Here is a 244,695-nt window from a genome sequence, read left to right on the forward strand (position 1 = left end):
TAATTTGATCTATCCTTGAGAAGCACAGAAAATTGGGAATGCAGGGTATATGAAGAGTCATATCATATTCATATCCTTTAACCAAATAATTATATTTAGAAAACTTTTTTTATCCAATAGGAAAAGAAGACTTATAGAAAAAATCCAAATGACCTTTAATAAGGGAGTATTGGTTAATTAAATAAATTCATATTCTAGAAAATATTATATATTCCCTTGAAATGCCAACTCTTAAAACTACATAGCAACATGAAAACTGGTTATGGTAGTTGGTAAGAGTATATTATTGGCAAACGGTGACTGTAATTATGCAGAAAATTGCCTAAATATTTGAAATAAATGCACTGAAGAACACACAGTGCAGTGGATAATTGACTTTTTCCCTTTATTTTTTCTTATGTAATATAATACTGCTTAATATAATACTACACAAAAAATACAAATTTTTAAAATATTCTCTGGCCACCTTACCTAATTCATCCTTTAGCCTTCTTGACACTAGTTCCATAGTCTGAGCATCCACATGTCTTTGTAATTATGCGTTTTATACTCCTTGTCTCTTAGGTACTAGAGGCATAATCTTGTAAATGCAGACACTTGTTCTGTCTCTAATAGCTTTATTTCATTACTATATTCATTAGACCTTTCTTCCACCATATTTATTAAATTCATCGGTTATTTTGGTATTTTAATGTGGCTATGGATGTTTGTGGTCCTGCATTATGGGAATGAAGTCTCTATTAAATTTCACAAGTTACATATTTTGGGAAATCACAAATTCACAGATGTCAATGAAATAAGAATGTTTGCCTCCTAACAAATATACAAATTTTTTTGTAAATATGTCTTAAGCAATTCATCCAAAACAATTTTTTAATTTTCTCATTTCTTTAATTAAGCCCTAGGTTTTCTTTTATGAGCCCCAAATATCTACTCTATGATATAGAGGATTAATATTTCATTTTCACTTATTTAAAATCTGTTAACTTGGGTGACTTGGAAATTGTATTTGACAGTTTCAATTAAACATTAATTTCAACTAATTATACTTTGAAGAATTTGCTAATATAAAATTAAAAATCTGAGCAGTGAAAGTGACAGAATTTTCTTTGTTCCCAGAGAAAAGTCAAATTGTGGAAGTGTTGATTGCTATTGCAAAATCTTATTTCCATGAGGAATATTTTCATTCCCATCCACCGGAAATAGTAATGACCTTTCCTCAGAGAAAAACTGAAGATTTGACAACTGCAATCAAATAGTCCAAATTACAATATTCATATGAGTTGACAGTGCTTTGGGTCAATCCTCTCTGGTGCTCAACTGCTTGGATGTAAAGGTGCAGAGCATTGAAATATTTTGTGTGTTGTACACATGTCAATACATCTATTTCTAGGCTTCAACTATGAAATGTTCCAAATAGTTTTCCATATGGAACTATGTTCCTAAAGTTTCTGTTGGAAAGCTGCACAAATTCCCTTTGCCAAATAAATCACAGGATCATGCTCACCATTTGTGCTTGAGATTATATTCTTCCCACAGAAAAGGGCAGCAAGGATTAAAATATGACCAAGCTCAATCTCATACAATATAACATAGCCCATTGTCTTGGCCACAAAGTATTTGTTTGCCTCTTTTCTTCATTCAAAATTTTTTACTCTTTCTCCAAGGGAAATTACTCAAGCAACCTTCCTCAAAGTCAGATCTTATTATGACAATATGTATATCAGATCTCTGCATGTCTTCTTTTTTTTTTTTTTTTTTTGAAGATTTTATTTATTTATTTGACAGGCAGAGTTCACAAGTAAGCAGAGAGGCAGGCAGAAAGAGAGGTGGAATCAGTCTCCCTGCTGAGCAGAGAGCCCAATATGGGGCTCGATCCCAGGACCCTGGGATCATGACCTGAGTCAAAGGCAGAGGCTTTAACCCACTGAGCCACCCAGGCGCCCCTCGAATGTCTTCTCTTGCTCCAGAAGTCTGTGTACTCAAAAGCAAGTGGTTTAAAACCCTCCCCCCACACAGAATATAACATAATGAAGCTAGGACAATAAACATTTCCATATAGAAAGAAAATATAGAAAATATTTATGAAATCTAACTCCATTATGCCTATGGAAATGCTCCTTTATTTGGCCAGGTTCTGCCCCCTGAAAATAGTTGCTCAGTCTGTAATTCACAATGGTCTTTGGTTTTTACTATCTAGGAGATCCATATATATTTTTTTTCCATGTTTGAATAGCAATAGATATTATGGACATTATTTCCTCCCAAGATGTTGACAGCTTGCTTAGCTAGCTTCCTGCCCATGGAAGTTCAGAAGAGTGAGGAATGATGGATTCACTCCAATCTTGACAAATCACTCTTTTATTCCAGGCTGGAGACTCATTTGCCAGTATAATTTTCACAAAAACTTAAAAATTTTTTTCCCAATTTTGTTCCAATAAATTCCACACATCATTTGTTTCATCTGTAATTCTTTTGGAGACATTCCATTACCTCTGAGCCACTCACACTTACCTTGAACTCAGGAGATGTTCTGCTAAAAGCACAATATCAATTTCCTTGTGCCATTTTGTTCAGTACGAAATATTTACAGGTAACAAAATTTTAACAACAGCCTTGATGACCTCACCATTAATTTGATCCTTGCCAGAAAGCTAAACTTTAACTGACATTTTTTTTTCAAATAAAGATGAATAAACAAGAATGAGATCTTGCCATTTGTGATGACATGGATGTACCTAAAGGTTATTATGCTAAGTGAAGTAAGTCAGACAGAGAAAGACAGATATCACAGGAGTTCCATCTATATTTGGAATCTTAAAATGTGAGACCTGGACTTATAACACTAAAAGAAAACATCGGCAGTAATCCCTTGGATGTTAGCCTTAGCAACTTATTTATGAAACTCTTCCCTCAAGCAAAGGAAACAAAAACAAAAATAAGTGATTGGAACTATACAAAAATGTTATTTATAAAAAATATAATGATAAAGGGTTAGTATCCAAAATATCTGAAGAATTCATACAACTTAAAAGCAAAATAAGTGATTAAACTACACAAAAATATTATTTATAAATAATATAGCTGATAAGGTGTTAATTTACAAAATATATGAAAAACTGATACAATTTAAAGCAGATAAATGATCGAATTGAAAAATGGGCAGAAGACCTAGAGAGACATTTTTCCAAAGATGACACAGATGACCAACAGACACATGAAAAGATGTTCAGCATCACTCATCATCAAAGAAATCTAAATCAAAATCACAATAAGATACCCCTTTCCACCAGCTAAAATGACTAAAACCAAAAAGGAGGAATAATGAGTTGGTGAGGGTGTGGAGAAAAGGGAAACTTCATGCGCTGTTGGTGTGAATACAAACTGTGCAGCCATTGTGGAAAACAGTATGGAGGTTCCTCAAAATACTAGAAATATCACATGATTCAGTAATTCCACTACTGGATTTTTACCAAAATAAAACAAAACCATTGATTTGGAAAGATATATGCACTCCTTTTATTGCAGCGTATTTATAAGAGCCAAGATAAGGAAGCAACTCAAGTGTTCATTAATAGATAAATGGACAAAGATGTATGTACATACACACACACACTCACACACAGGGGTGCCTGGGTGGCTCAGTGGGTTAAGCCGCTGCCTTCGGCTCAGGTCATGGTCTCAGGGTCCTGGGATCGAGTCCTGCATCGGGCTCTCTGCTCAGTGGGGAGCCTGCTTCTCTCTCTCTCTCTGCCTGCCTCTCTGTCTACTTGTGATCTCTGTCAAATAAGTAAGTAAATAAATAAAGAGAGAGAGACAGACAGACAGACAGACAAACCAAGAACCAAACCCTTAACTATGGAGAACAAACTGATGGTTACCAGCGGGGTGGTGAGTAGGGGGATGGGTGAAATAGGTGATGGGGAGTAAAGAGTACAACTTATCATGATGAGCACCAAGTAAGGTATGGAACTGCTGAATCACTATATTGTACACCTGAAATAATATAACACTGTAGGGTAACTATACTGGAATTAAAAAAAAAAATTAAGAAGGTAAGTGTAAACACATACACACAATGGACTGTTTCTCAGCCATAAAAAGAATGGGATTTTGTCATCTGTAAATGGATCTTGAGGGTATTAATGCTTAGCGAAATTCAGAGAAAAATATATAAATTTACTTACATGTGGAATCTAAGAAAAAAATGAACAAGCATAAAACAGAAACAGAATAAATACAGAAATCAAATTTGTCATAGCAAAAGGGATGGGGGTAAGGAATGACAAAATAGATGTACGGTATTTAGGAGAAGAAGAAGGGATCAATGATAAAATATCCACCAAAAAGCCATTGCTAGTAAGAGCAGGGGACAATGTATGAGCTTTGCTGGCCAATGATTCTATTTTCATGTGCTTTGTAAAGGAAGAAAATCTAGTTTGCCTGACTAGTATTGATTAAAAATAAAATCTCAAAATGTGGAATATATTCTGTTATGGAATTACCACTTGGATAAATAATTCAGGTTGTTTTTTAAAAAATTTCCAAGTGTGTGGCATTGTCAGGAAACAGCCTTAGTAACCAGGGAACTGACGCTTTTTACCTCCTAAGTTGTCCAACAGGAGCAGATGCAGTGACTGGAACCTCCATCTGAACCAGCTGCTGCCATGTGGAGACAAACTCACAATCCCGTTAACGCTGGAGACTGTTTCCTTCCCAAGGAAATCTCTTTGTGGTTTGATTGCAGCTGAGATCACCTCCTCGTTGCTGGTGTGCGGGACATCCCATCAAGGCCTCCACCTTCCAGAAATCTCTTAAATTCTCCATGAACCAATAGCAAGTTGACCTTACACAACAAAGGGGCCTACAAGTTTTTTAAACATCAGGGAGCACTGGGGAGAGTACATGTTGTAGGCTTAAAGCTTAAAGCTGAAAACATCCAGCTTTTGTGAGATTGTGTTTATATGTAAACGCACACAGAGGGCCAGCAGAACCAGAGTTACAGAGTACACACACACAAATACGCAATTCACATCACAAAGATAAGCATATTGTCTATGGAGTGTTTTCTTTCCTTACATTGTTTTAATTGATTCCCATTTTTTAAACAAGAAGATTTTTATCTCAATGAAGCCATGTGTTAATAGAGGAGAAAATGCTTTATAGAAGCTATAAAATGGTACTTTGACTCTCCCCAACAGGTGCTCGTATATAAAAAACCTTGTCTTCCTGTTGGCTGAGTCCCTGTCTCAGTTCTTCCACTGGAAGTCTGATTCTTTACTTCAGCTTTGTTTTGATCCACAGAGTTTGCATGTGTCAGTTCTGCTATTTTTGCCCCATATTCTCTGTTTCGTTTGTAGTGGGCATGTTGAAAGCCCAACAATTCTTTTTAAAAGAAAACAGACATTCCATTATTATTTATAATTTGCTCTGATAAGGTCAGAAGAATGGCAACTTCTTTTGATAGAGGAGAAAAACATTTTTGGAGGAATTCAGATGAGGCATCTCTTCATCTGGGAATCTTTATTTCTGCAATTAAGTAGGATTAGCATATTACCATAAATGGAAGATGTATTTTTGTGTGGCTGGAATGGTTAAAACACAACGTAACTCTATGTTCTTGAATGAATTATCCATTTTCTGTGTCATGCAAATTTGGTTTCTATGTATGCTTTCCTGAAGAGGAAATCACATATCCATAAATGAAGAATAAAGTATAATAAAAATAAATGCAAGAAGAACCATTCATCTGCCAAATCAGAGTATTAAAAACCTAGCTATCTGTTTTTTTTTAACATAAACAAGAGTTTTATTTTCGTATTTATTCTTTTTTGTTGTTGTTTTTTACTTATTTTAATGTTGATGTGGGTCACCTTCTTTTAATGTTGGTATGGGTCAACTTCTTTATTTTTTAATTTTTTTCAATTTTATTTTTTTCAGTGTTCCAAAATTCATTGTTTATGCACCACACCCAGTGCTCCATGCAATACGTGCCCTCCACAGTACCCACCACCAGGCTCACCCTAGCTATCTGCTTTTATTTTTCTAAAACAAGGTTTTATGCTGCTGCAGTTCTAGTGTGAACAACACCCTTCTGAAACCACATAGTTTTGGCTCAGGGACCTAGAGTAAAGGGTCTATGCTCTGAAGAAACAGAATAAACCTATCATGAAATGATTGGATCTCAAATCAATCTTGTTATAAATATCACACAAGATATGAATTAACAGATTACATGAATTGGCCTCAGATTGTTACTAATGGAACTTCTCATAAAAGGTACTGTGCCAAGTTACTAGTCATTGCAGAAAGCGTCTAGTTTTCATAATGTCATAGTCCTTTAAGAAAAATCCAAGGATATTTCTTCAAATTTTATAAAAATACTGCCATAAAACTTTATGAAAACCACGTAAAATGACACTAAAGGTGTACAGTTAAATAATTTTCCAAAAACTAGGTGACTGAAAATGAACTTCTTTCCCACATCATATACCAGCACTAAAACAACTACTACTACTATTACTACTACTACCACTTACTACTAAAGAGTCAAAGATTCAATAGTAAAAGATAAAGCCATAAAATATTAGAAAATGCTGGGAAAAATTGGGGCATTTTTTTATTACCAACTGGGAAAGTTTATCTAAGTATGATCTCAAATCATGAGATCACAGAATTATAAATGTAATCAAATTAGTATACAATTTGTGTATAGCAAATAAAGTATATTTTACACAGAAAATGTAATAAGGGACAAGTCTCTTATATGAAGAGTTATATCAGTTCTATGCAAATAGATATAAAATATGGAAGGACAGAGTTCACAAGAAAGAAAATATCTTTTAAATACTGAAAACTATTTAGCTTCACTCAAAATTAGGGAAAATAGTTTTCCAATTTATGTAACATTTAATATATACCCCCCACTTCTTTATGCATTTATCTACCAATGGACACTTTGGTTGTTTCCTTATCTTGGAAGATTGTAGGTAGTGATGCAAGACACCTAAGGGTGCATATCCTTCCAAATCAGTGTTTTTGTATTCTTTGGGTAAATGCCCAGTGGTGCAATTACTGGATGATAGGATAGTTCTTTTAATTGTTTGAAGAACTGTTTTCCATACTGTTTTCCACAGTGACTGCACCAGTTTGCATTCCCACCAACACAGTACCAGGGTTCTTCTCCACATCCTCACCAAAACCTGTTTCTTGTGTTTTTTTAATATGGTCATTCTCAGAGGTGAGAGAGGATATCTCACTGCGGTTTTATCTGCATTCCTCTTTTGATGAGTGATGCTGAACAATTTTTCATGTATTTCTTGGCCATCCGTATCTGTTTTATCAAATTACATCACAAATTACATTTAAAATGCAAACCAATTTCTTGTTTCTTCTCTCCAGAATATAATTTTCAAATGCCAAATTATATACCTTATTCTTTTATATACACACACACGCACACACACACACACACATATACACATATATATATCATTATATCTATCTATGAGATAAGGAACACAATTCTATTAGTAAGAATGCCAAAGGAACATTGTATGAAAGAGTTTCTTAATCTGTTAAGCAAAGAATTTGCCAAAGAAATAATGCAGAGCTTAAAGGAAATTTATATCTGTAAAAAGATGGCTTTTTTCAGGAATTATGTATCTAGTTACCACTAGTAGATACCTTTCTAATGTATCAAAAATTTTCATGGATAGTAAATGATTTGTCATTAGCTTTGTACAATTCACTTAGTTTGCTTTTTTTTTTTTTAATTCCAGTGTAATTTATGTATGGTGTTATAATAGTTTCAGGTTAAAGTATAGTGATTCAACAATTCTGTTATTACATGTTTTCTTTGGAGAATGTCTATTTTTCTGCCCATTTTTAATTAGATTTCTTGATATTGAGTTATAAGATTTCTTTATATATTTTGGATACTAATCCTTTATCAGATATCTTAATTGCAAATATCTTCTCCCATTCAGTAGTTTTAGTTTTGTTGATTGTCTCTTGTACAGAAACTTTTAATTTTAATGTGTTTCCAATAGTTTTAGTTTTGTTTTTGTTTCCCATGTCTCAGGAGACCTCTGTAGAAAGTTGTTACAACTAATGTCAGTGAGATTGTTGCCTATGCCTTTTTCTAGAATATTTATGGTTTCATGTCTCATATTTCAGTCCTTAATCCATTTTGAGTTTATTTTTGTGGATGGCGTAATAAAGTGGTCCAGTTTCATTATTGTACATGTAGCTGTTCAGTTTTTCCACCACCATTTGTTGAAGAAATTATCTTTTTTCCATTGCATATTTTTGCCTCCTTTGTCAAAGATTAATTGACCATATAATCATGGGTTTATATTTGGGCTCTCTAAACTGTTACATAGATATACACGTCAGTTTTTGTGTGAGTACCATGGTGTTTTGATTACTACAGTTTTTTTTATTATGTTCAATTAGCCAACATATGTTACATCAGAAGTTTTTGTTGCAGTGTTCAATGATTCATTAGTTGCATATAACACCCAGTGCTCATCACAACACGTGCCTTCCTTAATACCCATCACCTCATCACCTGGCTACCCCATAACCTCCATCCCCTCCATTCTGTAACCCTCAGTTTGTAGTACATCTTGAAATTGGGATTGTGATACCTCCAGCTTTTTTTTTTTTCCTTTCTTTTCTAGATTGTTTCAGGTATCCGGCATCTTTTGTGGTTCCACAGAAATTTTAGGATTATTTGTTCTAGTTCTGTGAAGAATACTGTTGGTATTTTGATAGGGTTTCATTAAATGAGTAGATTTCTTTGGGTAGTAAGGACATTTTGGCAATATTTTTTCTCCCAATCCATGAGTATGGGATATATTTTCATTAGTTTGTGTTATCTTCAATTTCTTCATCAGTATTTTATAGTTTTTATGGTACAGGTCTTTCACCTCCTTGCTTAAGTTTATTCCCAGGTATTCTTTTTGGTGTAAATGTAAATGGGATTGCTTTCATAATTTCTCTTTCTGCTCCTTTATTATTAGTGTATAGAAATGCAATGGATTTCTGCATATTTTGCATCCTGTGAACTTAGTGAATCATTTATCAGTTTTACTAGTTTTTGTTGGAATCCTTAGGGTTTTCTATATATAGTATCATGTCATCTGCAAATAGCAAGTTTTGCTCTTTAACCAATTTGGATGCTTTCTATTCCTTTTTCTTGTCTGATTGCAATGGCTAGAACGACGTCCAGTATGATATTGGATACAAGTGGTGAGAATGGACACCCTTGTCTTGTTTCTGGTCTTAGGGGGAAGCTCTAAATTTTTCACTATTGAGTATAATATTAGCTTTGGGTTTTTCATTTCATATATGACTTTTATTATGTTCCCACTAAACCTAATTTGTTGAGGGTTTTTATCATGAGTGGATATTGTACTTTGTCATATGCTTTTTTTTTTTGCAACTATTGAAATAAGTTTTTTAATCATTTTCTTTTGATGTTATGTATCACATAAGTTAGTTTGCAAATATTAAATCACCCTTGTATCCCAGGAATAAATCTCTCTTGAACATGGTGAATGATCTTTTAATGCATTTTTGGATTTGGTTTGCAAATATTTTGCTGAGGATTGTTGTATCTATGCTCATCAGAGATATTGGCCTGTAGTTTTCTTTTTTTATGGTGTCTTAATTTGCTTTTCGAATCAGGGTCATGGTGGCCTCATAGAATGAATTTGAAATCTTTCCTTCTTCCTCTATTCTTTGGAATAGTTTGGGAAAAATAGGTATTACCTCTTTTTTTAACTGGTAGAATTCACCTATGAAGCCATCTGGCCCTGGACTTTTGTTTTTTGGAAGGGTTTTTTGTTTGTTTGTTTGTTTTTGTTTTTGTTTTTTAATGTATTCAATTTCTTTGCTGGTAATAGGTCTGTTCAAATTTTTCTCTTTCTTCCTGATTCAGCTTTGGGAGGTCATATGTTTCTAGAAATTTATCCATTTCTTCTAAATTGCCTAATCTGTTGACATATAATTTTTCATAATATTCTCTTGCATTCATATTTTCATATTTCTGTGATGTTTTATTTTTCTCCTTTTGTTTCTTATTTTATCTGAGGGCATTTTTTGATGATTTTGGCTGAAAGTTTATCAATTTTCTTAAATTTTTTCTAGAACTACCTCCCGATTTCATTGATTTTTTTTTTAATTTGTGTTTATTTATGTCATACTGAGAACTTTACCTCTTTGCTCCAGTTCAGTAAATATCTTTATGACCAATACTTTAAATTCGCTATAAGGTATATTATTTATCTCCATTTCATTTGGCTCTTTTGCTGTGATTTTGTGTTATTCTTTCATTTGGGACATATTCCTTTGTATCCTCATTTTTTTCTAACTCGGTTTCTGCTTCTATGTGTTAGGATAGTCAGCTACATCTCCTGCTCTTTAAAGTAGTTGCCTTATGAAAAAGAGGTCTTGTAGTGTCCTGCAGTACAGTGTCCCTTGTTCACCCAAACCTGGTGTTTCATGGATGTCCCTTGTGTTTGGCATGCACCCCGCTATTGAGGGTAAGCTACGTTTGCCTTCAGTCTAGTCACTTGCAATGGCTCTCTTTGCCTGTTGTAGGCAAGGTTTGGTTCCTGTGTTGTTAAGGGGCAGACTAAGGCTACCTGTGTCTTGAGTTGGGTGAGGCCAGATGTTTGCCAGATCTATGATTGCATCAAACTGCAAGGTTCTCTTCTCATGTTGTCCCTTGAAAAGCTTTCTTGGATGGCCTGTAGTCAGACCAGATGTCCGCCCCCCACCCACTGCTAGGGCCATAGTTAAACTGGTATGTGTGGTTATCTTCCCCTCTCCCTAGCACAGTTACTTTGGCCCTTGTTGGGGTTGTCTGCATATTGTCATGCATGTGGTGCTGCTTTGGATTGGACTCTTGCTGAAGGCCTGTTGGAGTGGGCTGGTCTGCAGGAAAATGTGTGGGAGGGTACACAGGGTTAGCAAGGTTTACATGGGTCTACTGTGGGAGGGGACCTACACATGCTTTGGAAAACTTTTTCCCAGTACTGGTTGGAGGGGGCAGGTTGCAGGAGAAGGCAGAAGTGAGGCACACTGGTTTGCAAGCTAGGTAGAGAGTGTTTGCTCTATGACAGTTCTAACAGGTGTCATGTATCTAGGCTGGGGAGCAGGGCAGGAAGATGACACCCCTTCCCAGCTCTTTTATTCTCAGAGAAGTCTCCTTAAGATTGCTGAGCCTATAGCACACATTCTGGGATTAGTCAATAAGTCTTCCCATATACCCAGGTGTTTTTCAAACTGCTATTTCAAAGCTGTATCTCAGTGGTGTTATTAGTTATGTTTTTTCTTTAAGGGTGGGGACTCACTTTTAATTACCCTATGAATTTCAGAGCCAAGCTGCTGATTTTTAATGTTCCAGCTGTTAAGCCTCACCAATTATAAGAACTCAGAAGTTAACCCATCTGGTTTTCAAAGCCAAATCTTATGGGAAATCATTTCCTCATTACAGATTCCCCATGCCTGGGGTCCCTGATGTAGGTTCTGTTCCTCTCCTCTCCTCTGCTCCTACAGTGTCCCTCCCTTCTACAGATAGTCCCAGGAGTCCAAACCTGTCCCAGGAGTCCAAACCTGTCTCTCTAGTTAGAGTGTTCTTTCAGTCTTTCAGTCATTCTCTGAGTTATTGATCCTGATTGGGTATTATCTTGGTGTATCCATGTGATAAGAGGCATTTAGGGCCCTCCTACCCTGCCATCTTCCCTGGAAGCTTCACTTGTTTACTAAGTAAAACTAACAAAAACAACTTTGCAGTGGGCATATAGTAAGAAAAAAGACACAAGAAAGGATGAAGAATGGAAGAAGGGAAGGAAAAGGGAGGGAATGGTAGGGAGAAGGAGAAGAAAGAAGAAAAGAAGGCAAGGAGGGAGAAAAAAAGGAAAGCAGGGAACAACACTGCAACGTGCCAACATAAATGGCACCTCAACCATGGGTCGTCCTCACAGGCAGAGCCCTAGCATTCACATTCTACTACTTGAAACTTTGGTTAGGGTAGGTTAACCTAGTCTCAGGACCAGAGGCGGCTATGTCTTATTGGCTAAAATCTATTCTCAATCCATGATCTTCAATCCTGCAACATCAGCATCACCTAGGAAATCCATGCAAGACCAGCTGAATCAGAAACCTGTCAACTGGGGCCCAGCATCCTTGGGTTCAACAAGCCCTCTGTGTGTTTCTGATTCAGCTTAAAGTTTGGGGACAATTAGTATATGCCAGTTGTAGTAAGATTTACTCTTTCCAGGTACTTTTTTAGGAAAGTCGATATAACCTAATTGAGTAATACAATTTTCGGTGGTAGGAGATTATCTAGAATTTTTAGCATTTGAATGTGTAAATGGAGATATATGCTAGTAGGCACTATAACAACATAGGCCAGAGGGGAATCCTGCTTACAGTTGAGTTTGGCAGACCTGGTCTGACCTGAGGATGTTTTGTTACATGAGCAAATATACCAAATTTTATCTACAAACATATTTTAATTACATTTATTGCATAATTTTTGTACTTTTACTTTCTATTCTAATAAAGATGAAAACTGGATTTCACTTAAGGAGAGAAAGGTTATTTCATTAATACAAAGATGTTTTTAAAAATCAGTTTAGGATAAAAGGAATTAATAGCCAAATACCTACTATAATGCCAAATTCTTCACATACCTTTCCTTCTTAAAAAAGACTGTATTGGGGAGAAAGAACAGGTTGGGGGAGGGCCAGAGATGGAGAGAGAAGCAGATTCTACAGGGAACCTGACACAGGACTGGATCTCAGGACTCTAAGACAATGACCTGAGCTGAAGGCAGGCACTTAACTGACTGGGCCACCCAACCACCGCAATATACCTTCTCTTTTCCACCATTTTCACTATTCAGACTTAAAGAGGTTAAGCAAATTCCTTATAGCCAACCTCGTTGTAAATTACTCCTGCACTTTTCATCTAATCAAAACACGGTCTCATAACTGGCTTTAATCTTGTTATCAGGTCTTATCTTTCAAGACTTCACAAGTTCTTTCACATTTTAAGCCATTAATTCTCCACAATCCCCATTTGACTTTCTGGGGAGAGAAGGATTTCTTTAATTCTCAAAGCTCTGGCCTTTGCTACTTTATACCTATTTTTTGTTATTCTTGTAATGAGTCCTCCCCTAATCCAGTTCTTTCTTTGAATACACATTACTGTAAGGGATGAAGGCTCTTGAAATCACAAATCACAGCCCCATGCATATGTTTAGTGCCTTTACCTGGAATATCTATTTCCCTGTAAATTGCTTCTAAATATCCAACTGGAAGATATCCAAATATATGTTTATTTAAAGAGTTAATGGTTTACATTTGAAGATAGAATTAAGTGGATAATAAAGATTTTTATGGACTTTTCACCATTAAAATATATTAGGATAAGCATGCACTAAAATACATAAAACCATGATGTAGCATATTTAATTCTGGAAGAGAAAAATCTGAACGGAAATCAAACATATGTAAAGAATATACAGTACTACAAATTTTTGTAAGTGTGCAATCCTCTATAAATCTAAAGCTATAAAACTGAACAGTAAATATAATTCACAATCCTTTTATAAGTGGATATGAATAATGATACCGGGTCTTGATGTAGAGAATAAACATATATAATGTGTTTATATAAGATATTTTGATAGGATAATACTAGTTTCTCAAGTAAATTGACTGTTTCTAGTGATGTAAAGGATTTGATTTAAATTTTGTATGTTTTTTGAACTCATGCATTAGTTTATGCTCTTGTAAGTAAGAAAATTGCTTTCTACCTAGAATTAATCTTATATCTGGTACATCAAGTATTGAGGCTTACATGAGTTTGATTGTGGCAAGTTGACAGAACTAAAATACATTTCTTGTAACTTAAAATGACATAAGAGGCTGGTAAAAATTAATCACATGAGAGACTATGGACCCTGAAAAACAACCTGAGGGTTTTGAACGGGCGGGGGGTGGGAGGTTGGGGGAACCAGGTGATGGGTATTGGGGACAGCATGTATTGCATGGAGCACTGGGTGCGGTACAAAAACAATGAATATTGTTACGCTAAAAAGAAATTTTAAAAAATCATAAAAAAAATTAATCGCATACATTTAGAAGCATCTATTTGAAGGAAAACAAAATAACATGTAGCAGATTTAAAAGTATTACTATGTTATTTCTCTTTGTCCAATTTTTTAAGTGTACAGAAAATTGGGAATTTTTGCATTTGTAATAGTGAATATTCATAACAATAGTGTATTGACATGTATGAATCTGAAACTCAAAATAAAATATATAGTTCAACTATGTTTAATAGAGAGAAGCACTTGGGAAATTAGAAATAACTTGCTCATGGTCTGTTGATAGCCTTTCTAGCAGTATTACACACAGCTGGAGTCTATCAACAAGAACAGATTTTTCTCAAAGTTGACTCAGATAGATTGGATTGTTATCAGATCAAATCCATCTGCTTAAATACATTAAAGAACTCACAATCTCATCCAAATTGAGCATATTTTAAAAATATCTTTTACCACTTGCCTATTTCTTATGATAAATGTCAATATCCATATCTATATATATAATAATTCTTAGATCAAGAAATATAGATATCAAAGCAACATATATTTCAACAGAAATTCAGTGTTATTTATAAACATATTTATGAGGCTTGATGACAAATTACTGTAAGGGCATTGTGGTTCTAAGTAGCAACTTTAGAGGGTTCATTTAGTATCTTATATGTCGAATTTAAATAGAGTATTTTAGTGCTAGCTATAGAGTTGACACATTATCCATCAATCAACAAGCATTCACTGAGTATCTACTATGTGCCAATGACTTGGCTATGCATTCTCTATATAACAGTAAAAAAGCAGACCCAATCTTTAACCTTATAGAGTCTAGAAGCCAGTACAGGTAATGGATTCCAGACAGTCTGAGAAGCAAATTTTCCAACTGTGACAGGTACTAAGAAATAGTCAAATGAGTTGTTAGGATAGGGAACTGGGAATAAATCATGAGGAGATAGATGAGAAGCATGAAAGATCTGGTCCTAGGGAATGCTGTCCCATGCCCTTCAGAGCCCCCTTCAGGATGGGAGGATGTATTCCACCAGTAGCTGGAAATGTAAGATAACTCTTTCCCCTTGGGGTCAGAGGTCTTTCTCCCTAAGTCTACATCTCCCTCCTGGGGCAGCCTGGCCAATTTAGAATAGAAACAACTGCTTTTTTCACTTTGATTAGACACAATCCACAGGTTCATCCTGGCTTCAGAACTGTCTAGAGGTCAGAGGAAGTAATGTTATCTCTCGCTCTGGTCCCATCTCTCCCTCTGCCCTATACTGCCTGTTCCCTTTCTCCATAGACAGTATACCCCTTAATCAACTGTATACATGTTATCTGTCTCAGAATCTGGCTCCCACATAATACATACTTCAACATCCAGTGCCCTATGTCTGTGACTTGGAGAGATCTACTGTGGAGAATTAAAGATCATGGGAAAAAGGTCATGGATCTAAAAATTGAGGATAGAAACTTTAAGTGACAAAGTAATGTAGAAAGGGTGTGAAGATGCGGTAGCATATTCACTAATATTGTATGTATATATTAGTGAACCCAGGTAATTGAGGAATAGACGAGTTTGTTTGGAAAGGCATATCGGAACACAAATTATGAGTTTATTAAATATCATGCTTCATCACTTGAGGCTTACTCAATAAGCAAAATAATGTTTTTTGAGGAAGAACAAAAAGATTCACACCAGAGTTTTAGAGATAGACCTAATAAAGAGTAGAGGAGATAAGCAAGTTAAAAATACATTGCAGTGGTCAAGGTGAGAAATTATGAAACTCTGAACTGAAGTAGGGAAAATAGATAAATAGCAGTAGAAAAATATTACATATTTTTTGGAGGCAGGTTTCACAAATAGGTGGTTAGTTCAGGGCAAAGAGTAAGTCAAAATTAAATTTGTTTCCTGTAAGATTCAAAAGAGGTTTCTTAAATTAGCTTGGGTAAAAACAGTGGTCGAAGAGTCAAGTTTGAGAAATCAGAGAAGGTAAAGTTCAGTTTTGTCATGTTGTTTTGAGGTAATAATGGGTCGTCTTTGTGCATATTTATGTTGAGATAGAAATTCCTATCTCTAAGTCTGAAGAGAGTTTCTGGAACTGTCTATACAGAGACCAGGCTTGAATATGTGTGAATGTGATGAAGTAAAGCCCACATACTGAGAATCAAATGTTGAAGTACGACTTTGTGTTTATTCAATGCCATAAATAACAAAGCAATTGACTGAAAAATGTTTGTTGAGCATCCCCTAAGGTCTCTATCTAGTTACTTAGATCAGTATTCCCAATAATATTCAAGTTGGCGAAAATATGGAAAAGCATCCCTATTTTTAACTTCTAAGTCCTAATTTCCTCATCTATAAAAATGCAAATAGCAACTTCACAGAATTACAGCTTTAAATGATACCATATGTATAAGTCACTTCTGATACATTCATTAAACATAAAGAAGAAATAAACAGACTTGTTTAAAGAGATGGCTAGTTTTTATCGAATGCAATAAGGCTATGGTTCAGTAATCCAGAGCAGATAAAGCAAAAACCATCAAAGCCATTTTCATCTTTCTGCGTTGCCACCCTTACTCATCCTTAAACGCTTTATCCTTAAGCTTGTTGTATTATAATCACAGAATATGGGCTGCCTCCTGCTGGGCAGGAAGTAGGAGGGAAAGGATCAATGATAAAAATGTTTTCTCCTAGTGAGATTCTGCCTTTTTGTTGATAAGACAGCCTCCCAATGCTATGATATAGGGGGGAAAATGATAAAGAGAAAAACTGCACAAAATATTGAGCTGGATATGTAAGAAATATATTCAAAGCCAGACATATTATAAACAAACAGAAACAAAGAGGCTAAAAGAGATTATTAAAGCATGAACAGAATGGGAGAAACCAAAAATATGTAAAGGAATGCACTAATATTTATAATCTGCCGCAGTAAGATACCTTATTAAATAAAAGAATGTCTTCAGTAGCTGAATAATCCAGAATTCTAAACCCAGGTAAACTAATATGTGAGAAGCAGGGCAAAATCAATTGTAGCTTTAGGCAAAAGCAGGATTTTCTACTCTTGATGAAAGAACTCAGGATATTCTTCAGGAATTTACCTTCTTACAGATTTGAATTAATCAAGCCCTTTCCTATCTCAGAGTACTGAGACATGCTCTTGCTTTTGCCCTGAAAAAAGCTTTTACAGCTCTACCCTAATCTGACTCCTAATATCACTTGGGTCCTAGTTTAAATATGATTTGTTCTCAGATGCTTTCTTGATTACCCAAGTCTGAATAATGATTCACAGTTTTTGTTTTTGTTTTTGTTTTTGTTTTAAGATTTGTATTTATTGGGCCCCTGGGTGGCTCAGTGGGTTAAGTCTCTGCCTTCGGCTCAGGTCGTGATCCCAGGGTCCTGGGATCGAGCTCCACCTTGGGCTCTCTGCTGAGCAGAGAGCCTGCTTCCCCCTCTCTCTCTGCCTGCCTCTCTGCCTGCTTGTGATCTCTGTTTATTTATTTGACAGACAGAGATCACAAGCAGGCAGAGAGGCAGGCAGAGAGAGAGGAGGAAGCAGGCTCCCTGCTGAGTAGAGAGACCGAGGCGGGGCTCGATCCCAGGACCCTAAGATCATGACCTGAGCCGAAGGCAGAGGCTTTAACCCACTGAGCCACCCAGATGCCCCCACAGTATTATTTTTAATGATCTTTTGCATGACCTGTTTATTTCTCTTCATAGTCTTGATCCCATGTTAAAATGTATACCTGTTTCTACATCAAGAGAGGGACAGTAGACAAGGAGGTGGACACTGAGCAACCCAAAATGCCTGTTATTCATGCATGCTTTCTCCATACTTCCTCCCACACTCCCTCCTTCCCTTTTCTTTTCCTCATTCCATACATTCATTCATTCACAAGTATTTACTGACAACCAGCTCTGTACTTGACCCTACAGTAAGCACCAAGGATAGAGATGTAAAATCTACCCATAGACTTGTTTGCAGAGAAGAATAAAAGCAGAAAATTATATACTTATCATGGAAAGAACTATGTTGCGGTATACTCACAAAGATATACAAAGCAGCTAACAGCATGGGGGAAAGAAGGCATTATTTCCTAAAGAAAGGAACACTGAATCTGAAATTTGAGAGTTCATTAAAAATCACTGTATGCCTGTGTTCTCCTCAAGGATTTTGATGGATTCCTTTCGCACATTGAGGTCCTTCATCCATTTTGAGTCTATTTTTGTGTGTGGTGTAAGGAAATGGTCCAATTTCATTTTTCTGCATGTGGCTGTCCAATTTTCCCAGCACCATTGAAGAGGCTGTCTTTTTTCCATTGGACATTCTTTCCTGCTTTGTCGAAGATTAGTTGACTGTAGAGTTGAGGGTCTATTTCTGGGCTCTCTATTCTGTTCCATTGATCTATGTGTCTGTTTTTGTGCCAGTACCATGCTGTCTTGATGATGACAGCTTTGTAATAGAGCTTGAAGTCCGGAATTGTGATGCCACCAGGTATATATACACAATGGAATACTATGCAGCCATCAAAAGAAATGAAATCTTGCCATTTGCGACAACATGGATGGAACTAGAGCGTATCATGCTTAGCGAAATAAGTCAAGCAGAGAAAGACAACTATCATATGATCTCCCTGATATGAGGAAGTGGTGGTGCAACATGGGGGCTTAAGTGGGTAGGAGAAGAATCAATGAAACAAGATGGGATTGGGAGGGAGACAAACCATAAGTGACTCTTAATCTCACAAAACAAACTGAGGGTTGCTGGGGGGAGGGGGTTTGGGAGAAGGGGGTGGGATTATGGACATTGGGGAGGGTATGTGCTTTGGTGAGTGCTGTGACGTGTGTAAACCTGGTGATTCACAGACCTGTACCCCTGGGGATAAAAATATATGTTTATAAAAAATTAAAAATTAAAAAAAAATCACTGTATGAAGAGGAAATATTGAGAGGAAATCTCTTCAGGCAAAAAGACTTTTACTACTATATTAAATGTAATAAACACATACCTCAGAGGCATATTCTTCATAATAAATTATATATCCACATGTATATATATGTGTGCGTGTGTCTCTGTATGTGTACACATATATATAAAATCTGATGAAGTCAGAGAGGGAGATGAACCATAAGAGACCCTGAACTATAGGAAACAGACGGGGACTGCTGGAGGGTCGGAGGTATGGGACTGGTGTAACTGGATGATGGGCATTAAGGAGGGCGCTTGATGTAATTAGTACTGGGTGTTATATGCAACTAATGAATCACTAAACTCTACCTCTGAAACTAACTAACTAAATAAAAATATATCTCAAATACAGATTTGTTGTCTCATACATAGCTAGTAATCATTGTTATTACCAAGAATAAACTATTTTCACTGTGCTCTAATCATTGCTGCACATATTCAATGATTGGAAGAACTCAAAAAAATTCAAATTTAATACGTGCCAATTTTGTTTGGAGTAAATAGAACTTCACTCCATTTATTTCTATTTTACAATTCCCAGAGGGAATGTTTCTTAGGGAAGCAAAATATATTTTTTGTCTCCAATCTTAAACATGTCTTCCTGCTAAAGAGATTTAAAAACAAATAACACTTATTCTGCATTCTGACACTGCTAGATGCTGATAGTAAGTATGAACCAAAGTCATTGCTTCTACTCTCTCAGATGAAGTTTTAGGTGCAGGCAAATGAACAAGTAACAGAAGCAGAGTTTAGTGAGTGCAAGAAAATGCATAAGAGATGCACATTTGAAGGTGACATAAGACAAACATGAAGGATTTGGGAAGACTCAGATATTCATTCATCATGAAACTTACCCAAGAATCTCGCATCAAAACAGAAACCTTTTTTGATTCTATGCCCAGTGCAAGACATATATTCCATATCTCTATTCCCCTTGAAATTAAAACCTTCTAAAATAATTTTCAATATTTGTTTTATGCACTTCTCCATCAGTAATTTAACTCTCCCATTATTATTCACATGATTCCAGAAAAACTATACTGTTAAGGTCACCAATGGCTTCTAGGTAGACAAACACATTGCTTACCTCCCAGTCTTTAACTTGGACTCTCAACAATGTTATCTATTTTGTGAAGATTATAATTTATACACACACACACACACACACACACCCAATTCAATTGAATACTGAGCTCTGGACTTGTATACCCAACTATCTACTTGGTATCTATATTTAGATGTCTAATGAACATTTGAAATGTAAAAAGATTTATTTCTCTAATAATTCCAATAATATGGGAAATTTAATCAACACCCTTTTTACTACAAATACACAGAAATGTCATTACAACCTTAAGAAATAAGGAGTAGGACCAAGATACAAGCCCTAACACCTAGTGGTTGGGTTTTAATGCTCATGTTAGCACAGGAGATGTGATGTTAAGCTCAAGTGAAAAATCAAGCCTGTTTCAGCCTACAACAGAATATAAACAAATTACTCTCCTGGGAAAGAAAAATGTAAAAGAAAAAAAAAAGAAGGATATGAAAACTCAGATTTGGGCAGACGCTGACATGGTGGAGCTCAAGTAGTCACCAAGTCAGAAAAAGTGAAACCTTTGGAATACATAGAAGAAACAAACGAAATGATCCAAGGTCCTGAAGTGCATAGGCCTATAGAAAAATCAATCTGATGGGAAAATTAGCTCAAAACAAAAATTTCAAACCATTAAGTAATGAGTCAATGTGAGGGGGAATAAACAAACACAACAGGAAAATTAGCACCCCAACAACTTGAGTTATGGCAATCTGAAAATGTTATGAAATAATCACAATACCTTTGCAAGATAAAAGGACTATAAATGATAATAAAAGTAAACTGTAAGAATGGAAAGTGCAGATTTGAAAAAGAACCAAGTAGAACCTTTTAGAAATTTCAATAAAGTTCTAAAAATTAAAAAGTCAATGGATGGATTAAATAGAAGTTTAGATGCCACTGAAGAAGAAATTAACTATCCCAACAGATCAAAATAAAATTATAGAGAATATAGCAAAGAATAATGAAGTAACTGATAACTATAATGGAAGGGTTAAAATATATTAAGGTCCAGACTTGCATATCCAACTGTCTACTAGATACATAAACCATAATAATATATAACAAACTCCCACGGAGCAACCACAAAAGTGTAGCCATCACACCTATCCACATTCCTTGGCCACCACTTAGTTACATGGTCACCTATAAGTGATGGGTTCCCAGAAAGAGGAGGAAATGCATACTATGTGCACTTGCAAGTCTTTACCAAAAGAGTAGCAAATAAATATAATAACTATATGGAATACTTGGATAGCAAAATTGAAAGTTTGATCTACTATAAAATATGTGGGGAGGGTGGAGTTATGTCCATATATCCCTCAAAGGAGAACCAGTAAAAAGAAAACACATTCTTTCCTAAGTAAAATATATTTTAGTAAATAGAATATTTACAAAATTGCTGATAAACTTGCTCACAAAGAAGTCTTAGCAAATTCCAAAAAATATTCATCTTGACAAATTTCATCAAATTATAGATGATATTTTGGATTCATAAAGCAACTAAGGTAGAAATATATTTTTGTAAATAGTTTAAAAATTATTTGGAAATTATGTGAGTTAAAGAAAACTGTAATATAAACAACAACAAAAAAGTTCTATATATTCACTGTGCAGGATTCAGTTAACCCAGTGTCTAAAGGCCAGTTTGGATACATTTAGTAAATGACATGAAGACTGAGAACAAATTAATTAAATTAGAAATTGTGAGACTTAAGACAGTGAAACAGTAGATTTTTGAAAATTGGAAGCACAAAAACAAAGACTAACAAAAATAATGAAAATAAAGAAAAATTTCCTGTAAATATTACATATAAATTGAGTAAAACACAGGATTGGCTTGAAAAAAGATTAAGGAAAACATAATATCAGAAATGGATGCAGATAGTGTATATATATCTATATAATATAGATATATATACACATTTATGTAATGATTTGAGAAAACTATTATGCCAACACATATGAAGACATAACAAAATAAAATAAATGGACAACTTTCTAGAAAAACATACTCTACCATAAATTGAATTTAGGGAAAAATTGAAAATTAGAGTGAATGAATGACCATTAAAAAAACTGAACAATCAAGGCACAAAACATTTTGGGTAGGTATTACCAAATTTTAGAGGAACAGATAATCTTGTACCATATTTACTTCTGAGAATACCCAAAGATCTACAAAAATTATATTAAAATATTTATATGGATATAAAATATCTATGAAACTATATTTAAAATGTAATAACCAGTCTAGATGCACACTGTAGGGACATAAATTGGCAAAACACTTGGAAGAATTTTGTTGATATCAAGTCTGAAGAGGTATGTAAACAGCAGTTGCCTGGACCACGTGAAAAGAAATGGAAGAAGCAGAAATGGACTTGTGGAGTCCAGCCAGAAGGCTTCTGGGCAAATCTAAGAGATGATTCTGATCTTCTCCCTGAATTCATTGTCAATATATTTCTTACTTGGAATGGCATAAGGATAGTGGCCAATTACCATTAATTATCTGTATGAACGAAATAATGAATGAGCATAATGAAAATATTCAGGGCTCTATTCTATATGTTGAATGGATTCCAAATGGGAAGTCCATGCTCTTTGTCCAAGAATAATCCAGATTATTTAGATGTTAGCACACAGTAACTGCTGTAATTTCCTTTTAATAAAAAAAAAAATCAAGGGGAAAGCAAAACAATCAGGATATTCTAACATGCAAAAGTAAGGCTAGATCAGTTTTCAAATGTAGTTGGAAATATTACAAAGAAAAGCTATAGGGCCTAATTAGCAAATTATATTTGTTTTCTATTACACTATGTATGTGTTTATGTACGTGTACATCTTGAGTGTATCTCATATATGGCTCATGCACAGATGTATATTAGTTCTTAGGTGATAGGCTAAATAAAAATATCTCCTTAGACTCGTTTTCTTTTAATTGCATGCATTAATCATCAATTAAATTTATGCACAATAAAGTCCTATAACAGTAGGCAATACATCTATTATAATATATATCCTGACTGTGTGATATTTAAAGATTTCTAAAGAATTGCAAATATGACTATTAACCCTACAGCTAAACCATAACTATAAGTTACAAATATAATTTAGTGTTCATGCACCATTCTGTGTCTCTAAAGAACATACAAATATTACATTCAATCCTCAATGGTTAGCCACCACAATTGTAGATGGAATCATAAGTTCTTTTTCTATTTCACAGGTCTCCATGGGGAAAAGAAAGAGAGATCACTGACTCATTCTCAGTGGGGGAATGCATTACTCCTACATAGTTTTTCTCTTAAAGCCCGCACACTTAGCTAAGTAATGCTTTATAACTAAAGTTTGTAACCTTCTCTCTACCCACACTCAGCACTCTGTAATTGCACAAAACTACAAATATTCAGGGAAAGTACTTTTTTGTAGAAAATGCTTAATTTCATTTAATAAATCGGGCTTTTCAAAGTTTCCCTGGCAGCCCTTTTATATGAAAGTGGTTCCTCACACAGCAAAAGCCCCTGGTAGCTAAGGCTATTACTTTTGGTCATAATTCTAGAGAAATGAGTAACTTAAATAAATAGACCTGCTTATTGAGTTTTACAGACCCACTATGCAAACAATTCCTACCTTTATTTATGTAAAAAGAACAGAAGAGCCAGTAAAGGAGAGAACAAAGAAGTGACTAGAAAAGCAAATAGAAATAAAACTGTGAAGGAAGCAAGATGGCAGAGGAGTAAGAGACTGAAATATCATCAGGTCCCAGGAGTACAGCTAGATAGTTATCAAACCATTCTGAACACCTACAGATTCAAAAGGAGACAGAAGAATAGCAGCAATACTAGGAACAGAAAATCAACCACTTTCTGGAAGGTAGGACATTCAGAGAAGTAAATCCCAAGCAAAAGGAAGATAGGCTGTGTGGGGAGGGGCTGGCTCTGGGCAAGCAGAGGAGCAGTGGAGCACAAAATCTGAACTTTAGTAGTCTGCTCCACTGAGGTTTGTTGCTCCAGGGGCTAAGCAGGGGTGGAACCTTCGCAGGGACAGTGTGGTCTCAGTAGCCATGGGGTCACAAAAAGCCTGGGGATGTCTGAGTGTGGTAGAACTGCCAGGTATCAGGGCAGGGAAGCCAACTACAGAGATAGAGCGGAAGAGTGGGCTGGGCTCTCAGCTTGGGATAACCCTAAACCGTGATCCAAGGCACAATTGTGCCACTGCTCTTCAAGCAGTGACGCCATAAGTAGCAGATCCAGAGAGACCCAGCACATGGCAGGAATCTGCTGGGTTTGGAGACAAGGCTGTGTGCCAGAGATAGACAGAGATAGAAATGCTCAGTCACAGGCCAGATGAGCTCAGAGCGAGGCCAGAGACCAGGGAGGGGTGACTGTTTTTCTCTGAGGGCGCACTGAGGAGTGGGGCCTTGAGCTCTCAGATCCTCTGGGCTAGAGGCTGGGAGGCCACCATCTTCATTCCCGTCCTCCAAAGCTGTATGGAAAGCATTCAGGGTACTAAAGCTATTGAGAGTGAACCCAAGAAGATTACTTATCCTGACCTCTGGCAAGGGCAGTGAAATTCCACCTAGGGCGAAGACATTTAAGAATCACAGCAACAGACCCCTCCCCCAGAAGATCAGCAAGAACATTCAGCCAAGACCAAATTTACCAATCGATGAGAACTGCAGAACTCCAGAGCTAAGGGAGCAACACAGAATCATGGCTCTTTTTCCCCATGATATTTTAGTCTTTCAAAGTTGAATTTCTTAAATTTTATTTTTTTCTTATTCTATTTTAACTATTCCTCTTTTCTATTTTAATGTTTTTATCTGTTTTATCAACACCTTTTTAAAAAAACTTTTAAAATTTTCATTGTTATGTCATATTTTATCCCTTCATTGTATTTAACATTATTTTTTGTATACATATAGGTTTTTTTCTTTAAAATTTTGGGATGCAATTTCTTCTAATTGATCAAAATATACCCTAAATCCAGTACATGGCTTTGTTCTTGTCTCTAGCTTGATCACATACTCTCCCTTTTTTTTTCTTTTTCCAATGAATTTCTTATCAATTCCTTTTTTAGAATCTTTTAAAATTTTCATCTTTACAGTCATATTCCATCCCTTCATTATGTTTACCTTATTTTTGTGCATATATATAAGTTTGTCTTTCTTTAAAATTGTGGGAGATAGTTTCTTCTAAGAGACCAGAATATACCCAAAATCAAGTTGGTGGTTCTATTCTATTCACCAATCATATGTATGTATGTATATATGTATATTTTTTCCCACCCCCTCCCTTTCTTCTCCCTCCCCCCAGTTTTGGGTCTCTTCTGATTTGTTTACTGTATATTTTTGCGTGGTCTTTGCCATCCTTTTAGTATTTTGTTCTCTCATTCATCTATTCTTATCTGGATAAAACAACAAGGTGGAAAAACACCACAAAAAAAGAACAAGAGGCAGTAATGATAGCTAGAGACCTAATCAATATGGACATTGGTAATATCTCAGAACTGGAGTTCAGAATGATGATAATCAAGGTGCTAGCTGGGCTCGAAAAATGCATGGAAGATATTAGAGAACCCCTTCCTAGAGAAATAAAAGAACTAAAATTTAACTAAGTTGAAAACACAAAAAAGTATTAATGAGGTGCAATAAAAAAACGGAAGCTCTTACTGCTAGGAGAAATGAGACACAAGAGAGAATTAGTGATACAAAAGACCAAATGGTGGAGAATAAAGAAGCTGAGCAAAACAGAGACAACTACTAGAATTCAAGAGGAGAATTCAAGAGATAAGTAATACAATAAAATGAAACAATATTAGAATAATTGGGATCCCAGAAGAAGAAGAAAGAGGAGAGCAGAAGGTATACTGGATATATGGCAAAGGGAACAAGCAACAAATTCCAGGAGGTACAAAGAACCCCCTCAAAATCAATAAAAATAGGACCATGCCCTGTCATCTAATAGCAAAACTTAAAAGTCTTAGTGACAAAGAGAATATCCTGAAAGCAGCTTGGGACAAGAGGTCTGTAACATACTATGGTAGAAATATTAGATAGGCAGCAGATCTATGCACAGAGACCTGGCAGGCCAGAAAGGACTGGCATGATATATTCAAAGCACTAAATGAGAAAAATATACAGGCAAGCATACTATATCCAGCTAGGCTGTCACTGAAAATAGAAGGAGAGATAAAAAGCTCCCAGGACAAAAAAAAAATTAAGAGAATTTACAGGACATATTGAAAGGGATCCTCTAAGCAAAGAAAGAACCTAAAAGTAACAGACCAGAAAGGAACAGAGATAATATACAGTAACAGTCACCTTATAAGCAATATAATAGCACTAAATTCATATCTTTCAATAGTTACCCTGAATGTAAATGGGCTAAATGCCCCAATCAAAAGACCAAGGGTATCAGAATGGATTAAAAAAAAAAAAAGACCCATTGATATGCTATCTATAAGAAATTCATTTTAGACCCAAAGACACCTCCAGATTTAAAGTGAGGGGGTGGAAAACAATTTATCATGCTAATGCACATCAAAAGAAAGCTGGAGTAGCAATTCTTATATCAGATAAATTAGATTTTAAGCCAAGGACTATAATAAAAGATGAAGCAGGACACTACATCATACTCAAAGGGTATGTCCAACAAGAAGATCTAACAATTTTACAAATCTATGCCCCTAACACGGGAGCAGCCAACTATATAAACCAATTAATAACAAAATGAAAGAAATACATTGGTAATAATACAATAATAGTAGGGTACTTTAACACTCCCCTCACTGAAATGGACAGATCATCCAAGTAAAAGAGCAACAAGGAAATAAAGGCTTTAAATGACACACTGGACCCGATGGACATCACAGGTAGTTTTAGAACATTCCAACCCAAAGCAACAGAATACATAATCTTCTCTAGTGCACATGGAACATTCTCCAGAATAGATCCCATCCTGGGCCACAAATCAGGTCTCAACCAGTACCAAAAGATTGGGATCCTTTCCTGCATATTTTCAGACCACAGTGCTCTGAAGCTAGAACTCAATCACAAGAGGAAAGTTGGAAAGAACCCAAATACATGGAGGCTAAAGAGCATCCTACTAAATAATGAATGGGTCAACCAGGAAATTAAAGGAGAATTGAAAAAATTCATGGAAACAAATGAAAATGAAAACACAGCCATTCAAAATCTTTGGGACAAGCAAACATTCCCAAGAGGAAAGTATATAGTGACACAAGCCTTTTTTAGAAATTAGAAAGGTCTCAAATACACAACCTAACCCTACACCTAAATGACCTGAAGAACAAAAAAGAAAGTCTAAACCCAGCAGGAGAAGAGAAATAATAAAGATCAGAGTGGAAATCAATGAAATAGAAACCAAAAGAACAGTAGAACAAATCAACAAAGCTAGGAGCTGGCTTTTTGAAAGAATTAATAAGATTGATAAACCTCTGCCCAGGGGGTTATCAAATAGAAAGGAGAAAGGACCCAAATTAATAAATAATTAATAAATTAAGAAAATCATGAATGATAGAGTAAAAATCATAAAATCATGAATGATCACAACCATCACCAAAGAAATACAAATAATTATAAAAACGTATTATGAGCAACTATATACCAGCAAATTTGACAATCTGGAAGAAATGGATGCATTCCTAGAGACATATAAACTACCAAAACTGAACCAGGATAAAACAAAAAATCTGAACAGACCCATAACCAGTAAGGAGATTGAAGCGGTCATCAAAAATCTCCCAACAAACAAGAGTCCAGGGCCAGATGGCTTCCCAGGAGAAGTCTACCAAGTATTTAAAGAAGAATTAATCCCTACTCTCCTGAAGCTGTTCCAAAAATAGAAATGGAAGGAAAACTTCCAAACTCATTTCATGAGGCCAAGTTTTGATCTCAAAACCAGACAAAGACAAAAGACAAAACCATCAAAAAGGAGAATTATGGACCAATATCCTTGATGAACACAGATGCAAAAATTCTCATCAAAATACTAGGTAATAGGACCCAACAGTACTTTAAAAGGATTATTCACCATGACCAAGTGGGATTTATTCCTGAGATGTAAGGTTGGTTCAACATCTGCAAATCAATCAATATGATACAATACATTAATAAAAGAAAGAACAAGAACCATATGATACTCTCAATAGATGCTGAAAAAGCATTTGACAAAGTACTGCATCCTTTCTTGACCAAAACTCTTCAAAGTGTAAGGATAGAGGGTCCATACCTCAGTAACACCAAAGCCATCTATGAAAAACTCACAGCAAATATCATTTTCAATGGGGAAAAACAGAGCTTTTCCCTAAGGTCAGGAAAAAGGCAGGGATGTGCACTATCACCACTGCTATTCAACATAGTACTAGGAATCCTAGCCTCAGCAATCAGAAAATAAAAAGAAATTAAATGCATCTGAATTAGCAAAGAAGTCAAACTCTCACTCTTTGCAGATGATATGATACTTTATGTGGAAAACCCAAAAGGCTTCACTTCAAAACTCAAGAACTCATACAGAAATTCAGTAGTATCAGAATATAAAATCAATGCACCAAAATCAGTTGCATTTCTATACATCAACAGCAAGACAGAAGAAAGAGAAATTAAAGAGTCAATCCCATTTATAATTGAAGCCAAAACCCTAAGATACCTAGGAATAAACCAAACAAGAGGCAAAGAATCTGTACTCAGAAAACTATAAAGTACTCATGAAAGAAATTGAGGAAGACACAAAGAAATGGACAAATGCCCCATGCTCATGGATTGGAAGATCAAATATTGTGAAAATGTCTATGCTACCTAAAGCAACCTACATATTTAATGCAATCCCTATCAAAATACCACTGATTTTTTTCAAGGAAATGGAACAAAGAATCCTAAAATCTATATGGAACCAGAAAATACGCCCAAATAGTCAGAGAAATGTTGAAAAAGAAAGCCAAAGTTGATGGCATCCAAATTCGAGACTTCAAGCTCTATTACAAAGCTGTCATCATCAAGACAGCATGGTACTGACACAGAAACAGACACATAGATCAATGGAACAGAATAGAGAGTCCAGAAACAGACCCTCAACTCTATGGTCAACTAATTTCCGACAAAGCAGGAAAGAATGTCCAATGGCAAAAAGACAGTCTCTTCAACAAATGGTGTTGGGAAAATTGGACAGCCACATGCAGAAGAATGAAATTGGACCATTTCCTTACACCACACACAAAAATAGACTCAAAATGGATGAAAGACCTCAATGTGAGAAAGGAACCCATCAAAATCCTTGAGTTGCACAACCTCTTCAACCTTCAGCAACTTCTTCCTAGAAACTTCACCAAAAGCAAGGGAAGCAAGGGCAAAAATGGACTACTGGGACTTCATCAAGATCAAAAGCTCTTGCACAGCAAAGGAAACAGTCAACAAAACCAAAGAGAACCGACAGAATGGGAGAAGATCTTCGCAAATGACATATCAGCTAAAGGGCTAATAACCAAAATCTATAAAAAACTTATCAAACTCAACACCCAAAGTACAACTAATCCAATCAAGAAATGCACAGAAGACATGAACAGACATTTCTGCAAAGACATCCATATGGCCAACAGACACATGAAAAAGTGCTCCACATCACTGGGCATCAGGGAAATACAAATCAAAACTACAGCGAGATACCACCTCACACCAGTCAGAATGGCTAAAATTAACAAGTCAGGAAATGACAGATGTTGGCAAGGGTGCGGAGAAAGGGGACCCCTCCTACATTGTTGGTGGGAATAGAAGCTGGAGGTTCCTCAAAAAGCTGAAAATAGAGCTACCCTACGGCCCAGCAATTGCAATTACTGGGTATTTACCCTAAAGATAGAAATGTAGTGATCTAAATGGGCAGGTGTGCCCGAATGTTTATAGCAGCAATGTCCACAATATCCAAACTGGAAGGATCTAGATGTCCATCAACAGATGAATCAATAAAAAAGAAGTGGTACACACACACACAATGGAATACTATGCAGCCATCAAAAGAAACAAAATCTTGCCATTTGCAATGATGTGGATGGAACTATAGGGTATTATGCTGAGTGAAATAAGTCAATCAGGGAAAGAATTTATCTTATGATCTCTCTGATATGAGGAATTCTAGAGGCAGGGCGGGGGATTGTGGTGGGTAGGCAGGGAAAAAATGAACGAAGATGGGACTGAGGAGGGAGACAAACCATAAGAAACTCTTAATCTCAGGAAACAAACTGAGGATTGCTTGGTGGTGGGGAGGTAGGGATAGGGTGGCAGGATGATAGTTGTTGGGAGGGTATGTGCTGTGGTGAGTGCAGTGAAATGTGTAAGCCTGATGATTCATAGAACTGTACCCCAGGGGCAAATAATACATTATATGTTAATTATAAAAAAAAAAATTGTATTTATTGTTCCTAAAAATTAATAGGAAATAATCCAGAGGCTAAGACAAAGATATACAAAGAAAGGAAAATTCACAGAAAGGGAAACCCAATAAAGGAAAAAAATATTAATAAGAATATGAATACAGAAATGGTAAGAAACACATTCTCATACAGAGCTGAAGGAGAATATAAATTTTCATGACATTTTTGGGAGAGAAATTTCCTAAAATACAGCAACAGTTCTCAAATCTGTACTATATTTTAAAACAAGAAAATTATTCTAGGAAAATGCCAAAATATATATGAAAGTTTTCTGTTAAAAACATATTCACTCTGCATTATTTATAATAGCAACAACAATAATAAAAATTGGGAATAATCTATAAAACTGGGCCCTTATTGAGAAAATTATAATTATCCTTACAGTATAATATTATATGCCTTCACATTATGTAGAAAGAGTTTTGGTGACACAAAAATGAAGCATTAACATAATGAGGAATAAAAAAGTACAATGCACAATTTTATTTACTTAATGATTCCAATTATGAATGTATATACCACATAAACACATGGTAGCAAAATATTCAAAATGTATTATGAAGTGAGGCTTTTCCATAACTTTACCCAGTTTTGCCCAAGTCTTCAACGTGGAAAACAAAGAATTCTTAGACACCCCTCCTAAAACAGATAATGTGATGACCAGAAAAAAAAAAAAAAAAAAAAAAAGCAAAAGGCTGGGAGGGATGGAATCTGGTCCTGTGCCCATTAGGTCCTCCCCATTCTGGAAGGAGGGTGTATAAAAGGGGGATTTTACATTGACAGGGAAACATTGGAAACTCCTGTTCTCTGAGCCCTGAGGTACTTCCTCTCCTCTTTTCCTGAGAAACAAAGGCAGGTTACACACACCCACTGTAAGAGTGGGTTAGCATAAGTACAGCCATCTTAGCGTGGGCAGCTATTTCAGGCCCTAGGGCTGAACTTTCCCCTACTTTACTTTAGTTCCAGGGACCCCGACCCTGCTTTAGTTTCAAGAAAATACCCCACCCTGCAACACCCCCGCAGCAGCTGATCAGCTTAAACCACCAGGTTGGCTAGGTGGTTGCGCAATGGGGACCGGATGTTATGTTAAAAAAAGCTTCTCTTCCTAAACCACCAGGGGGACGCAAGCCAAAAGTATGTATGGTCTCTGAAGAGATGGAAAATTACTGTGAGTTGGGTGTTTTAAAAAATGCTATATAAACCCTTGGCTTTGAGTGCTTGAGGTCCTTGTAGAAACCCACTGCATCAGGCAGATCCTTGGACCCCAGCTAGCTGGAAATAAACCTCGCTGTGTGACTTGAATTATCGAGAGTGTCCTCTAATTGAGGGGTGGTTGGCTCCGTACCCTAACACCACCTGAAGCGAAATCAAGGGGACTCCAGGAGACAACCTTAATACATGTCCTTTGGAGATGGGGGGTGGGGGGTAGATTGGTTCCTCAATCACACTAGAAAAAGAAAAAGCAGCCTGTTGCTTCAGAACAGAAAGATGGTGGCCACTGGTAGATGTCTGTACTTTCAGGCAATTTGTTGGAAAAAGAATGAATGAATGTTTGGGACGAATCACAAGAGGACCTGGAGAGGTACTGTACTTGCATCATTTAAACAAAAAACAAATCACCCTACGGGATCAGCTGGGATGATGAAATCTGTGCTAGGGACTCGGAAAACACAGGGCTGATGGCAGAGTGACCAGTGGGTAAGCGGGAGAGGAGCGCCGTGACAGACTGAGTGACACCTGACCATCTAATGACGAGAGGCATGCATGGCCAAAGCAATGCACCCGTCCATAGAACCTTCCCTCCCTCTGTGCTCTCTCCCAGCCGTCTACTTTAGCCCTGGAAACCATGAGTCAGGGAGACAGAGAGGGAAAGAGAGAAGAGAAAAGAGAGAAGTAGGCATTGCCCATTCTCCTTGCAGGCTCCCCAGCCTGAGGCCAGACTGAAGAAATGCAAAAGCTTTGATCCAGCTGAGAGAATGAAACTTTGATAATAGATAGGATTGGATTCCTTAACCAGTAATACAATAGACCATTTGTTAGCATCCAGTAGTAATGCACAAAAGCTCGGCTAGTCCTAGATTTTAATTAAGAATGAAGGACAAATGGGTAAAGAAGATATGGTCCATATATACAATGGAGTATTATGCCTCCATCAGAAATGATAAATACCCACCTTTTGTATCAGCATGGATGGGACTGGAGGAAATTATGCTGAGTGAAATAAGTCAAGCAGAGAGAGACAATGATCATATGGTTTCACTTACTTGTGGGGCATAAGGAATAACATGGAGGACATTAGGAGAAAGAAAGGAAAAGTGAGTTGGGAGAAACTGGAGGGGGAGACAGACCATGAGAGACTGTGGACTCTGAGAAACAAACTGAGTGTTTGGGAAGGGGGGGTTGGGTGAGCCTGGTGGTGGATATTATGGAGGGCACGTATTGCATGGAGCACTGGGTGTGGTGCATAAACAATGAATTTTGGAACATTAAAAAGAAATGAAATAAATTAAAATGGAAAAAAAAGAAAAGAATGAAGGACAAAACTTGTCCTAGGCAGCAGTATGAAAAAATACTTTCCTTCCCATTTGCAACTTGTTTAAGTAACCAAACACTCCAAAATCTACAGGTTTTCTTTTCTTTAAAGTCTAGAATTCAGATGATTTTCATTTTACTTTGTATATTAGTCTTTACCTTTAAAGTATTTTAAGGCAACAAGAAATTCAACATACTTTTGTTTTTGTCTAAGGATGTCAGTTTTTCAAAGGGAATCAATCATTTCAAATGATCCAGAAATGTAGACAAATATCAACACTGAAAATGTGGGCTTCATAGGATATCTAGGATACTTTGTTAGCTAATGGTGAGTGAATACTTTCAGAGGAATAGAATAAGATAGAATATAGATTTCCAAGAATTAAATAGTGCCAATATTATGGAATAGTCATCACGATGTGTCAAGAGAGTCAAAAATGGCCAGCAGAGGAAGCGAGGTGAGTAATGCCTGACCAAGGAGAAAGCAGTGAGGAAGGGGCCTGATGCGAGTACCTAACGTCATCAAACATGTACAAGGTCTTGATATCATGGAGTGATCCATCAAAGGAAGCACCGAGCTTGCGGTGTTATCTTTTGACACATGTCCACATGGATGTCCTACCACTGTTTGCCACTCAACAGGTCCAAACCCACCTGATTGTAATCTTTCCTAAATGAGAAGTCCGTATTCCCCAAGAGAAAATGATACAGTGTTTCTCCCACAAAAAACGATGCTGACACACCTTAGCAGATATTGGTCCTTAACCGTGAAGTATCTCCAATGACACAGTCCTGCAGATTGACTACACTGTTGTCTTTCTCGAGTATTATGTTTGTTTAGTTTATGCCTGTTGTCTTGGAGTACTCACTAAAAGACCTCCTATGCATTCTTTTTTTTTTTTTAAAAGATGTTATTTATTTATTTATTTGAGGGAGGGGAGAATGCTACACATGAGGAGGAGGCAGAGGGAGAGAGAACCTTGAGCAGACTCTGAGCGGAGCAGAGCCTGACCTGGGGCTCCTTCTCATGACCCTGAGATCCCGACCTGAGCTGAAACCAAGCATAGGATGCTTAACCACCTGAACCACCCAGGGCACCCCTCCCCAACACATTCTTTAAGATGTTCTGGTTGAGATGATAAACAATGTATCCACTTTAATCTTGACCGACATCATGCCACCTACTCTCAGTTTATGTCTTTCCTTCAGTTTATCACCTGAGCAATTAATTTATACTTTTCTCATGGCCTTTCCTATGCTCCACTCTACTAGTTATTGGAACATCTCTGTCTGTGCTGCTTGGCCACTTGCTGACCTGCTCTCAGACATATTCCTCCCTCCTCCCTGCTCTGATTGGGATGCACCTTTCCCAGGGTCCCTGCCAGGGGCTCCCAGGCGGCAATGGGGGATCCCGATACTCCGGGGAGAATCCAGAGCTCTTCTTCCCTTCCTCTGTGTGGAGTTGCATCTGTCACGCAGTAGCTTACCCACTGTGGTTCTAACACCGATGTGATGGCCCTTCCCTCGGAGAAGGGAAGTTTCAACAGTAGGTTTAGTTCTTATCACACCGTCACTCGCTCCTCAGCAGCCTCTCCCGACGGTTGCCTGTAGTCTACTCGGGCTTCTCGGGCCTTCAACTACTCTGTAACCAATTCCCTGAATTTAATCTCCTCCCCGTGGAGACCTAGAGTATTTTCTGTTCACTTGACTGGGCCCTCACTGATATAACTGCAAATTTTGTGAGGGAAGTGGTTTCATTTTACTCATTTTATATCTTTTTCAGCATCTATAATGTATTACATGTATATGGTATTTCAAAAGGAGTATATCAAATTGAAGTATGAATTGCTGATGTAGAACATTTCTTACCATTACAGTGAGTCTAAGCATTCTTTAAATTGTCATATAATTAAATATATATCATTCTCTAGAATTTTACTTTTCCATGCAATGCCAAATGTGCCATAATTTTTCACAGAACATTTACCTTGGGAGCAAGGTGAGGTATACAGGTATATAAATCCAGTGGCCTCTCGGCCTTTGACTTTCTATTGAAATAAACTTTGATATAGCATCGTGAAGCTAACTCAGTTTTTCAATCTAAGAAAAGTGATGCATATTTCATCCACAAACCCAGATAATCTCAGGCCACAGGAATTAGCCACTGGCTCATAGCACTTATTAACATTTAATTCTCCAATAGCCTCCATATCCAGGAATCAATATCTATTATCTAATGGAATTATCAAAGTGTCCTATAGGTTAACACTAATTGGTACTCCAAGGTAGTCTCCTAGGGAATCTGGAAATATAAAAGTGTTCAATGTAAATTAAGAAAAATAAATCCTTCAACATGGACTACTTGGGTTTCGTCTCTCTTCTCAGTGTTGGGTGTTTCTAAAGGAGAGGTACTAGAGGCCAAAGTTAGGCAAAACCTTAAGATAAAATTGGCAAAACAAGTCTCTCAAAAATTAAACATATCCCCATACCTAATTTACAAGGGTTGCCTGTTGGGCAAAATAGGTCCCTTTGTGGATGCTCTCATCAGCTTTGCTCCCAGGCTAGTAAGGAATTCAATAACACAGTATTGTGTACATTAAGGAATAGAGTTTCTTGGGGGGGAAAGAACAGAGTTAGGAAAGCTTAGGTCAGTGATGGGAATCTGTGTGCTAGCTGTTCACACAAATAGTCCCCAAATGCCAGTTGTCCATAATCTGGGGGATTTAGGGTCTGTCAGAACAGGAGTGTGATAGAGCTGCCCAGAGCGGCTCAGAGAGAGTCCATTGTTTACTTTTGAAAATTTTGCAAGCTCCTGTGTTACAAAAGTAACAGTCCTAGCCTTAGGGAACTCATGTTCAGTAAGATGAAATGAGTTAATGTGCATTAAAATAGAACATGATGAGTGCTATAGTAGGTCTGGGGATGGTTGCTGCAAATAAACAGTAGAAAAAAAATTTTTTTTAAGATTTATTTATTTATTTGACAGAGATCATAAGTAGGCAGAGAGGCAGGCGGGGAGAGGGGTTGGGCAGAAGACCGCTCCCTGCTGAGCAAAGAGCCTGGTGCGGGGCTTGATCCCAGGACTTTAGATCATGATCTAAAGGCAGAGGCTTAACCCACTGAGCCATCCAGGTGCCCCCAGAGTAGAGAAAATCTTAATAACATTCCTACATAGGGAATATACTCTAACTCCTCTTATTCATATTAATTTTCCCTGTGTGAGTGGTAGCTATTATCTCTTCTATCTTCTTTCTTTTTGATGGCAAAAACAGGAATTTAAAGGACTTCAGTATCTATCACTAAGCAATTAATGCAATTTATACACATTCTTGTTGGCTTTGCAATATGAAAAGGCCTAAGACTCTGGAGGGAAAAAGTAAATTTAGAAATATGTTCTTGATTTTTTTTTTGGCAGCTATAAATATCTCCCCAGTCCTTAAATGAAAATAGGGCCACAGATACTGTTTTTTTATTATTTTTCATATTTCAATGCCAGAGCTATTAAGCAAATGTTATACATGCAAAGGTTATGCAGTAAATTTCTCAATAAAATGCTTTACATGCAAAATTGAATTGGGTTAAAGAGTCTTACCCCAAACATTACACAAAGCATTCTAAGCTCTAAATATTGCTTTTTCTGCACTATTTATATGGCATATCTTACATATACTTTCTCTTGAAATACTTTATCAATTTAGATAAGCTATCAGTAGACTCCATGTGTAATTTGTGTATGGAGGATCAAACATTTATCCCATAATTTTAATGGAATTCTGTCCATAATCTTTTAAATCAGTGGTATGAAATATGGTTATTTCAGTCTGTTTAAGCCCAAGTGTTACATAAACAGATACTGCTGAACACAGTCTAACAATTTCAAGAAAAAACATTTTCATCATGAAAACAGTATATTCCTGTCAAAGGCATAAGTGCACTTAGAAATGCAAAAGTAAAGTCATGATAATTGCAATTCTAGTGTATGAGAAAACAATTTCCTTCTCAGTTCCTGTATATGAAATTTGTTCTTTAACATGCTATAAAAATTCTTGGAATCTATCTTATGTTGGTTATGACTCTTGTATTATTCACCAAAATATTTTTTTCACTCCTTAAAACATACAGCTACAATTATTCCGCAATTAACAATTGTACAAGACCCATTTCACATCATCCAAAAATCAGATGAGACTCACATTTATTAAATTCAACCTGTAAGTACTAGATTAAGTTAATAACAAGCCTAAAAAGGAAAATTCAGTGAAAAGCTCTCCTCTGAGTTTATACACCAATAATAAATGTTAGCTCTTGGCAAACACCTTGTAAGGTGTATTTTACTTGCTACTTCATTAAAAAACATTATTTTTTTTCTGACTTTCACTTCAAATCACGAAAGGAGACGATTATTATATGGTTGCATATGTAGTTGAGGAGAAATATGCAGATTGTTGCAAATGTAGCGAGGATGGCTCCAATCAGTCTGATCACAGATTGGTAAAATATAAGTCAAAGCCATCTGCCCGAGTTCCTGTGTCCGACCACTCCCGTTTTCTCTGAATCGTGTGGGTCAGTTCATACAAGGTGAATCAGCTACCCCAGCAGTTGCATCAAGCCTTCTGATCCATTAAGACCCCAGTAAAGCTGCCAAGTGACAATTTTTTGTGTGTGTGTGCATAATACTGTCTGGTGTCTGCATTGATCAAATTAACTGGTCACTTGCCAAATGTCCACTTCACTTTGGCAGCCAGATAAGATTATGAGAATGATTTACTAAATGACTGAAAGAGTTCATATATTCCCCCAAATTACATAAATTATACTCAAAAAATAACTTAATCACCCCTCAGGAGTCCTCTCAAACTAATGAATACTTTCAAATGTAAGGGGGAAAGAGTATGCTACTAAAAATGGAAATTGAATAAGAGAGACACAAATAACCAGATGATAAAAGCACTTATTTTAAAATCTATATTTTACCTTTAGTATAAATGTTTCTGGTTTGTGCCAACATTTGTGGCTTGTAATGTTAACTAGAAAAAATATGAATACATTTTAAAATATTTTTAAAGAAAATTTTAAAGGTTTTATTTATTTATTTGAGAAAGAGAGGGAGAAATCATGAGCAGGGGCAGGGGCAAAAGGAGAAGTAGGCTTCCATCTGACCGGGGAACCCAACAAATCAGGGCTGAATCCCAAGACACTGGGATCATGACTTGAGCCGAAGGCAAATGCTTAACCAACTGACCTACTCAGGCACCCCACATTTTAAAATTTCTACCTACAGGTTAATTATGTACAATTTTGAAAGAAAATAGATATGTGATACACTTGAACATTAAGAAATAGGTTATTAAAATATTGCTATGATATTACACTAGGTTCTTAGTCACTTAAGTATTTCTCATTGGCTACTACTCTCCAGACATTTCTTATGGCAGAATAGTATAGTGTAGAAGGAGAGGGAACATATTCTAGCGAATAAAATACAATGAAGGTGCAGGTGCAGGTTGGGTGTTGAAATTGAGAAAGCAAATTAGCTTTGTAACAAATTTAGAAATTGTTTTCCAGTCTCATCCATATAAAATTAAAATATAATAACTTATTTTATTAAACATCAAGTTTTTGAAAAATGTACTAGAAAATAAAATTGGTATTGATATGTTGGAGAAGAGAATTAGATACATCCATTCTCTTGCAAGAGAGATGTACTCTGCAAATGAGTGTGTCAGGTTATAGATTGGAGGAAGAAAATATGACAACCAATGTGTTTGGATGTACACGTGTATGTATGTGTAATCCTTAATATTATCATATATGTATATATTCGCACCTACATTTATGTACATATATGTATTAAATACATATAATCCATAAATTCTAATACCTGATAAAATATCCACACATTGCACTTTTTTTTAATATTCTGTGAGGGATAATGTAGACATTTTTGAGAGTATTCCATTACAGCATTTAATGTCCTATATTTTAATCAGAGAAAATTCTGCATGGCTTTTTCTCAAGGACAGGGTATAATCTTATTATCAAAGACAATGTTGAGATCTCACACCCCATAACCTCCCACTCCCTGGTATTGTTTCTCATCCTCAAAAGAATCTTCTTCCTTTTCAAAAAGTTTTTCTCTGATCTTCCCACTTACTTCCTAAGTGGTTCAAGATCCTGCTCACTTTAAAGCTTCGGCTCAAATGTCACTTTCTTATCCCTCTAGCAGGCATCATGGCTTATGATATAATCTCAGAAATCTCTGTATTGGTTCTTTACTGTACTAATGAAATGCCAAACTTCATGAGGCCAAGGGCCTTGTGTATTTTTTACTGCCTCATTTCTGGTAACTACCATGAAAGCAGTTAGAATAGGCATTAAAAGATACCTGGATATCCTTAGTTCTCATGTCTCCTTCCAATTTGCTCCTTATTCTTTCTCTACCCAAATTTTGGAGGTTGCAATGCTCACTAAATCTCCCACTACCTTGCATTCTGTCTGGGCATTTGGCCAGTCCAGACCTAATGTTCTGCCAGTATGTCTCCAAGGCAGGGGCCTGCCACAGTGAACCCCATGGCTGCTCTGCAGGATGAAAAGGGGGTCTCCCTCTCCAAAGGTTCCTGAGTGAATATGGGAATTAGAGCTGACCTTCCCACCCCACCAACCACACTTTGTCTGTGGAGTGAGCAGAGATAATTTTTTGTTTTGGTAAGTCTTGGAGATGCTAATGTTATGATCACTATTATTATTACCAGCACCAAGGCCAGCATCACCATATGAATTGGTACATTTTGTGGGGGTCGTACTTTACTCTTCGGATGAACTCCCTTTTCCTCAGCTTCCTTTCTCCCCTCCCTCTCCTCTTTCTCCAGATGCTTTAAATTGGAACTAAATGACTGTCTCCTTTAGCCACTTTTCTTCTTTTACCAACCATAAATTGTAACTCCTAAAAGTGGTCTTAGTATTAAGCAAATTGCGTGTATTGTAGGGCCTCTGAAGGCACGGAGAAGTAAAAACATGGAAAGAAACTCAGTCATCTGGTGATAGCAAGGATGTGTCCACTCCAGTCTCTCCCAGATTCCAAGCTATTGCTCTCCTGGACTGTGTCCACAGTCTCCTTATCGGGACCCATCCTGCCCATCAACAATCTGTTCTCAGCAGCCAAGTGAGCCTCAGTCCTCTTAAAGCACCAATCTGATATACTCATCTGCACGAGAGGCCAGTATTCCCCCTTTCTGTAAGTAGAAGCCAGTGTCCTAATAGCCCCTCTCATCTCTCTGGTCTCATCAACCCCCACAATCTGCCTTCCTCCTGCTTCAACCACACAGCCTTCTGTGCTGTTCCTCCAATACATCAGGCCCACTCCAATCTCTGGGCCTGGGTCTAGCCATTCTCTCTGTCCCCAGATAACCACTGGCTTGCTATCTGATGCTTATTAATCTTTGTTCAAGCGTCGTCTTCTCAATGTGATAATCTGATCGCTCTGCTTAACGCTTCAAACTACGTCACCTATGACCTTCTGGATCGATTTCATTTCTTTTTATAAAGCAAAACAAAAGTATACAGTTTTCTCAGATAGTATACAGTTCTAGATCATGTTTGGTTTTCCTTTGCTGACAACTTGGTTACCATATAAACTGTTTAAGGGCTAAGATCGTTGTCTGTTTTGTTCAGGGACGTAACCTAAGTAGCCAGTACTTGGGAAATTCCAAGTCCTAAGTAAATATGTGTTGAATACATAAACGACCTTGTTTAAGATCATTATAGCATCCTGTGATGAACAGAGGAAACTGTAAGTAACTTAAGAAGAAAGGAATTTAATATAAGGGAATAGGTGTTTATAAAACATTTTAAGATTCTAGAGGAGGGAGTTCCATCCTGGATCTCCAGAATGGCACCAACTATTGCTCTACCTGGAAGGTGCAGAGATTTCAGGAGAGGTTGGAACAGAAAGTCAGGACCTAAAGAAATTGGCCACTGTTTCAACGGCCCTTTACATCCCCCAGTACAGCGCCTTCAATGAAACACCACCTCAGCCCACTGATGTTCTTGCCCAACATGCCTGTTTGCCCACCCCAGCAACCGGAAAGCAGGACGGTCTAAGGCTTCTGCATTCCTTTGGCCTCCCAAATCTAGAAAAGTGTAGAACCTCACTAACGTCCAGAACTCACGCTGTGTGGGATCTCAGAACGTGACATTTTGGCTTTTTGCCTCTACAATAAAGGAAAGCATTGGAAGAGTGCAATCTGTCGTATCTACCACAATCCATTCCACCCACTTGTTTTTCGCTTAATACAAGTATGTTTCCATGAAAGTGAACACATAAGTCTTTTCAACTGTCTTTGTGAAAATGGCATGGCAGTCCATCCTCCGTCTGAACCAGTTATTCTTCCCCTGCTGAGGGAAATCGCATTTTACCTGGTCTTCATTTTCTACATTGAACTGTATCCAGCATTCTCCCTAAAAAGAAATCTAGTAAATATTATTTTCTTCACCACCACCCCTGAATTTTAGGGATCCTTTAGTGCCCCATAAAGCTGGGCTAAAAGCAGTAGCTTGAGTGGATTTTTTTTTTTTTTAATTCTCTCCCCCTATCTTTGGCTTTAGGTTTACATTATTAAATGAACTAGCGAGCATTTCATTTTTTTTTTTTTCTGGAGTCCACATTTCTCTGAAAGTGTGAGACTAAAGAGAAAGAACACTCTTAAGAAAAAGAATACTTTTTAAGTCTATACATTATATATATATTATATGTGTGTGTGTGTGTGTAGCAATATATATATTGCTACAATTTATCTCTTCAGAAATATACCAGTTTGCATACCTATCTCACTGGAGGATCACCACTCCTGCAATGCATCTTGAACATATTCTAAGCTATTTTGAATTATTTAGAACACATAACTTATATAGGATGCAGTGCACAGAATGGTTATACTGTTGGATAAACTTCTCAGAAGGGAACATGCCTGAGCCCACCACCCAGCTCAAGATATATGATGTTGTCAAGGTGACAGAAGCCACCTGCATTTTTCTCTCTGTCCCATCAGTGGCTGGTGTGCCTCCTATCATTACATTCTCTAAATGAAATCACATCATCTATATTCTTTTATATCTGCTTCTTTCATTCAGCATTGTCTGCGAATGTGTCTGGTATTTCTACCGCAAGCATCTTTGCTACAAACATTTTCGCTGCAAACATTTTCTGCTCCCTAATTGGCCACAAGGCAAATTTGCCATTAAAGATTAAAAAATAACTGGTTGACTATTTGGTTTCATTTCTCCATTGACACAGTTCTTCTATTTTTTATATTATATAAATTTAGCCCTCATAGTGTTCTATACAGTGGCATAGAGTTTTAAACCCATACATCCCAAAGAACTTATGAATCTTGGAACACTGAAAAAAAATTAAAGAAAAAGAAAATTTTTGAGATTTTTAGTAAGTATGTTTATGATTGTTTCTTTATATACACAAAGGATTCATTCTTAGTCTTAAATTATAAACACTTTGAAAGGTGAAATCAATTTTAAACATAAATCAATATTTTTAACACATTAAAGACATAGGCCCATTTTTCTGTACCATTCTTTCATCTCTGTGTCTCTGACCTTCATTAACTTAATCTAGGATTAGCTCTAAGTCATATTACTTTTTATAAAATAGTTGAGAATTTAGCTTTTACTTTTGTTTCAATGTTTAGCATATTTTATCCCTTGTTGAAAACAGCATAATTAGTTTTACAGACATGTGGAGACTAGATATTAGTAAGTATATCATATTAAAATCAGTTGCAAAGAGAATTTACTAACCGCCAGAAAACCTTAGCACCTCCCTGACAGTTCATAAGGCTACCTGGTGCTCAGGGCTCATGGGAAAAGTAGTTTAATAACAAAAGTATTATTACCAACAAAGGCTTATTAAGCATTGAATCACATGGTTGTGGCTTTATAGCTTGACTTCAAGGCCTAGGTTGTTAACTCCTCATTATGTTGTTGAAAGTGAATAATTAAGAGATTTCTACAGATAGAGAATGGACTCAACAGCTCGTATTTGCATATGTCTGTGCCTGCAGGTTAACTGATGGCTTTCATTGATTCCATGTGAGCTGATCCAGACAAAATAAGGATGGACAGACTGCAAGACACTGCTTTCTCCAGATACACAAATGACAAGAACCCCTCTATCCCCATGTCGAATTTACATTATTTAAAAGAGTACAACTGGTCTGTATTTTCATCAAATTGATTGTGAGTTCCAAAGACCTGTTACTAATCATAATAGAGTCTAAAGAAAGCTGTATTACATCAATTCAATAATTTATATAAAATGAAATCCTAACTCCTTTTCAAATAGTCATCAAGTACATTAAGGGGTTACTATAAATAGTGTCCAATATACTCCCACATTCAGATAGGTTTGGCGGCCACTGTGATGATGAATACATTTTCTAAGCTATTCAACAAATATTTCAAATAAAAATAAGCTTTTAGAGCTGTATATGAAAACAAATTTAAGTATAAATTGATAAATTCTATCTACATAAAATAGTAGCAAATTGAATTTGGCAGTAAATTAAAATGAATAATAAAACATGAAGGAAGTGTTTATTCCGGACTGGAAGAAATATTATTACTATTAGAAGGTTATATATATAACTCACGTTATATAATACTAAATGGAAGGAAAAAAATCCCAAATCTTGTCAATATAAGCCCACATGTATTTGAATAAAATTTAAAAATATATTCTAAAAAACTGAAATTTGTAAGTTAGAATTAGATGATATTCACACTCATATAGTCTCTACATTTCATAACCATCGTATTTAAAGTTAAAATACCATGCATGTTTATAAAATCAGGGAAAAGCCCACGATGCTTGTTTCTAACCCTATTTTTAGTGTTGCTCTTTAAATTATGGCCAAGCCAATGTTATAAAATATTTTTATTAGTTACAAATATTAGAAACATGGGAATTAAGAAATCACCATTCTTTGCAGGAGTATACACAAGCAAACCCCAAGATCATAAATCAACTAATATGAAACACATTGGGGTCAATCTGGTTATATTCTACAAAATACATACAAACCATGACATTTCTTATAGTCCAGAATTGAAGTAAGAAGAACTATAATGAAAAGGAGAGTCAATTAATATTATCCAAAAACTATAAAATATCTAAGAATAAACTGAATAGGAAATTCCTAAGAAGAATATGAAGATATAGAATGTTTCTTGAAGGGAAAGAAAAACCAGACTGCTGTAAAGATTTATCAATGGTGTAAGAGCAGAGCTCTAATTCACATAATTTAATGACACCTATATTGATGGGATCATACTGGGCTTTCTTTAGGAACACAGAACAATAATCTGGAAGATTATCTACCTGTGTGGGTATAAGAAAAGAGCTAATCGAACTTGAACAAGAAATGTACTGATATCCTTACTCAATGAATTAAAATACAGGAAAGTTACAATATTTAAAACCAGGCAGTGTTAGGACAGAAATAACAGAGGAGTTTAAAGAAGGAAGAAACTCAGAAATACGTCTAAAGAGTCACGGGAATTATAAATTAGTTGTCCATTGCTAATGAAAACAAATCGATATTACTTTTGTAGAGACATCTTTGTAGGGCAAATTTATCAGTTAAAATGTGTCCAACTTTTGACCCAGTACTGCAAAATAAGTAATAATTGAGTACCTGCTCACATGGACATAGATATCCCCTACTGGTCTTCAGTTAAATGCATTATTCTGTACACACTATAATGTACCCATTAAGAATTATTTTGCAAAAGAAAATCTCATGATTTTATAAAATATCCCCAACGTTTGTGATATTTTCTCTATTTTCCAAAATTTCTACATGAATTCACATCATTCTGATTATCAAACTAAGACTATTAAGCATTGTTTTTTTAAAAAATTAATTACTATTCTTGGCATGCTTTAATTATTTTTTTTAATTGACAATTTTAAGATTTATGAAAATACATTAGATCTTTTAGGGAATTTTAAGTTTTGTCATTCAAATAGTTTGGTTGTCTTTGTATAGATTATGTACAAATAAATAGAAATCTAAGTATCAAATACTTGAAACCAAAACCAAACCTAAGAGAATATTTTATACTTTTTAAGCTTTGTATAATTTAAGCAATGAAGAGAAAAATGTCATTTAACGGAGAAAAGGGAATTTTCTATGGGAACTGTCTCTTCAGAGCAAAATTCTCTGAAAGGCATCTGGATTTCTATTGATTCCCATGAACATAAATCTTCAAATAGCACTGTCTGTATGAACAACAGTAAATATTCCAGAGGAGCGAGGGAAAAAATAATGATTATGGTGGAGTGGGAGGACTGTAAGGTCTTACGGGGCTGATCTATACAAATTTCATATGGGAAAGGTTTTTAAATGAGCCACCGTAGGAGATGGAATGTGCTTTTCCTCTGTACATAAAAGGTTAAGTTGTTTGTTCAGAGAATTAATAAATGAAAGAATTCACTTGCAGAATGGCCTAAGACATGAGAGTGCAAAGTCTCTAGGCAACTGCTTATGAAATCACATTACTAGGCAGCAAAAATGGTGCACAGCAGGCAGAGCGACCTCAGAAAGTATTCCCAAACTACACACTTCAACTTGGAAATAGACCTGGAGTTCATAGGCTTGACTCATCATTCGTTAGCGTATTCCCAATAAAGCCAACATCCGAAAGGATTTCCTCAAAGGACTCAGAATTGGTTTGATTATATGCATGGTAGCAACTGTTGGAGGTAACATTAGAAAAGTTAATTCACACAGAGTTCTCGAACATTATTATAGATTGACAAATATGGATCAGACTCCTTCCTCAGATATTTGGTGAGAGTTTATATTTTTTTAAAGATTTTATTTATTTCTTTGACAGAGAGAAAGAGAGATCACAAGTAGGCAGAGAGGCAGGCAGAGAGAGAGGGGGAAGCAGGCTCCCTGCTGAGCCAAGAGACCAATGCGGGGCTTGATCCCAGGATCCTGAGATCATGACCTGAGCCAAAGGCACAGGTTTCACCCCCCGAGCCACCCAGGTGCCTCTTTGGTGAGTTTAAATATACAATGGATTGCTCTATAATCTCATTGCTTTCTTAAGTCAAAAATAATGAGTTAAATATTTAATACTTGAACTTCTGCTTTCTCTTGACCTATGGAATGCTCATGAGAAAATAATGATTAGAAATTTTATCCATAAGGAGAAGAAAGAGGTATACAATATTCCAAGAATAATCAATTCTGAAGAACTAATTTCACATATTTTATAAGTGCAGATAGAGTTGGCAGTGGTGCCTAAGATAGAAGCCTTTGCTTCTTGTTTGACTTTTGGCCCTGCTTCTTTCCCTGATGACATGTTTAGAATTCTCAGCTAATTTGTGCATCGCTTGAGGGATATGGTGTCTTACTATCCTTTAAATTTCTCATAGCACTTAGCACAATGGTTCTCAATATTGCGTAGGATTGAAAGACATAATTTTCATAGACCATTATACTTTTCATCTATAAAAAATCCTATCTAAATATTTTAAATGGTTTTTGGTCAATTTTACCTTTAATAATTTCAGGGGAAAATAGCCACATAGCTAAAGATGTTGTGTTGGCTTTCTTATAAATCATAGAATTGTTTTTCCTATACTCCCAGATCATAATTCCATACCTCTTTTTACTAATAGACTCAGTAACATTTTTAGGATGTATTTGAATGTATAGCCTTATGGTTGTAAGGGGAAATCATGACATAGTGCAGTTAAAAAGCATTCAAGAAAGTGAAGTAGTGCATGTGTAAGAGTTCTGCCATATACAAACATAATCTTTTGTCAATAAAATAAATGAGAAAATGTCATAGGAAAAAAATGGCCTCAAACAGCTGGAGTATAACATAACACCCCCCCAAAAAGTATTCCGTATTCAGCCTTTGAATTTTATTTTAAACCTTATTCATACAATGCTAAATATACATCAAATCACCGGCAAGTTTGTAAAATCACCAAGGATTCATAGTTGGTTCCTTTATAATGAATATTTTTTAATATCATTTGTACAGAGAGCGTCTTGGCCCTTGTAAAGATTTGATGCTGCAGCAGTTAAAGATACAGGGGATCCAATGTTTGTGGATCTTGCAAAACAGTGAAAAGCACACTTGTGACTATTTTGTGTGAGAAAAAAGAATTAGTCAGCATTTAGGAACGCAGTTCTCAAACAATAAGCATTTTGTCATAATTTTGAAGGTTTTTTTTTTCTGAAAGAAAATGTTCTTCCTGAACATATGCTATATATGTAAAAAGGGATGCGTCCTAAATCTTGTGCATTTGTGGGAGCTGGCAACTTAAGTTCTTTCTAAATAATAGTAAGTACGTTTGTAAATGATGCCATATATTAAAAAGTATATTCAATTCTAAGAATCCTAGACAGACATCAGATATAATGCCTTTGGTTGCTAAGGTTTATGTGATTTTCCTCTTAGGTCTAAACCAGAGACACTTTGAATACACAGATATGTTAGCTTTGAGAATGGCATGGGTTACCCCCAGTCAGCAACATCCTACAGTATCATAATTATTGCAAAGAAAACAAAAGTGATTTACTGTCCTGTGATTGGGTAACCATTTATAGGTTTTCCTGGATCATATCTTTGTCTTCTAGTTTGCTTCATATCCAGAAATAGACATGGTCTCAATAAGGGATAGTTTTGTTTTCAATTATATGCCCATTTTTTTATTTTAATTTTTTAAAGATTTTATTTATTCATTTGACAGAGACACAGCGAGAGAGGGAACACAGCAGAGTGAGTGGGAAGTGGAAAAGGGAGAAGCAGGCTTTCTGCCAAGCAGGGAGCCTGATGCAGGGCTCGATCCTAGAACGCTGGGATCATGACCTGAGCAGAAGGCAGATGCTTAATGACTGAGCCACCCAGGCACTCCTATATGCCCATTTTATAGAAAATAGTAGGAGAGATCTGTCAATCAAAGAACTAAACAAAATGCAATACTTAAATTACTAAGACATTCCATATTTATGTGACCAGGCTATTTATGGATTAGGAACTCCTTGTACACAGCAACAATATGTAAGTCTGTGAGTAGACTCAATGAATTGAGTGTATTACCATTAGACTACCTAACTGTCCAAATTTCACTAAAAGAGCATTAGAAATTCAATGCCTGTATATGTTATACTTTCTAAAGGAAAGTATCACATGACTAAAAAACTCATAAATATCCTATATGAAATTGCAAATGTATGTTCATTTTCCTTTACTATTGTAGATCTTAGAAGTCACACATAAACTTTAAATATCTTTGCTCAAAGAGCTAAGAAAACTACAAAGTAGAAAAATATTGCTTTAAAAAAGGGCAAAATTCACCATGTCATTGCTTTTTAATTAAATTTGAATATAATCATTAAAGAATCTCTAAAATTTTCTTTAACATTCAGTTAAACTTATAGTAATATGTATGATATTAATATCTAACATGTATTCATGCATATTTCTGAAGCCAACTGTCAACATTCTGAAATTGGTTAATTTAAAAATATATACTGGGTGCCTGGCTGCCTCAGTCAGGTAAGCATCTGACTCTTGATTTCAGCTTGGGTCTTGATCTCAAGGTTATGGGTTTGGCCCCTGCATTGGGCACCACACTGGGTGTGGAGCCTACTTAAAAAATAAACAAACAAACAAACAAACAAACAACTTGTAAAAATAGATACTGCCCATCTGTCATGAAAACTTCCTGTTGCAATTTTAAGGGGACTGATAATTTTTTCCCCAATAGTTCAGACAGTTGAAATAGACAAACAGAAACACAGAAATCAACATGTTAAAGAAGGCTCTGAGAGGCTCTGGCTCAGTTTCAGGACAACAACAGCATTCCAAGTTAGCGTGGAAACACAGAAGCACAGTTGTCCCTTGCACTCAGATGTGTGTGGGCATGCCACTTCAGCAGCACCACTGAGAGCCCAGCAGATGGGTGTCCTGCAGGCAGATCAGAGGGGACTGGCAGGGAGGGACTGTGTATGCCTGCTTCCTGCTGCCAACAATACCCATCGGATACCCATCGGATACCCTCTCTCCTCTTATGCAGAGGAAGGCACTTAGATGGAAACAGGCAGCAAGGCTAACAAGTTAGTCTAGACCCCGAATTCCAATGTTGTCTTTGAAGGAAAGAATTCAGGATGCAATTCCAAAATCTAGCACTTGGGAGTTTTTAAAAATATCTACTTAAACCTAGGAATAAACCTAACCAAAGAGGCACAGAATCTATACTCAGAAAACTATAAAGTACTCATGAAAGAAATAGAGGAAGACACAAAGAAATGGAAAAATGTTCCATGCTCCTAGATTGGAAGAATAAATATTGTGAAAATGTCTATGCTACCTAAAGCAATCTACACATTTAATGCAATTCCTATCAAAGTACCATCCATCTTTTTCAAAGAAATGGAACAAATAATTCTAAAATTTATATGGAACCAGAAAAGACCTCGAATGGCCAAAGGGATATTGAAAAAGAAAGCCAACGTTGGTGGCATCACAATTCCGGACTTCAAGCTCTATTACAAAGGTGTCATCATCAAGACAGCATGGTACTGGCACAAAAACAGACACATAGATCAATGGAACAGAATAGAGAGCCCAGAAATAGACCCTCAACTCTACAGTCAACTAATCTTCGACAAAGCAGGAAAGAATGTCCAATGGAAAAAAGACAGCCTCTTCAATAAATGGTGCTGGGAAAATTGGACAGCCACGTGCAGAAAAATGAAATTGGACCATTTCCTTACACCACACACAAAAATAGACTCAAAATGGATGAAGGACCTCAATGTGCGAAAGGAATCCATCAAAATCCTTGAGGAGAACACAGGCAGCAACCTCTTCGACCTCAGCCGCAGCAACATCTTCCTAGGAACAACACCAAAGGCAAGGGAAGCAAGGGCAAAAATGAACTATTGGGATTTCATCAAGATCAAAAGCTTTTGCACAGCAAAGGAAACAGTTAACAAAATCAAAAGACAACTGACAGAATGGGAGATATCAGATAAAGGACTAGTGTCCAGAATCTATAAAGAACTTAGCAAACTCAACACCCAAAGAACAAATAATCCAATCAAGAAATGGGCAGAGGACATGAACAGACATTTCTGCAAAGAAGACATCCAGATGGCCAACAGACACATGAAAAAGTGCTCCATATCACTTGGCATCAGGGAAATACAAATCAAAACCACAATGAGATATCACCTCACACCAGTCAGAATGGCTAAAATTAACAAGTCAGGAAATGACAGATGCTGGCGAGGATGTGGAGAAAGGGGAACCCTCCTACACTGTTGGTGGGAATGCAAGCTGGTGAAGCCACTCTGAAAAACAGCATGGAGGTTCCTCAAAATGTTGAAAATAGAACTGCCCTATGACCCAGCAATTGTACTATTGGGTATTTACCCTAAAGATACAAATGTAGTGATCCAAAGGGGCACGTGCACCCGAATGTTTATAGCAGCAATGTCCACAATAGCCAAACTATGGAAAGAACCTAGATGCCCATCAACAGATGAATGGATCAAGAAGATGTGGTATATATACACAATGGAATACTTTTAAACATGACTTGTTACTATTCCTACGGACAGCATTCCTTTTCAAAGTCTTTGCTTCCACATACTTATTTCACATTGTTCTTGAATATTGTTGCATTGACTATAACCAAATATTTGCTTGTTTTTAATGTGTATATCTCACATACATATTGCTACACAATAAATCACCTTGAGTTCACTTATCCTTTGAATCAAATTATGAGACTCATGTTCATAGCAAAGCATTTTTCAACATAGCATCATAATCTAGGATGTAAACATTACCCTAGTTGCTACTATCAAAATTATTACAGATGCCACATGTGTTGTATGTAACTTATTGAAGCAGTTCTGGTTAGGCAATTTTATTTAAAATTTTTTTAAATTTATTTATTTGAGTAGGCAGAGAGGCAGGCAGAGAGAGAAGGGAAGCAGGCTCCACGCTGAGCAGAGAGCCCGATGTGAAGCTCGATCCTAGGACCCCAAGACCATGACCTGAGCCAAAGGCAGAAGCTTCACCCACTGAGCCACCCAGGCACCCCTAGACAATTTTATTTAAAAAAGAATGATAAAGCTTGTTGCATCCAGAAAATAATATCAATGTATTAATTCCTTATGTGCTAAAGGCTGATCTATATTATTAACAAATGTGAAACCATCCAATTCTCTAAAAATCCTGGTACTATTATATCACCAATTAACGGATGAAGACATGAAGGTGAAAATAAGCTACATGTTCCCAAGGGCAAACTGCAAGTATGTGTGGTAAAGAAAGAATTGGAAACCAGGAAGAAAAAATAAAAGTAAACAATACAATCATAAAGATGAAGTCCATACATAGATATTTTTAAAGAATCACACAAGAATAGTAATTCTCTAAGCATATCATTTCTCCAAGTTTGGCATGAAATAGTGTTAGTCATTTTTTCCAACAAGATAGGGACAAACATTTTTAAAAGAAGAATTATGTTAGATAAAAATATCATGAATATTTATGCTACTTCTAATTTATAGTAGAAGTTCTTGTTCCTTATATTTTGATTTATGTCATCTAAAAACAAAGTCCTAGCTATATTCTTCCCGTAGGCAATAAGGGTTATCCAAAGAATCTTGATAGATAAAGAAATAAGTGCTCTTTAAAGATTTACTACTAATATTGTATCTCTGTTTACTATTGAAATACAGTCTATGATTACCATAGCCATAAATATGCTAAATATTTCTCATTTGCTAATATATTTTATGAAATTCTCTCATTCTGACAGCTTAAAAGGGACTTAAATTTCTCATTCTCAAATTCAATAAGGAAAATAGCCATGGCTGATGGATTTACATGATGTAAGATTTGCTGAAAAGTAATGAAATTGTATTTCAAGGCTATATAATTTGCTCTTACCAGAATAAATATGCATATGTGAGTTACAAAACTGTTGGTCAATTAAATAATTTTATAAACACTGATAATGGGGGCTCTAATATTTTTCATGATCAGGTACTTCTTTCATTGACAGGTAAAAAAGGAAATGCCATTCATCAAAAAACTCTTACAGACACAAATTAATAATGCAACAAAAAACTATTATAGTTCACTAATAATAGTTTTTGTCAAACTCTAAGTTGGAGGAAAAAATAAGACCTTGAAATAGAACACTAAAAAAGTGAATTTTGTGACACATATTTTATCACTGTATATATTACGGTAATTACAATATTTATTGGTTCAACAAATATCATTCGGGCATTGTGTACTTAACATTATATCATTATAAACAAATACAGGAATAGACCTCATAGTGCTAACAGTTGTCAATAGGAAATCAGGGGGAAGGGGAGACAAGAAACCCAAAGCGCTACTCTTATGGGAGAGGAAGAAATACATGGTCTGTCCAGCACTCTATGAGGAGAACCAGCAAGGACACCTGAGCAGGATTCTTTCCCAATACCCAGTTCACGGTGCCTGCACAAGACTGGGGCTCAATCAGAACATCAGGTAATGGTTTACTGTCCCATTCCCTCAATGTCACACTAACAAAATACTGGTCAAGCACAGCTGGGACAGCTATAAGGCAAGGTCCCCTTGGGGGCAATGTAAAGGGATCAGCCAAAGTCAAAGGGAGATCAGATATTGAGATGAACCTGACATATTCACCAGCACCCAAACCACTCAAAATGGGGTTAGACGAACACTAGCTCATTCTCTAAAGGCCTAACAGGAGGAAACCTTGTTCATCTACAGATGTGAAAAATTATTTATGTATTTATTGTGATATATAATTTGTCCAGCTTTCAGCCAAGAATTAGGAGGTACACATAAAAGGGCAAGAAAACAGCCTGAGGAGATAAAGCAATTAACAGGAGGAGGCTGAGTGAGGATGTAGTTGTTGGAACTCCCAGAGATCTCCAGTAGACTCAACGTGCATTCACAGAATGAATCATGAGCTTGTAGGTTATTAGAAACTAACCAAACTGAAATAGAAAAATGGAAAGAAAAGTGGGAAAACAGAACAGAGTATACAAGAGCTGTGAGAAAGTATAAAACAGAGTGAAGCCACACCAGAGTATCAGTGGAGACCACACGGTAGCAGTAACAGCAAACCCCTCCACCTCTCAATGGAATGATTCCAGAAGAAGCCTAGTGGGGAGCGTGAATTCTGACAGTAATAAGGAGCTTCTCATCCATGTCTGATGACAGAGGCTAATCAGGGAAACTGGACTTTCGCCCAAACCTGGAAGTACCAGGTGTTTGTACCCCTTCATCTACTGGCGTGGTGTCAGATAAAGCTAGATAAAACAAAAGCTTTTAAATGAGATCCAGAGCCTCATGATAACCCAAATGTTCAGACTTCAATAGAAAGATCACATATCATACCCAGGACTAGGAAAACCTCAATCTGAATGAGAAAAGATAAACTGACATCAGTTCTGGGATGACATAGGTGTTAGAATGATCTGAAAGGATTTTAAAGACACCATCATAAAAATACTTCAACAAGCAATTACAAATGGACTAGAAACATAAAAGAATAGAAACTCTCAGAAGTACAAGTTCCAAATAAAGAAATAAAATATATAAAGAAGGATCCAATAGAAATTTTAGAAGTGAAAAGTACAATAACCAAAATTGAAAAAAAAATGAATGTGGTTGATTAACATAACAGAGGGAACAAAAGGGAATAATTTTACTTGAATACAGGAAATAGAAATTATCCAATGAACAAAAGAGAAAATGGAATGAGAAGAAATGGATGGAGTCTCTGGGACTTGCAGGGCTGGTACAAAAGTCTAACAGTAACATCACTGGAGGCCTGGAAAGAAGGGGACACACATGTCAGAATGGAAAAAGCACTAGTAGGAACAATGACAACAGTTATAAGCCTACAGATTCAAGAAGGTGAGCAAATACCACACAAGATAAATTCAAAGCAATTCATACAAAGACACATCTTAGTGAATCTTCTGAAAGTTCAAGACAAAGAGAAAATCTTAAAAGCAGCCAGAATAAATAAGCCCATACCTATAGGGGAAAGACAATTCAAATGGTAGATTTCTCATAAGAAACCATCAAAGCTGACAGACTATTGTCCAACATTTTTTAAGTGCTAAAAAAAAAAAAAAAAGAATCACCAACCAGATTATCAAGGAAAAATATCCTTTAGGAATGGAGAATTTATGAAGACATTCTCAGGCGAAAGGAAACTACGAGTCTGTCATCAGGAAACCTATGCTAAATCTTAGAACATCAAGAAAGAAGAAAGCAAAGAAGAAGAAAAAGTATGGGTAAATAGCATAGAAGTCCCTTTTTTGAGATTTTCTAAAATTGTTTATTACAGTAAAAATTTTAACACCATCTGAGACCCTCACAATCTACAGAGAAAATATTTATCATGGCTCTCTGAGGGATGTAAAGAGAGAACTCTATACCACTTGAACTGGATATATGGTGATACCAGGAGACAGATGAACAATGTGATTTTACCATACAGGACCAAATTGTTCTCTAAATGAAGTTGTTCTCATTTTTCTACATTGTCATCATGCTTGTACAATGAGACTTTAAATTTCTCCTGATCTAGTAAAGCTGCAAGAGTACTGAATAATTAAGAGGTGCATCTCAAATGACCACTAAGGCTAGGCATCTTTTCACATGTTGATTGCAGAGTTTACCCTCATGAAGATGCCTGTTTAATCATTACACTTTCCAAAACCCATATTTATTACCTGGGTGACAGGCATGATCTGGTTGCTTAGGATACTAACAGGTAAGTTTGGAATTTCTAAGAATTTGTATAAAGTTCATGTATTTCTGTAATTCAAATATTTCATGTAGTTCAATGTTTTGTTCAATAGTTCATGTAGTTCAAATATTTCATGTATTTCTGAACACCAGATTATTGACCTCCAAGCTGCAGTTCCCAGCAGCATCAAAACTTTCCAGATGAAACAAATGCTTATCTCAGGTTACATGCTTTTCTATTGGTTAATGTGCTATTTTTAGTTCTGTGGAAATTATACTACAACCTGTGATTAAGGATCCTGAAGAAAATGAATTAATGATCCTGGAGCCCTGAATTGTAGCTACCACTTAAGAACAGGCATGGCGAATATAGGCTTACCAATGAAGAGACAAATATTGTCAGAATGGTTATAAAAGCATGCCTTAAATACATGCTGTCTGTAAGAAATTTACTTTAAATAGGGTCAAGAAAAAAGGATGGAGAAAGAATGCCATGAAAAAACTGAGTGAAAGAAAACTAGGTTTAGCTATATTCATTCCATCCATACATGACTGCTATGGACTGAATGTTTCTGCCTCTCTTTTCATACCAAGTTTATATGTTGAGGCTCTAATGCCCAATGTCACAGTATTTGGAGATGAGACCCTCGGGAGGTGATTAGTGTTAGCCAGGGTCATGCCAGTGAAGCCCTTGTAGTGGAATTAGTAGCTTTATAATAAGAGAAAGAGATCTCTCTTGGGTCACCTAGGTGGCTCAGTGGGTAAAGCGTCTGCCTTTTGCTCAGGTCGTGATCTCAGGTTCCTGGGATCGAGTCCTGCAGTGGGCTTCTTGCTCAGCAGGGAGCCTGCTTCTCCTTTTGCCTGCTGCTCCCCCTGCTTGTGCTTTCTCTTTATCTTCCTCTAACAAATAAAATCTTAGAGAGAAGGAGAGAGAGAGGGAGAGAGAGATGGATCTTCCTTTCTTTCTCTTTTCTCCTCTTTTTTCTCTGCCTCACTTTCCCACCATCCCTCTATGCCTCTCCACACAACAACAGAGGAAAAGCTATGTGGGTCTATGGGATTTTGCTATGACCTCCTGAATGGATTAAGACAATCCTGTAACTACAAATCTTAAATACTAAATTCACGGCCAAGATTCAATGAACTGAGGAAAGGCAAACCATATAGAAGCACCAAATTGAAGTATTCCATTGAAAGAAACAAAGATTCAAAGAACAAAGCACAAAACTTTAGATATTATTAATAACCTCAGAGAGATACAAGAGAAATTTAAACTGAGCTGTTAGAAATTAGGAATTGGTCATGTTGGATCTTTATCAAAGGAACGAGACTGAGACAAAGTTACGCAAAGCCTTATTCTATGCCAAGCATTAGAAGTCAGACTGACCGACCAGGGCCGCCTCCGAAGAGAGCGACGCCCCTTGGTCTTACAGGCTCGTTTTTATAGGGCACAATCGCAGACATCTGCATATGTGGCTTTGGCTGATTGGATGTCTCCTACCTGTGTGTTTTAGTAACGGCTACCTGGAACCAATACTAGTAACTGTTGAGGCATTTATTAAACATTTATTAAAACAACAAAATGGCCTTGTTTTAGGTATGTGTTTTAGTAACAGTTACCTGGAACTGGCCTTGTTTTAGGTGTGTGTTTTAGTAACAGTTACCTGGAACCGAGAGCAGTAACTGCTAAGGCTTTTATTAAACAACAAAAGTAACTACTATGGCTAAGTAGGCTAAGGCAGGACCTAGGGGGTTAACATGTTTTAACATGGAATCGACCCAAACCGTCACTGAGATTAAAATGGTACAATTGTTCAGCAGGATAACAAAATGGTTAAAACCATTTTGAGCTAAGAGTAAATTTCTTAGCTCAAAAATAAAGTCAAGGAATTACCCTAGAGTGTACTGCAAATAACTATGGAAAGTATAAAGTAAAAAAAAAAAAAAGGAATTTAAGAAAGGAGAGTGCATATCAAGAACTTTAAGTATTTGCCTGAATGGATTTTTCTAAAGAAGAAACATTCATAGTCATATAATACACAAAACAATACAGATGGACATTTTCCAGAACTGCAGACATCATTGGTTCTGAAAGAACCCCTCCCCTACCAGCTACCAAACTTGATATCTCTGTCACAATATATTTGAAGAAAGTAGTCCTCAATGTCTGAAAATCATTAGTAATACCTAGAAGTTCTGGAAGCTATCATCCAGTTTTGAAGTAGGAAAGAAAAGACCTTTCTAGATATACATATTTTATGACTCAGGATGTTAGCCCATGTAGTTTATCCAGAAAAAGTAACAAGATTTATTAAAATAAGCACATGCATACATATCCAGTTGGCTTTTGAGTAGCCTGGGTTTGAACCGCTCAACCCTACTTACATGTGTGTGTGTTTTCAGTAAGGACTATAAATGTATTTTCTCTTCCTTAATGACATTTCCTTTTCTCTACCTTGCTTTTTTGTAAGAATAAAATGCAAATCCTAGAGGAGAGCATAGACAGTAACCTCTTAGACATGGGCCAGAGCAACTTCTTTCAAGACCTGTCTCCGAAGGCAAAGAAAGCAAAAGTGAAAATGAACTTTTAGGACTTCATCAAGATCAAATCTTCTGCACAGCAAAGGAAACAGTCAACAAAACAAATAGGCAACCCTAGAATGGGAGAAGATATTTGCAAATGATACTACAGATAAGGGGCTGATATCCAAGATCTATAAAGAGCTCCTCAAACTCAACACACACGAAACAGATAGTCATGTCAAAAAATGGGCATGAACAGACACTTCTCCAAAGACAGACAAATGGCTAGTAGACACGTAAAAAAATGTTCATCATCATTAGCTATCAGGGAGATTCAAATCAAAACCACATTGAGATGCCACCTTATTCCAGTTAGAATGGCCAAAATTAACAAGACAGTAAATAACATATGTTGGAGAGGATGTGGAGAAAGGGGAACCCTCTTACAGTGTTGGTAGGAATGCAAGTTTGTGCAGCCACTTTGGAAAACCGTGTGGAGATTCCTTAAGAAATTAAAAAATACTGAGGGTTGCTGAGAAGAGGGGTGTAGGGAGAGGGTGATTGGGTTATGGACATTGGGGAAGGTATGTGCTATGGTCAGTGCTGTGAAGTGTGTAAACCTGGCAATTCATAGACCTGTACCCCTGGGGTAATAATACATTATATGTTAATGAAAATAAAAAATTAAAAAAAAAGAAATTAAAAATAGAGCTTCCCTATGACTCTGTAATTGCACTACTGGGTATTTACCCCAAAGATCCAGGTATAGTGAAAAGAAGGGTCATATGTACCCGAATGTTCAGAGCAGCAATGGCCACAGTCGCCAAACTGTAGAAAGAACCAAGAAGCCCTTCATCAGATGAAGGGATAAATAAAATATGGTCCATATGTACAGTGGAATATTATAACTCCATCAGAAAGGATAAATACCCAACTTCTGTATCAATATGGATGGGATTGGAGATTATGCTGAGTGAAATAAGTCAAGCAGAGAGAGTCAATTATCATATGGTTTCACTTACTTGTGGAGCATAAGGAATAACAAGGAATATCATGGGAGATGGAGAGGAGAAGTGAGTTGGGGGAAAATGGAGGCGGAGATAACCTATGAGGGACTGTGGACTCTGAGAAACAAACAGGGTTTTCGAGGGGAGGAGAGTAGGGGGATGGGTGAGCCTGGTGGTGGGTATTGAGGAGGGCACAGATTGCATGGAGCACTGGGTGTGGTGCATAAACAATGAATCTTGGAACACTGAAAAAAAATTAAATTAAGAAAAATGTATACTGATCTTACAGAGTAAAAACAAAAATTTAATCATACTAGCAGATTAATAACAAATATAATACAAATTTTTAAAAAAGAATACAATATGTAATACAATTAACACAAAAAATATGTGTTCATTGACTCTTGTAAGGCTTCTTCTCATATTGGTGGACTATTGGTAGTTCTTGGGGAGTCAAAAGCTATACATAGATTTTTTATTAAGTGAGGGGGGTTGGTACTCCTAATTCCTATGTTATTTAAGTATTGACTGAATACATACATATCACAAAGTATTTAAGAGTACAAAACTGGGTACTCCTTGCAAGGAGCCCATGAAAACCTGTAGTAATATCTTAAGCTGTTAGATGTTACTGAAACATCTGCCAGTTGTTGATTACAAAAATAATCATATTCTCCAAGGAGAATCCCAGATTATCTGAATATGGGAAGTAGCCCAGAACAGATGAAGACAGGGGAGAGGTAGGTGGAAGTGAAAGTTATCTTGACAGGCAAGGAATACACATTAATTAACACAGGGTAAAATCTATACTTTTAATATTAATACTTAAAAGTAATCTTTGGTAGAATAGATATAGGATATATAATTTGCCCTTTTGTGGATGGTGTATTTTTCTTATCTTTTTATCCAGGTAATTTTTAGGAGCACCCTATATAGCCTATAGGATCTTTTCCCTTATTGACTTTAAAGTTGTCAACACTTTCTCCTAATCTCTGATTTGCCTTTTAAATGTATTCTTCATTCAACAGAAATCTTACATTTTTATTCAGAAAAATAGGCCATTTATTTTCTTTTGATTTTTGGTTTTAAGAAGTTGTTCCTTACTGTAAAATCATGAACATATTTTCCTCCTAGATTTTTATAAAACTGTGGTCCTACTATTCATAATAGGTCCTTGATAAATTTAAATTTTACCTTGATATATTGTGTGACTTATATTTTTCTCTACAACACCTACTACGAATCCTTTCTTCCCCTTTGTGGATTACCATCTTTATAATGTATCAAATTTCACATTCGCATGCTCTCTCTCTCTCTGTCTCTCTCTGATTTTACCTAACACTGGTCTTTTTCTCCAGTCATGGCCAGTATCACACTATATATCAAAGGACAAACAGCCAATCTCAAAGAAGAGAAACAATAAAGGTTAACACATACTTGGAAAAAAACCTCAAATTTACAAGTGATCAGAGATGAAAACTTACATACTAATTAGAGACTCCAAGGAAACAATGAGTTGCAAATTCTATTCAGATCTGAAAAGATGCAGAAAAAACTGAAAACAGTGATCAATACTGAAAATGAGAACAGACTGGAAGGTATTATCAACAGTAACTTTTCTTTAGTCTATATTATATTTCTTAACCCAAGACACGCGTTAATGTTTGACTTATTTGAATGTAATGAGATTAAGTTGGTCAGTGTCTCCTCCCATCCTCTCCACAATCCTTCTTCCTCTAAACCTCTCAATGTGTGAGGTCCACACTTATTTCCTCTATATTTATAACAACCTGCCTCCCTGGAGACTCTCCATAACCTCCTGACTTTGCTAGTGATAAATCACATTCTTCAGGACTTCCAAATATGGCCAATCTCACAGTAGACTGGGACAATGGGTTTACAGATCCTTTCCCAGCTAGACTGCAAGCTCCCTGAGGAGAAGACCAAGTCCCATCCATTGCCAATCCCCACAATGCCAAAGTAGAGAGCCTGATTATATTTATACTCAAAAATGTCACAAATATACCAAGACACAAATGAAAGAGTCAATCAATGAAACAATGCCTTAAAAGACAGGAAAAATAATTTAGATTGTTCCATGTAACATGAAACAGGGAAAAGACACAAAAAAGTCTTCTACTGGGGGAAAAACAAAACTGCTAAGGCCAGTATGGAGGAATCACTGGAGGAAAGCCTAGAGATGGTACCATACAGGGGTTTAAATTACTGATAGGAAAACAATAGAAATTCATTTAGGTGATAGATATCAGTTAAGACATATTCATAAGGAAAATAAACAGGATTTGAACTGTATTTCCCTATTACTTGAACTTAACTCAAGCTCCATGAATGCAATGAGTTCATTAGATTTACTACTATATATACAGTACCTAGCCTAGGACCAAAACACAAGAGGTCAATATAGACTATTGAACATTGACAAGAAGAATGGAGGATGTATTAATTATTGTAAATAAAAATTCAATCCGTTTCTGAAGATAGGCCATATGATATACAAATGATGATCCAGTAGTAACTAAAATGTTTTAAGTGTAAAGGAAAATATTATTGAAACTGAAAAGCAATGATTAGCCTGGAAACAGAATTAAAGAGTGGATGTCCTATTGAGGTGTTAGTGAGTCATCCAAGGGCGTTCAATTCCTGGATAATTGGAGGTAAAGGGTTGGAGCGAGCATGACAGAACTAGACCACATATACAGATTTGTAAGTTGCTCAAGTAGAATAAAGAACTCAACCCAAGGAGACTCCAGGGAGTAAATGTAGCAAAGTTTTATTTGCTTTTCAAACCTGCATCACAAAACTAATGCAACATGTTGCCTCAACATAATTAAAAGAAACTAAAACAAATAAGAGGATAGACTATATTCTAGAATATATTAGAAAAGAACACGATTCTTAGGATGACATTTCTAAATACCAATTTGGCTGCTCTTTGGAAAAGCAAGAATTAGTTCTCCAGGATACATTAGCAAAAACATCTAGTGAAAGAAATGATTATTTTATAAGACATATATTCAATATACAAAAATAATATCTGCAGTAAAATGTTCAGCGATTCTACATCTTATGAAATTTAAAAATAAATTTACAGAGTCCCACAGAGAATGAATATATAAAAGCAGGTAAAATTCTATTAAAATCCATAGAGTAGTATGTTAGCTGGTGTCAAATTATACCCTTTTGGAGAGTTCAAATTACCATAATATTCCTATAGAAATGTTATTTTTATATGCACATACACACAACACCACAGGCACAGAATATTCAATATGAAAAAAGCTACTATGTAATTTGTAGAATGCAAAAGTAGAAGATAAATTTCAAAGCCTCCTTATTCATTCCAAGTAACAATTTTGTTGGCAGAAAACCTGGTTATTTTATAGGCACATTCTAACTTTTTATAATAAATTATATCCTAAAATTCCTTATAAATTTAATCACATACTAGGAAAGTACTACTACATAAAATAATATTATTGTAAATTTATTTTAGGGAAATGCAGTTTGTCTTATTACCAAGGGGAAGTGTGAAAATTTTGTAATATCTAAGGTAGAAAATCCTCATGATCTCACATCTAATTTTTTGAAACTGTAAGATCAAATGATACAAATTTTTTGTCACCTTTGTTTCCATGTTAACGTGAATGATTTTCTATAGAAAACAATTCTGTATAAAAAATAATCCCTTCTTTTATTCTTCAAAATTTGAGAAAATGCCAATTTGCATTTATCATATATATCTACGTGTAGCAATTTAACACATCCTTTTAGTTAACATTAAAATGCATTTCTTTTAAGACATTAATAAAGTAGTGATACATTTGTTTTCTAATATTTCAAACCCAGATTGAAACTTACACATCTTCAAAGACACTGGGGTATTGGTGCTATTGGGGTTTAATTCAGTGAAATGAAATTTGCAAAAGCAAAATGGTTTGTCATCACGTTTTCCTGTATTAATGGAAAACATATCCTTGTGTTCCTTGTGAAAAGAGAGTGGGTAAGGGTTGAGAAAAATCCAAAGTCAGATAATTCTGTCAAGATCCACGGAGGTCACAATATTCATTATTACTAAAGGACACAGTAACTTCATATTTCACTCCAAAGAGGTTTCCGGAATTCAACGAAATTACCCCCAAGCCCTTAAATAATTGAATAATATTTCTATTTTTTACTATATTCAAATATAAAATGTTGGAGTGGGAGACCTAGCAACTGGGATCCATATATCCTCTATGGGAAATTCATACATAGAGCCTCTTATTTAAAATCATTTGGTAATGGACAATATGTAACACAAAGATACACACAGATTTCATTATTTTAGTGTATGGGAGGCTCATTATATTGAGTCCAAACTTTCAAAATAATTTTCATTGAGTTAAACATATTTCTCTCATTATTCTTCACATGTACACATCTTCTCAAGTAGTTATGAAAGCATTACACATCTAGAATTTACACCTCTGGAATACTATCATGGTATAGGAAATGCTGACTATACTTAACTCCGTGACATAATAACTAAAATTTACAAAATATTATCTTTCCAAAGAAAGTACCCTTCACTGGTTTTCTGTTTTCTGATTTAGAATGGAAATTAACCACTACTCTGCCACCTTATGCATTTTTATGAATGTATACAGATTTTATGTATTATGTTTTCCTAAATTGAGGTATATCTGTGTGGCTACCTTTCCATAGTACCCCAGTTAATTAAATTCATTTAAAAATAATGTTGATTTTTTTTATCAAGTGTTTTAATTCCAGTCTTGTTGGCATACAGTGTCATATTAGTTAAGAGTCTTGTCTTATGGGAACAAAAAACTGATCTCAGGTAGAGATTGTGAAAGGCATTCTATGGGGCAACAGATATATTTTCACAATATTTAAGAAAATATAAAAATTGGGGTCACGAATATTGAAATCCTCATAGATAAATTATAAAAGCCTTCTTTCATCATCAACATTTGGAAATGCCGAGCTTTAACAAATGGTTAAATGGTAAGGGCAGATGGTAACTGAAGCATAAAAAAAAATGAAGACATTTAAATTTGAATTCCTTAATTAGAAATGAATTCCAACAACATACATGTATACTTATGAAGATAGCCCAGAGTGTTATCTGCACCCAATGTCTCTTCACAGTGGCATGGTGAGTAGAATCCTAACTAGTTTTAGTAGAAAAGATTTAATTCAAATTATTATTTTCCCACTGTGTGAATGTTGTTGGTATAGATCACTCGATATGTCTAACGTCATGTTTTCCTTTTGTAAATCAGGCTGTTAATCATAGTGCTACAGGGCTGCTGCAGATTCATAAATATTAAATTACATAATATATACAAAATGCTTTACCACAAAATGTGAAAATTAATAGATGTCTGAAAATGTAATTTTAAGTTTTCCTTCTTCTATGTAAATATTATTTCTGTATTATTGAAATACAAATTAGACTTTTTTATAGTCCTCATGCCTACAAAAAGAAAATTTGTTTTTAATAATTTTTAAACTGAATAAATATGAGTGCATATTCCACTGAGAAGTAATTATATTTGATGTTTAGTGCTATAAATATCTGGTGCATTTTCATTAAGAGAGTTTTCAGACAAGTGAAAAAATTGAAATAAAGCTTTTAGGGAAGTTCTAGCTTTGTCTGAACAGGTAGTAAGATATTTTCAGAGATGAGCATTTCTTGTTCATGTTGTGCCATTCCTGTGAAGCAGTGTATTCTGTCAACACTGTCACTGATGTGGTTGTACTTAAGGGTTATGAGGTTTTCATTTTGAAAATGTACATGAGTAACACTGCAGATATCCAAGAATGCCAGTGATAATGCAATGTAATCATAAGTCAGACATTAAAAGTAGCAATTCAATGAAAATCATTTGAGCATTTTAATGCCACATACAAATTCAAATAACACTCCAGAAGTTATGAAATTATTCTGAAAGTCTAAAAATCATTCTAAAATAAAAATTATTCTAAAAAATACTCTGAAAGTTCTAAAAGCCTATTGCTATTTAAAGCTTTATGAACTCTCCTAGGACAATGGTGAGACACAGTCACACGAAAGGAAGAGTTCTTCGGGTCGTCTGCTATTTTTATACTTTATGAGTAAATAATTTTTTCTCCTGAGGCAACATTTTTATTTTCACTTAACATATTCTATAACAGCAAATAAATGAATACAAAATAATATTTTTAGACAAAAATAATGGATCGACTTGGCCTAAGTAGAACATGTGGAAGATCCAAGAATAAGCTTCCTAATTCATTCTTTCTTGGGACAGTAACATTGGTCATTTAAACAGAAATCAATTCCTGAATTTAAACATGATCCCCTTTAGCAAAGGCTATTACCTAGTAAATGTAATTCTCCTCTGCCCATATAAAATGATACCCAACTATAACATAGTCTCTCCCATGACATTTACTGGGGGTACTAAACTCACATGATTTTACATTTAAATTTGTTAATGTAATGTTAGAGTCATTCAAAAGATATGAAGGATACACAGCATATGATGAAATGATTACCGATGCAAGCAACAACAGATGTAAGAAGTAGAACATTACCAATTCTGTTATGGCTACCTGTATTTTTGCCCCGTATCCCGTCTGTCTGCCTCCTACCCAGTGTAAACAATCCTGACTTGCATATTTGTCATCCTTAAACTTTTCAAAAATGTATTCCATATATAAATTACACGTTACTAACAACATATTGTTTTGATTTTTATTTGTCTTTGATATTTACAAAAAGAGAATTATCCTGGATGTGGTACTTTGAGGCATGTTTTGTCACACAGTATTATACTTCTAAGATTCATCAATGTTGTCACATGCAGCTAAAATATACCATTGTGTGTCTGTATCATTATTTTTTCCACTATATTTTTTATAAGTATTTAGGTTGTTTTTATATTTTACCACTTCATAGAGTACTTCTATGCCTTTTTGTTTAAAGATTTTATTTATTTATTTGACAGACAGAGCTCACAAGTAGGCAGAGAGGCAGGCAGAGAGAGAGGAGGAAGCAGGCTCCCTGCTGAGCAGAGAGCCCGATGTGGGGCTCGATCCCAGGACCCGGAGATCATGACCTGAGCCGAAGGCAGAAGCTTTAACCCACTGAGCCACCCAGGCACCCCAGTACTTCTATGTTTTAAGTCTACACGAACAGGAGTTTTGGTATGGCTTGATGCCTAATGCCCTAGTTGTTAATCCATGAGCAATGCACACTGAAACACAATAATGCAAATTTCTTCCAACGTGGTTGTTCCACATTAGCTTCCCAACAAAAAATGTGTAACAGTTTTGTTGACACAAATCCCTGATAGCAATTGGAATTACCAAGTTTTATAATTTTTGCCAATGATACTGCATTTCACTGGCGTTGACCAAGGTTTCACAATTGTCCATTAATTATCTACTGAAATTTGGCTTGAGAAAACTTTATTTCTGCTTCTCTCTAGAACACAGGCCCTAAACTTTGGTTTGTCACCAAGTTTGACCAAGCACTAAAGCCCATCATCCTCCATGTAACAGCTCATTCTGAGAATTTTACTTCTCTCTTGGTTCATTTATTCCAGATACCTACTCACTAATATACTTCTGCTCCTTCTTGTCAATGTTTTACCTGGTAACTAATACAATGAAGTGTTTAGAAGGACATTAATGTATAAATCTTAAGCTCCACCAAAGAGTTGTAGAGAGGAAAAAACACATCAAAACCACCAAGAAATGACTGAGAAAAAGCATGTTTTAATCTATATAGTGATGGTTGACATTTCTTGACTATAAAGTCAAGCTGTTTAAGATGATTGATAATCGGTAGGTTGTTTATATGCTGATGCACTTAATAGTAAGATGAATTGGGTGAAATAAGTTGCTATTAAGTAGGAAGACATGGATTTCCTATTTTTCTTAACAAACTTAGTTAATTTCCACAGTTAGGGAGAAAAATGCACATTTAATGTCCTCTGTGTAAGAGAAGTTCGGGGCAAGCTTATTTTTCAGGGCAAGCTCATTGGTGAGGAGAGGAGGGCTTACAAAAGAACACTTTTTCTTAATACTCTTGCAATTTAAAATTAAAATTCGGATACTTTAAATTGCTGCAAATGACAGGATTAAATATTTTCTTTCCATCTCTATTAAATGATCTCTTCATTCTATAACTAAACTTCAGAATTAGAAGTAAAAATTGGTCCAAGACGCTTAAAGAGAATATTAAAATCTATTAGATAAAGTGGATCCAACATCTTTCTAAAATCTAAATTAAATTATAAAGTACTTTATTTTTTAGAACTTACAATTTAACATGTTCTAATTATTTATTAGATTGTCACGGTTTTGAAGAGTCAAAGTTAGTTGTGATTAATCCCACTTTAAAGAGGGACATAAATATTGACATCTTTAAATTTATATTATTTATAAAAATCATTTCATGACTCAGTGAAAGAGCAGAACTGAAAGCTAAGTTGTTTGCCTCCTAATCTAGTTGATCTATGGTAGAGTAGTATAATAATGAAGAATTTTTTAAAGTTTACATACATCTTTGGATACTGAAGGAAAAATTAAAAAGTAAGAATCAGGATCTTCCTCTGGTGAAGAACTAGAATTCCAGTAGATTTGTAAAGAAATTTTATGTCGATGTATGCAATGTTGTTCTACATTAGTAGAAAAATGTGTCCATATTGTACACTTGAAACTCATAAGACACTATATGTTGGCTATACTGGAATTTAAAAAAAAGAAAAAGGGATGTACCAACTAAAAAGAGAGAAAGAGAGAAAGAAACAAGTAATATTAGATTAATTTAATTATTTACTAATTGAATTAATTTAAAATAATTCAAAAGTGAATGTAATAGAAAATACCTATTTTATGGGAGATAAAAAGAGAAAACAAATATTTGTTTTAGAATTAGATTGTTTTATAGTCATCCCTATTTTAAAATATTTTACCCTTTGTCAGTGAAATATAGATTTTTGGGTGATGTATTCATTAAGTGGATAAATGAAAATCAGATATTTTACCAATCAAATTTCATTTCCAAAAATGGACTTTGAGGATCCTTAACTATGACCAAAATCCTTAGTCACCTGATTCCAAACACCCTATCTGAATTCTTGTTTTTGCTTCTTTTCTGATACTGTATTTTTTTCTTCTGGGAGTCCCTTCCCATCATTTTTGTTTATTAAATTCTATCTATCCCCTAGTCATAGCTAAAAGGGCCTCCTGAACAAATTCTTTCAGCTAATACTCTAGTTTCCTATTCCTTTCCAACTACATTTGAATTCTACAGAATCAGTCTGTCTGGTTAATAATTCCTTGAAAACATTATCGCTGTTCCACATTTACTTACATTTCCAGTACTACAAAGAGCATCTCTACGTGGCTGAAGAGGGTTTTTTTTTTTCATAATACATTTTATTATGTGAAAGTATAAATAACATGAATTAGCTTATGTCTTATGTCTATAATTTATCATTAACATGTTTAATTTTCACATAAAAACATGATTAAAAATGACTGTTCTTTTAAGCTTTTAACATGTCAGTTCTACAATAAATTTAGGATTTGTTGCTATATTTAAAAATACATAAGTTTCATGCAGAACATTCTTAAGAAATTGAAAAGACTGCAAATTGGGGAATATTTCTTCCTTCACTTCTCCCAACTTAGAAAAAAAGGTATTTATTAAAAAAGAGAAGACTCAATAAAAAAACACGAAGAAGAAATAATAACTGACACCACAGAAATACAAACAATTATAAGAATATTATGAAACATCATATGTTAACAAATTGGACAGCTTAGAAGAAATGGATAAATTCCTAGAAACACAACCCACCAAAACTTAAGAAAAAATAGAAAATTTAAACAGACTTATTATCAGCAAGGAAATCAAATCAATAATCAAAAAACTATCCCCCAAACCCAGGACGAGATAGCTTCAAAGGTGAATTCTACCAAACATTGAAAGAAGAATACCTATTCTTCTCAAACTTTTCCAAAAAAAAATAGAAGTAAAACTTCCAAATTTATTCTATGAGGCCAGCATTATCCTGATACCAAAATCAGATAAAAATGCTACAAAAAATAAAACTACAGACTAATATCTCTGATGAACGTAGATGCAAAAATCTTCAACAAAATATTAGTAAACCAAATTCAATGACACATTTTTAAAAAATCACTCACCATGATCAAGTATTTATTTCTAGGATGCAACTGTGGTTTAATATTTGCAAGTCAATATGATGTATCACATCAATAAGAGTATAAAAATGATATGATCATTTAAATAGATGCAGAAAAAGCATTTGACAAAATATAACATTCATTCAGATAAAAACCCTTGAAAAAGTAGATCTAGAAGGAACATACCACAACATAATAAAGATCTTACATGGAAAACCCATAGCTAACACCGTATCAGTGGGGAGAAACTGAGCACATTTTCTCTAAGATCAGGAAAAAGACAAAGATGTTCACTCTCAGCCCTTTTACTCAACATAGTACTGGAATTCCTAGCCATAGCAATCAGACAACAAAAAGAAATAATAGGCATCCTAATTGGTAAGGAAGCAATAAAACTTTCACTGTTGGCAGATGACATGATACTATATGTAGAAAACCCTAATGATGCCACCAAAAAACATGAATGAATTCAGTAAAGTTTCAGGATACAAAATCAATGTAAAGAAATCCACTGCTTTTTATACACTATTAATGAATTAGCAGAAAGGGAAATCAAGAAAACAATCCTATTACAATTGCACTAAACATAATAAAATACTTAGAAATAAACTAAATAAATAAACTATATTCTGAAAATTAGAAAACACTGATAAATGAAACTGATGATACAAACAAATGGAGAGACATTCCATGGTCATGGATTAGAAGAACAAATATTGCCAAAATGTCTATACTACCCATAGCATTCTACAGATTTAATGCAATTCTTATCAAAATACTAAAAAACATTTTTTACAGAACTAGAACAGATAATCCTCAAAATTTGCAAGGAACCACAAAAGACCCTGAATAGCCAAAACAGTTTTGAAAAAGAAAACCAAGCTGGAGGCATCACAATTCTAGACTTAAAGGTATACAACAAAGCTGCAGTAACCAAAGCAGTATAGCACTAGCACAAAAATAGCCATGTGTATCAACAGAACAGAATAGAAAGCCCAGAAAAGAAACCAACAATTTTATTTTTTCCATAGCAACTTCTTCAAGATATGTCTCCAAAGGCAAGAGAACAAAAGTGAAAATTAACTTTTGGGACTTCATCAAGATCAAAATCTTCTTCACAGGAAAGGAAACAGTCAACAAAACAAACAGGCAACCCACAGAATGGGAGAAGTTACTCACAAATGATACTACAAACAAAGGGCTGATATCCAAGATCTAATAAAGAACTCCTCAAATGCAATACACACAAAACAGATAATCATGTCAAAAAATGGGCAGAAGACATGAATAGACACTTCTCCAAAGAAGACAGATAAATGGCTAACAGACACATGAAAAAGTGTTTATCACCATTAGCCATCAGGGAGATTCAAATCAAAGCCACATTGAGATACCACCTTATAGTAGTTAGAATGGCTAAACTTAACAAGACAGAAAACAAGTGTTGGAGAAGATGTGGAGAAAGGGGAACACTCTTACACTGTTGGTGGGAACACAAGTTGGTGCAGCCACTTTGGAAAACAGTGTGGAGATTCCTTAAGAAATTAAAAATAGAGCTACCCTATGACCTTGCAACTGCACTCTTGGGTATTTACCCCAAAGATCCAGATGTAGTGAAAAGAAGGGACATCTGTACCCCAATGTTCATGGTAGCAATGGCCACAATTGCCAAACTGTGGAAAGAACCAAGATGCCCTTCAATGGACAAATGGGTAAAGATGATATGGTCCATATATACAATGGAGTATTATGCCTCCATCAGAAAGGATGAATACCCAACTTTTGTATCAACATGGACGGGACTGGAGGAGATTATACTGAGTGAGTTAAGTCAAGCAGAGAGAGTCAATTATCATATGGTTTCACTTACTTGTGGAGGATAAGGAATAACACGAAGGACATTGGGAGATGGAGAGGAGCACTGAGTTGGGGGAAATTGGAGGGAAAAAAACCATGAGAGACTATGGACTCGGAGAAACAAACTTAGGGTTTTGGGGTGTTGGGTGAGCCTGGTGGTGGGTATTATGGAGGGCACATATTGCATGGAGCACTGGGTATGGTATATAAACAATGAATCTTGGAACACTGAAAAGAAATAAAGTGAAAAAAAAGAGACCTACTTTTATATGGTCAATTAATCTTTGACATAAAGGACAAGAATATGCAATGTGAAAAAAATCTCTTCAGCAAATGATGTTAGGGAAACTGGATAGCTACATGCAAAAAAATGAAACTGGCCCACTTTCTTACACCATACCTAAAAATAAACTCAAAACGTTTTAAAAACCTATCTGTGAGACCTGAAACCATAAAAATCCTAGAATAGAGCACAGGTAGTAATTTCTCTAACATTGTAGTAAATTCTTTCTAGATATGTCTCCCAAGGCAAGGGAAACAAATGCAAAAATAAACTTTTGGAACCATATCAAGATAAAAAGTTTCTGTACAGTGAAGGCAACAATCAACTAAACTACAAAACAACCTACTGAATGGGAGAAGGTGTTTGCAAATATTTTCCAATGACATATCTGATAAAGGTTAGTATCCAAAATATATAAAGAAATCCTACAACTCAAGCGCCCCAAACAAATAATCCAATTAAAAAATGGGTAGAAGACAAAAATACATTTCTCTAAAAAAGACACAGAGATGGCGAACAGACACATAAAAAAAATGTTCAACATTACTCATCGTGAGGGAAATGCAAATCAAAACCACAATGAGCTATTGCCTCACACCTGTCAGAATGGCTAAAATCAAAACCTCAAGAAAAAACAAGTGTTGGCAATAATGTGGAAAACAAGAAAATCCCATCCACTGTTAGTGGGAATGTGGGCTGGGGCAGCCACTGTGGAAGACAGTACAGAGCTTCCTCAAAAATTTAAAAAATAGAACTACTCTATGATCCAGTGGTTGCACTACTGGGTATTTGCCCAAATACAAAAACACTAATTTGTAAAGATGCATACAGCATTATTTATAATAGCCAAATTATGGAAATAGTCCAAGTGGCCATCAATAGATGAATGGGCAAAGTGGAAGTAAACATATACACTGGAATACTATTCAGCTCTAAAACAGTATTAATTCTTACCTTTTGCAGTAACAGGGATGGATCTACAGAGATAATGCTAAGCAAAGCCAGCCAGTCAGAGAAAGGAAATACTGTAGGATTTGACTTATATGGTGAATTTTAGAAACAAAACAAATGAATTTCAAAAAGAGAGACAAACCAAAAAGCAGACTCTTATCTACAGAGAGCAAACAGAGGGTTACCAGAGCAGGGAGGTGGCGGGGGGAGGAATTGGGTGAAATAGGTGAGAGGAATTAAGTTAACATTTATAGTAACAAGCACTGAGTAACATATAGAATTGCTGAAGCACTATATTGTACACCTAAAACTAATATAACACTGTATGTTAACTACTGGAATTAAAATTGGAAAATTATTGAAAAATAAAGTACATATTATAAACTTATTAACATATGCATATTATATATTTTGTATTTTTAAATTATATATTAATATATAATGTTTTATATTATCATAGTAAGAATATTTATATTTCCTTTATCATGAATGTCCCCATAACCTAATAAGCCAACAGGACACAATCTTAGAATAAATAGTAAAAATACCATTTATAGAAAGATAACAGATATGCCAGAAAAGATAAAATTAAAGAGCAAAAGTTTACACAATGTTCTATTATTTCAAATATACTTTTTTAAAGTCTGACTTACTTAAGAGCATATATAATATATATGATAAATAGACAAATAAATATAATATCTAATAGATATTAATATAGATAAATATAATATCTAATAGCATATATATATAATTTCTTTCACCTATATTTTAAATTTTTATGTAAGTTATACCACTCAGTCTCCTGGGTATAATGTAGAAGTTTTGCAGCTTTTCAAATGCTATGAAAATACACAGAAGTCCAGTATAAAAACCTTGTAGACTAAAGCTTTTAGCACTCAATATTTTGCAATTTACTCTTGCTCACCTATTAACATTTCAGATGTGTACATTTTGAACTACTTGGGTTTGTAAAACTTTCTGTCTACTTCAGATAAAAATATTTTAGAATAAAAATACTGCTAAAGAGTATTCACCAAGTTCTAGTCAACTCAGCCCCCAAAACTAAGGGTTATAAGACTATCTCCTATCTCTTGAATAGAAATCAAATAGTTTAAGTAAGCCATATGTAGGTTGTATACTTCTTAGATATATTAATGTAATTATAAATTGATAGAAAAAATAAAAACATTTAAACAATGGGAAAAAAAACCAATATTCTGGTTAATGGCATTTCTTAGTTTTTGCAACCAGAAATCCTTCCTCTACTTAAACCAAGACTTGGAGTTGGTGTTTAATATAAACCATATGGCTATGCAAATGATGTATTATTTATTAACCAGGATTTCATATTGGATGCTCTCTCAGAAGTGCAATATCTATAAGTGGGTATAAACTTGACATTTTGTTTAACATTTAACATTTTGTTTTATTTTATTTTATTTTTAGAACAAGAACATGTTATAATGGGGAATACAGAGCAGACACAGAATAACACGAGGCAAGATTTCTCAGTGGATGGAGACTGTATTCTGGAAGGGGAGATTGGCTTCCGGTAGAAGGGTATGGTCACTGTGACAGGAGGTAAAGAAGAGAGAATGGATAGAATCACATGATAAACTTGTGGGGGGGGCATGATTAATACGTAAGGGATTCTGTTTCCCCTATGAAACCTAAAACAATATTTTATGCTTGTTGCTCAAATAAATTAAGCATGATCCCACCTTAAATGTTACTATTTGTTACTTCTTCCATGTGAAACCTCCCCCACCTGGGTTTCTGGAAGGACCACTTCCACTCCTCCTCAACCATCAGTGCTTCCCCAACCATCGTGTCCAAAAGGCCTAATAGTCATTTTCTATTTCTCATAATGCATTTTTCAATTTCATTGACTTGTCACCACCTAGCATAGTAAATACTCCTTTATTTATGGATCAAAATCTGTATGACAGAATGAATTCTGCCTGTTTTATTCTCAGTTATACCTAGCACCAAGAGCCATCAGTGCTCAATCAGTTGGCCAATAAGTGCTCAATAAATATGGATGAAAAGAAAGACATTGATTTTGCTGGTGGCAGTGGGAAGCTAGAGAAGGGACGAGAGGGTAGGCATGGTGGAACTTTCTATGTATTGAAGAGGTCTGAAGTGGAAAGCTGTACAGAATGCAAACATAACTGGACAAGCGAGGCAGAGTCAGTTTTCCAGGCAATTTAAGAACCCATCTGAGGCCACCTGGTGATGCAGCGATCATAGATTTATGGTAGTGCCATATTCCATGTTTTATTAATTTCTCCAGCTATACTTTAATTATTTGACCCAGCATGGAAAAGGCGATAAATTGAAGAAAATAACATAAAAATGTTAATACAAAAAAGAATATGTTAGATAGTAAGTAAGAGAAAAAAGCAATACCCTTGGGCAATAAGTCTTCAGTAAAGACAGCAGATTGGGTACAATTTAAGCGGTGCCTGGAAGTGCATTTTAGTTATTAGAGAAAAGAGACTGGTATCCTGGGCTTAAGAGGAATAAATAAAATAAAACTGGCATGAGACAATTACCTGCATAACCATAATATGCTCTTATTGTAATTTCTAATTTATTTTCATTATTGCTACCATGAAAAAAAATAAGCTAACTTCTTGCATATGGTCATGCAGCATTTCAAAAGACATAAATTTCTAATTAGTGCATACACACACACAACTCTAATTAATCAAAAAGTAAGTTAAAATGTATCAAGTTCTCCTTCTTGCAGAATGAGAAGTATTTATGGAACTGTAGGATGGAGCTGGGGAACGGTGCACCAAGGAAATTCACCCATCTTATCTATCTTATCTATTTAAGAAATTTATCTATTTAAGAACTAAGACATTAAACCAAAAATTCAATGAAATATTTCAGAAAAGGACAAAAGAATAAATGCACACAATGTATGCTAGAGAAGGAGAAAACAGAGTGATTATTTTAGGAAAGCCTGGATTTTAAAAATGCTTTTCCCAGGAGCCAATAGTGACCAAGGTCAATTGTTTTAATATCTATATATTAGATCAGAAAATGTAGTGGTTTCAGCAATAAAAGGCCATTACAATATCAACATGATAAAGGACAATTCTTAAAGGATCCTATCATAGGAACAATGTGGATGGATAGACTCTCCTGAGAATAAACAAGGACGAATTACTTTACTGCTGTCCTACAGGAGATTTTTCCACAACATTTATGAGGGATACCTTGAGGTTACATTGTAACAGCATGCTTCAGTAACCAACACTATTAAAAGCAGTTTCAATCTATTATCTACTGGAAATCAACAAACTATAAAATCCTGTGCCAACCAGTAAAAACAAAGTCAGGTCAAGTAAACTAATGTTTATATCAGCGTTTGTTAATTTTGGGATTAAAATTGTTGTTAAGAAACTATCTGTTTTACATCATAGATATGGGTAGATAAATGAAGATAGTTTTGAAAAATTTTATTTGCTTATGATAGGAAAATCATATATACTACATGACCTTGAAAATATTAATTTTGCAATTTGGTTATTTAAATTATCATTAGATTTATATTAACATAAACTAGAGCTTACAGTGCAAACTATCCACTGAGCAACCTTTTTTCAAAAAGAAATGTAAATTTTTTCCCATGGTAAATTAAAAAAAAGAAGTGATCATCACTTACTTGTCTATATATCTAAATCATATAAACAAAGGAACAAACAAATAAACTTACTTGAGTATCAGGGTTAATGGGGGTAGCTAGGCAAGTGAGTAAGTGGGCAGATGTGCGTGTGCGTGCGCATGCGTGTGTGTGTGTGTGAGAGAGAGAGAGGGAAAGGGAGAAAAGTGGGGAAAGGGAGAGAGGGGGGAGAGAAAAAGAAGTGAGGAGTAGAAGAAAAGGGACGAAAGGAGTAAGAGGAAAAGAGAAGAGAGGGGGGAAACGGCAGCGCCTACGGCATGTTTAAAACCACGGCTTTCTGTACCCCAGCAAATGTCCCTAGCTCTATCAGACATTTGGTGAAACTTGAATCACCAGCAATTCCTGGGAATGACTTTTCTATATCAGGATGGAGGAGGAAAGGAGAATTCTATTCTCTTTGAGGGCAGGATCATGGGGAAATGTCAGGACCATAGGATTTGGAGTCAGAATGGGAGTAAATCTCAATCTGGAACTTGCCAGGTCTGTGACAACCGGCAATTTACCTGATCTTACTAGTAACCACATTTCATATCTGTGAAATGTGATACTAATACTGATCTCCTAGTTATTAATATGATCATTATAGATCATTAGATCTATATATGAATTCAATGACTAGTAATCAGTAAAATCATAGATGAATGGCAACTTTCATTATTGTTTATGACTCAAAATGTTGATTTTCTTCAAATTTTTAAATAAATCTATGTCATGATGTTACAAAAGAAACATCTGTCAATATTATAATTATTTATGTGCAACTGCTGTAGAGGAAGCACGAAAACGTACTCTGACCATGTAGAAAAAACCTAGGGCCTAGAAAACTGCCATAATAGGTATTCAATTAAAAAATGTGAAGTGAAAAGACGAAGGAAAGAAGAACCATAAAATGAGAAAACAATTGACAAAATAGCAACAATTACCTATCGATAACTGCTTTAAATGTAATTGGGCTAAATGTTCCAATCAAAACTGGATAGGGTGACCAGATTAAAAAAATGGGTCCTCTATATGCTGCATACAAGAGACTCACATCAAACCTAATACTTATAATAAAGGCTGATATCAAAAGCTATTTCAGATACCAATATTAAATAAATCAAGATTAAATATACTTAAAACATTATGCCTCTTTGTACAATTCTTATTTCTTAATTTAAAAGTATTTCCAGGGATGCCTGGGTGGCTCAGTTAAGCATCTGCCTTCTGTTCAGGTGATGATCCCAGTGTCCTGGGATCTAGTTCCACACTGAGCTCCCTGCTTGGTGGGGAGCCTGCTTCTCCCTCTGCCTGCTGTTACCCTACTTGTACTCTGTGTCTGATAAAATCTTTTAAAAAATTTCCAGATCTCCTTACTTCATATAGTATTTCTTATATTTCTATTTTCCAGAAAGATCATAATTTCTAAAAAATGGAATACTAAAAAATGGTGTTAGAATTTTGATCTGGGAAAAATGGAAGCCGAACTATATTATGTTAGAAAGAATGTTGTTGATATGATGACTGAATAAATATATTTTGTAGTAGGCAAAGAAATGCATTGAAATTGGCAAGCCCACATGTTCAAGTGATTCATTATTTCTCATGGGTTTATGTACCTTAATGAAGTGAATCATCTAATACTGCCACTTAATCATAGAATATTAGGAGCCTGCATGTTGAGTGCATTGGGTTAATTTCATTAGAGTTTAATCTGTTGAAAGGAAACATAAAAAATAAGATGAGGAGACGTTTCACTTAATGCAAAAGGAAACTAAAATGAAAAAAAAATCGTTTGTGACCTCTAGTATCTATTCTAAACTTCTAAAATTTATTTTAATCTAGCAGTACCTTCCAGCATTTGATTTGTATCTTCTATAGTAAAAACAGTGTTTCTCTCCATTAAAAAAAACTTAAAAAGCCTTTATTTCACCCATCAACCAGCAACGGAGTAAAGATGGCAAATTCTTTGGATTATAGATAAAGCTTCACATTTAGATCTAGCAGGATCAACAAGGTATTACCATCAAGAACAGTGTTTAGCAGAATAGAAACATTGTTTCCCCTTAAATTTGTAATAAACTATATGTAAAAAGTCCACTTGAAAAAGTAAAAAAGTATAAATTGCATTTTAAAATCTCGAGAAAGATACCTATTATGTAACCTTTCCCTTTTTAAAAAAGAAATTAATGGAAATAAAACCCCTGAGAATAACCAAAGGCAATAACATTCGTTAGGCAGAAACATTTATTTCCTATCTCAGAACTATAATCACAGAAGTATCCATATTTACTAGGATGACTTACATTGGTTAATACCCATATATAATAAGCTGACTCAAGTCATTTAAAAACAATGTGAGATACAAATGCAAAAGTTTCACTAGTAGATTCTTCTTTTTCCAATTCCCACATATCACATTATCATGAGAAAGTTTTATTGAAAACTAAAATGAAATAGTTTTTAAACAGAAAGTATACTTATTTATTTCATATATTTCCTATAAAATAATTTAATCTATAACCAGTTACTTCTGGAGAAATTAAGGAAAATACAAAATCTTTAATTACTATTTTATTGAATTCAATAGCTTCTTTAAAAATTTTTAATTCCAGGGCACCTGGGTGGCTCAGTGGGTTAAGCCTCTGCCTTCAGCTTGGGTCACGACCTCAGGGTCCTGGGATCAAGCCCAGCATTGGGCTCTCTGCTCAGTGGGGAGCCTGCTTTCCCCTCTCTGCCAGCCTCTCTGCCTACTTGTGATCTCTGTCTGTCCAATAAATAAAATCTTTAAAAAAAAAGTTTTTAATTCCAGTTAACAGTGTTATAGTAGTTTCTGGTGTACAAAATGGTAATTCAACACTTTCATATTTCACTCTGTGCTCATCATGACAAGTGTACTCCCTAATCCCTATTACAGAGTAAACCCAGCCCCCCATCCACCTCTCCTCTGGTAATCACCAGTTTGCTCTCTATAATTAAGAGCCTATTCCCTTGATTTGTCTATCATTTTTTGCTCTTTGCTGGTTTCTTAAATGCTTCATATGAGTGAAATGATGTGGTATTCTTTCTCTTACTTTGCCTAGCATTGTACTCCCTCGCTCCATCCATGTCCTTGTAAATGGCAAGGTTTCATTCTTTTTTATGGGAGAATAATGGTCCATTGTCTATACACCACATCCTATCCATTCATCAGTCAATGGACAATGTCACTGCTTCCATATCTGGGCTATTGTAAATAGTGATGCAATAAACATAGGGGTGTCTGGATCCCTTTGAGTTAGTGTTCTTGTATTCTTTGGGTAAATACCTAGTAGTGTTGGATCATAAGGTAGTTCTATTTTTAACTTTTTAAGGAACCTCCATACTATTTTCCACAGTGGCTACACCAGTTTGCAATCCCACCAAAAAAAAATACAAGTGTTCCTTTTTTGCAATCTCACCAAAAAAAAAACCACAAGTGTTCCTTTTTCTCCACAACCTCACCAACACCTGTTGTTTCTTGTGTTTTTGTTTTTAACCATGCTGATAGATGTTAGGTGATATCTCTCACTTGATTTGCATTTCTTTATTTTCACGTGACTGCTGTCCATCTGTAGGTCTCCTTTGTAGAAATGCCTGTTCATGTCTTCTGCCCATTTTTTAATTGGATTATTTTGGGGGGTGTTGAGTTTTATAAGTTCTTTATAGATTTTGGATACTAACCCTTTATCAGATATGTCATTTTACAAATCTCTTCTCCCTATAGGTTGTTTTTTAGTTTTGTTGATTGTTTCCTTTGCTGTGCAGAAGCTTTTTATTTTGACGGAGTTCCAACAGTTTATTTTTAGTTTTGTTTCCCTTCCCTCAAGAGATATATCTAGAAAGAACTTGTTAGAGCTGATGTGAAATTATTGCCGGTGTTCTTTTCTAGAATTTTTATGGTTTCAGGTCTAACAGTTAGATTTTTAATCAGTTTTGAGTGTATTGTTGTATATAAGAAAGTAGTCCAGTTTCATTATTTTGCATATTGTTGTTCAATTTTCCCAAAACCATTTTTTGAAGAGACTATCTTTTTCCCATTGGATATTCTTTTCTGCTTTGTCAGAGATAACTGACCATATAATTGTGGATTTATTTCTGGATTTTCTATTTTGTTCTACTGATCTTCAATAGCCTTTAGGAGATTGTTTTATTAGTGTGATATGCATTAAGTATGTGTTATATATAATGCTTTTGGCAGTTAAAGTGGTATAAAGTGATTGCATTCTAAATATATTTTGAAGGTAAAGTTGAAAAAGTATGGTAATGGATTGGATATATGTATGAGAGAAAGCAAGGAGTGAAAGACTGACTTCAAAGACTAGAGAAAAGTTATTTCCATTAACTGAGGTAAGGAATATATACTTTGGTCTATTTTTGGCCATTTTCCACCATATGTTGTACCTAGATCTCAAGACAGTTTAGCATAAAGAGACAATAAATACTGGTTGAATGAACCAAATATGAGACACATTTAAAACTTTACATGAGGGGTGGCTCAGTGGGTTAAGCCTCTGCCTTCAGCTCAGGTCATGATCCCAAGGTCCTGGGATCGAGCCCCGCATGGGGCTCTCTGCTCAGCAGGGAGCCTGCTTCCCCCCTCTCTCTCTGCCTGCTTTTCTGCCTACCTGTGATCTCTGTCAAATAAATTCATAAAACCTTTAATAAATAAATAAATAAAACTTTACTTGAAAATCATCAGTAGACAATGAAATCTATTTGGATAAAGTATTTGCTGGGAAAAAAAAGCACTGCCATTTTCTTATTAATTGCCATCTGACTTCTAGTTACCGAACATTTTATATTTTTCATAAATGTATAAAAATTCTTACCTTCTAGGACAGGTATAGGGTAAGATTTTTCCTCAATTAAATGCCTATATCAAATAAATCTATTTTCTTCAAAGCTGAAAATATGGAGGGTCTCAGAAACCATAAGTAGGATTGTTAATTTGTGATAATTTATTTTTTTTAAAGATTTTATTTATTTGTCAGAGAGAAAGGGAGCACAATCAAGGGAAGTGGCAGACAGAACAGGCAGAGGGAGAAGCAGGCTCCCTACTGAGCAGGAAACCCAGTGCAGGACTGGATTCCGGGACCTGGGATCATGACCTGAGCCAGAAGCAGCCACTTAACTGACTGAGCCACTCAGGGGTCCCTGTGATAATCCATTTTAAATAGCTTCCTGATATAAAATGATCATATCCATGCTACAACAAAGTTCAAAAAATTATTGAAGATTCGTATTCCTTATTTAGGAGAGCTATTCAGTTAGTTCAAAGAATTCAAGAAACTTGAATTTATCAATTTTCTAATGATCAAAAAAACAAAACCGAAATAAAACCTCATTTTCTTAAAAAGAATTTGCCAACAATACTAAATAGGTAAGTCATTTTAATTTAAAACTTACAACTTAAAGTGTCTTCCAAATTATTTTTCACTACAATAAAACATATAAATTACTTCTCTACTCCAAGGATAGATCCTATACAGTTTTTTGCCTGCTGATGAGAATGTGGGCATAGTAGAAATCAGCTGCTTTAGTGACATTATTTTTCTTCAGTAATAACTAATCATAGATGAAAGGACATTTAGCAAGTGGTATCTAAGAAAAGATTACTACCTCATTTAAAAAGAATGCAATTCAGTTATTGTAATACATAAATAGCTCTCTCTCTGGCTGTCAAATATTCCTTAGAATACATTGATAGTAGGTAGAAATCATTTTTTTTTTTTTTGATTTTTGCTTGGCTTGTTTCTACTTTTGTTCTTTGGTTAATTTTTTTTAAAATTCAAATTAAGAAGGTTATGAGTTTCAGTTAGTGACAATTATCCTAATTACACTTACATTATCATATAAGAATTACAACACATGAACTTCTACAATTTGATTGTAATAAAGCCTGACACACTAATAAAACAAGTCCCCCCCACCCCAAAGATTTTATGAGAGAGAGAGAGAGAGAGAGAGAGCAAGCATGAGCTTGGGAAGGGGCAGAAGGGGAAGGAAAAGCAGACTCCCTGTTGAGTAGGGGAGTCCATTCAGGGCTTGATCTCAGGACCCTGAGATCATGACCTGAGCCAAAGTCAGTAACTCAACCAACTGAGCCACCTAGGCACCCTTACAACAGGTTTTTAAACTGATACTCAGCTCCACTAATTCATCACTTAATATTCTTGAACAGTCTAAGGAAATTAGAGCTCCACAGTTAACAATTACATACATACTCATCAAGTATTTTGCCCAGACTTTTTAAATTCATGACTGACTCTCCCAGTATCAGTCCCTGTGGTTTGGTTACATATCCCATCAAGATTATTATCTAAATTTCCAAGAAAGTCAAATGTTACCAAAATGATGTTAAGATATCTAGAAATGTTTTATAGAGAAAATGAAAATTATAATTATGCTTAAAATTGAGATCATTTGGCCTCCAAAAACCTTAGAAAAAATTATAAAAGGTAAAAATAAATTTATTTCCTTAAATTCAGCTTCGAATTCAGACAAATTAGCAAGAAACATTAGATTTTTCTTTGTTAAATACAAGTGGTCAGGTTATGGAGAACAATCCCCAGTTGTGGTGAGGTGACCCTTGGAGTCAGCCAGCCTTGGATCCAAATCGGGCTCTTTACTGACAGGCTTTGGATCATTTATTCTCCCACCTCAATTTTCTCCTTTATAAAATGTAAACAGTAAAATAATCTCTTCCTAAGGTTTTTTGAGTAAGTAATACTTTAAAAATTCATCACATAGAGTGGAGGAGATCATAATCACTCAACATATATCAGAAAAATACAAAATAGAAAGTGAATGTGCACTATAATTGCAGCTGAAAATACTGAGATGAATCCTTGTTCAACAAATAAGACTGACTGTTCTCAAAATTCCTAGTGGACATTAAACTAAATTGTGTTATCACTCAGGAGCAGAAAGCAGATTTAGAAAGAGAGGCACCTTTCTGTATCATTGCCAATAAAGTTGAAGAAATTGTGTTTTACCCAAGAAGACTCTTTTTTTTTTTAGCCAGAAAATTAAGATAGAGTGATTTAATGATCTGTGTGTTTCATGGTGAGATCCAGAACCAGTTTCTTCCTTGTCATAACAGTATTTTTTTTTCCTCCCCAAGCCCCATTACATCAAATTTAATCCTGAACTAAATATTTTTTGAAATGGATAGTCTAGTCTCTAGGAATTTTTTCAGAAGATTGTGTTATGTAAAATGGAATAAACAAGAAAGAAATTCTAATGCAAAGAATCCATTAAAATTGTAAGGACCCAGTTTGCATTGTGAGATAGTTTTTATCTACAGTTTTCTCCAACATACGCAATCCCAGCTATATTGTGGTATAAACAATATTGTCACTTGGTGATTGTAAAGAAAAGTACTGCTTCTCCATTCAAGATAACTTACCATATGTTTATGCAAATAATCACTCAAAAGCATTTATTTAGGGGCACCTTGGTGGCTCAGTTGGTTAAGTGCCTACCTCTTAATTTTAGCTTAGGTCACGATCTCAGGGCCCTGGAACTGAGCCCTCTGTGGGGCTCCACACTCAGGGGGTAGTCTGCTTGAGGATTTCCTCTCCTTGTGTTACCCCCAACCACACTTTCATGCTCTCTAAAATAAATATTTTTTTTAAAAAGGCATTTCAAAAAAAGATATTTATAGATTAATAATGAGCCACTTTACATAAGAAATTCATATTTAAATGTCAAATATTACACAAAAAAGACACAGAAAAAACCCAGACTAAATTCACAGAAATACTGGTTAATTACATAGTATTAACACTGAATATGGAAGAATCCCATAAAAGTGAAATGGACTTACAATTCTCCATAACTGGCCAGCAATCCACTGACAAGATCTACAGAGCTGGAATCCGAGTTATGTCAGAAGAAGCTGACACAGAGATCCATACATCAGGTCAGCAAACAGTTCAGGAAACACTCACTGAACATACGCTCTGATAGGTACATACATATGAATCAGAATTTAAAGATCACTAGCTGTTCATTAAAACTTGCTTGTGTCATTAAAACTTGCTTGTGTTCCTGGACACATAGCCAGACTACATTTCCCAGTTTCCCTTGAAGTTAGCTGCAGTCATGTGACTATTTTAGCCAATCACTATGGGCAGGAGTGTTTCCAACCACTGCCATACTTGGTCATGAAGCTTTTCTATACACACTCTTTGGCTATCATCTTTCGTCAAATGGAAGCAAAAAACAAAAGCAAGTCTCTAGAATAATTTCTCAGCCCTCTTTTCTGTTATTACCTTAGCCAAGACATGGTTTTGGACTTTTTCATAATCCTTAACATAAAATTGTAGTACCGTGAATACTCTGTGCTATATCTGTTTACATAATGTGGCCCTTTGGAGGACCACAGACTATTGTAATACCAATATTGTTGTCACCCCTACCCATTTCACCCTCCCCTTCCCTCCCCCCGCCCACCAAAAATAACCACCTGACTAATTTTTACCCCTCTTGGATGATATGGTCCATTGTGAGAATACATGCTCTGAGAAATCATGAAATGACAAATGGAAAGTGTCAGGGTCTAATTTAGACAGCTTTATGAACACAACGCAAATTCTAATATGCTGAACCACTGTATATTTGGGGTCCATATAACAAATTAGTCTATCCTAAAGAATATGAAGGTCTTAAAACGATTCCTACGAAATGCAATAATATACTTTGTCCACTTAAAGAATCCAACAGCTGGCAAAAATTAATAGCAAACCTTAAAATCCATGCTATACAAAACAAAAAAAATAAAGAATTCCACTAGATAGTAGTGACCTACTAATAATTCTAAATACTTAGAATTAAACAGTATTTCTGTGAATTTAGTCTAGGCTTTTGCTGTGTCTTTTTTTGTCCAATATTTTTTTGACATTTAAATATGAATCTCTCATATAAAATGGCTCTTATTACTAATCTATAAATATCTTGATATTTCCCTTTGAAAGAGAAGTCTGACCTCAATATCAGACTATTAGTACATCCATTCATTCACAGAATGGCCTTCAAAACAAACATAAGAGGGGCTCAATTACTGCCCAAAAACCTCATTAGGCTCACTGTCCTCAGAGCTATCTCTCTAGAAAGTCATTCATTCACAGGATATGCACAGCCTAGGTGTTCCTTACTTTATACACATCGTACAAATGGTAGTAGTGAGAACATGCAGCAGTCTGAATAATTCCCTTTGTGTTTCCGCAAAAAAGAAAATAATACAGAAACCTATCAATAGGAGATTAATTTAGAATCCTTCAAGTTCACAGTTATTTTGGTTTTGGGATTAAAAATTTTATGTAGATTATATAAATGCAAAATAACAATGATTTTAAAAGTTTAAATTAAACTGTTATTAGCACAACAAATGTGCCTGAATACAAATTACCTTCTCGTTGTATAATAAAATATTACACAATTCTTATTACTTTCGACAATTAAATTTTTGTTATTAATGTCTTCCTGCAATTGTTTTACTTTTTCAAACATATAGGCACCTGAAGGCTCAGCTGAAATTCTTTCAGCTAATGATAACATATGGGGTTTTTGTAATCGGAAGAGAAGGGTGGCAGATTTTCCAATTCATCCATTATGGCTTCTGAGTGTGAAAAATATTCAGCTTAATAGTATGCCTCACTTAAGGGGCCAAATTTATTGTATACAAGTGATCCTTTGATTTCCTAAGTATGCAAAAGTGGCAGCTAAAATAAGCATAAGAAAAATCTGTACCAAAAATTTACATTATGTCTAAGAAAATGGATACTCTCGAAAACAAATTGTAAAACCTACTTTAAATTTTAAGGTGGCTGGATTATTGAAATGTAAAACAAAACCCTAAATTTATTGATCATGGCTTTGAATGAAAGATGTGGTATAAAGTAAAAATCAGAATAACTGAAAAATTCTCTAACAGTTTCAATAAGCTTTTCAAATAAATCATTAGTTCATTGGGGAAAATGTATGTGTCTAATGTGTGTATATAGTTGCTATTGTGATGTTGTGTTTTCTATAGATTTCTTGACATTGTGCCTTATTAATATTTGTTTTTTTAGCCAGACTTTACTAATAGAATGTCCCTAAATTTAACCAAAGAGCCATTTGTGAGGTGGAGAAAATTAAGGTAACCATCCAAAACTTACATTCTGGCAATTTGCAAAGAAAATCCCTCCATCAGTGCTTATACATTTGACCCTTACATTTATAAGATTTGCCAGTTTTGGCAGGTAGCTCACATCCTGGCTTCACATTGATTTAAAAAGTTATTCCCCAGTAGATACTGAGCAGACCAGAACCCATGATGTGAAGAACTCAGCACATCTTTAAAATTTCAACCCTATTGTGCCTGGTTTTAGGTGTCCAATCTGCATGCATAACCACATCATTGAATTATTTTCCTGCCATTCACTGAATTATTATTTTTGTGATATCTACTGTTAATTAGTGTTAAACTATAAGGAGGATGAGATTTGCTTTTATTAGTATCCTGAGAACATCTGTAATAAAGAATAGTCTATAAAAATATCTATATGCAACTTGCATACTTATATATCATACAGATGTTAAATTATTGGTCCTTTATAGATTTCATTGCCTTATCTTTGCTCAAGATCTTTCCCACAAGGTCTGTGCAATTATCAAATTCATCCTAAGAAATTTGGGATGTTAAGAGGAGAAATGGAAGAAGAATAAAATGAAAAATACAAACCCAAACAAAAACTTCATTTCTAGGAAGCAACACATTACTTATTTGTAGGGTTCTATGGTAATTAGAGTAATAAATTTCATCATAAAAATATTAAATATAGGGTAGATATGGTAATTTTAGGAATGTCTCACACACACACACACACACACACTTTGTTCATTTTTAGTAGCTACATTATGTCCCATATACTCTACTTGTACTTGGTCTAAAAAAGGCAGGACTCCCCCCAAATTTTTTCAAATGATCAGAAATTCATTCTCTGAAATTTTAAATCAAATTAAGTCACTGAAATAAACCCATTCACTTCTAGAAATATCTAAGGAAGGTGGAAAGTAGAATTTAACGTAAGTGGGTAGGAGAAGAATCAATGAAACGCTGAAACACCAACTCTGTTTTTAATGCTTAACAAGCTCAGGTCCCCTGGTGCTTTTCCCTCAGAGGAAAACTGAAGCTTTGGCCAGCCCACCAGCAGGGACTTCAATAAAAGCCACTTTCTTTCCTCAGTAAAACCAATGCAAAGGCAGTCTGTTGGAAAACCGATGCTTTTGTAAAGTGGAAAACTCAGCAGAAGGAGGAAATTGTTCCATTTCAGGTAGAAAACTCTTTACACAGCCTTTCCATCCATTTCGTCAAAATTGAGGTTTTTAGTCTTACGAGACACTGAAGGGTGAAATTAAGGCTTTACTAGCTATGAAACTCCTGCTGTGTGGAATTCGAGAGAAAAGGCCTCTATTAGGTCACATTTTCTACTCAAATTATTAGACTTCTGCTCCAATCCCACAAAACTGACAATGAATTTTCAAGGTCTTTCATGTCCTTTATAGGTATGGAAAAATACAAAACCTTTAACTACTCATCTTTAGTTGTGATGATTTAAAATAGATTTGATTAAACCCAGCGAACTCATTGAGCACACATGTCCAATCTTTAAGCTGAGCTGCTTCTTGCTCCCATGCCACTCCTTACACATAGACCTGCTGGTCACTTGATCATGACCTCTGACCCATCACCGGGAAACCTCTGCCACTTGTCTTACTATTGAGCTTAAATACCAACATCCATCCTTTCACCGTCTCGCCCTACAATAATCCATAGTTCCTTTCTATCCAAAATCCACCTGCCCAGAATAACATCAGTGTTCCTCTCCACAGAAAGAGATGCCCTCCAGCATACACGTGACCCTCCTCTCAGCTCACTGCCAGAGAAGAGGTGACCTATCCCACTGTAGCTAATTCAACCGTCGATTCAGAAAAACTCAATCACTGGTAGTCTCCTTTCCAACTCTGCCTCTCCACTCATCTGCATTAAAAAGGCTCAGGTTTCTTAAAAAAAAAAAAAAATTACTTCACTACCTAATATAACTCTTATTCAACTCTTATTCAACTTTTGTTTTAAATTTCACAATCAAATATCTCAAAATAGTAATCTAGAACACTTTTATTCATTTCTTCACTTTCCACTCTAATTCTTATTCCATTCCAATCTGACCCCCCATTCTCCAATAGATTTTTACAAACCATTAGAGCATTTTCTGTCTTGGTCACTATTGTATCCCCAGAGGCAGCGGGCATACTTAGCATTTCACTTTCAAAAAAAATTTAGTTCACTGATGGATTAACTGTATTAACTACTGAGGCTAAATCATGTGGAACTGAGACACAGAACTACACCATCTCTTGGTGTCAATGTCATTTCTGAGAACCAGTAGATCACTTCTCAGGCAGGGAAATTGCTACTCAATGTGTTTGTGTTCTCATAAACAGGATAAAATAGACCGGTTGTATGAAGACAGGAAACGGGAGGCAAAAACTATTAAGCATAAGCATCTAAACTCCATTAGGCAAAGACTACGTCTCTATTACTAACACAGTATCTTTGGTGCCTACCAGAGCGCTCTTGCATTACAGGTGGTCACAGGTATTTGTTGAATAAATAAGTAAATGCTTAAATGGAATGGGACAACTTTCATGAATCACATGTTATCTATTTGTTCCATAAATTATCTTATTTAATGCTCTAAATATTTCTAGAAGGACTTTTAATCTGGAATCTGGGACTCGATGAGGTTTAAAAAATCTTATCCAGATTCTGGAACCAATATATGCTTGACTCTGGAGTTCAGACTTTTTTTTTTTCTCCCTCCTGCACTGTACTGTTATCCATTACACAGGCTGACTTCGTTTATCTTAGGCTCAAATATTTCCAGGTAGTACAAACAACTGAAGTTTCATTCAAACTCTAACCTTTGACTCCTTCATTGTATGAGTTTTGTATAAGCCATTGGCAGGAGAATATTGTTTGACATGTGAAAAGCTTAAAGAACAAGCTGAAATTTAATATTGTCCTGATTCACTTATACTTGATTTTTCAAATTTTGTTTAAGGTAATGATTTGTATTTTTTAATTTAGAAAGAATTGACCATGCTGCACTTTAATTAATAAATATACTCCATAAAGAAAAGTAATGAACACAAATTAAACTTGAGTAAACCTTGGAAGGAAAATTATCTCAAAAGAGAATTGCATTTTAAAAGAGATATGAAAAAAGGCAGTGCCACAAAAATTTTTCTCTATATAATGAAGTTTAATAATAATAATAGTCATTTATGGAAATTATGACAATCATAGTCATTATGGAAATATTTAATACCGTTGGTATTCATGACTTCATGTACATGAAATAACACTCAATTACTAGCTTTAAATCAGTTGAACAATTACGTCTATTGGAGTTCTAAAAGAGAATTATATTATTTCTAGCTCCTATCTCCTTTAAAATTATACTGCTTTATTTATGTGACTAGATATGAAGAGCAAGTCAAAGAAATAATAGAGAATTTCAAATCTATTTTGCCTTCATGCATATTTTATAAATATTTATAGGTATTTGATCTCATAATCTGATTCATCATGGCTGGTCTAAAGAAATAACAGACATTTCAAAAGCCAGAAGTCCCAATTAACATAAAATTATAAATATTGGTGCCATATTTGATTAAACAGTTTAAAAATTTTTTTTAAAAATTTACATTTTCTCTTAGTTTCCTTTCCCAGGTTACATTTTGAAAATTTCATAGTTCTCCCAGATTTAAAAGATAATATGTATGGTTATAGTCATTATTATAATATCCGATATTCAAGAAAAGATCATGAAGTATTCGTGCATTACCTTTCTCATCAAATGTTAGCAAAAGCCATGGTACATCCACCTTGGCTTTCTTTTCATCCTGATTTTTTTATCCAGTTTTAACAATATTTTGCTAAATTTTTATTCCCGTCAAACTCTATGATTAATTTATAAATGTAATATCGCTCAGAATATTTCATCTTAAATGGCTTATAAAAAGCAAAGAAATGCTAAGAGGTTGGTATTTTATGCACCCAGTCTCACAGCTTTTGATCATACTCTACCAAAAAGTGAGTTATTAGAATGACATATACCCACTGTAATGCGCGCCCCGATGTAACTGTTCACCGGGGCTTGGTGATGGGGGAGCAGAACCGGTGGGTAAGTTTACGGACCACCGAGCTATCCTCCAAACACACAGTGGCTCGGAGTGCTAGTTTCCTTCCACTTTTTAAAAGTCAGCGACCCTCATCTGAATTAGTCACCAAACATACATAGACGGACAAGATGAAATCGTTGATGCCACAGCCCTGGAACAGTACCGGAGCTCAGGAAGCAAGAACAGAGCAAGGTCATGGCCATCGTCAAATGGAGCAGGTGTCGCGGTCAGAAAGCTCAGGACTAAACACGGACAGGAGGCAGAGGCTTACCTGCGGCTCCATTTCCTGATGGGCGGAGGTTCCTGCGGGGGGAAGCAGCTCGAAGCAGCTCACCTTAAAGAGGGCCGGAGGCAGGAGGAACAGGGCGGAGGGCGCCACGGGCCCCTCGAAGCTCCGCCAGCACGTGCTTCCCGCGGGACCGGGGGCGCCCCGGGGGCGCGGCCTTGCCATTGTCGGAATCAAGAACAACTGGAGACTCGCCGGGACAATCCCCGCCGCGGACAAAACCAGGGAGGCTCAAGTACAGAGCTTCATTTAGCTCCTTTTGCAAGACGAAGTCCTCTCTCGCTTACACCGCAGAAGCCAAACTTGAGCGGGTTCCCCAGACGGGCGACAGGACCGCCCCGCAATTCCCAGTCACTTCAGAAAACCCTAACGTTGGAACTAAGCACTGTGAGTTGTAAGCAGCCGCTGCCTCCCCCCTGTAGACGCTGCTTTACAAAGACATACCTCGAGCCTCGTCCCGGGTTTGCTCCGAGCGCCCCTGGGCCGCCCACGCTGCGTCCGCTGGGGGCGCCCCGAATTCCTGCTCATGACCGCTCGCGGCGGCCCTGGTTCTCCTCCAGCGGTTTCCGAGCTTTGGACAGAATGTGGGGTTCCGCCTTCGCAGAGTAGCGGGGCGCTGAGCGGAGGGGCAGGGTCTCATGCTGCAGTCGTTTGGTTGTCCTCCCTTAGGGAAACAGCGGCTCTGGAAGGTTCCTCCCAGGGAGATGAACCTCGCCTCGGGGAACCGGCGACGTGGGAGCCCGCGTGCTGGGACGGACCAGGAAAGTGCTGGTGCCTGCAGACTTGGCCCCTTTTGTACTTGCGGCGTTACCCCACCCTGGCTGCACAGGAGAAGCGTTTCAGGCGGGGCCGAGTTAAACTCTAGAGCACGGCAACAGGTCCCATGAGGTCACTGTGGCTGCGTACCTCCTTTGGCTTTACAGGAGCTTCAGGTGTGCACTAGGATTCCAGTGCTACACGTCGGCCCGCGCTCATCATGGTCCGTGGACTTTCCATCCCTTCACCTGTTTCACCCATCCCCCTCCCCACCTGTCTCTGGTAACCCTCCGTGTGTTCTCTGTAGGCAAAAGGCTGTTTCTTGGTTTGTGTCTTTGTTCCCTTGTTTTGCTTCTTAAATTCCACATATGAATGAAATCATATGGTGTCTTTCTCTGATAGCTGATTTCACCTAACATTCTACTCTTTCAATCCATCCATGTTGTTGCAAATGGCAAGATTTCATTTTTTATTGCTGAATAATATTCCAGTGTATATACATATATATGTATATATATCACATCTTCTTTATCCATTTGTCTATTGATGGACACTTGGGCTGCTTCCCTAATTTGGCTATTATAAATAATTCTAGGGGCTTCTGGGTGGCTCTGTTCAGGTCGGTTCAGGTCATGATCACAGCGTTTTTGGAGTCAAGCCCAGCACCATCGGGCTCCCTGCTCGGTGGGGAATCTGCTTCTCCCTGCTTGTGTTCCCTCTCTTGCTATTTCTCTCTGTCAGATAAATAAAATCTTTAAAAAAAATTCTGCAACAAACATAGGGGTGTATATATCTTCTCAAGTTAGTGTTTTCATTTTCTTTGGGTAAATACCAAGTAGTTGAATTGCTAGATAATTCTATTTTTATTTTTTTGAGGAACCTCCATACTGTTTTCCACAGTGGCTGCACCAGTTTGCATTCCCACCAACAGTGCACACGGGTTCCTTCTCCACATCCTACCAGCATTCATTGTTTCTTGTGTTGTTGATTTTAGCCATTCTGACAGGTGTGAGGTGATACCTTATTGTGGTTTTGATTTGCATTTCCCTGATGATGAGTGATGTTGAGCATCTTTTTGAATATTTCTTAATAAGCTCTCCAAGTAATTTTATTTTAAATTTATTTTTCTTCAAGCAATTTTAATATGAAGCTAGAGTCAAGAACCAAAGGGATGGCATACAGTTCTCTCAGAGGCTGTAGGAACAACTAGGATGGGGGAACTTAATAGAATGCTTGCCCACAGCTGGATGGGAGAACCATTATGGGGGGCACCGGTTGTTCCTGATTTTTCCATGCTTCTTTTCTGAGTACCTTAGCCTATAGTAGTGGTTTCTAACATGTGATCATCAGACCGGCAGCATCAGGATCACCTGGGAACGTGTTCAAAATGCAATACTTAGGCCCCATCACAGAAATACCCAATCAGTAAATCTGAGGGTGGTGACTGCTTTAACAAGCTTTCTGGGTGCTTCTGGCTACTCACTGAAACTAGAGAAATACTGATATAAGGTGGTTGTATAATCCCACTAAGTTAAGTGGATTTTTTTAAAATTTATTTTTTATTTATTTTCAGCATAGCAGTATTCATTGTTTTTGTACCACACCCAGTGCTCCATGCAATCTGTGCCCTCCCTAACACCCACCACCTGGTTCCCCCAACCTCCCACCCCCCGCCCCTTCAAAACCGTCAGATTGATTTTCAGAGTCCATAGTCTCTCATGGTTCATCTCCCCTTCCAATTTCCCTCAACTCCCTTCTCCTCACCATCTCCCCATGTCCTCCATGTTATTTGTTATGCTCCACAAATAAGTGAAACCATATGATAATTGACTCTCTCTGCTTGACTTATTTCACTCAGCATAATCTCTTCCAGTCCTGTCCATGTTGCTACAAAAGTTGGGTATTCATCCTTTCTCATGGAGGCATAATACTCCATAGTGTATATGGACCACATCTTCTTTATCCATTCGTCCATTGAAGGGAATCTTGGTTCTTTCCACAGTTTGGCAACCATGGCCATTGCTGCTATAAACATTAGGACAGGAAACAACATGTGTTGGAGAGGATGTGGAGAAGTCTTACACTGTTGGTGGGAATGCAAGTTGGTACAGCCTCTTTGGAGAACAGTGTGGAGATTCCTCAAGAAATTAAAAATAGAACTTCTCTGTGACCCTGCAATTGCACTACTGGGTATTTACCCAAAGATGCAGATATAGTGAAAAGAAGGGACATCTGTACCCCAATGTTTATTTCTTCAGTTCTTGACCAGAGCCTTAAACTGAGGACTAGCATGGGCTAGCAGGTGCATGGCAGTGGGACTTAAGGCAGGAGAAAAACAGTGGGGGTGGAGAGGTAGGTAAGAATCAGCTGATCTACCTCCTGTCCCTCTCACATGGAAACTTTCTTTCCTCTTTGAGAAGCTGTGCATCCAGTATGGATTTTTTTTTTTTTAAGATTTTATTTATTTATTTGACAGAGAGAGAGAGAGAGAGATCACAAGTAGGCAGAGAGGCAGGCAGAGAGAGAGGAGGAAGCAGGACCCCCACTGAGCAGAGAGCCTGATGCGGGGCTCAATCCCAGGACCCTGAGGTCGTGACCCAAGCCGAAGGCAGGCAGAGGCTTAACCCACTGAGCCGCCCAGACACCCCTCCGGTATGTTTTGATGTCCCACTTTTGTTGACATCTCCAACCAGATCTGGGTGCATGAGGAAACACTGAGGAATGAGCCAGTAGAAATAGATGATGTGGTAATTGTTAAAGGGAAGGAGGGAGCGAGGCGGCAGACAGGCAGACGCTGGACCAGAAGTTAGAAGACTAATTTTAGTTGAATAGGCAGTTCAATTTTGTCAATCCTAGGAGAGTTCCTCAGTTGATAATGATGCTAGTTATAGCAGTAAACATGGATGAAAACAAGCATTTTGTGAAGGCAGCTCTGGGACAAACAGCAAGTTTTGCTGATGATAGCCAGAGATCCCTTGTCATAGTTAGTAAATTAAAAGCATTCCCCTGGGTTCCATATACTCATGATCATGAATCCATCCCCTGCAAATGCGGACAAATCCAGTCCCACGATGCCCTGTACTCTGTGTTGGTGGCTACTCATGTATGATATTATTTTCCAGGTGATAGACAACAAGCTTAATGCAATTTTGTTACTAAGGTTGCTTCTAACTTTTTAATTTCTGGTTCATGGGAGAGCGACATGATTCCGATAACTTTTTTCTTCACTGCTTTTCTTTCACTTCAAGCCTGGGTTTGAATATAGGCTCCTTTACTTATTAGCTGTGTTAATTAACCTCACAGGATTTTGAGTTTCTCAGCCCTAATATACTATCAGCAGAAGGTACCTGGGTGACTCAGTCTGTTAAGTGTCCAATTCTTGGTTTCTGCTCTGGTCATGATCTTGGGATCTTGAAATCGAGTCCTGCATTGGGCTCCATGCTCAGTATAGAGTCTGCTTGAGATTATCTCCCTCTCTCTCTCTAAAATAAATAAATATATCCTTAAAAAAATACTATTAGCAGATTTTATATGGTGCCATATTTGTGTTATACCCAACACAAGGCATGGTACATATCAATTAGTGCTCAATTAATAGAAGCTGTTTTCTGTATATTATTCCTGTATATTATTTTAAAATTTATCACTGCAGCCTGGTAAAAACAATCACCTGGTCCACCTATGGCAAGCAAAAGTTGTAGCTAGCCATCTGACTCACCGTAGAGTATGTCTTCCCCATTCAGGCTCTCCTGGAAACAGAAAAGCATGTGGGTGTAGCCAGGTGGACTGGGTTTATGCCACCAACAACTTCTCATAAATGCAGACCACCCTCGTGCTTCTCCTGGCCCCCAAGTGATTCTGAGTTTTGCTAATTTTTGTGTCAATTTTGCTGCCAATTTTTTGTGTCAATGTTCTTGTGACTTAAACAAACCAATGTAATACTAATCCAAAGCAAGTTCAACAGCAAATCCCAAACTGGAGTAGCTTATATCCACAGTGAGATAGCACAAACCCTACATCAGTCACCCTTCTATGAGTTAAAATGAAAAACCCATACCCTCATCCTAGCTGCACAAGAAGGAGAGGTAGGGTTGTCAACACTTCGCACTGTGTCTGGATTAATCCTACTATTGGGATGTAACATGCCATAAGAAAAGAAAAGAAGGTTAAACAGTTATCTGAAATAGACCTACCACTGAGGATGAGATCTGAGGGGTATGCTGAGGTCAGTAGTGCTAGTTGGCCTCATCCTGCTGATTGGAATTCTGTTGATAACAGCCCTAACCAAATGTTGTTATGAAAATTGAACGCAACTGGTCTCAGCCTTTATTAGAGTATCAGATCCAAGCGGCAGAGCAGTAGCATTGTGGTGGTTCCCCATTGTCATGCAAGAAATTACAACAAATTCACTTGCTTTATACAACGCACATATATTACCTTAGAATTCTGGAGGTCAGAAATCTGACATGGGTCTCACTTGGCTAAAGCCAAGTTGTTGACAGAGCTGCATTGTTTTCTATAGGTTCTGGGGGGAACTTATTTAATCAGAGTGTTGGCAGAATTAGTTCCTTGAGGGTGAGGGATGGATGTCCCTGTTTCCTTGTTGGTTGTCACTGAAAGGACTTTCAGGTTTTAGACACTGACTGCAATCTTCAGCCTGCTATCCTGTGTATCCTTGGCTTATAGCCCCCTTCCTCCATCTTTAAAGATGGCAAGAGTAGGTCAAGTCCCTCATGTTCTACATCTCTCTGATGAACTCTATTGCCTTACTTTTTCACATTTAAGGACCCTGGTGATTACATTGGCTCCCTGGAGATATTCCAGGATATTCTCCCTATTCAATATCAGCTAATTAGCAGTCTTAATTCCACCTGCACATCTCCTTTGCCATATAAAACAACACATTCCAAAATTCTGGGGCTTGAGTGTGGGTATCTTTGGGGCCATTATTCTATCATCAGCATACAGTCATAAAAATATAAACCTGGCCAAGAATATGTACAACCAAGGGGTCACTTATTGAAAGAGGCAGTTGACTATGACCCTGAACGTCCCCACATTATTGATGAATGCACCTCTGAAGAAGCTAGTCACATAGGTAACTAAGTTGGTGAAGGTGACCACAGCATGACTCCTTTACTGCTTTCAGTCTCTAGGAAAGGGCAGCTGGCTCAGCCCTCATGAAGCCGAGGGCATGTGGAGCCATGTCTGGTCCATACGTCACTCAGTGGAACAGAAATATGGGGAAGCATGCCAGACGAAGATGGGGGCAGAGATTGGGGGTTATGTGGCCACAAGTCAAAGAACAGCAGTCACCAGAAGCTGGATGAGGTGGGCAAGGATTCTCCCCAGGAGCCCTTTGGAGGGAGAGAGCCACTGTTGGTAACTTCATTTTGATTTTCTAGCCTATAGAACTGTGAGAGAAAAAACTTCTGATGTTTAAGGAACAGGTTTGCGATGATTCGTTGTGAAAGTTCTAGTTGTTACCTTTGGAATCTTGTTATTGCTGGCTCCATGAAATTGACGTTCTTCTTCATAAGGAATACTTACTTACATATTGTATATTGTCCTCTCTCTTTTTTTTTTTTTTAAAGAATTTATTTATTTATTTGACAGAGAGAGATCACAAGTAGGCAGAAAGGCAGGCAGAGAGAGAGAAGAGGAAGCAGCCTCCCCGCTGAGCAGAGAGCCCGATGTGGAACTTGATCTCAGGACCCTGGGATCATGACCTGAGCCGAAGGCAGTGGCTTAACCCACTGAGCCACCCAGGCGCCCCTATTGTCCTCTCTCTTACTCACTAAATGCAATATCCATGAAAACAAGTCTCATTTGTTTCTGTCCATGGTACTTACAAGAGGAACTGGTGGCTTTTTTTATGTTTAATAGTGTGGTTCTTCAGGATATAGCATCCTTCAGATTCTTGTCAAAATTCAACTAAAATTTTGAAATACCCATAGCATCTTGGTAATCAAGACCTGTTATAAAACAAGAATGCAAGCATATATACAAACTTCACCACGGCGAACACTGGACTTATTCTCTCACACATCCTGGAACCATAGATCTGAATAAACGACACTTAGCTCAACACCATTCTTAATGGATAAACTGTATAATAATCTCACCTCACATCCACAAATGCTAAGAGAATCATAACGAGGGCTTAAATAGGAAAAGTCTCCTTTGGCACTAAATTTGCAGCAGAGTACTACTTCATACTGTGTGTCTCCAGAAGCATAAAAGAATTTTGAGGGGAATACAGTTCCATATGTTGACTCTCCATAAATCCCAGGATACTTGCTACTATAATAAGGGGAATACTTGTTCTAGACACCACAGTGCTCCTTCTGAATTTCCAAATTTTTAATAATTAATTACTGAAATACACCTGGTGGTGTTTATGAGGAAGCCAATGTTTTTCAGCATAGTATGGGTAAAAACAGATGACGAAGCTATATTTATTTCTCTCAGGTATTGCCATAAGAGGAGCCAGCACTTCTGCTAATAAGACCGTGACCAATATTAGAAACTTTCAATCCATCTTCTACCAGTGTGTATCCCTTCCAAATAGTCGTGAGTGTGTATGTGAGTGTATACATACATACTGAATAATCTAATTTTCATTAGCACTTTATATTAAGTGTTGATAACTAGTAGTTGGGGAAATTACTTAAAATTATGACTTATAAGTAACAAAAATATATCATGGAATATAACTCTTCAAATAGGAGGAAAATCTACAAAATCTATTAAGGATATAGCTTTCTCCAACATGGATGTGAAAAAAACATCTATCCATTTTCCGTATGTGCTATTCACTTCATCTGTGTGTCTACATGTATTCATGCCATTCCCCTTTTACGTATATAATAGATACTTGCTAGCTAAAGCTAGATACCACTTGCCTATTCTAATAATGATTAACAAAATTAGAGATCGACTCCCTGTTTTTTCTTGAGACAAGAGTTTATTTTTTAATTTAAACTATATTTTCCTTTAAAAATTGTCTTTCAAAAAGAATATATTTGCTATTATTGTTGCAAATGTTTTGATTTATTAGAAAATACATTTATACTTATTGGAATTTATTGGAAACTCAATGCAAATTTTCTTTAATGGAGAGGAGAATTCATGGACATAAATAACTTAAAATCCCAGGGGTACCTTTTTTTTATTATTAAGTTTTTATTTTAATTCCATATAGTTAACATACAGTGTTATATTTGTTTCAAGTATATAATATAGTGATTCAACAATTCCAGACAGCTCTGGGTGCTCATTGTAACTGCACTCCTTAGTCCCCATCACATATTTCACCCATCCCCATCCCCCTCTGGTAACCATCAATTTGTTCTCTATAGGCAAGAGTCTGTATATATATATATATATATTATATATATATATAGTGCGTGTGTGTGTGTGTGTGCATGTATGTGTCTATATACATATATACTTGTGTGTCTGTATATATATGTGTGCATATGTACACACTGTGTGTGTGTCTGAAATATTCATACACACATCTTCTTTATCCATTCATCAATTGATGTACCTTTGAGCTCTTTCCATAATTTGGCTATTGTAAATAATGAAAGCCACAACGAGACATCACCTCATATATGTCAGAATGGCTAAAATCAAAACCACAAGAAATAAATGTTGGTGAGGATGTGGAGAAAAAGGAACACTCATGCACTGTTGGTGGGAACGCAAACTGAGGCAGCCCCTGTGGAAAACAGTACAGAAGTACCATAAGAGGTTAAAAATAGAACTACTGTATAATCTAGTAATCTCACTACTGCGTGTTTATTCAAAAAATATAAACACACTAATTCAAAGGGATACATGCACCCCTATGTTTATAGCAGCATTATTTACTGCTCCCAGGGGCATCTTAACCCAGGCTATGGCTTAAGCCAGAGAGGCTCATTATGTCTCCTGGTCAGGCCCTCTCCATGCCTCAACTCTCTTTCTCATGTAGCTACTAGTGAAAGTCTGATGCTTTTATCACCCTAAATCTTTATTTCCTTAGGTTTAATTTTAGCAGCAAGAAAGTGCATCTCTTCAAGAAATCTAAGCTTCATTACATTTCATTGTCTCTGATGTGGTTACCTGCCCATACTAGCATGTGTGTCCAGAAAACTTAAATGTTTTCATTAGATAAACATGAATAGCCTACCCAACCTGAAGGTAGAGGTGGTATTAACCTTAACCAAAGGATGTGGCCTGAAATTTGGAGGTGGAGATGATCCTAGAGAAAAAACAATGCATGTTAAGTAGAAGCCAGGTGAATACACGTTAGGGTTCCCCAAATGACATCCACCCACGAATGAGACAGAATGGATGTTGAATCTCCAACACATTTACTTTCATGTTTTGCCTTTATAAAATATTTAAATGTATATTTTATATCATCTGATCTCAGATCTCAGATCACCGGATCATTATCCTAATTGGTTATCTTTATCCTCTCAGATTTATCAATATTTGGCCTACCACATTGTTATACTTTTCTTATGTATATGTAGCTCTGCATGTCTGTGTATGTAATGGGGGATGTTTTATATGTATTATATATATATAAAATAGCTATAGATGTAATATATATTATGTATCTATATATATATATGAATTCTATAGTATGCATATGGCAAATAAATTGGTGGGACATATTCTTTTTTTTTAAAACCATCATCAGGTGATTCTTTTTTTTTTTTTTCCAAAGATCCCATTTATTTATTTGACAGAGAGAGATCACAAGTAGGCAGAGAGGCAGGCAGAAAGAGAGAGAGGAGGAAGCAGGCTCCCTGCTGAGCAGAAAGCCCAATGTGGGACTCGATCCCAGGACCCTGAGATCATGACCTGAGCCGAAGGCAGCTGCTTAACCCACTGAGCCACCCAGGTGCCCTGGTGGGGCATATTCTGACATAAGTATCGTCCTCTCCATACTCTACTTGAAGATGAGATTTATTTTCAGGTTGTATCCCAATAAAAATAAATCTGTTTCTATGGTGAGGTGAACACTGATGATAGTGTACAATGTTTGGAATAAAAAGACATAAAGGTAGAGAACAAATTGTAGCCATTCTTAGATAATACTTTTAAGTAATCACAAAATTTTGCTGCAGATGCTAACAGAAAACTTCCAAAATAACAATTTGGTACAGGCTTAATCATTAAAGAAACTAAGCTACATCATTAGCGTACACCAAGGATAATCTGAATTGATGGATGAAATCCCTAAAACAACACAGAAAGGTACTTTAATTTCAGTGCAAAAATTTGGTCAGAGACGAACAACAGGATCTAAGGATAAAGCAACTAGTACAGGTCATGACATGACAATTCTTTTAGCTACACAAACTAAGTATAGCCCCAGATCCCGTGAGGGGAGTACTTAAGAGTCAATTTAGGAGATCCCATGATCTCTTTTTTTGTGCCTTCCCCACCGTTTCCACAGCTTGTGGACTTTTGCTACCATTCTTCCTCCCTTCGCTCACCAGCAGTCTTCAGATCAGTCCTTGGAGCTCCATCACCAAGCAAGGGACCTGTGAGACAATAGAGACAGATTTTAGAGCCTCAGAATCTCAGCTTTCTCCCAAGTTTCCAAAGCCATTCTTCTCCTCTACCCCACATACTTAGAAGAATCTCAGAAAATTAGTATTTTTCACTTGTTTCCCTCCAATTTTACCCAAAGCAAATAAGCACCTGCACTTATTCACTGGGTATGGAATGTTCTTACACCAGGCCCCTCCAGGTAATGAACTCGTTTCTCCTTTCTGATCTCATTCTGATTGGTCATTTCCCAGGAAGAAGCAATATAACCTAAATCTACTGATTTTCAGCATTTAACTCAGTCACCATTATAGACTTCTTCGTTGATGATTTGATTTGACTGTAGGTTTCATGAGGACAGCTGTTACGTTGTGTGTCTTGCCACCCTTACATTCACTATCCACAACACTGTGTGTGTGTCTGAAATATAGATTGGCTATTTCAACATCTATGCCAGAGTTCTTCTAGTTCTCCCTCCTGGATTCTAAACACCTACATTTTCTTGAATCTCTTACAGCTAGAGCTCCAGATAAGCTCTAGATGCTGGAAAATAAATGTGCTCAAGCAAGGTCTGAATTTGGGCTGATCTCAGTAGGGAAGAGTGGTAACAGGAAATTATAGAGCAGCCAAGTCCAGTCATTAGGTGCCTTCTATCCCCATCTTGTAGCTAAGGTAGAGTAACCTTGGGGACAGGGATGAAAGCAAAGATGTCACAGAACTCTGTCTCTTCCTGATACCTTTTCTAAGGAACCCATTCTCTAGTTAGGCCTATTCTGTGGTGGTGAACCAGGGGTCATTCCTGTACGTCCAACATGGAGCTTATCCCCAAGTCCCAAATCATCAGATTCCTTGTATTATATACATTTCTGTTATTTATCTGTTTTTGGATACCTACAGCCAAATTCTGATTTCAGCAAATGTTTGTTGAATTAATCAATAACAAAAGAAAGAGTAGATGTCACTTGATTTTAAATGATTTCTTTTACAAATAATAGATGAGATACCTTATCTTTTATAAAATTATGTGTTAATATTCTTCTTCTCTTCTTTGAAAATTATATATTACAAACACATGTGAAATAAGTAATGGGATAAATAACAGCATTTGAAAATTCATATTGCCTCATCACAGAAAAAACTGAAAACCTTTTTACCTAGTTTTGAAAAAAAATACTGATCCTTCCTTTACAATCATTTAAAATAAAAACAAATGAATTTTATCTTAAAATGGATTACATGGTAATAAGCAAAAAGTGGATAAGACAAATCTAATAAAAAGAATGAACAAGGCATTCCTCATATGGTACAAGTTAAGCTAATAAGCAGTGACTCATTCAAATATAAAGACCAGAAAACATTAAAACTCAGATAGTTATCTGGAGAAAAGGACATATTTGGGTTTTAAAATTTCATAAACCCAAATTTTCTTTTTTCCTATTTGTATACAGAGCCAAAGGACATAGTTCTAATTATGAAATGCTCATTAATACGGTTAAAAAACATTCCAGCTATATCCGCCCAAATCGAGCCAAATAAACAGTTTCTTTGGGAGAAATTGAATTAATTCTATCTGGCTTAAGGTAGGATAATTAATTTTAACTGGCTTAAGGTAAAATTATTCTTGTAATACAGACTCAGCCAGCTAATTATTTCTCCATATGCTACTGTTCCCCCACACCTGCTTCACCTTGGCACAGCAGACCTCTCACATTTCCCGGCTCTTTCCCCATGTTGTCAAGGACATGCCACCAAAACAGCCACCAATTTGCCTCCAGCACAGAGAACCAGATTTTCAGGCATTAGTGCAGTAGATTGGAAAATAAATTTCATTTGGGATGTTTATGTAAATTAACTATGAAGTATATAAAACATCCTTGAAAGTAATTTGAAATTGTCACTAATGAAAGATATTTACCATATTCACTAAAGACACACACACACACACACACACAGACTCTTTGATAATGCCAAATCAGAAATAACCTAGTCATTTACAGTTATGAAGGGCATTGTAATACACTTTGAAAACACTTGTGTGTTGAACTTATGGTTTTCCAAGTTCTAGTGGACATAAAAGTCATCTAGATACTTTTCAGGGAGGGGGTAAGGATTGTGGCTAAACCTATCAACATCTTATTTTTACTTATTTTTTGGCTGTGAAAATAATTTTTTAAAATGTTTTCAAGTTCTAGTTAGTTAACATACACTGTAATATTAGTTTTAGGTGTACGATACAGTAACTCGACACTTCCTTCTACCAGCTGGAGCTCATCCCAAGTGCCCTCCCTACCCCCCATCCCGTTTCACCCGCCCCCTCCCCCACCTCCTCTCGGGGACCATCAGTTTGTTCTCCGTAGTTAAGAACCTGTTTCTTAATTTGCCGCTCTCTTTTCTCTATCTTTTGTTTCCCCTTTCTCATTTGTTTTGTTTCTTAAATTCCACATATGAGTGAAATCATATGGTATTTATCTTTCTGTGGCTGATTTATTACACTTAGCGTCATACTTTCTAGTTCCTTCCATATCATTGCAAATGGTAAGATTTCATTCTTTTTATGGCTGAGTAATATTTCATTTTGTATATATATGACATTTTCCTTAACCATTCATCACTGAATGGACATCTAACTACTTTTAAAATAAAATACTTAAAATACACACACACACACACACACACACACACACACACACACTCCTACTTCCCAAGTTACATGCCTATTAATTTAGAATTTTTGTTTTCAGAAACACCCTATTTGGTACCGCAGGACCGTAATCCAAATTCAGGAAACATTGCTCCAGGAGATAAGAACATCTAATTCATTTTTAAATTCCTTCTACCATGTGAATTATGCTGAACAGACACAGAATAACATGATTTCAGAATGCTAGAAAAGGAGCTGAATGTGAAATATGAATGTGATTTGTAATTCTTCTTCTTCTTCCTTTTTTTTTTTTAACAAGTCACATGGTCTTCATTTTATTTAGTTATTTTTTTCTCAACAGAAAATGAAAACACTTGCAGAAAGGAGGAGGAGTGCCCATCTCTCATCCTGGGTAAAGCGCTACAAAAAAGGCCCAGTACCAAGTAATTGACTAGCCTTGTTTTACACATTTGGTATGTTTTTGTTGTTGTTGTTTTTTCTTTTAGTTTTTTTTTTTTTTAAGTGTGTGGGTTTTTTTGTTTTTTATCAACAGCAAAATTCTCTGTTTAGTAATGGAAAGTATAAAATACAGACCTTATTAAATAACATCAGCACAGAAGTAATTATTCTTTCTTGACTCCTGTTACACTAAACTAGAACTACGTTCACACACATGCACATACACACACACACACGGAACTATGTAATGGAAAATGAAATTAAAGTTGTTAAAAAGCAAAGAGATGATTGTTGTTAGTTACTGATATACTGATGTTTCTTTTTGTCTGTTTTCCTAGAATTTAGAGAGAATTAGAAAGCCTGCCAAATGCTGTAGGGATCTAAATACCATTAAATTAAGCAAAATAAAATGATAGGGGAACAGAAAGTGATGGGCAGTAGCAGAGAAATACGAAATGAAAATTCTCTCAATTATGTCAACAACCATATTAAATTTAACTGCATGAATTAAAAATAAATAAATCCAGCAAGTGGAAAGAGTACACTAAGCTGTATCGGGAGCCAACAGCTATTTTAGTGAAAATAAACTGAAATTCTAAAGAAATATTACATTGTCCTCATGAACCCAAATTAGTGATTTTATTTAAACTCAGCTAAATTTTGGAAAACATAATAGGATAATGGAATTTTGGTGCTGGCAGAATCTCAGCTATTTATTCCAGACTTTCTTCTTAAAAAATGAGAAAACTAAAGCACAGAGTATTATTTGGCAAAAATACTGAGTGCGGACCAGGGTAAGAATTTTATTCTTTCATTCTCTAACCTCTGGTTCCATTTTCTTGTTACAGATTTGCTGAATCACACATTTGGCGGTTACCACTTTCACTGAGTAGTAATGTGGATGCTCTTTGGAGTCTCTCATAAATCCACTAATTGCATTCATGAGAGCTCTGCTGTCAGACCTATGCACCTCCCTAAACACCACCTCCAAATACCATCACCTTTGCAATATGGTTTCAACATATGAACTTTGGAGGGACATACACATCCAGCAGTTCTCAGTATTCCCAAAAGTCATCCACAGATTCAGTGAAATCCCTATCCAAAGTGCTATTGCTTCTTCTTCTGCTGCTGCTTTTTTTTTTTTTTTTTGCAAAAATGGAAAAACTGGATCTTCAAATTCATAGGGAATTTTAATTGGCTCCAAATATCCAAAATGATAATGAAAAAGAAGAAGGTTAGAGGAGTCATATTTCTTGATTTCAAAATTTATTGCAAAGGGGCAGTAATTGAAACAATGTGGTACTGGCATAATGATAACCATGTGGACCAATGGAATGAAACTGAGCCTCCAGAAATAACACCGTACATCTGGAAACTACTGATTTGCGACAAAGGTACTAGGACTGCTGAATTGGAGAAATATAAAAGTCTCTTCAACAAATGGTGCTGAAGCAACTGGGTAGCCATATGTAAAATAATGAAGTTGGATTCCTATCTTACACTGTATGTGTATAAATTAACTCAAAAGAGGTCAATGACTTAAATATAACAGGTTAAACATTAAAGTCTTAGAAGAAAACATAGGAGTTAAATCTTCACGACCTTGGATTTAGCAGAAATGAAACTTTAAAAGAACAATCAACAACAAAAAAAATAGATATGCTGGATTTTATCAAAATTAAAAACTGCATACATCAGAAGACATTCCCAAGAAAGTGAAAAGACAACTGAAGAATGGTAGAAAATGCTGGGAAATCAAATATCTGATAAGACTTAATATTCAGAATACATAAAGAACTCTTACAACTCAGCAACAGAAAGGCAAACAACTTCATTTTTTTTTTTTTTTAAAAAGGGGTAGGGGCATGTGGGTGGCTCAGTGGGTTAAGCCTCTGCCTTTGGCTCAGGTCATGATCTCAGGGTCCTGGGATCGAGCCCCGCATCAGGCTCTCTGCTCAGCCGGTGAGCCCGCTTCCTCTTCTCTCTAGCCTGCCTCTCTGCCTATTTGTGATCTCTCTCTCTCTCTGTCAAATAAATAAATAAAATCTTTTTAAAAGGGTGGGGAGAGGAATGCCTGTGTGGCTCAGTCATTAAGCCGCTGCCTTCGGCTGAGGTCATGATCCCAGGACCCTGAGATGGAGCCCCGCCTCGGGCTCCCTGCTCAGTGGGGAGTCTGCTTCTTCTCCCACTCCCCCTGCTTGTATTCCCTTTGGTGCTCTCTCTCTCTCTCTGTATCAAATAAATAAATAAATAAAATCTTGTTATAAAGGGGGAAGGGGGGCAAAGAGCTTGAATAGACATTTCTCCAAAACAGAAGGATTTTTAAAAATCATTAGTCATGAGGGAAATGCGAATCAAAACCACCATAAGGTACCACACTATAAACTCAGTAGGATGAGTATAGTTTTAAAAACACAAATCAAAAAACAAAAAAGAACAAGTGTTATGAGGAGCTAGGAACTCTTATACATTGTGATAGGAATGGAACAGTTCAGCCACTGGGGGAAAAACTCATTGGCTCCTTCAAACATTAAATTATAGAACTACGATATGACCCTGAAATTTTATTCCTAGTTATGTACCTAAAATAAATGAAAGCAGGTATTCAAATTAATGCATGTACCTGTATGTTTATAATAGCACCATTTGAAAAAGCCAAATGATGAAAATAACCTAGGTGTCCACTGGCACATAAATGAATGAACAAATTGTTGAATAAACACAGAATTAAATACGATGAAACCAAAAGGAAAATGAAGTACTGAGGTACACACGAACCTTGAACACTCCATATGTAAGTTAAAGAAGCCAGACACAGAAAATTACAGGTTGTATGATCCTGTTCATATGAAATATCCAGAACAGGTAAATCCAGCTAGACAGAGAGCAGACTTGCGCTTGCTGGAGGTTCAGGGGAGTGAGGGTTGGGCAGCTGCTATGTGATGCTTACGGAGTTTCCCTTGGGGATGATGAAAATGCTCTGGCATCAGTTAGAGACAGTCGTTGTACAACATCTTGAATGTTCTGAATGCCACTAGGTTATTCACTTTAAAATGTTTAATTTTATGTAATGTAATTTCACTTTAAGAAAAAGGAAAAGGAAAAGAAAGACAAAATAGTGAATGTCTCAGACCTATGGGTTTTTCCCTCATCTTCCAGTTTTATTTTTAATTTGAATTTTAGCTTAAGATTTAAAGAGTCAATTATCATATGGTTTCACTTATTTGTAAAGCATAACACACAGCATGGAGGACAAGGGGAGATGGAGAGGAGAAGGGAGTTGAGGGAAATTGGAAGAGGGAGGTGAACCATGAGAGACTATGGACTCTGAAAAACAATCTGAGGGTTTTGAAGGGGCGGGGGTGGGAGGTTGGGGGAACCAGGTGGTGGGTATTAGGGAGGGCACAGATTGCATGGAGCACTGGGTGTGGTGCAAAAACAATGAATACTGTTACGCTGGGGAAAAAATAAATAAATAAATAAAAATCAGAAAAAATAAAAAAAGAAGTATTATAGCCATAGTGTTTTCCCATTTTAAATAAGAAACTAAATATTATTTTTTATCAGTGCTTTAAATCAAGCTAATATAAATCTACCGATAACAGTTATGTGAACTGCCAATCACTTTGTAATAATATAGTGGATTATTAGTAGTCCACTAGACATATCAAACACAAAATGATATAATTTCATATCTGAATTTCACAATTTATACTATAAAATTTCATGGAGTTCTAAATCTGCAAAATATAAGTGACCTAATGTGTTAAAATTTGCATCTTGGTTTTAATTGGCTATCGGATAAAATATCATTGATCTAACATGCAGGAAAGAGATTTTGAAGGATATTATAAGCCTCCAATAACCTTATAGACCTCACTGCCCTCTAACATAGAATAAAAAGGAAAGTAAAAGAATTAAAGATAAATCAAAAAATACAATGAAATTTAAATAATGAAAATGGAACATAAATGTACTTATTTATTTGACAGCACATTTAAAAGGTGTGCCGAACACTGCAGTAGGGGTTGGGATTTACTATTCATAATTTTAATTTAATAAGCTATGACAGCATTTTGCTTATAAGAAAAAGTGAAATCCCACCCAGTGATAATATATTCCTAGAAACAAGGTTTCATATATACAAAATCCTCTGTGTACCTATTCCCCAGGGGAGAATCACTAAACAGAAAGAAAAAATAAAACTCATATTTTAGAGTTTATTTTAAAAATCCGTTTGTTGTACGTGTGCCGCATGCCTGTGTGTATTTAAGGGTGAGTGAGGGCAGTCATATTATATTAGAGAAAATGTCACCCTAATGTGTAGTATATTGATTTATTCCAATCCAGTGGGAACTTCCAGTAGATACCTCCTTATGACATTCATAAACAGTACTTAAGAATCTATCTCTGGTAACTTCAGAAATTCTTGGGGAAAAAAACATTGTTCTGCTCAACCACACAATCCCACTGACTTTTGTTAAAATGTACACGAAATCATGGATGTGTTTCTAAGTTTTATGAAATAACTAAATTATCAACTCATAAGAGACATCCAATGTAGCTTAATGTTTTGGACAAAGAAGACATTTTTCAAAATGAATTATTTTCATTTTTATATATAAAATATATTCCACCTATGAAAGGGTTAAAAATTTCCATATATCCAAAAGGCTCTATAGTAATACACTGTTTTACTAATCACTATATTAAAAATTAAAATTTCTAATGTAGCTTAGGAAGCAAAGTTATGTATGAATAGTTAAAGAAAAACATGAAATGGCCCTATCTAATAACATCAAATTATGTTATTCTATATTTAAATTATTATTTTATAACATTTTAAGGATATTTTTATTCTTAAATTATTCAATAATATTATGAGCAAAGAGGGTTTCGAAAGAGAAATTGTGAATGAGGAAAAGTTAACAAATCCATAGGTTTGCTTGCTAAACCTCTGAATGAAAATAAAATATTTCTGAGGGTAAAGTTACTAAATAAAATAAATGTCATTCCAACTCAAGGAATAGACACCATCAGAAAAGTAAATTCATTAGGAATTGACTTTGATGGCCTTTCCACTCTTAGATTAATTCATCATTTTCCTGAGACACATCAATTACCACTCTGTCACATTAACTTTCTAAAAATGACCCAGAGTGTGACCTAAAGGAAGGGATTCAGTTGCCAGAATGATTTAAGAAAACGAGCCTCCAAAAAGCTTCATGAGAGGCATGTTGACTGGTTTATGGGGCTTTACCCAGGAGAATATTGACCACTTTTTCCAATAACTTTTCACTTTAAGAAGTATTATTTGGCATGGAGAATACATATATTGCATATCAACAGAATTGAGGCTTTCCAAGTAAAAAATCAGTCTCACTTCAATAAAGTAAATAAAATAAATCAGCATTTACAGGATAGGAATCATATTTAGGAAAATGATTGGGAATTACAATTCTACTTTTCCCTATTATAGCAAAATCAGGACATAGTTTGATAAATATTAGCTTATATGTGTTTGTTTCCATTTTGGTTATTTTGTTATGTCTTCTCACTTTAGGGTGGACACACACCACCTTCCCCTTCTCTGTCCCTCATTTGTCTTCTCCTTCCCTCTTCTCTCTGTCCTCCCAAAAGTCCCTGGAAGGAAACAAAGGGAGGAGGGAGGTGGAAGTGAAAGCTCTGAAGAGATTAGAATTCTTGAAGTCCTTCAAGCTTCCTTTTCCTTTCACCAAGCCCGGGTGAAGATGTGCTTTTCTGAATCATGTGATTTACCAGTTGTCTTGATACTTCTTTCTGTCTGTGTCTCTCCCAGGCACAGACCCACCTCTCAAATGTTCTACTGATCAGTAAGTTTCCAGTCTATTCATTAAAAGTTCCGGTGCACTGCTGGGTTTATTTAATTTAAATAAAAGATTGATGTGCACAGAGCCTCAACATGGGACTAAAAACAACCACAAGGGCGCCTGGGTGGCTCAGTGGGTTAAGCCGCTGCCTTTGGCTCAGGTCATGATCTCAGGGTCCTGGGATCGAGTCCCGCATCGGGCTCTCTGCTCAGCAGGGAGCCTGCTTCCATCTCTCTCTCTCTCTGCCTGCCTCTCCATCTACTTGTGATCTCTCTCTATCAAATAAATAAATAAAATCTTTAAAAAAAAAAAAAAAGCAACAACCACAAGATGGAGATTCATTCATGTGATGAGATCATTTGTATTAAGGAGAATCTTTGTCCTTAAATTAACAGTGCAACTTATTTTTTTTTTTAAGATTTTTACTTATTTGTGAGAATGAGAGAGTGTGCATGGGGGGAGGGCAGGCAGAGAAGCAGAGTGTGCAGGGAGCCCAATGTGGGGCTCTATCCCAGGACCCCAAGATCATGACCTGAGCCAAAAGTCGACGCTTAACCCACTGACCCACCCAGGTGCCCCAACAGTGCCATTTAAAATGAAAAGATACTTTCTTTAAAAATTTATTCCCTATAATACTAAGGCCAAAAAAATGCAAAAATGTATGCAAAATATAGCACTGTATATTTCAAATATATATGTGAAATTCTTCCCCTCTTGTATAAGTAAGAATTTATAAAAAAATTCATTGAACAGTGAGAATGTTAAAGTTCAAGAAATTAACACAATATATTGATTTGGTGATTTCTGTGAAAAGCAGGCAATTTTGTGTCTGTCACAGACACTTGTTAAATGTGATTAGATATAAAGATAACATAATAAGACTTTACAACTCTTTCAGAGAGTGATAATTGACTGGTTACTGTTTTGTTACATGTCAGCACCTATTTCCAGTGTCACTTATATATAGAAATTATATTCACATAGATATATGCTGCTTCTACATGGTAATCACATACCTATGTACACAGGGTACCTTTACATGATACTTAAATGCCTAATTTATATACATGTAAATTAGTTTTTATCAAAATAATGTTAAAATTACGATTTGACTTCATGTTATAATAGAATCTATAGTATTCTCTGGACTTAGGCATGTTTTATATGCAGCCTGGTTCATCTGGCATTTGGGGACATTTAAATCTTGATCCCAGAGGGGATCTCCGGGGCACCAAGGATTCTGACCTACAGCTGCTCTATGCTAAGTAATTATTTTGGTCCAAGTAGTGAGTCTGAATTCTTAATGAAGAGCATAAGAATAATCAACACCTCTTCCTGGTCATCAAGATAATATATATTTAAGGAAGAGTTTTCTAACTGATGAACATACCCATTGGTTTGGTTAGACCTTCCGGAATCTTGAGTTTCCAAGTTCTGTCTATTCCTAAGATGAAGAACTACATTTGTCCCAAAGAGCCCAGGTCTGGACTCTGTGCCCGACAACCAGACAAGCCAACTGACTATATATATATATGTCAGTTCCAAACAGTCCCCAGTCAGCCCTCATATTTCCTAACTGACATGCTTTACAGCATATCATTTTGATGTAACTAGATAGGAATCAAAATGAACTAGAATGAACTGCTTCCTCTGTATTCCCATTTTACTTTATTATCAATCAACATGTTACACTACTGATAATAATTTATGTGTTTATCTCCCTATATAGACTTTCAGCCCAGGCTGGGCAGGGATAACGATTCATTAATCTTCGTATCAGTCAGCTTCTACAGCAGTGACCAGACACAGAGTATAATATAAAGGCTTGTTCTGTTCAAGTGAGTCAAACGCAAGCAGGTATTTTGATGATCAAAAAACTTGTTTCATAATTGAAATAATTCTGTACTTTCACAAGTAGAAATCTGCACAAAAACAGATTTGTCAGTTGTATATGTCAGAAACAAATACACTATTATGGCTGGTTTCTGAACACATATAATGGGAATTATGATTACTGACTATAATATTTCACTTCAGAGATCCGTACTGCCAAGTCACGGAATTCTAATGTGATTTAATCTTGTATTTGCAATTGATTCCTCGGATAGCAAAGAATAAGGAAAAGTGATATGGGATTCACGTTTTCCGGCCATGTAGGTGTTAGAGGTCCTATGAGTATGAACTACTTATATAATTTAAAAATATGAACTTATCAAACTCACTTTTAATTCACTGTTAAAGAGATTGAGTGAAATAACAGAATTGTGCATTAAGATACTACAGGTACTTTAATGGAAGGAATAGAAACAAGATGTAAATGTTTTCCAGAATGTTGACCCTAAAACACACAAACTGCAACTGCCATTAAGAGATTATTTTTTAAATATAAAAGCTATTTATTTTTAAAAATCCTATCTATAGGATTTAACAATTCCAAAACCCTGAAGTTCTCAAAATCAGAGGGTGAATTTAATTCTAGTTCTAATATTTATATTATAGCCTATAAAAGCTATTTGCCAAACAATGCACTGAACTGACTCAAAAATAATTTCTCTGAAACTAAAAACGAACCGGAAGAGAGTACGCTTCAGCTAAACGGAAATGTTGATGCAGGTGCCGTCACTGCTGACGAACGCTCCCTCCACAGTTGCTCAGACTAATGGAGAAATTTACTTATTGAGAAGTAAGATCAATTGCTTGAAAAATACTGAGACAAAAGTATAAAAGGAAACAAAAAACACAAAGATCCCTTTAGTTTTTTCTTCCTTTTGGAAAAGACTAAAACTGTCAGATTTGTCCTATTCTAACATTTTCATACAAAGTGTGTGACACTTTGTGTTCCTATACATGAACAATGTTACTCTACCTTACAGAGAGAGCAAGTGATCAGATGTTAAGTAACACAAAAGAAAATGTTCAGATTGGGAGGCGGGTAAAAGGGAGGCAGCCACTACCAAGCACCAGGGAGGCATGCGTCGCGAGTGAGAACGCTGCTTCCCGGGGGAACCCATACCTTGCTTTGTTCCTGCAGATCAACTCGTGATGTCTTGAAATCAGAACTTTGAGAGTTTGTGCTGAATCTGTTTTTCCCACCCAGGAGCTCTTCCATTTCTTTCACTTGAGCCTTGAGTTTTCTATTTTCTTTTTCCAGTCCTTGCTTTTCTGTTTCAAGTATTTCCCTCTTGTCCCACTCCGAGATATTTTCAGCCTGCAGTCTCTCTAGCTAAACACAGAAAACACAAAGAGACAACATGGAACACTTGTAATTGTCAAAAGGCAAGGCACCCAGCAAAAAAGCCCCCACTGACAAAGGTTCACAGATACATAAGTATAATTTTTAAAAGGAAACCATATTTGTCTGAAAAGTTGTGAACAACACAAAGATCCTAAGACCATGCCATGCCCTAGACCACTAGAGCTTTCCTCCTGGCTCATGAGACTATGTCTATAACCACACAGACCGTATTTGTCAAGTAAATATGTCAGGGGAAAACTAAGGTATTCTGCCAACAATCTCCACTTAAATGGTGAACATTTATCGACTGAGAAGGTGCAAAATAATTTCTTGGGCAATTCTGGTTGCACGGATATAGCTCATATATTCATTCAGTCATTTATTTATTTATTTCCTATACCTTTCAAGTTCCACATATTATGCTGGTCATGGAGACCAAAGAAAAATGAATGTAATAGAATAGTATAAATTCCACAATTAGATTACTGTAAAATAAAGTCAAACACACAGAATAAGTGGTTAACTGGATTTCTAGGGAAGAGAGGCTGGCAACCACAGCCAGGTGGCCAAATCTGACCCACTTATTTTGTATATTCCATAATGGTTTTCTTTCTGAAAAAAATTTTTAAGTACTATTTCAGACACATTAGCATTATATAAAATTCAAATTTCAGTTATAAACACAGCTGTATTGTAGTGCAACCACATTCATTGGTTGCTTACGATTGTTCTCACACCAACAAAGGCAGAGTTGAGCTGTTGGGATAGAGACTATTATGACCAGCAAAGCCTCGATTATTTACTATCTGGCCCCTTACAGAAAAAGTTTGCTCACCTCTGCTTTCACCCCATGGTGCCCAACCAAGACTGCACATGAGATTCTCCTGGAGAAATGTTTACAGTTGCCAGTGACCAGAACCTACCTCTAGAAGTTTTGATTTAATGGATTTAGGGTAATTTTAATGTCTCCCTTGGTAAGTTTTTCTTATTTTAACATTTTTTAAATTTAGACTTTAAGACGCAATAGCAAATGTGTTAATTTTATGTAGTTTTATTATGTTAAAAAGTTGTTCATTCTTAAAATGTGGTTGAATTGTGTTTGCCTGTTATGATTTTTTTTCTTGTTTTGAATGTTTTAAGTAGAAATGATTAGTAATTCTTTCAGCTCTAAAATCTAATTCTGAGCGCTGAATTCTAATCCTGATTTACCACTGATTCTGTGGGTAAGATTAATCTGTTAACTTCAAACCCCAATATGGTCAATTCATTCCCCAATGTGACAGGGTTTGTGGAAAGTAAAAATTAATGAAATAGAGAGGAAAACATTTTACATAGCAATATTCTACTTAGAGAAGAAATTATGGTAATATAATTTGGGAAAATAATTATACAGTTATTTCTTCCATAAATTTGGGCATACGTATATCCAAATGTCAAAGTAATTTCATGGCATAAATCTAATGGTGAAGCCATTCTTCACAGTAGAAAAACAACTGGAACATAGTCCTGATTCTGTCACTTTCTTATTGGCTGAATCTGATATATGTTTCTTCTTTCTGTTCCTGTTTTTAAATAAAATTAAGACAAGGACACTAGATTCATCAAATCTGTGGAATTATAAGGACTGAAAGAAATCAATTATTTGAAATGCCTTCTGAACCATGTAACATGATTAAAATAGGAGACATTTTTACATTGTTAAAATAAAAATTGGAAATGATTTATTTTTACATTGTTAGTTCCAAATGGTTTGACTGAAGAGTATGGATTAGTATTAGACTATTATAAAATATTTTTCATGACATTTTAAATTCTAAAAGACAAATCAACTTAATAAAAATCAACTTAAAAATGTCATCCTTTTTAAAAAAAGAAAAATGTTAGACTTCAAAATATCTTTGGAAATGAATTCGGTTAAAAAAATCTCCAAAGTCTGCTTTTTCATGTATATAAAATTGAACCATTATTGTAGAAAATGTTCTGTTCCCAAATCTAAGAGAAGCTCTGGCTTCTAAAAGGCAGGAAGCAAAAATTACATTCTTGGGACTAGACCTTGTTTATCAATTATATACAATAAACTAAGGGATCAGATTTTATTTTATTTTATTTTAAAAGATTTATTTGAGAGACAGAGCGTGAGCCTGTACATTCAAGTTGGGAGGAGGGGCAGAGGGAGAGAGATTGGATCTCTGTTGAGTGATGAGTCTGACGCCAGCTTGATCCCAGGACCCGGAGAGATCATGACCTGAGCTGAAATCAAGTTGGACACTCAACCCACTGAACTAGCCAGGCACCCCAGGGATCAATTTTAGATGATGTGGTTTAACATGTAGGGGATCTATTTGGTAATATGAGGTGAAAACAGTATTTCAAAATCCAATTACCAGCATGTCATTTTTTTAATTATTAAGAATAATGCTTAAACTTTTTGATATCATCACATCACTTATCAGAATGAAAATAATAAAGCTATCACAAAAAGTCATTAACTTGGTGATGAAAAATTAATTTTAGGAAAACATATGTATTTCTGGCCAAGGACAAATATGTCATGTCAAGGCTTTGTGAAACTGTAGGCATTTAAAATAAAATTCCTAAGTCAATTTCGTACCTGATAACAGATTACAGGTAGAACTCAGATTTTATATAAGTAACAGATGGTTTGAATGAATAAACTCCAAATATTTAAAAATAATAATTAAAGGAAAGAATGATTTTATCAGTGGTAACTATAAATCTTAAATAATGATATCTGATTATTTACTATTTGCAAGTTATTGACAGAGCAATTATTTCATAAATTTATGTATACAACACACAGCAAAAAAGTAAAGGTTATGTAGAAATTGGAACATCATAAATACTATAAACAGTTTTAGTTCTGTTTTCATTTTATATAATTTTTTCTTATATGTTATTCTTTTCTAAGAATCATATGAAAATCCATTAACATTAAAAAACCCATTCAACTGAGGGGAGCCTGGGTGGCTCACTCAGTTAAGCCTCAGACTCCTGATTTCCTTGATTCTGGCTCAAGTCATGATTCAGGGCTGTGAGGTCTAGCCCACCTGGGGCTTTGCCCTCAGTGGGGAGTCTGCTCCATATGCTCTCTCCCTCTGAACTTCCCCCTGGCTTGTGCTCTCTCTCTCTCTCTCCAAAATAAATAAATCTTAAAAGACATTCAACTGAATGCAAGATAAAAAGAAAGGAAAAATCAGGTACTATTTTAAGCTTTCAGAATTTATTGTAAGCAATTCTAATAATCACTATCAAATTGAAATAGAATTCCATTTATTTGCTTTTAGTAATCAAGAAAAAAAAATCCTAAAATATTTTCATTCTATTTTATTCTATTTATTCTATTCTATTTTCATTCATACCATGAATTTTCACTAATAGTGGGTATTATTGTTAAATAAATTTCAGGGAATATGGGAGTTATTGAAAAAATGTTTTCTAGAATTTTTAATGTGAAAATATATTCTCTAAGGAGTAATTGGTAAAATATATATTTTTTTATTTAATGATTCCAATGTTATTCATATTAAACATTGAGAATAGGGGTACCTGGGTGGCTTGATCGATTAAGTCTGCCTTTGGGTCAGGTCATGATCTCAGGGTCCTGGGATCAAGTCCTGCATTGGGCTTCCTGCTCAGTGGGGAGACTGCTTCTCCCTCTCCCTCTGCCTGTGCTCTCTCTCTCTTTCTCTGTGTCAAATAAATAAAGTATTAACAAAATAAACATTGATAAAAATATGTAAACACCCAAACAACTATTCAAGTGTTTAACAAAAACTATTTAGTATCTCTTACATAAGAGGCACCAAATAGTCTATTGACAAAATACAAATATAGGTATAAATTGGGCTTAAACTCATATGAGGGATGAAATCCCTGAGTGCTGTAAGAAAGGCCTGAAATAAATGAGGCAATCAGAGGTTATTTGAAGGAGTAATATGCAAGCTGAAATCTGAAGTTTAAGAAGTCAAAGAGGCAGATTCAAGGCAAGAATGTTTCAATAAAAGAAGCAGGAAATAGGTTTGAACATTACAAGAGCCAAGAGTTCTATCATGAAATATTAGGTGTAGGGTAGAGTATGATATGAAATCTAGACAAGCAGGCAATGGTTCCTGAAAGTAAATGTGAACATAAGAATTATCTGAGTTGCTTGTGGAAAATGTAATATTGCGATTATTCCCAAAGATAGAACTATGGGGTCATTTCTAAACATTTTCATCTCACTCAATGTTATTGCTCCTTAATGCTATTGAAAGAACATCAAAGATTCTTTTTTTTTTCTTTATTTTTTTTTATTTTATTTTTTAAATAAACATATGTTTTTATCCCCAGGGGTACAGGTCTGTGAATCACCAGGTTTACACACTTCACAGCACTCACCAAAGCACATACCCTCCCCAATGTCCATAATCCCACCCCCTTCTCCCAAACCCCCTCCCCCCAGCAACCCTCAGTTTGTTTTGTGAGATTAAGAGTCACTTATGGTTTGTCTCCCTCCCAATCCCATCTTGTTTCATTGATTCTTCTCCTACCCACTTAAGCCCCCATGTTGCATCACCACTTCCTCATATCAGGGAGATCATATGATAGTTGTCTTTCTCTGCTTGACTTATTTCGCTAAGCATGATACGCTCTAGTTCCATCCATGTTGTTGCAAATGGCAAGATTTCATTTCTTTTGATGGCTGCATAGTATTCCATTGTGTATATATACCACATCTTCTTGATCCATTCATCTGTTGATGGGCATCTAGGTTCTTTCCATAGTTTGGCTATTGTGGACATTGCTGCTATAAACATTCGGGTGCACGTGCCCCTTCGGATCACTACGTTTGTATCTTTAGGGTAAATACCCAATAGTGCAATTGCTGGGTCATAGGGCAGTTCTATTTTCAACATTTTGAGGAACCTCCATGCTGTTTTCCAGAGTGGCTGCACCAGCTTGCATTCCCACCAACAGTGTAGGAGAGTTCCCCTTTCTCCGCATCCTCGCCAGCATCTGTCATTTCCTGACTTGTTAATTTTAGCCATTCTGACTGGTGTGAGGTGATATCTCATTGTGGTTTTGATTTGTATTTCCCTGATGCCGAGTGATATGGAGCACTTTTTCATGTGTCTGTTGGCCATCTGGATGTCTTCTTTGCAGAAATGTCTGTTCATGTCCTCTGCCCATTTCCTGATTGGATTATTTGTTCTTTGGGTGTTGAGTTTGCTAAGTTCTTTATAGATTCTGGACACTAGTCCTTTATCTGATATGTCGTTTGCAAATATCTTCTCCCATTCTGTCAGTTGTCTTTTGATTTTGTTAACTGTTTCCTTTGCTGTGCAAAAGCTTTTGATCTTGATGAAATCCCAATAGTTCATTTTTGCCCTTGCTTCCCTTGCCTTTGGCGTTGTTCCTAGGAAGATATTGCTGCGGCTGAGGTCGAAGAGGTTGCTGCCTGTGTTCTCCTCAAGGATTTTGATGGATTTCTTTTGCACATTGAGGTCCTTTATCCATTTTGAGTCTATTTTTGTGTGTGGTGTAAGGAAATGGTCCAATTTCAGTTTTCTGCATGTGGCTGTCCAATTTTCCCAGCACCATTTATTGAAGAGTCTGTCTTTTTTCCATTGGACATTCTTTCCTGCTTTGTCGAAGATTAGTTGACTGTAGAATTGAGGGTCTATTTCTGGGCTCTCTATTCTGTTCCATTGATCTATGTGTCTGTTTTTGTGCCAGTACCATGCTGTCTTGATGATGACAGCTTTGTAATAGAGCTTGAAGTCCGGAATTGTGATGCCACCAACGTTGGCTTTCTTTTTCAATATCCCTTTGGCTATTCGAGGTCTTTTCTGGTTCCATATAAATTTTAGAATTATTTGTTCCATTTCTTTGAAAAAGATGGATGGTACTTTGATGGGAATTGCATTAAATGTGTAGATTGCTTTAGGTAGCATAGACATTTTCACAATATTTATTCTTCCAATCCAGGAGCATGGAACATTTTAAAGATTCTAATCAACACAATAACTAGAATGCAAGTTTATGAACCCAGAGCCATGCCATTTCGTTCATCAGTCTGGACCTGACAATGCTATTTAAATAACCTATAAGTTCTGTTGGAGGAAGGAGAAGCACACAATGGTAGTCTCTAGAAAGAGCCTTCCTAGATTTCAATTACAACAATGAGACACAAAGCAAAATTAAGAAAGCATCCTGGAAGAGTCAGTTATTTAGCTTATTGTACCCAACACTGGTAGGATTTCTTAGATTTACTCTTAACTCATTGCTCTTGGCATACCTCCACTGCATTCTGTGGCAGGTAAATGCACTAATGTAGACAGAAGACTTCCAGTAGAATGAACTATAGTTGAGTCTCAATCCTCTTTATCTTGAAAGCATTTTTTAAAATAAAATATGAAAAATATTTCCTACAGCCTAGTCTTATAATGCAGAAATTATTTTATTTAGGGGAAATATTTATTCCAAATATTTCATGTGACTTTTTTTTCTAAAAAAAAAAAAAAAATACAGGGACGTCTGGGTGGCTCAGTCAGCTGAGCATCTGCCTTCTGCTCAAGTCATGATATCTGAGTCCTGGGATCAGGCCCCATGTCAGGTTTCCTGCTCAGCAGGGAGTCTGCTTCTCTCTCTCCCTCTCCCTCTGTCCCTCCCCATTGCTCATTCTCTCCCTTCCTCTCAAATAAATAAATAAAATCTTTAAAAATTAAAAAAAAGAAAAAATCATCAGCCAAATCAAATAATGACAGATGAAAAGAGTATCTTACTTTTTTATATTTTATCAAGATGACAATAATTTTGCAAGTGGACATTGTTAACTGAGAAAACCTACAACAGAATGTACTATGAAGCATTCTGCAGGCTCGTGAGAAGTCACCTAAAACCATGTGGATATTCCAATAATATATTTGCAAATATTCAGAATTTTCATTTCAGACAAGTCAGCCATAAAAATCACATTACAAACTGTAATTTTGGAGGTAAGAGGCGAAAGGTAGGAAGCTTGCTATTTGCTAGCAATATGAGATTATTACTGAGGGTAATATATTTTTGTTGTAAAGCTATATATGTTATTTCTTATCCTTACAATAATCCTGTAAATTTGTACTTCCTGCCATGAGGAAACTGGGGTCCTTAAGAGTAGAAGTAATTCTCAAGGAAGGCAAACAGTCCAAGCTATGGTTCACCTATAGTTCCTCTTTGGTTCCAATCTTGAGCTCATTATACCCATACCATGCTAACAAATTAGCTGTTAATATATCTATATCCCTTTGCAGTTGCACCCACCATATTTTGAAACCATTGTACTCCATTACAGCAAAAGTATGTTTTCTTTTGATATATTTTGGGGTTTTGATCTTATTTCATCTTTCTCTACCAAGAGACTAATTAAAAAGAAAACCAATTCTGTAGACTCACATTAAAAAGTCTGGCAGCTCAAACCTAATGCAGTGTGCATATTACTGATGTCATCCCACCCCAGGGTCTTTTAACACTTTCTCTAAGTCTTAAAATCACAAATAATAATTGCATAAACTCTCTCCTAGATTAAAGTCTACTTCCCACCTGCCCACAGTTAAATACAGCTCAGTGATAGCTCACACCCTCTTTTACCAGAAGTCAAGAGAACAATAAATGATTTTAGTAAGGGGCAATGTCACATGTATTTTAGTTACTTTAATTTCATTTTAAATCTTTGGAGAATTTCAAAAAGTAAAGAGCCATCCCCAGAACTAATTTGAAATAAGATGTGTGCCAAAGTTAAATAAAAGAAAAGGGAACCACATGCAAAAGAAATAATCTAGATACAGACAATACACCCTTAAAAAATTAACTCAAAATGGATCACAAATCACATGTAAAACACAAAATTACAGAACTTCTCAGAAAATATATAGCACAGAAGAAAATTTAGATGACCATGCATTTGGTGATGGCTTTTTAGATACATAGCCAAAGGCATGATTCATGAAAGAAATAGTTGATAAACTAGACCATGAAAATTAAAATGTCTGCTCTGTGAAAAACAGTGTCAAGATAAGCCCAAGACTGAAAGACAATATTTGCAAAAAACATATCTGACAAAGGACCGTTATCCAAAGTACACAAAGAATTCTTTAAATTCAACAACAGAAAAAAACCCATTTGAAAACGTGCCCAAGATCTACAGATAACAGACATCTTACTAAGAAGATATACAGATGTAAAATAATATATGAAAAGACGTTTCACATCATACATCATCAGGAAAATGCATATTAAAACAACGGGATGGCCCTACACACCTACTAGAATGGTGAAAATCCAGAACACTGATGATACCATCAAGTGCTGGCGAGACTCTGGAGCTACAGGAACACTCTTGCATGGCTGGTGGGAATGCAGAAGAACATGGCCACTTTGAAAGAGATTTTTGTGGCTTCTTACAAAACTAAGCATATTCTTATCATACTATCTAGTGATCATGCACCTTGGTATTTGCCCAATGGAACTAAAAACTATGTCCACACAGAAAGCTGCACAAGAAATAAAAAAATAAAATAACAATATATAAGTAAGCCTAAAAAGCCATATTAGGTTGTCTATTGCAGCTTTATTTATAATTGCCAAAACTTGAAGCAACCAAGGTGCCGTTCAGTAGGTGAAGGGATAAACTGAAGGATGTCCATACAAGGGAATATAATGAATCCCTCAAAAGAAATGAGCAATCAAACCATAAAAAGGTGTGAAGGAATCTTAAATGTGTATTACTACAAAGCCAATTTGAAGAGGCTTCATACTGTAGGATTCCAACCAAATGGCATTCTGGAAAAAGAAAAATTGGAGACACTGAAAAATATTAGTGTTGTAGGGGGTAAAAGGAGAGGCTATAAAAATATTAGAAGTTGTAGGGGGTAAAAGGAGAGGCTAGAGATAGGGAAGAATAAGCAGATGGAGCACAGAGATTGTTCGGGCAGTGAAAATATTGTATATGATACTGTAATGATAGATGCCTTATATAATTGTTCAAATCCATATAATGTATAACATCAATACTGAACCTTAGTGTAAACTATGGACTTTGGGTGATAATGCCATGACAGTGTAGTTCATCAGTTGTTACAATGTGCCACTCTGTGATAGATTTGATAATGAGGGAGGCTATGCATGGCTGGGGTAGGAGGTATAAATCTCTATTATTTTACCCTCAATTTTGTGGTAACCCTAAAACTTCTTCAAAAAATAAAACTGAATAAAAATTTTTTTAAAAAGGGACCTTTTCATATTTTGGACATTCATTCTTTGCCAGATATGTTTTACAAATATGTCTTTTTTTTTGTTTTTTTGACAGAGAGAGATCACAAGTAGGCAGAGAGGCAGGCAGAGAGAGAGAGGGAAGCAGGCCCCTCACTGAGCAGAGAGCCTGATGCGGGGCTCGATCCCAGGACCCTGAGATCATGACCTGAGCTGAAAGCAGAGGCTTTAACCCACTGAGCCACCCAGGTACCCCTGTTTTACACATATGTCTTACTAATCTTTGACTTGTGTTTTAATTATCTTAATAGTGTCTTTATGGCAAAAGTTATAAATTTTAGTGAAGTACAAATAAACTTTATTTATTTATTTTTTTTAAGGAGGATAGCCAGAGGGAAAGGAACCTTCATGTACTACTGGTAAGAATGCAAACTGGTAAAGACACTGGAAAACACTAAGGAGACTCCTCAAGAAATTAAAAATAGAATTACCATATTACCCAGTAATTCCACTACTGGGTATTTACCCTAAGGAAATGAAAATCCTAATTTGAGGGGGCCTGGTTGGCTCAATGGGTTAAAGCCTCTGGTCATGATCCCAGAGTCCTGGGATCGAGCCCCGCATCAGGTTCTCTGTTCAGCATTGATTCTGCTTCCCCCTCTCTCTCTGCCTGCCTCACTGCCTTCTTGTAATCTCTGTCAAATAAACAAAATCTTTAAAAAAAAAAAAAAAAAGAAAATACTAATTTGAAAAGATATATGCATGCCTATGTTTATTGGAAGATTATTTACATAATTAAAATATAATAGCAACCCAAATGTCCATCAATAGATGAATAGATAGAGAAGATGTGGTATACACCCCCCCCCACTGGAATATTACTCAGTCATAAAGGTGAATTTACAACAATATGGATTGAGCTAGATGGTATCATGCTGAGTAAAACAAGTCACTCAAAGAAAGATAAATATCATGTGATTTCACTCATGTGTGGAATTTGAGAAACAGATCAAATGAAATAACAAAGGAAAAAGAGACCAAAAAATATAGATTCTTAAATATAGAAAATAAACTGGTGGTTGCCAGAGGGGAGGTTGGTGGGGGAGGGGTGAAACAGATAAAGGGGATTAAGAGTACACGACTGTGATGAGCATGGGGTAATGTATATAATTGCTGAATCATTATATTGTACATCTGACCCTAAGACAATATAAGTTAATTATAGTTCAATAAAAAAGGAGGCAAAAATATATATCCTTGATTGAACATGAATCAAAAGCAATGTAAGCTATTTACACAAGAACACAGTATCTATGTATAAATAAATCAATATATGTTAAAATGACAAGGAAGATACATGTATAAAGACTTTACTTATACTCTGGCAGAGAAAGCTTAAAGATTTCACAAGTAAAAACTCTAAATGGGTATTTTGGACCCCTAATTTTGCAACAGCCAGGCAGTCTAAAAAATTCTTACTGGTGTTATAGAATTTCACACACAAATATTTTCTCCATTTCACTGTAGAATCATTGAAAAATGATGTAATAATCACCTATGAATAACCTAGTAGCTGTTAAGATTTAAAAATATGAATAATTACACGTTGTTATGTTAAACACAGAAAATTGTTTTATGAGAATGTCCCAGAAAAGCCAGAGAAAAGCCATAATCTAAAAACAAAATAGTGAAAAGATGCTTTTCTGCCACTCTCCAGCCAAGCTTTCTCTGCTGCAGTGGATTTCTTACAAACTTGATCAGGCATGAACTTTACAGAAGCATGATTTACAGGACCTGAGATGTGAAACACAGCAGAGGGTTTAAAATGTGGATCTTGTTCCAGTAAGAACAGGAACCAGAGGTTTATATAAGGTGTTTAATGGGACTTAATTTTGCCATGGGTTAACTGCATCCTCACGTGGGCTCTATTACTAAAAAAACTATGTAAACACACAATCCTTAGCAAGATCTGCATTAGGAAAATAAATACATTATAAGAAAGATGAAATTAAGCAAGCTATGAAAGGTAGACTTTATCTTCAAAATCTCTCCTAAAAGTAAATGTAGATAAACAGGGCGCCTGAGTGGTGCAGTCAGTTGCGTCTCCAACTCTTGGTTTTGGCTGAGGTCATGATCTCGGGGTGGTAAGAATGGACCCTCCACTGGGCTCCATGCTGAGCGTGAAACCTGCTTGAGATTCCCTCTCTCCTTCCCCCTCTGCCTCTCCAACCCAGCTCTTATTCTCTCTCCCTAAAAAAAAATTGCCAACAGGTCTTCTCAGAGATTTTGATAGTTCTCAGTATCATTTTACCTAGAACATATACTGACTAATTGCATGTACTCTGATAGTTCAGATAAAAGAGAAAGTTAACTTTAATTATTAACATTGAGCTATGAAGGGAAAAAAAGTGTATATATAATTTACAGGAGAAAATGGTAGAAAAGTACGATGGAAAAATGAAACAGTGTCAGGTTTTTACAAGCATCCCTACATGACTACTTTACATCAAGAATGACTTGGTATAACACATTCATGTTTTAAATATGCTTGCTGCTTTTTAATATCTGATTTGGGGGGAAATTTGACAAAAGAGATACACTGATGAATTCTTAAAAAAAAAAAACAGTGGAGAATAAAAATTAGTCTTATTGATCAAGCCAGAATTACACCATCTTTTTTTCACATTAAAATTAGAGTGTTCATTTAAAAGATTAATTTTATAATGAGGCAAGTTAATTCCCCATTCATCTTTAATCTGAAGTCAGCACTTTTTACTGACTCCTCCATTCATTAACGACATGCAATGACAAATCTGTTGACAGATCAACTGTCCATATGTGTGTGGCTCTGATTCAGTCTCTTATTTGATTAGTCTATCAATCATTGCACAAATACTGCTCTATTTATTACTTATTATATACAAATATTATGTATATAAATTTTTGTTGGTGTATATATACTTAATTGATTTTATACCCAGCAATATCTTTAAACTCTCGTGAATTATGTTTTGTAGACTACTTTGTATTTTCTAAATAGGTAATTATATCATCTGTGATAATTATAATTTTTTATCTTTCCAATTCTTATAATTTTATTAACTTTTCTTCTTTTGTTGAACTGTCTGGCATCTGGAGGAGAATCTTAAATTAAGAAAGTGATATCATTGGGGCATCTGGGTAGCTCAGTGGGTTAAAGCCTCTGCCTTCAGCTCAGGTCATGATCCCGGTATCCTGGGATCGAGCCCCGCATCGGGCTCTCTGCTCAGTGAGGAGCCTGCTTCCCTCTCTCTCTCTGCCTGCCTCTCTGCCTACTTGTGATCTCTGTCTGTGAAGTAAATAAACTCTTAAAAAAAAAAAAAAAAAGAAAGTGATATCAGGGTATGCCTGGATGGCTCAGTGGGTTAAGTGTTCAACTCTTGATTTCAGTTCAGGTCATGATCTCAGGGTCGTGAGACTGAGTCCCGCACTGGCTCCATGGTGGGCAGGAGCCTGCCTAAGATTCCCTCTACCCCTCCCCACGCAGGCCCCCAAAACACTCACACTCCCTTCCTCTCTCCCTAAAAAAATAAAGGTGATACTCCATCATTAAATATTTGCTCTAAAATTTTGCTATTCTATCAAAATGTAAATATGCACTTTTATTCCCAGTGTGCTAAAATGCTTTTCCATAAAATCATGAAATAGGTTGTAGTAACTGTTTTTATGTGAATTTTGATATAACCACATAATTTTTTCTTTTAGAATGTTTAATGTGCTGAGTTATAGAATAGATGATCTAATGTTAAAATATACCCTTCATTCCTGTGACAAACCAAATTGTTATCACTCATTATCAGATTAAGACTGCTCTGTTTGGTTAATATTTTTGCCACTATATTTATGTGTGGGAATGATTGTCATTTTCCTTTCTTGTATTATTCCTGTCTAGATGCAATACTAACATTAAACTCACACAGTAGATAAAGCTGGAAAGTTTTTCCCCTTTTTCCTCCTGGAATATGTTCTATAAAATTGGAATTATTTACTTTGAATGGTAGAACTTACCATAAAATGTCCTGATACTGGAGTTTTATTGTAGGAAGAGTCTTAATTTATTAATTTTTAATTTCCTTTATATGATGTTATAAATCCATTTAGGCATTCTATTTGTATAAGAGTCATACTGGGTAAAGCTGTAATTTTCTGGTCAATAACTTATTTCTTGTAAGATTTTATTCTTTTTAGCATCATGCTTTCCTAGTGTTTCCTTTTCTTTGTGAATCTCTGCTCTACCTAAAGCTGTGTCCTTTTTTTGTTACTATTTTTTTCTAATTAAAGCTCTTGATTAATTTTACTTAAATTTCATTTTAATTTCTTTTTTCTTTTTTTGAAGAACCAACTTCTGGCTTTGTTTACTAACTCTATTACACTTTCTAAATATATTATTAATTCCTAATACCATCTTTACATGCCCATTTTTATTTTTTGTGCTAGAAATTAGCTTGTTAATTTTTTTGGTCATTGTTATTTTGTTACCCTAGGTACTCCCCAAGAAGAAGCTATACAAAGGGATTAAAAAAAGCAATGACTTTGGGGCGCCTGGGTGGCTCAGTGGGTTAAGCCGCTGCCTTCAGCTCAGGTCATGATCTCAGGGTCCTGGGATCGAGTCCCGCATCGGGCTCTCTGCTCAGCAGGGAGCCTGCTTCTCTCTCTCTCTCTCTCTCTCTGCCTGTCTCTCTGCCTACTTGTGATTTCTCTCTGTCAAATAAATAAATAAATAAAAATTAAAAAAAAAAAAAAAGCAATGACTTTATTGGGAGGAATTAGTATGAGAGAAAATGAGGGGGGAGCCGGAGAGTCAGGGGGCAGCTGGACTGCAATCGGTACTGACTTAGATTTGGAGGTGGGAGGAGAGGAAGGAAGGTTGGATGAAATCATCTTAGATGTCAGCGTGGTCCAAGGAGAATCAGGTGAGGCCATGGAGGAGCTGTTAAGTCAAAGTCACTAGTGAGGAGGTCACATCTCCCAAAAACAAGGAGACTGCCCTCTGCCTGAGTAGTCTGTGGGAAGTGGGATCTTAACTGCCTGATTTCAGAGTACAGCAGCTGGAGTTCTGGGTTAATTACATTCCCTGTAATTGAGATCTGAGAGTCACCATCCCATGGTAGACATAACTGTTTCCTAATATAGTCCTTGATGTTATAAATATCCCTGAATTTTGCAGCATCCCTCAAGATTTCAGGGCTTTTATCTTTCAGTCTTATATTCTGTTAAATATCTTTCTTTGGCCTATGAGTTATTTAGATGTCTGTTTTCCAATATTCAAACAATAAGTTTCTTAGTTATTTTCCGTAATCAATGCTATAATATATGACCACCCATGGTCAAACAATACTGTCTCTTGGAATCACGCAGTTTAAAGCATGACCACATGCTAAATCCCTATCTCTCCATGCAGCCTCCAAAAATCAGCAGTGGGAAAAAATAAAATCAGTCATTCTGCAAATAGAATTAAGAGACTTAGTTTAATAGAAACCTTGACTCACAAGAGTTAAAATATATATCTGAGAACTGCAAAGTCCTCTCTGGAGACAATGCAGGAGCAGAGTCAGAGGGGAATTATGCATAATAGGGAACACCAGCTAGGGAGGACTCCCAGAAGGGAACATCACATCACCCTTCGGAGGGAGATACCAAGAGGAAATCTCAGACCTGGAGGACCAGAATACTAGCTACTGCAAGAAATGTAAGAAAGGAGCTGAGAAAGTATGAAAGATAACAGCTTTCAGTCCTGAGGTGGGACCACTTACCGGGGAACTATACTCTTGAAAGTAGGATTGTCATTTGGATATTTCTAGGATAAGAAAAATTGGAAAGCAAGAAGTTGCTATTAAGGCTCCTATCAAAGAATCAGAATACAGATTAATCCACATTCCTCTACCTAAGATCTTTAGTTAAAAGCAAACAAACAAACCCAATCCTTTTAGTGTATCAACCAAAGAAAATACTCTAGAACTAAGAAATTAGGTACATAACCCACACACACTCTTCATTATTCCACCGTTTCCATAAAACCACCTATCATTATTTATTCTTGCTTGCCTAGGAAAATCCTACCCACTTTGTCACAAACAGAAAAAAGGAATGCAGTATCCATGCAAAACTACTAAAAGTAGAAAATAAAATAAGAATCAGAATTTTTAAGTGCTAAAAAACAAACAATACAATTTTTAAAATGGCAGAAGACTTAAACAGAAACTTCTCCAAAGAAGACATCCAGATGGCCAATAGACACATGAAAAGATGCTCAGCATCACTCATCATCAGGGAAATTCAAATCAAAACCACAATGAGTTATCACCTCACACCTGTCAGAATGGCTAAAAACAAAAACAAAACAACATTCACAAGAAATAAGAAGTGTCAGTGAGGATGTGGGATAAAAAGGGACCCTCATGCACTATTGGTACAGACACTGTGAAAACAGTATGGAGGTTCCTCAAAAAATTAAAAATAGAGTTACCCTATGATTTAGTAGTTGCTCTACTGGGTATTTACCCAAAGAATATGAAAATGGTAATTCAAAAGGATATTTGCACCCCTAAGTTACTGCGGCATTATTTACAATAGCCAAACTATGGAAGTAGTCCAAGTGTTTATCAATAGATGAATAAAGTGGTGGTATATACATACAATGGAACTTTGAATTGCTGAAAAATACTCCTTATAAAACCACCATCATGACAAAGAAAAACTATAATAATACCACACTCCAGCATGAACTATATCAAAGCAAAAAGAGAAAAATATGTAAAAACATAATATAGGATACATGTAAACTAACAAACGTGTATCATATTGATTATATAACCCAGAATATAGTCTATTAAGTGATTCTGAACACAAAACTCTCACTCAATATCCAGTGAGATATATTCTCAGAGCAGTAAGGACTGCATGGAAATCTTAAACAACATTCAAGAGGATTATTTGGGGTCATAGTACTGATGTGAGTTTGTAACAATTTTATGTATGTTGTAAGACAAAGCAAATAACTTTTTATATTAATCTTATAAAAAAAGAAACAAAATTTTAAAAACAGATAAATAAAAAATTAAGAAAATGAGACATATACATTGGAAACCAGTCTGGTAGTTTTCTAAAAAATTAGTTTTATACCTACACAATGAACCAGCAATTCAACTCCCCTCCCAAGATTAATAAAAACATGACCACAAAACATAAATAAATTAAAATATATTAAAAGTTATATTCATTATGGTCAAAATATGGGGAAAAAAGTGTTCAGCAACAGGAGAATAGATCAATAATTTCCAGTGTATTCATACAATGGGATATTATTACTAAATGAAAAGGAAAAAACTACCGATACATGAAACACCATGTATGAAACAGAATATGAGGCGACTGGTACAGTCAAGTATCTATGGTATGTTTCCATCTATATGAAGTTCTAGAATGGGCAAAATTTTATGGCACCTCTAAGGTGGGAAATTGGCCGGGAAGAGGCATTAGTAAACTTGAAAACTTCTCAGGATGACAGAAATATTCCATATCTTGTAAAGAGTGTGCTTTATAAAGATGCTTGCATATTTCATGATGCATTGATCAGTATCACTCAATATCTGTTCTTTAAATTGTGTGTAAATTTTATCTCGGCAGAAAAGGTCAGCAATAAATACTTAATGCTAAATTTAAATGAAAATTTTGCAATATGAATGTGAAGGCAGTTTTCTATCTCCCTCTACTGAGAGGATGTGGGAGCAATTATACTGCAAGGGAAATTAACATGTTCAGCACCCAGATCCTTCCAGTAAGGTAAACCGTGGCTCTTTGAGAAATCCCTAACTCTAATTCCAGAGCTAGGAAAGTACAAGATGAACCAAAATATAACTGTGTCTGAAAACAGTTAATCACTGAGTGATTAATGGAAAAATGTCATTAGGACACCAGCTTAAAAGAACTCCTAGTGGCTAAATCTGGGACAGTTTGAACATCAAAAATGAAAACAATATTAATGCATAGTAAGTTGAATAAAAATAAACTCATAAGTCATTAATATAACCCAAAGAAGGATAAACAAAGAGGGAAATTTTTTAAAACAATTTTTTCTTTTTTGCAGAAGAATGCCAGCTAATAACCACAGAAAGATAGCCAGAATTAGAACTTTTAAAAACTATGAATTATAATAATTATAACCAGTTCACATAAAGATCATCGATGGGTGCCAAAAGCATTAGATAAAGGTATTTAGAGAACAGGGTATTTTTAGGATATCAGAGACTTTTCTGAAAGATCATTTACTAATTTCAAAATGAGTATTGGAGAGAGCTGGATGCCCACGCCCTCATCAAGGAATCATGCTCAGCATCACTAACAGTAGAACAAGATGGCACCACATTTCTCTTTATGCAAATCATAAGAAATATATGTATTTCTTATGAAAGAAATATGTATTTCTTATGTACTTCATAAGAAATAGATGTATTTCTTATGAAATAGATGTATTTCTTATGAAGTACATGTTATTCTTGCTAAAGAATGTTTAACCTGACTGTAACCTAGCCTGTAAATCGGTGGTTCTCAACCAGGGTGGTTTTACCCAAAGGTGACATTTGGCAAGCCTGAAGACATTTTTGGTCACTATGTGTGAGGAGGTGCTGCTGCCGTTTGGTGGGTAGAGGCTAGGAATCCTGCTAAATGTCCTCCAACACAAAGGACAACACCCCACAGCATATCAGTAGTGCTGAGGTTGACAAAATCCTGCTCTCTACCTACTTTCCTCCTCACAAGTAATATGGGAACTAGAATAACAAATACCATTAGCAAAGTTAGGCAACTCCAGAATGTGGTATATTCTGCCATAGGACTACTATGATTTTTAAAAATAGTAATCTATGAGGAAATAATGGGAGAGCTAGTCTAGTATAAGAAGATGACTAAATTAAGATAACCCCTTATGCATGAATAAACTCCACTGCATTTAGACAAACAGAAAGAAAACACATCCTTGAACAAATAGAGGGAATTTAATATGAACCAGACATTTTATAGTAAAAAAAATGGGTGTATTACCAGGGAGGCACCAGCCCTCCAAATACCAATCACAAATCAACAGCAAGCCTAAAAAGGTGAGAATGGTTTGTACAATGACATCTATGTTTTCCAACTTGAGAGAACAACTCTACAATGCACCTATTCTAGGGTGATACATGTTAAAGAATTTGAGAAGAGGATCATGATGAATATAACTTGTGTTCAAATAGTACACAAATGACGGAAATTAATCTCAAATATAATGTTCAATTTAAAAATTAACAAACAGAATCAAGTATACGATAACATCATTTATAAAAGTTTAAAGTGTACATTTTTTCAAGAACATATACATATTCCAGTAAATGCCTATGGAGGGAATGGGTGTGTGGGGGGGGGGGTACACAGATAATAAAAAATGAACGAGTGAATGCAAAAAAGAGAGGGACTTTGTAGAGATCCAGGGTGACAACATGCCATGAGCCAGGGAATACTGCATCGAAAAATTCTCTGCTTCTAAGTACAAAAATAAATCCAAACATCCAAATATAAATATTAGTGTATGCATGCGTCCCAAAACACAATTTAAAGAGATAATTATATTTTTTAAAAAAGGAAACTGATAAATAGGGTTGATTCTGGTGAAGAAATGGAAAGGTAGTGAGGATGAAAATACATCTATTTTCTTGAAAGATTCAAATTAAGAGAGTTGTACTTATAGTGGCCCTGAAACACAGACCTTCTGGATGTGATTCTGGTAACGGAGTGCTTACTAGAGGCCGGCTGCAAGGACCCTAGGGGGTGGTAGCAGAATACGAACTATGAATCTCACCTGTGGATTTGGAGAAGGTGAGGGGAGGCATATATTTAAAGAGGAAACATTGTATATAGTCACTTAAGAGTTAAATAAGATAGAGGGAATGGTAATTATCTGGATTTTGAACTTGGCCAGATTTTGTTAAATGACTTGGAAGCCATAAAGAAAATAACTGACAGACTCAGGTCAGCCAATTTTCAAATCAGCAAATGTTATTAAAGCCTGAATTTGTCCCTGACAGTGTTTAAAGAAGCTCTTATCTCCTGAATCTGGTGGGTAGACTAGGTGTCTCCAGGCCCAGGAATTAATCTTACATGGAAGAGCTGCATGGGAGGCAAAACACTTAGTCTTGACAGTTCTCTTGTGCTAAATCAGGGCCCTAAGAGGGAAGCAGTGGGACTTTGGAACCTGCAAAGAGCTTATTTGAGTAGATGCACTTGAACACCTTGAAGCAGTATTTCATCCCAGTGAAACTGCTGAAAGGAGTGCCTTGAAGACCATGTAGACACAATCAACCTGCAGGGCCCTCGGAAACAGCAAATGAATGGCGGGTTGATGACAGACAACCAAATGTAATCAAGCGGTAACCCAATCTCATATTTTCTTTCTGGATGTCGTATCTTTGCCGGAACTCAAATGACCTTGGTGTCCTTCAGAACATGTCACTGGTCCATTCTATTAAATATATCAAGCTAAGTACACATCTGATGGACAAGAAATGGTAAGTATTAGGGGTGCCCTAGTAACTCACAGGCATGTCAGAGAGTAGGAAGTTCATCCACATAGATTAAGGGTCCTACCACTCCAATGAAATGTTTAGGGACCTAGTTTTCTGAAGCATGCAGAATCGTCACCTCTAAAATAAGGGAAAAGTTATAGCACTAAAAGAGAGGCAGAATGGTTGGTCGTGGAACCTGGAGATCCAGCACTTGGAAGTAAAGTTATGACCCATTTGTGGGGTGACTTAAAGCATGGCATTTTTAAATGGGACCTAGTGCCAGAAAGGGAGCAGCAGTTCCACGATGTTGGGTATGCTTCCCTGCCATTCATTCCACTTGGCCATGCAAATCCAATAGTATGTCAGAGAAAAGGATACCGTATGGAGACTCTGGCAGACCCCAATCGAGGAGTCTCAGAACAGATTCCTAGGGTTCTCAAATAAGGCAATGCTATCTCTAGAGCTGGACTACTACTTATTCAAAAACTAGCTCCTCATATGCAAAAACCAGTTCCTAATAGAAAAGGAGTCCTGACCCTGGGAGTCTAGAGCTGCCCATCATGGTCTGGGTATTATCACACCCATTAATCTATAAAATCAGGCAGCCTTAAGAATAATCCTTCTTATAATGAAAATAATATATTGAGGTTCAGGCCCAGCAGGTGCAGAGGACAGCAGTAATTAACACAGACAGATGGACCTAACCCTCAAATTACCGATCTATATGACATGGATGTCTCCCTCTTAGCTCACACGTATGACTTCTTGGGTGGTGTCTTTCAGTAAGCTAATGTAGAAGGACAGGAAATCAGGTATGATCCGTGAGTACATCTTCTTGATAGGTCAGCAGGAGATAAAAATGGAAGGTACTTGAGCACCTACCTACTTAGCAGCGGCCCTGAAAGACAGTGGTGAGAAAAAAATCTTCCCGATACTTGGAGAAATACACTTGTCATCAATGTTGAATGAGGGGACAAATGACTAAAGGTAACAATAAACACACCTGACCGGAAACTGGTGAGTCACATGGTCTCTTGGCTAGGGTCCTCTATACAAAGCAAGACTGAAAGACTAAAGACAAAGACGTCTATGCAAGAGGCACAGGGATGGACATACGGATGTGGACATAAAAAACCGTGATTTTTTTTTCTTTTTTTGACTCCCATATCCTATCTGCCGGAATTTTTTTTTTCCCTTTAAATCACAGATGAGGCATTTTAGCAACCAGATGGGAAGGATGGTGGCATCCGGTCAGCATGAGTCACTCTCAATCCTCCACCAGTCCAGTGCTTGAATAATGGGTGATAAATAGAGCTGTAAAATCAGGGTTCAAGGTTATTCTTGGGTCCAATGGAATGGGCTTCCGCTCAGCAGGGTGATCTAGCTGTTCCCTGACCGAATGTGTGATCCGTGAGCCCAGAGAATAGGCATTTAGTGACAATATACCAGAACCTTCCTATGAGGGGCAATGTATAGTTTTCCCCTGAATTGAAAAGTACTTTAAGTTGGTCTTTTCTTTCGTCTGCCAGCACCGTGATCTAAAGACTTCATAGAAAGTGGTTTATGAACACAGATTCCCATTGTTCCTAAAACATCACCTAAAAGCTTGGGTACATTTAACAAAGGAGAAAAAAAAATGGGTGGTGTATTACCAAGGGATGCACCAGCCTTCCAAATACCAATCACAAATCAACAGCAAGCCTAAAAAGGTGAGAATGGTTTGTTAAATGACATCTATGTTTTCCAACTTGAGAGAGCAGCTCTACAAGGCAGGACATAGTCCCCTATTTGTGACATACTAATGGCCAATGTATGAGGCTGTGTCCCAGTACACTGAATATATACATTCAGAAACCAATGCATGAAAGTAGGAATGGTTTTTCTCACTTTTATTCATAGTGTCTCCCCATTATTCTCAATATTTGAAGAATTTTATTTATACTCTGGCAGGGATAGATAAAACATCTATGTAAAACGTGCTTTTCCACTGTGCACTATAAATATATTACGATTTTGAGATTTTTTTCAATGTTTTTAGTCACTTGGTAAGGTTAAAAGTTTGAGCCTGACAAAATATTGTTTTGAGTTTTGATAGCAACATTAGAGGTATATGTAAGTGCAGCTTTACATCTGTTGTTTAAATTTTCTGTTTTAGAAAAGGAAAAAATATTTCTCAAGTGTAAGTCAGTTAAAAAAATCAATTACTCAAATATGTCAGTGAGCTAAAGTCCAACACGAACATTTGTCCAAATTCAAAAACAAATGTCAATGCCTATGGATCGATTACATGAGAATCTTCAGCTCACCTGACCTTTTTACTGAAAAATTCTTAGACATTTATGGTAGAGAAAAGATATCCCCAACAGATTTGATAAAGGTCAAAGTATAGACTTGAGTATTATTTGAAATTTAGTTTCCAATAATTATTTATGACCTGAATTCAAAATCAGTTGTAAGGAAAATTTTAAATGGCTCTCATCTAGAATCAGGCAAATTTCTTTTGCGTTTCTTAATGTACTCGTTTTTTATTTTAGCTCCCTCCAACACTTCCACATCTCCTCACTTCCACAAAATAAAATAGACCGAGGAAGGACCTTCTTCCCTCCCCCTATAGGGTAGTCAAAGTATCCAATTTTTTGAGTTCTGAATGACATTGGTTTCTACTCCACTTGGATTAACAGATAAACCTTAGTGGAGGCAAGGATATGACACAGAAGAGAAAATATAGAACAGGAGCAGAAATTTTTAAAGACCCAGGAGCTAAACAAAGCCCGTGGTCAGGATTGTGGGATCTCCTTACAAAAGTCAGTGATGGCCTAATGAATAATATTTCCCATTTTATTTCTCTGTGCTACAGGGCATGAATTTCCAGTGTTTGACTGGTAATAACTGTCTTGTTTGTTTACTTCTTACCCAAATGGCTCAGATTCAAATTTTCTAAAGTGCAGCAAGGCAAAGCCTACTTTTGTATTGCACATAATCACTCCTTTTTTAAGGATGCTTGATGATTTTTTAAGACTGGTGGATTGATAATCACGGTTAAAAGATATTTTTAATATATTAAAAAAGCAAGTGTTCCTGTAATCACATAGTGCTTCTCTTATAGGGTTGATGTGTTGATGAAATGAAATCACATATGTTACGGGCTTATAAAGCACATGGGACCTACAAAGCATTCATAAACATTAGCTGTAAATACTTAATGATACTCAGTCTGAAAGAAAACAGAAACATGTATTTTAATAGATATATGTGTACCTTCCATTACTTTTTAATATTTAAGGAAAAGATGCAGAGATTAAGTGACTTTTCTTCTTCCTTTCTCCTTTGGCCTTTTTAAATTCTATCCATGCTCACCTCCAGATGACACCCTCCACTTTTTGTAAGACATATTCTCTTTGGTTGATAAAATACTTTGTAAAGAGACACCTAGGTGGCTCAGGTGATTAAGCCTCTGCTTTTGGCTCAGGTCAAAATCCCAGGGTCCTGGTAGCCTGGAACAGAGCCCCACATTAGGCTCCCTGCTCAGCGAGGAGTCTGCTTCTCCCTCTGCCCCTCCCCCCCGCTCATGCTTCTATGCTCTCTCTTTCCCCTCTTTTTCTGAAATAAATACATAAAATCTTTAAAAAATATTTTGTTAAGAATAATTATTTTATCGGGGCACCTGGGTGGTTCAGTGGGTTAAAGCCTCTGCCTTCAGCTCAGGTCATGGTCTCAAGGTCCTGGGATCCTGCCCCACATCGGGCTCTCTGCTCAGTGGGGAGCCTGCTTCCTCCTCTCTCTCTGCCTGCCTCTCTGACTACTTGTAATCTCTGTCTATCAAATAAATAAATAAAATATTAAAAAAAAGAATAATTATCTTATCACTTGTTTATTTCTTTAGTACAATAATTATTATTGTGGTGATTACTAGAAAGCTTAAAGTCATAGACTCAAATACGGACCTTGGAAAATTTTTCTTTTTCCAAGTGGTAAAAACACATGAAAAGGCCTCAGTCTATAAAACTCAAATAATTCCAGAACAACTGTTTTGAACTTAAGCAGATCAGTACTGAAAGGAAAAGCTAGTATGATTCTTTGCTGTTAAAATAATAATTCCAGTACAAGTCTACTTCAAGAAGTGAGGTAAGTCTCAAATAAACAGCTTAACATTATGCCCAAGGAAGCAATAAAATAAAGAACAAACAAAACCCAAAATCTGCAGGAATAAGAAAATAATAAAATAATAGCAGAAATAAATGATATAGAAACTAAAACAATCAATCAATAGAACAGATCAAACACATCAATAAAACCAGGAGCTGGTTCTTTGAAAAGATAACAAAACTGATAAACCTCTAGCCAGACTCATCACAAAGAGAGAGAGAGAGAGACTCAGACAAAATCAGAAATCAAAAAGCAGAAATAACAGCCAACACCACAGAAATACAACGTAGAAGAGTATCATAAAAAATGATATGCTGCGGCGCCTGGGTGGCTCAGTGGGTTGAGCCGCTGCCTTCGGCTCAGGTCATGATCTCAGGGTCCTGGGATCGAGTCCCGAATCGGGCTCTCTGCTCAGCAGGGAGCCTGCTTCCTCCTCTCTCTCTGCCTGCCTCTCTGCCTACTTGTGATCTCTCTCTTTCAAATAAATAAATACAATCTTTAAAAAAAAATGATATGTTAACAAATAGGACAACCTAGAAAAGATGAGTAAATTCTAGAAATACATAACCTACCAAAAATGAATCAGAAAGAAGTAGAAAGTTTGAACAGACTAATTATCAGCAATGAAATTGAATCAATAATAAAAAAACTTCCAACAAACAGAAGTCCAGGACATGATAGCTTCATAGGTGAATTCTACCAAACATTAAAAAGAAGATTTAATACCTATTCCTCTTAAAATTTTCCAAAAAACAGAAGTGGAAGATAAACTACCAAATTTGTTCTTCGAGACAAACATTACCCTGATATCAAAACCAGTTAAAAACACTAGATAAAAAGAGAATTACAGGGCAGTATCTGTGATAAACAGAGATGCAAAAATCATCAACAAATTTTTGCATACTGAACCAAAGAATACATTAAAAAAAATCATTCACCATGAGCAAGTGGGATTTATTCCTGGGATGCAAGGGTGGTTCAATATTTGCAAATAAAATAACATGATGATACATCACATCAATAAGAGAAAGGATAAAAATCAGATGGTATCTCAACAGATGCAGAAAAAGCACTTCATAAAGTACATCTATTCATGATAAAAACCCTCAACAAAGTAGGTTTAGAAGGAACATACCTCAACATAATAAAGGTCACATATGAAAAAGTCAAAGCTAACATTATATTCAATGGTGAAGAGTTTACAGGCTTCTCCCTAACATCAGGATAAGACAAAGGTGTCCACTTTAACTACTTTTATTAAACTTCGTACTGGAAGTCCTAGCCGGAGCAATCAGACCAGGAACAAAAGGCACCCAGATTGGTAAGGAAGAAGTAAAACTTTCACTATTTGCAGATGACATGATACCATATATAGAAAACCCTAAAGATTACATCAAAAACCTACTAGAAGTGATAAATGAATTCAGTAAAGTTAAAGGATACAAAATCAATGTAGAGAAATCTGTTTCAACCCTTTACACCAATAATGAAGCAACAGGAAAAGAAATTAAGAAAACAATCCCAGCAATTCCTGGGCACCTGAGTGCCACAGTTAGCTAAGTGTCTCTTAAAAAAAAAAAAAAAAAAAAAAAAAAAAGATTTTATTTAGGACTCCTGGAGGGTTCAATAGGTTAAGCATCTGCCTTTGGTTCAGGTCATGGTCTTTGGGTCCCAGGATGGAGCCTTGCATTGGGCTTCCTGCTCAGCAGGGGGTCTGCCTCTCTCTCTCTCTCTCTCTCTCTCTCTCCTTCTCCTCATCACCACTCGTTCTCACTCTCAAATAAGTCACAAATTTTTTTTCAGATTTTTAATTTTATTTATCTATTTGAAACAGAGAGAAAGAGCAGGCACACAAGCAGGGGGAGCAGCCATATGAAAAAAAATTCAGTTTTCCCAGAATATTATTTTTCTCTAATATAAAATACATATAAAACACATATATTTTATATAAAATATCTCTTTAGAGATTCTGTTTCCTGAGTTCTGTCAATATAAATCCAAAATGTGCCAGAATGCTTAAATCCATATCACTAACAGACTTCTAATTATATATATGTACATATATATTTATAATATTCATATATATGAATATTCAGTCATAAAAAAGAATGAAACCTTGCCATTTGCAACAACATGGATGGACTTAGAGAGTAGAATGGCAAGTGAAATAAGTCAGTGAGAGAGAGACAAATACCATTTGGTTTCACTCATATGTGGAAGTTAAGAAACAAAGGGACGGAAAAGAGATAAACCAAAAAATGGACACTTAACTTCAGAGAACAGAGGTTTATCAAAGGGGAGGGGGGTTAGGGATGGAAGAAATAGGTGATGGGGATTAAGAGTGCACTGGATAAGGTATAGATTTGTTGAATCACTATATTATACACCTGAAACTAATATACCACTGTAAGTTAACTTTAATGGAATTAAAACTTTTAAATGATAAAAAATAATTATTCTAATAGCCACCCATGCATACCAGGGTTATACATATTAGGAACAAAATTTTAAATTTATGTATTTATAAAGTTTATCTAACTAATAGCATATTCTATTGCTTAAATATTTTAAATATAGTTGAATTTCTAAAAATTGAGGGAAACATCCTACCCTACTAGGAAATAAATGAATTTAATAAGTTTAGAGGGTACTGAATTTCTTCAGTTAAACCCAGAAGGTAGAGTATAACATGAAAATTGGGCTTATCTTTATAGCTTAGGTGACTAGGCACTGGTTTCTTGATACCCTTGTCCTTTAAAACATTACACGCACCAAGCTCTATCAGCAGGCACACATGAAATCATTGTGGTGGGAACATATCGAATATAGTCAAATATAAAACACATCAAATCATATTCTGAATGAGTATGGGCATGAAGTCATGCCTTCCCTCCATTTTGATTTTTTTTTCTTTCAACCTCACCAAAGGTCAAAATAGAAAGCCCTCTTCTTTCTGATATGTACTTTATCCCTCCCCACATCCATTCCATCAAAGCCATGGGCTTTGCTGGGCATCGACCATGAGGCAAGCACTATTGCAGAATGAAGCTGAGGTCTCCCATCAAACTGACAGTCCCTTATGTCACATTCATATTAACCTGGGATTTCGACAGAAGAGAAGTGAGACTGTTCACTTAGCTCATATGAAAACGTGTTCTCTAAGGGAAACATTCTGAGGATGATAATGGGGAAGTTCTAAATCAAATACCACTAATCTAAAATAGAATCAATTCTCTTTATTGGATATGTGAACCCTTGTTAAACATGCAACTGTACTCTGACAGTTTTAGTAAAAGTTTTGAGTTTGAAGCAGTGAGAGTAATAATCGAGGAGATTATGGAATGTAAATAAGCATGCCCATACAGATTTGCCAAGCCCATTTGTTGCCCCTATGGAAAACAGTAAGCTGGATCTTGAAATAAATGCACAGAAATGATGGGCCAAGGGGCCCAGGAAAGTCCCAAATATATTTGCTTACACCCAAAAGAGGACAAGACCTAGAAGGCATCAGATTGGAAGCTGTAGGCAGGTCATCAAGAAAACACTAGGTGACGGGGGTTGGCAGGCTTCCTTACCGCAGCCTCGTCCATTCCCACACAGACTGCTTTCTATCCAATAGAATACAATAAGGACCTTATGAGTAAGAAAAAAATCTCAGATTGTAATTAAATCATCAATCTAATTTAGCTAACAAGCTTTCTGAACACCTGACCACCAGGAAACTACTGCTGATGGGGCATCTGCACAAAGGAATTTTACATTCTTCAGCCCACCCTACAAAATTCTAAAACATTTTTGAAAACAAAACAAAACAAAAAAATCTATCATTCAAGGCACCTAATACTTCCTGGATAAATCATTACAGGCTTTCATCTGTTATTCAATTTTTATATTTATCAGTTTTCTGTAAACGCAAGACAAGTGACAGTTTGGTCTTAGATAATTGGACTATTTAGACTTATATTTGTCTAAATAACCAGAATGCATATCCATGTGTGACAGTTTTAATTTTCAGTTTTTCCAGAATATTATTTTTCTCTAATGGCTTACTCATATAAAATATCTCTTTAGAGATTCTGTTTCCTGAGTTCTGTCAATACAAACCCAAAATGTGCCAGAATGCTTAAATCCATGTCATTAACAGACTTCTAAATTAACTTGCTTACAGCCATCAATACCCTGTTTCAAAATTATGCAATTATTTCTGATACATTAAGAATATTCTCAGTGATCTAACTCACTTTATTACAACAAGTAAAGTCAGAGGTATGAGATACAAGAGATTTAAATCAATTTAGATTAACATCTTTTGTGGCAATCTCAGAAAATTAAATTATGATGGAGTTGGATTTCTAATTATATAACTCCCTTCCAGTCAAAGACAATACTATTTAACTGTCAATAAATAAAATCCCAGGCATTTCTTCATTTAAAATTTATAACGAGGTCAACTTCCCCAGCATCATGCAAATCTGCTACATAGATCCCATATATTTGAAAACATGCACTTAACTATAATTTTTTAAGAGTCCTATATCCCTCACTGAAGGCGGTTCTCTCTCTTCAGAGAGTATCCCTCTCTGAGGGCAGGTCCATTTCTATATCACACACCACCGAATTACTAGATCCTAGTACAGTATATAGCATACAATATATACAGAATGAACGTTTGAATTAGAATTTAAGAAATCACATTGAAAATAACTTTTTCCTTTTTTTAACACAGAACAAAAACATTTTTCTGCCCTCTGTATTTTCCCCGACTTTACCACACAAAATCTGGCGATGAACTGCTCCTATTAGACTATGTTAGTTACTCATCTAGGGATTCAAATATTGTCCCAAATCCACATAATTCCTGATATTTATTGCTATGTAAGAGGGAAAGGAGGAATTTTTGCTTCACTGTTAACACGTCAATATTTTTTAAAAAAATGTTTCAATATATTCCTCTACTCAAAAGAAATGATCTAAATCTTCTACAGATCAGATCACTCTTTTCATTACATTATTTCCTGCTAATGCTGTGGTCTTCACTCACCGGATTCTCCCCTTCCCACCAGCGCTCATCGCTTGGCTGTCACTCCTATTGCAGATCTTGTTCTGGACATCTTTTCTATGTACGTACACAGGTCACTACATTTCACCTACTGACGTATAGAACACACTGTACTTAACTGTCTGAGGTGTTGGGTTTTTTCCCCACTGTGGCCATCACTGGGCCCATCGCTCTTTCAGACCCTTAGTGCCAAGCACACTGGAGATGTTTGATCAATACTTGTTGGTAAATGGATTAAGATAAAGAACAAATGAGCATGGGGACTATTTGTGTAATTTTGTTTTGTTTTCTACTGCTCTGTTATATCACTGTACCCACGCAGAGAGAACAGAGACACTCTGCTTGATGTTCACATTGAGAAAATTTTCCTTTAAAACCCCAATCAATAAGATAGTATCTGGGTATGAAAATTTTATGGCACAAAATGTTTATATTTTGTCTTGCAGAAGCAAAATAAGGAGGGCTACTTACATAATCACTAGTTAAATTTAACATGTTACCCATGCGGGTCTTTTTCCCTCAGTTAGGACACAGCATTTTAAAAGTGAGTAAGTGACGACATTCTGGGGCACCTGAGTGGCTCAGTCGGTTCAGTCGGTTAAGCGCCTAACTCGGTTTTGGCTCAGGCTGTGAGCTCAGAATCCCGAGATCGGGCCCGCATGGGGCTCTGCGCTCGGTATGGAGTCCACTTGAGATTCTCCCTCTCCCTTGCCCCCCCCTCAAAATAAATGAAATTTTTTTTTTTTTTTAAAAATAAGACACTCCAAAAGAGAGAGAAGTAAAAACAAGTGAATATATTGGGTCCCTTCAGTTTATATTATGCTGCATTCAATTAGGATTACAAAGAAAAATCATTTTTAGAGCATTTTTTGGTACCATATAGAAAGATTTAAACACTAATGAAGTATCAGAAAATACATGTCAACAGCAGAGCTCTAAGCTCGAGCTGGCAGAGCCAACGGGAGACATAAAGTGAGGGACCAGAACAGATCTTCAGAGTTTTTAGTTGTACTTACTGGGCTAAATAGGGAAAAGTATGTTGACTTCATCTTTCCAAAGTGCAACGGAAATTGGATGTAAATGTTTGGATACGTGCGAAAAGAACAATTCACAAATAAGAAACAAGAAAATAAGAAATCAAAATTCCAAAAAGTTTAAAAATGAAATGTTGGCAATAAGTTTTTTAGAATAATACAAGATAAAACGGTTATTTTCCCTTGGATGAATGTGTATCCCAAAAATGTTGGCCTAAAAAAAATATAAAAGGAGTGTCTCCTGATTGCGTTTGGTGTTAAGCAGCAACCAGACAGCAGAAAGAAGTAATGATTTCTTGACTCAGAATGCTAATTAATTTCCATTCTAAACAAACTTCGTTTCCAGTTTGAAGGACCTTGGTCTTAAATATGGAAAACCGATGAAATGTTTGTGTTACACGTATGCATACACTAAGACAGCCATTCACCTAGCAACTTGGTGCGCAGAGAATTCACCTCCTCACACATGGGCTAGTATTTACACTTATGTAAATACTATGGGGCTTTTTTGTCAATGCTGCATTTCAGATTTCTTTGACCAAATTTCTACAATGAGAAGCTTACTTCAAGAAAAAGAAAATGAGGCAGATTAAGAAATAAGGAGAACACACTAGTCAAGTGAAAACATACTATTATCAAATTTGTGAGTATTAGTAACAGTTTAAAAGTTGTTCATCATAAATGGGGATCATCAATGTTAAAAGAATTCTGATGTTTGATATTAAAATACTGTTTTTTTTTCCAATTCTAGAAATATTGCTGGAAATTCATTTCATTTCTTCAATAAACTCACAAGGTGATAGACCAGGTCGTCAATGTCAGAGATGGACTGCCGGCCCCATCTGACTTCTGGATTCAAACTCATTAGCTACGTGGCCTTGGTAAGTGGCCTAACCTGAATCTGAGTGTGCACTCTGGAAAACTAGAACTAAATGACAATATAGGTGAGAAATTATTTCAACAATGTTTGAGGTTATTTTGTAACCTTGAGCAAGGGAGAAATTATTTCAACAATGTTTGAGGTTATTTTGTAACCTTGAGCAAGGAAAATTCTCAAAGGCGCTTTCCTTTAAAAGTAGACAAAAATATATACAGATCATAAAACAAAAAAAATACAAAAAGAAGTGTGTTAACTATGCTGAATTAAAATAAAAAACTTAATAAAAATAAAAAACTTAATAAAAATAAAAACTTAATAAAAATAAAAACAAAATTAAAAAAGAATATATAGCTCATAAAAGTGTTAAGGTATTAAATGAGATCTTATATTTCAATGGCCCAGCACTATAAATGTGACATATTTGTAGTTATCAGTAACTGGTAGCTATTTTAATAAACATTATATCAGTAAAAATGAACAAACAACTAGAAATTTATGTATAGATAAGTAAAATACAAATTAAAATGACCTTCTTGTCTATCTTCATGTCTAGCAAAGCATTAAAAATAATCATATATACTGTTAGCTATAGAATAATGAAATGAAAATGTTTATACAGGCATGAGAATGTTTACTGCAGGTGAGTAAGAATGTAAACTGATATAATTTTTCTAAAGGACAATTTGGTGATGTGTATAAAAAATTTAAAAAATAAACATTCTCTTGACCAAGCCATACTACTTCTAGGAATTTACCCTAAGCCATTTTTAATACCCAAAGATGAATGTGTACACACAAACTGCAATACTGATTATATATCTTAAAAAAACCCAATTTTTATTTTTTATATTTTAAGATTTTATTTATTTATTTGAGGAAGAGAGAGAGAACAGAGCCAGGGGGAGGGGCAGAGGGAGAGGGAGAAGCAGACTCCTTGCTGAGCTGGGAGCCCAAGGCAGGGCTCAATCCCAGGACCTTGGGATCATGACCTGAGCTGAAGACAGATGCTTAACCGACTGAGTTGCCCAGGAACCCCAAAAACCTGATTTTTAAAAATAGGTTATATTTGAAATAAGATATAGCACAATAACACAATGGCTTTTATGAAAATATATTACACATTATGATATGATTTTAGAGACCTAAACATAGCCAGTGTAAAAAATAAAATAATGCCAGCAAAGGGTGATTATCTGTCTTCTTTTCTAAGGAAAAAAAAATAGCTTCTATACTAACTTAAAACTGAAATGAACCATATGCTCACATATATAACACACACATATACACACACAAGCTCATTGTTTCTATTTAGAATCTGTCTCAATATTTTATTTAATATTTTATTTGTTTTCTTTTGAACAAAGCTTTCCTTCTTCAATTTAATTCAACAGAATATACCCCTTAAGTGTACATAGTTAGACATAGCCAATTCATGTCTTTCATTTGCTTTCAGCTTTCAGTGCTCTATTAAGAATTTTTAAATCATAAAACCATATATCACAGTACTTGAGTGTCTTGTGGGACATTATCTTTAGGTGGTAAAAGGTCTATATCCTAACACAGAAACACAGTTGAGTTATATTGGTATGAAACACCTAACACAAGGTCATATAATTAATAAATGAGTCTCCAAACTTTTTACTATATCAAACTAAAAAAGAGATCCTATGTTGCTATGGCTCCCAGTGCATCTGAAAATGATGATATTAGATTATGTCCTCAGCTTTTGAGGAGAATTATAACATATAGCCAGATGTGTCTTTCTCTGTTTTTGTATCTAACTGCTAAGTAAGCTTTTATACATGTTGTGCAAAGCTTAATCTAAGATGTTCTCCGATCTCAGGACCAAGAAAAAATGGCGCCTCTCCCGATGGTTTGATTTCTTTAAGAAAACAGCCATCACACAAACCGCCATTTTCCCTTTTGACCTAACTGGTAGAAAGAATTGTTCTCAACACATCAGCCGTTCTCATCACGGATCTCACACGCCTTCCCTCACCCACCACCTCTTTCTTTACATGAGCCATGGAAGACCGGGCAAGGAATGACGCTGATTCAATCAAGAAGAGCTATTTCTCCTTAACAACTTCGTGTAACTCCCCAAATCAAGGCAGGCTGCGTCCAACCAGCTTTCCCTTGCAGCGTGTGATCATTTCAAAAATCCTGTGTGATGACTTTTATTATTCTTCCATTATTTCAATCAATCTGTATACTGAGACTTAGGTATAAGGAGTTGACCAGAATAAAGTAATCAGTAATGGAGCTGCTTCTGACTCCAAAATCTTTGGTTTATGCATTTTGCACTGCACTATGTTCTTCTGATATAAAATATACCGCGGTGTGAGTTCAGTCTGTATGGACCTTTAGGAAGAAGAAAGCATCTCATACAAATCTCCTTCCTCCTACTCTGTATTTCCTGAATTGTTGCTACACATTGATATCCAAGACATTCTTCCAGAATTATGATACAAAATAAGTAATTTATGATTTTCCACTTTTAGGGTACTAACACTATTTACTATGTAGTACAAATAATTCAATATCCTATCTATAGGAACAATAATCTATCTAGAAGAACAATAATTCCTCCTTTATTAACAGGATGGAGAAAACAGAGTTTACAATCTGTGAAAATTCTTTAGGTGGTGATGGTGGTAGAAGTGTTCAAAATAAATGTTCCCACCATTTCACCTGTCACAGCTAAGAAATGAACTAATAACAGTGAAGTTACCCTGCCTTGTCTCTCACTGTTGGTGGCTGCCAACAGTCACGTTAATTCCACCAGAAACTACCTGTAACACATTTGTCAGTCATTGGTCCTGATGATAACCTAACATATTAGATCCAGCAGTCAACTGACCCTTTAAAAATTATTTACTCACAGTTAGAATTGTATTGGCTATAGGTTGTTTTTTTCATCAAATATTTTGTCTTTATAATAGGTAATTCCAATCTAGTGATGAGTCAGTATCATCCCACAGCCTTTTAAGTCCTATACAAACTGCTTATATTTATTATTTTTTATTTTTGGCAGAATCCTTTTTCATAGAGTAACCAACAATGCCTCTATTATGCTCCTTAAAATAGTATATCACCTAATAACCTTCAGGTATGCTTTGGTGTTACAATCTTTATCCAATATCTTACCTCAGCTCTTAATTCAGAGATCAGTCTATCCTTGCTCTTTTGAGATTTTGATTCTTCCTTTATATCTCCTGATATTTCTTCCATTTCATTTTCATGCTGACCAGGAATAATGTTAAACTGAAAAAAAGGAGGAGTTAAAATTATAGTCACATAATGTTCCAGTGTCTGGCTCCAGGATAACTCATATTAGTCTTTCATTTTGTTTTTAGTTTAGTTTTTTGTTCGTTTCCTTTTTATGTGGATTCTGGCAGACTTTATCATTGCTGTGGTAATTAATGTAGTTAAACCATTTATTTCTTATATTTGAAAAATTTTGGGTTGTTAGAAAACAAATCAGCAATCTCCATAAATCCAAACTCACCAATGGAAAAAACTGGGCAAAACTTGGTTACCACACAGAATCCTGGTAACTGACCAACTGAATTCTAAAGAAATCTAATTAATACTGATCTTATAGTCTTGAATATTTATAATACAGGACTCTTCGTAATCCTACTTAACGTCCATTTTTTACAAAGTCCAAAGAGTTTATAGATTATAATAGAGGTAAACTTGGGCAATGGGAAAAAAAATCATCTATACAATGCTAGAACTGGTAAAAATATGTTTATAAAAGATGCCAATAAATTAGCAGGAAAACAGGATAAATAAACTATGGCATATCCAGATAATGGAATATTATTCAGCACTAAAAAGCCATGAAAAGACACAGAGAAAACTTAAATATATATTACTAAGTGAAATAAGCCAATCTGAAAAGGTTACTTATTGCTATAACTAATTTTTGACACTCTGGAAAAGGCGAGACCATGGAGACAATATAAAATCAGTGCTTTTCAGGTTCTTGGGGAGGAAGGGGTGAGTAGGTGGCACACAGAGATTTTCAGGGCAGTGAAACTATTTGGTATAACACTGGTGGATATATGTCACTATACATTTGTCTAAACCCAGAGAACGCACAACACCAAGAGTATACTCTAAGGAAAACGATGGACTGCTGTGTCAATGTAGGCTCATCATTTGTAACAAGTGTATCAATCTGGTGGAGGACACTGATAACAGAAGGTTGTGCTTAAGTGCAGACAGGGAGCACAGGGGAAATGCATGTATCTCCCTCTCAATTTTGCTGTGAATCAAAAACTGCTCTAAAAAATACTCTAAAAAAAGAAACATAGGAACATGAGAAAAATCCTGGAAACACACAGTAATTTTTCCTCCTAATTGTCCTTATAGTTTTCAGCAGAAACACAAAATTTGATAAACCTACAAAATGCGTAATACATACATATATAATATTTTGTTTTGTTAACATATTTTTCCCTAAAATATGGAGGCAAATATTTTCAAAATTTATATAATTTGTAAGGAATCCCACAATAAATTAGAAAATAAAAGCAAACATTATATTACCTATTTATAATTAAAATGATATTACTCATAACATTATCATTGTTAATAGTAATATTGAGTATGTAATAGTCTCTAGGAATTGGACTTGAGACGTATTTCCTGAGTTAAAGGTAGAGTAATCCTATGCATTAGGTATGTAGTACCATCTTTACCTTAAAGAAAAATAAGCCGTATTTTTACTAGGCTTAAGCAAGTTCCCCAAATTTGCAAAGGTAGTAACTGGAAGAGCACATTTTAAGAATGTTTTTGTCAAATTCATTACCTGAGTTCTTAATTACAAACTGGTAGCTACACCTATAATTATAAAGCTAAAAGCTGTTGTATAGTTTACTGAAAGGCAAAAGACTTACAGCCACATGCTCAAAATGAACTACAAGAGTATTAGGGTGCCGATGTGCCCAGTACAGACAGGCTCCTTGCTCAGAGTTAGTAACGTGGAGAAAATGCCATGGAAAGCAAGCGTGGAACCGGATGCAATGCTAAGAAGTTCAAAGTCTGTCCATGCATGTCTCACCCTACTTCATGTAAATAGACAATGTGGCATTCACCTCTGGCTAAACTAAACTAAACTAAACTAAAAGTCACTTTGCTAAAAAAAAATAATTAATTACAAGAGTAAAATCAAAGAAATCAAAGCATGAGGTTTTGGTTTGAGTTCACCAAAGTAAAACCCAACTCATTCTGGTAATTGAATGCCCTTAGTTTTACTTCTAAAATCTTGACCATTAATTCTCAGGGAATTAGATCAATCAATAAGTTCTCTCACTGTTAACAGGACTGCGATCAATGTTACCACTCAAAGGAGAGAAGAGGTAAGAAAATAACTTTTCATACAGTATGGGAAATCCACACCAATTATCTAAAATAATTCCATTTTCACTGACAGTAGAAAATCAAGGATCTTTGGATATACAAAGAAACCAAGAACATGAATAAAATAGCCAAGATTTGAAATCACAATGTCTGACAGAGGGGGAAAAAAGGACAGAGATAAATAGTATAATTTAAGATATGAAAGAAAATGTTATTAAAAATATAATCACTAGGAAAAAATGAATTGCACCCATAAATTAAGGACAGAACAATTTCAAAATTTCAAAGAACAATAAAGGAAAAAATTTAAAATGTGTCTAGTAATCCTTTTGTTTGGAAAAATTCACTAGAAACATTGGAAAACAGAGTCAGAGGTTAAAGTGTCTTGAAGCTCTGTTCTTGGAACTGTTTGCTTGATGCATTCACTCCGTTGGGAAAGATGATGTGCACCCACAGCACCACATACTAATAGAAATTCTGACCATCTCCAAATGTCTAGTTCTATCTTGTAGGTCTCCTTTGAACTTCGGACCTACATGTCCAACTCCTTGTCACTTTTATAGGTATCTAAAATTTAACGCATTGCAAACAGAAATTAAGAATTCCCTAAACTTGTTTCTCTGCCAATCTCTGCCATTTCAGTTAAGTATCAACTCTATCCTTCCCTTTAATCAGACCAAGGATTTTGGATTTATTTTTAACTCCTTTCTTTCTCTGACACATCACACCCAAACCAAAATCAAAATAATTCAGTGTTGCTTTCAAACTATATATAGTAAATCCAACCATTTCTCTACCTATACTACTACTGCCTTGATCAAAGGCCACCATGTTCTCTCACGTCAGTTATTTTAATAGCTGCCACAATCTCTGCTTCTCCATGTAGCTCTGTAGTCCCTTTCCCAAAACAGCAGTCAATAAAGCATTTTCAAAGTAAATCAAATCATTTAATTTTGAGGCTCAAATCTTTCCAGTGGCTTTCCAACGCATTCAGAGTGTAAGTCCAAGTCCTTACCATCTGCCTGGCCCTGGATGCCCTCAGTGCTCTTCTCCTACTCCTACCTCTTATTCTGTTAGTCACTCTGGCCTTCTCACTGTTCCTACACACTCCAGGCAGGAAACAGCAAAAAAATAAAATAAATATTCTACAGTGAAGGCACTTAAAACACTGTAACAGGAAAAAAAAAAAAAGCCACTCTGATGGCCAGATTAATAAAACAACTATACTTTTCCCTATGAAAATTTGAGTTATTTTGATCATTTTAAAATTATAATTTGGACTCAAAATCACCTTAATTTTGCTACTTACCCTATTAAACTTCAGGCTCAGATTAATGGATTTATAATTAAAATCTAATTAGTAGCTGAAAGGTTTAAAGCTATAGATGTGTAGATATTAAGGATTATTTTAGCAGAATTATGAATGTCATCCACAAGTGATATATCACATTACTTAAACTGAAAGTGACAGAAATAGAAGGTACCTGAGAAAGTGAATGAATCAGCATTAGAAAGCATTTTCCAAGTTCAGGTCCTTTTATTTAATAGCTAAATTTAAGTATAGTCTCTTATAAGACTTCTTTTTCTGAAATTGCATCATAATATAATTCCAAAATTCCTCTTTAAAATTTCTCTTTTCAAATGCAGTATTTGTGAAAGGTTAAACCAGGCAACTTTTCACATCTCTGACTTCAGAAATATCTACCATAATTTGCTTCTGGAAAATTAGCAATGCTATATGTAAATATTTATTCTCCTACATTCAAATTAGCATGGAATGAAAGTCTTTTTGAAGATGATTCTGGAAAACAAAAATATTGTGTAACTTACAAATAAAAATATTTTCTTACTTATTCAGATCAAGTAGGAAAAGAAAATTTCATTTCAAAAATGGCACAAAAATATAATCTAACATACCGTGTTATTTTGATTTCGCCTCACATTCTACCCTTCAAAATAATCAAAAATGATTAGGTGGTTATTGCTTATCTCAAAGATCTGGCTTTTGTGAAATATTGTGTTCAATATTTATGTCAATGTTATTAATAATACAACAAAATTCAATCTCCTCAGACACTAAACCCATAATTTCTCCCATAACTCTCAACAAATGATCTTGCAACTTCATTCATGGAAAAGCAGGAAAGCTATAGATAAGAAGGATCTTCAACTTCTTGTAACATAATCTACAAATTTTCAACCATCTATACAAATCTTTCCTTCTTTCCTCTTATTAAAGAACTTAAAATAGCCTTCTCCTAGAGTCAAACACTAATCATTTCATTTGTAGTCAGGATTTGGTACCTTTGGGGTACTTGGTTAATTCATTCTACGAACTGTTCGCCTGCTGGATTTTCAAGATCTCTTGGCTTCTCCCTCATCAACACTTAGTTGCCTGATAGTTTCCATTTAGGCTGTAAAGCAAAGTATGAGAGATCAAGTAGGGCAGATCCTCTCCTTTTCTTTCTCTCTCTCTCTCCCACCTCTGGAAAAAACACCTCTTTTCCCATTTTGGAGGTTTCCACTCCAGCTCTGTTTCCTCTCACTCTCAAGTGCCTTGGAAGAGTTGCTCACATTCACATTTTCCCCATGCTCCCCTTTCACTCATTCCTACATTGGCTTTTGCTACACCCATTCCCAATATTTCCCAACACACAATATTCAACCTTGTCCTTAACTTGAATCCGTGGCAGAATCTGATTCCTGTTAACAATGCCTTTGCTCAAGCACTCTTTTCTTCTGGCTTATGGGAGGAAAAGGTTTTCTTTCTCTGCAGTTTCCCTTTTTCTTTCTGCCTCACCTGTACTAATCCTCCAAACCATCTTTTGTTTCATTCAGTATACCACCACGGGGGTGGGGGTGGGGCAGGATCCCCTTCACTCCCATGCTTCCACCACCTTCTCATGGTTCATTGTTCACATTTCTTTCTTACACTCATAAATTATAAATCATAAATTCCAAATCCCACCAAACACTCCTCCCTCAAGCTCAGTATACTCAGTTTTGAATACATGATCATGAAGTTTCTCTTCCTCATGATGTGCCTTCTTTGGTGGAAGGCAACTCCACAGATAAGGTCAGAAATCCAAAACCTCTTCTCTCTAACACCCTAGTATCCTTGTACATTTCCAACATTCACTGAATCACCAAGCATCACAATGTTCTTCACGTGTATATTTCTCAACTCTCCCCATTCCCCAACCAAACTTAGGTTGTTTCTCTCTGGATTACCAACAGACTCATAGAACTTTCCTCATCACCTGTACCCCCAAAATCTCTTCTTCACACTGAAAGTTGAGTCATTTTTTCAGTGATGTAATCAAACTGATGCTGGTTAACACAATGCAATGGTTTTTCCCATTGTCCTCATGTTGATGCATACATTTATAATTTGGCTTTGGAATAAGTATTGAATATCAAATAGTACAGAGTCTAAGACCAAGTTTTTAGCAGTTGGGTAGGTTCTGGTGGTGATACCATATTCTTTTTTTTTTTTAAAGATTTTATTTATTTATTTGACAGACAGAGATCACAAGTAGGCAGAGAGGCAGGCAGAGAGTGAGAGAGGGAAGCAGGCTCCCTGCTGAGCAGAGAGCCCGATGCGGAACTCGATCCCAGGACCCCGAGATCATGACCTGAGCCGAAGGCAGAGGCTTAACCCACTGAGCCACCCAGGCGCCCTGGTGATACCATATTCTTACGAAAAGTAAGGAAAGGTGGAAATGTGCCCAAATAGAAAATGACCCAAATGCAGTGGACCCAGGGATAGCTAACAACAAGGTAAAAGTTCCAGATGATTTTAATAACTCTAAGCGCATGGAGAAGCCTCCAAAATTCAACATAACTGCAAAAATTTTAGCCAAAATTATTTAAACTAATCTTCACCTAATTCCATCCCTCAATCTTAAAGAATGGTAGTAAAGAATAAAACAACGTTTAACTATGCTCACAGCAAATTTTCTTCTATTCTTTAAGTCAAAATAAAGCACTAAATATCTAATCTTAGTGGTATTTAAACTGTTTTGCTCTCATGCTAATGTATCCTTTACTTTTTTTAAAGACTTGACTAAATAGTATATTGATTTAGATACAAAAATGAATTTCCTGCTGAATTTTAAATATTTTAAATAAAATGGTTGCATCATATCTTACAGAATGTTAACATCTAAAACCCACAGAACTGTAATGCTATCATCTATTCAAAAAATTGTAATAATTTTATTTCTTGAATTTTTATTTCTATTTCACCTTCCCCAGGTCATCGTACTGTAACATGTTTATATTTGAAAATGTTTTTACTCAATAACATGCAATAAAAATGCATATATAAAATTTGTATGTGTATGTTGTGGCTGTAAGATTCCAAATGTTAAAAAGTTTCTTTGGATTGAATTATCTCTACAATTATTATGGGTACATGGTTGCTTAAAAATAAGACAAGACAGCACATATTGTGATAAGTAATTATTAAATATAAACTAATCATTTTCTGGAAATGCATTTCTTAATGAGATAGATAGATACATTTTTTCAATTAGTTTGTGTATCCATGGATGAAATTACTTATTGATAGAATGAAATAAGAATTATCATCAGTTTTCTCTATTCTTTTTTAAAGGTAGGCACTGAGAAAGTTTATCACATGCTAATATATATGGAAGATGTTTTGTTATAGCAAAGGCATTGCTTGTGTTGTTTTTTAATATCCTTCTAAATAAATGACAAAGCTACTTCTGATCTTATAACAAAATTAATTTTTTTATTATCTGTAAACTGACAAATCCATTAGGTCCCATTCCACTATTTTTATGAAAAAGAAATGAGAAAACCACTTGAAATGACAAAAGTTTTGTGATCCACTGATTAGCTGGTTTCTCAAAACAAATATTCCAAAATATCTCTATGTTTGGTACTTCTGCATTTTCCCCACTGGCAAAATGTTCTAAAACCACACCTGGGTTGGGAGACAAGCATGACTTTCATTTGAAAAGTGGATGGAGGGTAATGTGGGAAAAGAGAACTCACTTGAATAGGACAAACTTCTTCAGGCAAATGGATTTCTGAAGGCCACATATGAAAGTTTGGGAATCTGAAGTTGAAATCCACATAACTATCCCATGGGGACCTGTGGGAAGATGGTAGTGGTGCGGTGGTGGTAGTCCTTTTAGGGTACGCAAATCTCTGCATGAAAATAGGCAGAGCAATGACAATAACAAAATTAAAACCCATGGAAGCCTATAGCAAAATGAGGTGGGAAGTTTTCCCTAAAATCCTAAGATAACAGGTATGTTAAGACAATCTACTCAGCTTGAAGAACTCCAGAATACCAGCATCTGTTTGAGAAAATTAAATGGAAGGAACAACATACCCTGAGAACAGGAGAACCTCAAACTGACAGTACACCTCCCCCGAAAATGTGTCAGGTTGATTTGAAAACAGTAGATGAAACTAAGGGAGTTTTACACATAGAAGGCAAGAGGCCCACAATGAAATCTGAAATGCAACAATCTATATCCTGTATACTCTCAAAACCCAAAACAGATAAAACTTCCTTTAAAAACATATCCTAGAGATGTCTGGGTGGCTGAGTTGGTTAAGCATCTGACTCTTCATTTCAGCTCAGGACATGATCTCAGGGTCACGGGATCAAGCCTGCATTGGGTTCCATGCTCAGCATGGAGTCTGCTTGAGATTCTCTCTCCCTCTCTCTCTCTCTGCTCCTGTTCTCTTTCTTTATCTTCCAAATAAACAAAATCTTAAAAAACAAAACAAAACACCCTGAACTAAAGTGGGAAATGATGAAAATGGAATCGATATGAAAGGAACAAAGGCAATAAAGGCAGAGTGATCCAGAGAAATCAGTTAGGGAACAGAGTCAGGGAGTTTTGGAAAGGACAAGACAAGGTCCTAAATTTAGGGCACTTTACACAAATACTGAGTAGTGATCTCTAGAAAACACTTTTTCCTCCACTTTCTGTGTAAGAGTTGAGTAACAAAAAGGATCATAGTTGAATCATGTTATGTTAGTATAACAACAAAAGAATGAAGAAAGGAATGATGCTCTTATAAAGAAGGTATGCTATAGGTAATAAGAACATTCTAGAGTATGCTATATAGTAGAATATAGAATTCAGGATGAGTATTCTAGAGTACGCCATAGATAATTCTAGAGTATGCTATAGATAATAAGAACATTCTAGAAATACATGCCCACTAGAGAAAAAGAAAACAAGACAAATTTTTCATTGTGACCTTAACAAAAATAATAAAATTATATATAATGTGAAGGAGCAACATACCCTAGAATTATAGAAACTGAGAAATGTTATAGTGCTAGGAAAAGAATTAGAAATAAAAGAAAAAGTATTTCAGAATAAACTATAAGGAACATAAGAGCAAGTAAATGAAATAGATAATGTCTTAAGAGATAAGGTAAACCAGAAATAAGATGCTAAAAGTCCAAAAATAATCAAGATAAAATATTAAAAAAGATATCAGAAACTGTGACTGAGTGACAAAGATTTAGCACATTTATAAATTTCCCAATTTTTCCTCTAAAATGGCCTGAAATAGTGATCATAATTACAGCAACATACTCATCCATGCAGACTGTGGTATTGAGATATTTCCTATTATGAGAACCCAGGACTCTCTGAAGATGAGTCATGCCATTGAGTGTATATCTTGTCATACCACAGAGTAAGTAAACTACAAAAGAGTACTACGATTTCATCGAATGTTTGCAGTTGCTAATATAAAAAATGTTCTGCTCTTTTGAATATCATAAGGATGATAAGTAAAGGTACTACAGAAAACATCCAATAAGTTTAAATTCATGAATTTATAATACTACTTTAGAAACCTAATTTAATACTGGGGAATGCTAGTGATCCAATTCATTTAAAGAAAGGAAAAGTAACCTACCCTGTATCCCAACTATGTCTAAATGAACAAAATACTGTATGGAAGGAAGTTCTTGATCTTGGGGTTGTGAGTTTGAGCACCACATTGGGTTAGAGATTACTTAAAAAAAAAAAATATATATATATATATATATATATACACACACACACACACACACACACACGTATATGTGTATATATATAATATAGAGATTACTTAAAATATATATATTTATAAATATATATATTTATATATTTAATATATATAAATTGGGTTAGAGATTACTTTAAAATATATATATATATATATATATATTTTAAAGTAATCTCTAACCCAATGTGGTGCTCAAACTCACAACCCCAAGATCAAGAATTGCATGTTCCACCGATAGAGCCAGTAAGACTGGTACACCAGCCAGGTCTACCAGAGAGGAAGTTCTTTTCATTTAAATGATCCAGAAAGGAGTGCTTGGGTGACTCAGTTGGTTAGGCGTCCATGTCTTGAGCCCTCCCTCCTCAGTAGAGAGCCTGCTTCTTCCATTCTCTCTGCCTGCCACTCCCCTGACTTGTGCTTGCTTTCTCTGTCTCAAAAAACTAAACAAAATCTTAAAAAAATAAAAAGTTCCAAATAATAACTTCAGAAGAAATAATACAATTAGAATATGATTTTGCAACTCCTAATTAATGGAATGAGCATCATCAGCACCACCAAGAAACAAACAAATACCATGTGCTTCCTAATGAAGAACACATTATCTAGGAGAACAGTCTTGAAACTGAATCAAATCATACCTTCTGATCAAACAAAGATTTAATAGGAAATACAGAATACAGAGTAACATATCAAACCATACAATGTATAAATGCAATCTATAAAATTCAGAATAGAATCCAAAGAATAAATAACCTATTTTTTTAAAAAAAGCAAATTTTAAAAAAGACAAAAAGAAAAAGTTGCATAAAGAGAATACCTACATATTAAAATGCACTTAAAAAGACATCCAATTAGGTTGGAGAAACCAAGATGGCAGAGGAGTAGGAGACTGAGCTATCACTAGGTCCCAAGAGTTCAGCTAGATAGTTATCAAACACCTACAAATTCAACAGGAGATCAAAGAGAAGGAGAGCAGCAATTCTAGGAACAGAGAATCGACCACTTTCTGGAAGGTAGGACATGCAGAGAAGTGAATCCAAAGTGACGGGAAGATAGATTGTTGCGGGAGGAGCCACCTCCTGGTAAGTGGTAGAGCAGTGGTGTGCAAAATTGGAACTTTCAGAAGTCTAATCCACTGAGGGACATTGCTCCAGAGGCTAAGTGGAGGTGGAGCCCTCATGAGGACAGTGTAGTCTCAGGACCCGCAGGGTCACAGAAAGACCAGGGGATGTCTGAGTGTGGCAGAGCTGCCAGGTATCAGAGCAGGGAAACCAACTCCAGAGATGAAGCCAAGAAGTGAGCACTCAGCTCGGGGTTACCTTAAACTATGATCCAAGGCACAGTTGGACCACTGCTCTTTGAGCAGGGATCCTATAAATGGCAGATCTGGAGAGAACCCCTCGTTCCTTCCCCAGGAGGAGCAGCATGGGAGAGTGCAACATAAGTCTACTGGGTTTGGAGACACCAAATGGAGTCATGCGCCAGAGATAGAAATGCTCAGTCACAGGCCAGGTGAGCATGAGTGTGGCTGGAGACCAGGGAGACAGGAATGATTGACTGCTTTTCTCTGAGGGCGCACTGAGGATTGAGGCCTCAAGCTCTCAGCTCCTCTGGGCCAGAGATTGGGAGGCTGCCATCTTCATTTTCATCCTCCAAAAATGTATGGAAAGCATTCAGGAAACAAAAGCTACCTAGCGGGAACCCAAGCAGATTACTGAGCCTGGCCAGTGTGATTCCACCTCAGGCAAAGACATTTCAGAATCATGGCAACAGGCCCCTCCCCAGAAGATCAGCAAGAACATCCAGCCAAAAAGCTGGGATGGATGGGAACATCCATCCAAAACCAAGTACACCGATCAATGAGAACTATGGATCTCCAGAGCTATGAGAAAGAAATACATAGAATTCATGGCTTTTTTCCCATTATCCTTCAGCCTTATAAAATTAAATGTTTTTAATGTTATTTTTTTCTTGTTCTACTTTTTTAACTTTTCCACTTTCCTCTTTTAACATTTTAAAACTATTCTATCTTAACATCTTTTTAAAAAAAATCTTTTAAAATTTTCATTGTTATAGTCATATAATATCCCTTCATTGTAGCTATCTTATTTTTTGTATACATACAGATTTTTTTTTCTTTAAAATTTTGGGATACAATTTCAAAATACACCCTAAATCTAGTGCATGGCTCTGTTCTAGTCTGCAGCCTGATCACATTCTCTACCTGTTTCTTTTTTTCTTTTTTCTTTTCCAACCAACTTATCAGTTCCTTTTTTAGAATCTTTTTAATTTCATCTTTACAGTCATATTCCATCCCTTCATTATGTTTATCCTTATTTTTGTATATATATGTTTTTCTTTCTTTAAGATTTTGGGATGTAGTTTCTTCTAACAGACCAGAATACACCCCAAATCAAGTGGGTGGCTCTTTTCTATTCACTAGTCTAATATATATATATATATATACACACACACACACACACACATATATGTATATACACACACACACATATATATGTATACACACACACACACACACATATATATTCCCCCCTTCTTCTCCCCCCAGTATCAGGTCACTTCTGATTTGGCTTGTGTATATTTTCCTGGGGTATTTTCCACCCTTTTTGTATTTTATTCTCTCACTCATAAATTCTTATCTGGATAAAATAACAAGGCAGAAAAACTCACCACAAACAAAGAACAAGAGGAAATACCAATGGCTAGGGACCTAATCAATATGAACATTGGTAATATGTAAGAACTAGAGTTCAGAATGAAGATTATTAAGGTGCTAGCTGGGCTTGAAAAGGCATGGAGGATATTAGAGAATCCCTTTATGGAGAAATAAAAGAACTAAAATCTAACCAAGTTGAAATCAAAAAAGCTATTAATGAGGTGCAATAAAAAATGGAGGCTCTTACTGCTAGGATAAATGAGTCAGAAGAGAGAATTAGTGATAGAGAAGAACAAATAATGGAGAATAAAGAAGCTGAGTGAAAGAGAGACAAGCTACTACTAGACCATGAGGGGAAAATTCGAGAGATAAATGATACCATAAGATGAAACATTATTAGAATAATTGGGATCCCAGAAGAAGAAGAAAGAGAGAGCGGGGCAGAAGGTATACTGGAGCAAATTATTGTAGAGAATTTCTCTAATAAGGCAAAGGGAACAAGCATCGAAATCAAGGAGGCTCAGAGAAACACCCTCAAAATCAATAAAAAATAGGTAAAACTTAAAAAAAACTTAAAAAAACTTAAAAAATAAGTAAAACTTACAAGTCTTAGTAATAAAGAGAAAATCCTGAACACAGCTTGGGAATAGAGGTCTGTAACATACAATGGTAGAAATATTAGATTGGCAGCAGACCTATCCACAGACACCTGGCAGGCCAGAAATGGTTGGCATGATATATTCAGAGCATTGAATGAGAAAAATATGCAGGCAAGAACACTATATCCAGCTAGCCTGTCATTAAAATAGAAGGAGGGATAAAAAGTTTCCAGGACAAACAAAAATTAAAAGAATTTGCAAACACCAAACCAGCCCTACGGGAAATATTGAAAGGGGTCCTCTAAGCAAAGAGAGAGACTAAGAGTAGACCAGAAAGGAACAAAGACAATATGCAGCAACAGTCACCTTACGGGCAATACAATGGCACTAAACTAATATCTTTCAATAGTTACCGTGAATGTAAATAAGCTAAATGCCCCAATTAAAAGACAGAGGGTATCAGAATAGAAAACCAAAGCCCATTAATATGTTGTCTACAAGAAACTCATTGAAGACCCAAAGACACCTCCAGATTTAAATTGAGGGAGTGGAAAACAATTTACCATGCTAATGGACATCAGAAGAAAGCTGGGGTGGCAATCCTTATATCAGATCAATTAGATTTTAAGCCAAAGACTATAATAAGAGATGAGGAAAGACACTATATCATACTTAAAGGCTCTATCCAACAAGAAGATCTAACAATTTTAAATATCTATGCCCCTAATATGGGAGCAGTTAACTACCTAAACCAATTAATAACAAAATCAAAGAAACACATTGACAATAATACAATAATAGTAAGGGACTTTAACATCCCCCCTCATTGAAATGGACAGATCATCTAAGCAAAAGATCAACAAGGAAATAAAGGTTTAAATGACACACTGGACCAGATGGACATCACAGACATATTTAGAACATTCCATCCCAAAGCAACAGAATACACATTCTTCTCTAGGGCACATGGAACATTCTCCAGAATAGATCACATCCTTGATCACAAATTAGGTCTCAACCAACTATAACATTGGGATCATTCCCCGCATATTTTCAGACTACAATGCTCTGAAGCTAGAACTCAATCACAAGAGGAAAGTTGGAAAGAACTCAAATACATGGAGGCCAAAGAGCATCCTACTAAGGAATGAATGGGGCAATCTGGAAATTAAAGAAGAATTGAAAAAATTCATGGAAACAAATGAAAATGAAAACACAACTGTTCAAAATCTTTGGGACAGAGCAAAGGCAGTCCTGAGAGGAAAGTATATAGCGATACAAGACTTTTTTAGAAACAAGAAAGGTCTCAAGTACCCAACCTAACCCTATACCTAAAGAACCTGGAGAAAGAACAGCAAAGAGAAGAGAATCCATCAGGAGAAGAGAAATAATAAAAACCAGAGTAGAAATCAATGAAATAGAAACCAAAAGAATAGTAGAACATCACCACTCATGTTGTCGCAAATGGCAAGATTTCATTTCTTTTGATGGCTGCATAGTATTCCATTGTGTATATATACCACATCTTCTTGATCCATTCATCTGTTGATGGACATCTAGGTTCTTTCCATAGTTTGGCTATTGTGGACATTGCTGCTATAAACATTCGGGTGCATGTGCCCCTTTGGATCACTACGTTTGTATCCTTAGGGTAAATACCCAATAGTGCAATTGCTGGGTCATAGGGCAGTTCTATTTTCAACATTTTGAGGAACCTCCATGCTGTTTTCCAGAGTGGCTTCACCAGCTTGCATTCCCACCAACAGTGTAGGAGGGTTCCCCTTTCTCCGCATCCTCGCCAGCATCTGTCATTTCCTGACTTGTTTATTTTAGCCATTCTGACTGGTGTGAGGTGATATCTCATTGTGGTTTTGATTTGTATTTCCCTGATGCCGAGTGATATGGAGCACTTTTTCATGTGTCTGTTGGCCATCTGGATGTCTTCTTTGCAGAAATGTCTGTTCATGTCCTCTGCCCATTTCTTGATTGGATTATTTGTTCTTTGGGTGTTGAGTTTGCTAAATTCTTTATAGATTCTGGACACTAGTCCTTTATCTGATATGTCATTTGCAAATATCTTCTCCCATTCTGTCAGTTGTCTTTTGATTTTGTTAACTGTTTCCTTTGCTGTGCAAAAGCTTTTGATCTTGATGAAATCCCAATAGTTCATTTTTGCCCTTGCTTCCCTTGCCTTTTGCGTTGATCCTAGGAAGATGTTGCTGCGGTTGAGGTCAAAGAGGTTGCTGCCTGTGTTCTCCTCAAGGATTTTGATGGATTCCTTTCGCACATTGAGGTCCTTCATCCATTTTGAGTCTATTTTTGTGTGTGGTGTAAGGAAATGGTCCAATTTCATTTTTCTGCATGTGGCTGTCCAATTTTCCCAGCACCATTTATTGAAGAGGCTGTCTTTTTGCCATTGGACATTCTTTCCTGCTTTGTCGAAGATTAGTTGACCATAGAGTTGAGGGTCTATTTCTGGGCTCTCTATTCTGTTCCATTGATCTATGTGTCTGTTTTTGTGCCAGTACCATGCTGTCTTGATGACGACAGCTTTGTAATAGAGCTTGAAGTCCGGAATTGTGATGCCACCAACGTTGGCTTTCTTTTTCAATATCCCTTTGGCTATTCGAGGTCTTTTCTGGTTCCATATAAATTTTAGCATTATTTGTTCCATTTCTTTGAAAAAGATGGATGGTACTTTGATAGGAATTGCATTAAATGTGTAGATTGCTTTAGGTAGCATAGACATTTTCACAATATTTATTCTTCCAATCCAGGAGCATGGAACATTTTTCCATTTCTTTGTGTCTTCCTCAATTTCTTTCATGAGTACTTTATAGTTTTCTGAGTATAGATTCTGTGTCTCTTTGGTTAGGTTTATTCCTAGGTATCTTATGGTTTTGGGTGCAATTGTAAATGGGATTGACTCCTTAATTTCTCATTCTTCTGTCTTGCTGTTGGTGTAGAGAAATGCAACTGATTTCTGTGCATTGATTTTATATCCTGACACTTTACTGAATTCCTGTATAAGTTCTAGCAGTTTTGGAGTGGAGTCTTTTGGGTTTTCCACATATAGTATCATATCATCTGCGAAGAGTGATAATTTGACTTCTTCTTTGCCGATTTGGATGCCTTTAATTTCCTTTTGTTGTCTGATTGCTGAGGCTAGGACCTCTAGTACTATGTTGAATAGCAGTGATGCAACATGGGGGCTTAAGTGGGTAGGAGAAGAATAAATGAAACAAGATGGGATTGGGAGGGAGACAAACCATAAGTGACTTTTAATCTCACAAAACAAACTGAGGGTTGCTGGGGGGAGGGGGTATGGGAGAAGGGGGTGGGATTATGGACATTGGGGAGGGTATGTGCTTTGGTGAGTGCTGTGAAGTGTGTAAACCTGGTGATTCACAGACCTGTACCCCTGGGGATAGAGTATTATGCCTCCATCAGAAAGGATGAATACCCAACTTTTGTAGCAACATGGACGGGACTGGAAGAGATTATGCTGAGTGAAATAAGTCAAGCAGAGAGAGTCAATTATCATATGGTTTCACTTATTTGTGGAGCATAACAAATAGCATGGAGGACATGGGGACTTAGAGTGGAGAAGGGAGTTGGGGGAAATTGGAAGGGGAGGTGAACCATGAGAGACTATGGACTCTGAAAAACAATCTGAGGGTTTTGAAGGGACGGGGGGTGGGAGGTTGGGGTACCAGGTGGTGGGTATTATAGAGGGCATGGATTGCATGGAGCACGGGGTGTGGTGCAAAAATAATGAATACTGTTATGCTGGAAATAAAAAAATAAAAAAAAAATAAAAAAAAAAGAATAGTAGAACAAATAAACAAAACTAAGAGCTGACTATTTGAAAGAATTAATAAGATTGAGAAACCCCTGGCCAGACTTATCAAAAAGAAAAGAGAAAGGACCCAAATTAATAAAATCATAAATAGAAGAGAAGAGTTCACAACCAACACCAAATAAATACAAATAATTATAAGACCATATTATGAGCAACTATACATCAGCAAATTTGACAATCTGAAAGAAATGGATGCATTCCTAGAGACATATAAACTACCAAAACAGAACCAGGACAAAACAAAAAAACCTGAACAGATCCATAATCAGTAAGAGGATTGAAGCAGTCATCAAAAATCTCCCAACAAATAAGAGTCCAGGGCCAGATGACTTCCCAGGGGAAGCCTACCAAATATTTAAAGAAGAATTAATACCCACTCTTCCTGAAACTGTTCAAAAACAGAAATGGAAGAAAAACCTTCCAAACTCTTTATGATGCTGGCATTACCTTGATCCCCAAACCAGACAAAGAGCCCATCAAAAAGGAGAATTACAGACCAATATCCTTGATGAACACAGATGCAAAAATTCTCACCAAAGTACTAGCCAATAGGATCCAACTGTACATTAAAAGGATTATTCACCATGACCAAGTAAGATTTATTCCTGAGCTGCAAGATTGGTTCAACATCCACGAATCAATCAATGTGTACAATACATTAATAGAAGAAAGAACAAGAACCATATGATACTTTCAATAGATGCTGAAAAAGCATTTGAAAAAGTATAGCATCCTTTCTTGATCAAAACTCTTCAAAGTGTAGGGACAGAGGGTCCATACCTCAATATCATCAAAGCCATCTATGAAAAACCCACAGTGAATATCATTCTCAATGAGGAAAAACTAAGAGCTTTTCCCCTAAAGTCAGGAACATGGCAGGGATGTGCACTATCACCACTGCTATTCAACATAGTACTAGGAGTCCTAGCCTCAACAATCAGAAAATAAAAAGAAATTAAAGGCATCTGAATTGGCAAAGAAGTCAAACTCTCACTTTTTGCAGATGTTATGATACTTTATGTATCATATAGTATCATTTATGTGGAAAACCCAAAAGGCTCTGCTTCAAAACTGCAAGAACTCATACAGAAATTCAGTAAAGTGTCAGGTTATACAATCAATGCACAAAAATCAGTTGCATTTCTATACATCAACAGCAAGACAGAAGAATGAGAAATTAAGGAGTCAATCCAATTTATAATTGAGCCCAAATCCATAAGATACCTAGGAATAAACCTAACCAAAGAGGCAAAGAATCTGTACTCAGAAAACTATAAAGTACTCATGAAAGAAATTGAGGAAGACAAAAAGAAATGGACAAACGCCCCATGCTCATGGATTGTTAGATCAAATATTGTGAAAATGTCTATGCTACCTAAAGCAACCTACATATTTAATGCAATCCCTATCAAAATACCACTGATTTTTTTCAAGGAAATGGAACAAATAATCCTAAAATCTATATGGAACCAGAAAATACCCCAAATAGCCAGAGGAATGTTGAAAAAGAAAGCCAAAGTTGGTGGCATCACAATTCCAGCCTTCAAGCTCTATTACAAAGCTATCATCATCAAGACTGTATGGCCCTGGCACAAAAACAGACACAAAGATCAATGGAACGGAATAGAGAGCCCAGAAATAGACCTTCAACTCTATGGTCAACTAATCTTTAACAAAGCAGGAAAGAATGTCCAATGGCAAAAAGACAGTCTCTTCAACAAATGGTGCTGGGAAAATTGGACAGACACATGCAGAAGAATGAAACTGGACCATTTCCTTACACCACACACAAAAATAGACTCAAAATGGATGAAAGACCTCAATGTGAGACAGGAATTCATCAAAATCCTTGAGGAGAACACAGGCAGCAACGTTTTTAACCTCAGATGCATCAGCTTCTTCCTAGAAACATCACCAAAGGTGATGTTTGAGAAGCAAACACAAAAATGAACTACCAGGACTTCACCAAGATCAAAAGCTTTTGCACAGCAAAGGAAACAGTCAACAAAACCAAAAGACAATGGAGAGAATGGAAGAATATATTTGCAAATTACATATGAGATAAAGGGCTAGTATCCAAAATCTATAAAGAACTTATCAAACTCAACACCCAAAGAACAAATAATCCAATCAAGAAATGGGAAGAAGACAGGAACAGACATTTCTGCAAAGACTTCCAGGTGGCTAAAAGTGCTCTACATCACTCAGCATCAGGGAAATAAAAATCAAACCCACAGTGAGATACACCTCACACTAATCAGAAAAGCTAAAATTAGTAAGTCAGGATACAATAGATGTTTGTGAGGATGTGAGAAAGGGGAACCCTCCTACACTGTTGGTGGGAATGCAGGGTGGTGCAGCCACTCTGGAAAATAGCATGGAGGCTCCACAGAAAGTTGAAAATAGAGCTACCCTATGTCCCAGGAATCACACTACTGTGTATTTACCCTAAAGATACAAATGTAGTGATCTGAAGGGGCATGTGTGCCCGAATGTTTATAGCAGCAATGTCCACAATAGCCAAACTAAGGAAAGAACCAAGATGTCCATCAACAGATGGATGGATGAAGAAGATGTGGTATATATATAAATATACATACACACACACACACACACATACATACAATGGAATACTATGCAGCCATCAAAATAAATGAAATCTTGCCATTTGCAATGATGTGGATGGAACTAGAGGGTATTATGCCAAGTCAATCAGAGAATAATAAAGAAGTCAATCAGAGAAAGACAATTATCATATGATCCCTCTGATATGAGAAATTTGAGAGGCAGGGCAGGGGACTGTGGATGGTAGGGAAGGAGAAAATGAAACAAGATTGGATCGGGAGGGAGACATACTATAAGAGACTCTTAATCTCATAAAACAGAGGGTTGCTGGGGGGAGGGGGAAGGAGAGAGTGACTGGGTTATGCACAAGGGGAGGTTATGTGCTATGGTGAGTGCTGTGAAATGTGTAAGCCTGATGAGTCACAGACCTGTACCCCTGGGGCAAATAATAATTATATGTTACTAAAATAAATTTTAAAAAAGACATCCAATTAGAATGCCTAAGCTTTATTTGATTTTGATTCAAGTAAGTAAACTATGAAAATAAAATTGAAAATTTTATCACCATATATTTGATATTAGCAGATTAATGTTATTATTTTAGGTTTCAAAATGGTATTTGTATGTTTAATAATAGTCCTTACATTTTGAGATACATACAGAAATAGGCCCAGATAGAATAATCCAAGGCTGTAATGTGGATGGATTTGGTATGGTTAAAAATGATCAGCCAAAAGACAATCATTATAAAATATAGCTGATGGGAAAATTGGGGTTCATGATAGTATTTGTTTTTGTATACAGTTGATATTTTCTATTATAAAAAGCTTAAAAAATAATCGTCCCCCTGCTTGTAAAATCTCTTATACCTGTGCATGAGCATACTTGGAAAGTTGCCCAATTCTGGCTTATCTGAAAGTATAGGATCTATTAATCTACAGTCTTTGTTCTGTTAGTAATTCAGGTTCAGAATCTGTATCTATTAAAGACATGATTAGATTTTCATATAGAAAACACATAATATACAGGTTATAGCAGGTGACTTTTATCTTCTGTATGTGGTTGTGGGGGTGCAGATGAATACGAATGGTGTTTGTCTGAGAGTTAATCAAGTCATAAGATTAGAAATCAGGAGTATGAAAAATAACACACTCCTACTCTGTCCAGTGGAAAGTGTGCATTCTGAATACCATTGTTATACTACCCAACTTCCAGCTTTATTCAAGTGCAGGCTCGGTAGTTACCTCAATAATCCAAGGTTACACGTTTTACTGATAGCTGATTTCTGTCCACAGAATCACTCAAAGGCCAGGGGAAAGCCAATTAGAGTCTCAGAGAATAATTTATTATTCTTAACAGATTTATCCACAAGGTTATCAAAGAGGATCACACTGGTCAATGGAGGATTAATCATGACTTGCAGAGAATGTTCATCTGAGAAATTTAATTTGTATTTTGTCAAGAAGTTAACTAGTATGTATTTTAGATTAAAAAAAAACCTAATAAGAGAATACAATGGGGTGCAGTTCTTGTGTGAATGTTTGCCAAGAGATGTTTATACAAACTTTTTTACCAATAGAAAGAAGTTATTTTGCACGATGACTGATGAACAGGGAAATCAATCACTTTCCTTTATTCCATGTTGAATCTAAAGATATTGCTTTTTTCCCCTCTTAACTTTTGATTTATCCATTTCTAACAACTTCAGGTACTAAATCACAACAACAACAAAAGTTGTATTGCTTGGTCACAGACTTCCAATAAAATTTCTACCATGTTTATAAAAGAGCAACAGCAGTGTAGTCAAAAGACTATTAGAAAAACATCAGGAATACTGTGTTATAATCTGGTCTGACTAAAGCTCTTCTCTGGCCTTGGACAACCGGCCTTTTAGGACTCAAATTATTCTGCTTTTCATAAAAGGAGTAAGATAAGCTAGAGTTTATTCTATGTAATTTTCCAGTGTTAATATTATGTGAAAGGGAGAGATCAAAATTATATGCCTTGATAAATTAGAAAAAGGAAGAATGATAAACAGGTTAGAAATTATGTAAAAAAATAAAATGTTACCTAAAATAAGGTAGTAACTTCTGTACTTTTTTAATCCAGAAAAGAAGAAAATATATTTAAGACAAATATTATTTTAAAACAAGTTATCATGAAGTGCCTACGTGACTCAGTGGGTTAAAGCCTCTGCCTTCAGGTCAGGTCATGATCCCAGGGTCCTGGCATCGAGCCCCACATGGGGCTCTCTGCTCAGCGGGAAGCCTGCCTCCCCCCCTCCCCATCTGCCTCTCTGCCTACTTGTGATCTCTGTCTGTCAAATAAAAAATAAATCTTTAAGGAAAAATAAAAAAACAAAAACAAGTTATCATGACTAACCAAAACATTCACAAAACATATGTAAAACACATTCTAACCAAAAACTAACCACTTTTCTTCAAAAGCCACATGTAAGGAAAACAGGATGGAAAACCATACTTCTAATATATGGTCAAAACAATAGCGACTACAGATCAGGATGGAGTAGCAGAAACCAAATCTGGCAATCTGAAACTATTAAAATAGCAAGAAAAATAGAGCAAACAACTGTTATAAAAACACTGGTTATCAGGCAATTCTGGAGACATGGAAAACAAAGAAAAATAGCCCCCACATTGCTCATTTACTGCCTGGAGGGAATGTTCAGCTCATAGATTAGGAAGGAAGAGCAAGGTGGTTTCCCTGAGTTGAGGTAAAGCTGGGAATGAATCGGGCTGAGGCTTAGCGTGGGCAAGAGCTCCAGAAGGGTCTTGAGCCCAGGGAGAACCCTGGAGGTCTACCTAGTACTCACTAGGGTGGTGACCTGAGCATAACTTTGAGAAAAGTTACCCCCAAAAGGATTAAAAGAAATAATCCCTACAACTGATAAAAGACCAGCAATAAGAATTCTTAATTCCAAATGCTCGAGATAAACCTCACAATTCATGCATGGCCCATTAGGTGAAGTACTCAGAATGGTTTTGCCTCTGGACTCAGTAGGAAAAATAACCATAGACTAAATGCTACTCTGCTCTCACCTAACTAGGTTTAAAAGCTCCACAGCAAAAAAAGATAAAAATGTCTCCAAGTAATAGAACTAGGTCACAGAAAAAAGCTCAAAAATATTTTTTTTAACTATAAAAATATTCACCACCCATTCAACAAGATAAAATTCCCAATAACAGGAGTCCGATCAAAAATTACATGCCATGCAAACAAATACAAACACATGACCCATAACGAGCAGCAAAATCAATCAATTGAAACTTGCTCAGAAATAATAAAAATGATAGAATTAAAAATGACCAAGAAGGCCTTAATGTTCCCCTCAGCTTGATTAAAATTTAGACAGGTTTATTTGTGATGGCATGCTCTTTAATTTTCATTTTCTTCATGTTTCTTTTGAAAACAACACCCAGCAACTATAAATTCCTTCTCAACCTCGTTGAAGTATAAACCTTCTCCCAGCCTTCTGCCACCTTTGTGACCCAGGCATGACTTTCTCTAGGGGCTGGGAACCATCTCTTTGAAATGTACCCATGAAGGAGGGAGCACTCTTTGCCCAATCTCTATGGGAGGGTAGAGACCTAACTTCCATTGCACCATTCAGCAAACCCTACTAACCTAATCATAGAGAAGACCATCTGAAAACTCAGGAACAATCAAGGTGCTGGATATAGCCCACTAACCAAACTTCCTCTCTCAAAGCCCTCTGCTATATTTCCATTAGCTCACCACAATAGCACTACAATGGGTGCTAATTAGCAAGCTCCAAGACAACTTCAAGTGGCTGGATGTAATTGGAGTCCCTGAGAAAGGGTTGGGGACAAATATTTTTAAAAAATAATGATCAAAAAGTTTCCAAATTAAAAAAAAACCCTAGATACACAGATTCAAGAAATTCCACAAACTCAAGGGGAAAAATATATAAAGATCATCTCAACACATATCAAAATCAAATTCAAAGCCAGTAGTGAAAAAAAAGTCTTTTTCTCCCCCACCATTTACAACTATCAAATGTCTTTTAAAAATTCTTAAAAAAAAAAAAAAAAGATTTATTGGCTCGAGAGGAGAGGAGAGAACTAGGGTGGAGAGGGCAGAGGGAGAGAGAAACTTAAGCAGGCTCCATGCTAGTGCAAGCCTGATGCACAACCTGATCTCATGACCCCGAGATCACAACCGGAGCCAAACCCAAGTGTCGGACACTTAACTGACTGGGCCACCCAGGCTCCTGTAAAGATCTTTTTAGAAAGATCTTTTTAGGGGCGCCTGGGTGGCTCAGTAGGTTAAAGCCTCTGCCTTCGGCTCAGGTTATGATCTCAGGGTCCTGGGATCGAGCCCCGCATCGGCCTCTCTGTTCAGCGGGAAGCCTGCTTCTACCTCTCTCTCTGCCTACTTGTGATCTCTATCTGTCAAATGAATAAATAAAATCTTTAAAAAAAAAAAAAAGAAAGATCTTTTTAGATCTTTTTTTAGATCTTTTTAGATCATTTTTTAGAAAAATGTTGTCCAGCTTAGACACAATTGACATACAACACTGTGTAAGTTTAAGGTATACAATGTGATGATTTGATACTCCTACATCGTGAAAGGTTTACCACAGTGAAGTTAGTTAATACACCCTTCACCGCATACAATTATCACGTTGCTGTTATTGTTGTCCTTGTGAAAATCTTAAAGCTCTATTCTTATAGCAACTTGTAAGTATACAGCACAGCATTGCTAACTAGGGTCACCATTTTGCTTTCCTTTCCAGAAATTCCTTTCTAGCAATGAATGAGAGTTCTTGTTGTTCCACATCCTTGGCAGCATTCGGTGTTGCCAGTCTTATGGGTATCGCCGTTCTCACAGGTATGCAGTGGTATCTCATCTTGTTTTAATTTTCATTTTCCTCATGATATAGTATGTGGAGCATCTTTCCATATGTCTATTTGCCATTTGTGTATCTTCTTTAGTGAGGTGTCTTAAGTTCTTGGCCCATTTTTAAATCAGGTTGCTTCTGTTCTTACTGTTGGGTTTTAAGAGTTCTCTGTGTATTTTGGATAATTAGACCTTTTAATTTTTTTAAAATGAGGTTTCCATAAAAAAAGATCAGCATAATGTTTATGTCTTTATTGAGTTGTGGCAGAAATAGTGGCTGAGAGGGCGCCTGGGTGGCTCAGTGGGTTAAGCCGCTGCCTTCGGCTCAGGTCATGATCTCAGGGTCCTGGGATCGAGTCCCGCATCGGGCTCTCTGCTCAGCAGGGAGCCTGCTTCCTCCTCTCTCTCTGCCTGCCTCTCTGCCTACTTGTGTTCTCTGTCAAATAAATAAATAAAATCTTTAAAAAAAAAAAAAAAGAAATAGTGGCTGAGATAGCAGAATACAGAAATGCATTAAAAACCCAACATAAAGTGGAAGAAGCCAGTCAAAATTCCATTTATGGGAAATTTCCAGAATTGGCAATTCTACAGTGTTCAATTGGATTAGTGATTACCTCAACCCGTGGTGCTTGGAGGGCCATGCTAATGGAGAAGAGGTTTCTTTTCGGACTGATGAAATATTTTAAAGCTGATTGTAGTGATAGCAACACAAGTTTGTGAATACAGTGGCCGCTGAACTGTGCTCTAAGTGGATGAGTTGTACAGCCCGTGAATTATATCACCATAAAGCTGTTAAAAATATGTAAAGAGCAAAGATTGCTTCATTGAAAGAATCACAGCAATTATGCCATCTCCTTTAATTTTGAATCACAAAGAGCTTTTGTTAGGAGCATTCTTAATGAAACTACCTGAAGCACAAAATGAGCTTTCACCTCTTAATTTGTCTCATCGGCATCCCTATCTGAGGAAGAATTAAAAAGCCTACTCACTCCTTGCTCTGTGTATTTCATTACTTACCCTTGAGATGGGGGTGAATTAGATACTTCCCAAACTCTGTCAATATTAAAATAGAACTTGAACTTGTGATTTAAGTCTAAAATGCATACAATGCTCTTTACTTTTTATGCAAATAAGATACTCTTGGAAACATTCCATCTTATATAATTTTCTACTAATTTGGTGACTTGAAGTTGGTTAATGCATTCCTCCTCTCCCCTAACATATGGCATTTTTGAAATCTTTGGAGCTAGGAGCCTGACCTGTGCAAATCCTTCCCATGACCAAATAGCTGACAATCCACTTTTCTTCTTTGGGACTTAATGTCTTTTTGTGTAACCAAGGCTATATGTAGAATCAGCAAAAGCCATCTCTACAGGGAGGGGAGGGGGTTGGGAGGTGGAGCCAGAACAATGGAAAACAGACCAAAAGCAAGGGGTTGGAATCCTCCTGCAACTCTCCTTTCCTTGACCTAAAACATTTACCTACCCTTATTAAATCCATTCCAAGTGTCTTTTGACCACTTCTCACTGAGTCAGACTCAGGTAATGGAAGGTGTCTCAGCCCTGAAGGTGATTATTGTCTAGGTGAAGAGATAAAAAGCAAGCAGGCACTTGTAATAAGTAATAAAATAACAGCATGGACACCAGAAAATCACACTATGCAGAAAAAAGCATCTGCTGAAATTTTGGAGGTTGAGCTAAGGGAAAGCAGAGGAACATGAGTATTTAAATTCAGGTTTTGTAGAGGATGATTTTTTTTTTTTAACAACTGGGGACAAAGCTCAATTAGGAATGAAAATAAATAGTTATTTCAAATGAGTAAACAACATTCACAATATTTGGAAAGCTGACATATACTGTAATAGATCATAAAACCTGAAAAATCATATAAAGGTCTAGGAATAACTACTAAGTAACAACTACAAATTTTTCCTAGCCTTTTGACTGTCATCAGCCTCTATTATGATAGTGACTGTGTAACATCATTTTTAATAGAGAGAGTTTAGTCTTTCTTCCAGACTAGCTGGTCAGTTTTTCTGTGAATTAGGTTTGGATAAATAAGCTCACAAGATAACACACAAGCCTATTTGCTGTTGGGGATATTTACTTTTTGAAACTTGTGCCCCACAAATATAGGTATCCTAAAAATTATCTTTTCTATGATTTTTTTTTCATTTAAAAGTATCAACCATGTTTCTGAGAGGAGAGAACTTCCATACTGACTAGGTATACAAGACAAACACTTCCAAAAATAGATTCCACCGGATACAAACTTTGTGTATCCTCAATTCAATTTCAACTTGGTAAGACCCCAAGTATTTCTATGGCTACTTCATGTCCAAGACAGAAGAGGACAAGAGTGTTGGGGGAAAATTCAAAGTGGAAAGAGGGAGAGGTTTAAACAAGTGTGTATCAATTATCTTATTTTTGCAAATTACACATCTTTTGCAAATATGTCTTGCTAGTATGGCTGCCGAGGTCCAGGACGGGGTCCATGTCAGGGACATGGAACTGAAACTTCTTCAGCTTGTCTGTACAGTGGCCTTTGCAGAGAAGGAACCATGTTCATTCTCCACTTAAGATTTCAAAGTAGTATATGTAGTTCAAAACACTAAATCACCAAGTAACAATTATCGTTCTTTTAGTACATTATTTTCTCTACAATACATAAAGAAATTACTTTTATTTCAATCTACCAGTCATTATGAAAAATAAGGAAAGTAAAGTATACATTCCATTTCATAATTTATATTACCAACTAGGAATACATGTAACTTTTTCAGTTGCATGTATCAGATCATCAGATGGAAAGAAACCAGGACTTGCAATGAACAGATCTGGTTGAGCTGCAGGTTTTTCAGTAAGGCTGGTGTATTAGTCAGAGTTCATCAGGCAGACAGACAAATAGGAGATATATATCTTCCTTATTTTGATTTATATTACATTGTAATCTTTCCGTATATTTTTAAATTTTACTTTTTCCCATAAAGATACTTATCATAAGGAACTGGCTCACATGATTTATGGAGGCTGACAAGTCCCTAATTTCTGCAGTTGGCAAGCTGATGAGACCAAGGAGAGCCAGTGGTGAAAGTTCCAGGCCAAGTTAAAGACCTAAGAACCAGAGTGGCCCTTGGTAGAGGTCCAATCTGAGTTGCACAGGCTTGAGATCCAGGAAGAGCTGATGTTTCAGTTCAAGTTTGAAATCAAGAAAAAACTGATATCCTCGCTGGAAGACAATCAGGCAGGTGGAGTTACCTCTTTGTGGCAGGAGGGTTGGTTTTTTTTTTTTTTTTTCTTTTTGACCTACTTTTATCATTATGCTCAAATTATTAGTTTCTATAATTAAATATCAATGGATTCCTTTGTGTTAGGTTTTAATTTTTAAAATGGTATTGTTTAACTTAAATAGATGTTAAAACAGGTGATTTCAACATTTTTCTTTATATCTAGCTTCAGGTATATCTATACCATCTATATCTTTATATCCACAAGCAAAGTGGTTTCTGAATAGCCTAATTTTCTTTTATAATTCTTATAATAGCCTCTGAGTTAAGTAAGTCATCAGGGTGTTCTGAGCGTTACCTTGGCAATGTCTATAAATTATCCACTAGTAGTTCTATTAATTCTGACTTATGTAATTTAGTGCTTATATTATTCTTAATTAGGTTTGTTTAAAAAGGTCTTGAAGGCACTTATATTGGCACACTCGTGTCCCATAATGCTTCATTGTTCTTATACATTTATAGAATTCTAACACGGTATTTTATCAGCCTCATTCCTTGGCCTGATAAGCTAATTTATGTCTTGCAAAGAACAAACTGAAGAGATTTTCATGACAGATAGGCTGTTAGGGGTGAAGGTTCACTCCAATGCCCAGGAAAATCTAAAATCCTTAGTAATGGAGAACAGTAGCCTCATCAGGCCAATAAAAGACAAGTCTAGGATTTCCACTACCCTCCTCACACTATAGCTGCAGTGGTCATTCAGAAATATAAGCATATAGAGCCAGAGAATAAAAGGGCTGGTCACCACAAATTATGATACCATCGGCTCAGCACTGCCTGGAGGGAGATGAAAAAAGCAGGCGTGACACATATTGTCAGGAAGCGGACAGCTCGAAGGAAACACAAAAATAACCACATGTTTTGAGATGGTCTTTTAAAATCTTGTACATTTCTTTGAAGTGAAATAGTAAAGGAAGCATTTTGTGGGTTGAGACCATTCCTCTTTATAAAGCATATGGAAACTGAGGTTAACGGTAAGATGTGACCGGCCAGGAGGAGGCAAAAGCATTTTGTGTGACTGTTCTATCTAGACCGAGAAAACAGCATGGACCAAAAGGTACCAGTGACGGTTCTCCAAAGAAAAAGAATATAAATATAAATATAAAGAGTATAAATACAAACACACACACACACACACACACACACACACAGATAAGACACAGAGAAAGAGATACAGTTATTACAGGAACTGACTCACGTCATTATGGAGACCAAGAGGTTCCAGGATCTGCAGTCTGTACACTGGAAAACCAAGAGAGCCAGTAAAGTAAAATCTAGTACAAGCCCAAAGACCTGAGAATTGGGAGCCAAAGTTATAATCCCCAGTCCAAGTCTGAGAGCCCAAGAACCAGCTGTGATGATGTTTGGGGCAGGAGGAGATGGAATTAACCATCCCAAGTACACAATGTGTCAATGTGGCATCCATATGCATCTTTTACAACCACACTTAGTCTTCTCATTAAGACAAAAACAAGGTCTTAATAACATGATAAAACTTTTCTGCATAGAACTGAAAATGTACTAATTCTTCTCCAGAAGAGGCAGTAAAGTCCTTGGGTAATGTTTACTCTTCTGATATCCTTAACTTAAATACTCTGAAGTTAAATTAATAATGCTTAAATACTGACATAAAAGCAATACATCTTATGTTAATGATAGGGAATCAGAGAGGAAAGAAAAAGATATAAAAAGATGCGCATTGTTGGCTGCTGCTGCTGGCAGAGGGACGGGGAGAGAGGCAGGAATACTTAAAACAAGGAACAAACACTCAAGACACCTCTGTCCTCATTTCTATCACTGGTCACCTGGTTGTAGGTCCTTCAACCATTCACTCTGTGTTCCCTCTGTCTTCAGCGAACACCTAGATGATCAGGATTCATCACCCGGGAGGATGACCCAAACCTTCACTGCTGAAGTCTCAGGGCCATTAGAAATCCTGCGTGCATTGGACTGTTGTAGTTTTCCAACAACCATAATCACAGGGTAACACTAAGACTCCCTGAGGGATCTCCTGCATTCCTGACACAAGCTTCCTCAGCTGCATGGGGGAGTGCCAGTCCAAACTTCCCCTGGTACGCAGGAGCAATCCCCCCAGCCAGCACAGGAACACATCTCCACCAGCTGATTTCAAAAAATAAAATGAAATGAAATCATGTAGACTCTGGTCAATAGAAAAAGGGAGGGGAACTTCTATCTCTACTTAAAGGATCCATCCCTGCAGACGGCAAGCTATTGGCCTGCAACTCCACGTGCCCCTCCATCTGGTACTCTTTTGTTCCCAGGAGGAGAAGTTATTTCACTGGTGAATTTAAAGGAAAAACTGGTCACCTGTAGCTCTACTCCTTCCTCTCCCATTCTTTGGGTAAGAGAGATCTGCAAGAAATACACCTTCCATAATCTTTCTCAAACACAAAGGATGAAGAGTGAAAGGGTCTCACATGAAAAATAGCTTTCACCAGTCCAGTTCATCTGTGGGGGTGTAAGTCAAGCTTTTTAAGATGGATTTTAGGATTAGGAAGCTCACTTTTCCTTAAATATAAGTCTTATCAGTAACAATTAAGGCAATATATTAAATATATTTATTAACATATTTACCAGTCAATGTTACTAATTATGTAGTATATTGATTCCTGCAGCAGAAACTGGTTAGATGGTTACAAAATTCATTTTCTCTTTCTTTTTAAGTACATAGCTTGAATACATTTCCCAAACATTCCTTACAATTAGGTGTCACTATGCAAATGGATTCTTGCTGGTGGGTTATAAGTGGAAATAAGGTACATCACCCCCAAGGCTAGAGCACAAAGCATCCCCACATGAGTCCCATTCTCTTTCTTTCTAATCTTGACCAGATGCGGAGTGTCAGCTGCATGACCTCTGAGAGCCCAGGGCACAGTCACTGCACAGAAAGAGAAGGCTACCCTCCAAACACGTGCAGGGGGTATGTGTGAGTCAAAAATTATCCTCTATTGGGTCCTATCTATTGAAATTTGAGGCACTGCTCATTAGAGCAGCTGAGGATAGAAAAGAGTGGTATCATTATCAGACACCCTTTGAATCATCAACACCTGGTGGTTTCGTCAGGTGGAATTAGATTTCCTTAGACTTCCAGTTCCATGGAGGGCAACTACACTCGAAGTAAAAGGGAAGTCACTGAAGTGTTTGAAACAAGGTTGTAATACGATCCAGTTTTGTTTTTAGAAATATCACTCTGGTGGCCAACAGTGATGGATAAGGTCAACAGTGATGGATAAGAGACCCGGCAGGAGGGCGCAAAGCTGGAGATGGGATGGTCATGACCGGGAAAGTGGCAGAGATGGAACGCAATAATAGGAGCTACAGTTTAGAGTTAGAAGTCACAAGATATATTAACGATTTTGGTCATTTCTATAGAGCAATTTCTTTAAGTCACAAAAATATCAAAATCAGACAATTTTCAAATAAGTTTTGAGCTCACGGCAGTACTAACACTCCACCATCCACCTATTTCAATTAAGTATCATCGAGGACACTTTCCTTATGCGTGCAGAAGAGCTTCCATATTGGCAAGGAAAGAAAAGCAAAAATAAACTATTGGGACTACATCAAAATAAAAAGCTTCTGCACAGTAAAGGAAACAATCAACAAAACTAAGACAACCTCCTGAATGGGAGAAGATATTTGCAAACAACATACCTGATAAAGACTTACTATCCAAAATACAGAACTCATACAATCAACACCAAAAAAACCCCCAAATAATCCAATCAAAAATGGTCAGAAAACATAAACAGACATTTTCCAAAGACGACGTATAGATGGCCAACGGACACATGAAATGATGCTCTATATCACTCATCACCAGGAAAATGCAAATTAAAGCCACAATGAGATATACCTCACACCCGTAAGAATGGTTAAAATAAGACAAGAAATAACAAGAGTTGGCAAGGATGTGGGGGAAAAGGAACCCTCGTGCACTGTTGGTGGAAATATAATTTGGCACAGGCACTGTGGAAAACAGTATGGAGTTTCCCCCAAAAAAATTAAAAATAAAAATATTGCATGACACAATAATTATATTACTGGATATTTATCCCCCCAAAATGAAATACTAATTCACAAAGATATATACAGCCTTACATCTCTTGCAGCATTATTTACAATCACCAAATTATGGAAGTAACCTAAGTGTCCACTGGCATAATCTTTAAGAAGTGAATGTATTTTCAACCAAACATCAAGTAAAAAATTTAAAAAACAAAAATTTAGAAAAAATCTTATTTCTGAAAAATTAATGGCGTTAGTGTAGAATTTTAGCTACATATAATCCTAATTTTAACCTTCTATTTCCCCCAAATCAGAAAATATGTTTTGAAGTATTTCAGAGAAGGCTTTATTGACAGCCCTTACTGACATATATAGTCTCACAAAGCCTGTGTCTGTAAATATTTAACATAAATATTTATAAAAGAACATTGTAAATTATAAATTACTAGAAACACTGTTATTATCACGAAAAGAGAGAAGACTCCTCGATAAAAATCCTTAAAAAAATACCAGTAAAAGTACAAAATTGTCAAAGACAAATTATACTTCATTTTTCAGTTTGAGACCAATTTTAAAATGTTAGCAGTATTCTCCACATATGGTAAGATCTCTTCCATTATGGAAAGAATCAGAGTCATTTATTGCTAAAGCAGAAGTACCATAATTGTTTGTAATCAATATTACTTCCATGAATATTTGATTCTCTAAATCATGAGATTTCATGAAAATGACCATTTCAAAAAATTGGAATTCATAATCTAATTCCAAATCAATACTTATAGATTTGCAAAGGAAAAGCTGAATAAGTATTAAATTCAGCACGGGAACAGCATGTGGAATATAATCATTTCTACCACTCATTGTCTTGGTTGCATTTTAAATACGTATCAGATTCTACAATTAAGTTCTTACATTTACTCTTGAGGAAATGTCGGTGATTTAAGAATTATTTCCCTCTAAAGAGGCCAGATTTTCAAATACATTTTTTAAAACCCTGGTCTATTAAGCACATGGGTTTCCATCTCTAAAAATTGCTAATCTTTATATCAGCAGTTCCTAGCCAGGCATATATTTGCTTGTGACAGTTTCAGGCATCTGAAACGGAGTTACACTTGTATTCAAGAGGTTTTTATAGATGAAGAATTACAGTAAAATGAAGGTCATTTGCCATAATTTTTGAGGACTGGAGTAGAAAGGAGTATTTACATGCAGTCCCGAAGTATTCGCATGAAGTATACATCATGACACATTTCTAGACTGCCCTTCAACTGAACAGAAACTTTGAATATTTTACACTTATAATTACTCTGCAACACCATTTCTAAATGTACCATAAAATTCTTCTTGTTCTAATCTATTATAAAACAATTAAACAAAGTATACATAAAAATTAAGTGACAACATATTTTTATTCAGTTTTTAGATATTTTCAAATATTCCACAATATTTTTTAAAATAATTTAAACATATGGGCATACCACATCTCTTCAAAAAGGCTTCCAGTTTTAGGGAGTAGAGAGATTTTAAAAAGTAATCTCATATAAATAATTCAAACAACACTTTTCTTTATCTCTGCTAAAATGAACTTTACATCATCTACTATAAACCTTTTTTATTCATCGTCACTTCCACTCAATGTTCAAATTTGTAGTTCACTGAACTGAAACATGTGCTCAAAGTTTAAATAGTTGAACAAGTTTCACACGACAATGTTGAGGTTTTCCCTGTTCCAAAATCCCTATATTTTATCTAATAAAAGGGTTACATATGTACTAATATATATTTCTGTATGGGTTTTTTTACATTAAATTGTAATTGTATGGGGTTTTTTACATTAAAATGTAAGCCCATTTTTTTTTGTAAAATAAAATACATTGGTTTTATTTTTTTATCTATAAAGCTTTGTTAAAGTAGACTTGTTCCCACTTAATGTCCAAAATGTCATCTCTGAATATAAAGCATTAAACATTTTAAAATATACATATCCTTTTGTAAACCAACTCAAAATCATGCCCCTTTTCAAAAACATTTGCTACATAAATGTTAAATTGCTTGAATAAAAAGCATTAAGAAACTAACGTTATCAAGTCTGCACTGTCCACTAGTGGCAAAAGATAGTAAATGCACATTTATTTTAAAATTAAAATTAAAACTCATTCTATCATCAATACTAGCTTTCTCAAATTTAGAGCCCAATATATTATAAGGGCAAATACACATACACTCTAAATATAAATGATTTTTGTATTCTGAACTATTTTTCCTGTATAGCAATACTTTACTGTCCTTGTGCATATCAGTTCAGTCAGGTGCCTGTGAATATAAGTACCATGAATCCATACATAAATGCAGGGGTATGTGTACACACACATACACTGTGTATATATATACCTAAAGCTTGAGCTAGAAACAAAACAAATCTGACAATCTAACGCGAATCTACAAAGGAGAGGTAAACCTGATGTGGCTTGTTAGCTTTAATTGTTTAATTTACCCCTCATTGAGAGATGTTCTCCAACTAACGGCCTGTGGCTCTCACTGAGATTACTTTTTGTTAATAAATGATTTTTAAGCAGGAGATATTTGCTTAATCGTATTAGGAAAAGCTCTCCCTCATTTGAAATCTCAGGAGTCCCCTGTGTTAACAGAGCCGGCTGTCTCAGAGCCAGTGCGCGACCGCCACCGTCCTCCACGGACGTCAGGACGCCTGCGAGTGACTCAGAAGGCAGGTGTATGCTGGCAACTAAGGTTCCTCATGTGATTTCAGCAAACTTAGTTATTGACTCTAAACTTCACCACTTGCTGGAAACAAACCTGAAGCAACATTAATATGGGATTTCACAAAGAGAAATATTGCTTACCACTTTTTTTTAACAACAGATGGAATAATGCTTCTGATTGAGGCACAATTACATACAGAATTTAGATACTCACCTTCTCTAGACAGCTGGTCAGCATATACATGCTTTGTATACATAGATACACATGTGTGTATATACATATAATATATAATGTATAATATATAATATAAACACACATATATACACGCCCAAATAAATGAAGACTCATTTGAAGCCTTTGGCTTGTCATCATTTTGTCAGGCTTTTTCTTTTCTTGGCTCATTATTCTACCCCACCTGCTTACCTGGGACGATGCTTTGGTATACACACAAGATGGGCAATTAATATTGTCTTAACAATGAATATTAATAAATCATTGAGATGGGAAAGATTCAGACAGCATTTTAGCGATGAAAATGCAAAGGAAAATTATAAAGGCAAGTGCCTGATCCTGAGTAACCCATAAAGCCAATATGAAAAGAACCTAGGTGCACTAGAGATCTAGTGGTATTTTCAGACTGCTACATGAAACACTGTTTACTGCAAGTGCTATGATATAATGACCTCCTTAGCAGTCCCCTTACACGTGCCCAGAATGGATAGTTAATGGTGTCACACTGATCATTCAAAATATGTGTTTTTAGAGAAAGATTCCCTATGGGTTGAGTTTGCCTGAGTTCACATGGACACGGGAGTGAAAATATCCCTTTTATGGAGGAAATTAAATTTTTTAACTTTTCCTCATCTATGGAACTTTCTGCCCAGTAGGTAACCCACCCGAACAAGACAACAGTCAGTTTCATTTTCCCTTTACACTGCGTGCCTCCATACCTCTTTCAGATTTTTTGGCTTTGATTCTTTCAGTTCTTCATATTTCCATTTCCATACAGACAAAGCTGACTCCAGTCGTTCTATTTCTTTCTCCAAAGAGGAGCGCATTCTAAATAAAGAATTAAAAATAAGATAGACTTAAAATTTAAAAATAATTATAGGAACACATTCAATATTTGATTTCCTAATTTCCTTATTTTTATACTTGTATATGGCCATTGTAATCACAGGAAAACTTTTCTAGCTTATTAAAAATTATCAATATTGAATAAAACTTGGTTTAATTTGTTATTCTAACAATTAGCATTAGAGTAAGTTAAACATATTTAATTTGGCTTTGCTAGTATCAAAATATTTGACTTTCTGCCTGCTTTTCTCTGGTATTTTTCATTTATTTCTCTCATTCTCTTATTCATATTGTTTTCTTATATAGGAGGATATATAAATATACCTAATTTTAACATGGCTTTTATCCAACTTCATATTCTGACTATATATGAATAAAGAATCCTTTGATATGAAAGAGAATGCCAAGGACTCCACAAAGTAATTTAAGAAATAATTTACTGGAGATATAAAAATACTTTTTAAAAAATATTTGCAATTTTGTTTTAATGAAGCAGTTTCACTGGCATCTTTATTTAAAATAATTGAAATTAATTTATCCATTTGTACAACAAATGACAAGTTAGGATTGAAGTCTGGTCCTTTAATATCTCAATTATTAACTTTTTTTGTATGGCCATATGTCTGTCAGAGTGACTCACTGAAAATAATTGTTTACTTCTGGTGGTAATTAGCATATACCGACCCTTGCAGATGGCCAATCTTGATCTGTGTGTGGTGCACCAGATTAGTGTTAAAAAATGCTCAATCTCTTTTCTCTACCTCAATGGACAGAGTTGCTTTCCCCAGTCCTTGTTTCTAGGCTTTGACAGACCTAGACGTTTGTAAAGAATCTGTGTGGTTGGGCTTCTTCTCTTACGTCTCAGCCATCACTGTAAAAATTTCCCCCAAGGAATTGCTGTTCCCAAATAAAAACATAAAGTAGATCTGAGCCCAACCTTACTATGGCAACAAGCTGATCTGGTTCTCCTTTTTTTGTATCCATATAGGCTAAAATAAATCATTGTTTTAGGCCACTGAATTTCATGGTGTGTGTGTGTGTGTGTGTGTGTGTGTGTGTGTGTGTGCGCGTGGTTCTTTTGTGTTTTTCCTGCCGCAAAAGATAACTGACATAGAAAATGATACTTAAAAGGGGGATGCTACAGGAAAAAATGGTGATAAAACATAAGCAGCTGGGAAAATGGTGATGATGGTAAGTAATAAGGAAATCATAACTTGCAGTGTTTTGGAAAATGGAAAAGGTGCCTGACATCACCAGTGGAATGCTAGTGGGCACCATGAGTCTGAGCCTTCAAAGTGTTTATGCAACTGGTTTTACCTTGTATTTTGACCATAGCAAAGAGAAGTATGTAGCAACGCAGACTCACTGCTCCCCATGGGAATATGAGAGATGGGATGACAACCAGTCTTTCCTGCAGAGTCCAGTCTAGATCAGTCAGCACTTAGTTGGCTCACAGAGTCCAGCTGAGTAAAGTCTCATTGTTGTATACCACTGAGATTCTGTAGCTGTTAGTTAAACCTTATTGTAATTATAATTAACCAATACACATACTTGGCTCTATTTTAGTTTAATGTCATTAGAAGGATCTTAGAAACATATTCACAGATCTAGAAGATGTACCCAGAATCAAAACAGAATGTCATTTACATATTTATGAGAAATATGAATTTTCCAGTTAGTAATACTATGAAAATAATTTAAAATAGAATTAGGTCATATATACATTAATTTAATTCAATCAATGGCTAAACATTGATTGAATGTTTAGCCACAGAACTGAAGAGAACATGTGAGAATGTTAGGGTTTAAGCTCAGAAGACTCAGGTTGCAAAAACACCAGCACCACTTATGACTATAATTTTAAATACCTTATTAACAGCAAACATATTAAAACTAACAAACAAAAGGGCTTGATATAAAAGTATGTCCTATGGATACTGCCTATGAATGTCCACAACTACAGATTAACAACCTCAGTCCAAAATCCTGATAGATAAGCAGACCCAGCCAGCTAATGACCCCAACTTACTTACTTAAAATAATTTATATAACTTAAAATAAAAGATTTTATTTATTATTTATTTATTTATTTTAAGATTTTATTTATTTATTTGACAGAGAGAGAGAGAGAACACAAGCAGGCGAGTGGGAGAGGGAGAAGCAGGCTTCCCCCTATGCAGGGATCCTAATGCGGGGCTGATCCCAGGACCCCGGGATCATAACCTGAGCTGAAGGCAAACTCTTAATGACTGAGCCACCCAGATGCCCCCCAAGATATTATTTTTATTCTTAGTGACTATGTTTGGGATTTCAAGAAGAGGATTTGATATAGAAATAATGAACAAACTGCCAAATACTAATATTTGGTGTCACACTTAAAGGGAACATGTAAAAATCACTGTACATTAAAATATGTTCTATATTTGGCATTTGGATATTAAGGTTTTTGGATGATTAGGCATATTTGAATATTAAAAGAAATTGAGTATTGACTTAGACTTGTAAATTTGTTTCAAAATATAAGAAAATTTCACTAAGTTTATAACTTCATTGGAATGTTTAAAAATCACCATATTTAGAATTTTAATTTACTAGAGTTGCAGGAGAAGAACATGGGAATGTTTTTTCTGTCAGGGATTGAAAATTTTAAAAAGGAAAAGGAATACAGTAAATTAATAAATTCACTTCATTAAAGGATATTAATTAACTACATTTGTGTAATAAGCACACAATGATAAATTTTCTCAAAATTTATCAGTAAAATAATATAAAAATTTACTTGAGAAAAGTCTACATTTTAAAATTTCCAAATTCAAGGTCATACATGTTCAGAAATCACTCTGAGTTTTTTAATATAACACTAATAAATCAAATGATGATGTTAGCAAAAAACTCATATTAAGATAAAAATGATTTCTTATTACTGTAGAATAAATGTTAATTCTCAAAAATGTCATTAAAAAGTACTGGGGTAAATATTCTTTCAAGAATTTTATAAGAGGCTCAAGAAGACCACTTCAAACTATGTATTAATTAAACTTTTAATCTTAGTTATAGAGAAACATAGGTATATTCTAAAGATATAATTACATCTAAATTACACCTAGACTTAGAATAGTCAAAGCCAGTTCATGAAATGAAAATAATAGAATTTTGCCCAACTGTATTAAAATGAAATGGATTCCTATTCCTTATTTAAGGCAAATTAATAATGTTTAAAATAGAGTATTATCTCTTAATGCAATCTTATCTTAAATGAAATAACTAATATTTATTAGTTTACTGAAATTAAATTATGTACTTTTATTACATAAAATGGTAAAATTTAGTCAGAGAAATGAAAGGACAGGCAATTCATAAACACATATTTAGTGGTAATGTGATGCTTGGCTATTTTTATTTTTAGTATGTCTTCATGAAAAAAATTCTGTGACTCTATGCAGGCAAGCACTGAGGACATAAGGACACTGCACACTTAAATTTATGTAGCAGAGGGTACTCTTTAAATTCTTAATTTCTGGCCCAATCAATTTATTCTATATTTTGGAGGGATTTTCCAAACGGATTAATTTTACAGGTAAATTTATAACTGAAATTTAAGTTATCATCATATCACTTGAACTACAACAAGGTGACAGAAAAAAACTCATTTTACTCTAAAGAGTATTGCATATTTTATGCACTTCTTTTAAAAAAATAACAAGGTCCAGAAAAAATGAAGTATTTTTAATATGATGATATGAACTTTTAAAGATCTAATTGCTAAAATATTTAACATTTGCAGAACTAAAAGATAAGGTGTGAACCAAAATGATTTTTATGGAAAGATATAATTGTATTTCTATGTATCTTTTGATACTTTGTTAACTATCATGATCCCATAATAACTGAAGATAAAGGGGTACCTTGGTGGCTCAGTTGTTAAGCATCTGCCTTAAGCTCAGGTCATGATCCCAGGGTCCTGAAATCCAAGCTCTGCATCAGGCTCCCTGCTCAGCGGGAAGACTGTTTCTCCCTCTCCCACCCCCGCTGCTTGTGTTCCCTCTCTCACTCTCTCCCTGAAATTAAATAAATAAAATCTTTTTAAAAAATTGACGATAAAATTTGGACATATATATATATATAGACAGGAAAATAAACCAAAATATTTTTCAGGGATGAAAATTTCTGAAACATAAATATTAAATATTTGGGGATAGAATTAATCATTTTTGAACTGTTTCATTGTAAAATATCTAATAAGTATTTTCTTAAAGGTCTACTAATGTCAAATGCTTTTGCCAGACAAAAACAAATTAACTTGTAATAACATCTAGATACCAATTTTTCTATTAGTTCAAATTATAGAGTTAGTATCAAAATATGAAGAATAAAAAGAAGTTTATAAATGTGTTTTTAATCAGCAGTGTTTGTCATTTTGGGATTCTATTCCCAAGTAGTTACAATTACAACTTTGAGCATTTGCAGCATCCTTCAGCGAAGAGCCAAAGCCATATATAGTTAATTTAATTAGAAAAGAGATGAATTTATAGACGACTATAAAGATGAGAGATGTTTGGAACGATCAGAGACTGATCCAGCCTGGATCCGGAGGCGATCCAGCCAGCAACAAAGGACTACTCCGATGCCACAGAGCCGATCCTATGAAGACCCCACTGCCTGTTGCCTATGCACTTTCTTGGTTATCAATTGAGTGTCTGACAAGTAAATATTTCAAATTAGCCAATTTAAGTAGTAAAGGATATTAATAGCTCAAAGAATCTTTTTGAGGCGATTCTGAGAAGATCCCGAGAAGCAAATGGGGAACGTGCAGAGTCAGGGCTACCGAGGAGGATGCCACAGCTATCCTCCCATCAGCATTTCAATGCAGCCACCACCATTTAGGGACAGACAGCACAGCAGGGCCTCAACACCACCAACTCCAGACTTGGCGAGAGTGTCACTAGAGACCAGAGCCCACTGCTGCCTCTGGGATCAAGATGTAGCTACTGCCACAGCCTTTCTCCTCACCGCAATGCATTCTGGGTGCTCGCTGCTTCTTGGGGGCATTAGCTTCTGCTACAAAGTCTGGGTGCCTCCCCTGAAGAGATGCTCCTATGTCAAGTTTCCGCTCCTTAACTACCAGGGAAACTCACGTTGAGACTCACTAGCAATTGTGTAGTCTATGCAGAGAAAGAGAGTCCATCTCCTTCGGTAGGGGACTGCTCAAACAAAAAAGATACCAGAGAGTGAAAAACAATTGCAGAAGTACACAAAAAGTGACTTGAAATGGATTAAATAGAAGACTGAAACTCTAAAAGTTGTAGAAGAAAACTTACGGGAAAAATTCCTGGATATTGGTATTTGGCAATGCTTTTTTGGATTTGGCACCAAAAGCAAACATAAATAAGTGGAAGTACATCAAGCTAAGAAGCTTCTGCCCAGGAAAAGAAATAATCAACAAAATGAAAAGGCCACCGACGGAATGGAGAAAATATTGGGAAACCATGTATCTGATAAGAGGTTAATGTCCAAATTATATAAGGAACTCACACAGCTCAGAAGCAAAAACAAAACAAAACAAAAACACCCCCACACAAACCAAAACAAAAAATGAGCAAGGCAGAGTGGACAGTTTTCCAAGAAGACATAGAAATGGCCAAGTAAATGAATAGATGCTTAACATAACTCATCATCAAGAAAAAGCAAACCAAAACCTCAGTGAGGTATCACCTCACCACTTTAGAACGGCTGTTATCAAAAAGACAAGCAGTAACACGTGAGGCTAAGCGTGTGGTTAAAATGCCATTGTTGAGGGGAATGTAAATCAGTGTAGCCACTATGGAAAAAGATATGCAGGTTCCTCAAAAAATTAAAAATAGGACAGTCATATGATATAGCAATCCCATTTCTAGGTATACAACCAAGGAAAGGAAATCAGTACCTCGAACAGACTTTGGTGTTCACTGCAGCATTATTCACAAAAGCCAAGATACAGAAGCAATCTGATTGTCCATCTACACATGCAAGATACAGAAAATGGGGGGGGGGGGTGTATGTACATATGTAGGACGTTCCACTAAGTGAAATAAGCTGGACACAGAATGACGAATACTATACCCTTTCATTTATACACACAATCTTAGAAAGTTGAACTCACACTAAGAGAGAGTAGAATGGTGAGCACCAGGGGCTGGAAAGTGGGGAGAGTTACAAGACGTCAGTCAAAGGGCACAAACTCTCAAACTTACTTATGGAGTAGGTTCTGGAAATCTAATGTGCGGCACAGGGACTTTAGCTAACGATAGCGTGTTGTACACCAGAGATTTGCTGAGAGGGTAGATCGCAAGCGGTCTCACCACACACACAAATTATTAATGGCGTTAAGTGATAGATGTATTAACTAGCGGGGTTGTGGTGATCATTTCATAGTGCTACCAAAACATCATGGGTGCTTGTCGGGATGGCACAGGTGACATATGAAACTGCTGAGTCACTATATCGTATAACAGCGACTGACATGATGCTGCATGTTAACTGGAATTAAAATAGAAAAAGAAAACCCTCCCAAACCCATCCTGTTGTACAACTTAAATATACACAAATTTTGTTTCTCAGTTATACTTCAATGAAGCTAGAAAAATAAATACATATGTATAAAGGAATACAAGCCATAAATCACTTTATTAAAAAGGCAAAGGTTTACCGCATACCCTGTTAGTAATAATGAATAAGTAAGTAGGCCTCTCTAGTCTTTAAAAATATTACACTAAATAGTATGAACTAGACTTGCATGCCAATCTGTTGTGTTCACTGAGGAATTCTCAACAAGATTTTAAGTCTCATTTTATTGAGGCAAAAGCACACCATTTAATGAAGGAAAGCGAAATAATTGAAGCATGTTACCTTTCTGCTATAGAAAATAAACCAAGAAATAAACTTGAGAGCGGAGGACGGAAGCTGTGCTGAAATGACACAGACCAAACGTTTTCTAAGGGATACAGGTGCCATCTGCAGTTTAATTTGAGAACTGGTTCTAAACGGTAAAATATTTTACCTCGTCGTCACCTTTATTTACCATCTGACGTCGCCAAAGTTCCTGTCCCCCAGTGTCTAGTTCCACCAGTTCCTGTCCCCCAGTGTCTAGTTCCACCAGTTCCTGCCCCCCAGTGTCTAGTTCCACCAGTTCCTGTCCCCCAGTGTCTAGTTCCACGTCGCTCGCTCTCGGGGAGGATCAGACCCCCTTCTCACCTCCCCTTTTCCGCCTGGGAAGTCTTGATCAGAGAGATCAAAAATGTACAAATTCTAACACATGAGGAACTTCTAGATACTGGCTGATTATTTTCATAAAACTGCATCGTGCTCAGAATGCAAACAATACGATAAAGTATATTGTCTCTGATAAGGAGGTTCTCATCAGTGACAATGGTGGGAAGGATCCCCTGAGCTGTCGTGGCTGATCGCTGCGCTCCAGTTAAGAGCACTTTCCCACTAGCTGGAAACAGAGAAAAGATGACATTCACACGTTCTCAGCTCTGGCCCATCTACTGGCTGAGATTCCAGAAGGAAAACTTGAAAAAGTTAGACAGATTTATTGCAACAGCATATACTATATCCTTGGGAAACATTCTCTTGTGATAGAAAAAAGGCTTTGTGATTGCCTCGCATGGAGGGCTTGCTGATGCTGACTCACGGACATGCTGACTCACGGACACGTAACCCCCACGGGCCTGTTCATGAAAGAGAGGAGTGAGGAGACGAAGTGGTATCAGAGGTCTCCTTTCCCCCTTATTTCTGGCCTGACTATGGTTTCTATATTGAAGTCCCAGCAAACTGGAGAATTTACGTACTACAGAGATTGTTAATTTATCCCCAGAGAGTCAAACATAATGTGCGTGTGTGTGTGTCTGAGTGGGAGTGTAGAGATACACGGGTGTATCATTAAAGCTGGCACCTAAGGCAGTTTACATGTAGGAGCAGCTTCCTATGGTCCGACCACATTATGTCAGGCAAGTAACACTGTGAGTGGGTGTGAGAGAAGTCTATAACCACTAAAAAGTTAAATCCTTCAAGAAATAAACACAGAGGTTAGAACTTGACAGCAACTTACAATTCCAGATGAAATTAATTTTTAATATGGGTACAGGCCTAAAAATTAATTCAATTTTTTCTCCTTCCCACTAATGTCAATTACCTCTATTTGGAATTTATACTTGACAGTAGAATAACAAATATTTATTCCACACACAGGAATATTATTATAATCTATTGTATTATGATTGTATTATCACAATTGATTCATATGGTGAGGTACAGACAAAGCATCTGAAAAAGGGAATTAGTGGTGGGACTAAATTTCAGAGGGACTAATGAGAAATTTCTGGCTAACATACAGAATGGCATATAAAGGGCTTATAACTACCTGTGAAAGGTTTGTGGGCATGTTATCATTCTTCCAATTCCTTAAATAAGGAAAATTGAAACCATAATATAATATATATTTATATTCATATTTATTTATATTCATACTTATTTCTCCCATTTTTTCCTACCCATTAAGAGTCTTATAACTAAAGAGACAGAAAAATAATGATTTTCAGATTTGGGGACTATATTTGACAGTGTATCAACTATTCCACACAATGCTAATAATTGTCTAACGTGATCATGAATAAATAACAAAAAAAATCATCCTGAGTAATTCACACTAGTAGTTACCTTCCCACACATAATTCATGTTTGATCCACACAAGAATTCAGCGGAGAGGGCAGAAGTGATGCTGTATGACTTTGAGACAAGGTCATTAAAATGCCATGTATTTCTCTTTGTGTCAAGATGTTCACTTTCGACCAAGCCACTGCACTCTAAGGAATCAAAGTGGCCACATGGATAGTCCTGCATGTCTTAAATGATACTTCAAAATGATAGTCTCAAAAATGAGAGTAAAGTCAGGAGGCTTCAGATGATTCTGGCCCCCCGCCTTCAAGTCATCTCCAGCTTTGAGCCATCCAGCTGAATCCACATGTAGTGAAAGATGAGTTGTCCACACAAAGCCATGCTCAAGCTTCCTGAACAGAACAAATGGTCATTGTTGTTTCAACACTAACCACTGTGTGGGAAGTCTTATTATAAAACAACATATAAGGGGTGCCTGGGTGGCTCAGTGGGTTAAAGCCTCTGCCTTCAGCTCAGGTCATGATCCTGGGGTCCCGGGATCGAGCCCCTCATCAGGCTCTCTGCTCAGCAGGGAGCCTGCTTCCTCCCTCTCTCTCTGCCTGCCTCTCTGCCCACTTGTGATCTCTGTCAAATAAATTAAACACACACACATATACACACACACATAACTGGAATAGAGGTACCACTATCCATATTTTTACAAAGGCGACAACAGCACTATCATGTAGCTGAATAGGTCAGAACCAAGGAGGATATCCAGGTCATTTAATCTCAAATCTAGTCCTCACAAATGATCAATGAATAAAACCATGTTTTTCTGCAATCAATAAATCACAAATTGTGAACTGTCCCTTATGAACATATTTTTCATTTTTATTGACTTGCTGATGTCTACTAATGATGTAAAAATTAGAAAACCCACTGGCTATTCTAGCCATATACATTATTTTCCATTATTTTGTCTTTAGGTCACTAATTCATTCTTCTGCTTTTTCCAGCCTGTAGTTCCTTGCATCAAGCCTGTTGCCAATCTCATTTATTGCATTCTTCATCACTGACTGATTCTTTTTAAACTCTTTTATCTTTGTTGTAAGGATCCAAATGGCAAAAAATACATATCTATCAAATAATAACTTTCAATATAAAGGAATAAATGCTCCAATCAAAAGACACAGGGTATCAGAATAGATTAAAAAAATTATATGCTACCTATAAGAGATTCATTTTAGACCTAATGACACCTGCAGATTGAAAGTGAGGGGATCCATCATGCAAACAGATATCAAAAGAAAGTAAGAAGAGCGATGCTTATATTAGACTAAATATATAGACTAAAACTAGAATTTTTTGTTCTTGTATTGTTCCTGTCCTGCTTTGGTAGCAGGGTAGTGATGGTCTCATGGAATGATTTTGAATATATTTCCTCTATTCCATTATTTGTAAGATTTTGATAAAATTGTCATTAATTATTTTTTTTAATCTTTTTTTTTTTAAAGATTTTATTTATTTATTTGAGAGAGAGACAGTGAGAGAGAGCATGAGCGAGGAGAAGGTCAGAGGGAGAAGCAGTCTCCCCGTGGAGCTGGGAGCCCGATGCGGGACTCGATCCTGGAACTCTGGGATCATGACCTGAGCCGAAGGCAGTCGTCCAACCAACTGAGCCACCCAGGCATCCCATTAATTATTTTTTTTAATGTTTGATAGAATTCACCAATAAAACCATGTGGACTTGGGCTTTTCTGTGTTGGAATATTTTTGATTCCTAATTCAACTTTCATTCTTGTTATTGGTCTAAGAAGATTTCCCATTTCTTGGATTCAAGATTCATGATTCAATCTTGGTAATTTGTTTGTTTTTAGAAATCATCTTTTTTTTTTTTCCCCTAAGTTTGTTTATGGTAACATCATACTCTATATTTCTGTGGATATCTATTGTATCATTTTCTCCTCCATTTCTCATTTTGGTTTTTGAGTCTTCTCTCTTTTGTCTTGGTTAATGTAGTTAAAGCATTGCCAATTTTGTTTATTTTATTATTATTATTTTTTAAACTGATCACTACTTTAATGTTAAGTTTTTGTTTATTCTGGTCTCTTTTTAATTTAATTCTGATTTTCCTTTGTTATTTTCCTCCTCTACTAAATTTTAGCTAAGTTCTTTTTTTTTTCTAGTTCCTTGTGGTATAATGTTATTTATTTGAACTTTTTTTCTTAATGCAAGTATTTTTAGCATAAATTTCACTCTAACATCTGCTTTTGCTGCATCCCACAGATTTTAGAATATTGTGCTTTCTTTTTCTTATGTTTTGAAACATGCTGATTTGCTGTTGTATTTCCTATTTGGCCCACTGCCTGTACAATAGTATGTTATTAATATTTACGTGTTAAATATTTAATATTTTAAAATTTCAAAAAATGAATATACATCTACCTCATTTTTAAAATATTAATACTTCGTGGCTAATCATAGGTCAAATACATAGTCAAATGGCCTGCTTGGTAGACTTAACTTCAATAAGTTTGAAAATCAGGCTTGGTTAGAGGAAAAAATGATTAGCACTTACTCTCTTTCTTTCCATAAAATTTTCTGGAACTCATCCAGATGCACCTGCAAAGCTGAAATTTCAGGCACTTTACTCTCCAAAGGCAGGTTTATTGCTTGCAATCTTAATGCAGATTTCAGTGTGCAATTTTCAGAGCCACCATTTTTGAATGAATTAGAACAGTCAAGATTGAGTTTCATCTCCTCATTTAATCTTAACTGGTCAATAATCAAACCTTCTTCCTGAAAAGAAAAAAAAAACATATAAAACAATTATTGTTATTTTTAAAATCTGGTGCAGAAAAATCATGAAGAAAACATATTTTTGGAAGGAAATAAATGTTATGATTCAGCATGAAATTCCTATTTTCATTTCTTTATCAGTCTGTAAGAGGTATATGGTTGAACTTTAACTTGCATTCCTCAAGTTTTTTTTCTTCTATGTTCTACATTACAGTGAAATACATTTCAGTCTTTTAAAATTTCCATTTCAATGGAATCTAGGTTATAGCTACCATAAATCCCATGTATCATAGAAAGCCTTAAAATTTTAGATGGAATTATAGAAGAGCAAGATATTATGATTTATAATTTTAGAGGTGGAATTAAGTAGAAAGGAATAACGATATAAACTGATATAATTTAAAGAGATAAAATGAATTCCTAAAGTTTCTGGAAGTATGGTCCATAGGTTGTTAACAGCATTTTCCAGGGTAAAAAAATGGATAAATTAAGGTTATGAACTGCTATATAAAATAAATTTTTAAAAAGTTTATTTCATGCAGAATTCTCAAAAACCTCAAGATTTCAAGAATACCAAGAAATTCCCAAAGTGGATAATGTGAAGCACTCCATAAAGATATTTCCCTATGGTACCCATTTTATAGGAATTAATTGTGAGGCTAAAGTCCCAAACCTCGGGAAATGTTTAAAGTACTGTATGAATAATTTATTAGTATTGTCATAATTAGGGTAAAGAGAGAAATCTCTCTAAATATTTAATTTTCACATAAAAATGCTGAGTTAATTTTCCTTAAAACTATAACTAAGATCAGTAATATGGGCTACTGAATTGTGTCTCATTCACAAACTTCTATGTTGAAGTCTTACCCTGCCCCCAGTACCTTAGAATGACCCTGTATTTGGTATAGTGTCCTTAAAGAGGTCATTAGTTTAAAATGAGGTCATGATGGTGGGCCTAGAGATAGTTTCTTTATGAGGAAATTTGGAGATAAACACACACAGAGGAAAGAGGATATAAAGACACAGGGAGAAGATAGTCACTATAAGCCAAGGAGAGGTCTCTCAAGTCAAACCTGTCTACGCCTTGATCTCACACCTCTAGCCTCTAGAACTATGAGAAAATAAATTTCTGTTGCTGAAGCCACCCAGTCTGTGGGACCTGGTTCTGGCAGCCCAAGCAAGCACATATAGGCCCCACTGGGTTTGTCATCTTCCCTCTCCTCCTCGTTACGGTATCCGGCATCCGAATATGCTCACACTCTGAATTCCTCTACTGAGTTCTTTTCTTACCTTACTATCCGTGCTGTCCTTTGTAGGAAATTCTCTTTTCACCAGGTGTTCTCTGATAGACTCACATGTTGGGGAAGCAGTGTGCAATCGTTCCCCTCTTGCAGAGGGCACTTCTATGAAACCAGGATGCTTCAGGTCCTGGGTGATTTCTAACACTTTTTGATGTGGCAAACTTTGTTTCTTTTTCAATGCACTCAATTCTTTCATTGTCATCTCTAATTTTATTCTGAGCTGTCTTCCCTCCTCCCTGGCGCTGTTCCTTTCAGCCCGAACTTTACTCCACTTTTCTCTCCAGTTGGCAGTGCAGTCTGACCACCAGCGCATGGTCTTCTCCATCTGGGCAGCTCTGGCCTTGACTTCTTCAAGTTCCCGCAGGCGAAGCTCTTCACAGATATTCCACTCACTGGTGCTGCATGAGTGTGCATAGATGTTGTGAGCAGAATGTGACTGCAGCCCCTGAAGTGGCAAACAGTAATGACAAGTGTCCCTGGGCAGGGAAGCAGGTGCTACCATGTCACAAGGCAGTTTTGTTGATGACTGTTGCATCTGGAAGATTTGTGTTTCCTCAATTAACCGATGGATGGAATCTAAATTCATATTTATCTTTTGAGGCCTAAGAAAAGACAGATAACATAATTAATATTTGAGTTTCCCTTGCAATTACAAGAGCAAGACCTACATTTAAAAAAGAAGGTTTATGAAAACAATGTATCTTTCAATATTGCATATTTTCCTTTCCTCTGTAACTAAAAATATGGAAAAACTCATGCATTTATAATTATCCTCAAAAAACAGAAATTGCTCCTATTACATTTTGCCAAATGAGTAAAAATAAAAATATAAGGATGCAATTGGGGGTAGCATATGACATGAATAATTCATTTTAAGAAATCCACTTCTTTTTAGGTAATATTTACTATAATATATGTTGTCCACTAACTACTCAATGATCCTCTTTTCCCTGCTAATTCAAGCACAACCTGCTTAAGTGGAAGGCAGAACCTATTGATTTCTGAGAGGATAAACGTCTATTTTAATCCCAGGGCCTAAATCCTAACTGGTCTCTTCCATGATGGCCTCCACTTCACTGAGCATTCACTAGTCTCAAGTCAGCATAGGAACTAGTCCTGGCTGAGATTTCAGGGGAAATCTGCAGAGAAAGTTTCCCACCTAAAATACACGGGGAAAAAAAAAATCACAAAATGAAAAACTCTTTTCTTCTGCTTCTTTCTGCCTAAACCAAGACATGATCCTGGAAGAAGGCAAGTGTAACAGCCACCTTATAATATTTAAAATGGTAGAACAGAAAGAGGAAAAGCACTTGATTTAATGATTGAACAGCAGCATGAAAGCTAGAATGTGTATCTGTGGTTTTCTTTCTTTCTTTTTTTTAAAGATTTCATCCACTTATATGACAGAGAAAGAGATCACAAGTAGGCAGAGAGGCAGAGACAGAGAGAGGAGGAAGCAGGCTCCACACTGAGCAGAGAGCCTGATGCGGGGCTCGATCCCAGGACCCTGAGATCATGACCCAAGCCGAAAGCAGAGGCTTAACCCACTGAGCCACTCAGGCTCCCCATACATGTTGTTTTCTTGCCATGTGAGAACCTAACTTTATTCAACGTGTGATTGTTCAGTTTTCTGTCACTTGCAGTCAAATGGCATCAGACTGATACATGAATTATTTTCATCCTATGATTAATACTATGATAAATTCTAAAAAAAAGTACTGAATAAGACATGGTGTTTGTCTTAAAGATTCTGTAGTTCAGTGGATGAGACAGGCACATAAAAATTAAAAAATAAATATTCACACAGGAAAATATATTTATTATTACATCAATTTTTTATTTAGTACATATTGTGTGTCAAGTTGGTGCTGGGTTGCTAGGGTATGTAGGAGGTGCTGTAAGGAGCACTGCTCAAATTAATTGGTAAAAGCAGACCTACTTATCAGTATGTATATCCATTACTTTATTCAATATGGCAACATAGCTATATTGATGACAGCAAGGAGAAGTTTTCCTTTAAACTAAACACTTAAAACATGCAGGTTAATCTACAATTAATGAAGTTCTGTAGTTATATAAGATTGCCCATTTTTACTATCAAATAAGATATATTGGTATAAATAACATTTAATGTACATGACATTAACTCCTCTCATTTTTTATTTGCTTTTATACAGTTACAGATCAAAAGCTGTCTCCTTACAAACCATCCACTTCATCAACTGAAGGGGTTTCATAATACTAACAACCTAGAAAATAAGTTTTTTCTTTTTTTTTAAGATTTTTTTTTTTTTTTTTTTAAAGAGGGAAATAGAGCAGGAGCGGGGTGGGGGGAGGGAAAGAGGGACAGAGAGAATACTCAAGGAGACTGCTCTCTGGGCGTGGAGCCTGGGTGGGGCTCAATCCCAGAACCCTGATATCATGACCTGAGTCAAAATCAAGAGTCAGCTGCTTAACTGACTGAGCTACCCAGGTGCCCCCAGAATAAATCTTTATATGCTGACTTACAAAATGTCTTTATTGAAAAAAAAAATTAAATGTATATCACTCTCAAAAGAAAAAACCCATTTTAACAAGTGTTCTGTAGAGGTGCCAGACCAATTCACTCCTTATTATAACACTTAGAATAATACAGATTCATGGTTGTAATTATTTTTGTTAGCATTGGTACATGTCCAAGCACATTTGAGTTAGTGCTGATTTGGAGTAACTGTTCCTTACATTTACTGCAATTCAGAGGGCAATGATAATAAAGCTGACCAAATTTCTTGGACCATTAGTAAACTGAGACCAATATTAAAAATGAAAATAAAGAACTCTTAGAAGCACACCACATAGTTTATGTATATGTATCCACATATCATACAAATACATATATTTGTGTGTGTGTGTGCAAATATATAATATTCATTATTCACTATTTAATGATACTTCTGATATTTTTCCCTTGGCTTGAATTCCAAAATAAAAACAGAAAACTTATTTTAGCATATTAAATTTAAATTTATCCTTGCCATTTTTCAAACTAAATCAGTATCATAAAATTATAATGTCCTTAAAAATTCTCATTAACTTTTATTTTACTATTGTTTTGAAGACTCTATAATTGGATTCTGGTACATGGAGACCTTTCCTACCAATTAACTATGTATTTTTTCACATCGGACTAAACAAAATTGAGTTGGGGTTTAATCATTCAGTCCTTGAACTTGAATAGTTCTTCATGTTCTAAAGTGTTTCTTAAGCAAGTGTAAATGACATATTGAATCCTTATGTGTATCTATTAAGGCACTCATTTTCCCTATACATATGTGCATGTTCCTTATGTTTTATTTCAATGACTGTGGAAGTATTTATCAGTGGTTGTAGCACAGTCTTTGGTGCATGAGAAAATATTTTAATGCTATTGACTCTTGGGTTTCTTACACTAAATTTTGCATTGTCCTTACCATAAAAAGGAGGGAGGGGGCAGAAGGAAATTCTTGAAGGTGGTGGATACGTTTATTACTTTGATTATGGCGATGGGCTCACAGGTGCATGTCAGTGTCCTAATTCATCAAATCATATATGTTAAATATGTGCAATATTTTGTATCTCCTACACCTCAATAAAGCTATTAAAAATGTTCATATAATCAGGCTACCCTGAAGACTGATATATAACCAATACATAAATACAAAATACATAATCAAATAAATTAAATATGATGGGCCTACCCTGTATAAATAATACTATTAAACATTATATTTCACTAAATAGAAGCTTAATGTATACGACATTGAGTTCCAGATTACATTGTTTCAAGCTCTGATTCTGTCACTTCCCATATAAATGATCTTGGACAAATTATATAAATTGCCTTTGACTCATTATCCTTATCTGTAAGGGGAGACAGAAATATCATTGTACTTCAGTTAGTTCTTGTGACCATTAAATGAAAAACAACACAGATTGTCCAGTCCAGGTTGTCTCTTAGGCAAGCTGACAGTTATCTCCAGTGCTATACAAGTCACCAAATATGTTAGTTTGGACTACTGTATCTTTTTTATTTCAGTTTCTTTTCTCTTCTGGAAAGAGAGATGTTATACTTTAAAAACAAGGACAGCAAAGGAGAAACAAGAAGCTCCTAAATTCATGTAATAAAGATAAAATCAATTTCTATATCATATTCATATTATCAGTGAAATATTCAGTGCTACTATTATCCTATTATCTGCATCCTAGAGATGAAGAAACCAGGGCTTAGGGATCTAATGTAACCAACTCAAGTCATTTACTTAGAATGGGCCAACCCAGTTCGGGAATGAAGAAATTTGAATCCAGAGTCATTGCCTTCCCATATCAAAAGCCTACAACTTCAAAATACTATGTTCACAATAATAAGATCATCTTTTAGGTTATTTTGGAAATATAGTTGGCAGATTTCCATTTTGGATATATTTATGCTCCAATATCTTCCACTACATCACACCACAACACAGTCAATCACACAGTCAGCTGATCCCGACACTAGGCTTTGAGTGAATTTCATCTCATCAGAGCTTAAAGGAACTGGAAGTCCAGGGCCTGTAAACCCCTGCAGCCTTGTCTCTGTCATCCTGCTTCTGTGCCCTATGCTTCAGTCACCCTGATGTGTCCATTCCCTGCACAAACCTCCCCTCAAGTTTCTCCTTTGATCAATCAGATTGCTGTGCAAGAGACTCTCTCCTCTCCACATGCTCACCTCCCCTTGGTTTCTTATCCTTCAGGTATGAGTCAGAGAGACCCATGCTTGACTCTCCTCCATCCCTTACAGGCCTGACATCTGAGCAGAAAGTTTACTTTGAGGTTCCTCTGTGGTAGTGAACAAAATACACATGGATTCTGCCATCCTGGGACCTTGTTAATAACCAAAAGCAATAAATCAAGCTACAATCACAAATTTTAACACTCTTTGAGAGAAATAAACAGTGTGTTGTGATTCAACATATACCTTATACTTAAGGAAGTCTCTCCGAAGTGACAGATGTCTTATGTATTATCTGAAGAATGAGGTGGGCCAGAAATAAAAGCATTTTTGGCACAAGTTATACTATCAGGGCAGAATCGAATAGGGTCCAAAGGGATTTTTGCTTTATTGTTTGTACTTATTGCTTTCCATTAACCTATAGGAAATGAATTCTAAATGAAACCCTTCTTGGACTTTTTTTTTTCCCCTAAGAAGCACAGGACTGCTAATGCATACACAATAATGTTAATAAAAGCCATAAGCAAAGAGTAAATAGATTAATTCAGATTCAAAACATAACACTAAGGAACAGTTGTTACTTTAGGTATGATGCCATACACTCTGATAAAAAGCAAAAAAGAAAAATCAGTTTTTAATATTCAGGAAAGTAAAACACCAAAGTGTTATTTTAAAGTGTGGCCCGTCAAACATACGCACGTGATTAGTATAATAAAAATATGTATACTGCACTGGTTTAAAGCAGAAAAAAATGTTTTTAGGAAAGTTCTGCAAGAGCACACGAAATGTGAAATCTGAGACTCCAGCTGTAACAGGAAGGGGGTGAACAATTACAGGCAACGGCGAGTTCACGCCGCTCCGGGAGAGCTCAGCTTCTGCCCGTGCTAAGTGTTATACTCTAAAAATCCGTACACTGTGGCAAATTATACAGCAATGTATAATCTATATAATGTATAGTATCTATATAATGTATCGTCTGTATTTGTTGTTGTGAATGTGAGATTTTGGAACCATACAGAAGCAGGAAATACTTGCACAAAAAGGTAATTAATAATATCAAATAAATTTATATGTTATTTAAAGCTTGCATACTTTTTTTCCCCAAAAACCCTGTAGTAAAAGCATAAATGAAAACATTTTAAAACACATATATTTATGTTTCCTAGCAGTCATTATCAAACTGTAAATTTCATTATCTGACCAATTAGAAATTAACTTTATTTTAAAGAATTAGCATGGAATTCATATAAGCCCCGCCCTTTTCTTAGCAGATTCTTCTTCCCTGCTTCCTAAGTCTTTAACCTCTTACTCTTCCCCAGTGTTGTTGAAGACATGGGTGATGCCTTATTTTAGTCTAGATTTTCAGTAAAAAATTATTTGAGAAAAATAATATATTTCTTAGATAATGCTCAATGATAAAAAAATTAACTCCATTTCTTTAAAAAATCTACTTCAGAATAATCTCTCCACATCATATCTTGATGTCATTTCTACCATTCCCAGACAACAGCAATGTCTTCTCTGCTTACAGAAGAAAACAAAAACAAAAACAAACAAAGCCCATAAAAAAAGACCTACGTTTATAATAAACATCTTCTAGATCAGACATAGAAAGTGATCAGATTTATTTCTTTGGAGTATGAATAGAGGAATAAAAAAAGATCCAAAATCTACAATCCATTTCCATTTTATACAAGCCAATGTATCATCTGTAATGAAGCTTGGAAAATGAAAATTTCTTTTTTCTGGCAAGCTGATCATCTTGAAGCTCTTATAATGCTTTGCCTGCCAATTACCAATTTAGGTTCAGATCACTTAGAATTTCTTGGAGGATATAACATAATTTAACTATTCTTATGTAGAATTTAGGGTATTAATCAGGTTCGAGCAAGTTCCGTTTTAAAATATTCCTGAAATATCTCACCAGTGCACAAATATTGAGCCATAAAGATATTTTATCTAAGATTTGAGTTTATAGCTTAAATGTGTTTCTTCTAACGATATATACAAACCTATGTTACTTATTACCTATTTGCATGGAAGCCTGACACTTGTTAAATTCCTTGGCATTTCCTAATATTTATGTTTAAATTTCAAGGTTTCAGTGAACAAAACCACAAATGATCCCAATTTTCTCATGCAATCTAATCCAACTTAATAGTGACAAATAAACGAAAATGTCTGTTGAGAACTACGCCAAAAATAAAATTAGTATTAGCTGTGGAACTATAAAGCCCTGTTGAATCTGATTTTCATATAAGAATAATCTTTCTACTATTTCCAGGTGGCCAACAATCAGAGTGCACGTCTTATTGAAAAGAGCTTTGAAAAAAATGTGGTCATGTCGAAGATCCTACCACTTTCCAAAGTTGGACAGGTGACCCTGAATCTGGAATATGCATCACTATATAAGGATCATTTGTATAATTTCATAAAAATTAATGAACGAGAGGAAAATGTAACTTTGCCCATAAATATTAGTTAAAAATAAAAATTCCAAAGAGCAAATAGCTAATCACGATTATTATTAATTTATAATGTGAAAGTGAATTACCCTATAAAATAATTCCTATCACAGTTCCACAACAAACCAGGCAGTGCTAAAAGAGAGCGGTTATGCTTTCTTTTGTTATTTAAAAACTATTTATTTGTTAAAATTAAAAATTTTCTTTAATATTGGATCCATCAACATTTTCTAATATTTCTGTCCATTTCAGGGTTTAAAACCACTAACTATTCCAGTTTTCCTATGCATTTCCTAAGCAAAATTCCTACATCATTTATCCCATTCACACTTGCTCCTAAAGAATGTATGAGGCAAAGTCAGAAATTCTTCATAGATCTGGTTACACTTTGCACTGAACAAGAGAAAGCCCTTTCCTGTCAATATGACTCAGTAATATTTTCTCACACCCATTTGATGGAATGTGCATAGCTGCCAACCACTCCGTGTTAGCTGACTGGAAAGTTTTCACAGGCTTAGTAATGAAGTTTGGAGAATACAGTCCAACTGATTGTCATGTTTATTGCTGAAATGCAGTTATAAAATTTTTTAATAAAAAAACCTATTCTTAAAGTCTGTTTCATTTCCCCAATTGTACATTCTTTACATTAATAATCCAAATTGGCTAAAATGTATCCCACATCAAAAGGCTAACAGAAAAAACTGGAATCAGAAGCAGAAATGTTATAATGCATGTAGACTTTTACGAGCCATACCTATGCAAAATATTTCTGAATACTTAGCTGCATTTACTCTACTTCTGACTAAAGCAAACCAATATTCATATAAAATCATGCAAGACAGTACTTGTTAAGCTTTATATCTTAATGTACGATTTGGAATTTGATTTTCAGGGTAAAGAGCTATGACCATATTGGGTGGCAGAGATTAAAATTCATCCTTTGAATTATAAATCAGATCAAAGAAGTCTTTAAAAAGCTCAAATTGCCCAAATCACAAGACTTCTGATTCATCAAAAGTTATAGAGAACATCAAGAAGAGATGGGGCAAGGTAATTTTTTTTTTTCTGGATAAGACCACATCTTAGAAACCCAGACTCCAGAGTTTAAGAGGCAATTTGGAAGCCCTCAGATTTGTAGCTACTCCCCATCAAGGGCTACTGAGGGCCTAGTATCCAAAATATTTGCCAGAGTCATCTTCAGAAGTTTTAAATATACCCCCCAAGAAGTTGTGTAAGATTGTCATCCTAGTCTTTTTTTTTTTTTTTAAAGATTTTATTTATTTATTTGAGAGAGAGAGAGCATGCACAAGAGCAGGGTTGGGAGGCATAGCATGAGGGGCTGTTGCAGGGCTGGATCCCAGGCCCCGAGCTGAAGGCAGCCACTTAACCAACTGAGCCACCCTACTGTCCTGTCATCCTTGTCTCGATGGTTGAGTAAAGCAATGTTTTAAATATAGAAATTAGTATTTGTTTATTCAGTTTAATCATTAGACAGTGCCATGATAAAACACATATAACTTGCCCTAAGGAGCAACAGAGAATTCTGCAAATAGTTACTAACATATTAAAGGTGGTAGATTAGTTACCTATTGCTGCTGTCGCAAACTATCACAAACTTAATGGCCGAAAGCAACACAGATTTATTACCTCACACTTCTGAAGTTCAGATGCTCAAACTAAATCTCTAAAATCAAAGTGTGGGCAGGGCTGGTTTCTTCTAAGGTCTCTAAGGGGAGGATCGTTTCCTGGCCCTTTTCAGCCCCTAGAGGCCCCTTACCTTCCTTGGCTCATGGTCCCTTCATCAGACCACTCCAACTCTTTATTCCCATCGTCATTTCCCCTATAGCCAATGCTATTTTCTTCTCTTCTCCTGTAAGGACCTTTGCAATTATATTGACCCCATTTGGATAATCCAGGATAATCTCCCCATCTCAGAAGGCTTAATTTAGCCACACCTGTAAAATCTCTTCTACCATGTGAGGTAACAGATTACAGGTTCCAGATATTAAGATGGGGACATCTCTGGGCGCCAAGTGGTCTTGTTCAGCCTACATCAGTAATACAGTGGAAGAGAGACTGGATTTTGAAACCACATAAATATGACATCAAGTTCTTTCCATAATTTGCCTATTTCTTGCTTTGTGATTTACCATCCTGTGGCCTTAGAAACTTAATTTATGTGAGTTTCTTCATCTATACAATGGGGATATTAATAGCTTTGCCATGGTTGTTTCAAGGGCACCTCATGAATTTTCCCTCTGTATGGGTCACTTCCCTCAGCAACTGACTGCACCATCACCACCTTCTCCATGAAGGAATGCCCATTTCTCTGCTCCTATGACAAGAAACAGTTTGTCTCACGTGTTGTTCATTTGCACTGCTTTCATTTCCTCACGCCCCATTCTTTCATCCACCTCTTTTAATTGTAAATCTGTACCTTCCACTCCACAGAAATCCCACTTGTCAAGATCACAGATGACTTTAAGAGCGACAAATTGGATATTCATTTTTTCACCCTTGCCTAATGTGACCTCAACAATGTTCACAACAACTGAAAATTCCTTGCTCTTTAAACACTTGTCACATTTTTTCCTTATCACACACGCTTCTCGTTATGCTGTTATCTCCTACTCCTTGGCCTCCTTTGTTTCTCCCTCTGCTCCTCTCCAAACACTGGAGAGTCTGACGCTTGCTCAGATGAAATAGAACGTCTTTTCCATTGAATGTCAAGTTGTGATCTCCAGTCCCTTCACCTCTCCTGAACTGCAGACACATAGTGACTCTGTACTCCCACTTGGACATCCTAAGAAATCTCCACGTCAACCTAACATACAAAATTGAACTTCTGCTCCCCAGCCTGCAGCAGATTTGTTTTCTTTCCATTGTTAACATCCCAGCAAATGGTACCACCATCCATCTAACAGCTGAAGTAAAAAACCTAGTTTCTCTATGACTCACATTTTCTCGGTAAGTTCTACTACCTCATTTCTTCAAATAACTTCCTAGATCCATGTATTTCTTTCCAGTTTCACTGTATCTATCCTGTGGAAATCACCAGCACCCCTTCCAGCATTACTACTTCTGAAATGCCTACTAATACTTCTGTCTAGTTAATATGCAGAAGTCTAAAATTTTTTAAAAATTTAATAAAATTACATTACGGTGTCATTACAACTTGCTAACACCTGTTACAATGAGAAGAAAGTGAAAACACCAAATCACAGTCTGCTCCACAGGATCTGCCACCAACCTTACTTCCTGGCCTTGATTCCTATCTCCCATCCTTTTCTTACCTTCCCTTTTTCCTCCAGTCATGCTGACTTTCCTCCTGTTCTTTGAAGAGACCATGTTCATTCCTGCCTTAGGATCCTGTGGGTAGAATGCTCTTCCCTCCGATCTCTGGATTCAGGTATGTTCCCCTTTCTGAATATTTCAAGTTTGAGAGACACTGAAGGTTCAAATGAAGAGGATGAAATGCCACCAGTATAATTAAAGCACAGCCTCCAGATGTAGTAACTCTACATTTATAGAATGTATCCCCTTTTAAAACACTTTTAGTGTACAATTTGCCCGATGCTTACTGAAATTCTATGAGGTAGGTATGGGTGCCTGCATCAAGGTTAGAGTAACATGACTAGTAAGTGGCAGCGACAGGACTTGATTCAGAAGTTTCATCTCAAAATTCAGAGCTATTGCCACTATACCAATTTGTTTCTTTTACAAATGTTCAGGATAAACATCAGTATCCTGACAGAAACACAGCAAAGTGTGTGATATCAATGCCCCTTGATTTATGGAGAGTGAGGGTCAAGGAGAAGAATTTAGTTTCAAATCATAAAACCATCCAGAGGGCTACGGAATGTAGTAGCCAATGCCACCTACTTGTGTTTCTTATAAAAGGAAAATCCAAAGGCCAGGAGGACTGGATTCAGAGGAAAATAGTGGTACCAACACTCCGTCTTGGTTCTAATGTTCTTAGCCTCAGAACAAGAGATTCTTCTGGAGTCCAGCTTTCCTCTATGGACAAACATTAAATTCCTTGTTCAAAAAAGGGAATTTTTTTTAAAAAGTCTCAGTACCCTTAATGTGCCTTCCCGTCATCTCAAAAAACATATACCATTCACATATCTGTGTATGTATATACACACACTTATAAATATATATACACACAGTACACATATATATTTAATTAGGTTGCATATGATTTTAATATTATTATTTAGCAGACTGAGCTAAATTTTTGTGTATATTTAGGAAAGTCAGCAGTACTTGTAGAAAATAATTCCTCCACGTCAAATGACTTTTCTTTAAATAATTTTTTTTTAAGATTTTATTTGACAGAAAGAGACACAGCAAGAGAGGGAACACAAGCAGGGGGAGTGGGAGAGGGAGAAGCAGGCTTCCTGCTGAGCAGGGAGCCTGATGTGGGGCTCAATCCCAGGACCCTGGGATTATGACCTGAGCAGAAGGCATCTGATGCTTAATGACTGAGCCACCCAGACACCACATTTCCGTTAAATCCATTTTTACTACAATTATATACAGCAAATGAAGACTTGAGACAAAATCATAGTTATTCTCCATGTATTGTAATATGAACTTCTATGTTCCATTATTGTTCCAAGAATCATGTCACATGCTTATATAGTCTTTTTTAGATGTCAAAAAATATATCTGCATGGATTATCAAGTTCTCATACCATAGACTGCAGACCATAAGTTAATATGCTCTACTGCAGACCATAAATTAATAATCACTAGCAAATATGAAGATTATATTTCTACACTATATTTCTACTTTATATTTACATTTATACTATATTATATTATATATACTATATATTTATACTACATTATATTTCTACATTATATTTATAATCATACATGCAAGGTTATGCTAGGACAGAAAAAAAGCACTGCCTATATTTAAACTCTAGACATTTAGAAACTGACAGATATGGTTGAGTATATGAAGATATGCAGTTAAAATATTGTTCATTGAAAATTCACTCATTAAACAGTAAATAGTAAGATAAAGAAATTTTAAAGAATTATTAAAAATATTAATGCTTTTCCCAAATAAAGTACAATTTAAGAATAAGAAAATTTATTGACTATGAGTTAATATTAACTAGAATTATTTACCTTGTCTTTTAGCATCATTTTAGTGACACAGAGTAATCTTCAACTCTGTACTTTTTATGTTTAGAATGAAAATGAGAAAACATCTTGGTATTGTTCAGAACCTGCACAATATGGATGTATGTTGAATTCCAAACTTAAATTTTTGGTTTGTGACTTAGTCTAATCTTGCCAAAAGATCCCTGAAAGAAGTAGCTCAGGAGAATTCTTGGACACCAAATATAAAAAATAAAAGAAAAAAACAGCCTAACATATTAAATTATAAACATATGGATGGAATTTCCTTTAAATTACACTTGAGTCTAACCCTTAAGGGTAAAGAATTTAACAAAATACATTTGAGGTTTCCATAATACAAAACATTTGAGAAGTTAGACAGGGAATTCAACTACCCCAAAGACAGATGAGATTTTTACTCTAATACTGAGTAAAAAGAATCTTCTCTCCTATTTTGGAATACTTTACTCTAAAATTAAAATATCAATCTTTACTAAGCATCTTTGTAATAAACAGTAATGAATCCATATATTAGATAGCTAAGATGTTTTTTTAAAAATCTGTTTTTATATTCTGGAGCTAGAAAAACTGAGAAATCAAGAGAAAAGCAAAATTAAAAATGAATATATTTAAAAACAGCAATTTTCCCATAATTTGTCCTATCATTTCTCACCTAACCTAGAGCAATCTTTTTCAGATGATTATGCTTTTGACTGTTAAGTATCTCATGGTATGTGAGTACCTAGAAACAGCGAAGATTTAAATATTACAAAGGAAATCAGGTACTTTTTATTATCCTCAAAAAAAGCATATTTTTAAAAATACTGCCTACCAATGTATATAAAATAATAATAATTTTCAATGTTGAAAATATAGATAAAATATTAAGGTAGCAAAAGCTGCACAGAAAGAATATTTTCATTTAATTTTAAAGCAATTATGACTGCAGTAAAAATATGTAAACTTTTAAGAGTGATTTTATCTAGATTATGTGATTACATTTTTCTTCTTTATAATTCTTTATAATGCTTTCTAATATATATAGCATAGTTTTTCATATATGCAAATATACATGTGTGCATATATATATATATATCTCAAATGACAATTCAATAATACACAAAACAGAGACTTTGAATTAAATTCTAAATTTAAATATATTTGCATCGAAATGGCTCAACAGATGGCAGAGCTGGAGCACACTGGAAAAACCATCAGAAGGACCATAAATAATAGCGAGACTGTGTAGCTTTTAGATATTGTAAGGCAATGATGCATCATAGGTATATTTGGTGACACGAAAACATACTACAATGTATGGAATGAATTCTGCAGAAATAAAAAGAGGCTAAGCCAAATGTAAATCTGCTCTAATTCCTAAATTCTCTTTTGGGATTAGAACGTTCTACTAGAGTACTTCCATGAACCCAGTACTGGTTAAGACACTGAGGTGGAGGCAATGTGTCATAAGTATGGTTATGTGTGTATGTGTCAGTATTTCAGACATTCACAGCATGTGTGGATTTCCAACCTCACCACTGAGAACTTACGTAGACCACACTTTCATTTTTGCTTCATTAATAGTAGCCATTTTATTTCCTGCTCATGACTGACTGATTCTCAATCTCTCTCTCCCTTCTTCTCAATCTCTCGGTATCTCCCCGCTCCCCCATACAATTACATTGGGAGGCTTTAATTCATTTCCATAGCAAGACTAACACTTGTGAGAATCTAAATTTCTTGTTTATAGCTGAATTCATTATTGAGAAAATTACAGATTCACATGCAGTTGTAGGAAAGAATACCAAAATATCCCATGTATTCTTCAGCCAGTTTCCCCCAATAATAACATTTTCCAAAACTATAACAGAATGTCCCAAACAGGATATTGAAATCAATAAAGTTCACTGACCTTAATCATATATTCCCAATTTAACATGGACTTGTTTGGTTTGTCCATTTTGTTCCATACAATTTTATCATATGTATAGTTTCATGTATCCAGCACCACAGTCAAGACTGAACACATAATCTTCATGTTCCCCCGCCCTGTCTCCAGTCCCTGGAAACCATTAGATTGTCTCCAAGTCTAAAAGTTTCTCTTTTCTAAAATATTATAGAAATTGAATAATCCACCATGTAATCTTTGGGGAATGGCTCTTTCATTCACTCAGCATAGCATTCTGGAGATCATCCAAGTTGTTGCAGATATGAACAGTCCACTTTTCGGTTTTTGTTTTTATCGTGAGGAGAATCCCACCACATTGTCTGTTTAACCTGCTAACCTGTGGAAGGACATCTGAGCTGTTTTCAGGTTGTGACTATTATTTAAAAAAAAAAAAAACCAGCTATGAACATTGGTATATGTGTTCTTGCATGAACATAAGTTTTCACTTCTCTAGAATAAATGTCCATGAGTTTTACTGCCAAGTCCTATAGTAAATGCATATTTAGTTTTATATGGAACTGCCAGCCTGTTTTCTAGAAAAAAATATACTATTTTACTTTCTCATCTTCTCCAGCATTTAGTGTTGTCACTTAAAAAAAAAAAAAAATCAGACATTCTGATAGGACACAGCTCATTGTGGTTCTAATTTACATTTTCCTGATAGGTAAGAATACCTTTGTCATGTGTTTACATACTCCATGTATACTTCAGTGAAATGACTTTTCATGTCTTTGACCATTTCCTAAATGTACTTTTTGTATTTATTGTTTGGTTTTCAGAGACACAGTCTTTTGTCAGAAATGTAGGAATATGTATCTTTTCTTTCCATTCCCTTAACATGGTCTTTCACATACCAACAGTTTCTTTAACTTAGAAACTATCCAATTTATCATTATGTCTTTATGGATTTTGCTTTGGGATCCAATCGAAGAATTCCTTACCTAGACCTGGATCCTGAAGATTTTCTCCTACATTTTCATTTCAAGAGTTGTATAGTGTAATGTTTTATCATTAAGTCAATGATTCATTTTGAGTGTCTTTTTGTATCACCATATAAGGTTTAAGACATGATTGTTTCCTGTGTATAGAGGTCCAACTGCTCCAACACTTTCTGTTTCCTTTACTGAATTTCTTTTATATCTTTGTAAAAAATGACATAACTCTATTTAACTAGGTCTGTTTCTGAACTGTCCACTCTGTTTCATTAACTTTTGTGCTATTACAACCCTTCTGCAAGTATCACAGTATCTTGATTACTGCTCTATATAGTAAAACTTACTATCTGGTGAGACAATTCCTCCCATTTTATTCTTTGTCAAGATTGCCTTAGCTATTCTAGAGCTTGTGCATTTCTCTATAAATTTTAGAATAAGCTCATCTACAGCAAAGGAAACAGTTAACAAAACCAAAAGACAACTGACAGAATGGGAGAAGATATTTGCAAACAACATATCAGATAAAGGGCTAGTGTCCAAAATCTATAAAGAACTTAGCAAACTCAACACCCAAAGAACAAATAATCCAATCAAGAAATGGGCAGAGGACATGAACAGACATTTCTAAAAGAAGACATCCAGATGGCCAACAGACACATGAAAAAGTGTTCCACATCACTCGGCATCAGGGAAATACAAATCAAAACCATAATGAGATACCACCTCATACCAGTCAGAATGGCTAAAGTTAACCAGTCAGAAAATGACAGATGCTGGCGAGGATGCAGAGAAAGGGGAACCCTCCTACACTGTTGGTGGGTATGCAAGCTGGTGCAACCACTCTGGAAAACAGCATGGAGGTTCCTCAAAAAGTTGAAAATAGAACTACCCTATGACCCAGCAATTGCACTACTGGGTATTTACCCTAAAGATACAAATGTAGTGATCCGAAGGGGCACGTGCGCCCGACTGTTTATAGCAGCAATGTCTACAATAGCCAAACTATGGACAGAACCTAGATGTCCAGCAACAGATGAATGGATAAAGAAGACGTGGTATATATACACAATGGAATACTATGCAGCCATCAAAAGAAATGAAATCTTGCCATTTGCAATGACATGGATGGAACTAGAGCGTATCATGCTTAGCGAAATAAGTCAATTGGAGAAAGACAACTATCATATGATCTCCCTAATATGAGGAAGTGGAGATGCAACATGGGGGGGGGGGTTGGGAGATAGGAAAAGAACAAACGAAACAAAATGGGATCGAGAGGGAGACAAACCATAAGTGACTCTTAATCTCACAAAACAAACTGAGGGTTGCTGGGGGGAGAAGGGGAGGGAGCGGGGGGTGGGGTTATGGACATTGGGGAGAGTATGTGCTATGGTGAGTGCCGTGAAGTGTGTAAACCTGGCGATTCACAGACCTGTACCACTGGGGATAAAAATACATTATATGTTTATAAAAATTTTTTTTTAATTTAAAAAAAAGGAAAAGCTCATATATGTGCATACACAAAAATTATTGTGGTTTCAATAGAAATTGAATATAATCTATATGTCAATTTAGGGAGATACAGTGTATTTACATGAACACAGTATGCTTGCCCTATTTAGTTCTTCCTTGAATTCTTCCATCAGCATTTTGCAATTATCAGCTTATAAGGCTTGTACAGGTTTGGTTAAGTTGCATTTTCTTTGGAATGAATATAATGAATTTTTTTTCTTTTTTTCTTTTCTATGTACTTAGTGTACAGAAATAAAATTGATTTTTTGTGTGTGGTGGTCTTATATCCTGCAACCTTGCTGAACTCATTTATTCTTGGAGTTTTATTTTGTTGGAAGATTCCTTGGGATTTTTCTATGTTCATGTCATAGATGTTCATGTCATCTATAAATGGGGATAGTTGTGTAATTTACTTTTTGATCTAAGTGCTCATTATTTATTTTTCCTGCATTATGGCAGTGGCTGGCACTTCCAGTAATGTTATATAAGAATGGTGAAAACAGACATTCTTGTCATGTTCCCCATCTTAGGGGAAAATAGTCTTTCCATATTAAGTATGATGATAACTGCCTATTTTTTTCCAGATGATTTATTGCCAGTTGAGGCATTCCTCTCCATTCCTAGCTTGCTGAGAGTTTTTATCATGAATGAGTGCTGAACTGTACCTTTTTATATATCAATGCTTTTTTTATGTCAATTCATGTGATTAAATGACTTTTATTATTTCTCTTGTTGAGTGAGATCATATTGATTTATCCTCAAATGTTGAACCAGCCTTGTATACCTGAAATAAGTTCCTCTTGGTCATGGTGTATAGTTGTTTATATTTTAAATTCCTCATGTTAAGATTCTGTTGAAGATTTTTATGCAAGTTTGTGCAAGATATTGGTCTGTAGTTTTCTTTTTTTAGCACTGTCTTTGTCAGGCTTCAGAAAACAAATTGGGAAATATGCCATCTTTAATTTTTAGGAAGAGTATGTTAATACTTAAAATACTTAGTAGTGCTATGGTCTGAATGTTTGTGACTACCTCCCAATCTGCCATTGCCCAAATAACATATGTTGAAAACCTAATACCTGATATGATGGTATTAAGAAGTGGAGTCTTTGCACATGGTGATGAAGATGGAACCTCATGAATGGGATTAGTGACTTTATAAAAGAGGCCCTGGAGAGCATGCCTGTCCCTCCCACATGTGAGGACACAGTGAGAAGGTACAAGCTATGAACCAGGAAGAAGGCCCTTGCCAAAATGTGACCACACTGGTACCCTGTTCATGGACTTCCCAGACTCCAAAACTATGAGAAATAGGTTTCTGTTATTACCTACCCATTTTGTGACATTTTGTTACAGCAGCCTGAATAGATTAAAACAGACAGAACCCTTCGGTGAAGCCAAATGGGTCTGCCAATTTCATTTTTTTAAGAGTTTTAATTATAAATTTAATATTTGTAAGACAAATTACTGTTTCATTTTGGTTGATTTTGATAGCTATGTTTTCAAGGAATTGGTCCATTTCTCCTAGACTGCTAATTTGTGATCATAAAGATGTTCATAATATTCACCTGTTTTCCTAGTAGCTGCAGGATTTATAGTGATTCTCTATTATAACCCTGACATCATCAAAGGTGATTTATTTCTACTCTCTTTTTCTATATCTAATGAATAGATATTCATTAACTATTCTTTTTTGAAGCATCAACTTTGTTTTCACTGATTTTCTCTACTATTTTCCAGTTTTGAATTTCATTGATCTCTGCTCTTACCTTTATTATTTCCTTCCTTCTTTTTTTTTTAATTTTAAGATTTTATTTATTTATTCAACAGAGAGAGACACAGTGTGTGAGAGAGAGAGAGAGAGACAGACAGACAGCAGGGGCAGTGGAAGAGGGAGAAGTAGGCTTCCCACTGAGCAAAGAGCCTGACACAAGACTTGATCCCAGGACCCTGAGATCATGACCTGAGCCAAAGGCAGAAGCTTAATGACTGAGCCACCCAAGGTGCCTCATCCTTCCTTCTTCTTTATTTGGGTATATTTTGTCTTCTTTTCCTAATTTCTTAAGTAGGAGTTTACTGTTTTCAGGCTTTTCCTTGTTTCTAATGTAAGAATTTAGTGCTACAGATTTTGTTCTTTGCATTCCTTTAGTTGTCTCCTAAATATTTGATATGCTATAATTTTATTTCATTCAGTTATGTATAAGTTTTATTTCCCTTGAGAATTCTTCATTGACCCAGGCATTATTTAGACATGTTCTGTTTAATTCTTTACTTCTTTAGAAATACAACTATTGTTGATTTCTGGTTGATTCCATTATGATAAGAGAACATACCCTGCATAATTTTCATTGTTTCGGTATTAAAGGCTGTTTTGGCCAAAGACACAGTTTGTCTTGGCACAGATTCCATGGCACTTGAAAACACATGTATTCTACAGTTTGGGGGTAGAATGTTCTATATGTGACAATTAGATGATTTTGGTTGACTGCATTACTCAGATCTCTATCTTCACAGAGTTTTGGTCTTGTTTCCTAGACTCATTAGTTAGCTTATAAGTTGCTGTGAGGAGTTTTTGAAGTTTCCAGCCATAATTTCACCTTTTAGCTCCACCAGGTTTTGCTTCATGCAATTAAAAATTATATTACTTTGTTCTGTACTCACTTAGGATCATTATGTGTTCCTTGTGGATTGATCTTTTTATCATGAAATGTTCCTCTTGGTCTGTAAATCTGTGGTGTTTTTGTTTTGTTTCACTCTAAGTAACTTCTCTGATATTAATATAGCCACTCTAGCTTTCATTTTAACAAATCAGAGAGAGAGAGATGAACCATGAGAGATTATGGATCTCAGGAAACAAACAGGGTTTTGGGGGCAGGGGGAGGATGGAATAACAGGGTGATGGGTACTAAGGAGGGAATGTGTTGTGATGAGCACTGGGTATTATATACAACTAATGAATCACTGAACATCACATCAAAAATTAACTGAACATAATTTTTAAAAAATGCTTGCATGGTGCATTTTTTTCGATTTTTAAATTTCAACTTCTGTATGTCATTGAGTTTGAAATGAGTTTCTTGTTAATTGCATATACTTTGCTCATTTTTAAAAAAATTTTTATTAAATTTTTTATTTATTATTCAAGTTTTTATTTAAATTCTAGTTGGTTAACAATACAATATAATATTAGTTTCAGGGGTAGAATTTAGTGATTTATCATTCACTTACCACACCTGGTGCTCATCAAAAGCGCACTCCTTAATAGCCATCGCCCATTTAACCCATCCCCCACCTGCCTCCTCTCCAGCGACCCTCAGTTTGTTCTTTATAGTTAAGGATTTCTTTATGGTTTTCTACCTCTCTAGTTTTTGTTTGTTTTGTTTGTTCTTTTGTTTTATCCACCCTGCTAATCTCTGTCTTGTAATTGGTGAAATTATGCCATTTACATTTAAGATAATTACTGATATGCTAGAGTTATATTGGCCATATTACTGTGTTTTCTGTTTCCCTTACTTCATTCATGTTTGTCACACTTTTTTCTTTTCCTTTCATGCAGATCACTTGAGCATTTTTAAAGATATTGTCTGCCTGATACACTTAAAAAGTTTTTGAGTGTATCGCTTTGTATAGTTTTCAAACTTGTTGCCCTGGGAATTAAAATATACAAATGTGACATCAGAGTCAATTGAAATCAATATTTCACCACTTTGAGTGAAATGAGGAAAACTTACTTCCTTATAGGTGCTTGTACTTGCTCCATTCTTAAATATCACTTTCTTTAATATAAGATAGTTCTGTGATTCTTCTTTCAATTATCAAATGTGATTTATAAAATTTATGAGGATAAAATATTCTATTATATGTAATCATATTTGTGGCATTTGATTGTCCTTGTATTCTGGTGTACCAAGATTCTTTCTTTTATCATTTTATTTCTGTTTGAAGAACTTCTTTTAAAGGTAGTTTCTCTTCAACTGGTCTCTATATTTCCCTTTATTTCCCGAAGAATCATTTCACCAGATATATGATTTTTAGTTCTTTTCTTTCACCACTTGAAAATGTGCCACATCCTTGTGGAAATAATGTGAACATTATAGCATATAATTTTTTTCATTTTAACTCTTATCCTTAGATTTCAGTTATAGATAGTGGCTAAGTAATGATGTGATCATTTTGGGTATTGCTAAGAAAAAATAAATGCCAATAAAAAGCAAGATTAGGGCCATGACTTCAAGCCACATAACTATGTTTTGTTCTATGGCTTCAAAGGATTCCTAAAGCCTAGGAAATTGGATAGAACGGTAAGAAAAACAGTTCAGAATGTTTCCTCCCAATGTACATATCAAGTTTTTACATTATTATAAAAAGAGTATAGTGGGCACATCTCTACAATGTCCTCCAGTTATCCCCAACTTTTAGTAGTCACAACCTTGTGTAATTCTCTCCTGTTCATTGAGGCTGGCCCTAGTGATCGGCTTCTAGTGAATATGACATTGCCAGAATGAAAAGCATCATATCTGAAGTTAGGTTATGAAAAGAGTGTGACTTCCATCTTGGCAGCACTCTGTCAACTGCCCTTTTGGTGATCACTCTGATGAAGCCAAGAGCCATTTCATAAGCTGTCCTGTAGAGAGGCTCAGGAACTAAGTCAAGAAACTGACTAACAGCTTATAAAAAATTAAATCCTGCCCACACTATTCTGAGGAAACTTGGAAGCACATCCACCCCAAGTTGAGCCTAAAGATCACTCTAGCCCTCGTAGACACTTTCATTACATCCCCTTCAGACACCCAACTAAGCCACACCTGGATTCCTAACCCACAGAAACTGTGAGACAATAAATACTGTTTTAAACCACTAAATGTTGGTATAATTTGTTGTGCAGCAAAACAGAAAGGCAGCATATGACTACAAAAAAGCACTTCCTCAAATTATCAATTATCAACCTCACACAAAAGTGTCAATACTTAAGAAATAAATTGTTAAAACTGACCAGTTAAAGTCAGGCTAACTGACTTTACTAAAGTGATATAAAATGAGGGAATCAGAAACAGTAAATCTCAATCCAAAATGCCAATCATAGGATTAAAGTAAGTCAATTTTATGGTGTAGCTTCAGATGATCTTAAAATGTAAAGAGCACACGGCACTAAAGATACATTCTATTCAGGGAATCAAGTGTATGAAATATTACATTATCTTGTTTAATTTACTTGTGTTGACCTAAGGTAAAACTGACTGGTCTTTTTGAAGCTTATCACAAAGGACAGGTACTCACGCCATTAGTCTATAGGAAGAACATTATGTGACTAATCCAAAAAGGAAGAAAGGCATCACAGACCAAGCAAATGAGATGTGTAATCAGGAGGATGGCCACAAATGAACATAATTACCTTTTATTGTTTTTGCTTATTTTATTTAAGCTGATTGAAATCCCAAAACAATTTTAGAGTCTACAGACAGCTTCCATTTATTAGTAATTTCTCTAAAATTCTGATACTGGTTTGACAGCAGAGAAAAGTTTCTTTACAAATTACTTTAAAATAACTAAAAGACTGAAGTTTTCACCAAAATAATGTTAATTTTCAGAAAAATCTATTTTTTGCCTCTACTGACATCTGGGAAATGAAAAACCAACAAGGGAAAAATATTCTGGGTTTTCACTGGTATAAGTTGGCCCTTTGAAGGGTAATAGTATCAGGAAATATAAACTGACATGAAACAATGCCTTTAATAACTTAAAAAGTAAATAGAGTACAGATTTACTTTCCTAAAATGTTTCTCAAGAGCACATGACTACCTATAATTAGGTAACTCAACAAATAGGATTTTTCTCTATAGCTATAAATAAAAATGGGCATGCTCATTTTGACATTCTAATAAATGCTAAATTTATTAAAAAGAAATTTTACAATTAAAATCACGATATTGTTTTGCTTTTGAAAAATGAAAATTGTCTACAAATTATTTAGACTTCTTCTTTCCCATTTTTCAATGCAAATTACAATAGTATAAGGAAAGCTGTCCATGCAAATAGCACCTTATTTAAGTTTAGTAGTGCTTATTTTGAACACATAAAGTGGCACTGAAATCTGTTTTTTAGTTTTATCAATTGAAATCAATTTGAGGATAACATGTATTTTCAGTGCTTAACAACTAACATATTTTGTAATATTTATCATTTTTGATATAAGAATAATTTCTGTAAATCAGATGATGATAAACTGAAGAGTTTGGTATCTATAGTGAAATCCAGAGACAGAGTGACAGCAATTATCAAACATTTTCTTAAGCATTTCACATATTTGAGTCTTTTCACTTTTCACCATAACCCAAATAGTATATTTGATTGTATTTATCTTTCTATGCCCATTTTCTACTTATTCTGAGTGCAGATGTAGATGTGTGAGAGTGGGTATATGTACGACAGACAAATTCCTCAGAAAAAAACTGTTCTAACTTTTTATTATTACAGATAAATTTTATTAATTGTAACTGCACAGTCTCTGGTCTAACAGAAAAGATTTCCAAGTATTTATAATACCACTTTAGTCTGGCTCTTCTCTACTATTAGAGTGACAATGTGCACATGCTAGTATTTTCATTTTCCTGGCTACTGTTCTTTCACTTAAATCTATTTCAGGAATGTAATTAGAAATCATATTTTAAAATTCCTTATTTCAAACAAAGATATCAGTTTGATACATTAAACATTAATCCATTTACATCTGTAAAATTTCTGTTTTAAACAATAAAAAATTCCATTGTTGTTAGAAAACTTCCAAAGCAATTCCTGTGACATTTAGAATGGGCTCTGATTTCAGTTTTACAAGTTACTAGTTTAAAGTGAAATTTGACAGTGTATTTAACAAAACCTCCAAATTCATTTATGTTCCAAAAAGAATAATACAAATCTTGCAACTATTTGGCTGTTGTCACCTAAGGGAATTCTGAAATTATTTTTAGATATTTTATTTTATTTTTACTTAAAGTTACATTACATAATATTTATACTCTTTATTCAAAATGACATACTGGGTATTTTAATTTTTTTAAATTAATTTAACTTACTAGTTAAATACTATTGATATTTTCCCTAAGAAATAATTTTTAAATAAAGAACTTTGCTCAAAAACTAATGATGACTAACATAACATAATAAAATTTTAATAACATAACACAATAAAATTTAAAAAATTTAAAATAAAGTGGGAGTTAACAAAAAATAAAAACAAAAGTAAGAAAGGTAAATTATGCATAAAAAGAGGTCTGGGGTAAATATTAGCAAAATACTGTAAGTGGTTTCTAAATGGTAGAAAAATGGGTAATTCCTTTTAGTTCATCTGCATGTCCTACATTTTCTACAATAAATATATATGATATCTAAAAACAAAAACAAAAACTTTGTGGGGTGCTGGGTGACTCAAGTTCATTAAGCAGCCGATTCCTGATTTCTGCTCGGTCATGATCTCAGGGTCCTGGGATTGAGCCCCAGGATGGGCTCTGTGCTCCGTGTGGAGTCTGCTTCAGGATTCTCCCTCTTCCCCATCCCTCATGTTCTCTCTTTTTAAAATAAATAAATAAATCTTAAAAAAAAAAAGAAATACCTTTCCAACAAATTGTGCATATCATCTTGTTGCCTGTTTGGCATGCCTTTGTACTGCATTAGCTAATTTCCAGTGTAATCACAGTTAATATAACATATAAATACCGTATTTAGGAAATTTAAGACAGAAAAAAGTATATAAAATGCAACTACCTAGAAAATACAAACACTGATAAAAAAAAGGTAGGAGAAATGACTACACCAAATTTAAGAAAGGCAGCAAGTATTTATTTTAGTCATTGCTATTAAGAGCCCAGTGAGGCTCATTTATTGTCAGTGTTTTCCTTTCTTGACTTAAATATGCAGTTTTTGTGCCAGATATTCAGTTACAGTGAAGGACATGAATTTGCTCCTGGATTACCAAACTCCTTTACTTTGGGAAATCTGCTACAAAACATGGAAAATAAAGCACACTGGACCAACAGTTATTCTCAGTAGCAGCATTCTAACCACAAGAATTAGATGTCAGTTCAAGTAAGAGAAGGTGAATTAACTGATCAATTTCTGACTGTTAGCTTCCTTAGGAAGCCTCCAAAAGCCTCCACTTACTGCCAATTCTGAACTTGCACCCTTTCTTCAGAAATGTTTAACAGAGTTTGGTCCATGTTTTAAAATTATTTGATTACTCTCTGTATTTCCCACTAAGCTGTGAGCTCAGTGTGAGTAAGGACCATGTTTGTTTTCACTCATCATTCCATCCCCAGGGGCGAGGTCAGTGTGTGAGTTAAAGTAAACATTAAGCAAATATTTGTGGTTGAATGAAAGAGTAAATGAATGAGAGATATTTAAGAGAAAAGTGTCTCTAGAATCCAGCAAAGATTATTTATAAAGAATTTATAAAGATAATATTTTCATATATAGAAATGATACTAATTTTTTACACTTCTAGATAAAAGACAATGAGTGAACACACCCCCATTAATTTTGTGAAGTCAAAACAACCGTCATACCAAGACCTGACAAGAACTTTATGACAAATATCTCCCACTAACATCAATATAAAAACATACATAGACACATTAGCAAGAAAAACCTAGTGATTAAAAAGATTAATATATCATAAAGAAGTTGAATATATTCCAGGGACATAACTTTGGTTTAGCGTCTGCTTATCAACTACTGCAATTTATTTAATAAACCATGCTAATAAAATGGAGAAGAATTTCAATAAATAAGAGCATTTGATAAAATTCAAAGCAGTTTATGATTTAAAAACCAAGCAAATCAAATACAAAAAGGAAAATATGTCATATGATAATAGTTATCCACAGAAAACCTAAAGCAATAATCCTTAAAAATATATTATTGAAAGCTTCTCCCCCAAATGGAAAACAGGAAAGGGGAACCTGCTATTACTACCACTCAGAATTATACAGTAAGTGAAAAGAAAAACAGGAGTAGAAAGGAAGAAATAAAACTATACTGTAACATGCTTGTAGTATGTAGTAAAAATTCAAATCAATTCACCGTTAGGACCAGTAAGTGAAATTAGTAACATTATTCGATATAAAGTCAACATACACAATCACATGTATTTCTATGTTCTAGAAACAAATACATATCAAATATAAAATTTTTAAAACAATGTCATTTTATAATTGCATTAAATATATCAAAATGGCTAGGGATATCACAGAAGATAGGTAAACATATGTTCTATAATCCACAATACATTATTGAAAGAAACTAAATAATATCTAAATAAATGAAGGGCTATGTCATGACTATGGATTGGAAAGCTTAAGATTGAAAGATGACATTTCCCCAAATCGACCTACAGATTCAATGTAATCCCACTCAAAAACCAAGAAGATTGATTTGGTAGAAACTGGCAAGTCGATTCTACACATTCCTTTGTAAATGTCAATAGTGAAAAATGCCAAGAAAATGTTAAAGAAGAACAAAAGGAATTATATGACTGGATATGAAAACAATATAAAGCTATAATAATTAGAACAATGAAGTTTTGGCACAAGGAGAGACAAATAGACTAACGCAAGAGAACACAGTCCAAATACAGACCCTCATGTCAATGGTACCTGATTTATGACAGTTCAGTATGAGAAATTATTTTTCCTTTTTTCAACAAAGGGTGCTAGTCAACCATATATCCATATGGAACTAATTGCTATATCACACCATATAAAAAGTTCACTTCCATTAGAGAACTGACAAAAAAAAAAAAGTTAAGAAAAATCTCTCATTACCTTGTAGAAAGCAAACAGGATAGCAAGCATTAGGGTGAATGTTTTTACACTGAACTTTATTAATAAACTAAGAATTTCTGTTCATGAGAAGATACTGTTCCCAAAATGTAAATGCAAACAACTGCATGCGAGAAGCCCTTGGCCATATGTGTACCTACTACGGATTCAAGTCTAGGATGTATAAAGAATTATCAGAAATTTTCAAGAAAAATCTAACATGATTTTTTAATAACATGCCAGATATGTTTAAATATACTTCATGAAAGATGATCTTCAGTCACTAAACATATAAAATGTTCTTACATCATCAGTTATCAAGGGAATTCAATGTAAAGCCACTACCCATAAGAATTTTCATAGTAGCATTATTCCTAATAGCTCAAAACTAAAACTGTCCATTTTCCATAAACTAAAAATAGATACAGAAAGTTCATTATAGTCATGGATAGAAAACTGTAGAACAGTAAAAATGGGTGCTCTGGCGCTGCAGAGTGATACATCTCCTATACATAATGATGAGTGAAAGGAGCTGGTACAAAATGATACCTTTTGGATGATCCCATTTATAACGAGTTCAAGAAGAGGCCAAGCTACTCTTCATGACAGAGATTGATAGTGTTTACCCTTAGTTAGAAAGGCTATGACTGGGAGAAGGCCTGAGGGAGGCTTCTAGAATGCTAACAAGGGTCTATTATTTGATCTGGGTGGTGGCTACATGGGTGTGTCCTTTTTAAAAATCCATTGAGCAGCGTGTGTTCACAACCTGCTCACTTTACAGGAAGCCAACACTGATGAGCCTCATCATTTAGATAATAAGGAAACAGCCAGTTGCCAGGCTATCTTTCCAAATACTACATCTACCCAGATTTCTAGCCCTGAAGAAGCTTTTGGATTAGGTGTCAGAATACACAGGATACAGGGAGTGTTACCACAATATGTTGTAGTGTGTGCTCTAATGGACGCACAGGGACAGCACAGAAGAAGGGAAATTATCCCTCTGCTTGCGGTAGAGAAAAACGTATCAGTGTCTTTGGTCACAGGATGGGGAGAACACGGTGACACGACTAGCTCATGTAGCTCACAGCTGTCAGCAAACTGTAGATCAGCTCTGCTTGAAAGGAAATATATTCCCTGAAAGGACAATACCTCGCTTAAACGAAATGATTCCCAATTAGTTGTACTGAAATAGTTTATTATGTGGATTTTGAATGGGCAGAAAACAAAAAAAATTCCAGTTAATTCACTGTTTAACTCAACAAAAAGCTTGATGAAATTTGTTCATATAATATAATTAAAATGGTTTCTTTCTCTACTCATGTCTCTTTAATGCAAGGAAACCTAACATAATATACTATTTGATTCATGCTTTACTTATGCAATCACCTAGATTAAATTCTCAGAATGTTTCTTTGTTACATGAAATCAAAGCTTGTTAAAAGAGTTAAGTTGGGTTATCAGAATTTTATTACCAAATATCTCTCCTCTTAATGGAAATGAAGGCTTGAGTCTCAGCAAACAAATGGTTTGTAAGGCCCTTAAGTTTCATGACAAAAGAGCCAATTGTCCTGTTTCCCATAAATACCCACACACACACAAACTATGATCATATGCTTGATAATGTCTCCATTCACCACTATCTTTCCTGCATTTATAAAAATGTTTAATTTAGATAGATAACCAACAAGATTATCTGGGCTTGCTTCAAAATAATGAGGACTAAAACAAATTGTAGTGGGGGGTGGGCATGGTAGGAGACAAATCCAACCACTTCTAACTTCTTTGAACATATTTCCATTTTCAAAAATTTGGGACACATAAAAAAAGAATAAAGAAAATTATTTTGCTCTTCAAATGCTTAAATTAAAATGGAAAAAAGAAAAAAGAAAGTAACTTGATGTTTTGGAAGACTAGATTCAAATGTTGAATTCCACTTTCCCATTATGTTTACAAAAGCCAGATCTACTTTTAAATTTCTAACAATCTTTGGCAGCATAAAAGATCTGACCTCAGAGTCTCAAGTCTCCCACTAAGTTCTGTTGCATAAAATCTAGAAAACAAACCAATATTCAGATTTCTACTATGCTTTAAAGTAATCTGACAACTCAGAAGAACTCTCAAATATCGTAAGTCAATTAAACATTTCATAAAATAAAAAATCTGAAATTTAAAAAAAAGTAACATTTTAAAACAGCAGATATTCCTACAAGTTAAAAAAAATAAAATAAACTGAAGATTGTTTTTTTTTTCCCCCTAAACAGTGAATAAGAAAGTATTCTGATTACTTTGGGACTGTTCTGGCTTAAATACACTATCATAAGGTAAAACAACAGAGCAGGCAAGCACATCTTGTTACTATAACAAGTTAACTTGAAGATAAAAGCATTTTCTTTCCCATATTGTTATACCTCAACATTAGTCAAACATCTCTTAACTATTTACTGCTGCTTTTAGCCATTATTCCTGATTTTACAATAGCTATTAGCTTTTTGAAGAAAACTTCTGTACTTTCTCTTGTTACTCCAAAAGGTGAGAAGGAAATTGGAAGGAGGGTATCCTGCAAAGCAGGTTGATATAACCTCCCACCAGGTGTGAGATCTTGGAGAAGTCAACTTCTCCAGATAAGTCTGAACAATAAACATGGAGTGATGAGACCTACTTCATCCGTTTGTTTGCGATTGCAATGCTGTACTACGTGGAGATCCAGGCACAGTGCTGACATTCGGTAGGGTTAACTATTATTTTATGACTCTTTTTACTATAGAAGATTCCCTTTCTGCATATCATGAATTTATGACTAAAACTAAAATATAGAATATAAAACCAATGTTCACACTTTTCTTATTACCAGTACCAAGTTTTCAGTGAAGATAGCAGATAAAATCCTGACAATCAGCTCTTTAAACAGTTTATTCTATTTTCTATCACTCCTTTGGGCAATAAAATATCTGCTAAAATGAAATCGAGAAAAAAATGAGATTAATACAACTTAGAAAGCAAAGCACTTAAGGAAAAAACAAAGAAGATGATAGAGGAATGTAAACAAACCCACTTCCAAATTATCTGAAGCTATGGGAACGATGAAATGATACACTGAAATAAACAACTCAAACTGATGTTTCCTTGGTTCCTGTCCAAACAGGATGCACAATTCACATATAAAGGGCTCACATACATTAAAAGCCAAGCTGTTCTATTATTCTACTCTGGTCCTGTCATCAACTCTTAGCTTACACTTATAATATATGAGCTACACAGTCTTAAAAAGAACAGATTTTGTGCCTATAAAAGGATGTTGGTGTAGAAACTATTTGAAAACCCAAATACAGTTCAATTTGGTAATTTGTGTGTGTGTGTGTGTGTGTGTGCACGCACGCACACGCATGTGTGGGGCTGCGTGTGGTGTCTGAGCATACAATGGGGGTGGGGGGGAGGATGGCTAACAGTGAGAAAAATGATGTGTCTAAACTAAGTTTCCTGCTCAGTTCGCTCCTTTTTTATCTGTGGCCCCATGCTCTAGTTAATTATCTTATTCTGGATTTATGACATCACATAGTAATTTTAATAATCGTTTCTACCATCAGGCTATGAGCTTCTATGAGCTTCTGCAACTTGCTTTTTATCTTTGTGTTCACAGTGACTAGAATATAGAAGATACTCAATTAATGAACCTAGAGGGAACTAGAAGCTAGAAGATACTCAATTAATGAATCTAGAGGAAACCAACTGAACCATTCAATTAAAAGAGCTTACAACTGCCAAAATCCATGTGCATGCAATTATGTTTATGCATGTCTATTGGGCCTTAACAAATTAATCTTATTTTATTTATGTGGAATCCTCAGGTCTGTTGGAAATGCAAAGAGTTATTTGCTGTGTGTGTGTGTGTTTACGTGGAAACCGAAAACATGAACTTTGCTGCTGCAGGGAGTTTAGGGAAGGCCTCTATTTCTTACTCTTGTGAAGATTAACCGGCTTTCCTCCATTTGCTCCCGTTAATCCACATCACCACTATCGTCTCCGTTTGTGTAAGCCAAAAATTCAACCTTCCTTTACTGGTCCTCTTCATCACCCCTATTCCCAATCAATTACCGGGCCCTGTTCATTTCACCGTCAAGGAAGTTTCTAATCTACGGCTACTCTTCTCCTTCTCAGCCACCTGAGTCCAAAGACAGCCCCCTCACTCAGGTTCCTGGAAAAGAGTACCAGCCGTTCTCCCTTCCAGTGCTGTTCACCACTCACCAACTGCAGAGATATTTTTGCATTTTTAATCTGATTATTTCATCTTTGCTGAAAAACCTCAATTTGCTTTCCTGTTCTTCTCAGGATGAAATTCAGGATCCTTACGGGAGCGACACCAGCCTTACCTACTGGTCTCCCTTCTTCTTTCCACTCCAGCCTCTCCAGGCTTCCTGTTCTTGCATACGTGGAGATTGCACTTCTTATTCTAGCCAAGCTTTTAGTCCTGGATTACCAAAATAACTCAGCTTCCTTTGGGTATCAAGGCTCTATTCTTATATTAATTCTTCAGAGAGAATATTTCTTTCACAAAAAATGCAGAAGTTTCAATTTGAACTAAATATGTATGTTCTGTATTTTAAAAATAGATAATTCTTAAATATTCACTAAATTCTAGATTTCTTTTTCTTCCTCTTGATTAATTCAAAGTATCAACCTACTCAATTAATACTCAACATGTAACAGACATAATTTATGCTATACATATATTTAACCCTAACATACAAAGGAGCTACTCAAACTCATTACGATGTTTTTTCAAATGCTTTCCTATTACTTAAAATGAACCACCACAGACAGTTGTTTTCTACTGCTTTATACCGTCCATCATCAAGAGATCACACAGAGCCACAGTTTCTACATGATTATAAAGTTCAGAGGATATAAAAGAGAAATATCTTCTGAAATAAATCATTTGGTTAACATTTAAAATTTAAATTTAAAAATACATTTTTAAAAAACTTAACACTTTTCATAAAGTAGAACAAAGACTACTTGACATATTAATGTGATGTGGATTTTGAATCTTTCTAAATAAAATGATTCAAATATATTTTCTTATTAAAATACTGAAACTTCCTGGAGGGCCTCAGTGGCTCAGTCAGTTGGGTGGCCAACTCTTGATTTTGGCTCAAGTCCTGATCCCATGAGCTGACACCCCTGTGGGACTGAGACCCTAGTGGGGCTCTGTGCTCAGCAGAGAGTCTGTTTGAGGATTCTCTCCCTTTCCCTCTGCCCCTCCCCCAGCTTGCATGCTTGTTCTCTTTCTCTCTAAATAAATACATAAATCTTATAAATAAAGAAAGAAAATAAATAAAATACTGGAACTTCCTAATAGAGATATGAAAAGCTGATTTTCCTTTCTGTAAACTCAACCAGGACTTATAACAGTGTTTAACGATAAAAGATGAAGCACTGATCATGCAATAATGAAAATCTAACACTCTAAGTATATTTATGCTTCTACTTCATGGGAGTTCTACTGCATTCTGTGTCAGCGGGAAAATCTACTGCATTTCCAACACGGGTAACAAAAGATACCCACATTTGGTGACTGTATCATCTTCCGATGTAAGTGAACGTGGCCAGTGCTTTCAATCGGAAGTCAGTCTGGTATTTGTTTCCTCTAGCTCCAGACAGTCCCTCCTTTAACTCGGCTTTTCTCCTTCCCTTGGGAGACAGACCGCTGTCCTTCACGTCACAGAACACCGAGATCATCACCTGTCATCCCTGCTCTCTCTCCTGTTCCAACCTTCCACAACACCTTCTACCTTTCAATCACTTAATCACCTTGCTATCCCTTTCAAGACTCCTGTGCCTCGCCCTAAATCAGTAACTTTCTTAAAGCTTACTAATTCTAGTAAGAAAACTGTTTTCTTGATTATTTTCCATGGAAGTTCTGTATGATTTTATATTTAGACTTCCTAATTAAGAAAATTCTTCAAAATAGAGTCCCTCTCTCAAAAAAAAAAAAAAAAAGAAAAAAGAAAAAACAGAAAAGAAACAAAACAATGAATCTTGGAACACTGAGAAAACTAAAATTAAATTAAGACATTAAAAAAAAAAAGAAGAGAAGAGAAGAGAAAAATCACTAAATTTACCAATACCCAGAGAATACCCTGGAAGCATTCAAAAGCAATGCAGACTACGAAACTAACAGTAAAGACTTTATTTTCTAGATTGTTAAGGCAGATTGGGAGAAATTTTTTTTTTCTGACATTCTAGAACTGCGAATCAAATACTTGGGGCTTTTTGTTATTGCATTTTTATTTATTTAATTTTTTAAGATTTTATTTATCTATTTGGCAGAGAAAGAGACAGGGAACACAAGCAAGGGGAGCAGCAGAGGGAGAGGGAGAAGCATGCGCTCCCCTGAGCAGTGAACCCAACTCAGGGCTCCATCCCAGGGCCTGAGCAGAAGGCAGAAGTTTAACAGACTGAGTCACCCAGGCGCCCCTGTATTTTATTTTAATCAGATGGAAGTCATATCTGTGATTCATAGTGACACTGTGAATGGGGGTTTACCACCCGCTGAGTGTGTTGATGCAAATGACTGTCCATTTATGAAAGTTCTTCACTGAGGTTTACAAATGACTTCCTTAGTTGATAAAACAAAGGTAGAGCTAAGAAATTCAAGTGAAAAACATTGCTTACTATCTCTTTACAAATTTTTGGCCCTACTGGGTTTTGTTGTTGTTGTTTAAATCAGCATCCCTTTACATAAAGCCCCCTATTCAAAGATGAAGACTCTTGCAAACCTCCCTGTCACACTACATTGGACTGAAAAATTGTTATGCAAACTCAAATTCACATAACCAAAAGCGAGCAGGGGGTAATTATGCAAGTTTAAAAGATAAACTGGGGCATATTAAACATTTAAAAAATTTGAAAAAATATTTGACTCAAATTGGGACAGCTCTAAACTAGAAGTGGTTTGGAGCTCTTTACCCATAGGAGCTCAGGGAAAGGCTTTTTTTTTTTTTAAGATTTTATTTATTTATTTGACAGACAGAGATCACAAGTAGGCAGAGAGGCAGACAGAGAGAGAGAGAGAGAGAGAGAGAGAGAGAGGAGGAAACAGGCTCCCTGCTGAGCAGAGAGCCTGATGCAGGACTTGATCCCAAGACCCTGGGATCATGACCTGAGCCAAAGGCAGAGGCTTTATAACCCACAGAGCCACCCAGGTGCCCCAGGGAAAGGCTTTTGCAGATAAAAGGCAGAAGCAATGTAAGGAAATTAATGATTGATTATAGCTTAGGGCCTAGTTGGCTGTTTGTGATTGGCTGACCTTTAGTTTCAATCTCTTTAACCTTACAGCTTAGATTTTGGTTTGTTTAATGTAGGTCACCATAGCATTAGAGTGACATCAGTCTAATGGCCTCTTTGTTTAATTAATTTAACAAGAGTAGTTTTAATCGTTTAAAAGTAACCATATTTATTTCAATTTTCAGCCACTTTAGGGTTTTAAAATCTTTTCAGCAACTCATGTGAAACAAAGGCAAAATAAAAGACAAAACCAGGAAATGCATATATAACAGTGTATTTTGATAATCACTTTATTAAAACAACACATATGTGTATATAATAATGTCTATTCGTTTCTGCATGTTCCTAACATAGACTAAGGATAAACATTTCTTAGCTTTTGAGATTTGATGCATTCCATGGACAAGTATTTACTGAATTTCTCCTGTGTGTCAGGCACACTGTTCTCGGGCTCTGAAGGTACATTAGGAAATAAATGGATTTAAATGTCTGTTCTCAGGGTGCCTGAGTGGCTCTATCCGTTAAGCATCCAACTCTTGATTTTTGACTCAGGTCATTATCTCAGGGTCATCAAGCCCTGTGGTGGGTGCTGTGTTGAGCTTAGAGCCTGCTTAAGATACTCTCTCTTTCTCCCTCTGCCCCTCTCTGCTAGTGCTCTCTCTCTCTTTAAATAAATAATAAATAAATAAAATCTTTAAAAATAAATATATAAATGTTCTCATGGAAATCAGACTGTGATTACATGTGAAATCTGACTCACAGAAACTCAAGCATATATTAGGTTTTTTCCTTCAAAGATTCACTTGCAGCAAATTATCAAGATGTTTTCACATCTTAAAATGGAACCAAAATTTTGCTATGAAAGAATCCAAAGAAATTATTTTGAACATGTTCTAAGAACTGAATATAACAGAACTGCATAAACTCTAACACAAACTAACCCAGTTTTTGGAGTTTAATCACATATTCCTGATTAATCTTCCAAATATAAATATTTACACATGTTCAACTCTTCTTTTATGAAGGAACTCTGGGCTGAGAATGAACTGAACTTTCTAAAACTTCTCAAAAATATTTTAAACAGGAAACCAGCTGCCTCCACCCACCCATGGCAATGTGTTCAAAGTGTCGTACCGCAAGAGCTCATTTAAGTCCTTGAATTCTCCAAATTTCTGCAGGTCAGACTTAGTCCTTGAATTATAAGTCGTTATGAATGTGATTGCAGAGCAAGTTGAAAAAATAAAATTATTAGTGAATATGGACCTACCCAAGGTTCATAATTATGTTTTTTTTTCTTAAAATACATGAATTAATCTATTTTGAAATCACAAGGCTATCTACCTCTGAATAGGAATAGCATACGTTCCAGAAAGTATATCGTATCTCTTGTGACATACATGGAAAAAATACAAAACAGATATGTAAAGCTGACTTTGTATATAATTAAAACATAGCCATTTACAGTACCACCTTCCCATACAAAGTATTATAAAGCTACTAAACCAATTATTTTCTCTTGGTAAGGAAGATACTAATACTCAGAAAAAATGAAATAAAATAATATAAAAAAGCAAAGGAGAAACAATGGAATTGTTTGAAACTGAATGCTTTTTTGTTATAACAAAAAGAGAAATGGTAATATATACATATATATGACCACAAATTATCAGAACAGCAATTGATAATACATTGGTGTTTAGAGAAAAGGTTGACTTTTTATCCTAGTTACTTGCATGAGATTATAGTCTTGTTACATTTCTATGGACTCTCCTAAGATTAAATTGATATCAATTATATATTTCATAAAATAAAACAAGTGATTAACTTTCAGATATATTATCTGGAGGAAAATACCTTCTCCAGAAAAAAAAAAAAAAAAATCTGGTGGTTGTATAATACTTAAATTACCTCTTTAACTATGAAACCCAAAATCTTGATTTCACTGGGAAAATTTCATGTATTATCTTAAAACATGAAATATCAAAAAGTGTTAATGTTAGATTTTGATTTGAAGAACACTTACTATAACAGTTACTATACATGCTAATGAAACATTTTCCTGTTCATACATTCTACATTTTAGCCAAAATGTCTTTGTACTTTGTTTAGATATAGAGTCTCCAATCATCTTTTTTTTTTTAAGATTTTATTTATTTTGGAGGGCACCTGGGTGGCTCAGTCCATTAAGCAGCTGCCTTTGGCTCAGGTTATGATCCCAAACGCCTAGGATCAAGTCTCGCATAGGGATTCTTACTCAGTAGGGAGTCTGCTTCTCCCTCTGCTCCTCCCCCCAGCTTGTGTGCTTTCTCTCTAATAAATAAAAATCTTTTAAAGATTTTTTTTTTTTTTTGAGAGAGAGAGCATGAGCAGTGGGGAGAAGCAGAGGGAGAGGGAGAAGCTGACTCCCTGCTGAGCAGGGAGCCTGATGTGGGATTTAATCCAAGGACCCTGGGATCATGACCTGAACCAAAAGCAGGCACTTAACTGACTTGAGTCCCCCAGGCGCCTCACCAATCATCTTTGTAAGTGTTGATATTTTGGGTTTTGTCCTTTGGCATGAAAGAAAAGTAAAACTAAAGAGAAAAGCAATTTAAATATAAAGCAGAGTTCTTTCCTAGCAAATTGCTAATGGATCTGAAATCAGTTTTCACCTCTTTGTAATGTAGGCATAGTGTTTTACTCCCTTAGTCAAGACCAGAAACTGGATTAAAAACATCAAAACAACAGGAAGTGAAGAGCCAGTGTTTACATTTCTCAAGAGATCTGAATTTCCAGCCCCTAAAATAGAAAATGTAAGACATGTGCATGGAGAACTGCAAAAAGCTGAAGACCAGATTAAACTCCTGTATTTCTAAAAAGTTGCTATTTTCTTATTTACCCTCCCAGTCATATAAATATTTCAACTCTTTCTCAAATAATCCCTATAATGCCACAGTTTTAAGTCTTCCTCTCTGAGCCTCTATTTTTACTTTTTTCTATCTCTCTGCTCTACCAGATTTGGATTTTTCATTTAATTTATTTAAAAAAGAAAAAAAAAAAACCTCTAAGAAATGTGTGGAATCCTAGAATTGGGTTGATCATTTTCATTACTGCTTACTTTTCACAGTAATTAGATTTTTTAAAATTATAGCAAAGGGAGAATATATTCATACCAGTAATTTCCAGATGTCACCATATTTTACACACTGCTCAGAATCAATATAACATAAATACATCAACATAACCGTCATCAGAATGGTAGAGCAGAAATCAGAGAACACTGGATTCAGAATCAGAAAACCTGGGGTAAATCTGCTCCTTAGAATGGTCACTTGAACACATATCTTCATTTGCAACGAGGAGATAAATGTAATGCCTTCAACATGACCTACACTTGCTGAGAGAGCACTGAGCAATTGTTTCTATTCAGAAGCACTAGAGCTTGTGCTAATAGGTCAGTCACAAGCCTGATGGATCAAGTAAACTTTTGAAGTGAAGGTAGTCTGAACTGAGATGTACTCTAAGTCTGAATCAGGGACAGTGTGGAAAAAAAAAAAAAATGTAGACTATCTCATTAACTTTAATATTGATTATATTTTAAGATTTTAATAAAGATACTGAGCTAAGTAAAAAATAGTATTCAAATCAATGTCACATTTATTTTTTTAATTTTAACTTTAAAATTTTTTTTTCTTTTTCCTGAAGATTTTATTCATTTATTTGACAGAGAGAGAGAGATCACAAGTAGGCAGAGAGGCAGGCAGAGACAGAGGAGGAAGCAGGCTCCCTGCTGAGCAGAGTCCAATGCTGGGCTAGATCCCAGGACCCTGAGATCATGATCTAAGCCAAAACCAGAGGCTTAACCCACAGAGCCACATAGGCACACCTATTTTTTTAATTTTTAAAATGTAACTTTAAGTTGCAAGTGTTGCTTGAGTTCTATTTCTGTTGGACACCTCTACTCTAGAACATCCAAAAGAAATTTAAGTGTTTTTCTTTTTCAAAGAGAATTTTACAGAAATAGAAAACTTTGTTTTGATTTTTCCAAATGTGTTCAGTGTATTCTCACCAAATTTTTCCCTATTTTAGAGAGGCTTCCTATCTATGCTTCAAATGAAGATGACTGCTAATGACTTTACAAATATATGTTTAAATGCATTCTATTGATAATTTAAACACACATCAGAGCTATGGCTGCCATTCAGATATAAATGAACAGGACATTTTCATTCTCTGCCACTTGGTCACATAATGAAGAAGCTGCAGTAATCACATCCAAGTAAAATGGTTATCATTTGAAACACTGGATAGGACTGTTCAACATTCTCATCTAAGCTTTAAAAGAAACCCCATTTGTTTGAAGTTGTTTAGACAGCAAGGGCTTTTGGACAAAAATAATTATTACATACTAAAATATATGTAGTTATTAAAATATCAGTTTTATTATGAACTAAAGCCCAAGAACAATATTATTGATTCATGTTTCTGAACATCATTAATAACTATAACTAAATTTTTATCCAAAATATTGGCAAAATAATAAATATCTAGAAAAATCATGAGTTTACAATTTGTTAGATGTAAAAAATTCTGTCTATACCTTATCCTTTCCTGAAGATTCTTCTAACATACAGTACTCTGTAAGATCAACCAAAACATCATTAAAAATAGCAAAGACAACATAGGGGATATAATCAATAATACTGTAATATACTTATCACGGTGAGCACTTCAAAAGGTATAGAATTGTTGAATCACTATGTTCTGAACCTGAACCTAATTTAGTATTATGTGTCAACTATGCTTTAGTTAAAAAATTTTAAGTTGGTAACTGTATGAGATGATGGATATGTTAAAAAAAATAGCAAGGTAAGTGGATGAAATCATTAACAAAATTAGAGTCTCAGTATGGGAATAGATATTAAAATTAGTGTTTAGTTGTGGATATTTATCTTCTGCCATAATAAAATCCATACATAAAATATTGTGTTTTTCCATGTATTTTGTAACAGGAGTAGTTTTTCATACTTAAATAAATTTTTTAAAAATTTATTAATAAAAAATAAGATGTATCTAGTAAAACCAATTATGGTACTAATTGGTTAGGTAATGGAATGTTTTTAGGGATTAAAAACTAATTTAATGTCCAAAATATTTTCACAAGAAATATCCTTATAATATTCCCATCTCTCATTTCCTAATAATTGCAATAGTTTTACCTCACCCACCTACTGGCTGGTATACAGCCTAGGCACCATTCCCCTACTAGCATGTCTTCCCATTTCAATGTTAAGCACCTTTCTGATTACCTTCTCCTATTGTCCCTAAAATCCTCCGCTTTGACTCAACTTGGATGTCCTATTAATTGACTTCATTGCCTTCTATTGACCACCTACTGCATATCGACTCTGCCCTCCCTTTTCCAAGCTCCACTATTAACAAAGTACCCTCAGTTAGAATGGTATTCTCTTAACCTTACTTGTCTAGAAAACTCCAATTCTGGTTGGCATCCAACTATCTGCCCGCTCTACAAATGCATCTGAGCACCTACTAATACTCTGAGAAAACACTGCTCGGTTTCAGGACTCACTTCAATTCTTGACTCTGAATATCAAATAAGCCCTGAGTACTGCCAACTCAACCTTACTACATTTCCCCTGTCAATTGACTTCCCCCTTCTCATCCGTGCCCACAGGTCAAACTTCCCATTTGTATGTTCCCTCCAAATCCCCTCTAACTAAGAGACTTTGCTCCTGCAAACACAAATACAGTCCTCTCTGTCCTACCTAACCAAATTAAACTCCTTCCTAATCATTCTCATCAGCAAATGGAAATGCTATAATATCTACGGCCTGAAAACCAGAAATCACCTTGATCCCCATCCGGGGGCCATCACTTTTATCTGGCATTTTTTTAAGTAGAAATCTTTAAAAGATATTTTCACTCATCTCATTCTCTCGAACTCATTCTATCAGTTTTCAAACCTAGATCTCTACAAAAACAGGAAATCAATGACTTCTGTATTGCAAAATCTAATTAACAGTTAAGTCCTATTTTCCTTGACCAATCAGCAGCATATTATATAACTGACCATTTGATCTTTCCAGAATGACTCATTTACTTAGCTTCTGGAAGACTCTTCTCTCGCAGTTCCCTCCTACCTCACTGAGTAGTGCTCCTCATTCTGCCCTGGTGGGTCTGCCTCTGATGTGGAAGTGCTCTAGAACTACTATCTTTTTTGGCGGGGGGGGGGGGGGAGCCTTAATTCTACAAATTGAAGACAAGGATTATAAGATACCATTTATAAGCTCTGCAATGAACATGTTTTTTACTCAAAAGGGTCCTTCTATTTTCAACTACCAAAAATTGCTTCTATCAGTTTTTAACATCAAATATCTTTTCATCTTTTCTATATATAACAGTAACTCTTAGCAAATATCATCATACATAAATCACCCAGATATTTACTTATATGAAAATATCAGTAATCTGCAAAGCTATGACTTTAATGGAATGGCATTGAGCACAACCCACCTTTTCTTTGATGGGCTGCTTCCCTCCAATAAGATGCCCAGTTTCCCTTTAGCCCACTTGATAACAATTGTGCATCTACAGCCAACCAGGGCACTGAGGACCAAACTGCGGACCAGGCCCTGAGTATGCAAAAGGCCATCTATAAAATCATGGAATACAGCCTAGACCTGTTTAATTAAAATGAAATTTCTTAAAGTCACTGATGACAGTATTTGAACTGACATATGTACTTATTGTTTTAGTAATGATAATTTAAAGGAATGGGTCTTTACATTTCAACTACCTTCATCTGTTTGGGCATATGACAAAAAGGCCAGTAAAACCTACTTAAATGACAATAAACTTGTAAAACAGTAGGTAGTACATTTGTAAAATGATAGCATAGACACTATTTATACACACACACACACACACACACACACACGTATATAATTATAATATATATTTTTTATAAAACACCTATTTAGAGAAAAGTAAAATATGTTTAAGGTTAGATATAGGAGTAAAAATGTTAAATGGGGTTTATTCTTTTTACTACAGACATACCGCACTCTATATTATCTATTAGCAACATAAATTTTATATATGTTCTTCACCCATTCAAATAAAACTTACATGATACTTTCCTTTGATAACAGTTGAGTCCTTCCATAATTTTAAGAAGGTGTGATCACTAAGCATTCATTCATATCACACATCAAAAAGAAAGGAAAGAATCCCAATGTGTTCCCAATATCAATTCCAGTGACCGCATGCATTTTTTTATGAATACGTGATATCTGATGAAAATCAGTGGTTAAATTTCCTCTGAGAAATCGAAAGACATCTTTGAATACAACGTTCAAGGAAATAAAAGAGAGGAAAGCATGAACTGAATGTGAGAACAGCCAACTTAAATATGAACAGCCAATATTAGATATAAAAACTGCTTATTTTCAATGTCTTCATTCTATTCCCACAGGTAAGAACGGGTCACGCGAGAGAAGTGGGACCGGCTCGGGTCTACAGCGCTGTCTCACCGCCTCTTCCCTGCACTCCGTTACCCCAAGGCCATCCCAAACCACTCTGCTTAACTTCTGCCAGACTTACATTCCTAAAATGCCAGTGGAGTGGAGTGGAAATAGCTCTGGAGGCAGAAAGACATTATTTGGAATCTTTGCTCCAGAACTTAGTCTATCTGTGGCTTTAGAGAAATCATTTAACATTTCTGAACATCAAATTTCTTCACGTGTAAAATGAAGATATGTAAAATGAAGTTCATTCTATTCTGCAACTATCAAAATTATAGGTAAGTATGTAAATTATCTTACGCATAGGAAATGCTATCATTTGCTGGCAGTGCGGTGGTGGTGATGATGACGACGACAAAGAGAAGAGGAATAAGTGCTCCCCATCGCTTCAGAAATGCCCAGCTGCCCCCATTGTACAATATATAGGGACAAAATTACTCTGTGTATTCAGAGTATATAGTTTTGCACCTCACAACTTTGTCTCACTCTTGAACACAACGTCTGCTACGCACAGTGGTGCATTTCTTTTCTTCTCCAGTGAGGTTCACCCCTCACCTTCCTTGTTTCATATTAATTCATGCCTCAAAACTCTGCTTCAACTATTACTGCAAAGTAGAATGATCTTTTTGCTTCTCAACAACTATCTAAATTCTACTGATTTTTCAAGACTCAGCCAAGAAAGCTGGACTTTTCTTTCAAGGCTTCTATGAAATTTTGCTAAAAAGAGGATTTTTGAAGGTTTTGCCATTATAGAAAATTTCAATTAACCTTGCAGTATCAGCCCAGGAGAAATGGTACTTCTCCAAAGAAAAGTTGTCCTTATATCATTTTTAATTTGAAAGACTCACTGTCATTATATTTGTGGCTCTAGTAATTAGAGGAAACGCTCATAAATTTCAAGGTCACAACTATAGCAAAGCACCAGGAAGCTATGTCCCACTGATCAAGCAATTATTAAATCCAACAAAAACATGAAAAATGCAAAAGAGAGACCATCAAATGATCTGTCATTTTACAAGAAAACTATTTTTCTTTAAGTTTTGGGGGAAAAAGCAATTCACATAAAGCATTTTTCTGAATGTCATGCAAATGGATTTATTGATACCTTAAATCAATTTTGCATAATCACAGAAAAATTACACAATTATTGTTATCTCTAGCTTTTTAAGATTCCTTTTCAATCTAATGGCTATGTAAAAATTGCATAAATGTCAGAATTCAGGAATATTTAATGCATATGCAAGGATATTCAACAAAAAAAATGATGAAAAACAAGGCATTTAATCAACAGCTTTAACAAAACCCAATTCCACAAAAGTATTAGCAAAAGTATATTTGCATGATTTCAGGAAACAGAGAACTAGTCTTGACATAAATGAGCATATCAAGAAATATCACTGTCTATTTCAACTGCATGTTACTTACATATGTCTGTTTTTAAATATCTTTATTATATTTCTATTCAATAGACATACCCACTGAACATTCATTTTATTATTTATCTTTGTGGAAAACATTAACAAATATTTCCCAAAGGTTTCCAGAGATCTTTTTTTTCCCTTTTAGTTCTATAATTACTTTCATTGAAAGATCCATTTCTTTTTTATTATCTACAGGATTTTACTATTTGATTCTATGTCCCTATTTCCTCCATACTACCCAGGTAACTTATATAAGGAAATCAATATTAGTCCTAAATTTGAAGTATACTTTTCTGTTAACAATGACAAGAATTCAGCATGAGGACTAGCCATCAAAATGAAAATAACTCTGAATGCATGAGACATAAATATAAGGGTTTGCATAACAGTTTTATATTTTTTAAAAATTCTAAGGATATAGATTACTCCAAACATACTGACTAACTCGTATTCACTTGGAAGTACAAAACAAAGTTTTAAAAATATCAACATAATCTATGAATGTCTAAATTTAGAGTTGAAATTCTTACCTGAGTTTTGCTTAGTATAGTTATTTTTTTAAAACAGGAGAAGTGTGGCAAGATGTCAGGATAAATAATACCAACAGTGGAAAAGGGAAGAAAGAGGGAAAAAATCAAGTCCACTTTAAGAAGAAATTCCAAATCCCTCTGTTTCCCAGACCTACAGTAGTTTTGTTCTGCATCTTATAAGCAACTGTCTTTTTCTTTGCTCCGAGAATACCACATGCTCTGCTCCAGCAGGAAAATATAATAATTAAATAGAAAACCACAAGGTTATTAGGCATCTTACCCTCTGGGCTTGCTGGGCTGCTCCAGCGGCTCAGTGTTACAGACACATGTGTAAACAACAGAATTTCCTGCATCCTTTTCTCATCTGTATAGCTCTGGGGTCCTGGCCAACAGGATTATTTCCAGCATTAAGGCCACTCCACACTAACTCAAAAAAGATTCTCATTGGTTGTGAGGTTTTATCAAAACCAATACCACAACACCCTCTTTGGATCACAAGTGAGTGAACCAAAATGAAATCACTTGAATGTTCCCTAAGTACCGCTATACAAAGCTTTCTACCCAACGCCAACCATTTGAAACCATGTACTGTGAGTGAAAAAGGAAGAAAATAACCATCCCTTCATCTACAAGTATTTAACATATAAACTTAACATATAAATTTAAGAGCAATAGATGTAACTTGTAATAGTAATAGGAAAAACTCAAATGGTGAAGGAAAAAAAAACTAATAAAGTATCTATCTGCAAGACTTAAGAGATTATACTACAGATCACAGGAGCAATAGGAAATATCATTGGTTCAATGTGATTTTTAGTAGACTGGCAAAAAAAAAAAGAATACTTAATAAAATATTTGAGCAAGCAAATCATGATACAAAAACTGAATGTCAAAACCGTGGATTTCAGTCATGTGGCAGGAGTTGGGAGCTGCATCTCCAGAGGGCCCCTGCCTCCCAGGGAGAATTCACTGGCCCCTGGGGTGAGGGAGGAAGGGAGTGACCTTCAGTGACAGGACACAGCTGTCAGGAAGTGCTGACGAAGGGGTGACAGCAGACCATATAACAGAGAGCTTCTCTGGTTGACACTACCAGCACTGAATGTCCAAAGAAAGAGGCAAGGACAGAAGAAACACAATCAGCATGTTTCTTATAAAAAGCATGAACACAGCATTTGGAAGTTAGAGTTAACGTCTGTAAGTCATTTTACTCTTCCTCCCTCCTTAATTTGGATGATCATTCTTAGCTGAGTAACATATTTGCCATCTACTTCCAGTTAACGGCATCCTCTTCCTCTTACCTCCCAAGGCAACAGAGAGGTGACCATTCTCCCACAGAATGGGAACCAACACACTGAGCTCGGGTTTCCCTTCCCAGGTTTTTTGGGGGGGTGCTGAGGGGGATACGCTCAATCGCCATTCTCTCTCCTCTTCCTCTGAACTCTCTGTTCTGTCTGGAATTCCCCACTGGATTCTAAACATTGTCAAGGCTTTAGTCAATTTCACTTACGTCTGTGTATTTCCCTATCAATTCGGTCATTTTCATTTGTAGGTACAATTTGCCTCCATTTCATGGTCAGGTGACTGAAGGATTTCTTTCCAACCAAAAACCCCATTTAATTTGCCATCTACTCCTTTTAAAGCACAAAAATGACTCTGCAAACACACGTGCTTGCGTGCGCGCGCACACACACACACACACACGGACTCACACAACATGCATATTTTGGTTTTTCCATAGTTTATATACTCCTCTAAGTTCTCATTCTGCTTGTCATCGCACCCAGTGATGCCACTGTTCACAGCCCGGGGACACGGAGGCTCTCTTCTCTGTCTTGGCACAACACTCTCCTGGTCTTCCTCTTGACCTTTCTCGCTGGTTCTCCCAGGTCTCTTCGGCGCTGCTTCTCTTCTCCCTCACCCCTCCAGGAACAACAGGTATATTCCCTCGAATATCAACTATCTCTCTGGATAATGTCATCCATTCTCATGGTTTGAATTACCATCTTTCTTTTCAGACAACTTCCACATAGCTACGTTTGGATTCAATCCCCCTCTGAGTCTCTGACACTAATATGCATCAACACACTAGACCCTGCCACTAGAAAATATGACAGATATGTCATCAACATATTTAAAACTGAAATCATCTTCTCTCCAAGGATTCAATGCATTGTTTCTCTCAATAATGCCAATTCGTTCTTGCAGTTTGCTAAAGAAAAACCCCGGAAGTCATCTCTGACTCCTATTCTATATCCAAGCCAGTACCAGTTCCTTTTGATTTTACTTCAGTAATATGCCCAGTCCTCTCCTTTCCACAGCCACATCCTGGGTCAAGCAGCCATCATAATCTGCCTGACTTGCTACAAGTGTCCTAAATTATTCCTCTGTTCCCAAACTTGTTCCTCTCCATATTTAGCAAGAGTTACAGTGGTCTATTCTTAGTACTTATGCTACTTGAAATCTTCAAAGACTTTTAACCCTCTCATCGAATCTGTACAATACATTTGTCAAAATGAAACTTTTCTGGATTACTTTTTCTGTCTTGTTGACTATACCATGTCTTTATACCCCCCCCCCCTTTATCAGCTTACTCTCCTTTTACGGTGGAGGACTTCCAAGGGATTCCCACTGGTCCTATTCTCATTCCACATCCTCTGTCTGGGTGATCGTATCTGTTTTTGTGGCTTCTGTGGCTACACATATAATTGTGGGGTGAACTGCGTCCCCTGAAAAGATATGTTGAGTGAAGTCCTCTCCCCCGGCCCCTGTGAATATGAACTTATTTGTAAATAGGGTCTTTGCAGATGTAATCAACCTAAAATGAAGTCAAGTGAATGAGGGTGGGCCCTGGTCCTATGAATGACTGGTGTCCTTATAAAGAGAGATGAATTTAGCTATAGGCACCCAGGGGCAAACTCCATGAGAAGACACTGGCTGAGACCAGAGTGATGCTCCTACAAGCCAAGGATTATTGGCAACTACCAGAATCTAGAAAGAGTCAAGGAAGGACCCTCCCCTAGAGCCTTTAGAGAGAGTATGGCTTTGCTGACACCTGGGTTTTATACTTTTATCATCCAGAACTGAGAGATAATAAATATCTATTGTTTTAAGCCACCAGGTTTTGTTATGGTAGCCCTAGAAACTACACTAATATACATTTAATTCCCAAATACATATGGTCAGTCCATAACCATTTATCAAGCTTGAGATCAGGATCTCTTACAGTCTAATGAGAACCAGCACTAAGAGCCATTTAATTCCCTCAGTAATTCCCAAACAGCAAATCTCTTATATTTCTTCCAAACCTCTCTTGTGTCTTGTATTCTTAATCTTAAAGATGCTGTTACCCATGTAGTCTGTCAAGCTAGAAACCCTTTTATTATTCCCAAGATGTTATATCACTCCACCCCTGACACATAGTAACTACTCTTAGAGTAAAACCTGAAAGAACTGTCCGTTTCTGTCTCCATTTCATCTGCTTCCCTCTCTTTTGAGCCCACACCAATCAGATTTTTGATTCCCCACAGCAGGTTTTATTCTCAAGTTTATGAACTACTAGTAGATCAGTAAAATCTAACTATATATGTAAAGCATCTTCTCATTTGAAACTTTGTCAAGTGAAAGCTCATTTTCCCACATAACCTCACTTCTCCTGGAAAGAAAGTTCATACTTTGTGCTTATTACCAAGTCTGGCTCACAAATGCTTTGTTGACAGACAGGACCTACCAGCATGACGGGAACAAAATTATCTAAGTCCCCATCTTATTTCAAATGGTACACTGCAACGATGGCTTACACACCACACACACACACACACACACACACACACACACACACACACGAGTGCACAAGCATCTTCATTATCTCAATACTCCGTATCCCACAACAAGCAAGGGGAACATAAGAAAAAAGGAAGAGAAAATTCAGCCTTGGAATTTTCATACTTTCTTGGCAAGTTCACAATATTTTACGGCACTCAACACACATCAGTGAAAGCTGATTTTTTTTATATGTGGATTCTAATTTTATTTTATATATTAGTTCCTCCCTGTCAAAAGTCTGCTATTTACCTACCTACCATTATTTCTCTGTTTCCTCCCTACAGTTAAAAAAAAAAAAAAAAAAGCTTATGTTACCAAGACTCTCATTACAGACATACTTAGCTATGTGGTACAGTTTGGCAGTAAAACAGAAGTGGAGGCCTGATAAGAATTTTTGAAAAGTTTTGTCTTCCTTATATGGATGCCTCTCCATTCCACTTCTTTCTTTACCCTTCCTTGAGCGAGGATAGGAAGCTGGAGATGGAGAAGTATGAACTGATCTTAAGGTCTTGAAGTCATAATTCAGAGGAAAGCCACATCAAGAATGGCAGAAGCAGCCGAACCATGACTAGCCTCATGCAGGCTTTTGGTGATGGAAAGAAAAGAGAACTTACCTGGTTAAGTCACTGCCATCAGTCTCCTCCTGTGGCCTTATTATTAAATTGGGAACTATAAGCCCATAGAAAGTTCTAACACTACCTAACTGGAGAAACAATGGGGACTATATTAATCAAAACTGATTTTATCCAGGATCTCTATCAGCTCATTGGGGGAGTTCAGAAGAAACCCTAAGCTTGAAAACTCTCACAGTAACCTTTACCTAATTTCAGATCTATTTCTCATGATCTCTCTGAGGCTTCTCCTGATTCCCACAGGAAGTTCATGTTACAGTCAATGGCAATATTCATGTACTTATTTACTTGTTTCCTCAGAGAACTATAAATTTTAAGGGTATAATATTGTATTTCTCTTTTAATTTTTGGCAGATAAGCAAATAAATGGATAAGTGAATGAAGGTACAAATGCATAAATGATGGGTGAATGGGTGCTCTGGAAAAGCAATGAAGGAAACAAAAATCTGAAAGATACACTTCTAAAACAATACGTATATGGTGATTTTTAAATTTCTCCTATTATTAGGTTTTTTTCTTACTTTCACATGCTGAAAGAATTAATAGTGGCAACATCATGCATATCCGCCTCTCACTGACAAAGTAGGATAGAAAAATACTGGAAAGTAAGACAAACAAAATATCTTCTGTGGACCTTAGTCACTACTTAAATTCAGCTGTACTGTTAAATCTTAATTGCTACAATTTTAATGGCTTTAAAAATATTTGTAGAATTATTCAAAAGCATTGTTAACTGTCAAAGTAACTGGAAATATCTTGCAAGGAAGCAGTTTGGTTCTGAAGTTGTGATTTTGTTCTGGCATCAACACTTAGGCTCTGACAAAACCAACTAGACTTTTTACTTAAGTTTATAATAAATATATGAAAAATTCATCTTTGTGAGACTGTGAAATTATAATGAATTCATCTTTGCAACTGACATTTCAGGAACTCTCCTTGGGAATACCTACTTATGAGAAAATGGCCCGGAGACAAATACTTTCTTCTTAAATAAGGAAATATATATATGTATATATATGACATAATAAGGATTAAAAATTAGTCATTAGATTTTGATCAAGCTCATAGCAGAAGTAAATGGTTAACTGTTCTTTCCTTGGTTAATAACGGTTTGTGATTTACATCATGTTTTGGAGGGATTTCTCAAGCTCAGCACTATTGACATTTGGATCCAAAACCATTTCCAGACATTGCCAAACGTTCCCTGAGGGGCAAAACTGCTATCAAGTTGAGCTCCATTGTTCAGAGTGATGGAGTAGTGAAAGGTGAGGCTAAGACACAGCTTGGCTCTGCTAGTAACCAGTTGTCAGCTGTGGCCTTGGGGCAAGGGACCCCACCTCCCAAGCCTGTTTTCCCCATATACATATTGTCAGGAAATTGGACTAGATAACCTCAAAGGCTTATCTTACTAAAACTTGAGTGCCGTAATATCTACCCCATCACCACCCTCCACGCTCACGCACACACACACACACTACCACTCTAGCCACACCCATCAAACACAGTCACTCAAGCAGTCTGTATGCATTAGGGTATCAAATGCTAAGAGGTGAAAACAAAAATGTTACAACCCATGTATAACATAGGAAACCCATCTCTAACTTGGTTTTACAAAATTATCATTAATGCTTCTTAGTTAATTCAGCTTAGGGAACACTATGTACAAAGAAACAAAAATTCTTCTCCTTAATACATCTAAACTGCTAAGGCCAAACATCTTGTATTTTCCTCAAAAGAATACAACTAAACATATACTGTATGAATGGAAAGTACTTTTTCTACTCAGGAACTATGTTAAATTATAATTGAACTTGTTGACCAAATGGAGGAAAGATGATCCACAAAGAGAAAAATTAATTTTACAAAACTGATTTAGAAAATCTATTTAATTTCTGAATCCTTAAACTATAATCATTGGATAACCTTGCTAAATCATCTCATATAAGACAGAACTAATCCTCCACAATGCATAATTATTCTGATTAATGTTAATAAATATTCTGGGAAGCAGTAAACTATTATTTGCTAATAGTTTACGAAATCATTTTCTCCACATAATATGAGTTTCCTTTAATTATTTCCAAAATTCATTGTTTTGGCTAATCTGTCCTTTTGAATTCTTGTAAAAAAAGAATTACCTGAACTCTGAAAAAAAAAAATAAGTTATTTCCTTATATTGTAAGGGATTTCCATTTTTTGGTAATTTATTCCAGCTATGATCAAAATGCAATAAAAAAAAAATACCAAAACAGTAATGCTTCATAGCACAATCTACTGCTTTAAAGAAACTGTGAGTCACATCTTAAGAAATATGGGTTTGTTCTCAACCCCAGTACGTTGCCTATGTTAGACCCTGTACTTAACGTCACTGAAGGAAAATAAGGGAAATAAAAACATATATATGTGTAGAAAATTATCATTTATCTTATGTTATAAGGATCTCTATAAGTGGTAAAACATTCTAATAAAAACATCAAATCTCTTATAATTATGAAGCATGAATTTTTAAAGTACTATATTCAATTAACCTCAATCTTTTTGTAACATGCATTATTATCACACTATTAACCAGGCTTGAAATC

General features: G+C 35.7%; 1 protein-coding gene and 1 long non-coding RNA gene across 2 annotated transcripts; one reads left to right on the forward strand and one right to left on the reverse strand.

Moving 5' to 3' along the window:
• Positions 1 to 99,736: 99,736 nt before the first annotated feature.
• CCDC102B (coiled-coil domain containing 102B) lies at positions 99,737 to 238,248 on the reverse strand. The gene is given in 9 exon segments (XM_032311203.1): positions 99,737 to 100,370; positions 112,343 to 112,552; positions 146,657 to 146,773; positions 181,506 to 181,614; positions 192,849 to 193,069; positions 194,360 to 194,972; positions 236,009 to 236,119; positions 237,940 to 238,019; positions 238,021 to 238,248. Coding segments are annotated over 9 exon segments (1,584 nt in total). The 5' UTR covers positions 238,105 to 238,248; the 3' UTR covers positions 99,737 to 100,331.
• Positions 204,175 to 210,054, forward strand: LOC116572317. Its single transcript, XR_004278222.1, has 3 exons — positions 204,175 to 204,528; positions 204,873 to 204,970; positions 210,016 to 210,054. It is a non-coding gene; the product is annotated as an uncharacterized LOC116572317 (long non-coding RNA).
• Positions 238,249 to 244,695: the final 6,447 nt, after the last annotated feature.

Source organism: Mustela erminea, chromosome 13 (assembly GCF_009829155.1).
Source record: "Mustela erminea isolate mMusErm1 chromosome 13, mMusErm1.Pri, whole genome shotgun sequence".
NCBI classification, from domain to species: Eukaryota; Metazoa; Chordata; class Mammalia; order Carnivora; family Mustelidae; genus Mustela; species Mustela erminea.